Source organism: Theropithecus gelada, chromosome 14 (assembly GCF_003255815.1).
Source record: "Theropithecus gelada isolate Dixy chromosome 14, Tgel_1.0, whole genome shotgun sequence".
NCBI lineage: Eukaryota > Metazoa > Chordata > Mammalia > Primates > Cercopithecidae > Theropithecus > Theropithecus gelada.
Genome location: NC_037682.1, coordinates 119,852,499 through 120,140,164, shown reverse-complemented (window position 1 = coordinate 120,140,164; position 287,666 = coordinate 119,852,499). Strand labels below are relative to the sequence as shown.

The 287,666-nt window shown below is 46.4% G+C and overlaps 4 protein-coding genes and 1 long non-coding RNA gene across 13 annotated transcripts; 3 read left to right on the top strand and 2 right to left on the bottom strand.

The window, feature by feature from the left end:
* Nucleotides 1-15,630: 15,630 nt before the first annotated feature.
* On the bottom strand, nucleotides 15,631-42,002 carry KCNJ5 (potassium voltage-gated channel subfamily J member 5). Of its 2 annotated transcripts, XM_025356401.1 has the most exons (4): nucleotides 41,621-41,877; nucleotides 22,658-22,746; nucleotides 20,390-21,336; nucleotides 15,631-16,314 (listed from the first exon to the last, which is right to left on the bottom strand). In XM_025356401.1, the coding sequence occupies exons 2-4, from the start codon at nucleotides 22,687-22,689 to the stop codon at nucleotides 15,992-15,994; spliced, it is 1,302 nt and encodes a 433-aa protein (XP_025212186.1). In that variant the 5' UTR covers nucleotides 22,690-22,746; nucleotides 41,621-41,877; the 3' UTR covers nucleotides 15,631-15,991. The 2 variants fall into 2 exon arrangements, with proteins under 2 accessions (XP_025212186.1, XP_025212188.1); XM_025356403.1 differs by lacking the exon at nucleotides 22,658-22,746 and having other exon boundaries at nucleotides 41,621-42,002.
* On the top strand, nucleotides 28,010-30,108 carry C14H11orf45 (chromosome 14 C11orf45 homolog). The gene is given in 4 exon segments (XM_025356410.1): nucleotides 28,010-28,145; nucleotides 29,149-29,249; nucleotides 29,251-29,294; nucleotides 29,955-30,108. Coding segments are annotated over 4 exon segments (435 nt in total).
* A 23,395-nt stretch (nucleotides 42,003-65,397) lies between the features above and the next one.
* Nucleotides 65,398-94,401, top strand: KCNJ1 (potassium voltage-gated channel subfamily J member 1). 6 transcript variants are annotated; one of them, XM_025356407.1, is made up of 4 exons: nucleotides 65,398-65,598; nucleotides 66,118-66,250; nucleotides 81,879-82,048; nucleotides 92,183-94,401. In XM_025356407.1, the coding sequence occupies exon 4, from the start codon at nucleotides 92,204-92,206 to the stop codon at nucleotides 93,320-93,322; it is 1,119 nt and encodes a 372-aa protein (XP_025212192.1). In that variant the 5' UTR covers nucleotides 65,398-65,598; nucleotides 66,118-66,250; nucleotides 81,879-82,048; nucleotides 92,183-92,203; the 3' UTR covers nucleotides 93,323-94,401. The 6 variants fall into 6 exon arrangements, with proteins under 6 accessions (XP_025212192.1, XP_025212191.1, XP_025212190.1 ...); XM_025356406.1 differs by lacking the exon at nucleotides 66,118-66,250; XM_025356405.1 differs by lacking the exon at nucleotides 81,879-82,048.
* Nucleotides 94,402-125,468: 31,067 nt separating this feature from the next.
* Nucleotides 125,469-251,727, bottom strand: FLI1 (Fli-1 proto-oncogene, ETS transcription factor). 3 transcript variants are annotated; one of them, XM_025357662.1, is made up of 10 exons: nucleotides 243,895-244,245; nucleotides 179,681-179,892; nucleotides 173,255-173,425; nucleotides 169,836-169,990; nucleotides 165,154-165,357; nucleotides 156,101-156,166; nucleotides 133,177-133,242; nucleotides 131,464-131,523; nucleotides 129,514-129,561; nucleotides 125,469-128,287 (listed from the first exon to the last, which is right to left on the bottom strand). In XM_025357662.1, the coding sequence occupies exons 3-10, from the start codon at nucleotides 173,284-173,286 to the stop codon at nucleotides 127,758-127,760; spliced, it is 1,161 nt and encodes a 386-aa protein (XP_025213447.1). In that variant the 5' UTR covers nucleotides 173,287-173,425; nucleotides 179,681-179,892; nucleotides 243,895-244,245; the 3' UTR covers nucleotides 125,469-127,757. The 3 variants fall into 3 exon arrangements, with proteins under 3 accessions (XP_025213447.1, XP_025213446.1, XP_025213448.1); XM_025357661.1 differs by lacking the exon at nucleotides 173,255-173,425 and having other exon boundaries at nucleotides 243,895-244,391; XM_025357663.1 differs by lacking the exons at nucleotides 165,154-165,357; nucleotides 169,836-169,990; nucleotides 173,255-173,425; nucleotides 243,895-244,245 and adding an exon at nucleotides 251,546-251,727.
* Nucleotides 242,143-246,499, top strand: LOC112606787. Its single transcript, XR_003115688.1, has 3 exons — nucleotides 242,143-242,253; nucleotides 244,777-245,514; nucleotides 246,048-246,499. It is a non-coding gene; the product is annotated as an uncharacterized LOC112606787 (long non-coding RNA).
* Nucleotides 251,728-287,666: the final 35,939 nt, after the last annotated feature.

Below are 287,666 nucleotides of genomic sequence, written 5' to 3'. Positions count from 1 at the left end.
TTTTTTTTTTTTTTTTTTTTTTTTTTTTTTTTTTTTTTGAGACTGAGTCTCGCTCTGTTGCCCAAGCTGGAGTGCAATGGCGTGATCTCAGTTCAGTTCACTGCAACCTCCACCTCCTGGGTTCAAGCGATTCTCCTGCCTCAGCCTCCTGAGTAGTTGGGACTACAGGTGCCTGCCACCATGCCCAGCTAATTTTTGTGTTTTTTTTAGTAGAGATGATGTTTCACCATGTTGGCCAGCTGGTCTTGAACTCCTGACCTTAAGTGATCCACGGGCCTTGGCCTCCCAACGTGCTGGGATTACAGGTGTGAGCCACCACACCTGGTCAGGATGCATGTTTAAATGCAGACTCCGGGGCCCACATCAGACATACTGGATCTTCACGTCTGCACCCAGCAGACTAGGTCACACTCACACATTCCAAACTCTGACAACAGCTCCACAAGGAGGCTCCGGATGTCAGCAGTGAGGGGTGTTGAGGGTCATCTGGTTAAATGCCTGCGTTGCAGAGGTGAGGAAACCGAGTGTGAGATAGACAGTCACCCCTCTGGGCTCAGGCTCTGTGATGGCTGCTCTGACTCACAAGCCAGAACCTTTTGAGTTATTAACAGTCTAATGTGCTGATCAATTTGTCCTATCATTTCCCTCTTGTAGTGACAGCCTGAGGGCAGAAACTGTCAGCCGGCTCCCTCCCAGTGATCAGATGGACTGAAGTGGGCACAGGTCCCACTTCATCAAATAAACATACAGCACACCTAATTCCATTGAATTGCAGGTAAACAACATAAAACTTTTCAGTATAAGTGTGTCCCCAGAACTGCGTGGCACACACTTACGTTCCAACAGTAGTCAGTGATCATCTGAAATTTCAAAGGAGCTGGGAAGCCTGTGTTTGTATTTGTTAAATCTGGCAGCTCTACTTCCAGGAGCTAGCACCCCTCCAAGGCAATGAGAGCGATGCAGCGTGGGCCTCTACTGAGGTGTGGTGTATGCACAGGGGGTCTTCCGTGGATGCTGCAGGGGAAGGAGGAGCAGCTGTCAACCCTGCAGGCTATAACCTCGACAGGTGGAGACGTGGAGGAAGATCATGTGTGCCCCCAGGAATGCTCTGCTGCCTCTCCCTGGAAGTTCTCTTAGTCAGCTTGGGCTGTATCACAGAACACCATAGATGGAGTGGCTTCATCAACAAACATTTATTTCTCACAGCTCTGGGGGCTGGGAAGCCCATGATGAAGGTGCCAGCAGATCTGATGTCGTGTGAAGGTTCACAACCTGGTTTGCAGAAACCCAGCCTCTCCTTGTATCCTCACGTGACGCAAAGACAGAAGAATCTTCTGTCTCTTCTTGGTTCTTTATTTTTGAGACAGAGTCTCACTCTGTCACCCAGACTGTGGTGCCAGGACTTCCTGGACTCAAGCAATTCTCCTGCCTCAGCCTCCTGAGTAGCTGGGACTACAGGTGTGTGCCAACACACCAGGCTAATTTTTGTATTTTTTGTAGAGATGGAGTTTTGCTATGATGCCAAAGCTCGTCTTGAAACTCTGAGCTCTGGTATTTGCCCATCTCGGCCTCCCAAAGTGCTGGGATGACTCGCATGAGCCACCGTGCCCGGCCTCTTCGTCTTTTCGTGAAGGCACTAATCCCACTCCCAGGGCCCCACCCTCCTGACCTCATCTAAGGCTAATCCCTTCCCAAAGGCCCCACCTCCAGATCCCATCACATTGGGGTTAGGGTTTCAACATGGGAATTGGGGTTGGGGGACACAAACATTCAGTCCAGAGCAGAAGACAAAAACCAATGTCCAACACATACATAGACGTTGAGGGAGGGTAGAGAAAATCCACTCCATCTGACAGGGAGAGGGGGCCAGGAAGGAGCCAGGCAGAGATAGGAACACCTGGTTGGGATGGAGAGGGAGTAGCGAGTGCCAGGTTTACAACCCCTGCCCTCCAGAACCACTGCCCTCCCTAATCCCTGCCTCAATAACCCCTGCCTCCCTAATGCCCTGCCTCCCTAACCCCAGCCTCCCTAACCCCCAGCCTCCCTAACCCCCTGCCTCCCTAACCCTCGGCCTCCCTAATCCCTGGCCTCCCTAACCCTAGGCCTCCCTAACCCTCGGCCTCCCTAACCCCTGGCCTCCCTAACCCCTGGCCTCCCTAACCCTCAGCCTTCCTAATCCCTGGCCTCCCTAACCCTAGGCCTCCCTAACCCTCAGCCTCCCTAATCCCTGGCCTCCCTAACCCCTGGCCTCCTTAACCCCCGGCCTCCTTCTCAGTGGCAGTTTTCTCCTTGTACCTCCAGGGAGGGTGGTGAGAAGAAGGGATGGGAGCGGGGAGCAGGAGGCGGAATTATCTAGACAGTAAGTTCCAAATCTGACCTCCAAACGCACTCTCTTGTTCCTTGCTCTCCTCAGGAAGTGCTTCAGGTGCCAGGGCAGCTGGCCCTCCGAGGGCCTGCTCAGCTCTCAGGACACATGCCCAGCTGCTTGCAGGCTGCAGCGCCCTGGGGGCTGAGGTCATTGTTTTGCTGTATGACCTGGCAAATAATTCTCTGGGGGCGCTTCTGCTATAGATGAACGGGCTATAGCCTTCCACTGTGACTAATGCCACATGTCTCCCTCAGATCGGAAGTGCATTCGTCACCGCAAAGCAGCTGTCTGCTTCATGAGCAGTGGCTCCACTGAGGGCCCACGCAAGTAGGCAGAGAATCCCATTGCTAAAGGTTCTGGCGGGTCCCTCCCCCACCAACAAACCTCACAAGCCAAGGGGGCAGGGGGAGCTCGCTTTTCTAGAAAGGTCACTCATCTGACCTCTCATGTATGGGGTCAGAAGGGAGCTGAACCTTGTTAGCCAGGATGGACCCTTGGCCCAGCATCCTGCATGGGGCATGTGGGCAGCATGGCTGGCTCTGACTCGGGTGCCTACCAGGAGCCCCTGAGCCAGGACCTGGTGTGGCAGCACTGGGCACAGGGCAGCCAGGTGCTTAGTACGTGCTCAGCAAATCAATGCAGGATGAGGCTGGGTGAGTTGTAAAGAAGGAGGAGGAGGGAGTGTTCTGGGAGAGTGTGGGGGTCTCCCCTCGGGGGAAAGTCCCTCTCAGAGCAACACCAACAAGTGCACAGCTGACTGGTGCTGGAGAAGATGCCTGGCCAGCTTGGCCCAGCAGGTTCTTGGAAAGCCAGGGATGACGAGGAAAACACGGGGACGGTGACAAAAAGGAGGACGAGGGTGGAAGTGATGTGGCCTCTCTCCTCACGTGGCCCCCATGGAAAGGGGGAAGGAGTTAATGTTTACAGGGATGCCACTTTGAGTGAGGCCGAGCCCATGAACTCTTATTTAATTCTGTAATAGTCCACGAGGGGGTGACCCGTGTGCTGCAGGGAAAGAGACTCAGAGGTAGAATCTGGCTCTGTCAGACTGAAAAGGCTTTTTTGGCCGGGCACGGTGACTCACACCTCTAATCCCAGCCCTTTGGGAGACTGAGACAGGGGAATCACTCGAGGTCGGGAGCTCAAGACCAGCCTGGTCAATATGGTGAAACCCCATCTCGTCTGAAAATACAAAAATTAGCTGGGTGTGGTGGTGGGTGCCTGTCATCCCAGCTACTCGGGAGGCTGAGGCAGGAGAATCGCTTGAAACCCGGGAGTCAGAGGTTGCAGTGGGCTGAGATCTCACCACTGCACTCCAGCCTGGGTGACAGAGTGAGACTGTGTCTCAAAAAAAAAAAAAAAAAAAGGCTTTTTTTCTTTCAAGATGGCGTGGACACTTGAAGTGCAGCTGAAAATGCTTGCGGCTCTCCATCTGGGTGGTGTTTGAAGATTATATGCTTATGCAAGGGTAGCATATTAATATGGCGTGTATGGTTTTCCATGTATAACTCTAATTGTAAATTAGCGAATAAGGCAAAGGTGATCGTAATCCACTCGCAGGTCAGTAAGAAAGAAATGAGCTGTAGAATTATGAATGTACTGCTATGAATCTCGGAGGGGGCATGTCTGTGTGTGCGTGTTGTAGATGTGTGAGTGAAAATGTCACAGTCTGCCGGACGTGTCTGTGAAACTAGGCTGAAGGGTTTTGCTAAAGAAACTGAAAGCTTTCTCGAGAAAGGCAGGGTAAGGAGGGAGGGGCACCTGGAAGTGATGAGCACTGACTCATCAGATGCACGGACCATCCTGTAGCAAATAAGATGAAGTGGTACCACATGGGACATGTCACTGAAACTACAACCAAAGCTGCTTATGAATTATCTTCCAGAATCGGCTATGCTAGGCAGAGTCAAATACAAATTAAGGGCTATGGGGTGCACTGGGTGGCAGTGATGTAGGAATCAAAGTTTATATTAACTACGAAGTTCTTCCCCCACAGCTGACTTCTGAGATTTTCCTCCCTGAGGTCTCATATTGCAAAAGGAGCCAGCTGTTTCCTTCCATGCACCTTTCTGCCCACCAGCTATTTCACTGATTCAACTGTCTTTTCTCCAGCAGATGGGAAAATGCAAATCTGTAAGGAGAATATGGAAATTCACTCTTTTAAGCCAGCTACCTGTCAGATATCACAATAGAAACCAACGAGGTGACAGGACGTTTAAAGGAATGCTTCAAAAATGAAAATAAGGCATTTAAATGGGCAGTGGAAATCAAGAGAAACTGCAAAGCTACAACATGAAAAGAGCTAATTAGGAGGAAGTCAGAGCAGCCCAGATCCTGTGACAAGCAAGCCAACAAGCGACATGGCCGCACTCAGAGGGAAACAAAGCAGTGTCAGTGAAGCCCAGGGCTGCAGGAGAGGTCCTTTGGCCATCCTTGGTGATGGTGGGTCTGCGGGGAGCAGATGGGTTGCGGTGAGGATGGTAAGGGGTGCTCTGCTCAGGAGGCACATAAACCTGCGCAGCCTCAGGCTTGCCCTGGCATGTTCCCACCTGATGACCCCTCTGTGGGCTCCTTGCTCAGCATCCTCCGGAATCACAGGGACCATGGAAGCAGCAGTTGTGATGGTCCCTGCGAGAGTCTTGCCAGGTTAACAACACCTAGAGAGTGCTTGAAGGCCAGGGCCATGGGGATTTGAGAGTCTAAAATCAGTAATTCGCAGAATGATCGGATCGAGGCAGAGAGGAGTGTTAGGGAGGAACCAGGGCCTCTGACTTGCAGAAGCAAATGGACAGAGCATTTGAATGGACAGAGCATCCTCCTCTCCAGCCTCTGCCCATTCAATGAGTGAGCTCCTCAAGCGTCAGTCCTAGCCTGCCTCTCTGTCCATGCTCTGCTTCCTTCGAGGACAATCTTAGCTAGGAACTCAGCTTCAGGTCCCACTTACAGCCCAATGACTCCCAAACTTAGGACTTTCACTGTTCTGTCTTCAGAGGTCTAGGTATATGCAAATGCTGGCTTTTGAGGGTCCTCAGATGCAAACATGCAAATGCAGGGGCTTGGCTCAAAGCCAAACTCATGCCATTCTGTTTCCAACCCCTCTGAATTAGATTCTACTCCAGGGCAGCTGGGCTCAGGGATTGGGCAGCCCCCGTCCATTTGCTTCTGCAAGCCAGAGGCCCTGGTTCCTACATAACACTCCCCTTTGCCTCGTTCCGATCGTTCTGTGCATTATTGCCCTGAAAATGTCAAATCCATCTACGTACCTGTAGCTCCACTGCCTCCTCAGTCCAAGTGGCCATCACTTCTCACCCAGCTGGCCCCCCTATGCCTTCTCTTGTCCCTTTGGAGCCCCTGTCCTGTGTGGCCAGTTGGCAAGTGCTGTTCCCTGCGGGCCTCTGGCAGGAATGTGGCTAAGAGGGTGCAGGGGGCCGGCGGGGTGGGGCAGAGGGCACAGGAGCGGGATGGCAGGTGCCTCTCAGGTCCGCAGGGGTTTCTCTCAGGTTGGCAGGATGAAGGGCCACGATTCCTTTTCATTTCTGTTTCTTTTTTTAAAACTTGGAGCATGAAAGAAATCTTGGGAACTGTGTTCACTGTAACCTAAGAAAGAGGGATGCCTGTGCGTCCTGGAGGAGCCCAGTGGAAACCCTCAGGAGTCCCAGAAGAGCTCTCTGCAGACAGGCCTCCGCGCGCAGTGGGCAAGGAAGGCCCCGGGCAGGGGGCTGGGCACGGCGGGTTCCCGAGATTCAGGAGAAGTCCCCTACAGAGCGCGCTCTGCAAGCCCTGGCTGTGGAGAGGATGAAGGTTTTGCCTGGAATTGGCACTGTCTTTTGATGGCACATTTTACATGTGTAAATCCTTAATGCTGATTTGATGGAAAATCATTGCTTTTGTTGACAAAACCTGCATGTTTAGTCTCTTCTTTCACTAATTTTTTTTTTTAATGAATGTGTCCATGTGTTTTTACCAAGTTCTTGCCTCTTGTCCAAGAACTTGGTTCTTGGTTCTTGTCCAACAACATGGACATTTGTCTTTATAAAATAGAATGACGTTTTTAAACAAACAAAAATTATTCTATGCAATGAATCAGAGCAATCAGTGCAGAACCCTCCTTCCAACCTGGCTGTGGGCTCCCAAAGGGCAGGGACTGAGTCAGCTTGGTTTCCCCAGGTCCTGTCGGGACGCTCGGGACACAGAAGGGGCTTGGCAAATGTTTGCTGAGTATACATCTAGCCTAAAACGATGGCCTGGAAAGGCATCTAGGAACACCCTCATTCTACATGTAAAGAATCAACTCCCAAATCCCTCCACCCTGAAAGGGTTTTGTTTGTTTGCTGGTTTTTGTTTTTTTAAAGGAACAATCTGATTTTCTTTTCTTTCTTTTTTCTTTTTCTTTTTTTTTTTGAGTCAGAGTCTTGTTCTGTCACCCAAGCTGGAGTGCAGTGGCGTGATCTCAGCTCACTGCAACCTCCGTCTTCCAGGTTAAAGCGATTCCCCTGCCTCAGCCTCCCGAGTAGCTGGGACTACAGGCGCACACCACCATGCCTGGCTAATTTTTTATATTTTAGTACAGACGGGGTTTCACCATGTTGGTCAGGATGGTCTCGATCTCCTGACCTCATGATCTGCCTGCCTTGACCTCCCAAAGTGCTGGGATGACACACATGAGACACTGCGCCCAGCCACAATCTGATTTTCATACACAGAGGACGACGGTTAACATGGCAGTGGAATGGGGCATTATGCATGGAAGGTAGGAGGACTGCAGGTGGAGGGCAGGGCCCAGGGAGTCCAGGATTGGAGCTGGGAAGAGGATCATGAAAGGGAGAGGGTGGGAGGCAGAGGGGGAGCTGGATTTCACTGGACACCACATAGAGCAATCCCAGTTTTCCAGATGTACAAATGTCAGATGCATGAGCAGTGCTTTGTGTAATGCAATTTCCCTTTTAAGATGAACACTTCAAGGGCCTTGAAAAGAGGCTGGTTTTCTCTTTCAGATGCTGCCTATTTGAAATGGATGTGGAGCCAGCTCTCAAGGTCAGGGCTGTGCGCTGGAAGCCTTCTCCATGTTGGTAAGGAGTCTGCATGCCGCCTGGCAGCCCACATAGGTGGGTGGCTGAGCTCGTTCCCCAGCTGCAGACAGGCAGGAAATGGAGCAAGTGATGTGGGCCGTGGACCCTGGCACTGGGAAGGGTCCTCGAACAGTCTGACCAGCTTCTGACACAGAGGGCATGTGCAATAATAGTTAGGAGGGATTTGTCCAGGATGACTCAGAAATATTCCTGGGTTTACAACTTGGAAATATTTATGAAAAGAACTTAGACTGACCTGTGGCGTTTAGACCTTAAAGGACAGGGTTAAGGACAGCCAGACAGAGCTGTTCAGACTGTGCCCCAATGTGGCTGATGACCTGTGACCTCCAGGACAAAGGAAGGGTCACAGCATCTCAGGGTGGACTCACAGCAGGTCACCCCAGATAAGCCTCTTGGTGCGCTTTCCCCTGAACTTGGCATGAGATCTGATCTCAGCCCTAGCTCCCAGCCAGGTGTGCGCTGACTCCCCGCTCCCTTCTCCCAAGGCTGCTGCTTCCCTGGGCTCTTTTCAGTTCTTTGGATACAGCTGCCCCTTCCACCCCAGGACCTTTACACACAGCTGATCCCCCAGAGCCCTTGCGGGAGGAGCTCATTCCTGCTCCTGTTTCAAGGCTCAGCTTCCGGGCCCCCCTCAGAGCCTCAGTCCCTGTGGCCTCCCCAGGGGCAGCCCTGCTGTTCCTGACCTCAGCCCCCTGTTAGTTTCCCTCATAGCCCTTATTGCGAACTGGAATTCTTTGATTTGTGTATATTTTCTGTCTCTGTCTCTCCCCCTCCCCACCAGACAGAAAATTTCATGAGGGCAAAAAATCATATTGTCTCTGTTCTGGTCTAAATATTTATCTCCCCTTAAAATTCCTTTGTTGAAACCTAACCCCTTAGGTAACAACATTAGGAGGCGGGGCCTTTGGGCAGTGATGAGGTCATGGGAGAGGATCCTCGTGATGGATGAGTGCCCTTATGAAAGTGGCTTCAAGGAGCCTGTTGGCCCCTTCCACCAAGTGAGGACACATGTAAGGCACCGTCTGTGAGGAACAGGCCCTCACCAGACACCTGATCTGCTGCCGGACTGATCTTGATCTTGGACTTCGCAGCCTTCAGAACTGTGAGCAGGAAGTCTCTGTTCTTTCACTCTAAGGTATTTTTGCAATGCAGCCCCAGTGGACTAAGACAGTCTTATCACCACTGAGTGTGCGGTGCCTGTTCCTGCTCTGGGCACATAGTAGGTGCTCACTAAATATATGCTGAATAATAGATGTGTGGGAGAATTGAAGTAATGAAAAGTCAGAGATGCTTCAGATGTTGTGTGGAGTTGGCTCTGTGCTTTCTGAGATGTCATTTTAATCCTTTGTCACAATGAGATGGTTGTTGGAAAGCCCTGCAAAGCTTCACCGATGCCAAAGGGAATGGTCAGGATGGTCAGCTCCTGGACTAATGCCCAGGTACTGCTGCTGCTGTGGGGTTCTGGGAGACCTAAACAGGAGCAGCTTCCCTGCAGGATTTTATCTTATATTCAAAGACAGGGTGTGTCCATGGGGTGCTTCATCTGAAGAGGAGGAGTGTGAAGCCTCTCCCAGTGCATTTATTGAATGGGAAAGACACCAGGAGATTAAACAGCCACATTCTCATCCATCAGGGCACAGTCTGGGTTCAGCAAATGCTCTTCCCCCTTTCTTAGCTGTTTCCATGAGCCAGAGCAAGCGGGCTCTCCTCTGTAGGGAGAGAGAAGGTGGGTGCATTCCTGAGTGATCATGCCTTCCCACTTCCCCAGGTAACTACATGGTAAGGCGAGGAAATGGTTATTGCCTCGAAGCTTCAGATCACACAGAGCTGGCTGCAGTCTCTTCCATGAGCATGTTTATTTAAGAGGGGACTTGGGGACTGGCTGTAGTGGCTCACTCCTGTAATCCTAGCACTTTGAGAGGCCAAGGCGGGTGGATCACCTGAGGTCAGGAGCTCAAGACCAGCCTGGCCAACATGGGGAAACCCCATCTCTACTAAAAATACAAAAAATTGGCGGGGCGTGGTGGTGGGCGCCTGTAATCCCAGCTACTCGGGAGGCTGAGGCAAGAGAATTGCTTGAACCCAGCAGGCAGGGGTTGCAGTGAGCCGAAATTGTGCCATTGCACTCCAGCGTGGGCAACAGAGCGAGACTCTGTCTCAAAACAAACAAACAAACAAACAAACAAATAAATAAATAAATAATAGAGGTGATTTGGAATGTGGCATCCAGTGGGCACATGCACAGGAGTTCTCAGTGAAGCTACACGTCATCTCCTCTTCCTCGCTCCCTGCTGCAGCCTCACCCAGCGCAGCCGAGGATTGCTCCACTTACACTTTTGCTTACTTGGTAGAAAAATGAAGCACTAAGTATATGTTAATCTGCCCAAATTCTCAGTAATTTCTCCTCTGGGATTTAGGATTTTTGCCTCCACCAAGTGAGCCAAGGTTATTTGAATAGCAGCTTCTGAATCAACGTAAATACTCAGAGAAAAAGTCAGCAATGTTTCTGCTTTCAAAACTCCTTCCTAGACATTTATTTACCATAAGAAAGTCAGCACGCTTTATCACTGGGATCTAACAAGGCCTAAGGAGACATCTGCTATGCATGCGTTGGTGTTGGTCTTCTTCTGACTGGAACAAGCAGAGCGCATCTTCTGGGCCCGGGTGAGTTTTCTTTTTTCTTTTTTTTTTTTTTTGAGACGGAGTCTCGCTCTGTCACCCAGGCTGGAGTGCAGTGGCGTGATCTCGATCTTGGCTCACTGCAAGCTTCGCCTCTCAGGTTCACGCCATTCTCCTGCCTCAGCCTCCGAATAGCTGGGACTACAGGCGCCCGCCACCACGCCCGGCTAATTTTTTTTTTGTATTTTTAGTAGAAATGGGGTTTCACCGTGTTAGCTAGGATGGTCTCGATCTGACCTTGTGATCCGCCTGCCTCGGCCTCCCAAAGTGCTGGGATTACAGGCGTGAGTCACCACGCCCTGCGGGCCCGGGTGGGTTTTCTAAGGGTTACTTTCAGATAGTTGCTTTTATTAGATTATGGGTCTAGTTCTCCTTCCTCAAATTGCAATCTGAGCTTGACTGACAAATGTGCAAATTCACAGATTCATCATTTCCCCTGACCTCATGTCTCCATTCTGACACTGAACAGTAACTGTAGTGCAATCCCCAGGCAAGAGCCATTCCCAGAGCTCCTGGCCTTTGCATGGGTCTTACCAACGTGAAGGCAATTCACCCTCAGAGTCACCAGGTACTTTTGTTCATGGCTGATTTTGAGGCTCAGCACGTGCTATTGGCCCAAGCCCCATACACAGATTTGCTGATGCCTGGTTACCGTGGGGGGGCCATGGGGCCAGATATGGGAAGCACTCCCACGTACATCAGAGCTGTGCTGCCTTTCTCCTCTGAAAATACTGCTTCTCATTTTGAATCAGAGCCCTGGTGAGCATTGGTGTTGGTGTACGTGAGGGATTTTCTGTAAATCTCGGCTCTTCAATATTGCCACTGGGTGACCAGAGCAGAAGAGAAGCGAATCTTACATCCTCTTCTGCTAATGACATTTTCAAGAGAAGCTTTAGGACTTCTCTTGAAAGATCCTGAGACCTTTTGCCAACATTAGAAATCACAGCCTCCTCTGCCCCTTTCCCACTGTTCAGCGAGAACGATCCTTTTGCAGATGTATGCCCTGACAGCAGAATGCTAGTCCAAGGGGCCCCTAAAGTAGGTATTTTTAGAATTACTCATTACATAGGTAATGTGGGTTCTGAATATTTGCCATTAAAGAATGTACAGAAGTTATTTGGGGGTGGCATGAATGACTTAGTGTGAGAACCCTTGCTGCCTGCACCCTCCGCATCTGCCGCCAGCTCTGCCTCCAGACACCTGGTGCAGCTGCCCCTATCCGGCTATCTCCTCCCCACCTTTGCCCATTCTCCCACCTCAAAACCAGTGGTCTAGATGTAGATACTACATTTTTAGGCTAACAAAACCAAGAAGGACAAGGTTTCTACAACTGGCAATGAGTTTACATGGGCAACTAGTGGCCGTCTGTTTAAAATGAGAAAGAGTTCTGCAAGGTCAAGTCCATTTTATTGTGTGAATTTTTAGCAGTGCAGTGGTGTTCTTTTTCATATGAAGATTGATGAATCCTACACAGGGAGAAAAAGATTTGACGGCAGTTTAAGGAGACGTTGTTAGCAAAAACCAAGGCGAGCCGAGTAAGTGGCTTCTCCCCGAAAGCAATTCTTCCCTGTCTAATCTCTTTTTGCAGCTCATTAGTTCTCTGGGAATCAGAAAAAGGTTGTTTCTCAATTATCCTGCCACAGGGGCACATCCTGGGTGAAAGCCGGGGCTCTGCGGCACAGCAGGTGAATCGGCACGACGCCATCCCAAGAGCCAGGGCTCTCCTTATCTCTGTTGCCTGGGTCCAGAGAGGTGCCGTGGGTGCGAGAGTTTAGGCAGGATCACGGCCCCTGCTGTTTGTTTGGGAGGCGCTTGGCACCAAGGCCATGCCTCTTATTACTACCCGTAGCCTTAAGCAAGCTCATGAACCTCTCTGAGCCTCAACTGTCACGTTGGTAAGAGCTTCTTGGCAGTGTTTTGAGAATCAAGTGCCTGACCCACGGCGGGCACCTAACACGGGCTCCATGATGCACGGGCAGAGGTGTTCCAGTTACAAGACAGTGGGCAACTTTGGTTTTTGGCAACTTCAGTACAAGCAATTTAAGTTTCTCTGGGGCTCACCTCACATGAGGCATAGGATCGATGGGGGCTGGAAGGCAAGCCATGAGATAAGGGGTGTGAAAAAGACGCCCCACTGTTATAGATCACGAGCAGGGACAGTGCTCCCCACACGGCAGGGGCTCTTCTCCTCCGGCAAGGTAACTGCTCAGGCCAGGACCTCAACCTCAAAGCAGAAGCAGGAGGCGATGGGCGGTGGGCTCTCTGACGACACAGGAGGCCGGTGGGAGGGAAGTCTGAAGGGGAGAGTCACGGGCAATGCTCATTCTGCCCTGGCCTGGGGACAGGATCCTTTAGGCAGTGGTGACATCTGTCAGGCATCAGATTGGTGGAGCCAGGAAAACAAGTGGGAACGGTTCTCTTCTGAGTTCCTGGAGGCTCCTCCCTACAGGGGACATTCTCAGAGAGCTTCAGTTAAGGCAAGAAACCAGCTCTCCAAACTTTCAGCATCCGAAAGTGAAATACCTATCACTTTGGGATTTTGGAGATACTCAAGACTGTGGAAATGACCAGTGCACGACCCCATCTTAAAGCGGGGTCAGCCCTCTGGGGTCCATCAGATGTGATGGCGTGGGCTCAGAGCCTTCACAGAACCAAGGGCTGTGGCCTCTGAGTGGTTCGTATGAGGGAGCAATGTTTTGAAAATGGCTGGGCGTGGTGGCTCGTGCCTGAATCCCACTTACTCGGGAGGTTGAAGCATGAGAATCGCTTGATCCAGGGAGGTGGCAGAATTTGCAGTGAGCTGAGGTTGTACCACTGCACTCCAGCCTCGGCAACAGAGCAAGACCCTATCTCTACATAAATAAATTAATTAAATATTTTGAAAGTGACCCCTTGAAACTCTGTCCATCATCAGACTCTGCATTTAGTAAGTCCATGTTTATTCAAGAACTTCTAGAAAATGAAGAACTTTTCAAACTTTCATTGCTTCGACTGGTCACCAGGAAGGAGATTTCCTCGGGATGTGAAGGGGGTCTTCTTGCTTTTAAATTGGCATGGTAGAAGGCAGAGGAGGCACACCGGGGCAGTGTTGCACTAATCCCACTATGCCCAGGCTCGGGCCAGGCAGGGAGTTTTGGCTAAGGACCCTCTGCACACTTCCTCTCCTCTACCCAGAGCTTCTAGACTTGGCTGAGAGATGTGACCTGGTCCTGGCTCACGGAGGGCCCTGGTGGAATGAGAGAACTGGAGAGTGGCTCCCTTGGTCAGTTGGGTGATGTTTCAGTCATAAATGAAGGCAGGTGTGGGGAGGAGCCAGGCCGCTGTCTGGGTGCAAGGCCGGCTTCGCCTTCACCTCCCCTCCCTTGCTTAGTTGACCCCCATGGGCTCTAACCTGGGGGCACTGACTGGTCCTAAGACAGGCTTAGATCCGGCAAGGGGGTGTGGAATGGTTTTGCTGTTAGTAACCCTGGGGTCCAGGGAGCCCCGGGGGAGTGCTGGCCTCAGCCAGAGGGTTCCAGCTGTAGCTCCGCCAAAAGGCACCCAGCCTTGGTGATGAGCTGCCTGTCTGAGACTCCTGGGGGCATGCAGCTCCCCTGCTGGGGCACCGTCTGCTTCCCCTAAGTGGGGTGCCAGCCCATTCCCCATTCCCTCCAAGGCCTGCTTCCCCAAGACGGATGCCTGGGACCACAACTCCACGCCCTGCCACTGGTGGGAAGACCTCATTTGGCCATGGCACCCTGCGCACCTCTCAAGATCCAGCCCAGGAGCAAAGCTCTGGGAGCCCCTCCTGGCAGTGCGCAGACCACAGAGGCAGTTCCCGTCCCAGGCTGGCCCACTCCCTTCCAGCCCCAGGCCTAGAAAACGCATCTGAGATGAACCAGGCCTGAGCTCTGAAGTCTTCCCTTTGCTCTGCCTCAACTTCCTACCTCTCTGTGGCTCTGCTCCTCTCCCGGGAGGAAGTGCCATAACCAGGGCAGGAAAAGGCTTCCATTCTCAAAGGCCAGTTGAGAGCTGTGAAAACTGGGTGAGGCCTCCGTAATTCTGTGGCCTGGGAACATTGGCACTCTCTTCCCATGTCAGGCCAGCTAACCTGAAGCCTGTGTGTGTCAACACGCATTCCGAGACCTGACAATCTGCCCCCCTCCACCCTTGCTCTCACTGGGCCTCCAGAGCAGAAAACCCTGGAGGTTGGTGATTTTCAGGCTCTTCTCTACTCTTTTTCTCTTAACACTCACCGTGTCCCTGAATTCTCCTGCTGACCCCCTTGCCCTGTTGTTTCCAGCCTGGGAGGGGCAGCCACTCCCTTCGCCTTCCCAGGGCATCCTCCCTGCCCTCCCTTCCCAGCCCTCCTGGTTGTAGCTCTGCCTGCAGAGGGAGGCCCAGGGGCTTTGCAGCACCGGGCTGGGAGCTTGGTCCAGGCTGAGCTTGATGGTGAAGCTGCCACTGCAGTCACCTCTCACTTTTGATTCACATCCCGTCATCTGCCATGATGGCAAAGGTGCTGAGCCCTGTGGCAGAGTGTCTCAGCCACAATTGGGGCAGATGCTGATTCTTTTTTTTTTTTTTTTTTGATGGAGTCTGTCGCCCAGGCTGGCGTGCAGTGGCACAATCTCGGCTCACTGCAAGCTCCGCCTCCCAGGTTCACACCATTCTCCTGCCTCAGCCTCCTGAGTAGCTGGGACTACAGGCGCCCACCACCACGCCCGGCTAATTTTTTATATTTTTTTAGTAGAGACGGGGTTTCACTGTGTTAGCTGGGATGGTCTCGATCTCCTGACCTCATGATCTGCCTGACTTGCCCTCCCAAAGTGCTGGGATTGCAGGTGTAAGCCATCGTACTCTGCCCAGATGCTGATTTTTAAATGCTCCTGGCTCTCCTTTCTCTTTGCCCCATTCCTGTTTCAGGGCCAACTGGCTCATCATGCCCCCTGACACTCAGCTTTCTCCCCAGGTCACACCACAGGCTCACTGAGATTGTGAAGAAAACAACACAAAACAAAAAAACTACTGTAATGATTAGAAGCACTCTGAGATTCTTGGGCCAAAAAGCACTAGAAAAGCCCCAGCTGCTGGGGTTCCCCTTGGTGGGAGGTGCAGGGCACAGTGTGATTGGGAGTAGGCCAGGAAGCTGCTGATGCCACTATGCTTGTGCTCAGAGGGGCTGTCTAGTCCCAGGTCACCTTCTAAGAGTCACTCTAATGAGATCGATTCTCCAGTAGGTTACATTGGACACACAGAACACAGCAGAGGAAAAGCACACACTTGGCAGATAGTAGCGGAGAACACCAAGGGCTGTACGCTCTGTAGCTCTCAGTAATGGGTCATCAGTATCTGATTTAAAAGGAATTGCCTCTGTGACACGGATGGACCTTAACCCATGAGGGCTCTGTGAGCTCATCCCAGACTAGAGGTTTGAGCTCCCATCAGGTAAGGCTCCTCTCTGAATCCACGGCAAGCCTCATGGTGGAAGGAATGAGAGGACAAGGTGATGGCTCTCTCTAGATGTCAGCCCCTGGAGGGTCTGTGAGACCCAAAAAAGGAAGTGACCCAGGGCAGGGAGAGAACAGATGCCACCTTGTAACATTCACCATGGGGAAACTCATCCTGGCCTGGCCCTTAGCCAGCACCCACAAGAGGCAGCACTGCCATGGGGGGCCCAGGAAGGATGCCACTGGCTCAGGGAGGCCCTGTGCTGGGAGCTGTGAGGGCTAGGTATATGGTTCCTCCTCACAGCCTTGATGGCTTCTGAGCCCCCAAACAGCACACTCAACTATTCCCCTCCCCTGGTCCCAGGCTCTGCAGTGCCTGTGCTCACTGAAGCCAGTGACAGGAGGTCTTAGGGAGGCTGCAGCCCTCACACCAAGCCCCTGGCCTCCCTGGACCCACCTAGCCTCTTGGGCTCATCGTCTTCATTCTGCTCAGCCTCTGCATCCAGCCCTGCCTCAGCACAGCCCCCCAGCAGCGGGGGGCTGGGGAGGTACTGGAGGAGCCGGCCTTCCCGCTTCATTTCTGCTAGCTCCTTGGCACAGCAGCTGGGTGTGTTGGTCTCATAGGTGTCGTGGAAGGTGTTGTAGTCCACCTCATAAAAGCCCTTTTCCAAAGTGAGGACTGGTGTGAATCGGTGGCCCCAGAGCACCTCTGTATCCATGTAGGAGCTCCGGGCTTGGCAGGTCATGCCTGGGAAAACAGAAGTTACATGCATTATGATGCAATCATCCATCCATCTATTCATCCATCCATCTATCCATCCATCCATCCATCCATCCATCCATCCATCCATCCATCCAATATCTATCTATCTATCTATCCATCCATCCATCCATCCATCCATCCATCCATCCATCCATCCATCAATCCATCCATCCATCCAATCATCTATCCATCCATCCGTCCATCCATCCATTCATCCATCCATCCATCCAATCATCCATCCATCCATCCACCCAATCATCCATCCATCCATCCAATCATTCATCATCCATCTATCCACCCAATTATTTATTCATCTATCCTTCCAATTATCTATCCATCTATCCTATCACCCATCCATCCATCCATCCACTCATCTACCCAATCACCCATCCATCCAATCATCCATCTACCCAGTCATCCATACATTCATGCATTCCTTCATCCATTCAATCATTCATCAACCATTTCATGAACATCTGCTTTGTGCTAAGCACAGTGGAGATGTAAAGCTGAATACGACACGTCCTTGCCCTGGAGGAGTTCAAGGCATGGTGGTGGCAGAAAATTAGAAACCAACATGCAAGATTCTGAAAGTCATTTCCTAGAGATTGGAGTGAATAGATGTTGGAACAGTTGAAGGCAGGGACTTGGTTCCTGAAAACAGCATTCAGGTCTAGAAGATTGAGATGGGAAAAAGGCAGGAGAGAGCAAAGATAAATTCAGCGTGAATGAACACGGAGAAGCTGACAGGCATTTGGAACATATGGGGATTGTTTTGGGTAGACACATATGGAGAGAGGGCTCCACACTCACATACACACAGGAAGAGGAGCAGACACACACACAGAGCTTGACTTCTTGATTTGAGGCTGCTCCAATGCCTCGCTTCCCTGTCTACTCAGCCCGTGCCATGCCTGTGCTATTTTTAGGTGTTGCTTTCTCTCCAGAGAGGAGAGCAGCTTTGTTTATGAATGAGGAGGCCTCTGTGCTTAGGGTCACAGGAAAGCAACTTTCTGATATTTAATCTTCTGGCCAAGGAAGGCATTAACTGTGCTGGTTGGGTGCTGAAGGCAACCATCTCCGGCTCCCACTTTGAGTTTTCTCTGGGAGGGGCTCATACAAACCAGACCCAGGTCCAAGGCTGCTTCTCAGCCCCAGCGCACCCACACAGGTGGGCCCACAGCCTGCCCTCTGCTTTCAGGGATGCCTGCCTGGGCCGGGCCTCTCCCTTCAGTCCTCACCCTTGTTGTCCCCACAGCCTTGGCAGAGAGGCCCAAACTGGGCCCTGAGCAGCCTAGACTATGCCCGATATCTGCAGGCTCCCAGGGCCTTGGGAAAGGTGTGGGCAGGACCTTTCCCCTTTGGGCGCCTCCTGCTGCTCATGGGGTGTGGTAGCAGCTGCCCTGTAGCTAGAGATCCTGCTGTGTCCCTGTCACTGCTCGATGCCTCTGGAAAGGATTCTCCAGGTGTCAGGTATAGTGCTCAGCACAGGGTGCTCCTTTTCATCTTGAATCCTCCCAACAGCCCTAGGAGATCGATTTTCCTCACTCTGCTGACAGGGTAAGCAGCTGGCTCAGACCCGCTCAGGCAGGATACAGCGGAGTTGAGCTACTCAAGCCGAGGCATGGATTCCCAGCCCACACCTGGCTGCATGTGCCTGACAACCAAGCCACCCACATCCAGGACAGATGTGGGCCGGGGTCTCCTGCCCTATCTCCCTGGATCTCCCCTACAGTTTCTGGGACAGAGCAAGCATAGCCCAGGTTGTAGGAGGGGAAGGAGGACAAACCGTGAGGACAAGTGAACGGTGGGCCCCTGACTTCAAGGGAGGCATGGCTGGGGGTGTAGCAGGGCGGATAGCACTGGTTCCCTCCACTATGAGCCTGTGGGCACTCTCCCCGCTGTGTGGCTGGCGAGTGAGGGCGGCCTTGGGGAGTGGTCAGGCATGCTATGATTTGTCCCCATGTCTCTCACCCAATCCCTTTTTTGTGACTCCAGAGTGAAGCTCTTCCCCTGAAATGCAGCCTGGGTCCTGATTCTGACCCTAGAGCCAAAGACAGGGTGACCTGCAAGCCCCTAGCTCTGCAGGGGAAAGCTTCCTGCGTCCTGACTGTCCTTGGCCCCGGGGGCTGCCCACCTGCCACCATATGCTGCCTGCCAGGCTCCAGCCCCCAGCAGATGGCTGAGCAGCCCTCTGTGGCACCAGTCCCTGGAGCCTGTCATTGCCCTCTCCTGGTTCCACCGACTTCAAAATGGGAAGGCTTGTGGAGTCTGGGTCTGAGTCCCCTGCCCGGCAGCCAGCTGCCCGGGGTCTGGAAGGCGTGCTTGGCCATCTTTCTGACAGGCCCCTAGTATTTCAGGGGGGCAGAGTGGTGAGAGAAGCTCCAGATTTGTAAGTGGAAGAGCTGAATATGCACACTCACTGTCTACATAATGCTTTTGAGCTTCAGCTTCGACGTCTGTAAAATGAGACTGAAGCCAGCTCTACACTGTTGTTTGCAAGAATTAGAAAAATAGACATGCATAATTCTGAGTGTGATTGAGTTTCTAGAAGCCATCCTTAGGGCCTGACCAGCTGCTCATTGTACCTGGTTGGAAAGAAAGGGGGAGAGGGAGAGAGAGAGAGAGAGAGAGAGAGAGAGAGAGAGAGAGAGAGAGAGAGAGAGAAAGGAAGGCACGAGGAAGAAACAAAATACGCAGGATGTCGGATTTTGCTGGGGGTGGGGTGGGGACTAGGATTCTCAGCCAGAGCTCAGGCGGTCCCAGGCCTTGGGATCCCTGGAGCCACCTCACAGAGGTCTGCCGTGGCTGAGTGGCTGAGGAATGGGGGGGTCCTTGGTTACCAGCTGCCGGTGAGTCAGTAGCTGAGCAGGGAGGTGCCATGCTGGCCACAAAAAGGGCATTTTCTTGGGCATATGTGGATGTTGATGCCTCAGTATGGATGCACTGGTGTTTTTTTTTTTTTGTGAGAAAGGAGCCTTGCCTGCCCTGGGTTCACTAAGCCAACCTTCTGCAACAACGCTGAGGGCTGGCTGCTCCAGAGGGGGCCCAGCCAAAAGAGCCCCTCCCCTGCAGCAAAGTTCTTTCCAAGTAAAGGATTGGTGAGAACCCTTTTGAGTTTAGGAAATTCTGCATCCTCTCCTTTCCCAGTGATGAGACTCAGTGGGTAAGGAGAGCGAGAAGTCCACTAGTCCACTGTAAAGAAACCAGTTCGTCTTTGTTTCGCCCTGTGATTACCAGAGCTATCTGAGCAGCAAGCTCTTCTGGGTAGAACACTTGTTCCAAGAAGGGGCAGTGTGGCCTGTTGGAAACAAGTGCTGGCTCTGGGGTCCCCTGCCTCAATTTCCATCCTGGCTCTATCACGCAAAAGTGCTTGCTCTTGGGCAAATAATTTAGCCTGTCTGTGTCCCTGTTTCTTTATTTGTACCTTAATAAAAACTATCTCAGCTGGGCACTGTGGCTCACATGTGTAATCCCAGCACTTTGGGAGGCCAAGACAGGTGGATCACAAGGTCAGGAGTTCAACACCAGCCTGGCCAACATAGTGAAACCCTGTCTGTACTAAAAATACAAAAATTAGCTGGGTGTGGTGGCGGGAACCTGTAATCCCAGCTACTCCAGAGGCTGAGGCAGGAGAATCGCTTGAATCAGGAGGTGGAGGTTGCAGTGAGCCAAGATCGGGCCACTGCACTGTAGCCTGGGTGACAGAGCAAGACCCTATCTCAAAAACAAACAAGCAAGCAAACAAAACAACAACAACAACAACAACATCACAAAAAACCCCACTATCTTACAAGGCATGCGAGGACATGTGGCCGAATGATAGATGTTTATGGTTTAGGACAGTGCCTGAAAGTTGGGAAGCTCCTGTCAGTGTTAGCTGTTGCTATTACTCCATCTTGAGTAGCAGTACCACTCAAACCACAATTTAGGGATTGAACGTGTTGCCTGTGCCACCCCAGGACTCTCAGGCACAGACCTGCATCTTCTTGGGTCACAGTGGTCTAAGTCTGAAGTGTAAGTAGGGCCATCTGTGGCTAAGGAGGACAAAGTGCCTTACCTGTGGCTTCCACCATCCCTTCTAGAATGACCACGACTTCGAACTCCTCCTGATGCAGCTGAGCCTGAGACATCTCCCAGAAAGGGCTCTTCTCGTTGATCTCGTGGGAGATGATCAGAGGAGACACCAGGAAGAGGCGGTCGTCGCCCGTGTCGAAGCCCACGTTGATGTCGGTCTGGTTCAGGGGGATGAACTCCCCCTCCTTGGTCTGCCGGGACTTGATGAGCTTGGCTCGGATGGAGGCCTCTACGATGTGGGAGTTGCGGAGGTCACCCACCCGGAACATGAGGCACAGCTTCTCGTCCCGCATGGAGATGACCGCGTTGTTGGAAAACATGAGAGTCTCAGCTCTCTTCTTGGGCTGGCTGATCTTGACAAACATGCACCCCACCATGAAGGCATTGACGATGGAGCCCAGGATGGCCTGAACCAAGAGGAGTATAATCCCCTCCGGACACTTCTCTGTGATGACTCGGAAGCCATACCCAATGGTTGTTTCGGTCTCAATGGAGAACAGGAAAGCGGACACGAAGCCACTGAGGTTTTCAACACAAGGAATCCACTCTTGGTCACCAACATGGTCCAGGTCACCCCGGATGTAAGCAATGAGCCACCAAATGAAGCCGAAGAACAGCCAGGTGACGGTGTAAACCATGGTGAAGACGAGCAGGTTGAAACGCCACTTGAGGTCCACCAGGGTGGTGAAGAGGTCACTCAGGTACCGGTAGGTCTCCTGGACGTTGCCGTGGTGCACGTTGCACTTGCCGCTCTTCTCCATGTAGCGCTGGCGCGGCTTCTTGCCCTCGGCCAGCAGGCGCGTGCGGTCTGTGGCAATGGGGACATATTCGCGGGCCTGTTTGGGAATCCTCTTGGGGTCCCATGGAGTGACTCCAATCTCCATGTCCTGGTTCATGGCATTCCTAGAATCACCAGCCATAGCTGGGATGCTTTGAGTTAAAAAAGACATCATCAGGGAAGTGGGCTGTTCTGATTCACTAGAACACAAGATCAAAGGCCACCCCCGCCCCGGGGATCTCCCAGGCTTCTCCTCTGGATCCAGGGGTCGGGGTGTAAAATCGTCAAGGGCAGGGGCCTCACTCTCTTACAGGGTTCTTTTGTATCCCTGGTGCCTAGTACAGAGTCTAGCACATAATAGATGCTCGATAGCTGTCTGTTGAACGAATACATGAACAACACCTAGGTGCAAAGTACACATTAAGTGTTAAAAGGGTTTGAGAAATGTGGGAGCAATTTTAAAAAGAATAATCACAACAGTTTATTAAATGTACTATGTCCCATGCATTCCATGTGGATTGTCGCTTATTATCACCACAGCAACTCACTGGCATTAGATATTGGAATTCCCACTATATAAACAACATATTGTTTGCTTATGAATCAGGCTTAATTCAAATCGTCTCTCTCCCACCATCAGAAGGTAAGCTCCACAGGGGCATAAGTGTGTGTTCGTTTTGTTCTGTGATATTCCAAGCACTTAGAACATAGCCTGACACATAGATGTATTCAAAAAGTACTTATTGAATAATTGGATGGATAAATAAGAAAACAGGGTTCCAAAGAGGTTAAGTGACCCCCAGGCCACCAAATATCAGGCAGAGCTGATATTTGGATTCCTGCTCATCTGGCCCAAGCCTGTGCTGTTTCTTTCATTCCTTACTGTCTCCATTTATCTTGAGGCCTTTTAGCAGCAGACAGAAAGGAAGAGGCGGCACGTGTCTGATTTGTCGATTGGTCACTCCTACCATCTGAGTGTGAAGTCTGAGGCCATCTGAGCACTTATTAAAATGACAAATTGCTGTGTAGGCCCGCCATTAGAAAATTTGATTCCCTGTCCTCTAAGAAATTGAAATGGACAGGATGTTAATGGCCCCAAGGCTCTTCAAAGGGCATAACATGTTTGGGGGGTACCTGCCACACCCCCAAGAGATACCCAGACGCCTGCAGTACAGGTGTCGGATATTTCCCTCAAAACCCGTTTGACATGCTTTAAGACTCTCATGCAATTAGGAAAGACCTCTTTAATTAACAATAACAGACTACATTTCTGAGCACTCAGAAGCCAGGCACTGCACTAGGACATTTCTATCCATTAGCTGATTTAATCCTCACAACATGGTTAGATAAATACTATTATTATCCCCCCATTTTTCAGAAGAGAAGAATGAAGCTCATGTAGCATGTGGCCAAGTGAGGTTCTGGGTCTAAGTTTATCTGGCTGCAGCCCGAGGCCTGACCCATAGCACTCACCACACAATGGCCAGCAGACACTGATGCTCCATGGCTCATGCTAAGGCTGATGACCTGCTCCCTCCAGAAAGTTCTATGAGCTTCCAGCCCTGGGAAACGTCACCTTAGGGATACTACCCTTCAACGCTTCTTCCTCTTTATAAGCAAGCTTTCCCTGAATTCGCAGGTACCCTCCTTCCCAGGTATAGGGTCCCCCAGGAACCACCACTTACTTATCTGTCCTGATCAAGGAACACAGAATGCCTAGACTGCTCTGCCACCTGGCCAGCTGCATGTCTTTTCCTGCAGACCTGAGCCCTGGAAACATTCCCTGGTGCTGAAACCCTGTTTAGGTTGTCACCTGAAATACTGAAAGATCAAACATGTTGCTAAACATGTAGGAATTAGCCCAACTTTAGGCCAAGTAACTCTATAACCCAGAGCCCTTGCTGCAGACGTACCTAAACAGAGCATCTCTTTTCTTGCTATCCGTCATGAGGACCACTGCAGCGCTCTACATGTAAGTTCCCCTCATAAGTGCTTTGGAACTTGGTGCTTTCTTCTTTGGAATCTCAACTGACCCCATTTGGGGATGGTTTGGGTAGTCCCTTGCAGGAATTCCCCTGCCACCATTCTGAGGGTGACTCCAGCTGCAGGTTCCACCAGGCAGAACACCAGGAAGCTGTGTCCCCAGTGGAACAACCTGGAGAAAGGTCTGTCAACCACTGAGCCGACTGCCTAATGGCAAACCAAGGTAGATTCCAGCTGTCCCGGGAAGTCAGATGACCCTGGCAGGCCTTTTCCTGTGCTGCCTGAGTGGTTATAGCAATTTTAAAGTAACCTTTAAAACATCAGATCGAAAGGTCATCTGAAGGGCTATTTGTCCCACATATCCATTGGCCATTTCCCACTCTGCATAGGGCCACCTGCTTCCTGCTCCTTCGTGTGGCAGTTAACAAAGATAAATGAGACAAGGAGGAAAATGCTTGGGGCTATCTTTGCAGAATCCCAAGCAGGAATTTGCTCTGCCTTAAGTGGGAGACTTCATCCTGAAAACCTGATCACAGACGCTCGGAGATGGTGGAAAATGCTGCTGTCCCAAGGCCCCGTGTATTCTGGACGCCCCCGCTGCTGGAACCAAGATAGGGTTCCAATGGGGGTGCTGCTGCGGACTCCCTGAGCCACTGAGGTTGGGCAGGGCAGGCACAGTGCCCACAGGAATGAGTCATCGGCTGGGGCACATGGGAGCTCACATCCTCCTGTGCTCAGCTCTTTGGGGAAAACAGCTTGCTGCTGATTTTCTGCACTGTTTCCTTCTTTATTTTTAAACATACTTGCATACGTTCTTGTAGGCGAAGGCTTTGTGCTGTACTAGAAATGGGAAAATGTTTTCTAGGAGACTTCAGCCCAGATAGGAGAACTTTTTGCGTCCGGCAGATAGGCAAAGGTGGTTTACTTTTGATTTGATATTGGGATGCATTCCTGTGCACTGGAATCATCTGCAGAAGTCATTCCTGGCTCAACCCAGGGTAACATTTGGATTCTAACGCAGTGTCCAACAACCTGCTTTGTGGTCCAAAGAAAAACAAACTTAACTTTCTTTGCTCAGTTTACTCTGCTATAAATCCCAGATAATATTCTGTGCCCCTCCAGCCCTGGGAGCCAATTGTAGGGATTCTTGGAAGGAATACATGATACAAACATAAATATAAATAAAATAAACATACGTATTCATAATCTCTCCTCAAATTGAAATTTAATGCAATATCCCATTAATTCCATTTTAAAGATGAAGAAAGAGAGGTAGAGAATATCTAAGACAAGGAGCTAAAGGCCCAGAGGGCAATTTGCAGGGCAAGCATTGGGCTGACTGGCATGGAGCTTCTACTGTTCAGATTTCTTTTAAGGGTAAGTAAAATCCCCATCCTTGAAACCCTGGCTTCCAGTGTTGTGTGCTTATCAAGTCAAAAGGATTTTCAGGGACAATGGAGATGAAATTCTTTAATCAGGTTTTTGAGATCCATTCTATTAATTATGCACTCATTAGGCACACATTAATTGAGGAACTACTGTAGCGGAGCCCCTGTGCTAGGAGCTGGACATAAAGCAGTGAAGAAGATAAACGCAGAGCCAGCCCTCCCATTGTTGATATTCGAGCATTTCCTCTTTGAAGCTAGGGTTTTTACAGAACTGTCTGTAGAGGACAGACAGCGAGGAACGCCGTGGCTGGCCCAGGCAAGCCGAACATCCTAGCTACTCTCTGCAGGACGCAGGGAAAGGCACTGACTTGAGCAAATCCTATCAAGCCTCATCAAGCCTGTTACTGCTCTTCTTCCACCCTCTCCTGTGTCTGCGAATGGGAAGCTGTGCTGAGACATGAAGAAAGCTTTTGGAAAAGACAGAGCTTCAAGTCCAGCAAAGTGGTTTAATCCCTTTGATAGGAAAACACAAGTGGAGAAAGACTCAAAAGAGGCAAAATCAAAGGAAGTTGTATTTCAGATGATGCATTAGTGAATCTGACATCCATTTAGATGGACCTCTGGATTAAGAAGGTCAAACATCACGCACCCACAGGGAGGAAAACTTGGTGGTTTTCCTGGAGAGATCACGGCGTGGTCTAGAATGTCAGGAGTCGGGGCCACAGCAACTTGATAAGAGCCTTGCTTGGGGGTCAGCAGGGCTTCCTGGAGAGATCACTGGGCTGGGAGTGATTTCTCAGACTCAGTCTCCCTATCTGTGATCACAAACATCTTTATCAATTTCCTACTTTCTCTCTCAGATATGCCGGATCAAAATGTACATTCCCTGAGCTTTGAAACATGGGATGAGGTTGGAGGAAGAGGAATGGAGGAGGGTGTGCTTATGTCTCATATGGAGATATTTGTATACTCTTCTATGGGAATATATATGACTGTACTCATAGGAAAATGCTCCAGACTGGTTGGTGAATAGGCTGCCCCTCTCCCCTCAAGGCCCTTTAGGGTTAGCAGGAAGCGTTCAAGGTGTTACACTTGAATGTAACACCAGAATACATGCTGGTGACAGGGAAGGCCCTTGTAAGTAGGCAGAATTCCAAGACACCCTGGTGATTCCTGCCCCCTTGTATACACCCCCTGAGGAACCCCAGGAAATCCTCACTCCCATGACTGGGGCATGTCATATGGCAGAGCTGACTTGAAGAAAGAAAGTTCATCGGGGGCGAGCTTGACCCAGTTATAAGCGCTTTGAAGGCATTGGGCTTTTTCTGAAGTAGGAGATTCGAATTATTAGAGGAATTAGACAGAGGGAGGTTCTCTTCTGCTGGTTTTAAAGATAGAGGGGGCCACAGAGCAAGGAATGTGGGTGACCTCTGGGAGCTGAGAGCAGCCCCCAGCTGCGAGCTAGCGAAAAAATGAGGACTTCAGTCCTACAACCACAAAGACCTGAATTCTGCCAGAACCACAGGAGCTTGAAGGGGGCCCTGAGTTCCACATGAGAATGCAGGCCTCGCTGACACCCTGGTTTTGGCCTTGTGAGAACAGAGCAGAGAACACAGTCGCATCGAGCCTGGACTTCTGACCTACAGAACTGTGAGCTAATAAATGGGTGCTGTTTCCAGCCATTATGCCTGTGGTCATCTGTTATGGCAGAAATAGAAAATTCGGTACAGAAAGGGAAGCCGGATCATAAACAGTGAGGAAGGCTGACTCTGGCATCAGATGACCTAGGTTCCTATTTTGCCTGGAGCTGAGGCACATTTGGAAAAGTTACTTCTCTAAGCCTCCGTTGCTTTATTTGCAAAATGGGGATAACAGTACTCACCAAGAAGAGCTGCTGCGAAGATGAAATGAAAAGTGTGTGTACAGTGCCTGGCTTACGGGAGCCCTCCTGAGAGGTAGTTCTTACGATTTTCCACCAGGGGGCAGGGCTGGGAAAAGGCGTGGGGCTGAGGGGCCGGAGTGCTTCAAACAACTCAAGGATAAGGAAGGAGAATCAAGAAGTCCCGAATTCCTACGGAGTGTCTGCATCGTGCTCCCACTCCCAGGAGAGAGACGTTATCTTCAGTTTACAAAAGCAGAAAACAGGAGAGAGTTTAAAAACCTCGCCCGGAGTCGCACAGCTAGTGCTGCAGGCTCTCCGGCTTCCGCCTCAGCTGCCCTAGATGAGCGCATGCCTGGAGGCCCCGCTCGGCTGCAGGGCCGGTGGGATTGGGAACCCGTGCGCCTATCCTCCCCCGCCCCGCCCCCCAGAAGCCAAAGCCTGAAGAATTTTCTAAGAACTTTCCCTTTCGTCCCTCCCACGACTAAGGTCCAGGTCCCAGGAGTTTCCCTTGCACCTTCATCCCTGGCCCTGCAGAGGCCTGCTTCTGGCTTCCAGGGTCGCCAGAGCGCCCCTCCCGCCACCCGTCGATCTCCTGGCCGGATCCTGGGAGAGAAGCAGAGGAGGTTGGGACCGGAGATGGGGGCTGAGACTGGGGAAGGGAGCCTGGGAGAGATGGGGAGGGAGGCTGGGACTGGGGAGCCTGAGGGCGGCGGGAACCGGGAGTCCTGAGCGCCGCAACCTCTAGCCTGGCCTCGGAGTGTGACACAGGGGACATCCCTCACTCCGCGGGGGACGAAGCCCCCAGTGGGGCTGGATAAGGCGATGCTCGCCGCCTGGGTTCGGCCCCCTAGTCAGCTGCAGCTCCGCGGTGGCGGAGGAGGCGGGGCTGGGGGATGCAGGCTGGGAGGGTGAGAGCCAGGAAGAGCCTGCGGAGGGGGGACAGAGGCCCTGTCCCCAGGGAACGGGCGTGGGGAGGCCTTTGGCAGTGCCGGGGACTCCCCACCAGCCAGTCTGTCTTCCTTCCAGCGGCCCCAGCCACCTGGAGGCTGTGCCCAAACCACACAGGTGGACAGGATCCTCCCAGGGGCCAGTCCTGGTTTCCCAGGTTTTCACAATTACTAATCTTAAAACCAAAATTATCTTCACGTGTAGTACAAGAGGTTTAATGGCGCAGAGCCTGGTGGTAATAAATCTTTAAAATCCCATCAGGTATTTCATTTAAAAACCTCACCATTTTGCAGCTATTTGTTCTATCAACTTAGGTCTGTGTCTATTTTTGAATTCCTGAATGTTTTACGGGTTTACTTTTTGAGCCTGTTTGTTTCATAGCACATGAGGGAGTAGGTGTGAAGTCCCAGTGGAAACTGACACAGGGCTTCACTCATTCAGTCAATTAGTCAATCAGTGAACCCCCACTCAACACCCACTGGGTGTTTGAATTATGTCGAGCTCTGGGGACACTTCGCTGGCATTCCTGTGCTTTCCATTCCTGGGGATCTGGCTAAAATGCAGGTTCTGATTCTCTAGGTCTGGAGTTTCCGGAGTCCGCGGTTTTGCTAAGGAGCTGCAGTGATGTTGATGCGGCTGGTCCTCAGTGCACACCTGAGTAGCACGACCTGTCTGCCCTGGACACACGCTGCCATCAGCTGGGAGCTGGACAACGTGCTGATGCCTAGTCCCAGAATCTGGCCCCAGGTGAGTCCAACAGGCAATTAGATTGAGGATCCTTGATGCATTCCCTGTCCAAAAGGAGTTCCCGGTCTGGTGGGGAGTACACAGGCAAAAAAAAAAAAAAAAAAAAAAAAAATCAGTGCAATAGAGAGTGAGAGAGAGGCCAAGGTGCAGTTCTGAATTTGGCGTGTCTGGGGCGGGTGAGGAAGGGTCAGGAAGGCCCTGGTGAGGAAGGCGCCCAGTGAGCAGGATGAGGTGGCAGAGCCTTGTGGGCATGAGAACAGGGGAGCAAACAGTAATAAAAGTTCGGGCATGGAATCCCTGTTATGTGCCATCTTTGTGCTGAGTGTTTTTCGTGCATTGCATCATTTAATCCTCAAACAGATCTATGAAGTCTGGTTTAGTCGCCTCATTTTACAGGTCACAGAAGCAGAGTGATTCAGTGGCTTGCTTCAGGCCACGGTTACTAAGCTGTGGACTAGGTTTTGTCTGGTTCCAAAGGCTCTGAGTGCAGCCACTGCTGCTGGGGAGGTTGGTCCTCCTGAGCCCTCTGGGTGTGACCAGGTTGTTCTGAGCCCCCGGGGGGATCAAGCCCTGAGAAAACTGGCCCTGGCTGGAGCCAGATCCACACCAGCCTGATCTGCACCAGGGAAGGAATTCATGATTTCCTGCTGTGTGGCCCGCTGTGCACAGGCTGCCCAGCAGCTCGAGTCACTTCCCGCCAACCAGGGCTGTGTTCTCCCTCTCCCTCCTGCTCCCCTCCAGCACGCTCCCTATTCATCTAACAGCTGCTCCTCTTATTGTGGTTAGACTTTTTCTAACCACAATACTTGCCCCCAAAGGTCCCTGATTGCTCCAAGGAGATAAGGTGTCCATGCGTCCCAGGTAGCACCTGCTGTTCTGGCAGCATCACCAAGAGTGCCCCGTCGCTCTCTGAAGGTCTGCTTGGACAATGGCGCCCACAGCAGAAACAAGAGCCCTGACTAGCAGCCGCTGATTTCATTCTTAACGCGCCTTTACTGGATTCTCCTTCTTCTAAGGCAGGTCTGCCTCTGCCAGGAGGGAGCGTAATGCCTCCTCACTCTGGAATTTCTCCGCTGGGCAGGACGTGTGTGTCATAGAAACCAGAACCTGCGGGTCTTGTGCTGAGCTCTGCCGCCTACACCCGCGGCTGTGGCTGTGTGAGGTCAGCGAGCACAGTTGCTGGATTGGGTTCTTCCGACACAGACACACTCTACATCCTTCTTGGTCCCGTGCAGTTAGTAGGCTTTCTCCTATTTCTATTTAAATGGGATGTCTTAGACCCTCATTTTCATATTTTGATGTAGAGAAACATTTAAAATATTGCATTGTGTTTATTCTAGGAAAAGCAAATATACAAACCCACGATAAATGTGACCAAAACTTCCCCTGGGTTTGGGGGACATGGTAGGGGGTGGTGGGGACTGTGGTGAGCTGTACACACATGCAGTTCTAAAGCGGCAGCCGCGACTCGCCTCTAGTTTATTATTGCCTTGCCATGCCGTGGAGCCAGTACTGCAAGATCCTCCTTTTGCTTTTTCCAGAAAAGCCAGAAATTAAACTTTTGAAGATGAAATTTCTCTTTTTCCATGTTGACCACTAATTCGACAGTTTTTGAAACAGTGAGCAAGCCATAGAAGATCTCTGTGTGAGTCAGATTCAGTCTGTCAGCTGCCGGTTTGTATTTCTGGGCTAGGGAGTCAGAGAGAAGCCTTTTCCTCCCATGGCGACGTTGGGCTGCTTTGTGAGTTAGGCTGAGAGCGGTGGTAGGAGTGGTGGTAGTGCCACTAGATTCCTCTCAGCGCCTCCCTGTTTGCACTAACAGATCTGCCACAAACATTACCTGCCAGTCCTCAGGACAATGAAGGCAGGAGGCCTGGCAGGAAGAGAACTCAATCTGCAAGGCCCATGATAGCAGAGAGGGCCACCTGGGCTGCCCCCTCAGTGCCCATCAGCCTGGTTCCCGTGGTCCCAACTAGCTCTATCTCCTTGCCAACAGCCCTGTGCTCCCCAGCCCCCTCCACCATGCAGATGGCTGCTATGACATCCCTGTTCCTTAAAGTGTGGGGTTCCTTGCTGCCCTCTCCTCCCTAACTGGCACCCCGTGCAAACCTGCTGCAGAGAACAGCGTCTTGGGCAATGGCAATAGTCCTCCAGTTCACCAACAGTAAAAATGGTCTCAATGGGGAGAGATTTCTGACTGCAAGTGCTCTGAGTCCTTCCAGAGGAGGGCTGGAGAGACAGGAGCGGGGATCAGGCGGCCTCCTGTGCTGGTTCCTGGCGCCGATGTAATGGATGCTGATTATCAGCGGTGAGGGCATCCCGGAAAGGATGGAAAGGACTGCAGAGCTGTGCGAGATGAGTGGGATGAGGCCGCAGGTGCTGATTTTTATGCCCAGGATGCTCCTGGCTGTCATGGACTCCCAGGGCTCCAGGCATGCATAGCTCTTTCACCCCTTCTCCAAGCAGAATGCCCCAGAAAGGCCGCCTCTATTATCCAGAGTGGCTAGAGTCTCCGGTGGCTGTGCGCGGGGACTGAGGGCCGGAATCAGGGCAAGGGGCTTTCAGTGAAACGCAGAGCCAGGCAGGGACAGCGCGGATCTCGGAACAGTCTGCGTCAGATGGGACACTTCATCCCCGCGGAGCTGTCCGTGCACACGATGTTCTCTGATTGCCAAGCTGTTAAGGGCTCCGTGGAAGGGAGCTGCTGGGAAGGCGGACGAGGCATCTCAGGCGGGTGAGGGGCTCTGCTGCATCGGCCTTGCTCACACCGACCATCCCTGGGGAGCTGTCACTGGCACCCAGGTCTCCCCTTCTCAGCGCATCCTGTGCCTCCATTCTGGGCTGCCTCTGTCCCTCGAAGGGGAGCTCCCCACATGGGTGGGATTATTGTTGAGAACAAAGTTAAGGTGTTGACGAGGATGCAGGACTGAGGTTGATCCCAGAGTCACTCAGTTGTCCCTCATTTTGCTCAGAGACACCCTGACCAGGACAAGCTCTTTAGGGAGCATCTTTCCTGTCTGTGCCACATTCTTCATGGCCTTTGCACTCTTTTTGCTTTTGCTTTAAACACGTCGTCAATTCATTGCCTGCGCAGCTTGGACTGCCTTTTGGTTTTTCTTTGCAGAACAGCTCTGGAATTGAAGTGTGTGTGCGCATGTGTGTCCGTGTGTGTGTCTGTGTGTGTGTGCGCATGTGTGTGCACATGCGTGTGTGTGTCTCTGTGTGTGTGTGTGTGTCTGTGTGTGCGTGTGTGTGCACGTGCGCGTGTGTGTCTGTGTGTGTGTGTACGTGCGTGTGTGTGTCTGTGTGTGTGTCTGTGTGTCTGTGTGTGTATGTGCGTGTGTGTGTCCGTGTGTGTGTGTGTGTGTGTGTACGTGCGTGTGTGTGTCTGTGTGTGCACGTGCGTGTGTGTGTGTGTGTCTGTGTGTCTGCACGTGCGTGTGTGTGTGTCTCTGTGTGTGTGTGTGTGTCTGAGTGCGCGTGTGTGTCCGTGTGTGTGTCTGTGTGTGTGTGTGTGCACGTGCGTGTGTGTGTGTGTCTGTGTGTGTGTGTGTGCGCGCGCTGCTCTGGACTAGGAGCCTTACGTGTGTTAACACACTTGATCAGCTCAGCAACACTGTGGAATAAGTGTTTTATATCCAGTATTCAGATCAGGAGACTGAGATTCAGAGCAGGGAGGGAACTTGTCGGAGACCACGTGGCTCGCAAGCAGCAGAACCTGGGTTTGAACTGACAGCGGCCTGACTTCAGAGCCCATGCTTTCCCACGCTCCTACTGCACACCCATTGGAGTCCAGCCATCTTGGTTCTGAATCATAACCCTGGCTCTCCTGGCCACATCCTGTGCCCCACATTACATGTTACTCTATAGGTTACCACCCTGGGTCTCTTTCCTATATAAGACATAGAAATACTACTTGTGGAAATCCTAATGTTCCTGACATCTCTGCCATTTTATCATGAAAAATCCTATCCTACCAAATACTGGTGTAATGTACTTGGCCCCCCTGGATCGGATTGGTATAGGTTAAGGGCAGATATAAGGTCTCAAATAATCCCGGTATTCCTGTATGTGGAGTTATTATTATGGAATAATAATGGCAGTTTGCATCTCTGTTGGGCTCTTCCAGCTCCGGTGTTGGCTCATGAGAATCCTATCACATTAGTCCCCTTTTATAGTTGGATAGTGGGGCTTGCCAGAAGGCACACTAATTTGGGTTAACTCGTTCCCAGGATTCTGGCATTGTAGACACAGAAACAGCTCCTGTGGAGTTTTGTGTAATATAAACACTGAAAGATTTAGCAATAGGTCTGCCAGGCGGTCCTGACTTCTGGCTGCACAACAAAGGGGGGCGGCTGGTGCCAAATGGGGCAACAGAAAGTGAGTTTGGGGCCTGCAGAGCCTCGGGTAGCCCAGACAACCGGGAGAGAATGGGCTGCTTATTCCAACTCCATCCTTGCAGGATTCCCCACCACAAGTCTAAGGAAGTAATAAAACCTCATGCATTATTTTCTGATATCTGGAGAGAAACACGTACCCTAGAAATGCTGTGGACTGATTCCACAGTTACTTTGTCATTAAAGAAACCAAAATACTGAGAGGTCACCATAAACACAAAAAGGCAGAGAGAGAAGGATTAAATGGTGTTTCATGTAAGGATTTTTAAAGGGAGGCAGAATTCTAGTCTGAAAGGAGAGCAGGCAGATCTGGCATTTTGCTTGAGGAGTTCAATTCTTTGGAGAAAATACAGAGACAAAAAGACCATTTTGATGGTATTTAAAATATCCCTCTGTCCAGCATATCTAAGTGAGTCTAAATATATTCAGCAGTTTTTTAAAGGGCAGATATCAGGCCCGATTCAAGGTATGGAATATAGATTTGAAAGGCTTAGTGACAGGTGAGTGCCTTTCAAGTAACTTAGCATCACAGATGAAGCCCGTGATTGAGCACTGCACCTATGGAGCAGGCGCGTGAGCTTGTGACTGAGCTTCCCACCTAGCAGTCTCCCATTTGCTTAGGATGAGTAGTTTTCTGCCCTCTTTGGTGAGCCGCTGTGGGCCACTCACCACTCCTTACACCCCTTCCCTTTAGTACTTAGCTGTGGCTTACTTGCAAAATCCACATGCACCCTCCTGGATCCCACAGACGATGTATGAAAAATCATGGCCATGAAAAGGGCACAGAAATCAAATTAATTAATTTTGCCTTTTCCCCACATTTGTTTCTGTCTGTCTGGTACTTTTCCTTTTTAAGCCTACCATCTCTTTGAAAGTGAGCCGCACAGTGATAATCCATTTTCCTCATTGTAACCCCACAGTGTATGTATTCCACATTAAATAATAAAAGGGATTAATAATTAAATCAAAATGAAAAACCACTTGTTTCCTCTCTATAACCCAAGGGACAGATTTCCTGGGCTGGTGCCAATTTATCAGTGATGATTAGGCAATATGAGGTAGAAGTGCACAGAGATGACAGCCTGAAAGCAAGGTAATTAGAATTTGAATATATTCATATACAAGTGAACAGGATCAGATGGTGCGGGAAGGTAAATGTGAGAAAGAGCCAGGGAAACTGGACATAACAGGTAAAATCCCAATAATTATAGCTACCTACTGGGGCTGTACCATATACCCAATTTTATTCCAAATGCTTTACATGTATAAACTCATTTAATCATTTCAGAAAAGGTATCAGGTAGATACTGTTCTCCCCATTTTATAGATGAGAAAACTGAGGTGCAGGAGGGTGAGTCAACTGTCCTGAATCTAGTAAGTGATTGATCTGGATTTGAACTCAGGTTGAGTGACCCTTGAGTCACACTCGATGTCTGAGCAACTCCACAAAAATGGAATGCTTAAATGATCCAGGAAAGAGGAGAGAGACAAATACCGTGGGAGAAGAAATGAAACAGAAAAGTCCAGTGAGAATAAGAGAAAAACAATGTGAAAGAAATAGGAAAGGCCGGCAGTGGTGGCTCAGACCTGTAACCCAGCATTTTGGGAGGCCGAGGCAGGTGGATTACCTGGGGTCAAGAGTTTGAAAAGAGCCTGGCCAACATGGTGAAACCCCAACTCTACTAAAAATACAAAAAAATTATCTGGGCGTGGTGGTGAGCACCTGTAGTCTCAGCTATTCGGGATGCTGAGGTATGAGAATCCTTGAACTCAGGCAGCAGAGGTTGACAGTGAACCGAGATTGCACCACTGTACTCCAGCCTGGGTGACAGAGTGGCACTCTGTCTCAAAAAAAAAAAAAAAAAAAAAAAAAGAAAGAAAGAAAGAAAGAAACAGAAAGAAAGAAGAGAGAAAAATTAGAGTAAGGAGTTGAGAATGAAAGAAGGATAAAAAAAAAAAAACAAAGGATAAGGAAAGACAAAGTGAAGTGTAAGTGGATGTGGGCATCAGAATGAAAGCTGAAGAAGAAGAAAAGAACGAACAGATGAGAGACCCAGCTGAAGGGAACTGCGTCTTGGTGCTTGCCATGGGGTACTGCTCATGTGCTATCTTATTTGACTTTCCCATGACATTTCAAGGTAGGTATTACCAGACACATTTTACAGAAAGAGAACTGAAGGTCTGAAAGACTAATGTCCAAGGTCACATGATTAGTGACAATTACAAAATGCCAAAGAGAGAAACTGAAGAATAGCAAATAAATGGAGAAACATACTGTATTCATGGATTGGAAGACTCAATATAGTAAAAATGTTGATTCTGTCTGAATTCGTATACAGATTCAATGCAATTTCTATCAAAATATCACAAGATTTTTTACAGATATAGATAAAATTATTCTAAACTTATGTGAAAAGGCAAAGCAACTAGAATAGATAAAACAATTTTGGAAAAGAATAAAGTGGAAGGAATCAGTCTATACAAGTTCAAGACTCATTACATAACTGCAGTGATCCAGACTATGTGGTATTGGCAGAAGGATAGACACATAGATTGATGGAACAGAACAGAGAACCCAGAAATAGACCTTTGCAAATATGCCCAACTTATTTTTGACAAAAGTGCAAAAGGAATTCAGTGGAGGAAACAGTCTTTGCAACAAATGGTGCCAGAGCAATTGCACATTTTTAGGCAAAAAAAAGAACCTTGACCTAAGTCTCAGACTTTATACCAAAGTTAATTCAAAATGCATCATGAACTTAAATATAAAACAATAAAACTTTCTAGGGAAAAACATGGGAGACACTCTTCAAGATCTAGGGCAGGCAAAGAGTTCTTAGACTTGACAACAAAAGCACAATCCATAAGAAGAAAAACTGGTCAATTAAACTTCCATCAAATTAAAAACACTTGCTCTTAAAGACTCTGTTAAGATGGAAAGGCAAAATTACAAAGTAGGAGAAAACATTTGTAAATTACATATCTGACTGACAAAGGACTGGTATCTAAAATATATACTTAAAAATTCTCAAAACTCAACAGAAACAACAGCAAAAGCCAATGAAATTAGAAAATGGGCAAAAGACGTGAGAGGATATCTGGAGGGCAAATAAGCACATAAAAAGATGGTCAACAGGCCAGGCATGGTGGCTCATGCTTGTAACCCCAGCATTTTGGGAGGCTGAGGTGAGCAGATCACCTGAAGTCAGGAGTTTGAGACCAGCCTGACAAACATGGTGAAACCTCGTCTCTACTAAAAATACAAAAATTAGCCAGGCATGGTGGCACGCACCTGTAGTCCCAGTTACTTGGGAGGCTGAGGCCAGAGAAGCACTTGAACTCAGGAGGCAGAGGTTGCAGTGAGCTGAGATCACACCACTGCACTCCAGCCTGGGCGACAGAACAAGGCTCTGTCTCAAAAAAAAAGAAAAAAAAAAAAAGATGGTCAATGGCATTAGTAATCAGGGAAATGCAAAATAAAACCCCAACAAGATAGGACTAGAATGGCTAAAATAGGAAATAGTGACAATAACAAATATTGGCAAAAATGCAGAGAAACTGGATCACTGATACATTGTTGGTGGGAGTGTAAAATGGCATAGTCACAATGGAAAACAGCTTGAGAGTTCTTTGGGGAAAAAAAAACTAAACATACAACTACCAGATGACCCATCAATTACACTTCTGGGCATTTATCCCAGAGACATGAAAACCTATGTACCTGTGTTCACACAAGAACCAGTACACAAATGTTTATAGCAACTTTATTCATAATTGCCCCAAAGTGGAAACATCCCAGATGTCATTCAGTAAGTGAATGGTTAAACCAGCAATGGTACCTTCCCACTATGGTACATTCCCACTACTCAGCAATAAAAAAACCACACACACATACACACACCCCTCACCCCCAGCCCCAACAAGCACACAGGCACACCCCTGAATGAATCTCCAGAGAATTTTGTTGCGTGAAAAAGGCCAATCCCAAAAGATTACATACTGTATAATTCTACTTCCATAACATTCTTGAGATGACAAATACAGACAAGTGATTGCCAGAGGTTAAGGAGAGGGTGGGGTGGGATGGAAGTGGGCGTGGCTATAAAAGGGCCACATAAGAGATACTCCTGGTGACAGAAATGTAGTTTTCTTATCAGTTATGTATTCGTTTTGATGGTGTACTACAGTTTTGCAAAATATTACCACTGAGAGAAACTGGATGAAGGGAGTGGCAGATCTCTGTTCATTATTTCTGAAACTGCATGTGAATGTATAATGATCTCAAAATCAAAGCGTTTAGTGGAAAAATAAGGAATGACTGCAGTAAAGAGATGGAGTTAAAGAAGCATAAATGCACTAAACGGCATCCATGATCAAGAGAATGAGTGAGGCCGGGCGCGGTGGCTCACGCCTGTAATCGCAGCACTCTGGGAGGCCGAGGCGGGCGGATCACAAGGTCAGGAAATCGAGACCATCCTGGCTCACACGGTGAAATCCCATCTCTACTGAAAATACAAAAAATTAGCCGGGCGTGGTGGCAGGCGCCTGTAGTCTCAGCTACTCGGGAGGCTGAGGCAGGAGAATGGTGTGAACCCGGGAGGCGGAGCTTGCAGTGAGCCAAGATTGTGCCACTGCACTCGAGCCAGGGGGACAGAGCGAGACTCCGTCTCAAAAAAAAAAAAAAAAAAAAGAGAGAATGAGTGAAAAAAAGACAAAAATGGAGGGGAAAAAAGAACCAAACTGAGAAAGAGAGAGAGGGAGAGGAAGAGAAAGGAAATAAAATGTGACGGAGCATGAGTATTTAGGAGGAGTCAGGGGACATTGAAAGAGACGCAGGAGAGGTGGTCGGGGCTGGGGGTAGCCGCAGGCCCAGGCCTCCCTCCCTACTGCCCTGTGTCTAGCCTTGGCTCTGTCCTCTCCAAACCACTCCCTGGGCCCCTTCTACCCTTTCACCAGCAAACCTGTTTCTCAAGCCCCCTTAGAAGCCTTCCCTGCTCCCCCAGGGCAGCCCGCCTTCACCCCTGCGGCTCCTGTGCCTCTCCGTAAGGGCACGCAGCACCAATGCTGGAGTCTCTCCGGGCAGCTCTGCCGCCCCCAGGCAGTGGTCTGAGAGCTCCTCGGGCGGGCGGCAGGCCTGGTGTGTAAGATCCGCCCCCCTCCCCCGTCTAACTCAGGTGCCTGCACAAGATCTGGCCTGTAATAGGAGCTCCCTACTCATTTTTTGAGGGAGTTCATCTGGAGAAGGACACTTCACAAAGCAACCTGACTTGGCTGGGGAAGCTTTCATACTGTGACATCCAGTGGGCCGGTTCCTGGGGCCTGGCACCCATGGCTTCTGCTGGCACTGCTGGACAATCCCCCTTGCTGGCACAGAAGCAGCACCTCCCACTGCCCCGGGCTCTAGGCACCAAGTCCTCAGCAGTGCCCTCCTCCCTGGGGTTGGGGGAGTGGGGGGCACACTCTAAGGGGGAGATACAGGTTTGGTTCCAGGAAGCATCCGAGGTCCTGTTGGTTCTTGCACTGCGCCCCACTCCCATTTTCCTTTCTGAGCAGCAGGAAATAACGTAAGATGATAGCATTGGACCTCCCTGATTGTAAAGTGGGGTGCCTGAAACCTGAGAGAAGGTATAGTGTGGGCAGCACACCCAGTCCCGGACCACCAAGTCAGAGGGGAGGAGAATGAGACTCTGAGTTTGCTCTCTCCTTCCCTCCCCAACCCCTCCATTTCTCCCCCACCCTCACCCTTTCCTGCCCCCAAACTCTCTGGCCATCCTATTGATTGATCCCTGGTGACCAGGAAGTGCCATTGCCACCTGCCAACTGGTCAGATGATCCATGACCTTTGCCCTCAGCTTGCTCTGGTCTGGAACGATAATGGATGTTAACAGTTTAAGCACTAGCCAGGATCTCCAGGGTCACATGTTAAAGCTTTGGCTCTACCATTTAACTTAGCACGGCTCTTGGCAAGGGTTCCCGCCATCCTGGGCCCTGCTGACTAGAATAGCTCCCTTATCAGAATGTCAAGGTAGGAGGAGCTAGATAAGCTGCTGCTGCCCAGGCAGGGCCTTCAGAGGCAGCCGCTTATGCCAGCCCTGGCTGGCAGAACGTCAGAAGGGGAAGCTGTCCACTCTGTTTTAAAACAATTCCAGAGAAAGCCACTCCACAAGTCTTTTTGAAAGATACACTCAGGTATTCTTATTCAAATACCTCACTACATTCCTCTGAACTGGAACTCCCATTCTTCTTGTTTTTTCTTTAGAAAAAGAAAAACCAGAAAGATTTCTCCATGTCTGACAACTATCTTAACAGTTATCTGATGACGGATCCGCTCTTGGAACACACTGCCAGCCCTCAGTGACCTGTCTATAGCTCACACACAGTGAACATTTTCATCCAAAAATAGCCCCTTTGAGCTACCTATGGAGTCCCTGACCCCTGCCTTCTCTCCACCATCCTTCCACCTCCAGCCTAAATGGTCAATCAGTATTGGCTCAGAAAACGCAAGTTTGCTAATATTCTCCTAAACAAAAAGCATAACCCTGCCCCAACGATCACATTCCAAGGTTTTCAAAAATTAATGATTTCTGGCACATGATAGGTGATCAAACGAATGGTTGTTGAACCAGAAAAACAACAACAATGCAGAAGTGGATGCAGTTTTCAAGTACGTGAAAGCACAGCACACACGTTTGTGGCTTCGCCCACAGCAGGCAGGAAGAAGCAGGTGATTTGAAGGGCAAGTGGGAACCAGAGACTGGGCATTCTAGTCATTTCTTCCTTCCGTGGGGGTTTACTTCATCACAGATGACTAGAGCAGGCTTCAGAGTCTCCCAGATTCCTGGACAAGAAACCCAGTCTGGTGCTTGCAGAAAGCCCCAAAGGGATCTTGCTTGGCACCAGGGACAGCGGGGCTGAGGAATGCTGTGACAGAGCCACACACATGTGTCTGCTGAAGCCACAGACAATGAGCTCTGCACTGCTCAGGACATGCCAGCTGACTCTGGAGAAGCCATGGTGGGGAATCCCACTAAGAGCTAACTTCATCCCAGAGAAGACAGCTAAGCTTTGGGGACAGCCCCGGGCAGAGTGAATGTGGCCCAGGTTCTCTTTGACCCCCTCACCCTTGGCTCCTCCTCTAGCTGGACTGCTCCCTGGATGGAGCACGTTCATTTTCTGCTGAATGCAGGCAGACTACTTCAATCCAAATGCTGCGTGTGAGTAATGCCAGCGGTTTCTAGCAGCTTTTGGAGAGGCCAGAAAACAGCTACCCCTGAGTGGCTGGTTCCCTTTCTGTTGGAGAGCTGGCTCTAGAACATTGTTCTGGGGACAATCCTTGTGCTTTGTGGAATGTATAGGCAAATTCTCCATCCTTTCTTTCTCTTTTTCTTTTTGAGATGGGGTCTTGCTATGTTGCCCCAGTTGGTCTTGAACTCTTGGGCTCAAGTAATCCTCTCACCTCAGCCTCCTGAGCCAGCAAGTTCTCTATGTGCTGTTTCCTCTCTTTCAATGGTGGCCCTGCTGCTGCTCTTCCAAGAAATACATACCCTGTTCCCCGGGCCTCCCATTAAAGGCCTCATGCCTCTAGGCAGAATGGTGCCATCTCAGGTGGGCTCCATAGTTTAAAATGCCAGCCAAGCGGACCAAGCTCTTTATGCCGGAGTCCAACCATGGGCCTCTAACTCCCACATCATTCGCTCTGCCCTGTTCATTCCTCAGATTCCAGGAAGCCTGAGGGCCTCATTCAGCCAGATGATGCAATTTACACCTGGCTTTGAGGAAAAGCAGGGACATGGGAAGACCAGAGCAGCTTTCACAATTAGCTTTTGTTAGTGGAAAGACCCTGGATGTAAAGCCAGAGGACAAGAGTTTTGGAGATAACAGTGCTGCTGCCACTTAGTGCTCGGAATCCTGTTACCCTTACTCTCATCTGTAAAACAGAAGAAATAAGCTCTGCCCCACAGGACTGGTGTCAGGATGAACTCATGTAAACGTATCTAGCTCAGCACCTTGCTTTCATAAATATTAGACTTTTCCTCACATGGACAAGTGCTTTGGGAACCAGAAAGCCCGATAAAGCATGGCTTATGAAAACAAGGTATGTTTTCAAGTCATATCTAGGAGAGAATCTCCCTTTATGAGCTGTGCACCTGAGGCAAGTTGCACAGCCTCTCTGGGCTGCTATTTTTCACCTGGAGAATGAGGATGATAATCTCAGCTTATTAAAAGGATTGAAGCAGAGTAAAATGCTCGGAATGTTCCTGTTGATCTTCTGGTGTTTGAAAAGGCTCCTGGAACAGGTTCTGGGCTGGCCTTGCTCACCCTGATGTTCGGGGTAGGCCCTAGAACTTTGGGGGCTGGACCTGAGGACCTCCACAGCCCCCGGGGCAGGAGAGCCCTGCTTGAGGGAAGGTGCAGATAAAGCCAGGGGCCAACAGCTCTGCAGGGAGAAGCACTGACTTAAAGAGAAGGGGAGCAATGACAAGGCCGCCCTTCCCTGTTCCCTATCCTCTGTCCTCACAGCCTTGACCCCTGGCCTTTCTGAACCGTTTGAAAGCTGTTTAAAAGGAGATAGGGAGGTACGCAGGAAGTGACTCGGGCAGCGAGAGGGGCAGAAATCACAAGGCCGTGTTTCCAATTTGGCCACACTTAAAAGAGAAAGCAAGATTAGGCTGGGGATCTAAGGCTGAGGGGTGCACCGCCCCCACCCTGGCCCTCCCTGCTCCCACTTGAAGGAAGAGTCCTACCAGGTGAATAATGTCCTCCCCACCCCACCCACTCCTGGCCACTGTTGCCTCTCAAACCACTGCTGGGAGATCTGGGGCACCCCCAGGTAGCCCTGGTCTAGTGCCAGAAGTTAAGGTGTTTATGGCTGGGCTCCCAACGCCCAGGGCAGCCTGCAGCCACGGAGATCTCCAATTTCCTGGCTAAACTTGGGACTTGCCCTAAGCTTTTCCTTATCCCTCCTGGCTACCAATCTAGCAGGTTCCCTGTGAAAGCCTGCTGCCCAGCGATGGACACCTGAGGGTGTCGTCCTGCCCTCCAGAACCCGCGAGCTGGGGGAGAAATGGAGGAGGAAAAGAAGACAACTTACTTGTTGAGATCAGAGCTTCCGAGTCCCACTGATGCTAACTTCTGGGGTGTCCCTTAGCGGCAGTGCAGGGGTGCTCAGGGCTTTTGAGGGGACTCCCCAGCCCCTGCCATGACCCCACGGAGGAGCTGTAGCTGGAACCTCTCCCTGTCGTGGGGTCCTGTGGGCAGAGGTACTTAAGCCATCCTGTCCCTTCACTCGCGGTCCCTTGGGTCACTCCCTTTCTCTAGCGAGAGCAGCTGCCGGAGGCAATCTCTCTCTCTCTCTCTCTCTCTCTGTGTGTGTGTGTGTGTGTGTGTGTGTGTGTGTGTGTGTGTGTCCCCTCCTCCCTCTCCTCTCTCCCTCTGTCCCTGGTACAGATGAATCTCTGGGTAGTAACGCGACTGGAAGGGCCACTGGCATTGGCGGCGGGGGACGGGCTGGGGTAGGGCGGGGGCTCCATGTGATCGGGGACGCCGTCAGCGCGGTAGGACTGGGAGGGAAGAGGAAGGCGGAGAGAGAGCCCGGCAGGCATCCAGCCCTCGCGTCCCCGCGGCCCCCTGCGCCCTCCCCCGGCTCCCCCTGCACCCGGCTGCACCCCTGCTGCAGGGCGCCAGGGACGGAGACCTCCGCGCGCGCGTGTGAGCGCCCCATGCCTGTGTGTGAGCGCCGCGTGTGCACGCGTGTCCGTGTGTGAGCCCCGTATTTAGTGGGTGCGGTGGAGCAGACAGAAAGAAGGCAGAAACTATTAGGGCAGAAATCTTGGCGCGGAGCCTCGGCGGGGCTGCTCAGTGGCTCTGCGGTGCGCTAAGCTGGCGGTTGGCAGCATTTCGCTGTTTCCCGAGAGGGATGGAGCAGATGGGGGAATTCCTTTGGGAAGGCGGGGGAGCCACAGTCTGGGCACTACATCCCCCGCGCGACGGCTCCGGCTCCCGCAGTGGAGTGAGGGTCCGGGCGCCTGATCCGCCAGCTGCAGGTGGAGTAGGTCCAGGGACAGGACCCAGGCCAGCTGTCCCCGGGCTCGCTGCTCATCCCGGAAGATCCCTCCCTGGCGTGCGGCGGTGGCTGGAAACGCGCCCTGCACGGACAGGAGGCCGGAGCGGCCCGGAGGGAACGGAGCTCAACCTTGCCCAGGCGTGGGCAGAGTCGGCGTCCTCCGCGCCACCTCCCGGCTCTCGCTTGTGGATTCCTCCCTGCCTTGAGGACAGATGATGACCAGAGTGTATTGTTTAATTCGTGGAAGCCGTAGGAAAGGCAGCTGCCAGGGCAGGCTAAAAGGGAGGGCTGCTGTCTGGGGAGGGCCGGCAGGTGCCTCTGAGGGCAGGTCTGTTCAGGGTGGCCCTTCTCACCCTGTAATGTTCCTTCTGACCCTCTCTGTTACCCAGCCTTTTGGGGTCAACACCCCCCATGCCAGCCCCCTCTCTCAGGGGCAGACACAGCTTGGTCAAACGTGGGGTGTCCCCAGCACCTAGCACAAGTGCTAAGTGAATGATGTCTACGACCAGAAAACTGGTTTATTACATTGCAATGAGAAAAATGCGTGTCACTAATACTGGAGGGCACCAAGTCCATCCTCTCCTGTAAGCACAGTGACAGGGAAACTTAGTCTGTAATAGTGGCCTGGGGGTCCTCTTGCCTTGGAGACCAGTGTGCACACAACCCTTTGCCCAGGCACCCTCCCCTGGGACACAGCACAGAGCTGTCCAGCCAGAGTGGGCCTCCTGGATGCCCCTCTTCTCTCTGTAGAGGGGGTGATAACTAAATGTGGCTGCAACAGGCCCTGACTAACAGGAAAGCTCTGTGTCCACTTAGGGGATTCAGCTTGCCTAGGTGCTCACACACTGCACCGTACATTGCTTGATCTCAGGGCTTAACACTATTGAGGAGAAAGTTCTTAATTCCCTAATTGCCTAGTTCTTGGGAGAGGCTTTGGCTGTGCAGTTCTCAGGTCCAGATAACACACACTATTATCTTCTGCTGAGCCCTGAGGAGGGCTCTGTCCTGGGGCAGCAGTTGCTTTTGGATCAGGTATAAAGACCATGATAGTCCTTCTGCCATTATGGGGTGGGGGTAGGGGGAGCTGGACTGACTTTAAAGCAAAATATAGGGTACTCTGGGAAACACTGCTTTGCAAAGATTCTCTCAGGGATAGGACCTTGGATCAGGAGACAGAAAAATTTGTGTCCAGGTCTCACCTGAGAACTGAAAAATGAGACATTTGGGGATTCTAGTCCTGACTGATTGTTGCAAACTTAGGGGAGCTTTAACTTCTCCATGCCCAAGCCTCTCAAAGAGCACGGACAACATTTGAGGATAGAAATGCAACAAAAGAACTACTCAGGGAGCCGTGCAAGGTGCTACGTGTGTCTTTCATTGTCTGAAAATTGATGAGGCGGCGCTTGAAAGCAACAGAAAATGTGTATGTATTATCGCTGTGAATTAGAGTACAGCCCCACCTCTTCTGTTCCCTTTATCTGCTTCTCTTACCTTCTTTCATCGAGCGGGAGATGGGTTCACAATTAAAGATGTTCTCTTTAGAATATGAGACTTGCAGAAAATTATTTTTTCTCCTATTTATAGAAATTCTATTTGCATTTATGAGGCTGGTAATGTCTCATAAATATTTCCTGTTAGATAAAATATTAATTAAAGGAGTTTGTTGAGTTATACTCTGAAATCCCAACTAAGTAGCTTCTAAAACAAATATTTTAAGCATTTTCTCTCATGTCAGAAGAATTCTTCATACATTCTTTGTGTACGTTAATAAGCTCATCTGAAAACAGCAGATATCAATCAAGTAAGGACATAATATTTTGCATATTTTTTTATAAGTAAGGATGTATTATTTTGCATATTTTTAAAACTGGGTGGCAGTATTATGTTAAATAAGGTATCTTATTTACTTACAGATATTTATCAAGTAAGGACATATTATTTTGCATATTTTTAAACTGGGTGGCAGTATTATGTTAAATATGTTTATTTATTAGTTAAATAACTAAATAAATGAACTAAATAAATAAACGTATTTAACATAATACTGCCACCCAGTTTTAAAAAACAAAACCAGGCACGGCCAACACTGCCAGATCCACATGGGATCACCTCCTCTTCCCTCAGGAGAGGACCAGCCACCTGAGTTTGGTGTTTCTCTTTCCCATAGCTTTTAAAATGCGAAATGGGGACACACACACACACACACCCCCCTACACCTACACCTGCACATCCTCAGTTAGTGAATATTAACTGTATGTAAGTATTTTTATGTCCACAAACTCTTGGTTGATAAAGGCCTACTATGTTTGAGACACTTTGATAGGTGCTATGAGAGAGAATAAAAGGTATAATGGTGGCTTTGATCTCAAATGTCTCACATCTAATGGGGAAGGTGGCATATCTGTGAGTAGGGAGGAGTTAGCCTACAAATTAACGTGGGATTTTAATTCCTAGGTGTTAATTGGGAGCTGGTGTGGAATTGACAGGAATGCTAACACAGCTCGGAGAAGAGAAGCTAGGACTGACTTCTGACCGAAAGGCTACCCAGAGAAGGAAAGCCTGAAGGAATTAGGAAAGGAAGACTAAGGTTTGAATGTGATGAGAGGGAGAGGAGTCACGGAGCTGGGCTGGGAATCAGGGCTTGAGAAGGGAAGGCTCAGGGTGCTCAGGGACCACAGGAAAGGGAAGGGTTGCTGCTGGGGGATCAGAGCAGTAAAGTGGTGATGCCAGTGGCTGTAATTAACGCAGTGCCTACTAGGTGCTGAGCCCTGCTCAGTGCTTCATGTAAGTAATTGCTTGTAATTTTCTTGGCAGCCTCGGGAGGGAGGTAGCTTTAGCACCTTTCTCAGGGGAGGAAACAGGCTCAGACAAGTCAAGTCCCCTCACACTGGCAGGAATTTCAGAGCTGCTCTCAGAACCCAGTTTTGTTAGTTTCCAAGATCATATTTCTAATTGTTATGAGATGAGCTTTGTCTCTCCCGAATTCAGATGGTGAAGGCCTGGTTCCGAGTGCTTCTGAATGTGACTGTATTTGGAGACAGGGCCTTTAAAGGGGTGATTAAATTAAACTAAGGGGACTGGTGAGGTGGCTCACGCCTGTAATCTCATACTTTGGGAGGCCAAGGCAGGTGGATCACCTGAGATCAGGAGTTTGAGATCAGCCTGGCCAACATGGGGAAACCCCGTCTCTACTAAAAATACAAAAATTAGCCAGGTGTGGTGGTGTGTACCTGTAGTCCCAGCTACTCAGGAGTCTGAGGAAGGAGAATCTCTTGAACCTGGGAGGTGGAGGTTGCAGTGAGCCGAGATCGTGCCACTGCACTCCAGCCTGGGCAACAGAGTGAGAGTCCATCTCAAATTAAAAAAAAATTTAAAAAAAGAACTAATTAAACTAAGACCATTAGGGTGAGTCCTAATCCAATCTGACTGGTGTCCTTATAAGAAGAGGAATGACCTTGAGGACACTAGGAGAAGGCAGCTGTCTCCAAGCGAAGCAGATAGGCCTCAGGAGAAATCAACTTTGTTGACAACCTTGATCTTGGACTCCTAATTTCCAGGGCTGTGGGAAATCAATTTCTGTTTGAGCCACCCAGTCGGTGGTGTTTTGTTATGGCAGCCCTAACAAACAAAGACGCTAACCCCGCATCTCTGCCTCTCAGAAGGGCCTCGTACCCCAGGCTGTGGCATCTGGATTTTCTTCTGCATATTGAAAGCAAGTATTAAACATTTCTGAGTTAGGGAGAATGATGAAAATCAGTGTGAAGATTTCCCTGGGGGTGGTCTGTGTATGATTCATTCATTTTTTCATTTCAATGAAGACTTATGGAGCACCTGTTTTGTGACCTCTGCAATTACAGGGACCACGTTTGTCTTGTTCACCTTGGGGTGCCACCTACTCCCAGTGCTAAGCACCGCATCTGCTACATAGGAGATGATCAATAAATATTTGTCAAATGAAAGAAAGGATATGGGGTAGGTTCTGCAATTAGAGAAAGATGACAAGACAAATACAGAACTTGCCTTCAAGGAGCTGACAGTGTGGTGAGACTGGTAGTCAGTTTGTGGTTAGTTTAGGTGGAGCTGAGATTATTGTGCAGTGCCACCCAATGGAAGTTTTGCAATGAAGAAAATGCTTGATATCTTTTCTGTATAATGTGGCATTGTGGCCATTGCGTATGTGAAATGTGGCTACTGTAAATAGAAAGGGAATTTTAAGTTTTAATTAATTTGCATTTAAGTAGGCACTATGGCTGGTGGCTACTGTACTGCACAGTCTAGGATTAGAGGCAGGGACAGTGTTCGTGGGCTGGGCCCTGGCGCTGGCCTGAGGTGATAAGGCTGCAACAAGGCAAAAGAAGGAAGAACCTTGGGATGTGTAGTGGGTTGCACAGTCTGGCGGCAACAGTGCCACTCCCTGGGATCATGTATGAAATGTAGAACCTCAGGCTCCACCCTCCACCTGCTCAAAGAGAATTCGCCTTTTAACAAGATCTCCAAATGACTCTTATGCACACTGGGGCTTGGAAAAGCATGAAGCAGAAGATGTAGCTGAGAAAGGGTCAATAGGAGCCCAAAGCGAAAGAGGAATGAAACTGGATTGCGTGGAGTTGAGCTGGGCTGAGCTCCCCTGAATCTCCAGGGGCACTGAGATCTCCTCCTCTGTGGACACCTTGACCCCTCTGCTTCCTTCTGATAGAGCTCTGATCACATGTGTTGGGGGTTCTGTGACCTGTCTCTCTCCTCTACCTGCAATCTACGAGTTTGTTAAGGGTGTAAACCTTGTTTTTTAAAACCTGAGTAAATGTTTATTGAATGCGTGCATGCCTGATGTTGGGAATGAGAAAATTAGCAGGAGTAGGTGGCCGGGACGGGAGAGCTGCTGAGTTTGATTCTAGACATGCTGCATGCATGTCTAACTGAAGGTTGGTGAATTGCCTAAGTGGAGTTGTCTGAAAAGAGGCAGGAATGGATGTCTGGAGATGAGGAGGGAGTCAAGGATGGGGTGGAGATTTTGGAGTGTCATCCACAGAGGGGAGAAGACTGAAACTCTGAGAAATAATTTAGATATCTGGAGGAGGGTGGAGACAGAAGGAGAAGAGTCAAGAGCTGGGAACCATGCTCAGATCTGGGACAGAGGGAGGAGGATACAGAACGGGAGATAGAGGAGTGATCAGGATGACGGGGGGTCAGCCAGGCTGCGGTGGCAGAATGACCTGGAAAGGAAGAGTGGCAAGAAAACTGAGTGGCCAGTGTGCCAGAATCCCTCATTAATAGAATATTTCTTTCATAGTATTTATCTCATGAAGCCTGTGTGCAACAGAGCAGAGGTCCGAAATAGGTAACCACAGATCCAGAAAAGTCATGGAAAATAGGGCCAATGGGGGGAAAAAAAACCCTAATCATTGACCAGGTCATCAAGTTGCCATTAGTGACTTTGCAGAACGTGTTAAAGAGGCCTCCTATTCATCTCAAAACTCGAAGCAGACATGCTTTCGGGGAAAGTAGCCTGATATTCATGCTGATGCCTTGGCTTCTCCCAGTGCATAAGCTTCCCACTTGTCACTGAATAATCCCAAATTCACTTTTCCTTGAATGTCATTCAATTCTGACCACAGGGAGCACCAAAGGCAGCTTCAGCTTCCCTGAAACAAGCTTCCCGTTCCTGAATTTCCTCTCACTCGTGAGTCCAGGCCCAGGTGCCTGAGACAGGCATTTGCCACAGCTGGCCACACCGTTGAATGTATCGAGTTAACATCTGTTTCTAGAGGGCACAGCACTTAGCCCCAGGACTCAGCTTCGTGCCTAGCACTGAGCTTCCAGTTATTGCACCACTAGGGGCAAATGATGTTTCTCTTCCTATTCAGTGAAGTGGGATCCTATTTAGCAAGGAAAGAAAATGAACAACGTTAATTCCTTCCTAACTTTTTTCATAACAAGCTTACTTAATTCTGTTTCGTGGAAACTCCACAGACATGCTGACCAGCACCTGCCCTGCCCGGGTGCGGTTTCCACAAGGGGGACAACAGCACCATCTAGTGGTTGAAAGAGATTTCACACTAGGTAGAACACATGTATTTACTTATTTTGATTTTTAGTTTTTGTTTTATTACAGTAATATATTGGCCAGGCGCGGTGGCTCACGCCTGTAATCCCAGAACTTTGGGAGGCCGAGGTGGGCAGAACACGAGGTCAAGAGATCGAGACCATCCTGGCCAATCAACCCCGTCTCTACTAAAAATACAAAAATTAGCTGGGCGTAGTGGCGCATGCCTGTAGTCCCAGCTACTCGGGAGGCTGAGGCAGGAGAATCCCTTGAACCGGGGAGAAGGAGGTTGTAGTAAGCCGAGATCGCGCCACTGCACTCCAGCTTGGGCGACAGAGCGAGACTCCGTCTAAGAAAGAAAAAAAAAAAAAAAAGAGAAGAAAAAAGTACTATATTTGAAGCATCACATTCTTCTAAATAATTTGAAACAAAAGCAGTTGGGTTTTCCTCTTTGACCATCTTCCAATCTCCAGAGGTCACCACTTTCATTTCTTTTGGCTGTTTTTTCCCCCTTGATTTTTGTCTCTAAATGACACCCTTCTAGTAATACTTCTAGATGCTTCCATCTTCAGAGATGACCTATGAACTTTCCACCGCTGAAGATGGAAACGTGGCTCCCTTTCCTCCCCTGTCCCCACCACATGCTCACATACTTCCCACTTCTCATCCAGCAAGGGAGCTGTGCCACAATTTTGGTTGGATGAATACTCAGTTTTAATATTTTTATGTCCATGAAGTTCTATTTGTATATAACTGATCCATGCAAACCAGATTGCGTTGTCTTTCCTGCACAACGTTTTGTCTTCTCTGGAGGTACTAATTCATTGTCTTGGTTTGGTTTGTGTAGTTGTCCTTGCTCTCATCGCCAATTTCTTTTTTCTTTTTTTTTGAGATAGAGTCTTGCTCTGTCATCCAGGCTGGAGTGCGATGGTGTGATCTTGGTTCACTGCAACCTCTGCCTCCTGGGTTCAAGCAATTCTTCTGTCTCAGCCTCCTGAAGAGCTGAGATTACAAGTGTGCGTTACGTGCCACCACGCCCGGTTAATTTTTGTATTTTGGATAGAGACAGGGTTTCCCCGTGTTGGCCAGACTGGTCTCAAACTCCCGACCTCAAGTGATTTTCCTGCCTTGGCTTCCAAAAGTGCTGAGATTACAGGTGTGAGCCATCACGCCTGCCCTTATCACCAATTTCAATGCAAAAATTTCCACCTACAATTTCAATCTCCTCTCAAGATGTCCAGATGCACCAGAAGTCCTACTGATTGCATCTGGAGAAATCTCCCTGGGGCCTTCTGCTCCCTTTGGTCTGGCCTGGTTGCCCTCTCTGCCTAGCACACAGCTGACTTCCTGGCATCTCTGTTTCCTTTGCCTCACTCCCATATTGCATCCCCTGTTTCCTGAATGCCATGCGTGTTTCTTTCTTGGTTTACTGTCTTACTTTTTAGGAAGAACACGTCCTACCATTGCTTCCTAGGAAAGAGAGTGTGCAAGGTACAATTTTGAGACTCTGCATATCTGAGAGGATCTCTATTCTATTCTGTTGGCAGCTTGGGCATGTGTAGAATTCTAAATGGGAAATTGTTTTTCTTCAGAATGTTAGAGGAATTTCTTCTTCTTCCACATTTCAATTATATTGTTAGAAGCCCGAAGCAAGTTTCATTCCTGATCCTTTTGCGGGTCCTCTTTTTCCTTTCTGGAAACTAGCCGGATCTTCTCTTAGTGAGTAGTGGTGTGAAGTTTCACAATGATGTGCCTTGATATGGGACTGTTTTCCTCCACTGTACGGAACACTGGGTAGCCCTTTTAATCATTGCCTTCCCTTCTGGGTGAGTTTCTTGCAATGCTTCTTTGATGATTTCCTCCTTCCTATTTTCTCTATTCTCTCCTTCTGGAATTCCTCTCACTTAGATGTCAGATCTCAGAAACCTCTCATTTCCTCATCTTTTTTCTCTACTTTCATCTCTTTGTATTTTTGCAGTATGTCCTGGTAGATCTCCTCAACTTTTTTCTTTCAACCCTTCCATTGAGATTTTTATTTTTCTATCATATTTTAATTTCCAAGGGCTCCCCTTTTTTCTATTCCCTGAAGGATTTTTGGAGCATCCTCTTTATTTGAAGCGTTCTTCTCCCTGGACAGACTCTGTTTCCTCCAAGATGCCTTTTCATGCTTGTGTTTTCGCTCTGTCTTTCCTCAGATGCCTGATAACCAAGTAAGAGGAGGCTCTGGGCCTGTGAACTGGACATCTGTCAGCTTCCCTGGAGGGTGCACTGGCAGGGACTGAGCTTGTTACAGGAACACTTGGTATCAGATTTTGCTTAAGGGAAAGTCAGAATCCTCAGGATGAGCTCTTTCAATCTCCTGCTTGGAGGGTTGAGTCCTGACCACCAGCCCCTGAAACCAAATTGGAGGAGAGAGCTGGGAGTCTAGACATCTAGTGTGGATATGTTTACTTAGTCATCCTTTGGGGGGTATGACAAGCCCATCCTTAACGGTTCTGTGTGTTTTTCAGTCAAGAGACCCTTTGTTTTCCACTTTCCAGAGAACAAATCTCCAGGCTTCTGCCAGGAAGGGTTGGGAGAAGTCTCTTGTCTGGACAGAGTCAGGGAGGGGAACAGGAGGTCTAACTAGGGTGCTCCCTGAATGGACTCTCAACCCGTCCCCTCTTCTTTTGGCTGCTTCCTTCACCCCCGACTTCCAGAGGTAGACAGGGTCATGGACATCTAATCCCTTTGGGATTCTGAAGTGGCAATGGTGCTAGTTCCTGTTTCTTGTTTTTTTGTTTTTTTGTTTTTCTTGCACAAGTGTAGAATGCATCTTCTTTCTGGGTTTCAAGAAAGTTGCCATTGTTTCCTCTGCAGTTCTTCTCACCCTTCAGGGTTTATCCTTTTTTATAAAAGCTGTTGTTTTTACTGGGATTTTTGGATGGGAGCAAAAGTAGAAGCATTTCTTTAACTTGCCATCTTTATGCTGAAGTCATTCATTCATTTTTAATCACCCATTCTGTAAACATTCTTGACCTTCTCCTATGCAGTAGGCTCTCCGGTAGATTCCGCTGTGCACTGATGAATAAGGCTGTGTTTCCTGCCCCCATAGGGATACGTATTCTGTGTGGTAGCAGATAAATAAATAGCTATACAAACTTAAATCTCAAGGGGACACAGCTAAGGGTGATGGTTGGCTGTCTCCATGAAGGTCATCTGTCTTCCAAGAGACCCCAGAAGGTGACGTAGCTTAGACCATTTGCCAAGGTGCTCTTGCAAGTTCAGACACCTAATTTCCAGCACAGCCGTCTCCCGGAACACCCATCTCCACCGACTGAAGTTCAGCCTCCTGACGTCCAGATGAGAATGTGAATTTGTTCATTAGCTGTGCGTGACTGTGCCGGGGGCTAGAATACACAAGATGGCACGATCAGCAAATCTCTCCCTACAGGGGGCTGGACAGGAAGCCAGATCTTGATTGAAGCATGGCTGGGTGAGTCTGGAATCCAGCAAGGACATGAATTGTCGATGCCTTATGGCCATTGTTCGTGGCTCTTGAACAAGAAGGAAGGGCATGTTCACTGGACTGGAATGCAGGAGCCTGCTGAATGAGGCTTACCCTTCCTGGAAAGTGCCTGATTCACAGCCCTGCTGAGGCCTTTTTTCCTTCAGGTGCATCGGGTCAGGTTGGGGGAAGACACAAAGAAATTGGACTTTTTCTAGATGGGGTCAGACTCCCCCACCTGCCTCCAGCTGATCAAGCCGTCCCCTGACACTCTGGCAAAGACAGATCTTACTGCGTCAGGGGACACTGTCTCTCACTAGATGCAGGCTCCAAGTGGGTCATCCCACATCTGTCTCTTGGTGGACACACCTGCTGGGGGAATTGAAGAATTGCATGAGGGGACTGATGAGCTCTAGAGGGTCACAGAGAAAGACCACCTACTTCACTTCACAGTAGCATCAGGAAACATGCATTGGACAGTTGTTCCCAGAGAATCATTTTCCCCAGAGAACCTGGCAGTCCTTAGCCCCAGTGCCCTTTTGAAAACAAGAAGCTAAGTCCCAAAGCTGTGGGGGTGGGGGAGTAGCCAGGATGGGGTCTTCCTCCTCTGTTAGGATTTGCAGGGCATGGGGATGGGCGCTCATAGCTTCTGCTTACTGAGCCAGGCAGGACAAGGCAGGACTGGGGTGTGGGCGGCACAGGCGGGCATGGGCAGCACAGGTAGGCATGGGCGGCACAGGTGGGCATGGGCAGCACAGGTGGGCATGGGCAGCACAGGTGGGCAATGGGGAATAGGAATTGGACATGAAAGTGCCCCATGTCACTTCTGCTCCAAGGCACCAGGGCAGGCCAAGAGCTTGGGCCCTGGACTTTCCCTCTGCAGCCAGGGAAGACCCACTCTGGGGACCGGGGTACATGACCACTCAGTTGAGCAGAGGTTTTGGTGGGGGAGCTGCTGTCCCCAATCCCCCTCCCTGCCCCCACCCTCCCACTCCATTCAACCCTCCTCCTTCTGGTGCCCCCAGGCCCCTGACTGCGCCTGATCCTCGTGGCTGTGGACCTCACCAGACCGGCCTCATCTCTTTTACCCAGCAGCACCACCTTCCCCAGACTGGAGCCCTGCCCTGTGTGAGACTGTAGTTCAGAGGAGGCTGCAGTCCTGCCCTGTGTGAGACTGTAGTTCAGAGGAGGCTGCAGTCCTGCCCTGTGTAAGACTGTAGTTCAGAGGAGGCTGCAGTCCTTCCCTGAAAGCCAGGGAGAGCAGCACAACAAACACTTAGGTTTTTTTGTAGGATTAAACACAGTTTTGTATTTTTTTAAAGGAGTTTACCGGAGAAGATTATTAACCTGACCAAGAGCCAGGAGGCCAGGGACAGTCTCCGCCCTCCTCTGCAGCTGCCTTCTCACGCAGACATGATCTCATAAGATCATTCACCAGAGTGCTGTGGGAAGGGCCACACAGACAGTGAAGGTCGCTATGGTGACTGCCCCCTAAGCAAGGCCAAGAACCCTTTACAGAGCAGAGTCCCTGCTGGGATTCTCTTGCCTGCGGGCAGGTACAGCCCCGCATCCTAGTAGCCAAGCCTAGGCCAGGCCTTCTGTGTGGTCTGATCTCCAAAGAGCATCCCAGACACCCAGCACCTCCATTTCCACAGCCCCTGCGGGCCCCAGGGTCCCTGGAGACAGCTGTCTCTATCTGCACATTACAGCCGGGGAAGGCTCGGCGTGGCCTCCGCTGAGCATTGGTGGAGGACTTAGAACTGACACTGGAACTTCCTCATCCCTGGCTATATTTGATTTTAGTACTACACATAATAGTAATAGCAAGCAATGATATTTTATATAGTATTTAGCAGCTACAGGGCACAGTCACACAACATTGTATATGGCAAGTAGAATTTGTCCTTTTTTCCAATGAGAAAGCGAATATGCAGAGAGGTTATGTAACCACTCAAGGTCAGGCTGCTGAGACACGGCAAAGGCGGACCTCAAGCCCAGATTTGCCGATCAAAATTCAGTGTTTTTCCTACTACCCAAGCTCCCTGAGGCTGTCACCCTGAAGTGTGGGGCCCTTATTCTAAAGCACGTTTCCTTCCCCTGAATGGAATCCTCATGAAATAGTCCCCCAGGCACTGCAGGCTCAGCAAGAGTGCAGGGACCCTGGCCAAAAGGCCAGTGAGACCCACTCTTTGGAAGTTCTAGGATATTCTGGAGAGGTCTGGGGTTTGCAGTTGGTCCCATGGGCCCTGGGCATGCCAAAAAGACGGCCCCACGGCACCAGCTGTGGGTGGATCTTTGAGCAGCATGGTAAGGAGTGGGGCAGGTCACATCATCTAATGTGGCTGAAGGGCGTTGACTTCAAGGTCACTGCACTGCTTTGTCTTTGCGGAAGCTGACCACTTCCAGAGCCCGGGCGAAGGTGCGTGCCGAGTATCTGTGCAAGGGGAATTTGCTACCTGCCTGCCCCTGCCCACTTCCCCCCAGTATTCAGTGAGCACACGGGCTGACCAGCTGGGAACGTGTGACCCTACTTGTTTTGACTTCAGATGTTATAAGGACACGTGTGAGGCAACTGAGGATCTGGAAGAAAGTGAAATGCTGAAGTATGGAACTGTAGAAAGACACAGGCCAGTGCTGACCACAATGTAGAGCTCGGGATCCCTCTTGAGCCCCTGCTTTTAGCTTGCCAAAGGGCCCCAGCATGGTTCTCTCGCCTCACTCCCTGCCAACCCCCCAGCCCAGATCTTCTCTCTCCACAGAGGAATGTGAGAAGCAGGACCGTCACCATCTGTTGCTTCTCTGATCAGAGGTCCCAGCTTGAACCGCCTGCTCTGTGGGAATCTGACAGGTCTGGCAATGACTGAGGGAGTGGTGGGTGGTCCTCCCAGGATCTACTGGCTGCTGGAGGGATTGTAGCCCCCAGTGAAGACCATTAGCCAGACCATCATAACCTGGTAATACCCTGGGTCTTCAGAGAGAAGGTGGAGGGGTGGGTTATGCACACAGTATAGGAGCCACTCAGCTTTGTCCTCAGCCCAACCCACTGCAGATGTGGGTCTTGGTGTCTCTCCAGAAACAGAATGAAAAGTACTTCCCCTGCTCACTCCGCCAGAGACAGCACAGTACAGGCCTCCTGCGTGTCCTGGCACCACCATGGAAGGCGCAGTGGGCTCTGTGGATCTGACACCTTGAGCAACTCATGCCTTGATCTTGAGTACGTGTGAGACCCCAGCGGGCACCTCTTGGAAAAGACTTTCTTGGGTCAGGGTGGTGACACTTTGCAGGGGAACAGGCATCCCAGACTAGCAGGTTGGGTGAGACAAAGAAAAGGGAAGACACAATTTCAGTCATCCTTCATTCATCCTTTGGACAGGTATCACTCTTGGGAGCTCTGGAGCATGAGGATCTTTGGGAACATACAACAATGACTCGGAGGAGGTACCTACCCTCCGCCTAGGACTTCAAGCCAGTAAAGGAGAAAGCCATGATCACGGATAAAAGCAACTTGAGAAGTAGCAACAAAGTCCTGCCAGAGTGCAAGAGTTAGGGGAGGAGGGCGTGACCACTGACTTGGGGGTTGGAGGCCTTCATGGAGAAGGCTTTGGGAGGCTGCTGTCTCCCTCTGCTTGCTGGTGACAGAGGTCAGGAAAGCAGTGAGGCCAAATCCTCAGAATAAAAAGTCGAATTTCTGTGGTGAAGCCACCGTGAGGCTCTTGGCCCATCTTCCTGGCCTATTTGTATTCATCACTCCAGCCTACCAGACAGCCATCTCTGCCCCAGTGCTCAGACGACCTACACACACGCCACGCCAGCCTTTCCCAGAGATTTATTTGTATATATTTACTCTTTAAACTTCTAGTAAGTTGCCCACATTTTTTTCGTAGACATTATCAGGTTTTGTTTTTTTTTTAAGCTAATGTGTGAAAAAGGAGAGATATGTAAAAGGAGTGGGGACGGGGGGAGAGGAGACGCTCTCCAAACTGCCCTTGTGATTTCACCATCAAGCCCAGACACTGGGGAGCAGACATTGTAGGTCTTCCCTGAGGTTTGCGAAGTTCCTTGTCCCAATTCCTGAATGTTCAAAGACTGAGAGAGAGAGTATTTTGTCTTTGTGATCTGCTTAGTATTTATGCTTCCATAGCACAGTGGAGGTGGAGTCTGGGATCTGAGCGCTGGTTCTCTGTCTGTCATCCACGTTCTCTTGGGCAAGTCAACTGCCAACTAGCCATGAAGGTGCAGGCTGGGGAACATGTGAGTTCTTTCTTTCTTTTTTTTTTTTTAGACGGAGTTTCACTCTCGTTGCCTTGTTGCCCAGGCTGGAGTGCAATGGCCCAATCTCGGTCACTGCAACCTCCACTTCCTGGGTTCAAGTGATTCTCCTCCTCAGCCTCCCAACATATGGGTTCTTTAGCACTTGTAAACCAAACAAAAGTCACTTCTAGCTCAATAAAAATCACTCTATGAGTTCTAAGGGGCATTAATAGGAGCAAGATGTCTAGCATGAAGGGGGTGATGGTCTATTTCACTTGGGCTGGTGGGAGCACACCTCCAGAGGGCCAGCCCCGAGGGGTACGTGTGAAGAAGGTTCTTGGCAGGCTGGAGTGTTTGGGTGGATGTTGTTGAGGCAAAAAGCACAGGAAATATGGACAGGCCAGAGGTGGCTTTTTCTTTTGAGATGGAGTCTCACTCTGTCACTCAGGCTGGAGTGCACTGACTGGATCTCGGCTCACTGCAAGCTCCAACCCCCGGGTTCACACCATTCGCCCGCCTCAGCCTCCAGAGTAGCTGGGACTACAGGCTTCCGCCACTAGGCCCAGCTAATTTTTTGTATTTTTGGTAGAGACGGGGTTTCACCATGTTAGCCAGAATGGTCTCAATCTCCCGACCTCGTGATCTGCTCGCCTCCGCCTCCCAAAGTGCTGGATTACAGGCGTGAGCCACTGCCCCCAGCCCAGAGGTGACTTCTACATTCCCTTCCAGTGCAGGGAGTTTGTGAATCTATGAACCTTTCTTTGCATTCCAGGAAGCAGCTGCTCGGGGAGTGGCGGTCCGAGGCTTTTCAGATTGCTGGTGTGGAACCAAGCTATGGAAAATACTGAGCAGTTAGGTTCCCAGCGTTAGTGGCTGAGCGCAGCCTTGACCCCTTGTCTCACCATCGACACCAGGACCCCTTTAGGAAGGGTGTTCAAGGCCCTCCGGGAGCACCTCTTGCTAAACCTCTGCTTCCTCATCTCTAAATACTTCTCCGCCTCCCTCACAGGCAAAAGAGATCCGGACAATAGAGTAACATCAAAGGGTCTGTGAACTGCAGAGTGAGCAGGCGGATCGTCTTCACCTACGGGGCTCACCGCTGAGTCTCGTTCCTGTGCTTCCTGGGAGGAAAGCTACGGTACACGCCTATGCACACGCGTGTTTCCTTGTTCCCCAAGCTGGAGTGCAGTGGCACAATCTCGGTCACTACACCCTCCGCCTCCCAGTTGCAAGTGATTCTCCTGCCTCAGCCTCCCAACATAAGGGTTCTTTAGCACTTGTAAACCAAACAAAAGTCACTTCTAGCTCAATACAAATGTCTTTGCAACGGAGGGGAACTGGATAATCCACTGAGAAGACAAGAAGGAAAGAACATTGCTCTACGTTCTCACAAGGAAAAGGTTTTGAGAAAGCCACATGCAAGAGATAAAAATGCTTTCCCTCCGAAACCTGTAGCAGCCCCTCCGGAACGTGGTGCAGGCCCTCAGCAGAGGAGTCAGTGGTGGAAACCCAAGCGTCCTGGCTGCAGTCTTCCGGGAGCTGCAGTGTGAATGCTTTCCTTCTGACGGCAGACAGCTGAGAACCTGCAGGGTTAAAAGTGCACAGTCCGGGAAGCTTCCGTTCCCAGGAGAGCGCTATCAAGTCCATTTGCGGGCGCTCCACGCGGTCTACCTAAAGGGAACAGCCTGCGGCGCCGGCGCCCTATTCATCTCTACCGGTGGGGAGATGGAAAAATACCGTGCCGCTTAGCATTGATGAAGCGCTTGCTTCAGGGAAACTGACTAGAATCTATTTAGTCTCCAAGGCATTTCTGAGAGGCAAGCAGGCCTCAGGGCACTGCAGAGGGACCTCGTCTTTTTCCAGAAAGCCTGGCAGACAGCAAAATGAGGCCAAGCCTGAGCGCTCCCGGCTCCTTCTCTTCCTTGTGGAATGCCCTTTCAGACTGGTGTGAGTGTCGGGGCTCCGTGAATAACCTGCTGTGTGTCTTTGGGTGTGAGATTTGGGCTATGGGATGTGTCCGCACAATATCCCAGAGAAGGAAAAATTTTGTATCTGTCAAAAACCTACTAGGGATATCAAAATATGAAACAATATTTATAAATATGAAATTCTGGGTAAAACATGACAAAGCTCCTCGAGATAGACAATAAGAACAAAGAGAAGTGGTGAGCATCCTCCTACAGAAAGCCCCCGCCACCCTCACCCCGGCTCCTGCATGCCAAGAGCCTGTCCCTGCCCCAGAAGGAGGCCACAGTGCTTGCGTGGAGGGGTCTCCACAGTTAAGGAAGGATGAAAGGTCACCCTGCCCAGCACAGCAGATCCTGCCACCTTGTTCCCACCTACCCTTCTGCCTTGTCCACCAGCACGTCTTCTTTTAAGCCGGGCTTTCTCCTCTTGACTAGTCCCCCCTTTACTCTCTGGCCTCCAAGCTGCTTCTCCTTCCTCTCCTCCCCACCTTCCATGACCACCTGTCGTAATTTTAATCTTTCTATAGTGTCCAGTCCAACAGCACCATTTCTGTGAAGCCTCTCCAATTTCCCCAGCTGGACGGAACTTCTGTATATTCGTAACCCTTCCTGTGCGTTTATGCCTTATGATGTTTGTGACTGTCCTCCCTTCCATAAGAGATTCAACTCTTAAAGGGCAAGGGCCATGTTTTATCATTGTTGCAACTCCTAAAGTGCCTAGCCTGCTGCCTTTTATTTAGCAAGGCCCTCAAAAAGCTTTGGATGAATTGATTGGAATCATCCAGATTTTCCCTTCGTTCAGTTAGATTTCTTTTTCAAAGAAAGGCCTTCAACCTGGAATTTCTGACTAAGTGAGATGCTTTCATCTGCAGTGGCAGGCCAGGTTTCGGAGGGAAAGCATTTTTATTCTTGCATATGACTTTCTCAAAACCTTTCCCTTGTGAGAGTGTATAGCAGTGCTCTTTCCTTCTTGTCATCTCAGTGGATTATCCAGTTCTCCTCTGTCGCAAACACATTTGCATTTTACCATCACTCTTTCACCGGACAAGAAAATCAGGCCTCAAAGGTAGAAGAGCCTATTCCAGCAGAGTCCCTCTGTCCTGTTCCATTTAGGAGGGCCTGTAAGGTGATGTGCCTTGCTGCTGGTGGTGTCATCTGCATGGCTGCCTTTCCTCAATCAAAGAAGGGCACTCACAGGTCAGCATCTGCAGAGAGCAGTGACCTGGGATTCCTTATGTATGGATGGGAAACAGCTTGTAGGTTTGTGGCTACATGAAGCAAAGATGCAACTCAGTCTCATTGTGTTTGAACACATGTCAGTGAGCTAGTTTTGCAAAACGCGTGAGACTGTGGTGATGAAGTCATATATCAATGAGACTTGCCAGTGGACACTGCTTGGCTCCTCCTGTCTGACTCTCATGGCTGCCAAGCATGTTTTCCACATCACTAAACAAGATCACCCCTCCCTTGGAGCTGGAGTCAAGGAGAGGAAATACTATCCACCAGAAAAAAATCACAACCACACTGTCCAAATACGAGCATTAGTCTTGGAGTTGCGTTTCTGAAAAAAGTGTCTGTCCTCAGCCAAATCTTTAAAGGGGCTTGCGGGAGAAAATAGGGGAAATGTCAAAAAACTGTACCCAGAGGATTCATTCCTTTCCCCCCACCCAAAAGTGGATGCTGGGAGACGATACCTCCGAGTCAATCAGCATTAGTTACTGCGCCATTCTTACTTGGGGTGTATTGGGGTGTGGGGGGATGGCATCCACTCCCAGGGCTCCAGGAGCTGTGGTTCAGGTGAGTGACTGTGGTTCAGGGCAAATCAGATGCTCCTTCTGAACGACATAGAGACCTATGATCAGTGCACAGCACAGAGACCCACCATCAGGGCGTTTGCTTCGTCTTGCCTCATTTCATTGTAAATTATTCAAAGATAAAAAGGGACTGTGCCTTTAAATTTTACTGTTGTTAAAGTAATCTACATATAACCTTTAAAAAGGCTCTTGTTCACATTATCCCCACTATATTCCTCTCCACACTCCCATATAGCTAGATCAGACATTTTATTAGATCAATACTCAATGTTGCATTCCGATAACTCTAATATTGTTCACAGCTGAACCAAGTTAGGGTATTATAAGTACATTTTCTCTCCTTTAAAATTGCTTGCATTTAGTGGAGTTAACAATGTTCTCCTTTTCGTGTTTACATAGTTCTCTATATGTCTATCCCTGATTCATCCTGAAAATCTCTTTCAGAACCATAAACATCCTCTTAACACATATGGGCAATTCAGTCTGTCCCATTTTCCTGAGAGGTGGCCACCTCTCCTTGCTGGATATTCTCGGGGTCAGCTGGGCAGATGTCCTGCTGGGCAGATGTCCTGCAGGGTGGCCCTTCACCATCACCCAGGCAAGCCCCTTTGCTTCTTGCCTGTGCGGGAGCCCATGTGTCTGGGATTTCCTGTCCCACTTTCTGGGGTTCTTCCCTTTCTTTAGTGGATGCATATTCTAGTCATCTCCTAGGAAATGGTCTGGAAGAGGTAATTTGAACCTTGTATATCTGAAATAGTCTTTATTCCACCTGCACATTTAATTGAGGGTTAGTCTAGGCATAGAATTATTTTCCCTCAACATTTCAATTTGAAAATGCTCCACTGTTTTTTGTAGCATCCTGTGTGGCTGTTGGGGATTCAAGTACCCTTTTGGTGAACAATTATTCATAATCATTGATGTGCAATATATTTCTCTTGCTTTATCTCCAGTGTTTTGAAGTTTTATGAGATTGCCTTGATGTGGTTGACATTTTTTGTTCAGAGTTCTTAGTGGGCTCTTTTAGTTTGGAATCTTGTGGCCTTCATTTTGAGAAACTAAAATAATATATACAATTCCTCCATAATTTCTCCCTTTTATTTTTTCAGTTCTTTCTTTCTGGAACTTGTAGTACTAGTCTGGGTCCTCCAGGAAGGAGATGCCAGGACAGGATGAAACATGAGAGGATTTTGTTAAGGAAGATGGTGGTGAGAGAGTGTGGGGAGGAATCTAAGAGAGGCTGGGGGCTGGGGTAGCAAATCTGAACCCTGCAAAGGAGAGAGGGAGGAGGATTGGAGGGTGCATCTCGTAGGGGACAGCTGTCGTGGAGCTGAAGCCCCATCAGAGAGCCTACCTCTTCCAAGAACTGGCCTGCCTTGGTGCTCTGCCTCACTCAGTGACCAGGACCAGCTCCCAGAGTGTGTGCGTGGAGCAGAGGCTGTGGAGGGCCTCAGCAGCTGCAGCTGCCAGTTGGCCAGGTACGTTCTCACGGCTGCCACCTCCTATCATCCTGTGAATGCTGACTCTCCTGCACGGATTCTATCCTTTTCTTATCTTTTCTCCCCTATTATTGTCCCTTAACAAAGAATATTGGGAGATTTTCCTAGCTTTGTTTTCAGATCATTTTATCTGCTCTAATATTTAAATTTCCAAGTGCTCTTTCTTGTTCTTGGAGTCTTTTTTTCTAGCTTCTTGTTTGACATCTATAATGTCATCTTTTCTCTCTGAAGGTAGTTGAGGGTTTTAGAAAATTATCTTGCCCCCTGCTATGCCTCTACTTACTCGTTTCCTTTCTGTGTTTGCCTTGACCTTTCTTTTTCATGTGAAAGCCTTTCCTCAAATGTCTGGTGACACTTGGCTGCCTGTCATTTAAGAAAGTGCCCCTAGTCAGCTCATTGGAAGCTGTGAGGGAGAGGGCTGCACTCGGTCCTGCCAGGCGGAGGAACAGCCACGCATCAGTACTGGGAGGTCTTTCCTCTCAGCCCATTGGATTTCCCTAAAGAGTCCTTCGCGGCTGGGATGAGGCACCTGCGCGCTGAGTAGAGGAAGGGAGTCATGGGTCAGTCATCCTGTACGCAGATTTTCACACTACCCCCTCAGTCTCCAGGATATGCCTTCCCCCTACCCTAAGTAATGCAGAACCCAAATCCATACCCTTCCTGGGTTTCTCCAGAGTCAACCTCAAACCCTAGGCTGGGGAGTCTGTTTCCTAAAGGCACTTTCAACCAGTGTTCCTGTTTCTAGCCCCACCCATCAGGTCTTCTTTCAGAGGCGCCCGGCCCCTCTGTTGTGTGAATGGGAGTGTGCTACCTTCCTCTAAATCAGACAGGCGCCTGCAAAGGCTTTTTGTTTATCTGAATGACTCCTGTTGGAATATTAGTCCTGAATAGGATAATGTATTTCAAATGTTCCAAACTTCTTTAAGAGAAAAGGAAAGAAAACCATCTGTTGACTCTGGTCTTTGCTCAGGTCCGGAGGCGGGAGGCTCCAGGTCCAGTCTGAGGAGTAAATGTTGGATGCATAAACTCATCAGTGTTGGGAACCCAGTGAGGCTACACAGCACAGAGGGGCTGGACAGAGTCAGGGGAAGAGGAGCTGGCTTGTCTCCTCATTGTCACACGCCGTCCCACCGTGGAGGACTCAGGCTGTCTGGTGGCTACAGAGGTAGTGAAGCGGTTACCAGGGGCCAGAGCAGGAGCGGAATTTCTCCGTGAAGACAGCGGTTAGGAGGAAGGACTGAGAGCGCATCCCGCTGGGGTACTGGAAGGTGTAGGATTCCATCAGGGCAAATGCTATCGCTTGTGCTTTAAGACTAGGATTTGTGGAACAGGTAGAATGCATCCCCTGCCTTCCCCGTTGCTTAGCAACAGGCCTCTTTCTCATTCCCAGCAGGTCCAAAAGGGCCCAGTTTTGAAGGTAGGGGGCAAGGAGTAGGGGATGAAGGTAAGATAACTCCCTAGTCTGCATAATAATGAGACATTCTGGCTCCTTTGTGCAAAAGGTACCTGCCTTGCAAATGAATGAGGTAGTTGAAAAACACTTCTTTTCCCTGTTTGGGGTTTATTCTGTGAGGATGGATGCTTACCTGGGGCAGGCACATGTTTCTGTGTATGTGTTTGTATTTCCACAGCAGTCTGCTGGATTGCGAGAGTCAAAGTCATGTTTTCAGCCCACACCGGTGGGGAGGCTCACAATGCCTGCCCCCTGGGCCTCCACACTGGACACTGGGTCGGGGAAGCCCCCGTTTCCTGAGTTGTTCTGTGGGACTCCAAAGGGCCTCCTGCCAAGCTCTGTGACAGTTCACATCCCATCTGAATAGCCTCATGCGCCAGTCTAGGGCCTCTGAGAAGCAGATGCCAAGAGGGGATTAAAAGTGCCAGGATTTTGTTGGGGGAGATGCCCAGGTGAGGAACGTCAGAGGGAGCCTGGTAACTTGCAGCTGGTAGACCACGGTCTTAGCCCCACCAGTGTAGTGCAAAGTCTGTGCTGTGAAGCTCTGCATTGCCCGGGACCAGGCTGGCTGTGAATGGTCAAGGGAAAGTCAGGTCAGCCTGACCTTCTAGGGCAGGAGTCCCCACACCTGGTCTGTGGCCTGTTAGGAATTGGGCTGCACAGCAGGAAGTGAGCGGTAGGTGAGCAAAGCTTCATTTGTATTTATGACCCTCCCCATCACTCACATTACCGCTTGAGCTCTGCTTCCCATCAGATCAGCAATGGCATTACAGTCGCACAGGGTCGTGAACCCTTTTGTGAACTGCACGTTTGAGGATCTAGGTTGTGCGCTCCTTGTGAGAATCTAACGCCTGATGATCTGTCACTATCTCCCATCACCCCCGATGGGACTGTCTAGTTGCAAGAAAACAAGCTCAGGGCTCCCACTGACTGTACATTATGGTGATGTTGTATAATTATTTCATTATCTATTAGAATATAATATATATTATATAATTATATATAATATATTAAATATATAATATACAATATTATATTCTAATATATAAGATATAAAATATATAATATATAACATATATAATATATATAATATATTATATATAATATAATATATTTAATAATATATATTAAATATATAATATTTAATATATATTATATAATATATAATAGAATAGAATATTATATAATAGAATAGAATATTATTTCATTATATATTAGACTATAATATAGAATATAATATATAATGAAATAAGGAATATAATAGAATGTAATAGAAATAAAGTAATTATTATAAATAAACGCAGTAGAAATAAAGTTATATAATATATAATATATTTATATAATATATTATGTATAATATATAATATATTTATATAATATATTATGTATAATATATTATATATTTATATTACATATTATGTATAATATATAATATACTTATATAATATATTATGTATAATATATAATATATTTATATATTATATTATGTATAATATATAATATATTTATATATTATATTATGTATAATATATAATATATTTATATATTATGTATAATATATAATATATTAGAATATAATATATAACATATTATAATATATTATGAAATAAGGAATGTAACAGAATATTATTTTGTAGAATAGAATATTATTTCATTCTATAATAGAGTAGAATATTTCATTATTTCATTCTATATTCATTATTTCATTCTATAATATTATAGAATAGAATAGAATATTATATAATAGAATAGAATATTATTTCATTATATATTAGAATATAATATAGAATATAATATATAATGAAATAAGGAATATAATAGAATGTAATAGAAATAAAGTAATTATTATAAATAAACACAGTAGAAATAAAGTTCACAATAAATGCCATGTGCTTGAATCATCTTGAAATCATCCTCCCCCACCACCTCCCTGGTCCATGGAAAAAATGTCTCCCATGAAACTTGTCCCTGGTGCCAAAAAGTTTGGGGACTGCTGTTCTAGGGCCACTGAATGATTCACAGTACAGGAGACACTGGTGAGGGGCTCCTTGGGGACCCCTACTTCCCTGCCCTGTAACATCCAGCCCCAGGTGCACATGTGTTCAACCTCATGCCTCTGACTTAGACACCATCAACATAAGCATTCCAGCCTTCTGGTTCGAAGCCAGGGTTCCATAAACAAATCCTTCTTAGTTAGCCTTGGGAGCTCAACACCTTTGGTATCTCACCCACTTAACTGGCACGCCTACTCTTGTTGGATCTGGTTATAAAGTAAACTATGTTCTTTGAGAGCTGTTGCATACAGATGAGTTGGTAGCCAGTCTGAGCTGGCCCACAGACTCATAAAATCAACAGGGCCTCAGGTACCCTCACCCAGCACATCCAAACTCTTGCATCAAATGTGCAAGGACTTGCTCACATCGAGAATCTGTCTGCTTTCTTCAAGACCAAGAAAATGAGTTTTTGTTTCTACATTTACTCCAGCAATCCATGAGGTAAGAGGAGAAACACCTCATTGTCTCTTTGTAGGAAAAAGAAGTAAATTCTTGTGAAAATTTAGACTTCTTTTCCCCACCTCAAATCTAGGCAGACTTGTCTGTCCACTTCTGGGGGGATAGATAGAAGCACGGTTTTAACTCACTCACTGGATGCTTTTGATGTGCTGGTTACGTTTGGATTTATTAGCTGTGAGCTACATCTTGCCTTCCCTGGGCCACTCTGCAGCCCTGCGGCTGGAGGGCAGTAAGAATCTTTGGTTGCATCATGCCTGGATCCGAAGTCTTCTTTTGGCGGCAGAGATGTACGTAGGGTTTTCATCTCCGGTGGCATCCTTTCAATTGTAGCAAGACCTTGCCTAGTAACACAACCTCTGCCAGGCCTTTTCCATCTTTAAGGTAGAGGATCAAGGTGCTAGTGGGGTCTACTATGGAAAACATCTATCAGGAAAAGGCAAGAGTTAGCAAGACATTTTGATTACTTTCGCCCAAATGTCTTTCTTTCCTTTCCTGACGTAGGACTTCATAGGAATTTTGCACCATTCTGAATGAATACATTTGGATTTCTCAACATTTGTTCAGCTCCCTAATGACTGTTGTGACAATTGCTGTATACCAGTGAATGCCAACTGTTTATCTCTGCTCTGAACAGGTATGGAGCCCCTTCTCTCAATATCTATATCTTACAGATTTGGTGCGTAGACACTTAAAAGGAGTTGGTCTTTCTCAACCAGCAACCTTTAGGAAAAATGATTGGATTTTTCTCCTTTTAGCTGGGCTTACAAAATGGAGCAAAACATCATGATTGTGCAAAGGATCCGTTATGGACAGAAACTTGGCAGAGTCCCTCACTGGATGCTTTTGATCTGCTGGTTGTACCTATATTATTAGCTGCGAGCTGCACGCTGCCTTCCCTGGGCCTTTCCTTGGCCCTGGGGCTGGAGGGCAATTAGAATCTTTGGTTGAATCTTTGGTTACATTGGACGAGCTGCGCATTCTTTGTGGGCTCCCTTCAGTCGTGGGCTTGGCTTGTGTTGTCTTACTCTACATTGTTTAGTGTAAATGGATTCTCACTAAGTCAGCTTCAGCTTCTAAGAGCATGATGGGGTAGGGATATCTGGGAATGTATGGGCCATTAGAAAAGCTTTTTTTTTTTTTTTTTTAATATATATATACTCAAGTCATGAAGGTGGATTTCTTCTGTGTAAGGTGGTGCACCAAGTCATTGTAGGTGCAAGACTGCACTTGCAAAGAAGCAGAGTATGTGAATTCCTTGTGAGTGGGTCTTGATCTTTAATGCTGTTAGTGACTTTTGGTTTGCCTGATTTTTTTTTTTTTAAATATAAGAAGCTTGTAATTGCCAAGCATGCTTTGCTGTGAAGAGCTAAGACTTGAAATTCCCCATGCACGTTCTTTTTCTTTCCTCAGTAATGTGTTTTTCTGTGCTAGGTTACAAGTCTACCCTGGACCTTGTCACAGCTCAGTGATTATCCAGGGATTCAGCTGCGACTCACATGCTTTGCCTTTTACTTGCCCCAGGGTTTCCATGCATTGAAGGCTTCCTGGTGCTCTCTCAGTGGAATTGCTTCTGGCCTGGCAGTTTGATCCTGAGGGTGACCCAAATGTTCCTCCCCTTGGCTCCACAATTTAAGATGCCAATGGTGACTATTGTCTTCTCTTCATTCTTGTCTTTCTCATGACTATTATTATTATACATACAGGTTTTGTTCTTCATTTGCCTTTCAACAAGCTTGTAATGAGAACTCACTGTGTTTGGGGTGCTGGGTCCTGGGAAACCACTGAATGGCTTGGGAAACACTGCTCTGGAGGGCAGGCACTTGGGCTAGGGGATATATGCATGGAAACAAACTGTCACACACTAGTGGGAGAGATACCATGACGAGTGGGGACTGCGACACAAAAACATAGCTCATGGTATTATCACTGCCTGCACAGGAAAGTACATCATACTTTTCCTACAGAAGACCTTATGGAAGCATGATCCTAAATGCCCTGGGTGAGCAGGAAGGGGCTTACTGGAGGCAGGGAGAAGAACATTCTAGAACAAGGAAATGGCATTTACAAAAATATGCAAGCATGAGACAGAGCATGGCTTACACAGGGAATACCAGGCTGGTGTGGCTGAGGGTGGGTGACCAGGGGAGGGGTGAGGGAAGCTGCAGGGTGCCATGATGAAGGACCTAGTACGTGATGCTGAGGAACTTGGGCAGTGTCTAGAAGGTGGTGAGAACCAGGGTAAGATCTTGTTTACAATGTGTAAGGGTTGCTTTGCCTGCAAAGTGCAAGGTGGACTGGAGTAGGGTAAGACCACGGCCGGGTAATCAGGGAGGAGATTACCAAGAGGCAGAAGGCACAAGGTCTGGTGGCCGATTGGCTGCAGAGAGTGATGGGGACAGGCGAGGATGAAGTGGAGCTCTGAAACAGGAGCCAGAGACTCCCAAAGGCCACAAAAAGAGCACACTTTGAATGGCACAGAGCCTTTTCCTTCCATTCACCCTCCCACATTCAAGACTGTGATGACCTAGGCTCAAGCCAAAAGAATACAGAAAAGGGCCCGGGCCTTCTCAATCTGCTCTGTCTCCTGAAATATATATGGTTCAGGAATAGTATTAGTACTGCTGTGAAATAGCAAAAAGTGGTTGGCTTGATTATGTGGTTCAGAAATCATCATGAACAAGCAGGGTATGCAGAAATTGGAAAAAGAAAACAGAGCAAAAACAAACATCTACAAAAAAAATGCTGAAGAAAAAAATTAGTGTAGAGACATATAAAAGATAGACCCCTAGAAAAGTCAACAATAGGCCTGGTGCAGTGGCTTACACCTGTAATCCCAGCACTTTGGGTGGCTGAGGCTCATCTGAGGTCAAGAGTTCAAGACCAGCCTGGCCAACATGGAAAAACCTCATTTCTACTAAAAATATGAAAATTAGCCAGGCCTGGTGGTGCACACCTGTAGTCCCAGCTACTTAGGAGGCTGAGGCATGAGAATCGCTTGGACCCGGGAGGTGGAGGTGGCAGTGAACCGAGATCGTGCCACTGTACTCCAGCCTGGGTGATAGAGTGAGACTTTAAAAAAAAAAGAAAGAAAAGAAAAGTAACAATTTTGCCCTGTTTCAGGCAGGATGATTTTAAGCCATCCTTTTAGAAGATTGTGAAGGATGTGCAAAGTGTCAGCCTTTCTTGCCACTGCCTTGTCAGAATCTGTGAGCAAACAGAAAAAAGAACGATGCCCTTACACATGAAACTCCCGGATTCTTTTTAGAAAAATAACAGAAAGAAACCAAAAATAGTGCAGAGAACAGGTCGCTTCAAAACTATTGAGGATCCAAAGATGTTCTGCCCTAAGGAATTGCTTCTCAAAAACTGTTATTAAGGTCCTTATCTGTCAAATATAAAACCCAACCCAAAAGCATCCCATTAGAAACCAGAGCATTGAAACACTAATTTTGAACAATCATTGTAAAGCCTCATCAAATCCAGCTCACTCATTGCAGGAATACACAACTCAAAGGCCCTAGGAAAAATGTAAATCTGAATTCTCCCAGCACTGTTTTGGATAAATAATTTCTTCTCTCAGAAGAAGCCTGTTGTTATTTTTCAAAATGGGTTTCCCAGTATGCAACAGAGTCCATCTCTGCATGCATGTATCTGCCCTGTGCTGTGTTCTGCCGTTACCATGCTTTGTAAACTGCATTCTGGTTAGATGCATGTGACCCACCCATGCTTCTAAGAGAAGATTCTTTTTGAATGCTCCGTGAAGTACAAGCCAGAATTTTCCATTTATTTAGAATTTCCAATGTTCCTGCCCCTCCCTCTCCTCCACTTGCACACACACCAATGTTTCTTGGCTGGGATTCAGGAATTGTATTTATTGGGGTCTCCCAGTGTGTCACCATATCCCCAGGGAGCAGATTTAAATGTGCGACCCAACACAGTTGAAAGCAACAGGTTAATACTGTCTTTGCAGAGTTAAAACAGCCCAAGCTCTCTCAGGCGACTGCCTCTAGGGGAAGTCTCATGGTTCGTTGCCCTTGATTACATTCTCAGGAGCTTTCTGGTTTTAACCAGATCTACCATTTGTCCTTGAGGAGCTCAGGAGAACTCAGCAACTGTGAATAACTGTTGCGGGTCTTTTCACAAGAGAAGACTCCGTGAAATGTGCGGCCCCTTGGAGTCCGAGAGCAGCGATGAGATGTTCAGAGAGATAAGGGTAATCCTGGTCTCATGCTGGAAGGTGCATGTGACCATTTTGGGGATCAGGGTATTTGGATGCTGTTAAGGGAAGTGTTGGACGGCTGATGAATTATGCACAGAGTATGGGGAGCTTGAATCGGGTTCAGAGATAAGCCATAGGCATGGGCTAAGGTCACTTTAGAAGACCTCTGGGAAGCCCCTGCTGTGCTGGACTTAGTGAAGTGTGATGACACAGTCCCTGTGCTGCAGAAGCTCCGGTCCCCGTGAGAGGATGAGTAGGGATGACAGGTACAAGAGTGGCTTCGTGACACATCAGCAGACTGGCAGAGCATGAGCACGTTTTAACCTACCGACCAGGCTCCCCAACCCAGTCTGCTTCAAGGGCAGCCCTGGGGGATGGGGGGAGTGGTAGGAGAGAGGGCTGCTTCCTCTCCCAATACTCCATCCCCTCAGAGGAAGTGGAGAAGGGGAGTCAGGAGACCCCCAGAGCGTGCCCCAGGACCAGATCTGAGAGTCTTTTCCAGCATGGGGCCCTTCACTCCTAGTCCTGCCTGAATCCATTGTGCACGAGAATTCACGCCCAGGCTGGGCAGTGCTGACCACTGAAGAGACAGGATGACGTCTGCTGGGGACAGAGGCTGCCAGGGAGTGGAGAAAACCCCGTGCCGCACTCGAATTTTCTTCACCTTCTTACTGACACACCTGCTCCTTTGGCTGGGCGTTTCCCAGCCTGTGGTGTTTACAGATTTGGATTTCTACAAAGATGCCCCTTAAGTATCTTGTAGCAGTGGGGAAAGGGGTGGGGAGAGAGCGGGAGGATGGCACTGCAGCAAGGTGAGTGGCGTGACCCAGGCACCCAGCGCGCAGCAGGCAAATCCCTTCCCACGCGACTGACCACATCCACTGAGACCTGAAGCTGGGAATAGGCAGCCACCGGAGAAGCACAGCCGAGAGCTGGGGGTTGAAACTGCTTTCTCATCTATGAAGAGGCTGGTTTTCTCCTCCTCACTGAAGGCCAGAGGAAACAAGACTTCAGCCTCACCCGTTAGGATGTGGGTTGGAGATCAGGAAGAAGCTTGGGCTTTAGGGGTGTGGAGAGGCAGGAATCCATGTCAGCGGGAAATGGACACAAACTTCTACAGACACAGAGCCCGCATCTCTCTTTCTGGGAGGGGTTCTGGTGGCCGCTTACTGACAGGCAGGGCACGGGGCTGGCGTTTTTGGAAATCTTATCACAAGGCCCTCATTCCTGGGCTTGCACCAGGGAGGCGAGCCCCAGTTCTCCTCCTCTCCAGCGGCTCCCAGAGCAGGGGTATGTTTCTGATGATGGTCACCTCTGGCTATCACTCTGATTCTGCCTTTCTTCAGGTTGCCTGGGTCTATCCCATCAATGAGCCTGTGATCACTGGGTACAAGCTCCCTTGCAGCTTCCTTTCTGTCTGAGGTCGCAGCGATACCTGCTAGCCCTGTTGCTCCCATCTTGCCTCCTCACTCGGCATGTTTCTCTTCCTGTTCTAAATGTCCCAGCTCATGCTCCTCCATGGTACCATCCCCATTGACCCCAGCCCCACTAGGGCCCCCGATGCTGGGTCTCAGCTGCGAGTGAATGCTGCAACCTTGCGTCAGTCGCTCAGTCAGCACCCCACCACAGGAAAGCGCCGTGAGCAGAAGCTGGCGACACCGGAGTTTCTGTCTTTGCCTGCTTAGCCATGTGGGTTAGGGAGCCCCAGGGACGCCAACAACCAGACCACAGGCGGGCTAATTTCCAAATGCAGACACAGTGAATGCCACCCATATTTCACCAGTGACTGGAGAGCAGATGCTGGGCCATTCGTGGGCCCTGCGTGTGCCTGGGGATGGAGAGAAGGCAGGACACTTGAGGGAGATGCCAGTGCTGCCTCTGAGCTGTTGATGCTCCCTGCCCTGGGGTTCATAAAAATAATCCTCTACATGGTGCATAGAGTGTTTTTGTGTTTTCTGAAGTATTACAGGCAGGCCCCGGCAACATGATCTTCATCTCCCAGATAGGGAAATTCCCGCACCAGGAAAGGGGCTGGACGTGCACCTGTCACATAGCTGCTAAGTGGAGCTGGGTCTCTGGCCTTCAGGGCACTTCCTTTGTGGTCACACCTGGGTTTCAGAGCCACCTGGCTTCTACTTTTCTGAGCAGCTTCCTTCAGCATTTTCTTGTTTCCTCTGTGCTTGCATCCTGCCTGCCCCTTGGAGTCACCCTGTTTCCAGGCTATTGCGTCTCCAGGCCCCTTGGTCCAGCTGATGTGGGTTACAAGGCCCACCTGTGAAGTGGCAGTAGGCTAATTTTCAATAATCCAGTTGGTGACTGTTCTTCAGAGAGAATCTTCTGGAATCCTTGACTTAGTGACAGCACAGAGACTTCCTGAGTTCCTTAAGTCACATCTTCCTTCCCTTACGTCACTTCTTAAAGAAAAAAAATCAATTCATTTCTACAAGAACTCCTGTATGCATTTCACACAGTGAAACCTGTGCAGTGTCACGCACTTATGTGAGACAGTCATTGCCTCTCTTTCACATTGTCAGGATGGAATTCTTCACTGGACACCTGCCACAGTGTCCTGCCGGCCTCTCAGTCAACCCATCTTCATGTCTCACTGAAGTCTCTCTTGCCATAAATCCAAGTCATGTTTCTATAGTGTGGCTCCTCTATCCGGATTCTCCCAAGCATTGCATCATTTAACCTGTACGATGGCCCTGGGAAGTAGATAGCATCATTGTCATCTGACAGATGAGAATCTGAGGCCTGACTCTTGCCCCGTCTGGGGCCAGGCAGGTGTCCTTCCGGGCGCTCCTCTGAAATCAATGCCGACCTCCCTGCGCAGCGCCCTCAGCAGGCGCCAGGGGGCGCTGCTGCTGGTAAGCGGGAGGCCCGGCGGAGGCGAGTGTGGGCCCTGCCGCGCCTTCTGTCTCCTCTGCGCGTTGCTGCCAGCGCCGTCTGCAGCACCAGTGCCTACTTACGGGTACTTTTCAAGGTCACTTCTAGTTACTGTTTCTTTCTAAGTCCTTATCACAATCTATAATTACTCTGTTTATTTGGCTCCTTTTAATTTCCTGCCCAGCTCCCCCACTTTCCTGGGTCTTGTGAAGGCCGTACCCCAGTGCCCAGCACAGGCGGCTCCCACTACAGATGACCTGACAGATGCAGAAGGGAGGGCGAGCCAGGAGAGGGCACGCAGGGAAGGGAGGTGAGGAGGGAGGGCCAGCCTTTCCCCCAGGCCTTCCTTCCTTTTCTCTCCTGCCTTAGACATCAGGATTTACTCATCTTCTGGGCCAGATCTTCAGGGAACTTGGGGTGGAGACATCGGGTTAAGACCTGGGTTCCGGCTGGGCGCGGTGGCTCAGGCCTGTAATCCCAGCACTTTGGGAGGCTGAGGCAGGAGAATTGCTTGAGGCCAGGAGTTCAAGGCCAGCCTGGGTAACCTAGTGAGACCTCATCTCCGCAATCAGTATACTAGCCTGGAGTGGGGTACTTGCCTGTGGTCCCAGCTACTCAGGAGGCTGAGGCGGGAGGATCCTGTGAGCTGGGGAGGTAAGAGGCTGCAGTGAGCTATGATTGTACCACTGCACTCCAGCCTGGGCAACAGAGCAAGACCCTGTCTCAAAAAGAGCTGCGTTCCTACCTCAGTTCAGCCTCATATGAGTTCTTTAAATTCTCTAAACTTCAGTTCCCTTCCTTGTCAAATAGAGAAAACTAGACCTGCTTCATGGGGTCGCTGTGAGATTGAATGAAATAATTTCTGCTGAGCCCCTACCGCAGTTGCTGGTACAAGACAGAGATTCAACAAGTGTCCACTCCTTTTCCCCTGTGGTAATTCCATGCCTAGAGGGGACCCACCATTTAACCCCAATCCTGTAGACTAAAATCAACCCCTTATGTGCCTTCAATCACATAAGAGGGGTAACTTGCCTGGTGGGATGAGGGTCTGGTAGCAAATTCACTACCACTTTTCAGGTCTGTGCCAAAGAAAGTCACATGGGAAAGGATTAGTTTTAATGAGTTTCTTCCAATAATTAAACCCAAGGTAGACACATAGCTACCCGCTGAGTCCTATACTAGGCTAAATTCTAACTTTCTAGCTCTGTGAACTTGGATCAATCACAGCCTCTGGTGTTTGGTCTCCTTCTCTAGACACTGGGAATAATAATGCTGTGTATGTCATAGAGTGATTGTAACTACCGAGTTTAGCCCTGGATACTGCCTGGGACATAGTAAGATCCATTAATGTCAGTGATTTCTGGTCCATGGATGAGAAGGAGAACTACCCTGACCGAACTAGTTTCACAAAAACTTTATGGAACATTTATTATTCGCCAGCCTCTTTTCTATATCTTGTCTTCCTTCACCTTCAAATCACTCTGAAAAGTACGCGCCCTTCCCATTTTTCATTCATTCATCCATTCACTCCTTCAACAAACCCTAGCTGTTGCCACGGAGACATGCGCCATTTGAACAGAGGTTAATTGTCAATCAAATATGGTGGTGCAGAGTTGACATTTAACTGTTCTTACCTGTCTTTCGTTGTTGGGCTCATGAATGTGTTGTGAACCTCCTTAAGGAGTGGATGTTTTTCTCTGGGCACTTCTGCTTGGTCTGTAGCATGCATTTCCTTGTCTCTTCATTCTCAGCTGCTCTTACTCACCAGTGTTCTTTGCCTCTGCATCCCTTCCCATCCCTCCCCATCCCTCCCCATCCCTCGCCATCCCTCACTATCCCTCACCATCCCTCGCCATCCCTCACTATCCCTCACCATCCCTCGCCACCCCTTGCCATCCCTCCTTAACCCTCCCCATCCCTTCCCATCCCTTGCCATCGTGCAGCTTCTCACATTCCCTTTGCCCACTCTATTTTATCCATATTTTATGCAGTTTCTCCAAGCTCTTGCACAGGGTTTAGCTGCTCTTGCACTTTTTAAAACTTTTAAACCCTTGACTAAGCCAATAAATGCTAAAATTGGGTAATTTTTTAAAAATGTAAATGAATACCCAGAAACACATTTTTATGTATGTTTTCAGGTACAATATTGAGTTCAAAATACATGAGATCTACGTATTCTTACTCACTGTAGAAAATCTAAGATTAACTTAAAAAGACGAGGGGGGCAATGCTCCCAGGTGCATCCCGAGCCAATGCACAGGCACTCGTCCCTGCCGCCTGTCAGCATTGGCACTTATGAATCCACCATATGCAGTGTCCACACCATCCCTGGGTGTTTCCTTGGTCATTAGTTTGGTGAGCTAGTGAAAAACTAGCTCAGCTACAACTTGGAGAAAAGTAGCTTCTCTCTTCCCTGGCCTTCTCTGTTTGGAGAGAGCCCTGAGGCCCAAGGAGCAGTGTTGGGTATAACATAGGGATGCAGCTGACGGGTCCCTGCACTTGTGGCACTCCCAGCCTGGGGAAGGGCACTGACCTTGGTTAAGAAAGATTTGTAGAGTCTCCACTGTGGATCCGCATGCTGGGGATTCAGAGGAAGGCAAGACGGGCTGCTGTCCTGGAGGGTGCATTCTGTAGAGGGGAGATGGACAATCAGTGAACGCATCACCAGCAGGGAAATAAACAACCAACCTGACAGCCACTCTTGATAAGAGATGGGAAGAAGCCAAGACAGGATGGAGTTCCCACTGGAGCAGCGGATGATCCTTAGATTGGATGCTGAAAGGCTCTCGAAGAAGGTGGTGATGGAGCTAGGTCCCCAGTGACATGGAGCAGCCAGACACTGGAAGACCTAGAGCAGAGCAGCCCTGAAGGAGGAAGCAGCAGGTGCCAAAGCCCAGGGCAGGAGCTGCGCCGCACGCTTGCAGAGCAGAGGGGGCGGGAACATAGTGAGGTGACAGAGGGGATGACTTTGGGCTGTGGAGTGTGGCAGAGTCCCGGCTACATGGGGCCTTGAGGTCATCAGAACAAGGGGAAGCTGAGAGAGGTCTCAGCAAGGCAGCAGCGTGATCTGATATTCAGGACTCCTTCCTCGCTCTGATGGTGTGGACTCTATTATAAGGAGGAGAGAGAGGCGGTGGACAGATCAAGGAGCCCATTTTTGTAGCCCAGCCAAGGAATTATGGTGGCCTGGCAGCAAAGGAGATGAAGAGAAGAGGACAGAGAGGTCCTGACTATATTCTGTAGAAAAAGCAGAAACATTTGCTGATGGATTGCTTATGAGGGTGAGAGGAAGAAAAGAATTAAGAGTGAATCAAGGTTTTGCTTGACTCTGGGGTGATGTGCCATTGACAGAGCTGAGGATGATCTGAATTGAACAAAATCAGTATCAATTCAGTTGTATTCAGTCCTAAGAAGGAAAAGAAGATGGTATTAGGAAATTTTTTTAGAGTAGGAATTTCAGCCCAAGATGCCTATACCCAGATGTGCTGTACCCGCATATATCACACATGGAGCTGCCCCCTCCTGCTCCCTCTTCTGCGGTCCTCTCTCTGTCCTGCACTCTGAGGGTGGACATGCACCTCTCACCGCAGCCTAGTGGCCATGGAACCTGCAACCCCAGCCAAGAGCTTTCAGAGAAAGGATCATGCCAGGCATCCATCACAAAGCCTTGTGCCCTGGCTGCCTCTGGGTCTGGAAGGCTGGTCATGCAAACCTCAGAGGAAATTCAGTTGGTCTAGCACAATTGCATTCTCCTCATGTAATTTAATCTTATCGTTTCATGGCCAATCTTTTTCTCTCTGATCCACAGATTTCACCACTTCGTTAATTTGTCCCTAGCAGACAGATAAACAGAGTCTTCTCCCTCTGGGCCTCATGTACACAAAGATGCTTCTGACAGGCCCCTTGAAAGCAGCTCAGAGCCTGCTGTCTTTTCCCGCCCGTCAGTTCTGGTGGGAAAGCCTTCTTTAAGAGGCTCCAGGAGGGGATGAGGGGAGAGAGAGAGAAGAGTTCCCAAGACCTGGCAAGAGCCCGGAGCAGGACTGTGCATCCTTCCTGCATTTTCTCTGCAGCTCACACAGGTACAGTGGTGCTGTCCTTGGGTTGGGCGGTGAGAGCTGCCTGCCCAAATCCAGACCTGGGAGTTAAAACTGAGTTCCCCAAGTACTACCCCAGTCTTTGGCTGTCCCAGTCCTGATCTCTTCATCCTGACTCTCGTTCAAGAGTCCACAGCCCTTGAATGTGGTCTCTTCATCAGAGCCCCTCAGCCCTGCTAAACAAGGAAGGTACCCGGCATTTATTGTGGCTTTCCCCATACTGAATCCTCTACTGGGCCTTCTGACACTTAATCCTATCTCAGCACTGTGAAACAGATTTCCTTATTTCCATGTTCACGTTCTCTAAACGTTCAGGTTTGGAGAAGCAAAGTAACTCACTCTGATAACAAGTGGAAGAGGTGGTGTTTAAGCCCAGCTCTATACTGCCTTATAGCCTATCCCTTCACTACTTTCAAGGCACCGGTGGAGCCCCATCTTTGCTTTGCCAACCTTATTTGCTGGCTCTTTGCAATAACGTCTTCAATCGTAATGCGGATCGCAGCTTGGACCTCACACCCTCTGGGTGCCAGGGAGCCAGTATTTTGGTTAGTGCTAAGGCCAGTTTTCAATCTCATCACAATTCCTAGAGGTCTTCCTTCTATCCTCTTTCCTCCATCTGCTCCAGTGAAGATCGGGGACCTTGGCAAGATGCGAAAGGTCAGGACTCAAATGATGTTGGGGAAAAAGAATAAACCCATCACTGAAAATGGGTACAATTTTTGGAAGTGTGGGAGGGTAAGAAAAGTGAATCAGGAAGACAGTCATGTCCAAAACAACAGAAAAGAAAAGGAAAGGAAAGAAAAACTGTAAATAGCTCACAATGAGCTCCAGGGTTTTTATTGCTCCTTATGTTTCTTAGCAACATTTTTGTTTGTTTGTTTTCCAGGCTTAATCGATTACATTGAGAAATTAGCTCTGTAAAAACCCCAGGTAGGCTGCTGGGTCACGCACCAGTAAGCTGCAGAGGTGGCATTCAGGCCTGACTCCAGACATGTGTTTCAAGGCCAGAGACTCAGTGGGGAGCCTGCACGTGCGCTCCAGCTAGACCACCTCATTTCTTTTCATAGGAATTAGTACTCTGAGAACACCAGGTGCTTCAGTTTCTTTCCCCAAACCCATCATGCATCTACAATACTGAGTAAGATCTAGGTTTGGCCTTGCAGGTGTGTCATCAAACAGATCATTACGATTTGTGCTAATCCAGATGAGGATGTTGAGAGGTGCTGGTTGGGGACATTCTTTCTAGTTCTTGATAGTGGCCCTTATTCAGGAAGTAAGTGAGGAACATCCAGCCCTGCCTTTGAGAAAGGGCCCAGCCTCTGGACATGCACAGTGGGGGGTTTCTGTCATTCTCCCGTGAGCCCTTGAATGCGGACTCCACACAACTCTGTGCCCTGTTGTCACCCAAGAAAGCAGCAAGGTCTCCATCCCAGTCACCTTCCATCCTTCTCTCCCCTTAGCGTATGCGGTGCGGGGTGGGGAGCAGAGGGAAGGAGTGGCACTGGGGAAATGTGGGGCAAGGAGGGGTTTTGAATGGGCCTGTGGGGCTCTGGCTTATCTGTGAGGTCATGCTGAGTCTCCGGAAGTGCTGGCTCAAATGGTAATTGGAACATCCGCACTGCTGACTCCAGGAATACAAGGGCTATGGGCAGGGAACAAAATGCCTGAAAACATTCAAACAAAAGATGTGCTGAAAGAAGGAGAAAGAAGGAGAAAATGAAACCGAGCTCCCAGGAGAGCCGAGAGAGGGAGCGCTGGCTTGGCTGGTGCAGTAGGAGAGACCCTGTGACTTTCCTCCCGTCCCACAGATCTGCCCTCTGGCACTGCGAGGTGTGAGGGACTTCACCCTGGAGCTGCCAACCCCGGATCATAACTGAACACCATTCTCAGGCTTGTGGAGCCCAGGTGCAGGTGGATGGGTGGGTGGGTGAGTGGGAGGGCCCACGGTCCAGCCTGGACTGCTTCATCCACACACACCTGGGCAGCAGCAAGGAAGAGCTTCTCCTGTAGACCCTGGGAGAAGAGACATCTCCCACGCTAGCGGGCCTTCTGTTTAGCAGTGAGGGTGAGCAGAATAATACTTTCCGTACTCCAAGCTCTTGTGGCAAAGAAAATCATTTTGATGGCGGTGCCGTCAGGATCACAGTAGCCACTTGCTAGAGAAGGCAGGTGCTGAGTTCAGCCAAGGTTCCAACAAGGGTCTAAAAGCATGGGGAAGTGGGGTGAGAGTGGGAGGGGAAGTGGGTCGAGACTGTACTGTGTGGCAGGCACTTTACATGTGTGTGTTTTCTATCCCAGCTTTATTGCAATATAATTCTCATAAAATAAAACCCACTCATTTGAAGTGTATGATAGGTGGTTTTCAGTGTATTCACAGAGTTGCACAGCCATCATTACAATCAATATGAGAACATTTTCATCACCCACAAAAGAACCTGGTGCCCATTAGCAGTCACTCCTCATCGCCTCTTCCCCAGTCCCGGCAGCCACCAGTCTAACTCTCTTTCTCTGTAGATTTGCCTATTCTAACATATCATTTACATGGAAGCATACACTCTTCGGCTTCTTTCACTGGTCTAATGTTTTCCAGGTCCGTCTGTGTTGTAGCATCTACCAGTACTTTTTTCCTTTTTAGAGCTGAATAATATTCCACTGTATGGATACATCACATTTTATTTATTGATTCATCAGCTAATGGACATCGACTGTTTCAAAAGTTTCCCCTTTTTGGCTATTGTGAATAATGCTGCTATTCGCATACTCATTTTCATGTGGATATGTGTATTTCTCACTGAATCCCCATAACAACAAAGGCACTAGAATCATCAGTATGGTGTGGAAAAGTGCAGCTCAGAGAGGTTAAGGAACATCTTTGAGGCTGAAAAGCTTCTTTTGATTTGGCTTGATTTTGGTAGACTAGCAAATACATGAAAATAAAGTGGAATTTAATTTTGCCTTTTCCAGGTCATTATACACACCACTGAGTGAAAAGAAACGAGGAAAGGAGTGAGAGAAAGTGCGTCAGCAGGCCTTCTCTCCCGGGAGGTGGGTCTCAGTGAGGGCCCCGAGCTTGCCTGCCTTGGCATGGCTCTAAGGTCTAGGGGGATGCCCCCTTCCTGCTTGTCCTCTTTGTTTCAGAGGCAGACACCAGGATTGCTCAAGAGCAGTTCAAGACATTTGCTGGAGAACCCAGCTGGGAAGTCTCCCAGGCAGTGTCCTGTTCTGAGAGGGCTCCTGGGTGGGCTCTGCCCGGTGATGAGGATGGGGGCGTGCTAAATGCCAGCAAGAAGAGCCCCAGTGAGAAGACTCCAGCATTTGCTCAAGGGCAGCTCTGTGGCATGGAACAAACGGTCACCGAAGCTACTGGCTCTGCTCCCTCTGGCTCCAGGGTTTTCCCAGAAAGCACTTGGATGTGGGAGGGTGGGTGATGACGTGCCGCCCCATTAATGTAACTCTGATGGCTTGGCAGAACCCAAGCCGAAACTGGTAATCACTGACCCTTTGAGGGTCAATGATACCCGTGGGGCATAGCAACAGAGTCAACAGAAATGCTGGCTCTCCCACTAATCCACTGCCCTAGAGCCTGGCTATTCTTACCTCCTCTCTGGGAAGCAGGATGCTATTGCAGCCTGCACAGTAGCTAGAGAAGCCCAGGATTAAAGGCCTCACAGATAGGGACAGGATTGCCTCCTTTCATTCAATACATGGCAGGAGCTTGAAGGAGAAACTGGAGTTGCACGCTGTATGACTCAAGGTGTTAATAGCTTGATCATGTTCTATGTCCAAGTGTGGTCTAAGCTCTTTCTATCCATCTGTAAGCTAGATATGAATGCCCCCATTTTTCAGACAAGGAAACTGATACACTGAGTACCCAGTGTTAGAGCTAGTAAGTGACTGACTTCAGATTCAAACACTGGAAACCCACTTCTTAAATCCTACGCCATAGGTCACTTGATGGGACTAGGACAGAGAAACTTCAAACACACAAGGTGTGGGCCTAGAAGGCATCCAAATCCCCTTCCAAACCCAAGCACCTGGTGCTCTGTGCCTTAGATCTTGTGTGTCTGTGGAAGCTGGGATACAAGGGCCTTCTTTGCCTGTGCAACTTAAAGAATACTAGTCCCCTTGAGTCTTCATACTCAGTACATTAGCTGAATTTTTTCCATTTTATAAATTGTCAAGGTTGGGCATCCTATATGTTTTCTTTAAAACAAAGTGCACTTTCTTGTCGCAGACACTCGGTAAAGCATGTTTAGGCCTCCTGTCCACATGGAATCCATTCCTTTCTGGTCTGGAAAGACTGAGTTGATTTAATACCAACCCAAACCACAGAGAACTAGAAGGGTCAGACTAATAACAGGATCTCTGCACACATAATAGCTACAACTTTTTAATAAACATTGAAATTCCTTCATTAAACTCCAGTGCCATTTGAGGTGGGTGGCTGAATATGAGACTTAAGAACAGTTTCATTACAGATATATCCGGTTTTCAGAGCAACCATCTGCTTCTCAACTCACGTACAGGATAAACAAGTGGAAGAATGATTATTTGATTTGCAAAAATTATTCTTCACTTTATAAAATAATCCACTATAGGATTCCTATAAATATCTAATATCCTAATGCATACGTAATATGATTCACCATACACAATTTCGGTCTATATACATCTTTTGAGAGTATACAGTGATTTCAATATGGAATATCTAGATGTGTACAATGATATTTTCAATGCAGCGGTGTTCTTTTTAATAGTAATAAAAATAAAAAGACCATGAGACTAGGAAAGACTGTGGATCATTGTGTTAATTTAATTTTCAATCTTAAATTCACTAGAAACTAGAATGGACTAGTTAGGGAGGTGTGGCCTGAGCGTGTGGTAGAGGTTTGAGAACTTGGGTTAAAGTTGAGTCCACCGGAGCCTGAGCTGACCTTTCTGCCTTTGCTGATGTGGAGGGTCCTGTGTGTTCCTGGTCCAGACTGACTGAAGTTTCACCCTGGCTTCTGTGTGGGCCTTTCCTCTGTCCCCAGACAGTAGCCACGTGTGTTGTATTTTACCAGGTATCTTCTCTACTGTGCCTTCATTCCCATTCTGGGCCCTGACAGAGACAGTGTGATAAGTTCTGATCCCCACAGGTAGAATCCCAAACCAAGCAGCTCTTGCTGGTCATCCCAAGATCTACTTATACATGAGGTTTTGAAAATCATCTCCTGAACCTCTTCCGACAGAGGTGAGTGGCTTGATTTTCAATAAGCAACTATTGGACACCCCAGGCTACAAGAAAGCTGGGTAAGCATTTGGTTATGCAGAGCCTCTTAGGCAAAGGCTGCGGGACCTAATCATCTGCCCGTTCAGGTTCTGCAAGTACTGAGTCCCACCACCAGCATCAGAGAGTGGTGTTAGGCTGGCATTGCGCTCTCCACAGCCCCTTTCAAAAATCAACCACACTGAGTCATTCACACTTTCCTGTATTTGCTTATTTCCTTGACAGATACCTGTTGAGCCTCTGTTCTCTGCCTGGTGCTGTGTGGGTGGGCACTGGGGACATGGCGGTGGAGGAGACAGCACAAAAGTAAATGTATCAGTTAAAATGACTGTTCATACCACAAATAAAAGGAAAGCATACAATCAAATATTGCAAGGAGAGGAAACTTGATTTAAATGGGGAGGGGGATCTTCTTCCTTCTTTGAGAAACTAACATTTACATGTCCTTCTGAGAAATGACATTTAACTTGAGGTCAAGAAGTCGACAAGGGGGTGGGGGTGGCGTGGGGGAGAGTAGAGTGCCAAGGGTTCCCAGCTGAGGAAATAGCAGGTGATACAGGACCAGAGAGGTTAAATGACCTGCTCCAGACTCTACGGTTGGAGGCCGGAGGGCCTCTGATGTGTCTTTTTGCCTTTGTATCCCCAGCCTGCTTCCTAAACATGACCTCAGCACTGACTCCAAGGTCAAGAGCTTTGCCCTCTGCTAAAGCAGTGATGAGCATGGGGCGGGCTCATCATCACTGGCAGGTTTTCCTTATCCACCAGGTGGTGGGTTGGCCAGCGGGCAGGCGGGGTTGTGGGGGGGTTGCCTCCTCTTCCCACAGGAGCCATTGTCATCACACCAAACTTGTGCCTATAGAAGTAACAACACCCTGTAGAGGTCTACAGATGTCCCTAAATGTAAAATGTCACTCCCACAACTTCAGGTCATTTGCTTATGCCGGGACAATCCACAGAAGCTTCCAAAAAAAAAGCATGATGCTGGACAGCGCATCTTCAGTTGCTCTCATGGCTGCTTCTTAATTCTCTTGATATCGTAACCATTTCTAAACTCTGCCTGGCTCTACCAGGCCCTTCTCATGACATCAGGGCCTATGGCCTTCTCTTCCAACACACACCCTCAGATCCAACTCAGGGTACCTAGTGCCCTCTCCATCAAGTCCTCTCCTTCCTCCTCTTGTAGTGCTTTTGTAGATGCTACAAAACCCCAGAAACCTGTGCCCTCTTGATCCTTTTGTGCTCACTATCTAAAAAGGTTTGGACCCTTGCTAGCTCTCACCCTCTTATGTGATCACTCATACAAAGCAAGGAAATGTGTAGAAAACCATTCCTGGTGCAGAGTAAGTTGATGCTGAATAAATATTTACTTTCCCTCTACATTGTTTACCAACTGTGTTACGTATGCTTTAGGGTTTAAAAGCAAAGACTTGTCAGTTGGGAAGATCTAGATTCTTCTAATCTTTGCTCTTCTGGCTTTCTGCTTTGTGACCCTGGAGAAGTTGCTTAACTTCTCTGAGCCTCAGTTCCCAGCCTCCTAGAGTTACTATGAGTTTAAATCCAACAACACCTTTAAGAGATTTTGCATCCGTGCCTGGGATGATACTACAGGCCTTTGGGGGCCCAGAATGTCACTACTCCAGAGGGGCACCGCTGACATCGTGCTCCAGAGGGCGCTGTTCGCTGAGACTGCCACAGCGTGTGTCTCCTGCAACAGGCAGCCGAATACAGAAACCCTCTCTGGCCACCTTAATGGCCATTCCACACTCTCTGGAGACTGTTCTCAGCTCCAGCCTTTTTATTCATTCATCTGTGCTTTGCACTTCCATTTTTACCTTGGTTTACCTTCTCAACCCCGGCTCAGCCCACTTAATGTCCAATAAAGCAATGCTTTCCCTTAAAGTGCAGTTGAAGGGAAAGTTTAGAAGAGAAAATTCTTAGAAAATCTCTAGCATAGCCAAGTAGCTCCCATTGTGTGGTAGTGAGTTTCTCCTGTCCCCTAGGGTGTTCCAGCTCCTTGTCACTGTTCCTCACAGCCCCTGAGGATGTGCTGCTCTCTCTTTAAAACTCTGAACAAGGCAGGGACCAAGTGCTTCTTTTTGGTCTTTCTTCATATAGCTTAGACATGCTAGCATTTCTGAAATATCTTAAGAAACTATTATGAAGAACAGCAGGAAACAATATTGGAAATACAGCGGCCAGGCATGGTGGCTCACACCCGTAATCCCAGCACTTTGGGAGGCCGAGGGAGGAGGATGGCTTGAGAATAGGAGTTCAAGACCAGCCTGGGAAACATGATAAGACTCCATCTCTACAAAATTAACAACAACAACAAAATCAGCTGGGCATGCTGGTGCACACCTGTGGTCTCAGATACTTTGAGGCTGAGGCAGGAGGATCGCTTGAGCCCAGGAGGTCAAGGATGCAGTGAACTGTGGTTGCACCACTGCACTCCAATCTGGATGACAGAGTGAGACCCTGCTCAAAAATAAAAATAAATAAATAAATAAATAAGAAAAGAAATGAAAAAGAAAATACATACAGGATAAGCATCCAGCTTCCAAAGCATTGATTTCTGACTACAGCAAATGCGGACTGCCACCAAAGACTGGTAAGACCTCACGAATACTTTGCCTGGATTCAGGCTTCACTAGCTCCCAGTGGTGGGGACATCACAACTTCCAGTGCTTCCCACTGGGACCCAATCAAGGTGCCAAGAAGAGGTATAGGTTTCTGTGGTGAGAGTATAGTTATCTTAGGATAACCAATGGCTTTGGTAAACACGTTAGCTAGATAGAACTTAAAACCTGAACTTGAAATGTTTTAACTCATTTTAATGGGTTTTTCTATTGAATGTGGCAATATCCTGATTCTTCACTTCTTCATACAAAAACAAACATACGTACCAATTGCACATAGGCATGTAAGACTTGCGGAAGCCACGGAATGCAACTGGTTCTCGCCAATGGGCTTGTAAAGTGGTTTTATTGTGTTATAGTTACACTTCTTATTTCCTGTGCTCTTAGGGTCTGTCGTGGTGTCAGTGCCCTCCAGTCAGAAAGTACCCTGTGTTTGAGCAAGTTGGACTTTTTGCAGCTGTGGAGACCTACACCATAAGCAATCACGGGGCGTCTCACTGAGAGGGCTTTGGAAAGGACTTTCATAGGATCTGAGCATGTTTCAGGTGATGTGGTTGGGGAGAGGCTTAAGGAAGCAATGCTTTGCTCTGGATTAGGTGCTGTTAGGGAGTAGTGATGATTCTATGATTCAATATGTTGATAATTCTTATTATCTAGGTGAGAAGACTGACATGAGGCTAAAGCTGTTCTGGGGAAAGAAACAGCAGACACTCATCATAGCCAGGATAGGGGGATATTTGGCCATTTTGTGGCTTGGATAACGTTTGTGTTTTGACGGTGTTCAGACATTATTACAGAGTGACCTTGTTTTATCCCAATCCATCATGATTTGAGTGGCCTGGTCTGAGGCTGACGATCTGTGAGATTGCTTGTGCTTGACAGGAGCAAGACCCAGCCTCCTGTGCCAGGAGAGCCAAGACCTTGCTGGTAGTTCAGGGTCAGCTCCCAGAGGTCAGGGCTGCTTTTCCACCGGTCAAATCCTAGTTAATGTCTAGGGTGAGAGAAGAGCAGCATCAAGCCTCGGTACCATGGCTCTGTTCAGCCTAGCCAAGGATAATTCTCTCCCTCTATCCCGTTCCCACCTCTCCAAGATAAGACTTCTGCCCTGATTATAGAGAAAACCTTTATAAAACATGTTTGTATTTTCCAGATCTCCTGTTCTGCACTGGAAGGATGGGCTCTGAAGCTAGCATAGCTGGTAGACAAGATATGTTTTCAGAACTTTCGTCACTCTCACGGAAGCCTTTTCCCCCATTGGCTGTAATCTCCAGTATGACCCATTTTGCTCCACATGGTAGATCCTGGTTGGCCTGGACTAGTGACCCCTGGTTAAACTGCCACACTAGTTTAAGATTTGTGAAGAAGTGATAACAATTGTAGCTATTTATTGCATAATTGCTATTTTCTATGAACTGTACCTATGCTATTGCATTTAAATCATACAACAATGTTTGAGAGTATATTATTATAGCCATTTCATAGGTGAGGAAACTGAGGCTCAGCAAAGGTCACCTAACTGTTGCTCAGGTCACCTAACTGTTGGGTGGCAGAGATAGGGTTCAAATCCATGTCCATGCTAACCCAAGCTAGAGGCCCTTCCACTCTGCCATGCTGCCTGTAGCTGTTACCTCTTCTAGGAACATTCCTGGCCGGAATCTCCTATCTTCTCCAGATTCCTTATGCACAAAAGGCCAAGTTATTCAGACAGTGATATACTCTGGCTGGCTGGCCCAGAGATGCCTACAGAGCACGGTGTGCCTCCTGAGAGTACCAACACCATCAGACCTTGTGATGCTCCAGCCCTTTCTCCCCAAGCTGTCTTCTCTGGAAGGAGGGAGGCACCTGGGAAGGTCCTTGCTGCACTCGCACCCTGGATACAGACACACTCTGGCTTCACAGCAGTGGGGACCCACTGCTCACCCCACAAAAATGTAGGGTATTCCTGAAGTGCATTCCCAAGTGTAGCCTGGAAGAGTCCTGAAGCTCAGATGCCCTCTTCTATGCCCATGAGGCCAGGAAAGATGGTTTCTACCAGCCTTGCCAAGTTCTATCTAAAAGGAGCCCATGCTGCTCCCATGTGAGCTGCCTGATAGTGGTAAAGACATCAGAGATAACTTCTCCGGCATTACCAAACAGAAAGGAAATGCCACCCTCTGTCCACCACAGGTTCTGAATGTGATAGGTGTAGTCTGTGGAGCTGGATGGTTTACTGCTTCTTGGGGCTCTGAACCTTTGCAAATCCAGCAGGGTGGCGATCCTCCAATAGCTTGGATGATTTTCATAGAAAACAGGAAGTCCTCTGCAGCAGCAGTTAGATGCACTTATTTTCCCTCCTTAGCAAAGCTGAGTAAGAATACAAGTCCAACACCCACCCACCCTTCTGGGTCTCCTCTTTGGGGCCACCTTAACATCCTGTCCTCAATCTTTTCAAGGCAGCAAACCTGCCCCATTACAATTCTTGAATTACTTATTCATGAACAACTTGAGAGCAGGAGCTGTTACCTTGCATTGTTTCCTAGCACAGCACCTGGTATATAGCAGATGCTCAATAAATAGAGTGTTTATATTGATTAAGAAGTAAGAGGCTCTACCCCATAATCCCATTCAATCATTGCTATGGAAAATCCTCAAGATTTTCCGTAGAAAATCTTTCCGGATTCAATCAACTGTTGGTAAAGCAGTAATTTTTTCATAGAAATGAATTTCTTCTCCACTGCAGTTACAAAGGGACGGGAGAAAATAATCTGATTTCTTCTCTCAGGCCACATAGCTCATATTTCCTACCTCTAACCTGAAATCCTGACTCTCAGAAATGTCCTAAAGTTAACTAAGGCTGTGTATGAGCCATGAGAGGTTTGACTAAAAGGCAGACTACAGTAAGTGTTTTTGTGTTTCCATTTCTGTGGAGGAATAATAGACTTCTAATTCTAAATCAGAAGCAGTAACAGCCATGCCTATTTCCCTTTCCCCTTTTTGACACAGTGGCTGTTTCACTGCTGAGCAGGCTGGGGTGGTAAGTGCTGTAAGAAATCCCAAATTCATAACGAATTGTTCTCAAGTGGGTGTCTCTGGAAGAAGAGCTTCTGCACCTGGGTTCATCAGATTCGCTAAGGACCACAAACTGTTGGTCCCTCCCTTAAAATGCGCACATACTGACTAAAGTAGATGTTACATACAAATGAAGCACATATTTTTATGGAGAAAAGGAAATTCAGGAAGAAAATATGTTTATTTTCAAGAATTTGAAGGGCTGTTAAATGGAGGAGACTTCAGACTCATTTAGAATTTTAATGAGTTTTCTCTGAAGCACAACTAGAAGAATGTTCTTTATCACAGTTTCTCCTTTAGTTCTATGAAAAAAACATGTCAAATGGTACACCAAGTGCAGAGTGTGTTGGCTCTAGCTTGCCTTTGCAGCCCAATGTCTCACTGAGGCTTTCCATGCTCCATTATTTGCTTACTTGAAACTTCTTTCAGCTCCTCCATATTTTCTTTCCTCGGTTGCCCCGCCTGGGTCCCATAGAAGATTACACTGTAATGTAGTTAGTACAGTACACGCAAGACATCTCCATTAGAGTGGGAGCCACCAGATACTAAGTGATATAAGTGATAGCAAGCTCATTGATTTTATATACTCATTGGTTTATTTATTTATCATCATTCAGCAAATATTTATAGAGTTTCTACTGTGTGTGACTCTAACTCATCTTCAGGGCTTGGCCGTAGGGTTGCGGTTCTGCTCATCAAAATAGGTGCTCCCCGGAGGGCTCCCACTGTTTCATATCCTGGCATTTATCACTGGTCATTTCACAGTTGATTGACTCATTTGCACCACCCTCTCTGCTGAAATGGGAGCTGCATGATAACAAGGACTGATGTCTAGGATGTCTAGTACAATGGTCAGCACACACAGTCAACACCGGGTATCAACACATCATCAGTGAATAATGATTGATAAATAAATTAATGTATACATAAATGCAATGAGTTTTCTGCCAGTTGAAGTAAGTTTGCAAAGAAAGGGTGGATCCCCAGCTGATGGGGATCTTTTAAAAAACTTATTCTTTTTGGCATTATACCAACCATACTAGGTTGTTAATTGATTTCCTTAGTTCACTTCCCCATTAGACTATGAACTCCTTGAGAACAGGAAGAGTTCTATTTGTCTTTGAAATCCTACAGAATAAGCATACAATCAATGTTTGGGAAGTGCACAAAATGTCTATTTTCTGAGAATGTATTGTTTACAGAACAAGAATGCTGAGGCACTAAAGAAAAAGTGGCAGTAATGTAATCCACTTGCTTTGCCAAGCCACTAAGAATACCTTGGTAAATATTAGCTAACGCGCAGCCCTTTGCTTGCTATTAAGATTTACTGATTTCAATAGAAAGGAACCTAAAAACTGAGCATATTAGATAACGCAGACACCAGGGACAATCTCTAATCACCTAAGAGTTCATAAAATACATATTGGCTCTGTCTGTGGTTAGATTAAATGCCATTGTCTAAAAAACGTAGGATCTGTGCAATAATGGGTCTGCCATGTGAATGACAGCTTTGGTTAGTGGATGAATTTATCCTGTATCATTGCATTCTCTAAGAATAATCCCTCTCACTCTGAACAAATAAATCAATAGCATTGGCTAACCCAGTGCATGTAAAAAACACCTTCAGTAAATGCCAGGTTTTCCAGAATAATAAAGACTTCCAACAATAAAGACTTCTTTTAAGTCTGTTTCTTACATAACTGTTGTATAGAGAGATTAACATGGTATCTTGTTTCTTCCTGGTGTGATCTTACTGTTGTCTTGTAAATATGTACTTATCTGTCTGTATGTTCACCTGCATCTTTGTGAACCCTTGGAAAACTCAGTATTTCAGTGGGTTTCAGAGAATAGGCTGGGAGATTGATGATAAGTAACTATTTCCGGCCAGTAGTTATTAGGCACAACTTTTAGGAGAAACAAGTGAGCAATAGAGCGTGGCCAAGGAGAGGAAGGCAATGCTGGAACCCAATCCACTCCTGCCCCCCAGGGACCTTAGCTGATGGCTTGTCATGTCTTGGCATGTTGGTATTCAAGCCATGTGATGTTGGAAAGAAAAAAATACATATTCAACTTGGGGCTTGGTCTGAGAACAACCAATTGCCTTGGTTTAAATCACACGATTCCACTATCAAATTAAGTGTTTTCAAGTTAACACAAATTAGCGTCAGTCCACTGACTGTCGCCTACAATAAATTAGGCTGAGTCTGAAAGAAATCAGTCTGCATAGAAAGACCAACTCCCAGCACCACTTCCTTGCTTTTTCCTGCCATGAATGCTTCCAGGTGGAATGTGTTTGAGACATTGGTAAGTGGAGGCTGGGGAAATCACCTCTCGGTAAAGCAAGGCAGATAATGAATGTTTCATTATTAATGCAGTCATGGAAACCCAACGTTATTCAAGTGATCGATCGGGATACTTCTTCACTCTACAGAAATCTTCTTTACCTTTAAAAGTAAAGTGAATTTAGAGGAGCAGGGTGGTGGGGAAAAAAACTCAGAAGTTGGTGTGTTAGGAGCCATCTCTGGAATTACAATGTATGACAAAGAGAATGTGGATTCAGTTGATAACTGTTGGTTTTAGAATTTACTATTTGAGCTGAGAGTCCCTCTCTGGAGAGCTGGATAAACAGTGCGACCCTGAATGCACCCGGGAGAGAGGTCAGTCCACATGGGTGTAGACCAGGGTAAAGGATGCGTGTACGAGGAAAGGAGGAGACCATTTCCTCCTCTGTACCTCACATGCACCATCCCCTAATCCTCCTTGGGGACTTGAGGTCAATGAGGGCAGTGTGGGAGGAGAGGAGGGCCCTCTGACTATGTGCATTGTTGTTTATTCTCTTGGCAGCATTTTTTTTTCTTTATGTCTTTAAGACCTGTTCTCAACATTTCCAATCACCACAGCTGTGGTTTTCTTGTCACCGCTTCGACTTGGTGTTGGCTTCTTGTGTTTTCAGCTGGGTTAAGGCCTTGAACAAGACACTGTGGGATATCACTATTATTTAAAATGTATCACTCAGTTGGTTTCGCTTCCTAGTTCTTACGAATAAACACATTTTTCAAGGGGGATTTTGAAATCTATTTTAAAAACATATTTGCATTTAATGAAAAATACCCTGAAGACATTGCAGACCAGGGTGGGCACACCTTGATATTCTTGGGCGTAGGGGAGGAGGTAATCTAGCGTTTATGACTTTGGGTTTCACCATCGTTGGCTGTTTATGGGACAGTCCCTTCACTATTTTGCTGTAAAATGGAAGTCACAGTAATGTCATCTATAAAAAATCAATTGAGCAGATAGGAATTTGAAAAATGTAATTCATTCACTGAATTATTTCATTTATGTTTACTGAATAAACAGTAGGCACTCATTGACTGTGCAAGCAACTGGGATATAGGAATGAATATAGGAATGGTCTGTCTTAATGGAGTATTATTTAAATCAATGCTCCCCAGTCCTCCAGCTTTGGAGTAGGGAAGGAAGTGTGAGATGTGTTGATGGTGGCTCTCATACTATTCATTTTGGGAATCTTGGGAAACCATGGGGAGAGAGTAGGAACAGGCTTGTAGATTTATGGAGAAGTCCTGTGAGACCATCTGGTTGGATCTGAGCTCTGTTCTAAATAGTGTTGAGCATTTAACAAAAAGAAATATGACCCATACTTGTCTAAAAATATTTTAGGGAAGTGTAACTTTAGAATATAACATTTGATAACTGAGACACAGAGTGGTAGAAACTCCCCTAGACTGGAGGCAGGGAGCCCTATATTCTAGTTGTCATCCTGCCACTGGCTAGGTACATGAATTTGGACAAGTCATTTAAATTTTCTGAATCTCAGTTTTCTCACTTGATAAAAGAGAGAACAGAATTGAATTAGGATTTTTCGTGATATATGAGTATCAATAGAAGTACATAGATGATTTAGGAAGTATATTGATGAGTGTTTTATGGATCAGTTATTTATTTTTCTGTATCTCAAAAATATATATAATGCTTCCAGTTTGTGATTTCTCAGAAATTATTGCTTAACATAAGGCTAAATTTATGAGCAGGTGATTTAAGTAATATTCAATAAAAAAAATACAGGTCACAATTGGTTATTACAAACATATTTAAGGTTGCGTGAGACCAGTTGAGGTCAGGAAACACTTGAATATATAATCTCTTAATCTGTCTCCATTTCTAGCTCTCTGTAATTATTTTGACTCTTTATATTTGAGTAACATGGTCTTCCAGTGGAAAGTTTCTATCAGAAATAGCATTGCGGTATCCAGAATAAACTTGTCAGCTTGCCAAATGATTAGTAACCCAGATAATTTTGAATGATCTTTTCGTAGTTAGGTCTTTTATGTGAGTCACCTAGTTCACTATTGCTACAAACATAATCCTTTTTTGTTTTTCTTTGATGTGTTTTCAGATCAGGGTGTTGACAGAAAGTATGTTTAAACGTCTTCGGAAATGGGTCGTCACTCGCTTTTTTGGGCATTCTCGGCAAAGAGCAAGGCTAGTCTCCAAAGATGGAAGGTGCAACATAGAATTTGGCAATGTGGAGGCACAGTCAAGGTTTATATTCTTTGTGGACATCTGGACAACAGTACTTGACCTCAAATGGAGATACAAAATGACCATTTTCATCACAGCCTTCTTGGGGAGTTGGTTTTTCTTTGGTCTCCTGTGGTATGCAGTAGCGTACATTCACAAAGACCTCCCGGAGTTCCATCCTTCTGCCAATCACACTCCCTGTGTGGAGAACATTAATGGCTTGACCTCAGCTTTTCTCTTTTCTCTGGAGACTCAAGTGACCATTGGATATGGATTCAGGTGTGTGACAGAACAGTGTGCCACTGCCATTTTTCTACTTATCTTTCAGTCTATACTTGGAGTTGTAGTCAATTCTTTCATGTGTGGGGCCATCTTAGCCAAGATCTCCAGGCCCAAAAAACGTGCCAAGACCATTACGTTCAGCAAGAATGCAGTGATCAGCAAACGGGGAGGGAAGCTTTGTCTCCTAATCCGAGTGGCTAATCTCAGGAAGAGCCTTCTTATTGGCAGTCACATTTATGGAAAGCTTCTGAAGACCACAGTCACTCCTGAAGGAGAGACCATTATTTTGGACCAGATCAATATCAACTTTGTAGTTGATGCTGGGAATGAAAATTTATTCTTCATCTCCCCATTGACAATTTACCATGTCATTGATCACAACAGCCCCTTCTTCCACATGGCAGCGGAGACCCTTATCCAGCAGGACTTTGAATTAGTGGTGTTTTTAGATGGCACAGTGGAGTCCACCAGTGCTACCTGCCAAGTCCGGACATCCTATGTCCCAGAGGAGGTACTTTGGGGCTACCGTTTTGCTCCCATAGTATCCAAGACAAAAGAAGGGAAATACCGAGTGGATTTCCATAACTTTAGCAAGACAGTGGAAGTGGAGACCCCTCACTGTGCCATGTGCCTTTATAATGAGAAAGATGCTAGAGCCAGGATGAAGAGAGGCTATGACAACCCCAACTTCATCTTGTCAGAAGTCAATGAAACAGATGACACCAAAATGTAACAGTGGCTTTTCAACAGGAGTAAAACAAAGTCTCTAAAGTTCCTAGTGGCTAGAAGCATTATGAAGCAGTCAACAATTTAGGGGCACAAAAGTAGGATGAGAGCTTTCAAAGTCTACCAGCAAATGACCCCTGAACCTCGCAATTGTGATCCCACAAGACATGCATCTCTACAAGGCTACTGTATTAGAACGTGCAATGCATTTATATGAAACTGGCATATGGGAGCCATAGGTGCTCATTTGGAATCTTAAATATGATTATTTGAGCTCATATAAGGTTGATGGGAGCAGACAAAATTATCAAAAGTTTCATGCATAGGCCAAATATTTTTTAAAGTTTCCTTAAACAAGTTATGAACTTCAGAAAGGATCAGGGAACAATAATAATCTCATTTTGATTCTACTGATAAGAAAGACTCCACTTTTATTTTAATGTGGACTTTTACTCAAAGAAAAATTGTCTCCTAATTTGGGGAGATGAACCAACCAATCAACGACAATAAGAAAATGCTTACACAAGGAACAATTTGAGGCTCTAAGCTTCTCATGTGGTACATTTAGACAGATAATTACCTTCCCTGTAAGACAGAACACTTTAGTTAAAAGTGGTGATGATATTTCTTTCAATCTGTATTGGATGGCTTAAAGGGCTATAAAACTGTTTATAAAGAGCATTTCCTGTTCTTCCAAGACAGCAATGAGTTGGAAGGTGCAAAGTCAGTAAAGAAGGGAATGTATCATTAATGCACCTGAGAAGAAACAGTTTCATGTGTTTCTCCACCTAGAGTTTGTACTGGAATGCTATTTCTAAAGAAGAAGTGGGAAAGAGAGAGGAATGGGATGGAGCCCCACAGTCAGAATGTTACTATGTCTTTCTTTCTCCGGGAGCCCATCTTCCTAAAAGGGATCAGCTTATGGAAAGATCGACCTTGAGGGGAAGGTTCTACTGTGAAAGTCTTTTTCAGATCCCCAGCTGCATCATTTTGAATGTGTCGTGGAAAAAAGCTGGTACTCAAAGCTGCTTAGGAATCAAAATGTTTTCAGTGTGTTGATTAATATAGTAAATTTCTGAAACTGTGCATGCACTTTGATTATTATTATTATTACTATGCATTAGCTGAATCAGGTCCCAGGTGAAAATCCTCTTGCAGATAGGACCCTCTCCTGGAAGGGGTGGGAGGAGTGGAGAGGAAGCAGATAGGACACATTTGTTGTCTGGAGTCCTCAGGAGGAAATGACCCTGGCCACAGACACACCCCTTCCGGTACAGCTCCATCACGCCTCTCCAGTGTGAGTCTTGGCACATAAAACGGTAGCTGCCCACAGTTGTTGGGAGGGATGGCTTATGTTTTTGCATGCCTGGGTTGTGTTTGTACAGATCTATGCACCACTCCGGTCCTTCTGACTAAGAACAGTGGGAAGTCTGATGGGTTTAGGGTTGCAGACCTTGTCAGTGGCCATAATAGTGGCCATAGCTGGCCCATGTGGGACTCTCACTCTGTGCCTGTGAGTGCTTTGGCATCACAATTTAATGTGCTGACAGGAAAAAGAAATCAGGTATCACAAGCTTGAGGGAGCTGGAATTCTCTGCTGGCCCACTGTCATGATGTAGCCCCTTCATAAACTGGAGGGAAACTGTGTTGACACTCGTTCCCAGCAGCATGCATTCCTCCTGGTGTATTCTCCTGCTGGCTGGCAGCATGCATGTGGATGGCTGGAAGTGAGATGGTCATAAGCAATCCATTCCCTTTGATTGTTTAGGGAGCTGAACAACTGACATCTTTCTGATTGGTATTTACTTCTGGGTTATTCGGTGGAAGCCCATCTACTTCTAAATATCCCTTTGCTAGGATCAAGACACTCTGCACCTGGAGTCTCTTTTTTAATGGAAATTCCCATTGACCCTCTAGCAACCATTAACATAGGTACATCCAATTAAGCCCCTAGGAAATGAGGCCTGGAACAGGTAACTTTTGATAGGTCTAAGGAGTGGCTGGAACCCAAAAGCTCATAAAACTCCTGTGCATTTCAGGAAAGGGGTTAACAAGGGCATGGGTGCTCAAGTAGTAAAGAGAAATGAAAAATAGCTTCAGAAGGCCAAACTGCTTGTGGGTTAACACCACTGCTAAAGGCTGCCTTTTTATTACAATGCAGTAACATTTTTCCCAGTGGGATCTGACCACATCAGTACTGCTATTCGCTACAGATGCCAGGTTTTTCTATTTGCTGATTTTAAAAGCAAGTCAATAGTTCTAATTCCCTTCACGAAAAACTGCATCCCATGATGCATTATTATATTCAGAATTTTCCTTGAGACTGAGTCCCTTTGAATTGCCCAGTTCATCTCTGTTGCTGTGGGGATTTTGACTAAGAGCATTTGATCCTGGTTGAATCTTCCTGGACTTAGGTTGGCTCAAACTCCAATATTTAAGAGTTAAGATTTGGGAGGTTGTCCTTAATGGAAAGCACTAAATGTTTAAAAATTATTTATTCCTTAAGAGAGAAAAGTCAGAAGGGAAAGATCTTTTCTGTGTTGCCAAATCTAAGACATGGGCTGATCGGTGACTGTCCTTCTGTGTCCATCACTAAGAGAGTGTGCAACCGGACCTTCCAGAAGAACTCCCAGGGCGGATTGCAGAGACAGTTGAGGAAGTGTCTTCCTTGGGGATTTTTCATGCAACGGAATATGGGTCCTCAACAGGATGCTTCTGTGAATAGCACGGGGATCTTTCCCTGTCTAGAACAAACGTTAGGACAGCTTCTGATGGAAAGAATGCAAATGAATCCGGCCCTGCCCCTGAGCCGTTGTTGCCTGCCATTACAGGAAGTGTGTGTCAATCAAAGCTTGACAGGGGAGATAGAGCATTTTATTTTGGAAGCCAGAAGTTTGAGAACAATGACTGGAATTTCCTCTTTCTGTCCGGCAAGGGCTGTTTGTCATTGGGGAGATAAAAGTCCAGGGCCAGGGAATAAAGGTTATCGGGAACTGCGCAAGGCAGAGCCATGGGGGGTGGGGGGGTGGGAGGAGGGGTTATGGAGGAAATCTATTTCAATGCCTGTCATTAAGTTTCCATTAAAAGAACATTCAGTTAGGAATTCAAAAATAATTTAATCTCCCCAGCCAGATGCACCCAGCTGGACTCCTTGGAGCTGAGCCCCTTGGGGAGGGAGATTTACACCACCGGCTGCAGGGGCCAGGAGCTGGGGTGCGTCTCTACCCAGTGCGCCCTTGACTGCTTGGGTGTTCTAGAAGACATCGGTATCCTTCCGTCAAGTGGGAAACCCCAAGGCTTGTGCAGTGGCAGAAGAAAGTTATTTACTAGGAGTTATTTACTAGGTTGTTACCATGTCTGAGGTTCTGTTTACAGCATTTTATATACCTTCCCTCATTTAATTTTCCCAGCAATCCTAAGAGGTCAAGACTATGATTATAACTTTATTTCACTTGAGGCAGCTAAGGTAAGGAACGTGTCCAGAGTCACTCACTGGAAAATGGCAGGGCTGGCATGCAAACCCCGGGCAGTCTGCCTTGAAAGCCCATGAGTTGAAAATCCCTCGTGGACATCCTAGGAGGGATCACCCTCTGAGGGGATTCCCCAGGGCCATCACACATTTCCCTGAAACCCACAGATGACTGGTGCATGCTCTTGGGATGCATCTTATACTTTGGGAGAAACCACTCATTGCTCAGCACAGGACAGAGCCCTGGCCAGTGCTGTACGAACATCTCCGGAATTGCAGGTTCTAGGAAAAGGCAGTCTTTTCCCACGAACTCTAGGTCATCCACCAGGCCAGTATACGGAAGTATCAGGGGTGTCCTAAAGATTTGATTAGCCAGTTGGTGCAAAGCATCTTCCGAATACTAATATATATACTGCTCTCTCTAAATATATACAAACACTGAATATATATACTAATTATATATATAATTAAAAACTATGTGTGTGCATATGTGTATGTATACACACATGCACATATACATTTATATTTCAGTCTTTGATGTAGAGGCAGATATTATTTCCATTTTGATATGGGAAGTGGCGCCTCAGTTCTTCCTGGAGAACAGTGCCTGTGTTCTCTACTCACCTCTGTATTCCTAGCACCAGCCTCTGCTAGTTCCTCACACAATCCATACATGGTTATAATGAATAAAATAAACAAATGAATGATTTGCTCAAGGCTGGTAGTGGATTCAAACCCACATCTGTCCAATGAACTTTTGGTCATCAGACAATGAACTTTTGGTCATCGACCAGTCATTTGTCAAGGGGCCTGGACAAATGACTTAACTTTGTTAAGCTCCAGTTTCTTTATTTGTAAAATGGAGTTTTGTAATAGAGTTAAGGGGGAGATTCAGTGAAATAATAGATGTTAAAATCCATCTGTCGAAAGTAAATGGCTATGGACACTGCAACACGGGATGGGAGCAATGGGTTTGAAGGTGAGGAATGAAGGGGAGGACACGGGTCCCCCAGAGCAGACCCGGCGCCTGATGCTTCAAGGGCAAAGAAAGCAGAGCCCAGGGCAGGGCCTGATGGAGACCAGTGGAGGCCTGGGGGACAAGAACAGTGCCTGCAGGGGTCCGTCCCAGCTGGGATAGGCTATGAGTTGGGGGGATTTTAGTAGAATCGTGGTGCTGTAGGTTTGCCTTCAATTCAAGAGATGCTCATTTTGGGTTTACTGTGAGCACTGGGGATGCAAAAAAGAGGAAGGAAGGGTCCTGGCTACTGCAGAAAAGATCCAGGAGTTCCAACCAGTCCAGGGGCCGAGAGTTAGACTGAAAAACTGCTAATGTGGGGGAGAGTCTTTTTTTGTCTTATGCCATGTCCTTATAATAGTTTCAACAAAAACAATATTGATTCCACTGCTAACAATAAGACTATTGATTACAGTCTTAAAAGTATTTGGGATTAAACATTTTGAAATCATCTCTCCTATAGATTCTCTTTATATAGCAATGTATAAACAACACACAGTGTTAGTCACTTGAAGTAGTTCTTTCCTCTGTGTGATCAGGTACCAGCTGGACACAGGTTCATTTGTTTCCATTTATTTCCAGTCGTTAGAGTCTGTTTACTGTTTTCCTTTTTTGATTTAACCATTTCTTTTATGAATTATGCAAGGAATTTATATAATTTCGAAACCACAGAACAAGGTTTAGAAAACATGCTTCCATTCTTGTGCCCTCCACTCTATTTCTTCCCCTTCTATAAAGGGTAACCATCTTGATTATTTTGTATCCTGTGGCAGTTTCTTTGTGAAGGATGTAAGCAATGCATATGTGGCATGTTAGTACTTACATGCAGCCCCTACTCTTCCACAAAAGGTAACACTCTAGAAACACGTTCTGCAGGGTTTTCTTCACCTAACAGAATGTTCTGCAGATCACTATGGAGGGATAAGTGCTGATAATACTAACATCTGTGGGACACCCTGCCTCTCCTTCATGGGTGCTCTTGCAGTAGTTGCTGGGATCTTGCTCCAGAGGCTCCTGCTGCATAGTTTTGAACCTGAGTGATGGTGGCCTTGTCTGTTTTGCCTTCCTGAAAACCTCCCTCTCTTTGCAGGGTGCCTGTAGGGCTGATTCTGACTACCCTGCTGGGGAATAAGCTGGGCTCTCGACCAGGGCTCCCAGTGGGAGACAGTCTGGCCAGGGCCAACAGCTCTTTGAGGATCAAACCTCCGTGGAATTTTGGCTGGGTAGAAAGTCAGAAGAAGTATCCTTAAGAAAGACATGCTCCAGTACATGGGATGGGGGCTCGGCTGGCGAGGGGAGATTCAATTCCCAGAGCATTCTGGATAACTCCCTTTTGATTAGCATCCTCTGACCCTTTGGGGTTAGGGTCATGGAGCTCACCATTGTGTGGAAAATTTTGTGTGCAAGTATATTAAAATTGAAATTAATTAAATTAATGAAATGAATAAAGGCTACAAACTAAGTATGAAAAAAGTGCTGAAGGAGGCAGGGGAAGGCTTCTAGGAGGAGAAGGCAGCTGATCTGGGTTCGAAGTGTGGCTACGATTTGACAGAGGGAAAGGTGAAGGGTAGAGAGATGAGTGACCAGGTGGGCACATGTTCCAGACGAACAGAGCCACAGGAGTGTCAATGTGCCTGGGGGCTCTGGGAAGTGCTGTGCAGTTTTACATGGCCACGGCATGGCCATGTGGAAGGAACGGTCCAAAGAGGCAGAGGTTTGGTGCCAGGCAGACTTGCGTTTGAGTCCTGGCTTGATCAGTCAAACCACCAGAGTCTCTGAGGGGGCATGGGATGATTAAACATGTATTTCAGGACTATATCTCTTATGTTGGCATGAGGGATGGATTAGAGCATTAGAGGCTGAAACTAACTTTGGAGGGAGGCAGAGAATGTGTTGTCATTTCCATTTTTCAGGAGGGGAAACTAAGTCTCAGAGACCACATGACTTGCCCAGGTCATGTAGCTGTGAAGTGGGGAAGCAGGAGTCAGAACCCAGGGTGCCTGCCTGCTAGTTAGCCCAGCGTTCTTGCCTGCACCTCTCCCTTTCCTGGAGCCACCCACAAGCTTCGTGCCTGGGGGTCACCGTTCCTGAAGGAGAATGCACCTGGAAGGTGGTAGCCAGGACCAGAAAGGCAGGTGAGTCTGGGAATGGAGAAAGCACCACACCCTTGCATTGTGTATCTTTTGGGAACACAGAGGCCATGTGTATCTACAGTTGCACTTAGCATCTGAGGAAACTGGGAAGCCCTCACTGGAAGGGAGAACACGGAGGCACCTTCCTCTACACCAACAAAGTGAAAGTCAGCAATCACTAATGAGTGGGCTGTTGAAGCCACCAGCAAAGTTGTTTTTAGTTGAACTAAAAATGGCAAGTAGAGACCATAATTATCCCTATGGTTATCTCAGTTCCCCACATCAATGGCCAGATGCAACCTGAACCTGTGGTAGCCTCTGAAAAACACAGCCCGATGAAGCATGAAGAAAAAAGTAGGCAAGGAAGGAGGAGGGATGAAGGCAAGAAATAAGGTGCAAAGTTCAGGGGCTTTGAAGACAGACGGATTTGGGTCAAATCCCAGATTTCCCACTTATTGGCTGTGTTTAGCTTGAACAAGTTCTTAGCCTTTCTGAGCCTTTTTTCCAGTTGTGAACAACAATAATACCTACCTTAAAGGGATAGTGTACAGATAATAGTATGAAATAATATTTAACAAAATACTATGTAAAGAACCTAGCACTGTGTCTGATATAGGCTCCCAATAAACGGTAGTTTGAGTGATGACGATGATTCTGGTGATGATGGGCAAGGCCAAGGCAGGGTGGGTCTGGCTGATGAGCGGGAGTGCCATGCTGTGCCCTCATTCCCTCTGTCCTGGGCCTCATCATTTCCCAGCCTAGATTCCTGGCCTTGCTTTCCATTTCCAGGCTTGATTTTAAGCTGAGACACGGTAGCACAGTAGTAACACAGTAGACACAGAAGCACAAGTAACCTTCCTCCCTGTGCCTGCCTCCGAGGTGAACTCACAGAATCCTAGAAGCTTAGCTGTGAGAGGCACCTAGGCAAAGCCTGACTCTACCCTGTTATTTCACAAGTGGAGAAACTTAGGGCCCCTAAGTTTCTGCAGGGGGTCTTGTTCAAGAGGAATAATGTGTCTTAATGAGCTTCAGAAAGAGTCGATTGCTGACCCATCCTGTACTTCAGACATCCCCCTGGCTGGGAGTGAAGAGAGGGGAGGGGAGGGGTGGAGGAGGGGATCCTACTAAAATGGGCAATCCTGAACCAACCTGCACTTTGTTAGCGAGGTGTGCTTTGGCCAGGAGGTGGCGCCATACACTTCCAATTCGCAAAAGTGAAACTGACCTGGTTGAAAAGTTGTCTGCCTCTGATGGTTAAGAGGGCTTGGCTATACCCAGAAAGCTCTTAATAATGCTTAGAATATTTAACAGAGATGTATAAAATATTGGGCCTTCTAGTCATTGCTGGGGTGATAAAATGACTGTGAAAGGCATAAAAAATTTAAATTGTGATTTAAATATAGAAGTTTATCATTCTAGAGAGATTAGACTGGCTCCAAGAGGAAGTTGTTACCCTGTGTTAGAGTCTGTGAGAGCCCATGTGCTTTACATTTTCCTGACAATAAAGCTGAAATAATACCATGACTCCCATTTTACAGATGAGAAGTCTGAGGCCCAGAGAGGTTAAGATGCGTGCTCATGGTTCATACAGGGCTGGTCAGGGCAGAGCTGCTACGTACCTATATACTCAACATTTATACGGAGTTTATTATGAGCAGACATTATTTTAAGTGCTTCATAAGTATCTACTCATTTAATCCCAGTAAAAACTGTAGATAGCAGAACAGGCACTTTTGAAAGCACAGGTCAGGCTGGGTCAAAATTCACGGGCTTCCCCAGGAACAGGCCAACTCCTCTCTCCTGGAGGTCTGAGGCCAGATTCTTTTTCCGTTGCTTTCATATGAATTTGGTAACTCACTTACCCTCTCTGAGTTGTGGGTTTCTCATTCATAAGCTGATGATAACCCCACGTGGCTGTTGAGAAGATCAATTAGTAGAGCACATGACACAGAGTTAACCACAAAGTCATATTCCTTGTTAAGGGATTATTTTACCACAGACACCTAATAGATGAATTTACATAAAGGCATGTTTGTTGCAGGATTATGTGTGGGGATGAAAAGCCTAAGTGTACCACAACAGGGAAATGAGTTAATGCAGTGTGAAATGCCAAGATATATATATATATTTTTTTTTTTTGAGACGGGGTTTCACTCTTGTCACCCAGGCTGGAGTGCAGTGGCACGATCTCAGCTCACTGCAACCTCCACCTCCTGGGTTCAAGCAATTCTCCTGCCTCAGCCTCCTGACTAGTTGGGATTATGCACCAACACTCCCGGTTAATTTTTTGTATTTTTAGTAGAGACAGGGTTTCACCATTTGGTCAGGCTGGTCTCAAACTCCTGACCTCATGATCCATCTGCCTTGGTCTCCCAAAGTGCTGGGATTACAGGCTTGAGTCACCATGCCCAGCCTGCTATTTTTAACAAATATTTGGGTACTGAGCAATGTCCTACAGACACATTTAGAAAAGAAAATACACTAGGAGTTCCATAGAGCTCACATGCTTGAGGCGGCTGACAGGGCACACCAATGTCAGAGGGGAGAATTGGCACAAGGCATCCTCACCTAGTGTGAGGCACCGAGGAGAGAGAGCTTCTCTGAGAAAAAGACCTGGAAGTGAAATCTGAAGCAAAAGGAAGAGTTAGTCAAATGATGGGTGGAGGGGGGTCCAGGAAGAGGAAACGTGTCCAAAGTCCAGGATATGAGAGCACAACCCTTCATAAACCATATCTTAAAAATAAGGAATGATTTTAGACAATGTCCTCAAAACATCAGTTGAAAGAAGTGTGTACCAGAAATTACAAACTTTTTGTAGCTAGAAAAGGTTTTAAGTGTGAAATGTTTTTTAAAATGTCGTATTTTGTTGCATATATATGTGTACCCAAAAAGACTCAGAAGTAAACATAAATGCATTCTTACATTTATTCACTCACTCAATCATTTATTCATCAAATGTGTTTTGAGAGCTTACGGCACTGGGGCCTGCTGAGGCCCCTGGGATAGAACAATGAAGAAGACAGTCCAGGCCCCACCTTCATGGACTGACTTCCTAGAGGAGGGAGACAGAAAATAAGCAGATGCATGCATCCATTTAAAATAACTTCAAACAAGCTGGGCGTGGTGGCTCACACCTATAATACAAGCACTTTGGGAGGCCCAGGTGGAAGGATCACTTGAGCCCAGGAGTTTGAGAACAGCCTGGCAACATAGCGAGACCCCATCTCTACAGAAAAATGGAAGAAATAGTCTGGCATGGTAGCACACACCTATAGTCCCAGCTACTTGAGAGACTGAGGTGGGTGGATCACTTGAGCCCAAAAGTTCAAGACCAGCCTGGGCAACATGGTGAAAACCCATCTCTACAAACAGTACAAAAATTAGCCAGGCCTGGTGGTACACACTTGCAGCCCCAGCTACTCAAGAGGCTGGGGTGGGAGAATCACTTGAATCTAGGAGGTGGAGGCCGCAGTGAGCTGTGATCACACCACTGCACTCCAACCTGGGTGACAAAGCCAGACCCTATGTCAAAAGAAAAAAAATTCAAATAGTGATACAAGAAAATACGAAAGTGTGATAACATGGAGAACAACTCACAGGGAGGGCGCTTCCTCAAACCAAGTGGGAGGGGAGGCCTCCCTGAGGAGCAGACACGGAGGGAGGGCCAAGCCACAGGAAGAAGAAGCCAGTCATGCAGACTTGGGTGGAGAATATTCTAGGCCAGTGGCCTTCAATCTTGGACACACATTAGCATCATCCAAGAACCTCAGAAACTACTGCTGCTTGCCACCCCTCAACCTTTGAGTCTGCCTTAATGGCTATAGGGGGACAATCTGGGCATTGGGATTGTCACAGGAATTTTCCTAAGCTCTCCTGGTGACTCTGAGAATGCTGACTCCTGAGAACCCCGGGTCTAGTGGAAGTGACTCACAGCATGATTCCGTCAGCTTTGGGTGGGAGCATACTGGTCATCAAATAACAGAGATCGATGTCCAGGTCTTTGGAAACCCTTAGGGCACCAGAAAATCCTGACTCCAGAGGTCTGCAGAGGGGCCCAGGGATTCTGTTTCCATAAAGTGTGCTCTCAGGTGACTGTATCCACTGCTAGGCCCAACAGATATCCTCTGCTAGGACAAATGAGAAACCCACAACTCAGATGACCAGTATGACCAGTATGACCAGTATGCTCCCACCTGAAGCTGACCAGATCATGCTGTGGGTCACTTCCACTAGACCCGGGGTTTCTAATACTTCTAATATTTCTAATATTCTGATTGGTACAGATTTTCTATCATGACAATACATTTCTTTTATCATAATTTTTAACAAACGGTCATTGAGAGACAGGGCATTGTAGCATCTAAGGAGCTAGATTAAATTCTGGGCCTGGATTAGATCTGGTAAATTTGAATTCGAATAAATAGTAGTGCAGTCTGGGCAGTAGATGTTACCTTTCTGGGTCTCTGGTTCTCTCATCTCTAAAATGAACCCTATCATCCTACAACTCCACGAGCTGGAGCTGCGGGTGAGGAAGAACAGATGGCAGCCTGAACAATGAGCCACCTGACTCCGTGCGAGGGGAGGTTTCCAAATAGCAGCCGCGTCTGAACATCCAAGCTCTGCGGGATCTTAGTTTTTGTTTTTTAACTAGTTTTCAGGTGAACTCAATTTCTGGTGTTTTCTTATGGTAGGCTCTGAATGGAACACAAAAAAGTAAAGCACAGCCTTCTCTTTGTCCCATTTCCCTCAAGTTGACCCTGCTCTCCATACCCATCTCTCTATGCCCATTACAGCACTGCCACCGCACCTCCAAGGCCCTGGGTGGAGTCGGCCCAGGCCAGCTGGCAAGATTGCTGTCTCTGTGTCCTCTCAGTTTTGTCAATGCTCTACGTCCACTTTCTAGAATCGTTCTCTTGCCTTTTCCATTTTCTCCTCAGAGAACACAAGTGTGGGCAGTCAGGCTCTCTCCTTCCCTGTCACCCACACTCCTGAGGCCTCTGTTGCAAAGTGAAGAGGAAGGAAAGACCGACTGTGCTTTTGTTTCTTGTTCAGCTTCCTGATTTCATTCTGGCCCCGCCTTTGACCAGGGCCATCCCTGAACTACTTGGTCATGATTTCTGGTAAGTAAGAGGGCAGTGACTAACTAGGAAGCAAGGCAGTGTGGTGGGGCAGGCCCCTGGATCCAGAATCCTCTCCTGGCTCTGTCCCCAAGGAGCTGTCACTTCAGTTTCGTGGCCCCTAGGGGGTGTGAGCATTCCTGTAAAGAGCTGATGGTGCATCTTTTCCTAGCTCTGGACCAGTGTTATGCTGGCAGCCTGACATCAGTGGTGGCGGAAAGCTTATGTCCTGGGAATTGGCAAATGTGATCACTCAGGGCCTACTGTATTAGTCTGTTCTCATGCTGCTAACAAAGACATACCCAAAACTGAGTAATTTATAAAGGAAAGAGGTTTAGTTGACTGACAGTTCAGCATGGCTGGGGAGGCCTCAGGGAACTTACAATCATGGCAGAACGGGAAGCAAACGTGTTCTTCTTCACATGGTGGCAGCAAGGAGAAGTGCCAAGCCAGGGGGGGAAAGCTCCTTGTAAAACCATCAGATCTCGTGAGAGCTCACTCACTATCATGAGAACAGCATGAGGGTAACTGTCCCCATGATTCAATGACCTCCTACCAGGTCCCTCCCACGATACGTGGGGATTATGGGAACTACAATTCAAGATGAGATTTGGGTGGGGACACAGACAAATTGTATCACCCACATTTGCCCCCTTCAGTGGCCAGCTGCTAACATTTACCAGCTCACCACTGAGGGTATCTTTCGGGCCTAGCAGAGGATATCCACTGGGCCTAACAGTGGATACAGTCGCCTGAGAGCACGTGTTATGAAAACAGAGTCCCTGGGCCCCTCTGCAGATCTCTGGAGTCAGGATTTTCTGGTGCCTTAGGGGTTTCCAAAGACCGGGACATCAGTCTCTGTATTTTGTTTTGTTTTCTGTTTTTTCGGTTCTTCTTTGAGTGGGCATCTTGCTCCATAGCCCAGGCTGATATGCAGCGTGGCATGATCATAACGCATTGCAGCCTTGAACACCTGGCCACAAGTGAGCCTCCTGCCTCAGCCTCTCAAAGCATTGGGATTCTAGGTGTAAGCCCGCACATCTAGCTGGACTCTGGGTTTACAACAAGGGGTGAAACCGGTGGATTACATGCCCCTAAAGGTCATTTTCAGCTCTAAAAATATCTGCTTTTGGTTGCCACCCAATGTGTTCGTAGGTTGGTGCAGGAACCGCCAGAACTGAGCTGCAAAGAGCAATGGTCTTCTGCAGAGCCATCTCTTCCTCACAGCCCTGGGCCCTGCTCTGCCTGCTGAGCCGCTGACATGTTTCCACCTTGATGGGACACTTCCCACTTCCCGGGCTTGGGCGGACCTCACGCTGGGATGGGAGGTGGGTGACTATTCCTCACTAGCTGTGGTTTGGAGGAAACGGGGGTAAGGCAGCCAGGTTTTCCTACCGGAAGTGACTTCGCAGGGGGAAGTGAAGTCTCCACGGAGAGTCTACCGGTGACCTTCCATGCCCTGGGGTCCCTTCTCCTGGCTCTAAGAGGCTGGCCTGGGGCATGCTGCCCATGCACACTGAGCTGATGGTAGATCTTGCCAGGATTTGGGGAGGAGGGAAATAGTTGCCAAAGAGAGACAGAGGCAGAGATAGACTTAATAAAACAGAGGGAAAAGAAATAAATAATAAGCAGCGCGCCAGAAAGCCAAAAACACCAGGAATGCCTTCTTCAGCCATGTAAAAGGAAGCTGGGGTTAGGAAGGAGTTTGTGATTTTCAGCCCAGCAGGGAAAGCCGGGTCCTGTGTATGACACAAGGTCCTTGTAGCTGTAGTTCTTTCTCCATCCCTCTCCGGCTCCATCAGCCCAGCTGCTCAGCTCTCCGGTGATCTGCACTTGGCAGGAATGCTTTACTCCACATTCCTTCTGTTTCCCCTCTCCCTTCTTTCTGACCCCAGCTTTTCGCGTCTGCCTTCTAGAGCCACCCGAGTTAGGCCTTCCTGCTCCCTCCTCAGCCTCTAGCCCTCCACACTGGGCCCTGTACAATCCACTCTGGTTGGGGGCGGGGGCAGGGTGGCTCCCCAAAGCCTCTGGTCTCCACACTAACAGAGAAGGGGATCCTTCTCTCTCCATAGATCCCCCCGCCACCCTGCCATCCACCAGCGGCTCCGCTCCAGAGAGGTGAGGGTGGGATCTCCAGGGGCAGGTGGAAACCTCTCAGAGGCTCCGGCGCCAGTGGGATGCCGCCCAGGAGCACACTCGAGGGGAAGGTTTGTGCTCCCCCTGGGCAGAAAGCAGGGAGAGCGTTTGCGGAAGAATGGAAGAAGGGGGACTCCAGCGGGGGTCCAAGTTTCAGCTGCCTCCTACCCCCAGGTCTTACACGGAATTACCATCATCTTTTCAGGAAAACCAAATGGTTACTGCAGGGTCACGAGATCCCTGGACCGCGGAGGGAACCACTGTCAAGCTGGATTCCTGTCGCCCCAGCCAGGCAGGCGCACAGCCTGGCGTCCTCCCTCCAACCCTGCCGTGCCCCTGTTCTCCCCAGCCCTTCCCCTACTCTCGGCGTTGGCCCACCCGAGCTGCCCCCTGCGTCCCCCCACCTCCCCTCGCCCAAGGCTGCCCCCAACCCCCGAGCTGCTCTCCGCTCCCTCGGCCACCCACACAATGAGCTGTCCCCTGCGTCTGCTGGCCCCCAGCGCCCTCGGCCACCCCACCCGGAGCTGCCCCCTGAGTCCCCCGCACCTCCCTGTGCCCAAGGCTGCCCCCCACCCGGAGCTGCTCCCGGACTACCCCGCCCCCCGCACTCTGGCTGCCCCTCACCCTTGAGCTGCTACCCGCGTACCCCGCCCCCCGCGCCCTGGGCTGCCCCCCACCCCCGGGGCTGAGCCCGAGCCGGCTCCGGCTGTCTGCGCGCAGCGCTCCAAGGCAGCGGGGTGAATGGACGGCATCCAGCCTGGCCGGCAACTTGAAAATAAAAATAAAACAGAGGGAAAAGAAATAAATAATAAGGAGCGCGCCAGAAAGCCAAAGAAAATACAATCCCAAGCCCCGAGCAGGCTTCAAGCCTGCAGCCGGCCCTGGGCCGCGAGCCTCTGGCGTCCGAGCCACCGGGCCCCTGCGCCCCGCCCGCGCGCGTCCCTGTCCTCGCCGGCGAAACACAATCCGCGCTCGCGCTGCGCCCGAGCTGAGGGAGCCAGAGAGGCCCGAGGACGCCCCCGCCCGCAACAGGGACCGGCTTGTTCTTTGTAATGGCAAATATTTATTTTGGTTCAAGTGGACCCCTTTCCACAAAGACCACTTGGTTGTAATCAGTAACACCTATTTTCAGATAATCTGCCGCTCTCTCGGCAGAGCCCACGGAACTCACCCAAACAGAGATCTTTTCAAAGAGAATTTTAAATGGGCTGAATTCACAGACGTCTGGAGGAGGGGCCTGGCGCGGGGTGGGGATGGGGGGCGGGCAGGGGGAGATGAACCTGGGTGGTCAGGCCGGAGCTGGGCCCAGGCGCTGCCAGGTGGACGCCTCTGCCCTGGGTGGGGTTGGGGGGTCTTCCAGGAACCTTTCTCAAAATAAAACAAATCGAAAACCTTTCCCTGGTTGGCCAAATGTTGCTGCAGAGGTAGACTTCCAGAAACTCCAAAACCGCTTCCTTTTCCCTCCCAGAGAGCTTCTACGTTGTCAAACGCGGACTCCATTGCGGGATGAGGCCCCCAGACTGCCCCAGCCCTCGAGTCCCAGAGTTGCTGAGCAGCCGTATCCCTTACGTGGGGACCAAACGTGTCCTTGTCACAGGCGAGCTGCTCATTTGAGAACGCATCTGAGCACAGGCAGCGGGCGGGCGTCCTTCTAGGTGCTGGGATCACCAGGGAAGAAAACCAGAGCGGCGCCCTAGTGGAGCCTCCTTCCAGTGGGGAGAGACGGACATTAAGCCAGTGGGTACGATGGACAGTGACGTACGTTACAGGAAAGAAAGGCCTTGAAAACTGTGAAGGGCTTTGTGCTTCAGCTCTGCGGTGGAGGCAGCTCTCCGGCGGGGTGGTCTGTCTCCTGTGGAGCGGGCAGGAAAGGCCAAGAGTCAGAAGGTGCTGCTAGTGCCGAACAGCTCAGGGGCGGAACTGGCAGGCCAGGGTCCAAGTCCACCTGCTAGTGTCGTTTCAGAACCTCAGAACCCTCAACTATGAACAGGGACGGGCAACGCCCGCCTCATTGGGCTGTTCCAAGGGTTAAATGAAAATGGATAGGCCTCAGTGTTAGTTCCTAAAGGCCACATTTCAGCCTAGGTCCAGTGGCGATGTAGTGTCCTTCTCTCAGATGACATTTGCTGACTTTCCATGACATAATATAAGATTTCTGGGTGAAGCATGGATACTAGTAAGTCCTGGACAGGGGGGTCCCTCTGGGGAGATGCTGTCCTGGGTGGCCTCACACTCAGTGCTGTCCTGACTTTGGCCGTAGGGGTGGCCTTAGGCTGGCCCGTCAGGGTGCCTCACTGACAGTAATCATCTAGGCAAACCAGATCTTCCTGCCCAAACATATTAACTGGGAAATACGGAGAGATTGAGGCAAGATGGTAGTGAGACGAACGACCAGTGGCAAGCTGTGAGAAGGGATCTCAGTCATGGGAATGCAGGAACACCCGCCATTTTGGACACTGGTAGCTTTTTTGTTCCAGCGCCAGGAGGCTGTCGCTCCAAGAGTTCCTGTTCTCCTGAGGTTCCTGTCTCCCTCACTGCCATGGCTGTTCGACAGTAAATTCCCAGTGTTCCAGGAAGCCTGCATGAATGCCTGACAGTTCAAAGAAGCCATCTTCTATGAAGCCTCTGTAAATAATGAAGGGATTTTCTCTGACTATATGTGGCCAGGTTGAGAGTGGGGAGACCAATGACAGGTATGTGGTGTGCGTGATGGTGATTAAAACTTCAGCAGATGAAACTGTTTCAAAAGTTTCCCTTCATTAACAGTAAGGGCCTCCATGCTGTTAGAAAAATTACTTTGTGTATCCTAATGCTGTTTTCTTTGTCCTTGGAGATGACTGGAAAAAGGGGACAGGACTGATTTACTTACTCTTTGTGCTGGTTAGGCCAGGCTGGGTCTGAAATTATGTCATTGCTTTCCATCAAGAATGTGGCTTTCTTCCTCTGATGAGACGTCTTCAGCGTCGATTCTTAGCTCAGAGCTTGCAGAGGATTTAAACTGGGCTCAGACAACCCATTGGGGGTTGATGGCCCGGGAAAGATTATGATAAGGAAAGGGTGAGGGGCAGGAAGAGGGGTGGTGTTTTGGAATTTGGGATAATTGAATTTGCTGTGCAGCCAGCAGTTATGACTCGGGTCATCTGCTGAAGCTTCAGTTGTAAATCTACCAAGACCAGGAAATTCCATGGTTAGGCCAATCTTCGCATTTTCTCAGAGATCAGAATGGTTGAGGATTTAGTGAGAGACGGTTTTCACCTAGAGATGCTATGTGTCTCATTAAACTTTATTTTTTCATTAATATCATTAAGCTGATTTCCTGGACACCCAGCATCAGCCCCCCGACTTTCTGTCATATTCTCGCCCAGGAAAACCAGCAGGCCCTCATGCATAAAGAATACTTGTTCATCTGGTCTGATTAGCCAGAGTGCTGGCAGTGGAATAGGCCCCCTCCAGGGACCGACTGCAGTTGTCTTAACTCCAGTTTCCTCTCCATTGCCTTTGGCCAGTTGACTGAGCAAAGCTAAGGGACCATTTGTAATTAGCTCCCAACAAGCTGAATAGCTGATCTCTTGAGAATTAGATACTTCTTGCAAAGAAATTTAACCTAGGTGAATGTTGTATGTAAATATGATATTTATGGCTCTTTTGAGTTTTTTTGAAACTCCACAAACGCCCATAATATCCCTCCCGGAATTAATCAGACTTCCCCAGAGGTAATGGGCTTTGATCTTCTAGGGATATGGGTTTCCTAAATGAGCAGGACATCGTAGGGGATGCCTGTATCTTTGGTGACGTAGCTCTTTGTGGGGATGGAAACACCTTTATTTTTTATTTTACTTTGAGTCCAAGTCTCGTTCTGTCCCCCAGGCTGGCATGCAATGATGCCATCTCAGCTCACTACAACCTCCACCTCCCAGGTTCAAGCAATCCTCCTGCCTTTGCCTCCTGAATAGCTGGGATTACAGGCGTGCACCACCACGCTCAGCTGATTTTTGTATTTTTAGTAGAGACGGGGTTTCACCATGTTGGCCAGGCTGGTCTTGAACTCCTGACCTTAGGTGATCCACCCGCCTCAGCCTCCCAAAGTGCTGGGATTCCAGGCGTGAGTCACCGCGCCTGGCAGGAAATAGCTTCTTTTCTCCTGTTCTCCCTCTTCATTCTCATCTACCCAAAACCTTGGAGTGTTGGCTTTGAGCACAAATGGAAACCCTATGATTTGGTTGCTGGGTTGAAGCCACTTGATAAATCGGATTCATCTGAGTTTTGTGTCTTGGATTCTGATGATCACTGAAGTTTGTAAATATTCAGTATAAAAGGAACAGGCTGAGAAGCATCAGAAATATCCTTATGAAGGCAGATCTAGCTATAATTGAATTAATTTTGCTATTCAGAAATTAGTGGCAAGTTCATATTTCTTCCCTACAGACTAAGTCACAATGGGTAGAGTTTGCATTCTCCACATTTTAAACTTCTCGAGTGGATGTCTGACCCAAATTGGTTTCCTAATGGTTATCTGTTATGTTATGACTTTTTTTCTGAATGACAAAACTTTGAATTATGCAGAAAATCACTGAATGATTTGATGTTCCTAAAAGAGACAAAGAAAGAGCGAAGGAAGGTAACGCTGTCAAGAAAAGCTGAGGTGTCTGGAAAGTATTGCTTGAATATATGCAATGCTTCATTAAACATTTCTGAAAGCCAGGGGCTCTGGACAATATAATCATCAGTGGAGAAAGAAATACTGCATCTTCTGGGGAAACCAATTCTCACCAAAAGCTAGCTTGGTAAAAATTACTGGCAAGTTTTTGGTTTTTTTTTTTTTTTAAATTTATTTATTATTATTATACTGTAAGTTGTAGGGTACATGTGCATAACGTGCAGGTTTGTTACATATGTATACTTGTGCCTTGTTGGTGTGCTGCACCCATCAACTCGTCATTTACATCAGGTATAACTCCCAATGCAATCCCTCCCCCCTCCCCCCTCCCCATGATAGGCCCCGGTGTGTGATGTTCCCCTTCCTGAGTCCAAGTGATCTCATTGTTCAGTTCCCACCTATGAGTGAGAACATGTGGTGTTTGGTTTTCTGTTCTTGTGATAGTTTGCTAAGAATGATGGATTCCAGCTGCATCCATGTCCCTACAAAGGACACAAACTCATCCTTTTTTATGGCTGCATAGTATTCCGTGGTGTATATGTGCCACATTTTCTTAATCCAATCTGTCACTGATGGACATTTGGGTTGATTCCAAGTCTTTGCTATTGTGAATAGTGCTGCAATAAACATACGTGTGCATGTGTCTTTATAGCAGCATAATTTATAATCCTTTGGGTATATCCCCAGTAATGGGATGGCTGGGTCATATGGTACATCTAGTTCTAGATCCTTGAGGAATCGCCATACTGTTTTCCATAATGGTTGAACTAGTTTACAATCCCACCAACAGTGTAAAAGTGTTCCTATTTCTCCACATCCTCTCCAGCACCTGTTGTTTCCTGACTTTTGAATGATCGCCATTCTAACTGGTGTGAGATGGTATCTCATTGTGGTTTTGATTTGCATTTCTCTGATGGCCAGTGATGATGAGCATTTTTTCATGTGTTTGTTGGCTGTATGAATGTCTTCTTTTGAGAAATGTCTATTCATATCCTTTGCCCACTTTTTGATGGGGTTGTTTGTTTTTTTCTTGTAAATTTGTTGGAGTTCTTTGTAGGTTCTGGATATTAGCCCTTTGTCAGATGAGTAGATTGCAAAAATTTTCTCCCATTCTGTAGGTTGCCTGTTCACTCTGATGGTAGTTTCTTTTGCTGTGCAGAAGCTCTTTAGTTTAATGAGATCACATTTGTCAATTTTGGCTTTTGCTGCCGTTGCTTTTGGTGTTTTAGACATGAAGTCTTTGCCCATGCCTATGTCCTGAATGGTACTACCTAGGTTTTCCTCTAGGATTTTTATGGTATTAGGTCTAACATTTAAGTCTCTAATCCATCTTGAATTAATTTTCGTATAAGGAGTAAGGAAAGGATCCAGTTTCAGCTTTCTACTTATGGCTAGCCAATTTTCCCAGCACCATTTATTAAATAGGGAATCCTTTCCCCATTTCTTGTTTCTCTCAGGTTTGTCAAAGATCAGATGGCTGTAGATGTGTGGTATTATTTCTGAGGACTCTGTTCTGTTCCATTGGTCTATATCTCTGTTTTGGTACCAGTACCATGCTGTTTTGGTTACTGTAGCCTTGTAGTATAGTTTGAAGTCAGGTAGCGTGATGCCTCCAGCTTTGTTCTTTTGACTTAGGATTGTCTTGGAGATGCGGGCTCTTTTTTGGTTCCATATGAACTTTAAAGCAGTTTTTTCCAATTCTGTGAAGAAACTCATTGGTAGCTTGATGGGGATGGCATTGAATCTATAAATTACCTTGGGCAGTATGGCCATTTTCACGATATTGATTCTTCCTATCCATGAGCATGGTATGTTCTTCCATTTGTTTGTGTCCTCTTTTATTTCACTGAGCAGTGGTTTGTAGTTCTCCTTGAAGAGGTCCTTTACATCCCTTGTAAGTTGGATTCCTAGGTATTTTATTCTCTTTGAAGCAATTGTGAATGGAAGTTCATTCCTGATTTGGCTCTCTGTTTGTCTGTTACTGGTGTATAAGAATGCTTGTGATTTTTGCACATTAATTTTGTATCCTGAGACTTTGCTGAAGTTGCTTATCAGCTTAAGGAGATTTTGGGCCGAGACAATGGGGTTTTCTAAATATACAATCATGTCATCTGCAAACAGGGACAATTTGACTTCTTCTTTTCCTAACTGAATACCCTTGATTTCTTTCTCAAACCTTGCCTGATTGCCCTAGCCAGAACTTCCAACACTATGTTGAATAGGAGTGGTGAGAGAGGGCATCCCTGTCTTGTGCCAGTTTTCAAAGGGAATTTTTCCAGTTTTTGCCCATTCAGTATGATATTGGCTGTGGGTTTGTCATAAATTGCTCTTATTATTTTGAGGTACGTTCCATCAATACCGAATTTATTGAGCGTTTTTAGCATGAAGGGCTGTTGAATTTTGTCAAAAGCCTTTTCTGCATCTATTGAAATAATCATGTGGTTCTTGTCTTTGGTTCTGTTTATATGCTGGATTATGTTTATTGATTTGCGAATGTTGAACCAGCCTTGCATCCCAGGGATGAAGCCCACTTGATCATGGTGGATAAGCTTTTTGATGTGTTGCTGAATCCGGTTTGCCAGTATTTTATTGAGGATTTTTGCATCGATGTTCATCAGGGATATTGGTCTAAAATTCTCTTTTTTTGTTGTATCTCTGCCAGGCTTTGGTATCAGGATGATGTTGGCCTCATAAAGAGTTCGGGAGGATTCCCTCTTTTTCTATTGATTGAAATAGTTTCAGAAGGAATGGTACCAACTCCTCCTTGTACCTCTGGTAGAATTCAGCTGTGAATCCATCTGGTCCTGGACTTTTTTTGGTTGGTAGGCTATTAATTGTTGCCTCAATTTCAGAGCCTGCTATTGGTCTATTCAGGGATTCAACTTCTTCCTGGTTTAGTCTTGGAAGAGTGTAAGTGTCCAGGAAATTATCCATTTCTTCTAGATTTTCCAGTTTATTTGCGTAGAGGTGTTTATAGTATTCTCTGATGGTAGTTTGTATTTCTGTGGGGTCGGTGGTGATATCCCCTTTTTCATTTTTAATTGCGTCGATTTGATTCTTCTCTCTTTTCTTCTTTATTAGTCTTGCTAGTGGTCTGTCAATTTTGTTGATCTTTTCAAAAAACCAACTCCTGGATTCATTGATTTTTTGGAGGGTTTTTTGTGTCTCTATCTCCTTCAGTTCTGCTCTGATCTTAGTTATTTCTTGCCTTCTGCTAGCTTTCGAATGTGTTTGCTCTTGCTTCTCTAGTTCTTTTAATTGCGATGTTAGAGTGTCAATTTTAGATCTTTCCTGCTTTCTCTTGTGGGCATTTAGTGCTATAAATTTCCCTCTACACACTGCTTTAAATGTGTCCCAGCGATTCTGGTATGTTGTATCTTTGTTCTCATTGGTTTCAAAGAACATCTTTATTTCTGCCTTCATTTCATGATGTACCCAGTAGTCATTCAGGAGCAGGTTGTTCAGTTTCCATGTAGTTGAGCGGTTTTGATTGAGTTTCTTAGTCCTGAGTTCTAGTTTGATTGCACTGTGGTCTGAGAGACAGTTTGTTATAATTTCTGTTCTTGTACATTTGCTGAGGAGTGCTTTACTTCCAATTACGTGGTCAATTTTGGAGTAAGTACGATGTGGTGCTGAAAAGAATGTATATTCTGTTGATTTGGGGTGGAGAGTTCTATAGATGTCTATTAGGTCTGCTTGCTGCAGAGATGAGTTCAATTCCTGGATATCCTTGTTCACTTTCTGTCTCGTTGATCTGTCTAATGTTGACAGTGGAGTGTTGAAGTCTCCCATTATTATTGTATGGGAGTCTAAGTCTCTTTGTAAGTCTCTAAGGACTTGCTTTATGAATCTGGGTGCTCCTGTATTGGGTGCATATATATTTAGGATAGTTAGCTCTTCCTGTTGAATTGATCCCTTTACCATTATGTAATGGCCTTCTTTGTCTCTTTTGATCTTTGATGGTTTAAAGTCTGTTTTATCAGAGACTAGTATTGCAACCCCCGCTTTTTTTCGTTCTCCATTTGCTTGGTAAATCTTCCTCCATCCCTTTATTTTGAGCCTATGTATGTCTCTGCGTGTGAGATGGGTCTCCTGAATACAGCAGACTGATGGGTCTTGACTCTTTATCCAGTTTGCCAGTCTGTGTCTCTTAATTGGAGCATTTAGTCCATTTACATTTAAGGTTAAGATTGTTATGTGTGAACTTGATCCTGCCATTATGATATTAACTGGTTATTTTGCTCATTAGTTGATGCAGTTTCTTCCTAGCCTCGATGGTCTTTACATTTTGGCATGTTTTTGAGATGGCTGGTACCGGTTGTTCCTTTCCATGTTGAGTGCTTCCTTCAGGGTCTCTTGTAAGGCAGGCCTAGTGGTGACAAAATCTCTAAGCATTTGCTTATCTGTAAAGGATTTTATTTCTCCTTCACTTATGAAACTTAGTTTGGCTGGATATGAAATTCTGGGTTTAAAATTCTTTTCTTTAAGAATGTTGAATATTGGCCCCCACTCTCTTCTGGCTTGGAGAGTTTCTGCCGAGAGATCTGCTGTGAGTCTGATGGGCTTCCCTTTGTGGGTAACCCGACCTTTCTCTCTGGCTGCCCTTAAGATTTTTTCCTTCATTTCAACTTTGGTGAATCTGGCAATTATGTGTCTTGGAGTTGCTCTTCTCGAGGAGTATCTTTGTGGCGTTCTCTGTATTTCCTGGATTTGAATGTTGGCCTGCCCTACTAGGTTGGGAAGTTCTCCTGGATGATATCCTGAAGAGTGTTTTCCAACTTGGTTCCATTTTCCCCCTCACTTTCAGGCACCCCAATCAGACGTAGATTTGGTCTTTTTACATAATCCCATACTTCTTGCAGGCTTTGTTCATTTCTTTTTCTTCTTTTTTCTTTTGGTTTCTCTTCTCGCTTCATTTCATTCATTTGATCCTCAATCGCTGATACTCTTTCTTCCAGTTGATCGAGTCGGTTACTGAAGCTTGTGCATTTGTCACGTATTTCTCGTGTCATGGTTTTCATCTCTTTCATTTCATTTATGACCTTCTCTGCATTAATTACTCTAGCCATCAATTCTTCCACTTTTTTTTCAAGATTTTGAGTTTCTTTGCGCTGGGTACGTAATTCCTCCTTTAGCTCTGAGAAATTTGATGGACTGAAGCCTTCTTCTCTCATCTCGTCAAAGTCATTCTCCGTCCAGCTTTGATCCGTTGCTGGCGATGAGCTGCGCTCCTTTGCCGGGGGAGATGCGCTCTTATTTTTTGAATTTCCAGCTTTTCTGCCCTGCTTTTTCCCCATCTTTGTGGTTTTATCTGCCTCTGGTCTTTGATGATGGTGATGTACTGATGGGGTTTTGGTGTAGGTGTCCTTCCTGTTTGATAGTTTTCCTTCTAACAGTCAGGACCCTCAGCTGTAGGTCTGTTGGAGATTGCTTGAGGTCCACTCCAGACCCTGTTTGCCTGGGTATCAGCAGCAGAGGTTGCAGAAGATAGAATATTTCTGAACAGCGAGTGTACCTGTCTGATTCTTGCTTTGGAAGCTTCCTCTCAGGGGTGTACTCCACCCTGTGAGGTGTGGGGTGTCAGACTGCCCCTAGTGGGGGATGTCTCCCAGTTAGGCTACTCAGGGGTCAGGGACCCGCTTGAGCAGGGAGTCTGTCCCTTCTCAGATCTCAACCTCCGTGTTGGGAGATCCACTGCTCTCTTCAAAGCTGTCAGACAGAGTCGTTTGCGTCTGCAGAGGTGTCTGCTGCTTTGTTATTGTTTACTGTGCCCTGCCCCCAGAGGTGGAGTCTACAGAGACAGGCAGGTTTCCTTGAGCTGCTGTGAGCTCCACTCAGTTCGAGCTTCCCAGCAGCTTTGTTTACCTACTTAAGCCTCAGCAATGGCGGGCGCCCCTCCCTCAGCCTCGCTGCTGCCTTGCCGGTAGATCACAGACTGCTGTGCTAGCAATGAGGGAGGCTCCGTCGGTGTGGGACCCTCCCGGCCAGGTGTGGGATATGATCTCCTGGTGTGCCTATTTGCTCAAAGCACAGTATTGGGGTGGGAGTTACCCGATTCTCCAGGTGTTGTGTGTCTCAGTTCCCCTGGCTAGGAAAAGGGATTCCCTTCCCCCTTGCGCTTCCCAGGTGAGGCAATGCCTCGCCCTGCTTCAGCTCTCGCTGGTCGGGCTGCAGCAGCTGACCAGTACCGATCGTCCGGCACTCCCCAGTGAGATGAACCCAGTACCTCAGTTGAAAATGCTGAAATCACCGGTCTTCTGTGTCGCTGGCGCTGGGAGTTGAAGACTGGAGCTGCTCCTATTCGGCCATCTTGCTCCGCCCCTCTACTGGCAAGTTTTAACAGTGGTCTAGCTCCATACTTTAACTGCATCTTCCGTAATTTTTATTTTCTCTGTGTATTTCTGGAATTAACAATAACTGAGGAGAACAGACAGCTCACGCTTCCCTCAGAATTGCTGGGCAGCTGTATTGGGTTCAGACACTTTTTGCCCAGCGGGTGCAGTTTGACAAATAGACACATATTGGATCTTTCTAGAAGCCAGACACTGGCTTATAAAGAAGGAGTTAGACAAAGTTTCTGCCCTTCATTCCCTTATTGTCTAATGGAGGACACAGACTTTGGGCACAAATAGATCCCAAGGTCTCATATTACTCTCTCTTCACAGAACCCAACAACCAAAAATAATTAAAAAACCATGCATTCTTCACCCCAGCCTCTACCAAAAACATTAACGTTATAACCCAGAACATTGCTTTTTCATCCTTACCAGTCACACTCTGTTCCTCTTCCCCTTCCAATTTCTCCCCGCACATCTAAAACAAGGTTTTAACATTTCATTTTCTCCGCTTGTCTGTCCCTCATTGCTTCCTATCTTGTTAGCCTCTCTGGTTAACTACTCCTACATCTCTTTTTCTCCTTTAACTGCTCACCAGATTCTGCATCTCAAAAGGCACAAGGGTGTGTGTGTGTGTGTATATGTGTGTGTGTAAATATGGTAGCAGGAAAACCACAATTTAATGGATCTTGTGGTCCCTTTTTGCCATGTATGGTCAACACATACACACACCCAATGAGATATGTGCTGTTGTAAGTGTGTAAGCACACACCTCCCCTTCTTCCTTCCCCTTTCCTTCCCTTTTCCTTCTCCCCCCCCCCCCCCCCCCCCGCCCCACTGAGGTCTTGACTCCAGTAGCCATAGGTGCAGCAGAGCAAGGCAAGAGTCAGGGGGTAGTGATATCAGAGCCTGAAAAGGATGAGAAGGGCATCCGTGTGGCACATCCTGATGGGAAGTGTTAGTGCCCTAGTGGAGTAAAGAGAGCATGGGGCGCAGGGTGTGCAGCCTGTCCTGGGTGTCAGGGCTATAGCTGGTGGAGGAGGGTTTGCCTGTGGAGGGGTTGCCTGGGTTGGGGCATCAGAGCTTGAACAGGGTGAAAACAATATCCACAGAGAGGCACTGCCTGGGGTGGGGTGAGGAGGGTACCCATGCAGTGGGGTGGCCCAGATGGGAGTTTAGGGCCAATGCAGGGAGATGAACACATTGCATGGAGGTGAGGGGTGCAGAAGAGATGGAAGACTGGGTGCATGCAGAAAGATTGACTCGGAAGTGCTTATAGGATGCCTAATGGAAACCATTATTTTCACTATCAGATAAGGGAACTACGGACACAAAAGGGGATACAACATCCAGTGTTGGATTAGAAATGAATGCTTCTGAGTGAACTCAGGGTTTCAATGTAGATAGATAGTAGAAAAAAATACAGAAATAAATGTATATGCATAGTCATATAGATAACAAAAATAAATATCGATATAAACATATAAGCATATACAGTCATGCACTGCATAATGATGTTTAGGTCCATGAAAGACCCCATATACAATGGTGATGCCACAAGACTATAATGGAGGTGAAGAATTCCTGTCACCCAGTGACATTGGCACTTATGCCCTGTGGAAGTGCAATGCAATATTCATGTCTGTGGTGACGCTGATGTGAACAAACCTACTTCCCCGCCGGTCTATGAAAGTCTAGCAGGTGGAGAGTACGTAATTCTTGATAATGATAGTAAACAACTATGTTACTGTTTATGTATCATTATTTTAGAATGATAGATTTTAGATATAAGTAGATAATGCCTACTTATATGTTTAAAAAGTTAACTGTAAAACAGCCTCAGGCATGTTCTAGGCTAAATATGAGTTCTTCATTTCTAACAAAAATTTCAAGGAGTAAAATGAAATATTTTTTATATAAAAAGAGTGTATAGAATAAGGATATGAAGAAAATATTTTTATACTGTAAAATGGGTTTGTGTTTTCAGTTAAATGTTATTACAAAAGAGTAAAAGAGTTAAAAAATTTAGAACTTTATAAAGAATTACGGTAAGCTAAGGTTAATTTATTATTGAAGAAAGAAAGAGGTTTTGTGGATTTAGTGTAGCCTAAGTGTACAATGTTTACAGAGTCTGCAGTGGTGTACAGTTATGTCCTAGGCCTTTACATTCACTCACCACTCACTCACTGACTCACCCAGATCAATTTGCCATCCTGCAAGTTCCATTCATGGTAAGTGCCCTATACAAGTGGACCATTTTTTATCTTTTATCCTCATATTTTTACTGTACCTTTTCCAGCTTTAGATACACAAATACTTCCTGTTGTGTTACAGTTGCCTACAGTATTCAGTAGAGTAACATGCTGTGCAGGTTTGTAACCTCAGAGCAATAGGTTCTACCACATATCCCAGGTGTGTAATAGGCTGTTCCATCTAGGTGTGTGAAGTACACTCTATGATATTCACAACCTTAAAATCACCTAAGGACACATTTTCCAGAATGTATCCCCATTATTAAGCAAGGCATGACTATATATGTATGTATATACGTGAGTGCATATAGACACATACATACATATATGATATATGTGTGTGCATGTATCTACATCTATTGCCTGGCTCTGTACACTGAGTGGGCCTGGGAGCAGGGACACCCCATTAGCAATTGGCACATCTATCCCCAAGGTATTGGGTTCTAAATAGCATTTTCCACTAAAAAGAACTAGGAATCCACGGGGAGATGATTCATTTCAGGGCTGGGGCACAAACTCCAAAATAAGTTGTTGTGGGAGAAAGTAAGGAAGCACTTAAAGACTGATGGGAACATGTCAAAGGAGACAGGAGCCAGCGTGAATGTCCTTCCATTGGGACAATGTAATCATTAAAGAACAGGTCATGTCCACTCAATGAAAGAGAAAGCCATGAGTCTTAGAGATACAAATAAATGAATGAATACATTGAAATTTGATGTCGAATGGGACATTTACATATTTTCAAAGTAAACCTCCACAAAATACTTATTGATTACAAAGGGTAAAGGAATAACTTTTCAAAGGAGAAGCCTGGGAGACACCGTCTTAAACAAAGAGTGAACTTCGTCGATAATGGGATACATTGAAATGATGTACCACCCAATGCAATGCCAGGAGAAGGCAGTGTGACTCCTGCGACGGTCCTCTCAGAGAAGCCTCGGCTCAATCTAATCACAACGATATACCAGCAATCCCAAATTGGGGAACATTCTACAGAATACCTGACCTGTCATATTCAAAATTGTCACAGACCTGAAAGACCGAGGGAATGTTCCAGACTAATGGTAGATGACAGCATACACAATCAGCGATTCGGAATGGGAACCTTTTGCTCCAAAAGACAGCAGTGGCGACAATCAGGCAACAGTGCATGGTGCCTCGGGATTACATAGGAGTAATCCGCCTGCATTAGTTATTCGATTCTCTTGATTATACCGGACTATGTAGGAAAAGGTTGTTGTTTAAATGAAATATGCCCTTAAGTGTTTGGGGTTAATGGAGCATGGTTGGCAACTTTCTCTTAAATGATTCACTAAAAACTGTTCATCGTACTGTTCTAACTTTTCTGGAAGTTTGTGACTGTTTCAAGATTTTACAGTTAAAAAAAATCACAATTCTATTCTGTATATTCACAATACAGAATAGAATAGAATAGTGAAGTTTCACTCTATCTTCGATCAGAGAGGAACAGAGACCTGTACAGAATTTTGAATGTAAAGAGGAGTTGCCCCTCAATGAAGACAGTAAGACCTTGACAATAATACCTAGGAAATCTTGCAGTTTTCTAGTTCTTTTCAACATACAGAGCATTTTTATGTACATTATCTTACTTAACTCCGGTGATACCGTTGTATAGTTATTATAATCATCCTCATTTTATAGATGGGAAAAACCAAGCTTCAAAACAGTAAATTATAATACAGGCAGTGGGCATGCTGGGCTTCATAACCAGGTTTTCTGGACTCTGGGCCTGTTCTTCGTGTACTCACTTATCATATATTTACTGACCAGTTACGGTGTACTGCTGTCACTGCGGCAAATAGGACAGACAGTTCCTTTTCTCATGGAGCTAACAGGTGGCTTTAGGTCTGCGAAGAGTCTGAATCCAAGCTTGCAAGGAATAAAATCCCAGCTCCCAACCTTTATTTCTTAGCCGATTGAAAAATCCCATCCAACATTTCTGTCAAAGCACATTTTTAGCATTCCTTTATAACAATCTCAATTTATTTGCAACATCCTGCAGCTTGGCCACATGCTCCGCTGGCTTTAGGTGCACACATAGAGCCAAGAAAGGGCAAAATCCCAAGTAGGGCACTGGGAGGGCTGTGGATGGGGAAAACGCAAAGGTTCTCTGGAAAACCTAACTTATTCCTCCTTTGCACCCATTTGGAAAATGTCTTTCTGACCACAAAACAAAAATGACACTGCACTGAACTCCCCAAACAGGGTGCCCACCAGTTACCCAGAACTTAATGAATGTTCTTGAAAAATACTAGCCAATACTAGCAGATAATGATGATTATCCATAAACCTCCTGTACAGCAGTCTGCAATGGGTCTTCCACACTGTCATCCAATGTCTCATAGAAACTCATGCAGGAGATAGAACTCAGGTCCTACTTAATCGATGAAGACAAGTTACCCAGGAGGTGGAAGGGCCAGCATTTAACCCAGAGTTTCTGGCATTATATTCATTTTCATTTGTCTACTCAAATTGCCTCTTTCCTCCCACTAAAGAAAACACATGAGTTAACTCAGCTAAAATGCAGAAGGTTAACCTAGCAGTTGTAGGTGAGTGAGTGGTCTCACTGGAAATTTTTCCTGTCTCCCTCTAGAGCTTTTAAGCTGAGTGTAAATTGACTATGTGCTTAGGGATTTACCAGCTCGGACAGACTGAAACAATTAGACAGGAGGCCACATCAGACTGAGAGAGAGAGAGACAGACCCCAGGCTTGTGGGCCCACATTCCTTTTAAAGCTTCCCTCCCTATCCTTTCTCAACTGGCTGAAACCCTGAGGTTTGACTGGCTAACCCACTTCCTCTCACAAGTGTCCATCCCCCGAGGGAGCCTGGGATTTGTAGTTTTGGAATCAGCTGGCCTTTCATAATCCCTTAGCCAGACTCCCTAGCTGAAGGCATGTAGTGTCAGTTTCAGTAGCTTTCTATGCGATGAAATGCCCAGTGCGCTTTCTGCAAAACCTGCATTCCTTCGCGGATAAGAGCAAAGCTTCTGTATGCTCACCAGAACCCAGCCAGTCCCCTGGCCCCCATCCCGGTTCTTATTACCTCTCCCATCCCTGCCCCCATTGATACAAAGCATCCTCTTACCTCGACCTCCTGAGGGCCTTCTGGACACAAGCCCAGCGGTACTGTTGATGGTGGAGGAATTTCTGAGCGAGGGAGCAGGGCTGGGCAGCAGAGAGCCATGCTTAAGGGTTGCTTTCCCCAAGCACATTCCCCAAAAGGACACCTTTTCAAGAGTTTGTAAGGCAACAGGTTTACGTGATGCTTGTTAATTAACAGATATTGGAGGAAATACGGTAAGAAACCAAGTCCACAGAAACCACCTCTCACAGAAAGTAATGCATTTTGTTCTGTTTTTTACTTCTCCACTAAGCATTGCCTTGGGTTGGCAGTGCCTTGGCTTGGGGTGGACAGAGGCTCCTTTCCTCCCTTGTGTTGTAGAACCTCCTGATCTCATTTGGTCTAAACTAGCAAACTTTATCTGAGAACCTCTTAATCCACTTCCCATTGTGTATGTTCATCACTCACTTGCATGCAGATATTATTGGTTAAGTAAAATAACAATCTTTTTAAGTGTTATTACATTTTCTAGTGGCTGTTGACTATTAAAAATGTTTTAAAATAACAGATACTGAAAATAGGCCCAGCGTGGTGGCTCACGCCAGTAACCCCAACACTGGGAGGTTGAGGTGGAAGGATTGCTTGAAGCCAGGAGTTTGAGACCTGCCTGGGCAACATAGAGAGACCCTATCTCCACAAATAATAAAATAAAATAAAATAAAATAAATAGAACTTTCTTTGTGTGGGACTCAACAACATTTTTTGACACTGAAAAAAGATGACCTCTGCTATAGACTGACTGTGTCTGTCCCTTCTCCCAAATTCATATGCTGAAACCTAATCCCCAATGTGAAGGTATTTGGAGGTGATGAGGGCATGGTGGTGGAGCCCTTAAGAGTGGGATTAATTCCCTTATGAAAGAGACCCCAGAGTACTCCCTTGCCCCTTCCACCATGTCAGCACACAGTGAGAAGGTTTCCTCTATAAACCAAGGCAAGGGCCCTCACCAGACACTGAATCTGCTGGTAACTTCATCTTGGACTTCGCAGCCTCCAGAACTGTGAGAAATAAGGTTCTATTTTTATGAGCCACCCAGTCTATGGTAGTTTGTTATAGCAGACAAAATGGACTAAGACGACCTCCCGCTAAAGGACTGTTGGCCAGTGTCCCAAACTGTGGGGAGGAATAGCTTCCATGAGAACAGCTTGCAAGCCTGCATGCCCGCTTTGCTTGGCTGGCACTGTTTGTTAGATGGCAGAAACCTCATGGCACAGGCACAGAATGATCCAGTAGGGAAAAGACTGGACTAGCAGCCAGGAGGGCAAAGATTCTGTTTGCCCTCTGTGACTAGTCAGCTGCATGCCCTGGAGCCAGCTAGCAAATGTTCAATCTGGGCATTGCAGGAGACTAAATGCCAGTCCTCCCTCTGTACAAATGCTTATGAGGAGAAAATGGTGCTTCAGTCCTGTCAGCGAGTGGGCCAACTTCTGAGCCGTAGGACAAATCACTGTGGAACATATTCAGGGGGAGAGATTTGGCTAAAGCTCTATGACTCTGTAGAGTAGATGAGCCTGAGCCAGTGTTTGAGTAGGACACATAAAGAAAACCTTTAAAAGGATGAACTAATGGGCTGAGCATCTTCTTACAGCACTCAGAAATATATGCCTCCATTTTCCCTAATGAATACTTTGCAGATTTCAAAATTGATGGGAAAATTGCGTGGCTGAGATGGAGATCTGCAAAAGAATTCAGCTAGATGGTTCTTAAACATACCTGGCCTTCATCATTCCTCTTTCTATGCTTGGGCCACTAATACCAAGTTTTAATTTTCTCCTTTCTTAGAAGGCGCTAGAAACCCAGTACATGCACACACACTTTTTTCACTAAAGACTAACTTCTTTGTTTTGAGAGTTAAAAGCAGAGGATATTCAGTATAGAGAAAATAGGAAGAAAACAGTAGAATTTTAGTTTCAATTTATTTTTATAACACCATTTAATATGTTCTATTTTGTATTTGTTTTCTAATATGAAGAATAATGTAACAGTTTGTATATATGATTTATAAATCAATGTGCATATGTTGAGAATATGTGCTTTACACAACTTTTTAAATGGCAGGGTGCAAGATTAAAAAAAAAAAATTGGAGACCATTGTTCTGAAACACATCCCATTTCATTTAGGTAGACACGTTGTCTTGAAGGTACTCAGTGTTACCCAAAGAAGGTTCTAGGATTACCAATGCTATGAGTTGAATTCCTTGCAAATCAAGGACTTCCCAGGTCTCGCTCTTTTCATTGTAAAATAGAGAAAATGAAAACAAGCTACCTAACAGTGAAGCAACTGGAGGCAAGTTTCTTCCTTGGGAAGAAAAATGACCTTAAAAATCTGCATGAGCCATAAAATCCTGGTCTGAGACCTGAGGAAAGCAGGGCGCTCATTCTCTGCGGGAGTAGCAGAAGGTGGCCACCTGGGTCTGAAGTGCCCCGGGGAGGCTGCAGAGTTAAATCTCACAGACAAGTCTGGATAGTCCAGCTCGCTTTGCTCTGTTCCTTACATACAGGTTATCCATGGCCTTGGCTGCCATTTTATAAAACCCTTTTAGGCTAGAGGAAGATTTAAATAACACACAAGAAAAAATACTACAAACATCATCAACAACAATGAAAAACCACATTGATTTTATACCTTCTGCTGCACTGCACTATGTACATTTGAAAAATTCTTGATAGTGCAGGAAGTAAATACGAAAGTTCCCCAGAAAAAAACCCTTTGACCTAACGGGGGCGGTAAATAAGAAAACTGTCCTCAGCGCTGAGAGAAGGAACCATTTATTTAGTCAAATTATTTTACAACATGGTCTTCATTGACAGTTGTCAGCTTAACACTTCATATAGTTAAAAAAGTCAACAATTAACCTGCAAAATTATATATATTTTAATGTCTAAAAATATGTTGCATATATAGAGCAGGAAAATCCCTCCTCTGCACAAGGGAAAGTTTTGTTGTTTTTCCCAGAGCTGTGATTATTGCAGTACTGTTACACACATTTCCAAAGCATTAAAGATCTAAATGGATTACCTTTCCTTGCTTGTGTATGCCTGTTAAATAACTGTACCAGTGCTTTGCTTTCTCGTAAGTCAGTGACTTAAACAGCCCTGTTTCCTTTTCAGCAATAGTCATATTATGCTTTTTAAAAACCAGCTATAAAAACGTACAAACAGCCCAAATGTACAGATTGATAAAAGATGTACAAATTACATTTAAAAAAAATAACAGCGACTGATTCGATAGTAAAACTGCTTTTGTGACCGAGGTCAACTCGTTTATTTATTCTTAATTTTTAATTATTTATTTTTAATACTGTGAGATATAGGAAAATAACTCTGCATAATTTATACAGTAAGTTGCCTTCTGATTGGTTGACCCTGGTCGGATGGTCTGACAAGCGCACAGCGCTTGCGAATCTGTTTGAGTTTAGAAATCCCTACAACTTTTCCAAGTTCTGGGACCCACTGTCATCATTTTAAAAAAAATAGCTATTTAATTTCCCATCTTTCAGGAATGTATGTATTTGCATTAAAATTTCTTCGTTCGTATCTTGACTATTTCTAGAAAGAGTGGTCAGTTGAGTGCATACTGTCCACTGAGGGGGATTCTGCAATGCCCTTGACGTCTTAAACACACACACCTTCTTTCCATCAAATTCCAGTTGGGTGAAAACTTCACTGGCCTTACAATCAATGTTCCAGTTGCCATCCACTGAATTCGGTCCTCCTAAAATTAGATTATAAGCTTCCCACCTCTATTTTCACTAAATCTCAAACCAGAACATGACTGGTTAAGTTCATGATTCTGTGTCGTACTGAACCCCTAATGAGACCCGTGTATTGATAAGAAACTGCTTTGGTCATAAAAACATAAAGAAAATGTACAGCTTCTTTCTCAGAACCATGACATAACCATTCCAGTAATTTTAATATGCAACTCACAAGATGCTAGGAGACTGAGAATTCAAACTGGCATACTGGCCCATGGAATTATCCATCTCTTTGTTCAGGTAGAGGAAGCAAAAGTTACCAACATTAAAAAAAATGTTTTTAAGGAACAAATACAAAGGTTCTATCCAACAAGAAAGAACATCCAGTTTTGTCTTCTCTTCAAGGCCACATATGTCCTGTAGAGTCCAAAGCATCCAGTAAGTGTGCAGGATGGGCTTCAGCTAGAAGGCCACCGATGAGTAAGCTTCTAGTAGTAGCTGCCTAAGTGTGAAGGCACATGGGTGTTAGGATGGCGGGGGACGTTGGGGTTGGGGTAGATTCCCCCCGTGGGGGAGGTCCAGTATTGTGATGCGGCTCCAAAGAAGCTGGAGGAAGTGACAGGCATGGAGGATGGATGGGGAGGGACAAAGTTCACCTTCTGCTGGTGGGCATGGTAGGAAGGCATGTAGGAGATGTCAGAAGGGTACTTGTACATGGACGACTCGGTTGGATGTGGCTGCAGAGCCTGGGCAATGCCGTGGAAGTCAAATTTGTAGGCATATCTTTTGCCGTGCACTTTGGTCATAATGTTTTTATCATAGTAATATCGGAGGGCCCGGCTCAGCTTGTCATAATTCATGTTGGGCTTGCTTTTCCGCTCGCCCCAGCGCCTGGCCACCTCATCGGGGTCCGTCATTTTGAACTCCCCGTTGGTCCCCTCCCAGGTGATACAGCTGGCGTTGGCACTGTCGGAGAGCAGCTCCAGGAGGAATTGCCACAGCTGGATCTGCCCACTTCCTGCAGGCCGTGAGGCAAACGGGAGAGAACAGAACACCTCAGTCCAGAGAAGGCAGAACCCAGTTCCCTAAATGCAGGGAGCTTCTCATCCTTTTAAAGAAACCTTTTGTTTCCTTTGACATCGGGATGGACCTGACAAGCCCTTCTTCTCACTGTTGATTTGCCTTTCTGCTTGCCTTGGGGATGGGTATAATAAGCGAGGTTAGATCCTAAGATGCTTTGCCCCAAGGCCTGGTAAATGGAATGTGGGAAGTGAGGTGCAAACTCTGCCCAGAACTAGCTGTGTGATCTTAGGCGAGCGACGTCCTCCCTCAACCCCTTTGGTAAGGCTTTTGAACCTCTTCATCTAGAAAGGCCTGAATCACTGTCTGATCTCTAATTAGTGGTCAGGTCCCCCAGGGAATTCCCTGTCAGCAGTAAAGAGTCAGGGGCAAGGCATGACTGTGGGAGTCATTGGGAGAAGCTGCCTCACGAGCTTTAGCTTTTGGCCCCTGGCAGGTCCTACAGCTTGGCTTGCAGCTCTAAGTTCTACAGAGAACTTGTGCAGAGAGAAAAATACCCAGAATATGCTGGGTGGCTTCTTTGTCCTCTGGCAGGAATGCCCAGGCATGAAGGAATGGGTAGGGAGAGTCCCTGGGATGGGAAGGTGAGTGGACCACACTACTGCAAGAGCCTGCTAGCTCCCAATCTCGATGGACTTGGTTTAGAAGGATCCTCTTGAGAGTTATTTTTGATACTAAATCTTTAAAATACAAGGTCAAATTGACTATATCTGCAACTTTTCCAGGACACATCTCTTTTATAAGGCCAGGTAACTCGGCAACACTTTCTAAAATCACAAATAAAGCACTTTGGGATATTTACTTATTTGTGCCTTGCACGCGGGAGACAACAGAGAGCTGAGTGGAGTTGTCTTCTTTTTCTTTCTTGCCCATTTTCTCCAGTTAAAATGCCTACCTGTGCTGCTCATTACTTATCTACACCTAAGTGCACATATGCAGTGCTAAAGTGTTTATTCCCAGAAGTATCCTCAGCTGATGAACCTTGACACCTCATCACAAGCCCTGACCTGTTGTTCACATGCTCCAGAAACAGACACTGAACATTTCAAGGAAAGAGGTGCACGTTACTCCCCACTCAGGCGTCTGGACAGAGGTCTCTGTGACTTCACAAAGCTACGAAACATTCTGGCCAAAAAAAAGGCTCGCAGGCCAAGGTAAACTCACCAGGGTTGGCTAGGCGACTGCTGGTCGGGCCCAGGATCTGATATGGATCTAAGGAAATAAAAAAGGAAATTTGCTTCAGTGTTATTAAAAATATGACAACCGCCATAAGAAAACCATAAGGGTTTATACTTTTATTTCAAGATCACGGGAAAGACTGATTTCAGAAAACTTTACTGCTTTTATTTGCAGATCTCAAAGATCTTGATGACATTTGTGGTCTTCATCTCAATAATGACAGAAACAACAAAGAATAGGAACAGGATTACTTTTTCTTATTTGGCATCTAAAATGTGCAGATTATGTTGTCATTACCCAAGGCAAAACAATGAAAACATTTGGAAAGGAACTGGCTAATATTCAATGATACAACGGACAGCTGACTCCATGAGCTTAAAGAAGGTCTCATGGTTACTGGTCTTTAATAGCTCTACCTAATACTAACAACCTTATTAATCTGTTTTTTAAAATGTAGCATGAAAAACACATGCCTAGAAACCAAGCAGCCTGGGTTTTAGCAGCAGTTATGTGATAAACAAATAACTTGTTGGACAATTTCTGGGAATCAGTTTTCTCATCTGTCAAATGAGTAGGTTGGGCTACTGGATTCCTCAGTTTTCTTCTAGGAAAACACTCTGTGATTTGAAACTTAGAAATGTCAGCACAAACCAGAGTTTGTATTTTAGCTATAGAATGACTATTCTTAAAAATCTCACTTTACTCAAAACATATGTGTTCATTTAGCCATGAAAAAGTCTTTGCAATATTGGTTTAGGTGAGAGGTTTATCTCCTTTTTTGTTAGTTGAGGAAATCATGGTAGAGAGCTGGGTCTCGACTTGGCACAATTGTCACGTATTTTGTGCAATTTTGCTACTTTTTCAACTATAATTACAATTTTAAAAATACCAATATGATTTCTGGGTTTCTACTTAGAAGCATAAATTAACTTTAAGAGTCCTTAAGCCCATTGAGACCATCCTTTCTCATCCACACCATTGATATGATAACTAAAGTATTTTTGGCAGGTGATACCTAATGCATAATTTTGTTGTTATTGGACAGTCTTTAAAACTCTCTACATCTGACTTGTGATCCACAGTCAGCAAATTTTTTCTTAACCTTCCAGGTGAAATGTCAGTTGATTTTCTCTTGCTCTGCCTTCTGTGGAGATGCAGAATAATGTTTGCCTGCCCCAAAGCAAATGACTTGTTCAGAACTTTATCTCAGCTGCATCACATAAGAAGACAGAGAGAGGAGCTGGGGCTTGGGCACAGCAGCTGTCTTCAGATACGCAAAGGATTTCGGAGAAAGCAGGAGGAAGGCTTCCCCAGAAGGCAAAGCTTGAGCGGAAATTCCAGGAGGCGGACTTTGGGTCAGATAGTGGAACTGGGCCCAGCTAGAGAGTCAATGCCCTGGTTTACTATAAGCACAAGTAAGGTAGAGGTGAGGGTATGATAGACCCAGAAATCTCCAAGTTCCTCTCCAATACGGAGTCTCCAAGTCCACGGCTTTAAAAGTTCCTCTGCCTTAATTGTTAAGCCGACCCATCACAGGGTGGGGATATTTCTGAAAGTAAGGTTTGGTGAAGTATAAAAGGCTTGGACAGGAATTTGGGGGTCTGGGATTATAACTCTATTTCTTTCATTAACCAGTTGTATGGTTTTTAGCGAGTCACTTCACCTCGCCGGGCCTCAGTTTCTTTATTTAACAAAATAAAGCATTGGAACAGTTCATCTTCAAGTTCCTTTCACCTTTGATATTTAACAAGTCTCCACTTGATTTCAGTACCTGTTACTTCATTCACAGGCCTATTAGGGTCAAAGATAGACCCTCTTTGAGAGAAATAAGAGAGAACATATGTAGTATATTGTTTAAAGCCTCCATCAGTTGACCATGTGGAATCAACAACTGTGCAGGAAGCAAAGGAGAGATTACATATCCCGGGCAGGTACCTGGCTGGGGCCGTTGCTCTGTATTCTTACTGATCGTTTGTGCCCCTCCAAGGGGAGGACCTGTGGCAAGAGGGAAAGAAATGCAGTGAGTAGGACCTGGCTCCCCGAAGGGAGTGAGACGTCTTGACAGATATGCTTTCTCACTCATTCCTTCACCCACTCTCCACTGACTCATTTATTCATCTTGTTTTAGAAACATTTACCTAGAATCTGCTATGTGCTGGCCTTGTTCTCCACGCTGGAGATTCAGGAATGAACAAGCCATTCCTGGTAAAACTTGCAATCCAATGGGAGAGACAACAACAAACACATTTTAAAATTCTTAAAATTTTGTGTTTGCTCAAATGTCACCTTTTCATTTTCAAATTTTTAAAAAGTAAACCAACAGTAGAGCATCACTGATGGTACTGAGGCTGCGGATTTCATTTTCAAATCGGAAAGTTAGAGAAGTCCTGACTGAGAAAGTGACATCTGAGCAAAGATCAGCTGCTTCGTGGTGTCCCTGTCTTGTGAGTTTCCTCCTTGGTATCTCTCACACACCCTTTCCATTCCCATGATCACTTCTGCGTTGCAGATCTGTGTTGCTTCTTGCATGGTTTGTGACTTAGTCTGACTGGTGTCCTCATTACTCCTCTCTCTCCCCACAACCCACCATGCACGCCACTGTTCAAAACCTTAGTGACTCCTCATTGCCTAAAGAACTAAGGCCTATCTTCATAGCATCATTTACGATTCTGTTTCTTACCTTTCCAGACTTCTTCTGCATCACACATCCTAAACTCCAGGAACCTGAGGTCCTCTCTGACTGTCAGACATGCCAAGCTGATGTCTTCCCCAGCCCACTCTGCCACAGGTCCAAATCCTGCCTCTCCTTCCAGAGCTGACTCAAGTGCTACTAGGTCCACAAGCCTTCCTTGATACCAACCAGATGAAAGGAGTTCTGTGTGTGCGTGGTTTCTCTCTCCCACTTATGGGACCAATGCATGTCTGATTCATCTTTGTGAATCTTATATTGCCAAATGTCATGTGCAGAGTAAGTAAATAATTAATACACATAATTGGAAGGGGTCTTGGTTATTGTTTGGGCATTAATTTGTAACCCCGACCTCTTTCTTGAAAGAATTCCCTTTACCACCTGCTCATGTGCTTCATATTTTGCTTCCTAGGCATGGCAAGATTGATTTCTGGTACAAGAGTTCGTGAGTCATTCTTGCCCCTTATTCCCTTAATGGGAGATATTGGGTAGACTTCGACATGCCATCATCTCACCACTTGGTGGAGAAATTGATGTCCCAGACCCCCCAGCATCTCCTCATCAGGGATGGAGGGGTGGGGAAATTGGTATGACTTAGCCTCAACAGTTAGGGGAGCAAAGTTATAGAGAGTCATTACCTTGATTTAAATAACAGAAGCCACAGCCAGTGACCGTGACCATTCATTGGTATAGAACCTTGTCTCAAGAAAACCTTCAAACTTCCAATGTTCTAAAACGGAGTGCAATAAAACAAAACTCAAAAATCTAAATGAAAATCTCATACCATCTTTCAAGGACTGGGTATCATGGAAAGGCCCTAAATTGGCAAATAATTTTGATGTCTCCTCAAAAAGCAGGGAAACAAATGTTTGCTGCTCTCCTATATCTTATGATCCTGTTCTCCAACCCCGTCCTCAGAAACATGCTTCCCTCCAAAGAATTACAAGACATTTACTTACTTTTGTTGAGGCCAGAATTCATGTTATTGCCCCACGCTCCTCTTCTGACTGAGTCATAAGAAGGGTCTAACGAACAATAACAAATAGGGGTACATTAGCATCGCCTGCTTCTCAGAAAAGTTGCGTGAGCATTATCTGTAGTGATCAGGAGAAATAAAATTCAATTCAGCAATGGCTTTTAAAGCATCCCTAAATTCTGGAAGTGTACTCACCCCCTGGGGTTGGGGTGGCGGAAAGAACCTTAACACTCTTTGAGAAGATCTGGGAGCCAAAGTAATGGGAAGAACCCTCAATGTGAAGTCAGAGGATTGGTTCAATTTCTCTCCCTGACACTATTTGTTGTGAAACCTGGGATGAATCAAAAGTCTCCTCTGGGCTTCAATTTTCTTTAATGTGGAAATAAAAATTTATGTTTTATCTACCTTATGGGGTTGTGGAAATGACCAAATGAGATAACATATGGAAAAGCACCTTATGAAGCTTTCTACAAATATATACCGACACAAGGTTAGACATTTTTTAAATGTCCATAGTTCTGAGGCAAAATCCTTCAAGCAGCTCTGAAGAGCAGGCAAGGTCTGGACTGGGTGAAAGGCCCATAAAAAGAGTGTCTCAAAGCCCAGGGCCGTGACATTCCTGGGGGCCAACTCCAGTCCCCGATTTCAGAACATGGATGATGTGGGATGACATCACAGGGGTGGGAGCACATTCCAGGCTCTCTGAGGGCTCTCGGGCTTTTCTATTGACAGTGGAGAGGACTGGGCTGATGACCACAGAGAAAGGGAAGAGGCCAGAAATGTGGCTGGGAGAGGGGCTGGATCAGGAAATGAGTGGATGGAGACCTGCTCCCCACCTGGGCATGACTAAGGTCTTGCTTCTCAATTGTCTTGGAGAATACTCCTCAAATCTGAACTTTTGTGATCGTAACCTCTTTCTTGAAAGATTCCACATGCTTCCGTAAACGTGCTCAGAAATCGATTAACTAACTAGCTGGAAACTTCTTCCTTCCCTTTCTCGTGGTGGAGTCCCATTGAGACACTGAGCAGGAATAGCAGAGGAGCTTGAGGATACAGAATTATGACTTTCAAAGTCATTCCACGAACAACAAAGAAACCATAAAAACCATCCGAACAAATGGAGCACAAACCTCATCAAACAAGAGTCTGACAGGGTAAAACACAAACCATGCCCTTCAGCCCCTTCTGAGCCTCTCAAACAAATTAGAATAAGAGTTGGGAGACGGGTGGACTCTGATTGCCTGGCCTCATTGTTTCTGGCTAAGAAGATCCAAAAAACAGGGACATTTTTTTTTTTGTGGAAAAATCCACGTGCAGATGCACATTCCTCAAGGCTCTGGAAAAGCCAGTTCAGTTTTAAAATTACAGTCTTTAGCAACTGGCATGAAAAGCAACACAGAAAGTGAGGGGGATGGGATAGGGAGGAAGGGCAAGGCAGGGGACAAAAGAAAGAGGCAAAGCTCCACTCCTGTTTTTGTTTTTGTTTGACTTTTTTTTTCTTTCCTAATTCGTCCTCTAAAGGGATGCTTCTTGCTTAAAAACAAACAAGACAAATGAAAAACCAGCTTGTTTGCAAGCTTGGAATGAGGTGGAAGGCTCTGATGGGCATTTTCTGAGATGTCTTGCTGAGGAAGTGCAATGTTGGCAGTCGCAGAACATTTTTCTTTGAGCAGGAGGAGGCTGCTGCTTAGGCCTCCGGTAATAGATTTGGGACCAACTTCTACACTGCATTGTGTGCATGGCCAGGGAGTGGGTGTGAAGTCATAGGAAACATGTTTCTTGTCCTTGCATGTGAGTATGAGAGGGTAACTGCGATTGTGAGGAAACACGGGTCAGGTGCCTAAGGCGTGGAGGAAACACAAAGGGCTCCCGGAGGTTGAGGGAGAGGTGAGTGGAACGAGGGCCGAGAGAGGGGAGTGGATCACGCAGGAACAAGGCAGAGGTGGGTGGCGAGATGTCAAGGCGAGGTCTAGAGACAGCCATGGGAGGAGCTGTACCACTGAAGGAGAGCAATGTAGAGGGAGAGGAGAGAGGGCCGAGGCATGTTCAAGGTCTTGCTGATGGTAGCTCAGTAAACTCTGTGACCTTGGCGCTGCAGGCAGTGGGAACTAAGGGAGGTTTTGTGCATGCAGCCATGCTAGAAAACAGGGTGTGGCAAAGAATGAGCCTGTGGTGGTATGTGGGGTGGATCCGAGGGCCTGGGGGAAGGAGATCATTCTAGTGGGAGCAGAACAGAAAGTAGAAGAGAAGTGACACATTCAAACAAAAAGAAAAAAAAAATCACTAAATTCCAGGAATCGTACATGTCATCTGAACTTCTGACTTGACTTCTGACCTACTGCATGGATAAAATCTGTCTCAAGTTTTTCTAAACATTTTTTCTGCTCAATCATTAGTCTACTGAAGGCTTCAACCCTCTCTGAAAGCTATCTGGTAACCACTCAGAATTATTTTTTTTGGAGCCTAAATTATGGCCATGGCTATAGTTATCACTGACTTCTTATCAGCTCTTCTCCCTATTCTCTTATTCTAGTTCCAGGGACAGAGCAGACATGCAAAAATCTGAATGCATGACAGAATTCCCTGTCACCAACAGAGGGCATATGACCATGGGATTTTCCCGTAGCTCTGAGTGATGGAGCCTGGTTGAAGGTGTGCCTTATCAGAGCAGTGGCTTAGCAGCCCCATCTTTCTGTGATGCCCCAGGGCCTTAGGAAGGAGGCAGCGTTTGATGGGGCAATGTGTCCACAGGCCCATCTGATGGCAGAAGCCTGGCTAACAGGACTTTGGAAGTCCCAACCAATGCTACAGTCCTCACATAGGTAAAAAAAGGAAGTGACAGAAACACAGAGGCCACCCAGCAGTCAGCCTGAACTGTGCTCTCACTGTGAAGTAATAGAGTCATAAATAGCAACAGGCCATGCCCTAAGCTGGTGTCTTCATCCAACGTCCATCCCAGCAGCCTGTGGAGTCAGAGTAGCAAAGACCGCAGGCCTCCCTCTCATTTCTTTTTCATTCCCAAGTAATTGCATGGAAAATCCTCCCACTGGTACCTGGCTGCACAAAGGACAGCCTGAGCCCATTGGCTCTGGGTTTTAACAAAAGCACTCCGTAGGCTCTGGGGCTCGAAGAGACGTCTGGTCAATGTAAGATTTAAGTTAAAACCAGCATTTTCAGAGCAATTTCTGCTCCAAAGAAAAAGCATGAAGATGCAGAAGGCCAAGAACTAAAGTCTTGCATTCTGCCCTAGGGGTATGAAGAACCAGGCCAGTCTTGCAGAGTAAATGAGATACCCAAGTAAACACCCAGCATAGTGCCCAGCACAGAGGGGGCCTCAGTGGATGTTAGCAATCAAGAATATGGTTTGTGTCATAGACCAAAAAAAATTCAGACCCAGAAACATGTTGGGCAGCCTCCCAAATCCACATTAATTCCCTCCTCCCCGCAACTCCCTCATCCTCCTTCCTCTGCTCTTCTATTTCCACTTATCACATAATTTAATCAGTAATTAATTAGTGTTTGTCATTTATGGTTCATATCCCCCTCCCTCCTGAACATCAGGTCCGTAAGAGTAGGGATCTCTGTTGGGTCGGATATATCCAAGTACTTAGAACAGGGCCCCACACAGAGTTAGTAGACTGTAAGTATTTGTTGAATGAATAGATAAACTTGGCCAATATTTTCTCCTACTTGCTACATATACACAATTCTTCTTATTGTTCATGATATCACTAGTTGAAGAGAACCCAGTGCTCCTACCCTGACTTCACTAAATTAAGCCTCCGGCATAAGATTTCCATCTGGGGTGTTGAGGGGTAAAGACTGCATCACTCCCGTGTCCCCTCTGAGTAGAGTGGATCACAATCCACCTGTTTATGAGGCATAGGCTAAAAGCTTGTTCCCACAGGGAAGTCAAGGCCTGAATGCTGCTTGGTGAAGTGATGTGCATTTTATGTGTTTTTAACAATGTCAGTGTTGAGGAGAGGGTTCATTTTTTTTTTCCTACTAAAAGTCACTCAAGAAAAATGTAGTAGTGTGGTCATCTCCAGTCCCCAACATACACACAGAGCTATGTCTATATCCTGAATGCAGAAGTCTGGACCAGGGAGCTGACCCAGTTGCTCACATCCCCACACAAACCTCCTTGCAGAGCCCAACACCTGGCTGCGTGAGAGCTCCTGCCCCAACTGTCCCTCAGTGCATGGAGTGCAGCTTAGGCGGGGTGTGCCTGCTGTGAGAAGAAGCCTGAGCGTGCATGGAGGCCCTCTAGAATGTAGTGCCTGGAGTCTGCCTCCCAAGAACTGACTTCTGGAAAGACAAAGTTGAGATGGCAGCCAAAGGCCCAGTATGTAAAAATGTGGCTGTCGGCACCAGTGCACCGGTTGACAATCTCGGTCCATTTCCATGGTGGCAGATGGCTTAATCAGCAGACAATCACACTGGTTCTGTCAAACTCACTTTTCACTGTAGTGAAGGCCGACACCTTGGCTTTACAGAGTACCAAGATAACAGATCTTATTATTGTGATTCCTTTTCAGAAGAGTGACCCAAAGAGCTTTGCCTGGAGTTTCTGGTTTCAGGCAGTCCTGAGATCAACTCTTGCCAAAGCAAAGAGGCCGGAGCCTCATTCTGGAGAATGAAGACATTGCCAGCCATTGTGGATAATTCAGCCTCACATATATGATGTCCTTAACAGTATCACCATTATGTGATGCTTGGTGGGGCAGAATTTGACACTAATTGGCCTCTTAGATTCCAGGAGAGCCTCCTGGGGTAGAGAAATATGAGCATGGAGATTTTTTTCCTACAAAGTCTCTGTTGGAAGGAGAAAGCTGTTTCTGGACATGACCCTCTCATAGACATACCAGTGTTAACTCAGCTTCTGTGTGAAGCTTTTAACCTGGCCCTAGAAATATGGCCAAACATCTCTGGGAAGATATTTCCTTCAGCTCTGATGCCTCAGCTGTCTGAGAGCCCAAACGTCCCCGCCGGCATGCAGCCCTCCACCTTGTGACCTGACTGGAGGCCAGCAACACAGCGACATCAGCCCACAAAAGCCTCTCTCTTCATCCCCTCTGTCGTAAAACCTTCCTCTCAATGACTGGGTGGAAAAAGATGAATTTTCCCCAAAACTTCTCATTGAATTTCTGGTTGCTGCTGAGAAGGCTGGCAGCACCTAACCCTGTTTATCCTTGGAAATCCTGGCTTCGGAATGCAGACCTTTCAGCCGAGCCAAGCAGTGGGCAAGGCTGCTTGTGCTCCCAGCAGAGCAGGGCCCTTTGGTAGCCAGAACCAGACCTCCTTTCTTGAAAGAATGAAGATGCACAGGAGAAATGCTCAAATCAATGGTAGCCCTGAGACCCAAAGCCCTCAGCTTCCTCAGAGAGCTACGCCCACGAGCAGGAAGATTCACCCCGACTCTGACAGGGAAGAACCTACAGGTGAGCAGCGGTCTTTGTTGCTGGGCCGTCCGACAGGTTATGACATGTACTGGTCAAGGGTTGGACTAGGTGACCCCCTAAAACCCCGTCTCCGTCGGAGGTCCTGTACTTCTAATAGGTCCAGTCTTTGGGGAGGAGCAGCCTCTCCCAGACACCAACCCTGCAGAAGCTGCTTTCCTCTAAGCGTTCCTTCGTCCTGCGCTCCACCGGCCGGACCTGCTGCACGGCCCGAACCTTCCCAACCCACAGCTCAGGACCAGCTTCTTGTCTGCTGCAGTCTCTGCTCCTCAAGTCCCCACCCTCAGCCCTGCCCCAAGGAAAGTAGACGCAGGGCCTAGGATGTCATCGTGAAAGTATCCTTTCTCTCTGGTGGGCCTGGGGATTATTTTGGCAGTTAGGAGATGGGACTTACAATCAGTTAACCTGGGATTAAAATCCCAGTGGCAGACATTGGCCTTGTGGAGTGACCTTGGTCATGTTGCTCTGCGGCTTTGAACCTCCCGTTCTGCTTCTCTGAAAAGCATTCATCACAAGTGCTTTCCGCAGCTGCTATGAGGATTAAATAAGCATGTGCTAAATGGTGATTTTAAACATACACACCATATACATGTAGTCTATTATGTCCTGCTTGCCCCTCTGCCATGCTTATCTTGGTGAGATGAGGTTCCCAAGCTCACTGAGGAAGGCCTTGAAAAGGAAGAGAAGCCTGAGGGCTATAAAGGAGGAAGGATAGTTTTATTTCTGTGCTCCTGGAACAGTGATTCCCAAATTTAAATAAAGTTTGGCTCTCAGGCTGGGTGTGGTGGCTTATGGCTGTAATCCCAGCACTTTGGGAGACCAAGGTGGGAGGATCACTTGAGGCCAGGAGTTCAAGACTGCAGTGAGCTATGATTACACTATTGCACTCCAGCGTGGATGACAAAGTGAGACCCTGTCTCCAAAGCAATATATATATATATGTATATATAAAATAATAAAATATATATAATAAAAAATATATATATTATATATATATAATCATAAGATAAAATAAAATAAAATAAATCATGGCTTTCTTTTAAAAGAAGAGGTGGATTATTATCCTGGACCCTGGTTTGAGAAATGCCACCCCAGGAGACAGACAGGGCTGATGGCTATGGGTGGTCTGCCTGGATGTTAGGCGTGGGCATTACCCAGCATCCTCCTTCCTCCCCTACTGTCAGGTGCCAGAGTCTCTGCCCACCTGGCCTTGAAGCTCAGGACCAAGTCCTCACTGCATCCCACCATTCTAGCGGGGCTATTCAACCTTCACTTCAGCGGCATCTTACATCCCAAAGAGCAACAGAGGAGCTTGGCATCCACTGAGACCTTGGAAGAAGGAAAATATCCAAGGAACGCTTTCCCCAAACTTGGAACTCACAGGGAAAAAACATCCTGGATCAGGTTTCCTTTGCTTAAGGATCTTGTCCTGGAATCCAACAGCCCCTCCGCCTGGGAGCCGACCCTGCTGCGTGGAGCATAATGGAGGTACTGTTGAAGATATTAGATGGGCAAAGGGAAAAAAAGACCCGGGAGGAAAAGGCTTGGAAGAAATGACTGACTTTTAAATATGAAAAGCGTGGAGAGTAAAGGGGCACATTTGCTGGGCACAGCCTTGCCATGGCCACGTGAGGCTCCCTGCTGAGGCTGGGCCCTTCTTCTATTTCATTTCTCCCACAGGCTCTGTGTCTAAGTGACACAGATGTCTAAATGACCTATTTATTTTGATAAGGCCTCAAAGTGGGATTTTTGGGCCAGCCTCATGTGGAAAAGCAATTCATACTGACTAGATTAACTGGGTGTTTGCCAAAATTTCCTTCCATATTGGGCCATGTAGACGCAACTAAATTGCATACCTCTTAGGTCAAATCTGCCTCTGGTTTAAGAGGATTCTAGGTAGGAAAAAGAAAACATAACAGTTCACTTAGGTAATCAGGCTTGAGGATAAACGAGAGGCAGTTTATGCACAACCCCCTCTGCCCTGCTCTGACCCTCATGGTTGCAATGTTCACAGCGAGGTTGCCCTTCTTCTCCATGGCCATAGGGGATACACTGTTGCGTCTGTGTAACATTCAGCTTGTATGTCCTTTGCTTTCAAAGTTCTGCAGGTCAAGGCTCGCTGGTGAGTTGTCTTGTGTCTACTGCCCATGTCCTGCTTAGCCTTTGAGTGTAATTCTTTGTACACTTGTGTCCCTTGCTAGGTGATCATCTTTAGGAAGAGGGGTTGTATCTTAATCACCTTTGTTTCTCTCAAAAACTCATTCTTGCCCCTCACCGTCACCAACTTATTGGATTTAATCGATGCCTTATGTCCCACCACACATTTATTCATTCAACAAAGTTTTACTGAATGTCTACTCTCTTGCCAGACACTTTTATGTGCTGAGAATACAACAATGGCTAGACAAACGTCCTTCCCCTGCGGAGCTGACATTCAAGACAAATAGTAGATTACATTGTATATTAGAAGGTGATGAATGCTATGACGAAGAGAAAAACAGAGGAGGGAAGTAGGCAGTGCAGGGATGGGAGGGCTTCTCTGAAAACATATAATTTGAGCAAAGACTTGATCTAACATTATGAAAACGGAGCTCTACATACGTCCATAATTTTATTTTGAAAAGTGACAGATTGTCTGACATTGGTCTCAAAGTCCCTCTGGAAAGCCAATTCCTTTTCATTAGATTTTGTATGAGTGAGAGTTGTTTATGTTGTAGGATAGCAAAGTTAGCTAAGAAACTTGACAGCGTCTCTTTTGATGTCTGGGAGAGGAATAGTGAAAGGTGAGATGAACCCCATCTTTTAAAGACTCAAGCACTTTTCGCATATTTCGAATCAGGTGATTGTCAAGTCTGTGGTCTTGGATTCACATTGAATTAGAACGGCCACTCAAATCAAGAAACTTTAAATCCCAGCACTTCCCACGATTTGCCTTTTGGCCTATGTCTGAAGTGCTTTGCAGGAAAGGACAAGTTTCTGGGGTCAGTGTAGCAGAAGTGGACAGGTAAGTTCATCCTGAAGGAGCACTACTTCTTTTGTTTGTTTGTTTGTTTTGTTCTGAGACGAAGTCTTGCTCTTGTGCCTCAGGCTGGAGTGTGATGGCACGATCTCAGCTCACTGGCTGGAGTGTGACGGCGCGATCTCGGCTCACTGCAACTTCCATCTCCTGGGTTCAAGCAATTCTTCTGCCTCAGCCTCCTGAGTAGCTGGTATTACAGGCGCCTGCCACCACACCTGGCTAATTTTTATATTTTTAGTAGAGACAGAGTTTCACCATGTTGGACAGGCTGGTCTTGACCTCCTGACCTCAGGTGATCCACTCACCTTGGTCTCCCAAAGTACTGGGATTATAGGCGTGAACCACTGCGCCCGGCCAGGAGCAATCCTTCTTTTGTGGCCTGGCAGGTGAGCAGGAAACACTTCAGTCCCTGAGCTGTGCATCCACACATCAGACAGAGCACAGTCGTTAAAAGAAAAAGAACCATCAAGTTTTGGTAGGTGGAACGTGGTCTCCCTTATTATATCACAGAATCAGAGGCTCCTTTTCAGACTGGAAGGACTTCAGACATTATCTAAACCAGACATGCAAATTAGCACAGGCCCAGAGGCCCAAAGCCTGAGAGAAAGCATATGTGGCCATGTAAGAATTTTAATAGAAATTGAAATTATGACTCATAGCAAAAAACTGCCTCTCTCTAACCTCCTCTAGTATATTGGGCAGGGCTGATAATTATTTTGCAGACAGGCCCAAAAGGCCAAAGACTTCTTGAGCTCAAAGATTTTTCAAAATGATACCAAGAATGATTTTCATCTCTTTGGAAGAGTGATACCTAAAACTTATCAAGCATAGGATTGTTTGTGGTGTTACTAAGGGCTCTTAGAGATTCTTCATGGGAAGAAATTCCCTAATTTCTCATGAATCCATTCCAAACAGGGAAATGGCTCATGGCAAAGGAAAGAACTCTGGGCTGGGGGGTCAGAACTCCTTGCTTTGCCTCTCATCTCTGTCAATTATGAGCTGTGTGGTCTGAGGCAAATGACTTAACTTCTCTGAACCTCTTAGTGAACCTCTCTATAAAAGGTAGATACTCGGCAGGGGCAGGAGAGAGTGGTGTGATTATTCTTAAATTTAAGAGTTTGGAAAAGCAAATAGCACACTGGATCCTCACAGGGATCTTTTGAGAATAAATGAGACCATGTATATGAAAATGCTTTCTATACTCTAAAGCATCCCACAGAATTCTAGCTGATACTGTTTTCCAGAGTTTAGTTCATGAGACATAAGAAGTTAATTTTTCTTGTGTCAACCAAAACTAATGTCTTCTGGTTCTTCCTTTATTGGAGCAGGATTGAGTAAATATTCAATGGTATTTACTGAATATCTACAGGGCTGGAAGAAAAGAGCCAGGAGAAAACTCACAATTAAAGACCACAAGGTAATCTGTAATTAGGTCCATAAATAGCCTGTAAATGAGGTGAGGCTCTGAGAAGAGACTATAGTCTTAAGGAGGAATAAAAATGTATCTCGAGGCAGATAGGAATTGAATCAAGTTTCAAAGAGTGTGTTGGATTTTGACACATAAAGTAATTGTCCCACTCAATTTTTACCATCTTTTCTTTAGAATATTTCAAATACAAGAATTTAAACTTTATCAAAGAGGCATGTTAAGCCTCTTTTTAACATTTTTATTTTGAGACAGGGCCTCACCCTATCGGTCAGGCTGGAGTGAAGTGGCGCAATCTTGGCTCATTGCAGCTTTGACCTCCTAGGCTCAAGCAATTCTTGTGCCTGAGCCTCCCAAATAGTTGGGACCACAGGCCCGTGCCACCATGCCTGGCTAATTTTTTTATTTGATGTAGAGATTGACTCTCACCATGTTGCCTAGGCTGATCTTGAACTCCTGAGTTTAAGTGATCTTTCCGCCTTGACCTCCCAAAGTGTTGGGATTACAGGTGTGAGCCACCACACCTGACCCATGTTAAACATCTTGATCTTATGGATCCCTGAGACCAGAAAGAAAAAACCCACTGACATCCTGGATAGTGTTTCTAGCCTCCATATTTCCTCCTCAAAGGCTTCTTTCCTCCAACAACGATATTTCATGAGAAACAACCTCTTTATTAACTTAGATAAGGGCTTCTGAAGAGAGAGAGTTATTAAATCTATAAAAAGAGATTAGAAAGGTTTTTATATTAAAATAACAAATGATGTTTCCTATACGTTGGCCTTTCACTAGAAGATAGCCTAAGCTCATAGATCTCTGTCTGGCATAAAAGAAGCTTCTCTGTCTCTCTCTCTCTCTCTCTCTCTCTCTCTCTCTCCAGATAGATGAAATAATTTGGTTGATGAGAATTTGGTTAAACAAGTTTCTTTTAAATATCTTCCAGCTACCAATCCCCTCAAATAACCTCCCTGTGGTGGAATTTCTAAATCAGTATATTAGGCAGAACCAACACATTTGGAATACTCTGTACTGAGGTGGCCCCTGGTAGGGCATTGTGGGCCTGCCCCTTTTTTTCTCAAAGTATTTTGGGACCCCTCTCCTCTAAACAGCCAACGGGGATCACTTTTAACTTATATCACGAACCAAGCAATGGCAATGAAGCTGCATCAAGCAAGGCCAACTGCACTTGGAGTCTTTGCTCTGTCGTCTGGAGTGGGATGAGTGTGCAGTGTCATGGTGAAACTTGGTAGAGATGGGAGGCCGAAGATAGTAACATCCGAGAGTCTGCAGATAAATTAGAAGACATGCAAAACCCAAATGGCCCACCCAGTGGGTGTGAACTGCCACTGAGAACTGTAGTGGAGCTCTACCCTGCCAAGCACTCAGGGTCATGAAGGCCCCTCCCTGGCAGTGCAGGAGGAGTCGTTGTTGGGCTGAGTCCAATGGGAACCAATGGGGAGGGTGCTCTGGAGTCTCCCAGCACCATTCCCACAGCCTGGCACCAGTTCCCTGCTCCACTTGGAGGTTTACCTAATGTCACCGTCCTTTCCTAAAATGTTGCTGGGCTCATGCATTCATCGTCACCATCATTAATGTTGCAGAGCCCATGGGTGCCTGTGAGGGTCTTGATTTATTCAGAGTGCATCTAAGGGCAGCTCTGATAAGAAAGACCAAAGACAGCCCGGGGAGGGCAGAAAGGGCAAAGTGGGAACTTCTGAGTGGCCAGTTGGAGTGCCTGGCCTGGCACCTTCTGGCACAGGGGTGAGAAGAGGTGAACTCTGTAGTGGCAGGAAGGCACCTTTCTTCTCCAATTAAGCACTGGGATGAAGCCCTGGCTCTCAATACTGGGGCAGTGCAGGGGCTGGACATTCCAGAGCAATGGAAGGAGATTATTCTAAGAACGTAAGTGCTCAGCTCCAACGTTCTCCTCATTCCTTCATCTACCGAGGGCACAGGTGAATTTATGAGGGGTGTGGGGCAGCTGGAGCATCCTGGACGTGTCTTTAAGATGCTTTAAGCTGATTTTGACATCTCTTCCTTCTCCTTGGGAATCATGGGTTTGTGAAGCTCTGAGGCAGAGGATTACCCATGAAACTGGTAGAGCCACGAAATTACTTGAGGGAAACTTTATTTCCCTCAAATAAATTTCCCTCAAATAATAAATTTATTAAATGTATTGAATTTATCCACCCCTACTCTTATTTTGTTTTGTCTCTGAGACAGGGTCTTGTTCTGTTGCCCAGGTTGGAGTGCAGTGGTGCAATCTTGGCTCATGGCAGCCTCGATCTCCTGGGCTTGAGCAATACTCCCACCTTAGCCTCTGGAGTAGCTGGGACTATAGGAACACACCACTACGCCTGGCTACTTTTGTTTATTTTTTGTAGATATGGGGTCTAGTTGTGTTGCCAGGGCTGATCTTGAACTCCTGGGCTCAAGCGATCCTCTCACCGTGGTTTCCAAAGTGCTGGGATTACAGGCGTGAGCCACTGGCCTGGATGGTTTCTTAAATTCAGTTTATTGAAATTCTTATCGATAGAGTGTTACTCAATATAATACTTTCTTTTCTAAATCTCTTTTTGTCCTTTATCCTCTTAAATGTAGTATGAAACACAAAAGGATATGTGTACAATTATATAAATTATAAAGCATAACAATGGGAAAAAAATCTGTGAAACCACCACAAATGATGCTTCCTATACGTTGGCCTTTCACTAGAAGATGCCTGAAACCCATTTGTCTCCATGTGGCATGGAAGAAGCTTCCTCTGCCCTTCTCTCTCCAGAGACAGATAGAAAGAAAGAATTGGACTGATGAGCATGGACAAAGCACGTTTTTAAAAAATACTTTGCAGCTCCATTGCCACCGCCCCACCACACCCGGCAAACAACCTCTTTAAAGTGGAATTTCTAAAATTCTAACTTGCTAGATTGCTTCTTGAAATGCAAATAAGATTGATCGCATTGGGTCAGGCTCCTGATTTTTTAGATGGTAGCAGGAGTCAACAGATGAATATATCTTAACAACTAGACAACATCAGCTACCTGGGGGAAATGCATGATGGGGGTGGTAGATGGAGTAGGAAAGGGCCATTTTGGAGCCCTTGCCATTGCCTAGGTGGGGAGGGGACTGCAGGAACAGGCTCTCTTCTGTTTCATACTAGCTTTGTGATTCAGGCTTAACATCATACCTGTGATTCAGGTAAAACGGGAATAATCATAATGCCAACTTAATAAGGTTTTATGCAGGATAAATGTGAAGTGAATAGGAAATTTCTTGGCACATAGTAGGTGCTTAACAAATGTTAGCTCTTATTGTTGCTGCCTGGGGCATAAGAAAAGTTAAGACAGGAAGGTGGAATTGAGCAGAAAGTACATTCTCCCTGCAATGTCACCTTTCCTTGGCTTGGCGTGTCCTCAGCCTCCTCCTGATGGGCATAGACCTGAAGGGCCTGTGGAGTCCAGTTGAGAGCAGGATCCTGTGGTGGCTGGGCCAAGAGGGGGCTCTGGTGCCATCATCTTGTGACTGAAATCTGCTCTTTATCAGTCTTGCCTCCTTACTTAGGGATGGGACTGATCACAGCTTCCAAGGAACCACCCTGGGGTCCCAAGCAATGGAAATTTAGGACAGGGTACAGAGGAAAGGCAGTGCCACCCCAGCAGCTGCAGTGGATAGAGCCAAAACATCCACCTTGTAGAAACATCTCAAAGGGTTAGTTCTACGCCAAACTGCTGGGGAATAGTTTAAGGTACTTTGCCTATTATTGTCATCCATCCATCCAATAGTCCCCACCTTCAAGATGCTTCCCGTCTCACAAGACAGAAGACTGCTAGGCTAGAATCTATTGAATGCTGCATTGGTAAAACAGTGGGTATAAGCAAAGCATCCTGGGGAAGAGCGGACAAGACCGTAATGAGGCGATGCTGTCTGATCTGACCAGGGCCCTAAAGGGTGAATGTCGTTCCCTGGAATATGGATTGCGGGTGGGGACTGAGACGAATGAAAGGCATACCCGGCAAAGGGAGAATGGGGAAACATGATTCCGAAGTGTTTGAAGACAGAGTAGACAGGAACTAAGTCATATTTGAAGGACAGGTCTTTAGGTCAGAACCTAAATGGGCAAAGCTGTATTACCGGAACAAAACTGTCACACCTCCGTGCTCCAGGGAGATCCAGACAGTTCTGGAACTTGTCTCTAGCAGTCCCACAGAGCTGAATCTGGATGGTCTTCCAATAGGAACACTTTGAAGGGTGGGTGATCACTTCACAGTCCCTCAGGTTATGGTGGTGACTCAACTGGGTCTGAGTAATTAAAAGAAACCCCAGGATGGCCCCGTTCCCAGGCACAACACGGGCTCCTTTGAACTCTAGGTGGTCACCCCTAATTGTGCCTGTGGCCTGCATAACCTCTGGTAGCTTTGAGGACATCTGAGTTCCCTCCACAGTGGGATGTATGGTGATGTGTTTCATTAAAATAATCCATCAATCAACAGAGAAACTGGGGAGAATGATCATTGGAAGGTAAGGTTGTTTGTATCTATTTCAAAAGAATCCTCAAAGAAGTAAAACCTACATACACAAAATTCCTCTGATGGAATAGGCCCACTTTTAATAAGGCAGTGGACTGATACTCAGTCTTTTGCCTCATTATCCTGGAACAAATTTACACTTGTCTTAGGAAACGGGCTAACTGTTTCCAATAATTTGAGGAAAGTGTGTCCCAGTCACTGTGTAAGCCACACGTGTGCAATAGCAGTTCACACAGCACACCCACGAAAAGAAATAACAGTCCTTTTACTTAGAGAAAGGAAGGATAATGGTTACTTAGAAAGTGTCCCAGACAAGCTGTCAAATTGAATTCAGAGAGCTGGAGTCTGACTCCAGGACAGGGCGGGCTGGCTAAACTCCCAAGGGATTGGGGTTTCCTGCCTGCTCCAGCTTAGACACAACGAGTCTTTGTTTCCAGTTCTCTCGCTCTCCCTCCTCCCCCGATCTCTGTTTCTCTCTGTCACCCTTGTTCTTTCTCTCTCTCTCTGTCTCTCTCTCTCTTAATCTCTCTCGTGGAAAAAAAAAAAAATGCAACTCTCCGAAGAGGGTCAGATAGAAAGCAGACAGAACATTAACTCAGGAATTTCAAAGGAAAACAGTTTTTAAAAAATAAAATGGAGAGAGTAAGCTACTGTCTATCCCATAATCATAAATCTTGCCTTTGGACCCCAGAAACAGCATATATACATACACACACACTCACACACACAGACACACACACACACATCCAGCAATCATCCCTGATTTTGCTAAGAATGGCTTAGACACATTTCATCATAAAGGAAGAACATATAATGACAATGTTCTTCACAGGCTCTCCTGTGAGGCCGCAGTACCCTCCAATTGGAAGTGTGTGTGCTCTGATGTAGATGGAGCCTGTGGGGCCACAGAACCTGCTGCATGAGAGATGTTATTTACTCCCTAAAAATAACAGATTACTTCACAGTATTACAGGCCTTTTCCTTCGGGTACACATGTTCCAGACCAAGCCCCCATATGCAGGGCTCTACAAGGCAACACACACACAGCCCACCTCCACACTGAGCACCAGCTTGCACCCTCCCATACACACACACACACACACACACACACACACACACACACAAGGCTGCCCAACGCCCGCCCTCCCAAGGACTGCACCCAGGAGCGCATCAGCTTGCTACAGGCAGTGCATATTGCAAGGAACAAAGATGCCGTACTCGGGAACCCGTTCACCCGGAGAAATAAGGCAGAGATGTCTTGAGGCATTTTTTGAGTTACAGAAAATTTCAAAGATATATAAAAGTAGACAGCAGAGTCTAATGAACCCTGAGGCCCCATCACCCTGCTTTAACAATCATGAATTCATGGTCAATCTTATTTCAGCTCCATGCCCACCTACTCTGCTCTCCCTGGCCCAGTTACTTTGACACAAGTCCCTGACTGTCAGCTCCTTCGCTGAGCTTCCTGTCTCACAATGAAACGTCTAACTGCACCCGGTTCTCCAGGTTTCAGGAAGCCGTGGTGCATAGGTTCTATCCCAGGCTCTCTTCCTGAAACCCACATCCAACACCCAGGCCTCAGTTATTCCTGCAAGGACTCACCTGGGCTCCCGTCTCCAACACCCAACTTGAAAACTTGCACCCACCCCAGCAAACACACTGGTTTCCTTGGTGCCTTCCTCCTTCCCTTTGCTTCAATATCTATTTCCAGCCCAGCCAGGCTGAATCTTGCTAGAGGTCTCCATCTTTCATTATGACTTCTAAAATCATAAAGGACACCCATACAGGAGCTAAATGCAGGGGAAAATGGAAAGACGTGGTAATATATGTGAATTGCTCTCACTCCAAAGCACAGTAGTTCCTTCCTTCCTTAGCTGTGTGTCTCTCTGTTTGACTAGAAAGTGCTTGAGGGAAGGTGGTGTGCTGTGTTCACCATAGTTTCAGGGCTCAGCCTGGTGTTCTATGCACAGAAGATTCTCCACAAGAAAGAAATGAATGAATAGAGGAGAGCATCAATCACATAATTTAGGTCTATTCCTGACTAAGGTACCAGGTAGCTACAATATCTGCCTACATAGGAATAAATGTATATATTTGTCTTCACTCCCTGTGTGACCGTGGCTGGGTCCACACCTTCTCTGGCCTCAGATCTCTTCTGTTCTGTAAGGGATTTGGAAAAGATGTCCAGTTTGAGCATTAATGATTTTCTATCTCTTCATTACACTCAGAGAACTTCTTGTGTGTAGCATGCATTGTTGTGTTTTGATTACGTGCAGTTTTACATTTCCTTCATATTTCATAGGTGTGTCTCCCTAAAAAGTTGTGTTTTTGCTTTGTTTTCTGAGACAGAGTCTCACTCTGTCACCCAGGCTGGAGTGCAGCAGCGTGATCTTGGCTCACTGTAACCTCCGCCTCCTGGGTTCAAGAAATTCTCCTGCCTCAGCCTCCCTGGTAGCTGGGACTACAGGCGCCCACCACCATATCTGACGAATTTTTTATTTTTAGTAGAGATGGGGTTTCACCATGTTGGCCAAGCTGGTCTCGAACTTCTGACCTCAGGTGATCTGCCCACCTCGGCCTCCCAAAGTGCAGGGATTATAGGCGTGAGCCACCGCGCCCGGCCCCCTAATAAGTTTTAAAGCAGCTTGGCTATCTATGTATAGTATCCTTCACAACCCTTGGTACAGTGTTAACATCTGGTAAACCCTCAAAAATATTGTAATTAACTTGCAATAATAATGTTAACTACTATTGTAATTTTCACTGTAATAAATTAGAATAACAATTTACAATCCTTATTATAACTTTTATTGAGCACTTATTGGTGTGTCAGACATTGTGCTGATTTAGGAGTTTTACATCATCCCTGAAGGGGCACTACAATTATCCTCATTTATACATGAGGAAACTGAGGCAGAAAAATGTGAGCGCATTGTCCAGGTCACAATCTGAGTCCAGAGCCTGAGTTTTAATCAGTATGCTATAATGCTGAAATAGGAGACCAATGTCTGCCTTAGGTAAACTGAGAGTATTAAAGAATCCTTACGATGTTGTCAGATGCTTGAATCAAGTATGCTGAGATAATGATTCCAGAAGCAGCCTAGAGGAAGCATAGAACACAGCAAAGGCCCGACTTTGAGTCTTGTACTGCTTCATGACCTGGGTGCCTTCTAAGGACCCCTGAAATCTCTCTGTGCCTTGTTTTCATTATCTACAGAAGGGGGATAAAAATACTACCAGCCTTGTCATCTCATGGTGATGGCACCAGAGGGCACAAACGGGATAATGGATAGGAACGTGCTTGGCAAACCCTACCGGGCTGCCAAAAAGCTGTTGTTACCATGTGCATGGCTCCTGCCACCTAGGACTCTCCTGGAGAGAAGCCAGGCTCTCATTAACATGGGCTTCAGCACCAACCAGGCATTTCACTCTAAGGGACACAGAAAGGTAGTTTCTCCCCTCTCTTTTCCATACTTAGCATGCAAGCCGACAGACTTTTTAGCCATTAGCCAAGGCAACGGCTGGAGATGGCCATTCCGCCTGCAGCGGGGCTGCGGTTTTCTGTTTCTGCGTTCAATGGCAGCCCTGAAAGGCTCCCAGGCTGGGGCTAGAAGCTCAATGCTCCACAGGCCCTTGGCCGGTTGATGAGTTCCAGGAGTTAATAAACAAGGAACTCAATATCCTCTGTCTTTTGGAAAGTCAGAGGTATTTAAACAGATTCAGCATGAGGAACTAAGGAAATGAGGGCTTAGGCATGCAAAGAAGCTCTGAGGAGGAGATGTGCTGATTCTTGCACGCTGCTGGGCCAGCTGAGTGAGCTGGGAAGGCCTCCGGCAGGCTTTGCCCAGAAAAACAAAGTGAAGCTCTGACCTGGGACCAGGGCAGACACACGCACATCTGCAGCCTGGAGGACTGGAGAGAACAAGGTGTGGAAAGTCAGTAGCCCTGACTCCAGGACCCTTACATGCTTGAAAAGGTCACTTAACTTCTGCAACCCCAGTGTCCTTCCCGTAAAATCACGTTACCAACACTCTATCTACATTTTAGAGGACTGAATGAGGACATGTCAGAAAGAAATTTCTGAGATGTACTAATGTACAGTTGTCAAAATCAGTAATATCATACATCAGTAAAATCAGTCATCAATGACAATGACAAAAAATCTAATCAGGATCGTACAGTCTCTTCACTTACCTACACCTTTGTCAATATACCAGTAGGGCCTGCTATTCCTTTTCTAGGACAGTCAGGGGCCAGACAACTGCCCAGTGTATCTCCAGGGAAATCTGGAGTAGCTCTAAATGGGCCTCATTTCTCTCCAGTTGTCTCTGTTCTATAAAGCAGGCTCCTCTAGCTTGGCTGCAGCTTGGCTTATAGGAATAACCTGGAGAGCTCTAAAAGATTTCCAACGCCCAGGAGTCATCATTGGAGATTCTGAATTAATGCGTCATTTTTTGGCACTTGGGCATCAGTATTTTTTTATTTTAATTTTTGCATTTACAAAATTTTAGTAAAATATGTAACATAAAACTTACCATTTTAACCATTTTAAGTGTACAATTTAGTGCCATTAAGTACCTTCACAATGTTGTGTGACGATTACCACCATCCATCTTCAGAACCTTTTCATCTTCCCAAATGGAAACTCTTACCCATTAAACACTAATTCCACATTTCCACTCCTTGCCACTCCTGGTAACCACCATCTACCTTCTGGCTCTATAAACTTGACAGTTACCGCCTATGAGTGGGCTCATGCAATATTTGTCCTAGGGTCAGTATTTTTAAAGATCTCCAGGTGATTCTCTGTGCTCTCAGAACTAAGGGCTGATGCCAACCATAAGTCGTGTATCGGTTCATCTTTGGAAAGAGAAGAGTTTAGGGATGAAGTTGGAGCTGATAGTGGGCAAACCGCATGGACAGAAATCAAGTAATGCAAAACATTCACATCTTTGCCCAAGTTACTTTTAGGGTAGGTATTGCTTTTGCAGAAAGGCAGCTGGAAGAGAAAGGCTGTATTTGCCAGAAAGTGAGGGGCTTCTAGTCTAATCCTCTAACCTGGTTTGAGTCCTTGCTCTGCCATTGAGTAGCTGTGTACCCTTCAGTGAGTCACTTAATAGTGCTGAACCCCACTTTCTTTGTCTGCAAAATAGAGATAATAATATCTACTTCAAAGACCCAGTGCAAGGCTCCAAAGCAAAGCATGTGAAGGTGTCTGATATATTCCAAAACCCTTTATAGGTGACAGCTGTGGCTGCTATTGTAAATGGATAACAATAGCTTTTATCCTAATTTATTTTTTAAGGGCATTAGCCTTGATAAACTAAAGGTAGAGCATAACTGCGCTAGCTGGATCCAATCCATGTCCATAGAATATTTAATTTAAAGGGGCTTAAAGATTGTTCTAAATTAATTTTTAAAATCTAGTCTTACTTCCTGGGCACAAAAAACCCCTAGAGATTGCAGCCATTTTCAAGAGACAAGCTGGAAGGGTGATTATACAATTTTAAAGCAAAAAGCCATTCTAATTTGATAAGCGCTTTGAAGACACATTAACAGACAGCATCTCCTCAATTTCCTTGCTTTGTGCTTGATGTCAGCACCTGCCCTTTGTGGATTGCACCAGTGTGCACTCACACACACACACACACACACACACACACAGAGCTCTGGTGCTCTTGATGAACTCTGGATTTGTTTGGGGCTGTGTGTGTCTTATTCAAAGAAGACGGAGCCAAGGTTGCCTGATGTCTTCTAATAGCTAATAGATAGTGTTTAGAGCAGAGCAGGAGAGCCAGTGAGAGGTGGGGAGGAGGCAGGGAGGGATAGAGGGAGGGCTTGGTTAGCTTTGTCTTGCTAATGTACTTTGTTTTGTGGCTTGATGGGTCGTTCAGACAGATTCAGACCACCTCACAAGGGGAAGGCATAGAAGAGCAAGACAGCTCAAGTGGAGAGCTTTACTGGGGACAAAAGATGCACCTGCAAAGCACAGGCTTAATCGTCTCTAGAGGCCAGGCCCAATGTTGGGAGATAAATGCCGGCACCACCTGAATAAGGTCCTGGCAGCGTGCGTTTGCCTGGATACTACAGTTAATTCATTTCAGAAGAGGGGTTGCTACCCAGCAAGAGGGAGCTGCTCCCGCAATAAGCCTGAATGAGCCAGCAGTGTTACAAATGTACTCCCTAAACACAAAAGGGCCAAGGGAAGGAAATGCGTATGGCAGGTAGAGGACAGGGCTGAACAATAAGACCTGCGGAGGAGGAGGAGGAGGAAGGAGGTGGTTAGCAACACATTTCAATTTGGATAAACCAGTTTCTAAACTAAACCCTATATCTGAAGCCCAGTATCAGAAAATCTTTCATTAGCTCTGCTTCAGAGCCTCACTGGCTAATTCTGATGTTGGTAGCAGGTTGTAGCCTGAAGTGTTGGAGAAACTTACAAAAATTCGAATTCAGCAGTTCAGAGGTTAGGGCTCCTCCCAACCCTCCCTCCCTCCTTCCCTTCCTTCCTTCCTTCCTTCCTTCCTTCCTTATAGCCTTGCTTCCCTCCCTCCCTATCTTCCTTCCCTTCCCTTCCTTCTCTCTTTCTCTCCCTGCAGTCATTTTCCCCTTCTTTTTTCCTCCCTTCCATTTGTAGATCCCTATCCACAAATGAAATACAACTCAATATGTGAAAGAAATCAAAGGACAGTGGCTCTTGAGCCCTCGCAATGTGGCTCCTGTCATCTCCTTAGAAGCTCCAGAGTCAGGGCTGGCCTCTTGCTGACCAAGTTCCTCCCTTCACTTGACAGGAAACTGAGGTTCAGGGTCTGAAGTGATTTTCTCACGGGAAGCCAAAGGTGCCCTGACCTTCAATCTAATGCGTTTGCCACTAAAATATATTTTCTGTCTTACAGACATTTGCAACAGCATATTAAAATAGGTCATCCAGTGGAATCTGACTGACAAGGCAGAATGAATCCATAGAAAGTCAGTTTTCATGACAAAACTCAAGGAATCTGATTTGGAAAGGAAAAAGTGGCAGAAACAGGACTGGCTCAGGGTCGGATAGGAGAGAAGGAAGCAAATGAAAAAACACAAATATTTAAAAGTGGATTCATTCTGTGGTATAACTCTTCCACTAAACCTTCCGGTCATTATTCAATTATAAATTGTTAACAGGAAACACAAATTTCTATGTGATCAAGTTGTGACCTTGGGCAAGACACCCAGCGAGTGTCTTTGGGTCGCTGTTTCCTTCCCACCCCATGCGGATGTTGAGCCAAATGGTCTTTCCCTAGAAGAGCCTTTGTTTCTCCGAAAGGTTATGCTATGCTGCGCTATACGTAACTGATCCTGAGAGCTTGTGCCTTTCTTCTATATTATGGGGAAGGTGAGTTAGAGAAAAACTGGGGACAGAGAGCGAGCCAAGGAGGACAGAGTGCCTGCCACACTCTTATTATTTATTCTTCAAGCTCCTATTCAAAAGTCCCCTCCTCTGTGGAATTTTTGCCATGCCATGCAAGTATTTTTTCCAGTCTCTCTCTGGTTCCTAATAATTATGCGTTCACATTTTTTCTCCTTTAAACCAGGTACCATGAATTATTCACTTGTTTCAATGCCTGAAATCTAACACAGTATCGGAACCACTCCTCATGACGTTTCATAAAGACACTGAGCAATGCTATTGTGACATTTACTAAAATCTTCGTTGGCAAAGAGCATTTGCTGAGGCAGTTTTCTTTCTCAACAAAACCAAACCAAACCAGACCAAACCCTTAAGCCACCATTTTAAAAATGTATTGACATTGCTAAAATTTTTTTTGAGACAGAGTCTCACTCTATCGCCCAGGCTGGAATGCAGTGGCGTGATCTCGGCTCATTGCAGCCTCTGCCTCCTGGGTTCAAGCGATTCTCATGTCTCAGCCTACCAAGTAGCTGGGATTACAGGTACCTGCCACCATGCCTGGCTAATTTTTGTATTTTTAGCTGAGATGCGGGTTTTGCCATGTTGGCCAGGCTGGTCTTCGAACTCCTGACCCCAAGTGATCCGCCCACTTCAGCCTCCCAAAGTGCAGGGATTACAGGTGTGAGCCACTATGACCGGCTGCTAAAATTTCTTCGGAAAAAAACCTTTAAGGGTAGACATGCTGGAATCCTTGAAATCCTCATTTCATTATTTTCATCGGAGAAAACTCCCAACTTTCAACTTTGAAAGTAAGCAGCATTCATTTTTTCCTAAATGTAACATGTTTTCCTGCATGGAATGACAACTTCAAGTTGTATCTTTGTGATATTATTACAAGATACTGTAAAACCTTCTTTACTGTATTTTTGCAACTGGTAGCACAAGTGGCAAAAGTCTTTGGCTTCTCGTCTTTGTATGCTAGGAAAAGTTGAGTGGAACAAGCTGGTTTTTTGCGTCAACCTTAACTGCATGGGACTGTGTCATGTCTGGTTCAGAAGAAAATTTTAAGTGCACAAAAGAACAAACTTACCTTCTTTGACGCTCAGTCGTGAGGATTGGTCTGTGTGGGAGGTTGTATTATAGGCCAGCAGTGAACCTGAGAGGCAAAACATAAACAGGTTATCACCAAAATGTTCTTCTGAGATCAAGAGTAGGAGATGACATGAGGAGGGAGTGGAAAGGGAAAGACATGGGGAGAGGGGAAGAGGGACAGAGGACTCCTAGAAAGAAAGGAAAAGCGAATGGAATCCGTTTGCTCGGAGACAATCATACAGGCCTGTAATAACTTTACGGAGTAAAGAGACAGAATACATTGGAATGAAATGCTCTCTGGGGAAACAGACAGCATGACCCCTGAGCTGCCATATTCATCGTTCTGAAACGCTCTGGTCTGTGCCATCTCATGATAGGAACACAGCACTGAGAATCAGTAAACCCAGGTCTGTTCCAGTTGTTATTAATTCACCATGTGACAGTTGGTGAGTGACTTGACATGTCTAGATTTTGATTTTTTTTCTTGAACTAGAGCAGAGGTTGGCAGACTTCTTCTATCAAAAGGAGAGAGTAAATATTTTGGCTTTATAGGCTAACTACAGTCTCTGTTGCACAGTCTTCTTAGTTTTTGTTGTTTTGCCCATGGGCCAGATTTGGCCTGCAGCTTATAGTTTGCCATGGCCTGGCGGAGAAACTAGTATCGCTCCTTCCTGCTGTGGTATCCTTTGGGTTTACATACATATGGGTCCTTTCCCAGGTGAGGGTAAGGTGCACGGGTATCTGTTACTGGTGGAGGGGCGCTGGGAGTTGGGAAGGAGGTGAGTGGTAGTATTCCAATAGGAAATTTTGCTTCCCTTCACCTATGTCTAAGAGCACGCACTGAACCTGAAGAGTCATGCGTTGAATTTTCTGTAATCTCAGAATGCTGATATCCAATCTTTAAAAATTCAACTTCAATGCATACCTCTTCTATACCCAGAACTTTGAAAGAATAATTTGCTGTTGTTGCATGGAAAACATATTCTCCCTTCTTTCCTAAAACTAGATTTGTTCCTCTGTTTAAAGTGAATTCAAGGTTGTAATTTGTGAAATTTAGGCATTTTTGCCATTCTCTTTGAGACTCTCCTAGGGAAATCTTAAAGAGCTCTCGAAACTAGGGCTGGGATCTGCTTTTACAAAACATACCGTAAGCTCAACACATGTGTTCGAGGCTAAGAAAATTCTTCTAAACAACGCTTTTCCCTGCTCCCTGTGGCCGAGTGGACTGGCTTGGGTGCCAGGGGTGGGAATGGGCTGTTAGACACTCCTATTTTTAGTCTCCAGTCATGGAAGGGATGCAGAAATGGAGCTGCCGCCTCACCCAGCTGTGGGCGTTTGGTTGTGTGCCTCAGAGAAAATGTGTGCACTACCCAAGCCAGGCGATGAAGAAGAGAATTTATTTATTTTTGAAATGGAGTTTCGCTCTTGTTGCCCAGGCTAGAGTGCAATCGCACGATCTCAGCTCACTGCAACCTCCGCCTACTAGGTTCAAGCAATTCTCCTGCCTCAGCTTCCCCAGTAGCTGGGATTACAGGCATGCGCCACCACGCTCGGCTAATTTTGTATTTTTAGTAGAGATGGGGTTTCTCCATGTTGGTCAGGTTGGTCTTGAAATCCTGACCTCAGGTGATCTGCCTGCCTTGGCCTCCCAAAGTGCTGGGATTACAGGGTGTGAGCCACCGCGCCCGGCCAAGGAAGAGAATTTTATAAGAATTGTCCAACTGCCTAGAACATGACTGTTAGTTCTAGCTCTGCAGCAGCTCCAGACGAAAACAAGAAGGGGGATGATGGGGGTGTATTGAGCCCTCTGTATGCCACAGTGTGGCTACGTGGATGCCATGTTAGAAATGAGACAGTCACATGAATGTAACATTCAAGAGCCAGCTACATTTGGTTATTCCATTTTCAAGAATATCAATGACAAAGTAAGGCCGGGACAAGTTCCTGTTAATAGTCACGCAGCAAAAAATGATGTTTTGGGCAAAGATGGACCACATATTTGACAGCAGTAACAGTGTATTTTTACTGTATCTTTTAAATGTTTAGATGTAAAAATACTTGCCATTGTGCTACAATTGCCTACCATATTCAGTACAATAACATGCTATACAGGTTAGTAAGCTAGGAGCCACAGGCTGTAGCATACAGCCTCAGTGTGTAGTAGGCTATGCCATGTGGGTTTGTGTAAGAACATTTTGTGGTATTCACATGAAGATGAGCTATCCCCATCATGAAGCAAAGCATGACTCCATGTTTATTAAGCAAATGAGAGTTTAAAATTAGACCTGCCTCTTATCACCAATTAGCTTTGTGCTCTCCATTGATTTCTCTCATCTCTCTGAGCCACCAGTTTCTCATCTGCAAAATGGGTGAATACCACTTAATGGCATTGTGAAGATTAAATCAAATAATGCATGTAATGTGCTCAGAATGGACCTTGGCTCATAAGTGTTCCATAAATGCTAGCTATGATCATTACTATTTTTACATCCTTTCTCCCACAGATGTCACAATTACATACAATAGTTCTCTTTATACATGCGTTTACTGAGCGTTAGTCTTGTCCTCCGATTAAAGTTATGAATGGGTTCTGCTGCAATAAGAAATAATCCGGCACGACTGGAAGGAAGTGAAGAAATGGAACCAAACGTTCCGAGGGAATACAAAAAATTCCCAGAAGCAGGACCAAGAATGCTTGCCTCTCTGTCCCTGATGTTCTCTCCCTCAGGCTGAAACCTCACTGCTGGAGCAAATAAAGAAAAATGATGGCCTCTGAGGAGCAAACTGCCTGAGTCATTAGTGCAGATGTAGCCGAAAGCACGAACCTTAGATAAACCACATTTATTACATTTCCCCCTTGGTGAAAGTTCTTCTTTGGGCACACATGAATTCCACAGGAAACTCCCAGAAAGCCAAGAGAAAGGGTCATTTGACCTCTCCAAAGCTTGCATGAAATACATATTTCATGGCAACCTAGGAAGAGGATTTTGCCCTAAAGACTGTTCTCGGTTCAAGTTTCACTCCTAGAAGGAGAGGCTGCCTTCCCCGAGCAGGGGCTGGTTGGGGGCATCTGGCCTCTCACCCAGGGGACCCAGATTCCCTCCTCTTCTCCAATTTCTACTTCATCAGTTCCCCAGGCTCTGTTTTCTTAAGGAACTTGGTCCGACGCAGGCAGGTCCTCCTGGAGCCCGGCCTCCCTCTCTGTGGCTTTGGACTGCTTTCTCCTGCCCTTGAGGCTCTTTCTGGCCTGACACTGCCACAGGCCTGTGCTGCTGAGCTCCCCGTCCTTCCTGATACCAGCACCTCAGGGTAAACAGGCCATGATGAAGCGGGAGATGCAACGCTCCCGGAACATGCACAGTGTGCCAGACGCTTTCCATCTATTCTCTTACTTAATCCTTGCATAAGCCACGCAGACCAGCATTCCCTTATTCCTTTTTACAGATGAGAGGAGCAACAGTCAGCGAAGTCATATCATTTTCCGAGGATCACACAGTCAGAGACTGCAGGAGGCAGGAGCCCCATCCTGGTCTGTCCACAAAACCTATCCTCAGTCCGACAGACCCCACCACCTCCAGACTAAATCGTAGAAACAGGCAAAACTCACCTATGGGCTTGGGAGGCAGGGTGGTGGTTAGTTTTGGGGAGGAAGTGGTCGTGGGGTGGAGAGAGGGTGCAGGGGGCTGAAATTCTACTCCTTGACCTGGGAGGTGCTTATGCGAGTGAGTGGATTCACTTCATGATAACGCCTCAAGTAGCGCACTTAATGATTTCTGCACTTCTGTGCTATAGTTCAGTTCAAACTGAAGTACAAGATTTGCCTACTTGGTTATTTGTAAGTTTCTGTATGTGTGTTTGTATGTATATATTTGCATATGGGTGTGTATGCATATACATATATCTATTTATTGGGGCATTTTTGCTCTAAAGAGCATAAAGTAGTTTCTGCTGAGAATAGAATGGCTTTCCCAAACTGCAAGCATGGGGAAAAGATCGTTTTCCATTCTATGTTTGAGTCCATCTGCTGCTAGAGACAGTACCTGGATCTGAAAGGAGAGGAGACTGAGCAGTGTGAGGCTTTGCAGGTGTCAGGTAGAACCCCAACAATCATGGTTTCTGCTGCTTCACATTCCCCCAACCTAACCTGCTTTTCATCGGGGACACCTGGGCCAGGGGACACAAGAGTCCCAGTGCCAAAGCCTTTGTCTCCTGCCTCGCTGTGACCATAGAATTTACCAGTGCCCCCTCACAGCCAGCCTATTGAATCCAGGTCTCCCTTTTCTCTGGGCTGCACTGCTATATCGATAGCTCTGGCTGAGGGTGCGGGAGCGGGAGGGTGTAAGGCTCTGGGCTCTTTCAACAACAATCCTGGCTGACTACTGAGTCCAGGGAAACCTGACCTTTTGTTCAGCTGGAATTCTGTTCTCCCTCACCGGTCAAACCCCGGCCTGGAAGTGATAAGATTGCACCAGCTTAATTGCCCAGACTCAAAACCTCTGCCCGACCATCTGAGGCTGCAGGTAGAAAGACCACAAAACGCAAAATGTGTTTTCCATTAAAGTTTAAATTAAAAATGGGAATCAAGATAAGCACCTTTTCTGTGGTCTCCCCGTCGCGCAGTATATTTCATTCTTTTGAGCAGCCACTGTTTGAAGATGCAGTTTCTTAGTATTTTTTCCAGGTCAGACCCAGATAGACATACAAAACCAACTTGTTTGTAAAATTTAAAAAAGGCTCTTTTTCTTCCTGCCTCCCCTCCTCCCCAGGAGCCTGGGGCTCCCAGACATGCGCAAACTCCCACCAGCGGCCCTGCGCCTGAACTGCCCGCCCTGCGCCCTCTGTTTCTTCGAGGTCCATCCCCGCCTTGGCCTGAGAAGGGACAAATCTCGTTCCCGCAGCTGCTGCTGCGAAGGCTCCTCTGCCACAGGGGGTGTGTCTGGGAGAGATACTGGTGGGGCCGACAGTCAGGCCAAGAGAAGGACAAAGTTAGCGTGGCGATAGGTTTGGCGTAATCGGCCTTCTTCCAGGAGGCCACAGGAAAGTTTTTGGAAAGCATTTATCTCTTGGTACAAATGACAACAGAAAATGCCGTGGGGGAAGTGGCCGGGCTGTCCACGTGGAAGGCCGGGAGTGAGGCTGCCTTGCCTGTGTGGCGCAGGCTGGCTTGCTGTCTCCAGGGCCGGGGGGACATCGGCAGCGCAAGGCCAGGGACTGGGACTCCAGACGCCTGAGTCTTAGACACCAGGTGCTCTCAACTGGCTGGACGCCTTTGAACCAACTTCTGAAGCTGTCTGGGCCTCAGTGGTTTCAGCTTTAAAATGGGTATTGTAGGTAGTCGTCCACAAGGGGGCAACCTTTGTTTCTTTGAAGACAGAACCTCCCTCTGTCGCCCAGGCCAGAACGCAGTGGTGCCATCTCAGCTCACTGCAGCCTCCCCCCTCCCAGATACAAGCGATTCTCCTGCCTTAGCTTCTGGAGTAGCTGGGATTACAGGAGCCCACCACCACGCCTGGCTCATTTTTGTATGTTTAGTAGAGACAGGGTTTCACCACGTTGGCCAGGCTGGTCTCAAACTCCTGGCCTCAGGTGATCCACCGGTCTCAGCCTCCCAAAGTGCTGGGGTTGACAGGTGTAAACCCTGGAGTTTCCCAGGACCCATGGGAATGACCACAAGGACCGTGGCCACCCCGTCATCACAGTCCTCCTTGCATTTCCTGTGGCGGGGGGTGGGGGGGTGGACGGTGGGCAGCGTGTGACACAGCTCCTCTGGCACAGCTGACACACCCAGGTGTGAAGAACAAACACCTCCCTAGCACGCCTGGCCATCAGACAGGGTCTGTAGGGGCTTAGGAAACTGCTCTTTCTTCTCCACCCTGGAAAATATATTTGCATTTAAAATGTAAAAGTCTAGCTCCCCTCCCAGACCACCAGAATAAACAGTCAAGTGAAATTTACATTTTCACCAAAATGTAAATTTGATGCCAAAGCTTCTTATCCTATGAAGTTTTCCTTTTTCTAGACTTTCTACTAAGCCCCAGAAAGATTAGATCAGAGAAGTGCCACCAACTTGGAGTCTCCTGACTTCCAACCAGCCACAGGCTCAGGTCCCCAGTTCTGCTCTATCAACTTTCCTTCACCCGGCAGCACTTCCTCCACCGGAGTGAAGGATCTCAGCTATTTTCCTTCCATCTCTTGCTAAGGTGGAAATATCTGAGCCCCACCTTCCTCTCCAACAAAAGGACAAGATGATAAAGCACAAAGAATCAGCACCCTCTCCCCCTGCCTTGACTCATGGCCTCAAACTGTCCACAAGCACTGGCCTTCCTCCTGAGCACAAAACATCCACTGGAAGTCAGTCTGGAAAAACAATAAAGTGTTTGAAGGCTTTAAAAGGGTTTAAAGTGCTGGTTGTCACTGGGGAGTTCCCAGCAGTCCAGAGCAGAGACACAGCAGACGCGATCGCCAGCACATGGCCTTCTGCAGGCGCTTAGCAGCCAGCCACCACCTCACACTAGAGGGTCCCCAAGGCTGGAACCCAAGGTAGACACCAATTAAAAAGCAGCATGAATCTAAAAGCCTTTTCCCTGACAGTGGATCATTTTAAGTCTAGGTTCCTCAAAAGGATATTTCAATACTATGTTGGGGCAAGGTTTGTTTGTTTTTTTTTAATTTAACACAACTATTTTAATTTTTTGCTTTCGTAGGCAGACATGGCTTTTCTATCAGTGCACAGACTACTTTGTAATGAGCTTTTCCACCCAACGTCGTATCCTAAGCACTTCTCACGGTGTTTCCCAATAATCATTTTAACGGCAGAACAACTACTTCCCACCGTGTGGCTGTGCTACTGTTAGCCACTATCTTCAACTCCGGATATCCGCCCTGCACGCTCAAATGTCTTCATACACAAGCTGGATTCCACCTCGTCTCCGCTCTGGAAATATGCTCCACTAAGAAGTCCCTTTTGGGAAACCTAACATTTTTATTGATTTGGGGGCATTTTCTGTCTATAAATATTCTTAAAAAGAAAGAAGCGATTCACTTTTTCTTGCCATGCTATACCTCCCAAAATGCCATCCTCTGCACCTCCACTTCAATCTTGTTATCTGCTCTTCTCCAATAGACGGTCTCTCTACCAGTGACCACCTTCTCGGGCATTTGTCTCACTTCAGCATCTGTGCTTCCATGGTTTGGTGGCAGGAAGTACTAGGGGGATTTGGGCTATTTATGGACTGGTTAGGGCCTGGGGGTCATATGGCATGAATGGGCTTTCTCCACATGGAGAGAATGCCTTGAACATTCTACCAACAAGTGCATCCGCCAAGGAGTCTCAAGGCACTGGACCATTTAACTAACAGTTCAGAGCATGCCGTCTATGCTACTGTTGTCCTCTCTACTCCTGCAAATGAAAGAAAGGGCTCAGGGTTCCTGCAAACTCCTGCTGGAATCAGGTTGCTTTGCTGGTCTCTCCTTCTCTTGCTAACCTCCATGCACCCACCCTGGCCTGCCTAGATCACTGCGGGACTCTGTTCAAAGATCCTTATTTTTAAAAATTCCACAAACAGTTAAAAGCTGAAATTATGAATTAGAAAATGCTAATTATCCAAAGCTCTGAAAAACTGGGTGGAAAATTGTCCCCGTGTTTGAAATTGTTTCTTGGGCTGACCTCATGTTACAGCAAGACTCAGACATGAGGTAATTGCTCCGGGGCTAACATACACTGCATCATCTACTTTCTCGCACTGGTTACCAGACGCTTCGGAAAGGTGACCAGAGAGCACAGAGGCACCAGTGGAAACTTCCAAAGGCATTTTTTTGATTTTTCATTTCTCCAGCCAGTACGTGTTGCCCCTGCCCCATGAGGAACACTGCGGCTGAAGGGGACAGTGGATTCCAAAGCCGGGGAGTTAAAGGTCCACCGAATGATGGAGAGCAAACAGAGCTCACCAACCCAGAGCCAGCCAGTCCAGGAAAAGCAGGTCTCAGAGGTGCTGTCTAAGGATCTCAACTTGTGAAGGGGGCTTAAAATCATCAATCACCTGCCCAAAGCTAAACTCCTGCAAGACTCCCAGCTACCCTGGCCGTTCACAACAAATAGCATCTCAAGGCTGCCCTGTCTGTCTTTGCACAGGGCTGTTAGAATGCTCTTACAGAGTGCGAGCCCATACCTGTGTTCCTGTGATCCTAGCACCATCTTTTCAGGCCCCAGGACAATCCTTCCATACGTAGGGGTAGCACTGGTATACCACCTGGCCTGGATTTCCAGCAAAGTGTTCAGGCTGAGGTTACCAGTGGAACTAAAATAATTCCATTCTTCTGCTCTGTGTATATTTCGTATCAAATGAAATTCATATCAGACTGATGGGCACGTGGTGCCAGAGTGCCTCTTATTAGATAAATCTCTTGGACAACTGCCCACTTGCTTTCTTAAGCTCACCCTTTCCAAAGCTCTTTTCCTTCTCTTAGCTGTACCAGAAGAAAGTCTCCAGATCCTAACACACCTGCAGCTGTGACTGCTCTTCCTCATCAAGGAAGTGTGCAGATACCAGCCCTGTCAAATGGGGTTAGGGGGTGCCAGAGTATCCCAAGATTAAGAGGAAGCTAATATGTAAATTGTTTTCAAAACCTTAAATCCAAAAGCCTTGAATGTAGAGTTTCCTGGAGGAATTTTAAATAATCACTTAGGAAAACACCAGCCAGGGCACAACCCATCTCTATCTATTTTCAAATTGGGATAGTTTCTGGAAAGGCAGTCTCATGGGAAGAGTGTAACCAGCCTCTGGCAGACCCCCTCCAGGTCACAGCTCTCTATTTTTCTCCATTCCTCGTTTTACTTCCTTTGACACTTCAGGATTGGGTCTGTCCCTCGCAGGGTCTGTAGGAGCCCACGTGACCTTGGCAACGCTACAGGCCCCACAGTGCTCCCCACAGTGCAGCATCTGCCCAACCTGAACGGGCAGCACTGACTTCCTCTCCCTGGGTTGGCTCCATGGGAAACGAGCAGGCCTTGCCAAGCTTCCTCCCAGCCCTGGGCGCTTGGGTGGCACTTACTTTCCCTGAGGTAACTGAGGTGTGACAACAGCACTTCCGTGTTGTAGAGGGTGGTGGCACGGAGGAAGTCCTCCTTGTTCATTTTACACAGTTCCTTGCCATCCATGTTCTGGAAAAAGGATGTGTCGATCTCCATCAAGCCGTACTCCTTTATGGCCCATTCCAGCCACTGCCTCACATGCTCCTGTGTCCACAGTGTAGGGTCTGCAGAGGAGAAGATGTTGTTAGCAAGGGCTGCAGGTAGGTAGAGGCTCCCCGAGAGCCTAGGCAGCCTCCCTCACCCCTTGTCCCTCTTTCTCTCCCTTCTCTCTCTCTGGGAAAGCTCCCTTCCAGATGGTCCCCCTGGAACAGCCATCTGGCTCCATGGCATCTGGCGCTGCCTGAACCACTTAGCACTCCAGGGAGGTGCTTAGCTGCCTCGCTACATAGCCTGACACAGCACTCTTTAAAGTTCTGGAGAGCAGTTGAAACCTTTGCCTGAGAAATGGTGGCATCAAAATGAAAAGAAACACAATTTCACAGATCCCGGGACCAATGTCTCTGGAAAGGGGAACCATCTGTATTTCAAGAATATTAATGATTTCATGAAAGAACACGGATCCCTCAGATGGCTACAGAAAAGAAACAGAGAGAGAGGCTTTTACTGCAATTCCATCTGTGCAGTTGAAAACCCAGTGGTGTTAGTCCTGAACAGAAACCCAATCTAGATTTTCTCCTTTTGAGCACAGCTGTGTTGAAATTTCTACCAGGACATCCCCAAAACATTTTTTAGATATTTAAATACCCAAAGATGAGAGATGGTATTGGGGAGAACCTTTCAGCTCTTGAGTGAACACAGGTAAGGTAACCACTGAGGCCATCTCTGTGGTAGGACACTCATACCTCCTTCTCCTTCTCAATATGTGTGTGTGTGTGTGTGTGTGTGTGTGTGTGTTGGGGATGTTGCACTTTCAGCACAAGTGATGAGTTCCAGCAGGTTCACAGTAGGCAGAACTCTTTTATCACTTATCACAGTCTGAAACCCATCTCTTCACTTGGCAACCAATTGTTAGTAGGTCCAATAAACACCTTAAATATCCTCATCATAGAATAAAACTACATGACGCTTGCCTTCAAGAAATACTCATTCCTATGAAACAGGTAGGCAAGCACACCACTACTAAGCAATGGATTGTGTGGCGGTGGTTTGAGGACTCATAAGCGGAAGGGAATCGTGAAAATTTGGAGAGTCATGGAAGACTTCCTGGAGGAGGAGAGACTCGGCATTTTATTGTGAGTCAGCCATCAGCCTCCGGCTTCTAATGAGCCTGTTTGATTTAACGTATTTATTAGGCAGGAATATCTGTGCTACCCCTCAACCAACTCACCCTCTCATTCTACAGTGTCTGTGAAGGCTCTTGGCAAAGCTGGGAACCAGGATTGAATGACTAGGAGTGGACGTGGGGAAAGAAGCAAGGCTCACACTTCACAGCTGGGAAGCCAGAGGCAGGTTTCCCAGAACTTTTACACAAGCATGTGTCAGCTGCCCTTGGGCTCTCCATCCCACCTTGGCTTTATGGGTGAGAATCTGGGTGGAAGGGCCCGAGTCTGCTTTGCAAAATGCCCAGGCCCTGCCCGTGCATGAGAGTTGCGGCTATATTGTGCTGGAGGTGGAGGAGCTGGCAAAGGGGAAGAGTTAGGAGAGTTTGGGTTCACAGGTCACAGCCTGCTGCTGAATGTCATCCCAACAACCTAATGCCCCGTGATCAGTGACGGTTCAGATGGTGGGTGCTATGTGCCACCAGCTCCGTGAGCCCTGTTTGTACTTACCAAGGAAATCTTTTAATATCCCCATTTTACAGATGCATTGTGGAGTCTTAAAAGGTTAAGTCATTTGCCCAAAGCCCCATTGCTGGTAAGTATCTGGGCCGGGGCTCCAAAAGAAACCATCACAGGACTTCACTAAGTTGAAGAGGTGGGTCCCCCCCAAAGCCCCTTTCCTCTTCTCACCATCCTGCTTTACCTCACCTGTGAGTTACACTGCTCTGATGCCAAAAAGCAGAGCTCCTCTAAAGCGTCATTATGCAAATATGTATTCCTCTCTCTCTCAGATACATGTCTTGCTCTTTTGCTCTCCAGAAGCAATTAGGCACGGATCATTGGCAAATGGAAATAATTTTGCACCTTTTCAGAATTCTAGAGAAACATACGGTAGGGGGAGTGGGATTATGTAGCATATTATTTCATTCTTCGCTTCTCCCGGTTCCTCACTTTTAGTATCCAAGGCCTCAAGTTCAATTTTACACCATATATTTTATTTATTTTATTATTTCCTCCCTTGCTTTGGCCTCTGCAACAATATTATTTCTCTCCCTCTACAGCACAATGAATTATAAATCTTCAACTCTGGATCATGCTAAACTCTTCCAAATGTTATTTCCTGGATGATTTAGTCCTAGTTTCTTCCCATCTGAACATGGAGCTAGTGACTAACTAGGGCCCACATTTATACTTGTCTTTAAATCCCATCATAAATTCAATCAGTTATTCCACTAATATTTTATTGCCTTGATTTGTGGACTTGCCCAAATGAGACTTCCCCTCATGTCCACAGCCTGGCCTGGAGGAAGCCAAAATGTGTGACGATCTGAAAGATCTAGCTGGAGCTAAAATAATGAAGTAAATCCATAGCCTGAGAATTTATTACATGACGTGCTTTGAAAATCATTTGACATGAATTTGTGCTATTTTCACCATCACTGCTATAGGTAACTTGGCTCACTGAAGCCTGAGGTTTTGCTATTCCTTTCGAAAGCATTTCAACACTGACTGGAGGTTTGGAGGGTTGACGTAGCAGTCCAGCCACTTCTGCCCATTTTCCAGATTCCTTCCCAAAAATGACCCCCAAAATGAGATGGTGCCAGAGGTTGGTTCAAAGACAATCTCAGATCCCCAAACCCTTCAGTCCCACAAGCCTTCCCTCCCGGGCTGGGAGCTGTTTGGCTGAAGCAGGGGAGTTTGAAACCGTTTGAGTGAAGACCCCGTGAGGCTCAGCTTTGCTTTGGGGTGTACAAAGAGATTCCCACCTGTCAGTTCTGGTACGGTTTCCTTGTCTGCTTTCGGTGAGGAGGGAGACGATACACCTGGGCTAAACGTCACTAGCTGGTCTCCTGTGACAGGTGGCTTAAGTAATGCCATGGAGATAAAGCAATTTACATGGTGCCTGGCACCTGGAAAGCACTCAATAAATAGAAGCGATTCTTCCTCTTCCTTTGTTAGGTCAGATGCTTGTGAAAGAGCAAACTTAGAATTGCTTTAGGAGTCGTTTCTAAGTCCTAAAGGGTACGGAGAAATTCCTGTAGGCCCCACCCCTCTCCTGCCTCCCTCCTGCTCACACCTTCTTGATTGTGGCCCAGAGCACAGGGAGGCAGCTGTAATCCAGGGATATGGTGAGATGCAACTTCTCAGGAAAAACAAACACCACGGGCCAAGGCAGGAGGCGCCCCTTAAAATTTCTGCCTTTAGACCTACAAGCAGATGCCTTCGGGCTACCTCAAAGAGATGTCTAACCTTTTGACTTCAGATGCAACTACATTTACACTTTTCCACATGGCAGGAGTTTTGCCTCTCTGGTAAAGTTATTTTGGTAAGATCAGGTTTAGTCTCTGCCCTGTAATCCACTTTGCTTAAGATTTGGACGTCCTTGCTCCTTCTACCTGGCACCAGTTCTACACGTGGCAGTTTTTAAACACCCTTTCTGTGCAGGCGGCTGAGCGTGCTGGTGCTAGCTGGGGTGGAGTGTCCAGCCAATGGACTGAAGGACTGAACAATGATTTTATTTTCTGGGACCAACAGCACCAATACCTAGGGAAAAAGAAGCTATTTTTACCTAATGATATAACTTGTGGCACACATGTTAAGGCGCTCCATTAGTTAAATATAGTTCTTTCTATTTTAAAACTGAAAGAGCTGGCTGTCATTTTGGAAAGGTGGAACCCGGCAGATGCCGGGAAGTACAAGCCGGGAGGGAAGGACAGGCCTCTGCCGCTGCCCTCCTCACAGGCAGGGATGCCCACATCCAGAGCTCACGGGAGTCCTTTTGGGTGGAGGCGGTTTTGCCTCTGCTTTCTGAGCAGCCCATCCTTGAGGACCAGGCCGTTGATGTAGAGTTTGTGATGTGGTCTGCTTAAGGGTGGGGCTCCTAGCATCCACACATCAGGTGACATCTGGGATACTGCCTTAGGGGGCAGCTAGGAAGTAAGGTAAAATGTGTGGCCTTTTTTTTTTTTTTTTTTTTTTTGAGACAGAGTCTCACTCCATCACCCAGGCTGGAGTGCAGTGGTGCGATCTTGGCTTCCTGCAACCACCACCTTCCTGGTTAAAGCGAGTCTCCTGCGTCAGCCTCCTGAGTAGCTGGGATTACAGGCGTCCACTACCACGCCTGGCTAATTTTTGTATTTTTTTTTTTTTAGTAGAGATGAGGTTTCACCATGTTGGCTAGAACTCCTGACAAGTGATTCACCCGTCTCAGCCTCTCAAAGTGCTGGGATTAGAGGCGTGAGCCACCACTCCCGGCCCGTGTGCAGCTTTCTCCATTTTGTAGTTCCACAGGGAATAGAGTATCAGATAAAGGTTTAGATGCTCCCTGCCCTTAAGAGAGCGGGGAAGTGAATGGCACCCAGGCAGCCTGCTTCCCGAGTTACCTGCAGGGACGATGACTCTCCTCTCATTGGTGGTCATGTTGGGAGGAGGGGGGCCATTCTTCTCGTCCATATAGCTGTTGTAGTTCATGGGGTTGGACTCGCCTCCACCCACCAGCTTGCTGCATTTGCTCACGCTGCAGTCCACCGGAGACTCCCTACAGTGAGAAGAGACAAAGCCCAGAGGCGATCAGCACTGACAGGGCAGCTCGCCCCAGCCTCCGAATCATGAGCCCCAGGGCTCCGATGACGACCATGGAGCCGTTGCCCAGCTGCGCTTGGTGCCATGACGATGATGATGCCCTCTTTCTATCCTCCATGCTGCCACCAGAGTTTCCTTCAAATCCCAGCCCAGCCCTATAATTACAGTACGTAAAACCTTCTGGCAGCGCCTTAGTGCCCTCAGACCAAGGTCTGAGCTTCTTTGTGTGGCATCGCAGCCCTCCCTGTCTGACTGCAGCTTACATTTTTAGCCTCACTGCCAGGCAACCTAGTCCATGCTCCCAGACACGCCTTCCCCACAGTCCCCCAGCACTTGGTGCCCGCCTTGGTTATAAGGACTTGTCACACTGCCTGATTCTTAGCTTGGCCTGTGCCTCCTGACTGCTGAGTTCTTGAGAGGATGGTCATCACTCTTTGTTTAACCCTAATATTCTTACATAGGAGGTGAGCAGCAAATGCTTTCTCAGTGAGTGATTTCTGTTGTACCTAGAGAAGTTTAATGCATTTCTCATACACTGTTATATTCGAATTTTCCAATAAACCCCCAAGATAGGCACAGCAAGGGTTACTATCTCCTTTTCGTGGTTAATGAAATCAAGACAGGGCTGTCTGGCTCAGAGTCACACAGCTAGTCAAGGTGGAAACAGGACTCAGGTGTTCTGTGTTAAGCTTCACTATCAAGCACACATGCAAAAGAGCTGGTTGCTACTTGGAGAAGGAATGGAATCCAGGAACTTCCCCCTGATGGAGAGGTGGTGGCCCTGTGGCATTTTGCAGCCCTGACCCCAAGCTCACCGTGGAGCAGTATGGACATTCACAAGGGAGAAAGCAGATCATCCAACTTAGCCTAGAGCTACAGAACTTGATCAGCACCTGGTATTTTGCAGCACTGGTGATTGGGCAGCTGTCTGGAGGGGTGACGTCCCACCCATGGCCACCTGGTGCCCTAAAGCAGGCTGGCAAACACACTCTGCATACCCCCCAGCCCAGCATCACACACCTCCAGCATACTTGGGGGAGGTGCCACCCTGTCACACCCAGTGCCCGCTGCTCAGCCACTCCAGCAGCAGCAGGACCAACGGAGATGATGGGAAGGCCAAGCAGAAGCTGTAACTGCCGTTATACTGAGCAGGAAGCATCGGTTCTGGCAGCCTGGGAGACAGCCAGTTCTCTCAAAAGCTCCAAACCAGGCCTTCAGACCAAGGAGTTCAGATAAGGTTCAGATTACAGCCTTCCAACTCTAGGCCACATAACCTCTCCGGACGTTCCAAAGGCCTGGCCACTGTTCTCCATCCCCTGCCAGGGGCAGGAACGGACCACAGCGAGGCCTTGAGGCGCAGGGCCATGCCAGATAGGGACCCACCCATCCCACAAGCAGGGACGGCAGTCACTAACCCAGAAGAAGGGAGATCAGCCCAGGGCTTCCTGAGACCCAGGCAGGGCGGGGAGGCCTGAGCACATTCAATAAAGAAAATTAAATGAATTTGTTTCTTAATCTGAAAGGAAAAAAATATTGAAGATCACTTATCATAGCTGGGAGATAAATGCTCCACCGAGATATTAGAAGTCAGATGGTAATTTTTTCCTGATGTCTTACAGAGGGGAACATGGGCTGAAAATGAAAATAAGATGTATAACTCACACATGTTAGAATTTAAGGTTTTACTATTCGCCTACTGTTTTTCCAGGCAGAGAACCAAGAACCAGCCGTCAGAGTCGCAGATTGCTGAAGGTTTAACATCCCCATGGCAGTGGAGGGGAGGCAGTAGCACATCAGGGCTTTTCACCAGCGTTTGGCCCTTTGGCTTCGGCTGCGGAAGGACCTGGCTGGAGATGAAGCAGTCCCGGTCAGACCCTGCTGCCTGCATCTGAACCCAGCTCCGGCTGGAGTGCACTGGGTCCCCTCACCCGCCCTGGGGCTAACTGCAGGCACACACTCGCACACATGCATGCCCATGTGCACACACACTCCAACACAGAACATGTGTGCACAAAACACCCACATGCATGCACACACGTCAACAGAGAACACATGTGCACACAGATGCATGCCTCCATGCATGCACACAGGTCAACACACATGCACAGATATGCACTGTACACATTCCAACACGGAACACACATACTTCACCCACATGGAAGCACACATTTGAACACAGAGAATGTGCACACACACACGTACACTTCATCCGCACACACACGCATAGCTATTGCACACACACGCATACACATTACACACACACACACACTCACACACACGGCCTGGCAGCCTTTCCCTGCATCCTTATCAGTTGTGAAACAGTCCAAGTGCTGCAGAAGTTTGAAGGATTCAGTTGGCCTGCAACCAAGTGAGCAAGGTTTTCACTGGCGGGCGGCCTCTGTGGGAGAGGCGGGCTCCACACTGCATGCTCTTCCCTTGCAGGATGCCCAGAGCAAGAGGGCAGAGGGCCTGGGCAGGGGTCTCTCGGAAAGGAGAACGACAGCAGGGGGCAGGGGATGGTGGGACAGGAGGGCACACTCCACGGGCTCCTCCCCTTTGTGGACGGTGGAGAGACAATTTTTGGAAAAATTCTTTTCCACATCAGCCGGGCCCCTGGGGACTTCTGAGTTAAAAACTGACCTCTTGCTGTGCAGAGAAGTCAGCACCTCAGGACTCACTGAAATGGAGTGAGCCTTTAGGGTTATGGCCATGTACAGTAGGCACAGGTGGCAGGGCTGGTCCCAGGTGCCAGGGATGGAGGAAAATAAATGTGAAAAGCTGAAAGAAATGTTTCCCCAAACCTGCCTAACACATGACCTTGTAAGGAGAGGAGCCACAGACACCTGGATGAAGGGAAAGTGGACTCAGAGGAGGAGGGGGCTCTCTTGCTGGGGTGGCCGTGGCCACTCATTCCCTGAGCAGAACCTCCTCATTCACTGAGCCATAGAAGTTCTCCCAGTTCCGCTTCCCTCCTTCTCTCTCCCTGCCCCCGGCACTGTGCACACACCTGCTCCCCAGCTGGACAGGTGATCGCTTTGGCCCCTCGCCTGCTAGGGTGTTTCTCCTCTGGAAAAAGGCCCTGTCCTCGGTGCCAGGCTTCTGCACTAGGACCCGTAGGCCGTTGTCCTTAGGGAGAAGGGCTGGCACCATCCTGGTTCCCCACACTTGCCCAGCTGGCCCTCCTCCCCCTGCTCAGGGAGAGAAAGAAGGAAAGCCATACCTCGCCCGCTCGCCTGCCAGACCTCCCTCCATTCTTGCAGCTCCCAAGCACCGTGCCTCCTCCAGCCAGCGCAAGCCCTGCGTGCGGCCATGGGGCTCCACGGCTGCCGCTCAGGGTGGGTACAGGTGAAGCCCAGCATAAAAGGCTGCTCTTTAATGAGGCAGCTGGTGCCTGTGAAGAGGGCTTGATGAAAACAAGCGGGAGGGGGAGCGCGGGACGAGGTTTTGCCATTCAGCCTGCCTGCACTGCTGCTAATTTGTATTAAGACCTGCACTTACAGCTAGCATGGGGCTGGGGCCCACTGGCAGCTGATAGCACTGGGACAGGTGACAAGAGAGCCTGGGGCTGCCACAATAGATCAGGGAGGTGGCGGTGGCCCCAAGGGTGTAATAACGCAGCACATCTCCTCCATCTCAGGGCAACAGAGGCCACAGCAAAGCTGCCGAGGGCAGGGTAGCCCTTGTCCTTCATTTCCACTGCTGGTCATAGCTCTTTACTCTTCGAGTTCTGTGTGTGTGTGTGTTCTGTGAACATCGCTACTGGTTTCCAAAAAACCTTTGCAATCTGTTAGACAATTCAAAACAAGGTGTGAAATCTTGGGTGTTTGGATGAAGGGACATTTCAAAGACTTCTCCCGAAGATTACCTCTTTAGACTATCAAAAGATCTTCTCTACCTTCCTAGTCTACTCAGAGCAACTGAACTTGGGCATATCGTCAGACCCGCAAATCTGAGCCCAGGCTCACTGTCAAAGGACACCTGATGTTCACACGGCCAAAGTGAGGCCTCGAGGGCTACCTAAGTCACATGGTTGCATTAGGACCCGTGGCATGTGATTCCTGCATAGTATGCACCCTGTGCAAAAATTAAACAATCTGTATTGCCTTTAGGATATCTGCAAGACATACATGTGACTCTTTTGTTTTTGAAAAGGAGATGCAATAACTTAAAAGCAAATTCCAAGAAAAGAAAAAGCATCACCCATGATAAAGCCATCGCCCTAATCTACTAGCTGTTTTCATCTCCATACACAGTAGATGCTGCTAACTTTTCCAGGATCCTGTGTATGCCTCCCCACCCAGGTTACGTGTGACATGTCTCATACTGCAAGGTTCAGAGCACAGGAGTTTAGAAAGGGGCCTCACAGCCAGAGAGGCACAAGTTCCATGGAACAGGAGCTGATCCTTCTCTGTGTGGAATGTGAGTCTCTAGGTGTCCAGGGCATCCAGACCCTGGGGGCCAGGTCAGGGAGTGTCAAGGCAGGTGAGCGCTGAACTCTGGTCCTGAACGCCAGGCTCACAAGGCAAGTCTTGCATTTCCCTCTGTAAACTGATATTCTTTTCTTCACGGGATGTTTTCCCCAATCCCTGTGGTTGAGACAGGATGCAGCTGAGAGTTATTTGCAGACCACAGCTTGGATCAAGTTGCTGAAGTCTACATGCGAAAAAGAACCTATGGGCCATACTGTTTCAAGGCAGCCCAGCCTAACAGAGTCAACCACAACAGGAAGATATGAAGAAGAGGCACAAAACTCCCTCAACACGGGAAAGCCACCTGCCTCTGAGATCCTCAGACCTCAGTCTCTGCACTTGACTTTTTGCCCCGGGCCAGAGGGTTTGTTATTGGGGTGAAAAGCAAGTGGGCATGGTAGCTTCAGGCGCACTGCACACCTCCTTCCCGCCAGAGACACAAATGCCAATGGGTCTCCGGTGAGCATGAAGATGTAACTCAGAAGCCCATGCTGTCAAGGAACACAGAAAAAATGCGCTGTGAATCACAGAACAGTCCAGAACACTGTGGCCCAGCACTGTCCAATAGAAGTAGAATGGGAACCACATGTGTGAGATACATACTTTTTTTTTTTAATGAGATGATGTTTCGCTCTTGTTGCCCAGGCTGGAGTCCAGTGGCACAATCTCGGCTCACTACAACCTCCGTCTCCTGGGTTCAAGCAATTCTCCTGCCTCAGCCTCCCGAGTAGCTGGGATTGCAGGCGTGCCTAGCTAATTTTGTATTTTCGGTAAAGACAGGGTTTCACCGTGTTGGCCGGGCTGGTCTTGAACTCCCGACCTCAGGTGATCCTCCCGCCTCGGCCTCCCAAAGTGCTGGGATTACAGGTATGAGCCACCACGCCCGGCCGAGCTACATAATTTTAAATTTATTAGTAGCCAGATTTTTAAAAGAAAACAAAACGATGAAATGAATTTTAATAATATATTAAAGTATATTAAGATGTTAACTCAATATAGCCAAAAGATGATCATTTCAGCATAATCAATAATCAATGGGATACTTTACACTTTTTCCATAGTAAGTCCTCTAAATCTAGTACGCAGTTTATATTTAGAGCACATCTCAATTTTCAACTAACCGTATTTCAAGTGCTCAGTAGCAACCTGTGGCTAGTGGCTGCTGCATTGAACAGCACAGGTCTAGCCCGTGAGCCAAGCAATCTCAAATTGTATGCCCTACCTTGGTTTTCTCATCTGAAGTTCAGAATCATTACAACATCCTCTCCTATCTTTTTGTGTTATGGCAAATTAGACCACTGCAAACAACCAAATCATATGTAAGTAACAAACTGTCATTATCAGCAATACTCAGAGGATATGAGACACACGGTGTTCAGGATGAGAGATTTAAAGAGCCTGGCATTTATTTCATTCTGTCATTGCTTTTTGCATAATTAAATGACCGGGTCTGACATGGTTCCACTGTAAGCAATGACATTTTTCTAAAACTCCTTGCTTCCTGCTAGCCACTAGTCCAGCTTACATGTGAGCCCTTAGGGAATATTTGTGGGGTGCTGGCGATGGCCGTGCCTAAGCTGCTTGGCTCTGAGAGTCCACAGGATTGTCTCTGCTTGCCTAGGGTGGGTGAGAAGACATCAGTCTTTCTGAACCTACTTTTTTACCTGCTGATGGTCTGGGTCAAGACAAGCAACTCAAAAGCAGAGGCTGCTGCTCTGTGTAGCCAAAGCCAGGGAAATATCCTGTCTGTTCACTGGAATATTCACACAGGCCCTCTCCAGCTGGCTTTTGGTGTGACTGGAGCCAGGTATGAGCTGGCAAGTGGGTTCCGAAAATCAGTTTCCTTGGGCCCTCTTGGCCCAGGATTGGTATCCTGGAGTGCTTGAGGATTCTCTGGGAGCAGGGGACGGAGTGGTGAGCAGCATACTTCCTTCCCACCAGAGACACAAATACCCATGGGTCTCCAATGAGCATGAAGACGGAACTCAGAAGCCATGCATCAATGTAGGCTCAGCATTGCAGGGGCTGAGTCAGCAGACCTGGGTCTGTGTCCTAACCTTAAACAAGCACCTTCTCTTTTGAGTCTGCTCAGCCATGTGTTCATTCAGTTATTTATCTGACGACAATTTATTGAGCACCTACCGTTTCAGGCCCTGCTCACATGTCAGTGGGGGAGGTGATAAGAACTAGGACACTCTAAGCAGAGTAAAGAGTGAGGAGGCACTGGTTTCAATCAGGTGGCCAGGGGAGGCCTCTGAAAAGGTGAGGTTCAGGTAGAGAAACCCAAAACTCGTGAGGGAGAGAGTCATATGACTAGATGGAGTAGGAATGTTTCAGAAGGAAGGAGTTCAGGGGAAGAGATTCTGAGGCAGGAGGGTGCCTGGGGGTCTAGGAGCAGCAGCTAGAGTCTCCTGAGGCTGGCGTGGAGGGAGGAAGTGGGATGGAGGGGGCAGTAGAGAGGATGTCGGAGGGATGGTGGCGCCATGCTAAGGGCTTTGCATTTCATCACAAGCCATTAAAGAGTTTTGAGCAACAGGGTTACAAATGAGGAAAGCATGGTTCTGGCTGCTTGCTGTCCGGAGAACAGACTTCAGGAAGGCAGGAGGAAGTGGGGAGAGCAGGATGCCCCTGCAGAAGCCTAGGAGAGGTGCTGCTGGCTTGCACCAGGCAGGGGTGGTGGAGGTAAGGAGTGGGCGGATTCAGGTTACAACAGGCCAGAGAATCTCCAACAAAGCCGGGCACGGTGGCTCATGCCTGCAATCCCAGCACTTTGGGAGGCTGAGGCGGGCGGATCATGAGGTCAGGAGTTCAAGACCAGCCGGGCCAACATAGTAAAACCCCGTCTCTACTGAAAATACAAAAATTAGCCAGGTGTGGTGCCATGTGTCTGTAATCCCAGATATTCAGGAGGCTGAGGCAGGAGAATTGCTTAAACCTGGGAGGTGGAGGTTGTAGTGAGCCAAGACTGAGCCATTGCACTCCAGCCTGGGCAACAGTGTGAGACTCCATCTCAAAAAAAAAAAAAAAAAAATCTCCAACAGTGGGATCTGGATCTTCAACAAGCATTGGGAGCTCCTTGTGGAAGGGCCCCATTTAGGAGGCGCCGTAGAATAGGCCTCCCCACCGGGTGGGCATTGGCAGGAATGAGGCGGTGGTGCAAAAGCACGACACACGAGCAGAGGGAGCAGAAAGGTGCCTAGCGGATGACATGTGGGGCTGGAACCACATGCCTGGGTTCGGGCTCCAGCTTTGCCTCCTCTAAATCCTTAGACAAAGCAATCTCCCCTGAAAGCCCCACTTGCCTTCCTGTGTAACAATGAAGTTACAGTAACTACTTCGTAGGACAGTCGTGGGGAACAAGTGGTAAGATAATATGGGACAATGTTCAACACACCATGTCCTTCGACTGTTAGGAACTCCAGCACCATCAGAATTACCTCTGGAGGGAGACTCATCGGAGGGGCTGTGGGCTCAGAACCTCTGAGCCTTCCTGAAATCCCAGGATCTGGACAGGTGGCTGAGATCCCAGTCGCTGGTTTTGGTTAGTGGGGTTGAAATGTGGTAGGGCTGGGAGTTCCCACAGGCAGGTCTGAGGCCACGGGCTGCTCTGGAGTTCTCCCTCCCAACCACGCTCATTCCCTTCTCTCTCTTCAATCCAGACTGGTTTCCTCGGTGACCTCATCCACTTTCACAGTTCAAACTCCTTAGAGATGATGCCCAAACCTAAATTCCAGGCCTGAAAGATTATCTGAGCTTCAGTTCCCAAAGTCTAGTAGACGTTTTTATCTGGATGTTCTACCGATTGCTCACAAGGAATCTCAAAGAGAACATTGACATCCCATCCTAAAGCATTTCCTGTGCCACCTTTCTGCAGCTGCTCACAGCACCAGACTTTAAAATGTGCAGGCTTTAGTGGCCTTTGGTTCTTTCCTGTCATGTACCCCCTTCATTCACACTTTATTCACCTAAGCCCTGTTAATCATCTCTTTGCTATCTCCCTTATGTATCTATCCTGTTCAGTTTCCATAATCACTACCATCACTTAGTTCAGAACTTCATTATTTCCTATCTGGGGTATTTTACTAACTTCTTCACTTGTCTTTCTGACTCTCCCATCCTACCCTCTGTGCAGAAAGATTGTCAGTTCGCTAGTCTCAAGTCACTGCTCTGATGAGGTTAAATGTCACATCTGCGCTCAAAGTCAGCCTCTGGCTGTGGAATCAACGGCACATGTTTTCAGCCTGCCATTCAGGGCCCTCTCTTACTCTTTATTTTCATCTCTTTGTGCCTTTGGCCCAGTAGATTACCTGATATTTTGTGAATGAGACTGATGTTCTCTGTCTTTCAAGTCTTTGCTCATAACAATCACTGTCACTACAGAGCACGTGCCTAACGCGTCTCAGGCACCATCCCGGGTCCTTTCCCTGCGGCATCAGAGTAACGCTAGAGTAAGGAGCCATGAGGAAGTGAATATCCCAGTCCTGCCTGAGAAAGGAGAAAGCTGGGGCTCTGAGGGGTTTCGATAACTTGCCCAAGGGGCAGAGGCAGGATGTGAAACTGAGGCTGCCTGTCCACTGTCCTCTTCCATGACCCTGTGATTTTCTCTCCCTGGACCCTCCTGTCTCCATTTCTACAGGCAAAGCCTGAACTGACCCAGTACTGTACCTCCTTCATGCACACTTTCCAGGTGCCTGCCTACTCCCAGACACAGTGAGCCCCCACAGGCGTCTACCTTCCTCATCCCTTCTCCACTCTTACTAAAGAATGGTTTGGTCACCTTTGCTCTGCTGAGACCCGCCCAGAGGGGTTAAGTGTCTTCAACGGGACAGGGAAGAATAGCTTACCACTAAGCTGTCCCCAAGAGGACTGGACCTGGGCCTGGGATTAACAAGAAGTAAGTGTTCCATGAGTGTCTGCACAGGCGCTTGGGGCCTGACTCTTACCTGGCCTCTGAGGGCTGCATGGGCCCCAGAGAGCCGGGGGTCTTCCTGGCCCTACTCCATCCCATCTTCAGTGTGTGGCCCTCTCTGCCTTAGCTCTCTAGAGACTGACACAGGCTTCCTGGCCCAGCTCCAGAGCTCCATCTGCTGCAAAAACCTTAAGTGCCCGAAGCCACTTACTGCAGATCTGGTGACTTGGCGCTTTCCTCCAGTCCTGCATAGGCCTGGCGAGCTTACCTGGATCCATTCATGTGGTCATACTCCCGCTTGACGTTGACCCTCACTGGCTGATTCATCCACTCCTGCTGCGGTGGGAGGGGGTTGATCTTGTGGGGCTGCCCGTAGTCAGGACTCCCCGAGGCAGTCATGTCGGCCTTGGGGAGATGGGCCGCCGCTCCGTATGCTGAGTCAAAGAGGGACTGGTCGTCGCTCACCACCGACAGAGCCTCCTGCAGGGCCAGAGAAGAGACAGAAAGCCCAGCGTCACTCTTCACCCAAGCAAGTGGCACTCTTGCTTTGAGCTGGCAAGGTGGCCCAGGGCTGCCCCAGGACAGTTTGTCTGGAAGTTCCTGTTTGACTCACACTCCAGGGGGCAGATTTGGCCTTATGCAAACCAGATGGGTGTTTGCAGGTTACCTGGGTGAGGACAGACTTTGGGCAGTGGAGTGGGGATGGAGGATTCATGAAAGTGGGTTCATTTATTGGTTCTGTAGTCTGGGACCCCCAAAAAGGACGGTGGAGATAGGGAGGCCAAGAATAGTGGTGACTTGGCATGGAATGTAGTATTGTGGTGGTGTATGAATGCTAGATTCTTCCAGGCGTAAGCAGAAATGCCTCTTATGAGCTGAGTGGAGTCATCAGCAGTGAGGGGAGAGAGGAGATCCAGCATTTATTTTCTAGGCAAGGCCAGTGAGATCCACCCAGAGAGGCTAGGTGTGCTGCTCAAGGTCACACAAGGGAAGGGTGGGGCCCATGGCTGTGGCCAGGCCAATTTCAGTTTCCTTATTTGTAACAGGGATAAAAATAGCTTTAGCACAGAGTCGATAGGTGGATTAAGTGAGAAGATCTGGTCTGGGGGTGTAGCTTGTAAGAAATGCTCAGCAGTTTGCTGAGGGCCCTCCAGGAGGTGCTGGTACATCCTATAGATCTCAATGTTGGTGACTCAGCCAACCAAAGGACGAAAGAGGAATCTCAGACACTTGAAGTGCCAGTCAGGGCAAGACTCTCTGAAAGAGGCTGTTGGGTCCTCCCACTCATATTATTCCATCACTGACTTGGGTGTGACTCTGGGAGATCATGGATTAAGAAAAGAAGTCTTGGCCAGGCATGGTGGCTCATGCCTGTAATCCCAGCATTTTGGGAAGCTGAGGTGGGAGAATCGATTGAGTCCAGGAGTTCTAGACTAGCCTGGGAAATGTGCCGAAACTCTGTTTCTACCAAAAAAAAAAAAAAAAAAAAAAAAAAAAGAAAAAGAAAAAAGAAAGAAAGAAAAAATTAGCTAGATGTGGTGGCATGTACCCAGCTACTTGGGAGGCTGAGGTGGGAGGATCACTTGAGCCCTGGAAGTAGAGGCTGCAGTGAGCCATGATCGTGCCATTGCATTCAGCCTGGGCAACAGTCTCAAAACAACAACAACAACAACAACAACAAAAAAACCTTGCACATTCCGGAGGTCTGCTACCAATCAAAACATGAGGATAAGAGCCTTCCATTATTCCATGTCACATCGAATCACAGGCATCCAAGGTCAGGGACCAGGGCATAGTGTTCACTACAGCCATATAATTACACCAAAGTAAGTCTTCAGAGAAAATGGTAGTCATCTATAATTGATATATAATCTCTATAATCAATAATTATATAATCTATAATTGTGAATAATAGATGTGATAATACATGTAAAGTATTTAGAACAGTCTCTGGCACAGAGTAAGTCATACTCAGAACATGTTAGGTATCATGATTATCAACATTCAAACAAAGATTCTCTTAGGCAACCTGTTAGGGGCTGCCTTGTGACCTCACAAAATTCATATGCTGAAGCCCTTACCCGCAGTTCTCAGAATGTGAGTGTATTTAGAGATAAGACCTTTAAGGGGGTGAGGTGAAATGAGGCTGATAGGGTGGGCTCAAATCCAATACGACTGGTGTTCTTAGAAGGAGAGGGAATTTGGACACACAGAGAGCCCCCAGGGAAGTGTGCGCACAGAGGGGCTGCCACGTGAGGACACAGCAGTCATCGGCAAGCCAAGGAGAGAGGTCTCTGAGGAAAACCAACCCTGCTGGCACCCTGATCTTGGACTTCCAGCCTCCAGAACTCTGAGCAAATAAATTTCTTTTGCTTAAGCCACTGGTATGTGTTATGGAAACCCTAGCAAATGGATACACCATCTTTACTTGAAAATGTAGTGATAGGTGAACAGCACTTGTTAAAGCTGGCATTTGTGTACTTTCCTTGTGTAATCCACATTCCTGAATTGAATGTCTTCTTCAGAATGAATGCTCTTCATATGCCTGTGGAATTACAACCTGCTCCGTGGGCTTTCTCTTCTCTCCCAGGGCCATTCTCCACCCCAGCAGACTCACAGCCATAATTCAAAAAAGGAGGCTCTTTTATGGTTGTTTTCAGCTGGGATCAGGGAAAAAATCCTGGAATATGTTCTATAAGTCCTGCTTTTGCAACAGATGGCTTTGGAGTGTAGGTGCATCCAGAGGTGCATTCAAAGCAGAGCTGCCCACACAATATTAAAACACTTACATCCTCCAACCGAGGGGATCTCCCTAGACCTAGTATCTGCTGAGACGCTTCTTCATTTTCTACCAGATGCCCTTGAGTCATGCTCAGAGTAAAGCTGTGCTTGTCAGAACCATTTGTTTCTTGGTTATCATATCCACTCTTGATTTCAGCTAGAGATCAGCTTTGGCTTCGTATCCTAAATTTTGGACTGTTACCTGGGCATAAGGAATTATGGTTCCGAGCTGAAAAGGGTGACATTGCAACCTTTCAGACAGCTGGTCCTGACTCCATGAAATTCCTTGAGTTCCACCCTGGAAGCAGAGGACACATTACCACCTATGACCCCTAAGTGTCTTTTGGTGATAAGGGTGAAAAGCATGCACCACAGTCCTGCTACAAAAAGAGATGACATTTCAGGAATCAGGTAGCATCTTCTGCTGTAGAGAATGGCTTACATTCTTAGTTTATCATTCATGAACCTTGGAGTTTCCAGTAAAATAATTTCTTTCCCTTCCCTCTTCTAGGTTGGGGAAGAAGATGATGGGCTATCAGAGGCAAATAAGCCCGGGAGGCAGGACTGGGCACAGTGATGCTCCAATAGACGGGCAAAAAGTTCCTCTCATCATTAGCCAAAGAGGGTGGGCCAGGCAACAGTGAACACAGGATTGTCCTGTCCAAGGGGACATGCAGACGGCAAAATCCAGACTTACAGCAAAGAGAGTACACAGGGAACACAAAGCCGGGTTCTGGAGGCAGACCTAGGAGAGACTTATTAAGGAAGTGGGTGGTACACAGCTAGAAAAAACAAGTGATGAGATAGAGTGTAGGTGTAGAAAGGGCACAAAACCCGTTTGAACTCATTTTGGAATAAAAGTTTCCTTAAGAATGTGGTTCACAATCAAGGAAACTCCAATCAAGTGGCAATGTTGTAGGAGGAGAGCGTCCTGGTTCACCGCGAATGCCTCACACTACTGTCCAGTCTGGGCATTTCTCTCTGAGATTCTTCCCTCCCTGATGGCCCACTGACATGCTCTTCCCTTGTTCAGTACACCTCGCGCACTCCTTGGCTGGATCCAGCTCCCTTGCAAGTTGTGAATACCATTGTCATCCTGCCACAATCTGCTTAAAACCCTCAGAGAGCTCCCTAGAGATAGACCACAGCAAATCTCTTATCAGCCACTTGTCTTCCAAAGGTCATCTTTGTCCCACCTGCCACCCTTACATTGCACAACTTCCTCTTGCTGCAACTTCTGTCCAAGTCTAACTATTCTCACTGCTCCACTAGACAAGCCCTACTCAGGTATGCTTCTGTGTCTTAATTTTGTGGTTCCTTTTGCTGCAAGTAACCTTTCTTTAGCCTTTCACCCTGATGTACAATTATCTGTGCCATTGTGTAAGGTAAGTGAGATCTTCCTGAGAGCTTCCTGTTTCCATGAAACCTTTCTGGTGATGACCTCTGACTCCTTTGAGCTGTTAACAGCTCGTGAGAATACCGCTTTGGTTATGCATGCATGCACACACACACACACAGACACACACATCCCCCTTCTATTTGCAATCATTGCTAAACCAAAAACTTTTTTCCATTACAATGTGGAGAAAAGAAGTGATAGATCATGGGGGCTGTGAAGAGAGAGAAGATGAAGGAGAAGGATTCCCTGTCTGTCTCATTGGGCTGAATTTGAAAAGCTAATATGGGCAAGGGAAGGGAGGTGAGGGCCACTAAGCAGAATAAAAGATTTGGGGAGATAAGGCCCCAAACAAGCTGATATGAGACCCAAGTGAAAAAGCAGAGTTGGGGAGGAGAACATTCTTGCTGCTTCTGCAAATAAATGGCACCCCCTTTTGCAGTTCAATAGCTTTAGGAGCACCCCAAGATCATGCCCTTGCCAAGTACACTGTCATTTTTATGATGCCACTGGCAGTAGGGAGCCTTCTCCAAACTGCTTTAGGAAGACCAGAGTAGGGACGGAGAAGGCAAACAAGAGGAATGAGTCTGGGCAACTTGATGTGGGTGCTGCTGTCTGCAGGCGAGGAGCTGCTGAGTTGGAGAAATTTCACTTATTTGCAGCTTGTTATACATGAGGAGCTGTTGCTATTTCATGTGTGTCTTATAAAGCTCTTTACTTAAACTCTTAAAACTTTTTAAACTTAAAACTCTTCCTTATACTTAAAGCTTACAAGGAAATGAGCATGTTGCTAGCGTTCAAGAACTTTCCACCGATAAATCATCAATAAGTATTTAACTGAGGTGATAGGCTGGATGTAGAAAGAACACCAGCATGCAAATTCACCAGCCATCCTCAGAGGGACTACATTCCTTCCGTTTCTAATGACTTTGCTTCTCCTATTGTTGCTGATGATTTTATTCAAGGGAAGAGAAGTTAGTTATTATTTAAAAGACTTGTGGGCTCCATGGGGCTTTAGACCATGCCATGTAAAATTGACTTCCAAGTGAGAACGACAGGAGGCATGGGCTCCTAGCCCTGTGTGGGGCTCCGTTCTGGGGTTCCTTCTTGACCCAACAATTGTCACCATAAAAGGAACCCCCAGGCTGGGTTAGTCATTGGCTTCTGAGAAGCACTTTCCTTTGCAGAATGCTGGAAAGGCTAGGTCTGTGGGTCCGGAGGCTCTGACCTCTCAGCCACTGAATCCTAGATCCAGAGGGTAGCACAGGGTCCCTTGCTCCAGGTAGGGAAGTGTCCCAGCACATTTGTACCCAATGATGCCCCTTTACCAGAGACCTCTGGCAAGGTGAGCTGCTTGGGGTGGCATCTGAGCTATAGCAGATCACTCACATTTGCGGATAGAAATGCTTCCTTTCCACGACCTCCTCCTGGTCCTGGATCCAGCAGGGGCATGCTACCGACAATGCACTTGTCTCGGTAGGACGCTTTTTCTCCTCCAGTTTGGGCAAGGTGCCTTTAGTACATAATACACCCTCTGTCGTCATTACAGGCAACAGATACAAGTAGTAATAATCACAGCACTTATTAAGTATAAAACACTGTTTACAGGAGTAACCTAATTTAATCCTCCCGGCAATTCTATGAGGGATGTACTCTAATTTTTTCAGACGAGAAAATGGATATTCAGAAAAGTGAAATAACTTGCTCTGTCGCACAAAAAATGAGTGTGATGTGGGATCCAAATTCAGGTCTACAGCCTAAGCACATAACCACAGCTCTTTACAGGTTCTTTCTTATGAATTTTCTGTCCTCTCAATTAGACCATAAGCTCTTTGAGGGTAACTGCAGTGTTTATTGTAACTTAGAGCACAATCTCGAGTCAGAGAGATTTGCGTTTCTATACAAGCTTCATCTGCTGCTCATTCTGCATCTAGTACAACTTCTATGAACTTCATTTCCTCATCTGTAGGTTGGAGATAATATCAGTACCTAACCTGGCAATTCTGGATAAAGACAAAATAAGAAAATATGAGTAAAGTACCTAAATCAAGCACCTAAACTTCTTGGAGCAAAGTAAATACTTAAAAATGTGGCCAGGCACGGTGGCTCACGCCTGTAATCCCAGCACTTTGGAAGGCTGAGGTGGGAAGATCATCTGAGGTCAGGAGTTCGAGACCAGCCTGGCCAACATGGTGAAACCCTGTTTCTACTAAAAATACAAAACTTAGCCAGGCGTGGTGGTGGGTGCCTGTAATCCCAGCTACTCAGGAGGCAGAGGCAGGAGAATTGATTGAACCCAGGAGGCGGAGGTTGCAGTGAGCCGAGATAGCGGCACTGCACTCTGGCTTGGGCAATATAGTGAGACTCAGTCTCAAAAGAAAAAAAAGAGAAAAATTGTTTAAAAAGCTGGGCACAGTGGCTCATGCCCATAATCTCAGCACTTTGGGAGGCTAAAGCAGGTGGAGTGCTTGAGCTCAGGCATTCAAGACCAGCCTGGGTAACACAGCATAACTCTTTCCCTACAAAAAATAAGAAAACAGGTGTGGTAGTGTGCCTGTGGTCCTAGCTACTTGGAAAACTGAGGTGGGAGGATCACCTGAGCCCAGGAGGTGGAGGCTGCAGTGAGCCATGATCGTACCATCCAGCGTGGGCAACAAGAGTAAGACATTGTCTCAAAAAAAAAAAAAAAGTTAAAAAAAATTTTTAATGAAGGTCAATGCTGAGAAATGGCGTGAGAACCACTGGGTTGGAGATGGGTCAAGAGGGAGTTCAGATAAAGCCAGAGCGATACCTACTTCTCCGCATGTTGATTGTTTAAAAGATTAGTTGCCTAAATTTCTAGTAAGCAGATTTGGTGATGATAGAGTCTGAAATGCAAATCCCATGGGCTCCTAGAGAGCAGAGCCGATTTCACTAATCTGCATGTCCACTCTTCCTTTAAAACCATGGCTGTCATTCCATTGCAGGCTCAGCCCTCTGCCTGTTTCTGGCTTCTGAGTCCAGGCCTCTAGGTGGCATAGATAAGGCTCTGTTGAATAGCCTGAATAGCCCTGTGAATGAGGAGAGGAGGCATCTGTTGTGAGATAATGAAAATTGTAGGTGGCCAGCACCTATTTATACTGTTGTTCATACACCACATACTCAGTGAATATCAGAAGAATGGCGTGGGTACATCTGTGCATTCATGAATTTTAAAACTTCACTTATTTTGGAATTTGTCACATCTATATGCCTATATGTATCTTTCCTTTTTATACTCACAAATGTGTCTTCCAACATTTGTTTTCCTTAGATTAAGTCAAATGTTACTTTTCATGTGCACATCAGTTGAGTGATGGGGATGTGGTCAGAGCATAGCCGCACGATGGCCTGGCCAATATGAACGATGAGCAAACAATTGCATCTCCAAACAGCCTAGCTAAGGCCGAGACGGAAAAGCCTCCAGAGGGGCAAGGAAAGAGGAAGAGAGTGGCTTCAGGATCTCCCCATTTCATTTGGGAAGACATAAGAGAAATTTCTGCCATTGTCCTATGTGTGGGAAGGAACAAATATTTCACAGTTGTGAGTCCAGTGGAGTTAGAGGAGGAAAAACGCCAGACGTGGACATGAGTGGGAGACCCTTTCTGTCTGTTCTTCCTTATATGTAGGCTGAGTTTTATTTCTAACACAGAATGACCCAAGACACGGGGCCTGAGAAGCACCAATGTCCCATGTGTCCTTCCCATTCCTTTCCTTCTGGCCTGCCCTGAATCTCCTAAGGACAGTTGTCTGGGGCTGAGTGGCTTGGCTGGAGTTGGTCGGTGAAAGGAATGTCAAAAGCAACCCGACCAAGTTCCCTGTGGCTGCCCTGCTCAGTGGGCCCACTCAGCCGCTCCCGGTGCAGGGCTCTGGGACACTAATCTCTGGCATATCCGTTACCCAGGGTCACCACAGGGAGCACACTAGCTTTGGCTTTTTATTACATTCTTTGCATAATGACATGAAGTCCCTTCTCCTGCCAGTCGGAGAGAATACGAAATGTAAACAAGACACTTAGGTGCAAAGCCCTCTGTGTTCTCTGCTTTGGGAACCCAGCAGGCTCTGCAGCAGTGGGGGTGATCAGCCTGGGTTGGGTCACTCCAAGTCTAATCTGAAGTGTCGAGAGTAGGTGGCTGCTGTGAGCAAGGCCAACCCTTTTGCTTCTCTCTCCTCCCTACACGCACCCATTTCTTGCTCCTTATTTCCACTGCATAGAGGGCAGGGAATGAAAAGGGAAGAGGAGGTAAATTTTATGGCAAGTTGGATAAGGAAGAAGATAGGAAACATTAGTCAGTCACCAAAAAAGCATTAACTGAAAACTTCTTTGCATGGGGCACAGTCGCATTTTCTCCAAATGACCATCAGAATATTTTGGATCTTTGCCTCTCTCTTCCCATCAAAAGGCGGAGCTTATTTTCTCCCCACCTTGAACCCAGATGGAACTTTGTGATTGCTTCAAGAAATGGCCTTGCATGACTTCCGGGACAAGGTGATAAAGGTATTATGACTTCCACCTGCTTCTTGTTCTCTCTTGGGCCTCTAGTTCATGGAAATCGCCACCATACTGTGAGGAAGCTCAAATTAGCCCAAACTGAGAAACCGTATGGAGAGGCCCACAGGAGAGGAACCGAGGCCACAGCCAACCACAACAACATCAACCTCCAGACTTCAGAGTGACGAGCCTTCAGTGAAGGATAACAAAACTCACGAGCCTAATAGTTGGTTTATGCCACTAGGTTTCGGGGTAATTTCTTATGTAGCCATAGTAACCGGAACATCTCAGAGCATTTTACTCGGCAACCGAAAACCCATATTCAAAGGCTGTAGAGGTGACTGTCTGAGTATCCTTTCACTGTGGTTATCGACACTGGCTGGCAGGAATCAGCACCATGACTGAGCAGGTGGGGAAACTGAGGCACAAAGCATAACCTTTCTAGGTTCACACAGTGAGGGGGAATCAATCTCAGCATTAAAGTCTAAGTCCTCTGATAAACACATAGTGGAATTATCTCCAAACAACAAAATCAAAATAAACAACAGACAAAAGCCAAACAAGGACCACTTTTTAAAATGAGAACGATCAAATAGAATATGTATTATTTACTGACATGAAGTTTCCAAGGAACTTTTACTATCATCACCTCATTTAACCTCTTAAAATATGAGTTAGGATCCTTATATAATTGAAAAGAAAATGGAGGCTTAAAGAGGTTTGCTCCTGGCCTCCGGCCTTCACCTAGTGAGTCTCCAGACTGCTGGCTTGACTGCAAAGCTTCTACTCTTCCCCTAAACCGTTTCCACTTTGCCATCTCCAATTTTAGGCCGTAGCACACAGCCAAATCTGCCACAGAGCCTCAGAGGGCCTGGCTGACTTTTCTTTTCTTTCTTTCTTTCTTTTTTTTTTTTTTTTTTTTTGAGATGGAGTTTCATTCTTGTTGCCCAGGCTGGAGTGCAATGGTGCAATCTCGACTCACTACAACCTCTGCCTCCCGGGTTCAAGCGATTCTCCTGCCCCAGCCTCCCAAGTAGCTGGGATTACAGACACCCCCCCACCACACCCACCTAATTTTTGTATCTTTAGTAGAGACGGGGGTTTCACCATGTTGGTCAGGCTGGTCTCGAACTCCTGACCTCAGGTGACCCACCCACCTCGGCCTCCCAAAGTGCTGGGATTACAGGTGTGAGCCACCGCGTCTGGCCCCCGGCTGACTTTTCAAGGAGTCTTGTTGAACATCATTCCCCCTCCCAAGTGCCTTTCCCCTTTGACTTAAAATTCCACTTCCTGGGGAGGGGGCTCGGCAGTGGATGACCCAGAGAAAGAATTCCTAGAAGATGCGATTGGAATTATTTGCAGACGACAGTACTTTATTTAATGGCGTTTTACAAATGAAGGGTCTGAGCCTAAGTGAGCGCGGAGAAGAGGATCTCTGCGTTCTCCCAGGACTGTGCGCTGTAACAGAATCCAGAGCCATGGCCTTCTGTGCCTCACGGGCCTCCCGCTCAGTGCTGCTCCAGGTCTCCCGTGGTATTTACCTTTGCCTGTTGACTCTGAGTGTTCACAGTCACTTTTTTGACCATAACCACATTTAAAGGGCATCTCTAAAGATCAAAGTTAAATTCTCCTCCCACAGAGAATGCTTTTACTGCTGAAAAGCAAAAAGTGCTGAATATGGAAACTCACAGGATGGGAGATAGAACGTTCATCTGAACCCCACGAAGCGAACATTTTACAGTGCGTTTTACTTTCTGTTTCCTTCCACTGGGTCTGCCCACTGTCCAGTGGCTTTTTCTAGATGGCAGTGGGAACCACCGAAGGGTCGGCAGTGCTTTACTGGGTGTAATTCTTCACACTTAACCGTCCGGGACCAAGCTCCTCTCAGAGAATAAAGTAGGGTGTGGCCTGACCATTAAAGTAGGTTCCACAGTGTCAAAGGGACAGGGCAAAGCCAGACTGAGATGTTGAGACTTACTACAATTAAGCAGCTTAGATGTTCTCTTCTGTAAGACGGAGCCAGTATTCTCCCACCCAGCCTGATGGGTGGGAAGGATTAAATACAGGCCTCACTGAAGCAAAGGTGGGATGATAAAAACGGAACCAGCAACCAGCACGACAAAACCCAGATGGCATGGGAGAACCCGCAGGGAGGGCTGCTTCTGGGAAGGCCACCTGGATGCACCAGCACAAGTGCTGTCCCACACACTTTTCCCGGGGACTCTGTTCTGCCAGATTTCACTGGAGTGGCTGTACCAGTCGTGAAAAATACTGCAACACAGCCACACAGGTGGATAAAGTGCTGCTGCATTGAGATGCATCACTTCCCTCCTCTGCTCTGGGACAAAGAAAAGGCAGGTGATGGGCACTGTGGCTCCTCCAGAACCCTGCTCTGAGACAAGGGGCTGCTGCCCTGCAGCCCACGCCTCATGGATTGTCAGGATGTGAATGTTGTCCCTGACCTGCAGAATGGTTTTCTGATCCCAGTGATGGTGCCGCCTGAGGATGGGTGAGGATCTGGACCCCACTGGGAGCAGCCTCTTCCTGCAGAGGAGCCCTGGCCATCCTGGCTGCAGATGGGGTCAAAAGGCAGCAAGCCACAGCACTGCTCTCTCCCGTTCATGGACAGCTGCTTTAAGTCTGTTCTAACAAAAGGCACGGGCCACCAGCTGGGTCAATGTGGAGCTCTATTGGCTGTGCAACTTTGGGCAAATTACTTCATCTCCCAGCTCCTGGACATTTTTAACCATCCTCTACTGAAAGCTTCATGCTCTCTAATGATGACAAATGGTCAGACTTCCCTGACCACAGAGAGCTGAAAGTCTGGAAGAAGAGCCTCCGTGGAAAGTGGCTGCAGTGCTTCCCTGTGGAGTGAATTTCGCCCACTGCAGGGCTGAAGGAGTAGCCTGGGAGCCAGGATGGAGACCCGGAGCTTTCCTATAGCTTGAGAAAGAGGCTTCCGAGAGCGTCCCTTGAGGACTGGTCTTTATGGGAGCTAGACCAAGAGGATCTCAATCTGGGTCTGCAGGGACAAGAGAGGACTCTGCGTGACAAAGGGAAGGTGGGAGTCAGAATATTCAGATCCTAAAGGATGGGCTCCCGCAAGGGAAAGAGACTTGTCCACCAGGGTTGGAGGCGGCAGGTTCTGCAATTTTTCTAAGCCTTGGGGAGAGGAAGGAGTGTGGATGGCATGTGCCCTTGGGTGTCTCTTCGATTCCGGGGGTCATGGGAACGTTCCCATTCTTTATCTCAAGGACAGATTCTAGTTAGGCACCCTGAAGAGAAGAACCTCATCAGTCTGATTCCTGGTTTTCATCCCCAGTTGCTTGCACACTTCCTGGCACCAAAGAGGTGTGCCATGAATTCTGTTAATAAATAAAAGCCTCAGCGCCCGATGGAAAATGCAGGGACCCTCCCTCCCTGCCCACACCTCCACACCAGTCAGACTACCCCTTCTATCTTTATGCTTTGAGCAATTTTGATGAAGCCTTTCCCCCCAGGCTTGTCTAATTTTTTTTTTAAAGCAGCCACACCCAGTGACTGTTTCTTCTTCAAATTTAAACATGAAGCCACTGACCGCTTTCCCCAAACAACCACTTGAGGTCCTATTCCTAGAAGCTATGATCTTATCTGACGATTTCCTCACGTGGCAGTTGCCATGGCAACCGGGGCCCTCACAATCACAGGAAGCCCACGAGGAAACATGCACATGGCGGGGCTTCAGTCCCTTCCAGCAACACCCAGGGAGCAGCCTGGCAGAGGGACGAAGGCGAAACCAGCCTCACGATGTCCTGCCTCCCGCACACAAGCCAGGAAAGAACGCCGCTTCATCTCCACGCACAGACGAGGCCTGCATCCATTTTATTTCGTTTCCTCTCAGGGCATGGGGACGGGGGAGACCCTGAATCCGCTTTCCAGCTCTTAATGGCTGCTTCTTTTCCGTGATTCACGGCTGAGGAGCCATGCTTGGTGACCTCGGGCCCATCAAGTGGGGAAGCAGGTCCTGAGGGTGCAGTGTTTCCAACTAGCACATCTGGGTGAACTGCTCTGTCCAAGGTGTTTAGCTCTTTTGTGGCCCAGGGCATATGGTTACCATATTGTTGCAGCGACATGTGGCAGAAACCTTGTGGATGGGAGTGATGGAGGGAGGTGGGGCCTGGGGAGGTCCATTTTCTGGGAGAGCTCGGCGGCCAGGGCCCTCTCTGCCCAGTTCCTGTGCTCTGTTTCAATCTGCTCCTCCTTTCCTTTTGTGCTCTCCGTTCATTTTCCCTCTGTCTCCTTCAATTGTTCTGCCCCGTGCTTCCATGCCTTCTCTTTCTTGCTCCGCCTCCTGCATTTTAATGTCCTATTTCAAATAGTTTTTCTTCTTGTTACGTAAGGCTCGCCTGCCTCTTTCCTTCCTGCACTCTTAACCTTTGGAGGCATATTTAATGTACATTTAATACACATATGCAGCTTCACCTGCATATAATTGCCTCCCCGTCTTCTCTGCCTAATCATATGTCATTCATTCACCAAACTGTTGAACACCTCAAATTCCGCCTCCTCCAGGAAGTCTCCCTGCTCACTCCAGCTCAGCATAGTAACCTCCATTCTGCTGAAGTCTGTTGTATGGTCCACCTCTACCACCAATTTGGCACTTTATCTTAGACTGCCTCGTCACGTTGCTTTGATATTTATTTAACCGTTGCCTTCCATTGTGGTTTTTCATAGGTTTATGTTCTAGCTCTCCAACTAGATTGTAAATTCCCCACGATAATTTTCTTTGTGCTTGTCTGTAGACATCATTGTCACTTACTAGCTGAGTGAATTGGTCCCCTTATCCATAAATGGGCACAATGACAGCACCCACAGGGTTTTGATGTGAGGATCGAGGGGGCTCTCCACTCTGCTGGTTTGTGAGAGGTACAGTCCTGTCGTCTTTGACATATTACCCACAGAGCCAGACTGTCAGGATCTGAATTCTGCATCTACCACTTGCCAGTCTTGTGACCTTGGACAAGCTTTTTAATCTCTCCATGCCTCAGTTTCCTTTTTGGTAAAATAGTGATAATAATAGTGTTCTAACTCGTGCCTGTCACATAGCCCTCCCTGAATGTAATAATCGTGGTACAGAAAAGGCACTCTATCTCTCTGGGCTTGTTTATGTACCTATTACATAAAAGGACTGAGCTACATGATCTGTTTAAGATCCCTTCCAGGGCTTCAACCCTAACATCTTTTAGTGGAGTGATTCTACAGCACCTTTGCCTGGAACGGTTCCACTTTATGCTATTGTTCCAGGAAATGCTTACTAGCGCCTCCTTTCACTCAAAATTATCCCGCTTTGGATGATGCATTATATGGCCACCCTGTCTATGAGTAAGCTCACATAACATGGTGTTCATGAGCTTCATGGGCCCTTTGGTTGTCATCTTCGCTCTCCCTTCTAGAGGGAGTCAGGGGAACTGAGGACAGCCTGGTCTCTACATGAGGAGCCAAGCATCCTCTCATCATGGAGCTCAGACTCCCTCTCTGGTGCACAGCTGGTCCCTCCGTTGGCAGCTGCCCTCACAGGGCTGGCCTACATCCTGCTTAACCGGAGTGCTAAGCCTGGACAGTCCAGCACAGGGGTCTCCTGTCTCCCGGCATCCATCTACAGGAAAAGTAGATATTTTGTGAACAAGTCCTGCCGTAGTCCTCCAAAGAAAACATTTCAGTGGGTTTACATGGAGATGTTTTCTTTGTCAAGCTCAGTAAAGCTAGCTGAGCAGAAAACCCAGCTAACACCCACTGACAGTTCCTAGGGGCTTGGACTAGTTTAGTTACTCCATAAGGGGCAGTTAGTGTTCTACTCTTGGAAGCTGCTGGAGGTGCCAACCTTGCCCAACAGAGCCATGCCTGTCTGTCTGTCTCAAGGACATGTGTCTTCATGGCAGGGAGGCTCAATCCTCCACATTATAAAAACTTGTGGGAAATGGAAAATTAGCCTACCAGGTGTACATGCCCTGAGATGTCCCAAACCTCAAACATTTCTGAACTTCTATGTCCTGTTCAGTTCCATTTTCCTCAGGATCCATTGTCAAAGTCTGCCAAGTTTCCAAGTTCTTCTTTCTTTCTCTTTCTTTCTTTCTTTCTTTCTTTCTTTCTTTCTTTCTTTCTTTCTTTTAGAGACATGATCTTGCCATGTTGCCCAGGCTGAAGTGCAGTTGCATCATCATGGCTCACTGCAGCCTCAAACTTTTGAGCCCAAGGGATCCTCCTACCTCAGCCTCCTAAGTACCAAGTAGCCGGGACTACAGGCACACACCACCATGCCCACTTAATTTATTTATTTATTCTTTATTTTTTGTAGAGACAGGGTCTTACTATGCTGCCTAGGCTGGTCTTGAACTCCTTGCTTCAGGCGGTCCTCCTGCCTCGGCCTCCCAAAGTGATAGGATTACAAGCATGAGCCACCATGTCCAGATGGCTCCAAGTTCTTGCACTGCGACTTCCACTTGGTTTTCTGTGTGATTGAGATCTCCCTTGTTCATTGTGGGTTGGTGATGTTCATGAGAAACCCAAAGGCGATGAAGCCAGTGGAGCCAACCTTCTCAAACCTTTCTCTCTTGGGAAACTGTGAGAGCAAAATGTCCCCGGGGAACCTTGTGGTCCTCTTGCTCCTTTTATCATGAACCAAAAATGCTCTCAGGTATGACGTCAGTCTGAATGGCCTGTAAAACATGTTGGCGGTTCTACATAAAACCAACAAATGCATACTTGTCAGCATCAATCTTAAAATCAGGATCAAGAAACAAAAAACTTTACCTAAACTTCTTATTCATTTACATAGAAAGAAGTTGAATTCTCTGATTTGGTCCAGGGGAGATGACTGTGATGCTGGCACTGTTCTAAAATCTGCACCGTGCAATGCAGAAGCAACTCGCCTTGTGAGGTTGTTGAGGACTTGAAATGTGTCTGGTGTGACTGAGGAACTGAATTTTTAATTTTAGTCAACTGTAATTCATTTGAATTTAAGAAGTCATGTTATGAGTGGTTACCGTCTCGGAGAGGGCAGGCTGTGGACACTTGTGTTTGGTGACCAGACTATGTGCTCCTCAAAACATGCGAAGGTCACTCTGGATATTTCTTTAACATGTCTTGTCTCACAATGGTGCCCTAAAACAGATTTGTCCCACAAAAGAACGCTCATTCACTGATGTATTCATTCATTTAGCAAATATTTATTGGATATCTTCTATGTGCCAGGCACTGTGATAAAAGCCAGGAGTATGTCTATGGAAAAATGATGCCATCGTTTTAATGGTATTGTTAATGACTATGAGATTAGGAGAATTGTGGGACTTTTCCTCCATGGAACTGGCTAAGTCCCTGCAGTGAACTAAATAGGTGAAATGCAGATTATTCTGGGAATATGCATGGTAACCCTGGAAAAGTGAGTAGCTGCGGCAAACCTGCCGTGTAAACACAGGCTGTGCACACAGGTGGGGAAGTGACAACGGGAAAGGGGAGAAGAGTCTGAATTAAATATGGTGGGAACGATGGTATGTTTGAAGCTTAGATGAAATAGGAATAAAGTCCTCGAAAGCGTTCTGGAAAGCACATGGCATTTACAAATGGAAGCAGTGCACTGTCAACATCACTGTGAGCTCCCGAGACAGTCCGGGCACAAGCTTCCCCAGCCACCCCCACGTAGCATCCCAGAAACCAACCAAGCAAGGGAGCCATTGCCTCAGGAGAAGGTGGCAGAACTTGAGGTAAAGAGGTGGTGCAATTGGCTACCAAGGAAGGGATTTCAGAGGACAGGAAAGCTGTGAACTGAGCAGGAATTGGGGGAGGAGGGGCAAAGGCATTAACACTTCATTGGCTCAGGGACTTTCTGGTCAGAGACAGCCAGCCAGGACCTCAGATGAGCATTTTATCCCCTCTTCTGCAGAGCACACAGCAAGAAGGAGAGGGGGACGCGAAGGCTTGACTTTGGCACTTTCTCCATTGAGTCAAATGTTGTGGCTCTCACTGCAGGATCCTGAAACACCGCTTAGATCTGGAGTCCTCTGGAAGGGCGGAAGAAAGAGTCCACAATAAGATGCCCCTGCATCTGGACTGGCTGGAGGCTCTGGCCTGAAGAGTCACGGTAGGCAGAATGACTGTATCTTATTTTATTTATTTATTTATTTATTTATTTATTTATTTATTATTTTTGAGATGGAGTCTCGCTCTGCCACCCAGGCTGGAGTGCAGTGGCATGATCTCAGCTCAGTGCAACCCCTGCCTCCCGGGTTCAAGTGATTCTCCCACCTCAGCCTCTCGAGTAGCTGGGATTACAGGCGCCCATGACCACGCCTGGTTAATTTTTGTATTTTAGTAGAGACAGGGTTTCGTTATGTTTGCCAGCCTGGTCTCCAACTCCTGATCTCAAGTGATCCACCCGCCTCAGCCTCCCAAAGTGCTGGGATTACAAGCATGAGCCACCGTGCCTGGCTGAGTGACTGTGTTTTAAACCAGAGCTTGCAGACTGTGGGCCCTTAGCCCCTTAACTCGTTGCCGTTGCCGGTGCTCCTTAAATGTCAAACCCAGCCTGGGGATGCTGGCTTGCCAGCATGCCTGGGAGCTCTTCCCTTTTTCCCTTTGGGTTAACAACAACATTTGCATCAAAACAGGATCTCTGTGGCTGCACCTTCTCTCCTTCCTCATCTCTCCACCAGCCTTCCTTTCTGTTCACCTAGTCCCCATCCCCATTGGCACCAGGCTGAGGCCCAAACATCATCTAAGCAACCACCTACCACCCAACTCTAACAAGTGGTCTCTGAGCTATAGGGGTGTACCACTCTGAAGGGAGGACCCTGTGATACTAATCTACTCCTAGTCTGACTGCCAACACTGTCTGATCTAAGTGAGGAAGAGCTTATCTAAAACATTACTCTCGTAACCCAAAGGGATTACTGAACTGTAGTTTGGGTGGGGCTTCTCCCTCCCTCCCAGCAGACTAACCCTCCTAATTATTTTTAATTTAAGCTAATATGAAAATATTTGCATTCTCTGAGCATGCAGAAAATTAACCAGGGCAAGTGGGGGAAGAAGTGGGGAGCTAAAAGTATATTGGAACCATGATTAGGCCAGCCTAGGAGAAACGAGGTTGACCATATTTATGGGGTCTTGTTCTTTGATGAGCCAACATTGTTTGAGGATTTCTCTGACTTAATTACAGGACTCTCATGGGTCACGACTTCTGTGAGCAACAAATGTTACTTTGAAAGGGAAGAAGTGAATAGATAGAAAAGGTTTTGTCTTTAGACGCCATTATTTGTCATGATAACAGATTTCCTCTTTCAGGCCCATGTAGGTCCCTGGAGAGCCTTATGGAGGGCACCGTTCAGGCTGGAGATGGTCTGATCTCTCTCTGTCCACATACATGTGCGTATACATTCCCAAATATTTATTTCACCGGGTAGCTTCTCTTCCAACTCCCACTACAGGCCTTAGGGTTTCTTGGGAGATTGCTTTCTGCACTTATGGGGCAGAGACGTGGGGTGGAAGTTGGTGACAAGGAGGCATCTATTCCCTACCAATATTAGGGCACATGAACCAAGGCCCATGTGTCCCTCACACGTGGGGATGAGAGGCCCCGCCAGTGGCTCTGGCCAGGCTTGATGCGGCTCAGACGTGGCCCTTTACTCCCACAGCTAGAGGAAAATCCTGTCAAAATGGCTTAACGATCTTCTAATATTTCCATGCAATTAAGGCCACATCTGTCTCCCAGGCCCCCACACTCCTTTGCTGGTGCACAGACATGAACCAAACAGTCTGTCTTGTCGATCTGGAAGGTAACAAAGAGCTCCATTCATAACTGTAGGCACTTTCACCATTTTTTTTCAAAGTAAAATAGAGTTTTCACTTTGAGAATAACCTGTGTGGCAAGCAAGCGAAGGATTTTTCCCCCCTAATAAATCAAATTCAACAGCCTAATAAAATGCTGGCTCCCCCTGCCCCCACCACTGCCTCCCCCCCTCCCACCGTCCCACTCTCAGCCAACAATCCCTGGGAATGGAGAGTAGTGGGCAGACCCAAAGGAGGTAGGGAAGGTGAGCTGAGAGCAGATGAAGGGAATTAAAACGCCTTTTGAAGGCTCATGGGCTTGTTTGGCAGACTAAAGAGTGAGATCGGTGGGGAAGGGGGTTGAGGGGTTGAGGGGTGGAGGCAGCAGGAGCGTAAGCAATGTGCCTTTCCCTTTCCCTCTCCACCTACTTTTTCAGCCATTCTGGGCTTGTTTTAAAACACTTCTTTTCTTCTCCTGCTCCCTCTACTCCACAGCTCATCCCCAAACCTTCAGTAAACCTGCTGCTTCCTTTTTTTTGCATGGGGAAGAGCAAGAGAACTATGCTCCTAAGGATGGAGCAAGTGCTCTTGGGCCCCACCTGCAGCTGAAGGCCCAGGGAGGAGTGCCTGCCTGCCTGTCTCCTCAGAGCAAGGCTGAGAGATCTCCCTCAGCCTTTGAAGCCTCCAGAGAGTGAGTTTGCAGGAGATAAGTGCTGATAAACATCGAGTTTGGTGCTTATCCGCAGCAAACACAATCTTTTGAGGTTCTCTCTGCACTCACAGGCCATAGAGACTCTAATCAGAAAACAGAAGGGAAAATGCAAAACCAAGCAGTATTTGCTGCTGATTTTTCTTCTTTTTTGTTTTGTTTCGGTTTACACACTGAAAAGCCCAACATAGGTACTGTCATACAAGAGACTCCAGAGCAGAAATGTAGCCCTGGGTCTTTGCTTTGTTTGGTTTTTTTGGTTCTGACGTCAAGGGAAGATGTCTTCACAGAGCTGCACATGAAAAGGATGGGCTGGACACTGATAACAACGGCAATCTGCATCCAGCATTCTTCTTTCCAAAGCGCTCTTAGTCATTGCATTATCTGGCCCTTATGGCAACTCTTTAAGGTAGGTAGGACAGATGGTTCACAGGTAAAGAAACGGCGCCTGAGCTAGGATATGGGATTTATCCAATGTCACACAGCTTGAAGTGGGGTGCCAGGAGTAAAAGCCAGATCTTTCTGGCTGTAAAGCTGGGCTCTGTTCACTCTATATGATGCAGAGGCTCAGCAGCCAGAAGGTAACCGGGAATCGAAGTGGCCTTGAATGTGGGTGTCCCACCTGGAAGCATTTGGAGAGCTCGGGCGGTAGTGGATGAAGTCAGGTGGAGAGGGCTTTGGGCTTTGCATCATTTGAGTAATGAGAGAAAGGTGAGGCCTTGGTTGTCTTGTATTTTGAGGCATTGTTTTTATCTTATGTCTTACTTATGGGATATTAGCAAAAAGCGGATGTGGAAGATGGAGTGTAGAGTAGAAAGAGCACTGAGTCAGAGGTCCAGGGTTCTGGTCTCTGCTCCACCCCTGTCCAGGTAGGGGGTCTTGAGTTTCAGTATTTTCTTCTATAAAATAAGGTGGATGGCACTTAAGTCAGGAGAGTAGGGCGACGTTAAGAGGAGCTTGGAGAATGTTTGCTCCCCTATACAGTCATTCTTCTAAAATTATACTGTAATAATGACAATATTAAGGTAAAACCTTGCCATGACTTGTTAAGGCTCAAACAGTGGTAGAACCTGGTGATGTTGATCCCTTCCAACTTCAAAACTCAATGACATTGATGTGGGAGTCTTGAATTTGGGGAAATGCTGATGGCCATTTAAGTCCATAGAGATAACAGGCTATTTCCACACAGGTTTTGATTAAGCAATCCTACTTCTGACTGCCAAGCAAGCCCTCAATGTTATGTATCATAAGCTCCGAGCATTCGTCTGCAGGTAGAGAGACAGTGAACCTTCCACAAGAACCTCACAACAAAAGTAACTGGAACTCAGCCCAAAAGAATGTTTCCTAAGGCTAAAGGTGACATGATTCACATGAGCTATCTTAGGCACTTCAATAAGCCCTGGATTGCCATTTCTAGGATGGGAAGTGAGATTGTGGGGTACGCTGAGGCAAGAGGGCTTTTACTCGATCTCTATTTAAATTTTCTGCAGAATATATTCGTGCACCATTTATTTTATTTAAAATCAATTTTAAAAGATAAAGGAAAATAGAAATGTCTTGTTCACAGATGAGTTCATGGTTTGGAGACAGGGCTGAACTACATTCTTGACAAAGATTTATTCAAGTTCTAGAACTCATAGACATTAGAGAGGAGGACCATGTTGCAGAGAGCTTGTGTTCCGGTGTGGTAGGGTTGTGGTGGGGGAGGCATGCTCCATATGTGTCTATCATTCAAGCCTTGTATATAAAAACCCTACTTTCTGCTTCAGCATTTGGCTTTTTCAGCTCCCAGCGAAGGAGACCTGACAATAGTGTGGTGAGGTGGTCAGGGAATGAACCCATTGTACAGATGAGGGAGCAGATGAGCTTGCACCCTGGCCTCCCCTTCCTCTGTCCTGCTCCCACTGAGCCTGTGCCATCCCTTCCATGTAGCTAGCTGGATTCAGCAAACTCAGTTTGAAAATGGACTTTCAGAAGTCCCTATCCACTTGAGTTAGATCTACTGCAGAAAACCGTCTCTTGGGCACTGAAAGATATCCATGTTATTTCACATAAATATGTACATCTTTTTGAAAATGTTTGGTTGGGTTTGTGGCCGGAGGCTTGGCATGGTTGTTTGGTTGTTAGAATGTGCTTTCTTTGGGACGAATGCAAACCAGGGGTTGTATTGGGATGCTGAGTCAGGCTCTGCCCTCCGTGACAAGGAGTCTTTGTCTTGTTCATGGTTCTCCCCACACACCTGCACACATATAGATACCCACAAAAGCGCATTTTGAAAACTAATAAAAATTGCCCTGAAAATATTTAACTTATGCAAATACTACTATAGCAGAAAGTACGCATATAGACAAAACAGCAATCTACCTTTTCTAGAATCTGAACAAAATTTTCTGTTGATTATATATACAGAATTTGCTGAACATTTGCCTTGGGAAACCAATAAACAATGCAGTTATTGGTCCACTGTCAGCCTAGGCTTCTGCTTTGAGATGTTTTACCTACGGTGGAAATTGTCATCTGTACCTGGCATGTCTCTGGGTGTATCTAAAACAAGCATGTCTCAAGAAATCTTTCCAGTTCCTACATTCTCAACCAAAGTTTCTCAAGTGACAAACCAACTCAGGGTATGAAGCTACCAGTTAGAATTTCAAGTGTGACAAGCCTGCTACAAGAGTGTATCTTAACTCTAGGGTTTCAGAAGCCAGAGGGCTCATGCTACCGCCAAAAGGTGTGGCTTACCAACTCGTAACACCCCTTTCCTTGGAAGTTTCTTAAGATTCCAAAATGTAAGAATTATTACCAGGTGTTCTTTGGCTAGTGATGTCTGATTGCTCTGCATATATGAATGAATGTCTACAGCTCCTCAGAAAGGAAAGCAAAGAATAATGTTCTTATGCTGGGCGGGGGTGGAGGGTGGGGACCTAGAGGGTGGCTGAGTGTTCAGCTCTAGTAGCTTGCATTTCCTGTTTAGTGGGCGTGAGGGGTTTACACAAGAAAGTCTCAATGTTATGCTGGATGGACAGCCTTATCAATCATGCCCAAGGAATCTCTGCCTAAAGATGATCAATTTGGCTTCTGCATACCACAAGGAGGTTTCAGTGTTTAAGAACTTCGGGATCCACAATGTCCTAATTCTAGATACTTGTTTCAGTTGTCTTGTCCTATTTGTTCAAAGTTCCCTTCAAAGTTAAACAATTTCTCAGGCCAGCTCATAGGACCCTTGAAGGAAAATTTGAAAAAATCTTATTATTCTTAATACTATTTTCTGTTTGCAGGAATGATATGAATTTGCCAAGGGACTTGGCATCTAAAGGTTGGGGGAGGCTCAGGAAGCCCTAGGAAGTTCATAAGAACCTCACAACTTAGTTTCCAAATTCAGACTCCTGGTTCACTCAGCTACCTAGGCCGTCATGGGTCACATGGCTGTGATAAAGTTACCTTTCCTATCTTATCTAGACATCTGATAATATGGATAATGTGAGGATTATTTCTCCATCATCAAATTGATCTGTCAAGGAATTATACCAAACATACAGTTGCAAAGTTCTCCCAAACTGGCGATCAAATCTCTGAAAATTAAAACTAAATGGTGTATTAGGAAGTATACTTTGTTCTTAGATGTATCCAAACCTTAGAAATAAAAAGTCCACCTTAAATCCATCAATACAAATAAACGATAACCATGATTACTTCTATGTTATTATACAGGACTTTAAATATACACTGAGGTGCCAGAACAAAGTCCTGGGCTGGTTGAATTCTTATACTTAGCTCCATCTCTGCCTCTCTCTCTTTTTAATGGAACTGGCAGAAGATGCATTTTCTAGACTTATTTCCCCTCATATTGTTGTTAAAAGTAATAATAATGACAAGTGAAATTTGTAGATTATTTTATAGTTTAAGACATTGATCATTTATAGTTAAGACATTGAGCCTTCCCACATCTATAATCTTATTTAATTACTTATTTAATTTTATAATCTATAATCTTATTTAATTAAGAAGGCAGGATTATTCCCCTCCCCCACTTTGCTGATGAAGAAACACAGGTTCTGAAGGCCAAGGACTACATTTGTGGTCACAAAGCGGGAAGGGGAAGAGTGTGAGCCCAACCCTCTGGACTCCTTTCCATGGGGCCCTTTCCACGACGCCACACTTTCTCAGCTGCATTCTTTGCCCACAAACACTACAGCAATGAGTACATTTATTTTTCCATATCGATACTATTTTTCTTTCCCTTTTGATCTTGCCCCTTTGGTTAGATGGTAGGCAATTTTAGGGCAAGATCTTTATCTGTTCGTTACTTAGTGTTTGAACTTGCAGTGGGCTCATTAGGGGTCCAGGGACATTTGCTGATTGACGGCATGCACTGGACATGAGCCTGCTGGCTTTGACATTTTAAAACTGCACACTTCCCTCAGTGACAGTATGCCCAAGCAACAGGCCTCCCTGACATTTTCTCAAAACCAGGAAATGAAACTGGCCACCAAGAGCAAGTGACCGCCAGCCAGGGCATTGGTGCAAACCAAGCAAAACACACCACAGTGCAGGCAGCGCGGGTCACAAGGATGAACGCGTTCGATCTGCAGTTATCTTTGAAGAAATGTAGCATGTTCCTTCCTCTCACCGTGGTTTCAGCCACAATCATCCTCCTCTTTTAAACGGGTTGAATTATGTTCCTATACAGTATTTGTACACAAAACCCAACCGTAGACATGCTTTTCCCTATGATCTTGGTCTCTGCACATGCACAAGAATAGCCTTCTTCCATCTGAGTACTAAGCCTGATCCTGCTTAGCTTCCAAGACCAGATGAGGCACGTTCAGAGCAGCGTGGCCATGGACAGCACAGCCTCCTCTAAACGTTTTGGCTGAACTGGAGGACAAAGCAGGGCTGTTTAATATGCAAAACACTTTTTTCTTGCGTTTTCCTTTCTATAGCTTCCCCTCTTTAACCACCCCTCTCCACCTTGCTTTTAACCAAGTCAAATCTTTGGCAAATGGTTTTGGGGATTTTTTTCAGCATGTGGTAGCAAAGGTATTTTCTGTCTGTGGCCTTGGAGCCCCTGGGTGCTCCGGGGAAGCTGCCATTGCACAGGTAGCAGTAATCTGAACCCCTGCAGCTCAGCAGCAAGCCCCGTCATAATCATGTGCTCTGTCACTCCTCTCCTCACTGCACCGATTGCAGCCCAGATAGGAGGAGCATGTGGGAGCTGACTCCTCGCTGAGCAATGACTTAAGAGAGAGAGAGAAAGAGAAAGACAAGAACTTCTCTGCATATGAATGCATCAACATGTACCTCTCTGGGTACCTTTGTTCCATGTGAAAGGAAGGGAGGCAGCCAAAGTAACCCTTGGCTAATTAGACAAAGGCAGACGGGCACAACAGAGAAAACTTCTGCTGGATCCAGTATCTGCACAGCTTCAGGGACTTTCAGCGCACAGCATCTTACATCACACATGCATAACGTTCCTGCCAACTGAGTCCAAATGGCAAATGTGGTCTTTGTAGCTTGACCTGTGACACCCAACAAATTCTAGACCATGGTTGGATTTGCTGTGACTCACTTTGCATATTTCCATTATTTTTATCTACTCTGGCCCACTAACTTGACCATGTTCACTCAGCATCAGCCAGGTTCTAAAGAGTGAGGGGAAGCCGAGAAAGCTTGAATGGCGGAAGTGTGTAGAGCTACTGAGATGCTTCTGGGACACTAGCAGGACACCGATCCCACTAGTTTTTTTCATAGTATGGATCCTGGACTTGCTGCCTCAAAATCACTTGAAGTGCTGTTAAAAATGAAGATTCCCGGGACCATTCCAGATCCAATGAATTAGAATCTCTGCAGCTGGAACCGAGGAATCAGCATTCTATACACTCCCCAAGGAAATTTTGTGCAGATGTAAGCTTCAGAGCCACTGAGTTAGGTACTCAGTGGAAAAACAAATCTCTTGCCATCAAATTTGATTGGAAAATGCTGCAGACTGTATTGTGCCACACTTTCCCTTGGAGCTTCAGGATCTCCATTAGCATACTCAAGGCTCTGATAAGTCCTGATGCAAAGAGACTTGTTTAAGTTCCTTTTAATTTCCCACACTCATTTGAACACAGAATCCTGTTTTGAGAAAGCAGCTTTGAGCATCCCTTGGACGCATTTGAGAAGTAATGAGATGCTTTAGTAAGAGCCACTATTGCAAGTCGCTGAAGGACTCTGCTTCTCTAGATCTGATTTTTCCTCTCTTCCTCCGCCACAAACCTCCCAAACAATTGTAAAAAGGAAGTGTGCTTCTCTGGGCAAAACAAGGGCATGCCAAGCCCAAGAGATCATTTACTTTTTTCTTTCTTTTTTGGTAACTAGTTGATTTTTAGAATCATAACTTGCTTTGGTTATGTGTTGGAAGCAATGAAGCATATTCCTCCTGTCTTGATCATTTTTGTGTAAATGTCATGTAAAAAACTGGGGCTTTCCTTGACTTCTCCAATCCCAGGCTTGTATCTATCCAGCCTTAACGTCTTTCTCAGAACACTCTAGTTTTTCTTCATAATACGTACTACATTTATAATTAGATATTCACCTATGCAAAAGTGTGATTCCTGTTGCTCTCCTGTTGGACTACACTCAGTGGAGGCAGGGTCTTCATCTGTTTTGTTCGCCTGTGTACCCAAGGACTTAGCACAATGCCTGGCAGAGAGTATGCACTCCAAAACTATTTGTCACATGAAAGACTTTCCAAGTTTTTATTTTGCAGCCCGTATAGAACATGACAGTCAAAATGACATAGACTCACATTGGTTCTGTCTGCCCATCAGAATTTCCTGAAAAGCTTTTTTAACATGCATGGTTCTACCTTAGATGTCCCAGACGAGAAACGGGGAAGAGAGCTGGAGAATAATCTGGTAGTGATTGGCTGAATGGATGGAGAAAGAAGGGAACCAGTGGAATTTTTTTCTGGTCTCTTCTCCTGCTATAGGTTTTTAGACAAGGCTCGGCACATTTTGGTGCCTTAATTTATTTCATTGTTTAGTAAAGCTGGAGTCACATTTGCCACTCATCTCTTGAAAATTGCATGAGGTGTCTAGTTAAGCAATTTTCTTTTCTTTCTTTCTTTCTTTCTTTTCTTTCTTTTTTTTTTTTTAGATGGAGTCTTGCTTTATCCACCAGGCTGGAGCACAATGGCACAATCTCGGCTCACCACAACATCCGCCTCCTGGTTTGAAGCGATTCTCCTGCCTCAGCCTCCCAAGTAGCTGGGATTACAGGCGTGTACCACTACGCTCAGTTAATTTTTGAATTTTTGTTAGAGACGAGGTTTTGCCATGTTGCCCAGGCTTATCTCGAACTTCTGACATCAAGTGATTTGCCCGCCTCTGCCTCCCAAAGTGCTGGGATTATAGGCATGAGCCACTGCGCCCAATCTACTTAAGCATTTTGAAATCTTAAAATAAGAGACAGTTCTGAGGTCAAATCATGACGACTGTTTCTAGCATGATGGCTTTTCTGCACGTGGCTATGAACTTTGGGTTTTGCCAAATGATTTTTCATGCAGTTCACTCAGGAAGGTGTTTTGCTGCTGTTGTTGTTGTTTTTGTTTGCTTTTTGTTTTTTTGTTTTTTGCTGACACGGCCCCTTTAACAGGAAAAAAAAAAAAAAAGGGCTGCTCTGCTCAATTTGTTAACCACCTTTTCATACTTGACCTCTTATTTTGTGGTGCAAAAGTTACACAAGCAGACCGTTAGAAAAGCACACTGGCTCGCTGGTGTGTTTTGCACCATCTATCTGCAGCCAGGCAACCTGTGCTCAGAAAAGATGAGAGCAAACTCACCAACCCCCACATTTAGGTTCCTAAGGGCTCCCTGCCCCTGAGCAGTGCTGGGGTTCGTCCAGCCCAGGTCATAAGCAGCACAGGAAGCAGAGGGCATGGCTAATGTACATGTCACCATGTGGCTTATGGTCACAGCCTCACCCTACCTTCAAACCTGTGCAAGCTGCAACAGCAACAGGAAACGGCCAAGCGTCTATATATAGCCACATTGAACTTATCCAAAGGTGCTGTTTTGCACAGATTATTATGAACTTTTTCACTGAGAGAGGACGTGATGGCATGTGCCTTTTCCTCAGGACCTCCCGAGGCACTTGTAAAATTAACCATTCCACCTGAGAAGGAAGAAGGATGTTACACCTTTTGGTTTCTTCATTTTCAAGGCAAACAGACTGGTGCCTTTTCTTTTGCAAAAGATTTCCGGACACATTCAGTGAAGGCTAAAAAAGGATGGGAAATGGCAATGGAAACATACAGGATTTCTGTGAGTCTCTAAATACAGCCCATCTGGGAAAACCATTCATTCCATAGATTGAGTTTCCCCTGAACATCATTGATTAGTGTTTGCTTCTCCCTAATACATTTCCCTGGCAAATAAATAAATACATCCCTTCACGGTGTATTCATCACACAGCCCTTGGTGTAGCTCCCCCAAGATCCCAAGAGGCAGAGACAAAAGGAGTGGGTGTCAGGGCTTGAAGGGCCCAGCACCACAGATCACCTTTATTCTCAAAGGGAAGCCTTCAAAAAGAAGTGAAAACATGTCTCTGTTCCAGAGCACTTCTTTACTGCTTTGGAAGCGACCTTCTGGGACTGCCAGTGTATTTATCAGCATTCTAGACTAGAATGTATATTCTTGATACTGGGCCTGACTTAAGTGACAGCGATTTGCTCCATATCCAGCTCTTCCCCCTATTGAGTAAGCACGGAAATGAATAGGATGAGCAGCACAGCTACTGAGATGCTGGCCCACAAAGGTGAGTGTAAACACGTGGTCTACACATGCAGGCTGGGTGGCCTTGGCCAATTAGGAAACCTCTTTGAGATTCCACTTTTCTTCTGTATGATAGGGTTGTGAGGATGGAATGAGAGAGTATAAGTAAAGTTTTTAACACAGTACACACTTAACAAATGCACAATACAAGGTAGGCGTAGTCAAAGTGGTAATAACATACAAATCAGAGGAGGACTTGAGAGGAGAAAGAATCCAGACTTCAAGAGTTTTGACTTTTCTGTTTCCTGAAACTTCCCGTGCTAACTCAGTTGGCTGGCTCTGGCAACGTGAATGGACTTTGTATTCTGATATTAGAAATGGTTCAAGGTCAAGTGCCAGCTGAACATAGTTTCTTCAGAGCACTCCCTAACACAGTGTCACTTAATCAACGTGGTGGCTAAAATGTGCAGTTCTTCTATTCTGAAAAGGCATTAAAGTTATAGAATGCATTTTGAAAAAATAAGCATCTCTTTAGCAAAAAGCATTCTGGAGAACACGGCCAAGATGTTTCCCATCTCCACAGTTCCACTAGCCAGTACCCGGGACACGCTCTTCCCGCCTGCTTCCCAAGAACCGGGCTCTTGGAATGGGGAAGCAGAGGTGAATGATCTGGCTGCCATCCTTTTAAAAAAGGTGACAGGTATGTGCATTCATTTAGTGTACATGACACCTGGTACGAGGACACCAAAAGGAGCAAAAGGGGACCTCAGTTGTCCTGAGTCCTGAGTTCATTCTGGAGCCCACTTGCTGCACTCATATTTCCCATGGGCAGTGCCATGTGCCTCACAGGCCTCCACTCATCCTTTTTTTGTCCCACCTCTTCAAATGCACAGCATCGCCAACCATTGTTCAGTCTCATCACTGAAAGCTGAGCACACAGTGGCAGAGGCCAAAGCCTGTGGCTGTGTGTGCCTGAGATTAAGACTTTTATCTGATCTTTGACAACTTGCAGAGGAAATCCTGTTCCAAAACTCAGAGCTCTGAGAGAAGGGTTGCCAGCACTTCTTCCCTCCCACCTGTGAGATAAATCAGGGCACCTGAAATGCGAACCTGGGCTCATGGTTGATAAATACAATAAGCTCACCTGCTCTCACGCCATTAATCTCTCCCCCTACCTTTTTTCTTTGAACCACGGAGCATGACGAAGTCTCTGGGCAGAGCTGGGCTGGGAGTCCTTTGTATTGCCCTCGTACACACCCAGTTACAAAGTGGAGGTGCCTAGTGGAAGACTCCCTGCCGCTGAAACTCAAATGACTGTCCTGGCTTTCGGATTCATGCAGGAACTCAGCCAGCTCCTTCTAAACCGAGGCAGACACGGGCAGCTGTGTCATCTCTGTGTAGACCCAAAGTGGTTCTCAACTCCTTGAGTCGAAGAACATCAGGCAGAAGGGTGTGTCTCTGGTGGTTGGAGTAGAGGTTGCAGAAAGTTGTAGGTTCCTCTCATTTCCTTCACCCCACCCTTGGCTAGGGGACTAATTGAATGTGGTTAGTTCTAGATGGTTCATCACAGCCCTGGACTTGACGAAGCCAAGGCAGGTTTACCTGATATTCAGGTACAGCTGGGATGCCCACCAGGGCAAATGGGGAGTGCAAATGAGAATTTCTGTTCCTGAAGGGAAGAATCCCAATACAGAATGCACTGGAACGTTTGCCTTGACTCTGCTCCTTGGATGGCTTCCCTTACTGCAAAACAGGAGTGGCTCTGGTCCCAAGGACGCTCAGGCGTACTGGGTGCCCGAGGGAAATGGGCAAGAAAGAGAAGGCAGAGAACCTGCCTGAGGGAGCTTTTACTCACAGGGGCCACTGCAATTATGGAAGAAATGTTGTTCAAAAAGTGTCCAAGCGTCAACACACAGGCGCACCACCAGCAGCAGGCCAGAGAGGGTGGTCCAGCTCCAGAGGCGACACAGCTAAGAGGTGCAGCCTCTGCCGCAGCACCCTCATTGTGCAACAAAGGGACACACGGGTGATTACTACGCACTTTTTGGCTCTAGCGTCCCATGGTTCTGTGACAACCTCTGCCAGATAATTCATTAAGGATGAAGCCAGACTCTCCCTGCTGCCTCCCAGAGGGAATCCGGAAGTGCACTGTCTATGCCAAGGCATGCCCATGTCCTGGCCGCTCCACCCGCATGCTGAGCTGGATGGAGACAGCGTTAGCCCCCGGCCTGTCGCACTGTCAGACTCCGCAGCATTAGGGGCTGCACCTTGCGGTTCCTCTTCAAGCAGACCTGCTCTGCTGAAGGCCCAAGACAGAGGGCCATGTTTTGTGTTTTGTTTTGTTTCAGCTTGTGAGGAAAATGAACTTGCTAGTCAATATGGAACTGGCCTGAGGGGAAGTGGGTCAGGGAGGGAAGCTTTACTTCTGGCCGGTGTGGGACAGAGAAGAGAGCAGGAATGCCTGATCTTCTCTCCCGTTCAACTCCTTACCTCTCCACTTAGACAGAGCTAGGCCAGACATAGAGGACGGGTGCCTCTTTTGCTCTGAGATGGGCTGTGGCTGTGGGACAGGGTGGCTGGATGCAGCGGTGTGCTGGAACTGGCTCGTGAGGTTCCTGAGAGACAGTTGCGTGCGTGTCTTCCCAATTGCATGCGCAGTGGGAGCTTGAGGCTGGGCATCGTGAAATCGGTGCAAATTACACAAACCTGGAGAGCCAGTTGTTAAGTGTTTATGAGCACATGTGACTGAATGTACCTGCTTCTCAATCAGATGGGACTCAAATCTATGTACCAAGGTCTTGGGCTGCAGCAAGTCAGCCTTTGAAGCTGATACATCAACCCTTTCCGCAACCATTACTCTAGACCTGGCCCTTGGGCTCTGTCCAGGTCCTGGCCGCCTGCATCTCATGGAAAGGTTGAAACAGGACCTGACTTGCTGAGATCAGCATCTAGACCACCCAACTCCTCATACGCTTCCTCTTGAGGACTTAAAGTGGCTTGCTGTGGCTGCCTTTCTAATCCATCAGCTATAAAGTATATACATAATACTAGCCATTATTGATTTAGGAGCTACTGTTTGCCAAGTACGGAACTAAGGACTTTGCGTAAGTTATCTCATTTCATTCTCACCATAGCCTTATGAAATAATTTCCTCATTTTATAGTTCAGGAAGGTGAGGCTTGGGAGGTTACCCAGCTTATAAGTGGCAGAGCTAAGATCTGAACTCAGATCTGATTCCAGAGTGTGCTCCTTCCAAAATCTACATTCTATCAACTACAGACATGCCAATTATTAGTACAGAAGAGGATTCTCCCTCTTTGAAAATATATCCAAATATTAACTCCAGACAGGACCTTCAAGAGTGGCACAGCTCCCAGGGCCACCATGCAATCAGTAGTGCCCTTCCCAAAGACACAGCACCCTCCCCTGCGAACACACTTCCTCTTCCCCCCTCTGCCCCAGCCGTTGTCCCTCCCCTCCTTCAAACTCTACTCAGAACTTAACTTCCTCCTTGAAGCATTCTGTCATTAACCCCATTCAGTTTTGATCACTTCAGTAACTTTGCTTCTCCTCAAATACTTATAATGTTCACACTAGATTTCTGCTGCCCTGTTTTTACAACCGTGTCCTCTGGCCGTCCTTCATTAAGCTGCACCTATGGGCAAAGCACCCTAAGACGCTTGTTCCACTGTGGCCTCTGGGGCTTGGCCTCCTCTGTCTCTGTCTGTGGGCCTATGGATAACCTGCCCTTCCTATCCAAAAGAGGGCACTGCCCAACTCTCTAGCCAAGTGACTCAAGTATCCACTTTGTTCCGGCCAAAGAGGCCATTGGTGTGGAGCTTAGGCGGGGTAGGGGTGGCAGGAGAAATAGCCAGGCTGGTTAGTGTTCCTCCAAGAACTCTCCTTCTCCAGCCTTCAGCTTTGATGACACCTCTGAGGATTTCCTCTGTCCAGTCTTGGGGCCAGGCAGGGACCTCATTCTCCGCAAGTGGGTCTTCCCTTGGGCTTCCCGGTTGCACCCCTAGCCCCCTGTGCCCCTGGATTGAGTTGTAGGTTGAAACTAGCCATGGAGTAGGAGTCTGGGGCTGGGTTGGGGCAGCATCTTAATGTGTAATCTGAAGTGTTCTGAAAGGTGAGCCTACACAGGGGAGCATGGGTGGGTGTCAGCTGGGGAGGAGGGCAGGGAGGCTGAGCTGGGGGTTGGGGGAGATTTATGTCTGCCAGTCATGCTTCAGAAGCTTCTGAGTGGATGGAGAAGGGAGACCGGACCTCGAGTGTTCTGGAAGAAGACTCCAGTAATGTGATAGTAGCAGCTGGTCTGATTTGCATCTGGGAAGCTGAATTGTTCAGAGAGCTCAGCTGAAGCAGGGAGCCATTCCGGAGAGGCCTCCCCTGGCCAGCCAGGATTTGGACTCCTCAGTCCCCTCTGGCTTCTCTTCTGCCTTGTCCTTGTCCCCTACTCTCCCCATGCCCAGGACACATTTGAATTCCTCCTCACTGTCAAGAGCCAGCTGTGATCTCACACTGCCTGCTTGTGTCCTGAACGTTAACAGGCTTTTTCTCCTGCACGGACTGCCGCTTTTAGACTGGCACACAGTTTTCACAAGACGGGGTTTTGTGGTTTGGTTTTTTTTTTCCTTCATAAGTTTGCAGCTGCTAGTTTTGAAACCACCAGCCCTGAGGCAACTCAGACACACACACAAACACACACGCACACACACACACACACACACATACAGAGACACAGAGAGAGAGAGAGAGAATGAAAGAGAGGGATGATGAGATGTCATTTTAGAAATCATTTATTACATTCCAAATGTCCTTGCTTACAGTCAGGCTTCTGTTGGTGAAAGACGCCTAGACACACTTAAGGGTTTGTGGACATTTGTGGGCATTTGGGCATCAGGGTAGTTCTCATGAAGTGTGTCTCCCATGCTGGGTCCCTGGCTGTCTGAGGCTGACAGGTGAGTGGTGAGGGCCCAAAACTTTTGGTTATGATCTGACATGGACCGGCCAGCCACCTATGTCCTGCTTGAATGTGTGTGCATGTGGATGCACCAACCTGTGTAGGTTGGAGGCAGGGGAAAGGGGAGGAAGCGGGAGATATAGGAAGACCCTGATTGAGTTTCTGAGAATTACACAGGAATCACATTCAGGCCTACCTAATGGATCCCTTTGCCTATGCAGCCATATATCTTTAGCTGAACACAGACTTGAGGCTAGAAGAGCCCAAAATAAACTGAAATCAGAACAAACTACTCATCTTCAGCTCTCCCCTCACCCTCACACATCCACTAGCACTTGTGGTGGTCAATTATAGTTTTTATCTAAACCAAGAGAACACCTAGAGTCTCAGCCTAGCGTCCTCCCCCTGGACAGAGCATGGGGGACCCTCAAGAGGCCACGCTGTCAGCCCTATTCTGGGTGACTTTTATGCCGTCTCTTTGCTGGCATTCTTACTGAACCCCATCATTCTCTGCAGGCTTAATCAAACACTTTTTGCCTGTGGGAGGAGAGAGAATCATAGTGATATTACCAAGGAAGGGAAATGAGGAACGCCTAGGCCTCCTAAATAAGGCCTGCTTTGACCTGAGAGTGCGGAAACAAACCTGGGACTTTGGGAATCTCTACCTCCATAAACCTTTGTGCCTCTCCTAGAACCATGCACCCATTTTGATTCCATGTCAAGACGACATGTGCTCTTGTTTCTCCTCACCCTTTCTCCCCACTCATTCCTTACCAAACTTATCTGGGGTCCCATGAGGCTCAGGCAGCGTAAGCAGGAGAGCTTGGGATAGATTTTTCTTTGTATCATCCATACTCAGTGAATGTTCTGCATATGGCAGGCACTCTGTAAGTGCTTATTTAACTGAATTGAACAAAATGTTAGTTGTCACACCCTCTTCTGGAAACCTGCACTGATTTTCCTGTCATTGACAACAGAAAACCCAAATTCCCTATAGCCTGGCACAATAGGCTTTCCGGGGTCAGGGCTCACCCGCGTCCTGCCTCCTCACCTGCTGCCCCATATCCGTGGCACTCTCACTGGCCTGGCACCATCCCATGTTCACACCCTTTCCATGCTGGTCCCTGTCCCTGGAATCCCCTTTCTGGTAAATTCTGAGTCATGTTCAAAATCAACTCCAGGCCAGGCACAGTGGCTCCCACCTGTAGTCCCAGCACTTTGGGAGGCCAAGGCGGGTGGATCACCTGAGGTCAGGAGTTCGAGACCAGCCTGCCCAACTAAAAATACAAACAACTTAGCCCAGTGTGGTGGTGGGCACCTGTAATCCCAGCTACTCAGGAGGCTGAGGCAGGAGAATTGCTTGAACTTGGGAGGTGGAGGTTACGGTGAGCCGAGATCACGCCACTACACTCCAGCCTGAGCGACAAGAGTGAAACTCCATCTCAAAAAATAATAATAATAAAGACATAGACTCCGTTGTTCCTCCTCTATAAATCTGTTCCTGACTCTTGGGTCTTTCCAGTAGAGTTGGTTGCTCCTGCCGTTGGGTTTTTGTGATGTTTTGCACCTAGCACCATGAAAGCACTTGTTTTTAGTGTGAGTGTTCATTTACACCTCTTTCCTTCAGAAGATCTTAAATTCACCAAAGACAGGGATCATGTCTTATGCATAATTGCATTCTCAGTTTTGCACACTGCCTAGAATAGTAGGTATTCAATAAAGGATGATTACAGTAATGAAAGAACAAATGGATTCCATTGATCTACTTCTGGAATCTCAAGCAGGGTTTTCCTATACCTATCCTCCTTCTTCCCCTTTCTTTCCCATACATCACTGCCTCATGGGGCTCAGCACATACATGGCGCCAGGACTGCATCTCTTTTGTTTCATTTTCTGGAATGTCTCCATTCTTTGGCACAAATTTCCTAAGATTACCCATAGCGTTCCTGCTCAGCATGCTTCTTGGGTTTCTGATGTTTGCAAAGACATTGACTCATCACCTGGAGATGCAGACACCCATGGAGATGGGCCTTCCTGTACCACAAAGTACCTCCTCCATGAAGCCCTCCTACATGAGTCCAAGCCCACAGGGAGCTTCCATCCCACCTACACTGCCTGAGCCTCCACTTGCTCCTCTCTTCTCTTTAATTGTACCATGGTGCCAACTGTCATGTTGTTATGGAGTGAGTGTTTGTGTCCCTCCCCAGACTCATACATTAAATCCTAGTGGACAATGTGATGGTATAGGAGGTGGGATCTTCAGGGGGTGATTTGATCATGGAGGTGGAGCCTTCAGAGTGGGATTAGTACCCTTAATGAAAGGGACCCAAGAGAGCTAGCTTGTCCTGTTTCTACCACACAGATACACAGTGAGGAGTCGGCAGTCTGCAACCTGGAAGACAACCCTCACTAGAACCCGATCATGCTGGCACTCTGATCTCAGACTCCTGGCCTCCAGAACGGTGAGAGATAAACATTCACTGTTGATAAGCCACCCACTAATGGGACTCCATTACAGCAGCCTGAACAGCTTGGACACGGATATTTTTCCTCCCGATTGTTTGGATTCTCCCCCACCCCGCGGTGCCCAGTGCTTGATAGGGGAATGACTGCACGAGGTGTTTCCTCATGGCCTTTCTGCACACTGGCCTCCGTCCCTCATTCCCCAGGCTCTGCACTTTCCCAAGGGGACTTTACCTCATCTGAGTAGCTCCTGATCTAGTGATATTAATCAGCCACATCTCAAGGACTGTCATTTTTGTTATAGAATACATCTTTGATAATGTATACATTTTTGGAAGTTTTTTTAAATATTATGAGATTTTTATTGCAAGTAAGGTTCAAATATATTTTCTTTTTTTCTCTCTGTCGCTCTCTTTTTTTTTTTTTTTTTTTTTTTACTATACTTTAAGTTTTAGGGTACCTGTGGAAGTCACACAAATCTCTTGGTTCAAATATAGGTTAAAAATGGTAAGATTCTCCCCAGCAGACGAAGCTGCATTGCCTGGAGTCTGAGCAGGCAAATCCTGCAGTGTTTGCTGGCACTCTGGGTGGTGGGCACAGCAGGAATGGCATTATGAGGGCCACCTCTGGCTAAGCAGCCAAGGTGTCCATAATCACCAAACTGGCATCTCCGGGCTGCTCTGCTCCTTGCCTGAACATCCTCCTCCTGCCCTTCTCCCTTCTCTGAGAAGCAGCCCTTGACCTTGTCAGCTTTTCCTCTGCTTTCTTCCTCTCCTCGATACCCTGTCAAAATTTTTCAGGTTTTCCATATTCCCAGGACCTTGCTAGGCTCAGCTCATACAGTAAATGTCATATAGTCATGTGTCAAATGTCATACAGTTAAGTCATGTCAGGGGGTAACTTTGACATTTTTACATGAGCCTCCTGGAAGTTCAAAGGAGTGAACTCGTGGTGAGGATTTCAGGCAGATGGACACGTGATGGAGGCTTCTGCGGGGTGGGTCTTTTGGAGCATCCTACCATACTACCTGGGCTGCCTCCATCTAAGACCAGCTGCAGACAGACAGGAGAACTTTCCCACTACTCAAGGATGACCAGGGAGCCTCTGACTCTAGCCACTCAGTGGGGCCTTCTTAGGCAGGAAGAGGAGGGAAGCAGATCCCTTCAATTAACACCTGGCCTGAGTCATTGGGCTTGGGATTCAGAGTTTGGAAAGTCACCCAAATGCCTTCATTCCCAAACCTGACCTTCTAGAGAGCCTGGAGCTGGCAAGCTTCAGATTCATTTGTGTCAACATGTTGTTTGGTTAATGTAGCTGAGCATCTAGGCCCATTTTCTTAGAAACAGGAAATCCCAGCGTGCCAAGAGTAAACATCCCAGCCCCCAAAGGTTTGGGTTCATGTAGGAACTCCCTGACCACAAGGGTCTGTGGGTCTGTGTGCTTGAGCCAGGCATGCTCTTGCGCCCATAATTGATCTTGTATAAAGAGATGGTCTCTCTGCAGCTCAGCGGCTGGAGTGTGAGCCTGAACCATGCTTGAGGCTGGTTGGGGATAGGCTAAGAACAGGGTCACAATTTCAAACATAAAGCAAAAAAGCATTAGTGCTCTTTTATAACTTGACAGTCATCTCCCCTGCAATCCCCACCACAGACTCTTCAATTCTAGTTTCTTCTGTTTTTATTCTTTGTTTCTTCTATGACAGCAGGGAGCTCGTCTATCCTCGCTTCCATTCCATCCCTATATTCTATACCATGCCGCGAATAGGAGGCACCAAGTACAGGCTGGCGGAATGAATGAATGATTGAATGGATGGCACCATGTGAATCAAGGCAGCAGAAGAAGGCATTCCTGAAGGGCTTGACCATTCCAGCTCTCTGTGGGGTATCCTGCAGGGGTGAGCTCCACAGACTTACTAGTCTTAAGGGGCTCACAGAGAGTTAATTCTCTCTCACAAACTTGCCAGCCCCTAGTTGGCAAAGACAGATTCTCCAGAAGCTTCTCTGGGTTAGTTGAGCAAGCTCAGGTTAGCTGGGGCTGGAGGAGAAAACACTGGCTGTGCAGAACTTGACTGGGTGTAGGGGGAAGGGCCAGGGGTGGCCAGAGGGGGCTTCTGTTGCACAGAGGTCCGGCTTGCTCGCCAGACAAAGAACCCTCAGAAAGCACCTTCCCCACCTCCGCCACACACAGAGAAGGCGCAGAGGGCTTGGCCTCTTTCTTACAAGGAGCCCGGCTGACCCTGTTGCTGTGAGGGGCAGAAAGAGTGGCAGACAGCTGCTTGGAGACGCGGGAGTCGCTGAGCAGGGCCCACGGAGTCTGACAACGGAAGAAAAGAGGCAACCCTTCTATTATTAGTGGCTGCTTTCCACGTATGTGTAAATCAAACAGCCTATGCAAAAAGAGGCCTCCTGGTAGCAGGAAATTCAGAGTTGTGGGTGTCTTTGTGCTATCAGATCGGGCCCTGGGCTTGCCTGCAATCCGGTCTTGGACGGGCTTCCATCTGGGCTGCATTAAGAGGCACAAGGAGGTGAGCGAAGGCCCAGCTTGGCCTCCCCACCCCCCAGTGTTTCTGGTTTTATGATTCTAGGGGGACTTTGTGACTTTTTAAACATCGTCTTTTCAGCAGTTCATGTGGGCTCCTTTTTAGAGCTATACTGAAGATTTTATGAAAATCCAAAAGAGATAAGGCTGTCTCTGTTACAAAATGCCATCTCAGGTCCAGAAGCTGCGCATAACTAAAGTCATATCTACTATTTCAGAGCCCAGGACTTGACTTCTGTGTTTGGTGGTTTGCTGTACTTGCATCAGAAGTAGAGATATAGTGTAATATTTAATGATACAGAAACATGGCCGTCATTTAATATAAAGAGAATAGAAGGAGGTTATGAAGCAATATGATTCTGGCTAGATAAAAAAATACATATATGTCTATATATTTGCATTATGAAGACCAGAAGGAAGGGCACCAAAATATGAATCGGCTGCTTTCTGTATAGTGAGTCTATGGGTGCTTTTACATTCTTATTTTGTAATTTTCTAGACGTTTTAAATTTTATACAAGGATGAAGTGCCACTTTTGAAATCATTATTTTAAAAAACTTAGATGACGCATTTAATGAGTTTTTTTAAAAAGTAAGCCAAGAAACAGAAAAGAGGTAGTAGCACCTGCAGGATGGGCTTACTAACTTAGTGCTGTTTCTCAGCAGCCTTGGGCAGGATTTCCATGTCCCTTGTCTCCCCTGGCCCTGACGCCATCTCCTCCCTTTTTCCTTGCCCTGCATAGCTCTTGTCCATTTTGCCCGGTGACCCCATGCCGCTGGAGCACCCTGCTTTCTCACAGCACCGACCTGCCCAGCGTCTTGCCCTTGCTTGTCCCAGGAAAGCAAAGGAGGCCCCAGAAACATGAGCAGATGGGATGAATGTAATTCAGCTCCCAAAATCTGCTGTAAGTCTCCCTTGTCCTTTGAGTCCACCAGAGATCGTGCCAGTCCTGTAGAGCTTACACTGAATGCAGAGCTCTCGCTGTCTTTGTGTAATGCACTGTTTGACAGCTTATTAGGTGCATTTCAGCAACTTCCCAATGTCACATCTATCAGAGCCTGAGACTCCCAGGGGAACTTATTCAAGCTAGAAGTAAATAAATAACACAGAGATTTTACACACACACACACACACACACGAGGAAAAAGGGGAGAAAGAGTACATACACACGCAGACCATTTTGTCCTCACAACGTTACGAACTGGTTTATTTTCTTTATCTAACTGATGAGGAAACTGAGACTGACAGGTCCAGTCACATGGCCGGAAGTGGCAGAGCTAGAATTTGAACAGGGTCCTGCCTGTCTCCAAAGCCTGGACTCTTCACCAGAATGCCTTCCCCACTTCCATACTGCAATCCAGGCAGGCCACTGTGGGTGTAGTGAGTCCCAAAGATCCATAATTACAGGGTTCAACTCTGCCTCCAGAATAACCATGACAAAATTTGTGGAAATGTTCACAACAGCTCTTTACTTCCAGGTTCTGAGATCAGAAACGGAAGTTTCAAAATACCGAAAGTTCGTTTATGTTGAACATAGTGCTTAGGCTAAAAGCAGGAAGTCCAAGAAAGCCTGATCTCATGAGATTTTTTCAGCCCAATTTGGATCCACATCTGCACTTCTGGATTTTCCACTGAGTCTAACCTCAGCTGCTCTGCTGGTCTCACCGAGTCTGCACCTCCAGCATTGGGTACAGTTAAATAACATAGTCGGCTGCTGTTCACTAAGATTTACCCAGGGATTGGCCACTTGAAAAGTAAAGTAGTGAGCTGGGACAGGCAGCAGAAAGGAACAATTGAAATTTGAAAAACAGGCGTTTCTTTTCATAAAGCTAAAAAAACCCAAACCAAAACAAACAAAACTCTAAACAATAATTCATCCAAATAATGGTCTTGCTGTTGTCTCCAGGTGCAGGAAACAAGTGAAAAAGAGTCTTACCACCTACTCCTTCCCGCCCCAGTCCTGGTTTCTCCATTGGTCAGTATCCGACCAGCAAAGGGGAGGGGAAGGTGGTGGTACTCAGTGGTGTGCCTTGGGCTGCCAGCTTTGGGGAAGCCTCTGAATATTGGGGAGACTCATTCCCGTATCCCCACTCCCATAGCTTGAGGCACTTTGGAAAGCAAGTTTCTCATGTTGCGGATGAGGAAACTGAGGCTAGGAGAAGTGGAAGGATTTGCTCAGGCCACACACATCTAGTGATGGCGGGAGCTGGGATGAGAACCCAAATCCACAAAGATGTGGCCTCTTCTTTGAATCATAATAGCTGCCCTGCCCACCTCTCAGCACTCGAATGGATTAACAGACATGATAGGGTTTGCAAATGACAAACATAAAGTAAGTGTTAGTTGCTGTATTTTGACATATTCCAGGTAGTGACTTAGTTAGTGTCGCTGGTGCTATATTTAATTTGGGTCCCATTCCAAGTGTAGAGTTTTCTGGGGATGCCATTATCTATGAGGCTTCTCTGCCAGGAGGGCTCAGAGGCTCCCAGGGAACACTCCCTATACACACACCATCCCCAGCACCACCTTAGGGGTTCTTATGGGAACATCTGGAGGACTTCTGCGTCACAAAGATCTATAGTGCATTGTGGTGTGAGCTCCTCTATTCAGGGACTAGAACTCATTCTTTTGAAGCACAATTTCAAATCAGCCACACCCAACTGCAACAGTCCAAGAAAGGTAGCAGACCGCATCTTAGAGCCACCCCTTTTCAATTTCAGGCACCCAGGCATGCGGGGGTTACTGTCTTGCTTTGTAAACCTGTTCAAACTAGGTGCAAAGTGGATGTAGCGTGACACATTTAGCAGATGTGTGGCCTTCAGTGAATGATTTAACTTCTCTGAGCCTCAGTTTCCTCATCAGAATGTGGTAATTGCAATATATTCTTGTGACTTGGCAAAGGAACTAGAGGGGATGTTTATAAACCACCTGGCGTGCACACAAACAAAGGCTCTTCCTGCCTGCCCTGCAGCCCCAAACTGCCCTTTGGGGTAGACCCTGAGCACCTACACGCCTTAGAAACAGCATCCCAGGGCTCCAGGAGGGCCTACAGAATCTGGAAGAGCAAGTCCTTCAATCTTGCAGTATACTATTTCGTTTTCAAGGAATTTCTTACAGGCAGCAATTATGAAATAAATGTCACACAATAGCAACACCATCATGCATGTGCTTTTCTATCAGTGAGGTCCTCCTGGGAATCTCCTCTCTCCTTACACAGTTCCAGGGAGGCCTTCTTAGTCCCATCACAGGTGTGCATTCTTGGCTGGGTGCTCTGGGTTGTGATGCACTTGGAGCAGGGGTGAGGAGGGTAATCTCCCCATCGCTTGACGCTGAAGTGGGAGGAAGCAAGGCCTTTCATGTGGCAGGGTCAGGCATTCTCCCCAGAGCAGCGTGTGCCCCGGAAGCCAAGCCGGTAGGACCAAGCAGAAGCCGCCACTGCTTCCTCCCTACCTTGGAAAATTACACAGCATGCCACTTTGCCTGCTGGCTGCCAGGCAGATGCCCTGCTGCTTTCCGAAGCTGTCCTACCTCCTTAGGATGAAAAACAGTGATGTGCCCATGCCCGCAGTGACGAGGGTGCCCTGCCTTCCTCCTCCTCCCTGCACTGGAAAAAGTACAGGGTCTGTAAACAAGTCATTAGATTCAAGATCCTGCCCAATTTAGACTCTTTGTCTCAGTTTTCTCCAGAGTAAACTCGCGGTCACACCCACTCAAACCAAGCAAAGCCCAGAAGGAATGCAGAGCCCTGTGGCCAGGCTCACCGCAGCTGACCCTGAGATGCCCAGAGCTCCAGCCCTCCTGGGCTGGGAGAGAAGAGTGGGAAGCCCAGAGCACTCCATTCCATCAGGAGCGGAGCATCGGCTCTGATAGGCACACAGCTAAGATCCCAGTGTCTAGGTTCAAGTCCCCAAAGCAGCTTTTACTTTTGGAACGAACTCTCCAAACTATCAAAAATCAAAAATCCATCTCCTTTGAAGTCTGGCAAGCAAAGCCCCACGATCAGCTTCTCTTTATTCCTGTACTTCCCGTACAGGCAGGCTTCTAGAAAACAGAGGCTGGAGAAAATGAAAGTCAATGCCAAATACTAACCAGACAGAAGAATAACTGCTTTTCCCCACAGCACCCCCACCCCCAGCTCTGGCATTATGGGCTGGGGAACTGGGCCCCTCTCCTGCTGCTGAGGATCTGTTTATTTTGCACTCCATAAAGGGAAACCAGGCCCTTTTCTGACATTTTGGCTTGTAGGGGGTGGGGAGAGAAGGAGGTCCAGAATTTAAACTCAAAACCAGATCAACTTCTCTAAATCTCCTGGTGCTTTTGCTACGATTCCTAAATGGGCCGCATTGTATGAATCAGGCTTTTTACTCCCCCAGCCAATGTGCCTCCATTTCTAACAGTCTGACTCCTAACCCTACCAATGCCATAAACTGCCATGACCCCTTACTGACTTCTAACCACACAAATGCTCCCCAGATGAAATTAGGGACAGACACACTCACAAGCAGTTTGGCAGCTCTCCCTGCCTCTCCTGCAGGAAAATCTGTGCCTACATCACAAACCTTGCTCTCCTTAGTGGATGGTGGCTTCCTTTAAACAATACAACAGGGAATTTCCTTTGTCCTGGAAATGTTCCGCTTGTCATCAATGTTATCCTTATCAGCAGACCACAGTGCAACCAGGAGAGGCCCCAGCATGCTCAGGACTCGTGGGGTATCATTGCAAAATGTTTTCTTCTTTTTTTTCCTCTGCCTTGAATTCAAAGCATGACCTTTACGAGTGGAATTCAATCAGGTCATCTCTCAGATTCCCCAGTGGGAAAATAAAAGTGGCACAAGCAAAGTCTATTGTTTCCATTGCAAGAAGGTAGAAATGTTGTTTTCTCTCTAGATCATCCAACTAAACGAGGTGGGATGGGGGATACGGAGATAATAAAATGACCCTTACAAATTGAGATCGTATTAATAAAACGTAGCCTCAGTCCTGGTAGTCCCATGGAACTTGCATAGCAGGGGCTCTGCAAATGTCATTGACTCCTCAACTTTTTCAGTCCTTCACCGTGGCTTTCACTATTTTTAATACAATTATTTCTATCTGGACAAGTTTGAAAATAAATTTTTGTTTTCTTTAAACAACAGGCAAGCAATACAGTTAGGAAAAGGGGTGGAGGCGTGTGGGAACACCAGAAGGCCAGAGGAATTGCAAAACTAACTTCTGCTAATGGTAACACTCTTGTCTTCCAGGGCAGGAATAATTAATTGTATATGTTTAATCACTTAGCAACCCTGAGCTCTTATTCTGAGAAGCTCAAAATATTTCACATATGCAGTGAGTAAAGTCTTTGGTATCAGACAGAACCTGCTAGCTGCACAACTTTTGGCAAGTTACTTAAGTTTCATATGTCTTGATTCTTCTCACTGGGTGAGTGCAAGTCATGATAGGTAGATTCCTTGGGGCTGTGGTGGAAGTCAAGTGCTAAAATGCCTTCAAGGGCCGGGCGAGGTAGCTCACCCCTATCATCCCAGCACTTTGAGAGGCCGAGGCTAGCGGTTCACGAGGCCAAGAGATCGAGATCATCCTGGCCAACATGGTGAAACCTTATCTCTACTAAAAATACAAAAATTAGCTGGGTGTGGTGGTGCGTGCCTGTAGTCCAGCTACATGGGAGGCTGAGGCAGGAGAATTGCTTGAACCTGGGAGGTGGAGATTGCCATGAGCTGAGATAACACCACTGCACCCCAGCTTGCTGACAGAGCAAGACTCTGTCAAAAAAAAAAAAAAAAAAAAATCTTTCAAATGTTTAGCACAGTGCTGGGCTCATCAGTAACTACTCATTAACCATCATCATCATCATCATTATTGTTATTGGCATTACTGATACCTCCTGCCAAAGTTGTTTAAAGTAATAATGAGGTAAAGGGCACAGCCATTCCAGAAAAGATCTTGAAAGCCAATCCCAGTTCTCAACCTCTGTAGACTCTCTAGAATCTTAGATCAGAGGGTTTCCTCAGAAATTCTAGCAAACATCAGATATAGATAGCATGCCTGTTTAGTAGGTGTTTCTTTTTTTGATCTTGCAAAATGCTTTTACCGCCATCTTTATTGCAACATCACTTCGAGGTAAAATTATCATTGGAAGAATCTCCCTGTTCTGCAGTTGAGGAAACTGAAGCATGAGAAGGCCCACGTCTTTGATGGAGATCAGGATAGCAGTTTATGTCAACGCCAGCCGATGCATCTTCCAGAGCTCTATTTGCCAAAGTGCTGACTTTTTTTTTTTTTTTTGGTCAGTGAAGAGTTATATCAAGTTGAAACCCAGTGCTTTCATAGGCTGAGATTTCTAAAGGTGGAATTCAGCTTCCTAGAATCTTTTTACCTTTGAAATTTCTGGATGCATTGCATAGTAAAGGCATGTTAACCTATACATATGTACTCTATGCACTCAGTAAAACATTAGTCTGATAATGCCTTCTAAGGTAATTGTCCTCTCACAATAGTCTTCGTTATACTCTGCTTGCCTTTACTGAAGAAGACAGTGGCTAAGAAAATGACTTATGGCCACACAGATAATGCCTGAGGGGGACTATGGTTAGGATGACTAAGCTCAAGGTACTTAATTTAGCAATGCCCTGGGCGGCCATTTCATTCATTCACTCATCCAGCAAAGACTTTTTGAAGTCCTGTTCTCTTTCATACTGACTCCTGCTTATCTTTCAGGGTTCGGCCTAAATGTCACTTCCTTAGGGAAGCCTTTGACCTCTGAGACTAGGTTAGGTCCCCATGTTATGCCCTCCAGAGGCACCCCATACTTCCCCTTTCATAGAACCCTTTGCACTTGTAACAACAAGCTCAATACCTGTTTTTTTTGCCTTGACTATTACCTCTGTCCAAGGAGGAACCATACCTGTCTGTTTTACTGCTGTACTCCAGCATCTGACACATAGAAGCTGCTCAATTAATACATGGATATGTGTCAGGCACTGAGGACTTGAGGACAAATGGCCAGAGTTTCTGCCCTCAAGGAGCAAGCAACTAACTCACTTTGTTCACAGAATTGTATTCTATGCATACTCCTTACCTTCTTCCCAATGAAATTTGAAACAACAACAACAACAACAAAAACAAACGTGGAATGTTTTAAATGGAATAGGGATTTTTCTGAAAAGGCATGAGCTGCAGAACTGTCAAACTAGTGATAAATTCTATGTAGTTAGGAAAAGACTAATAAAGACTCTAATTGGACATTTACAATTTTATCCTTTCTGGAGAGCAGGTGTGAGTGAGAAGCAGGATTACAGTGCGTCATCACCCCCCATTACAGAGTTAGACCTCAAGGAACAGGCCTCATTTTCTTGGAGGAGTCTGCCCATCTTTGTTTTAAACAAATTTTTGCCATTCAGTGACGGACACAGGATTGACCTTCGCAATGATATGTACCTGAAGACATCCAAAGAAAAAGCTGCTATAGTTCTGCTCATTAGCAAGACTTCAGTAATGAGGTCAGATCTCCCCATGAGAAAAACTGGGGTATTTATTCCTCATGGTAATTCTAAAACCACAAGAGGTGTAGCATGCCATATATTTCTATTATCCATGGGTGAGAAGTAGGAAGGGTAGAGAAAAATTGCTTCACGTCTCAGGGATATCAAGGATATAGATCTTTGGAAAGTGTATGATATGTTTTGGCTCTGTGTCCCCACCCAAATCTCATCTTGTAGCTCCCGTAACTCTCACATGTTGCAGGAGGGACTTGGTGGGAGATGATTGAATTGTGGGGGTGGGTATTTCCTGTGCTGTTCTCATGATTGTGAATGGGTTTCATGAGATCTGATGGTTTTTAAACAAGCTCTCTTTTTGCCTGCTGCCAGTCACGTAAGGTGTGACTTGCTCCTCCTTGCCTTCCACCATGATTGTGAGACCTTCCTAGCCATGTGGAACTGTAAGTCCAATAAACCTCTTTCTTTCTTTTATAAATTGCTCCGTCTCGGGTATGTCTTTATCAGCAACGTGAAAACAGACTAATACAGTGCACCATAGGACAGCACTGGCTTAATCCATTTTGTGTAGCTATAACGGAATATCTGAGGCTAAGTAATTTATAAAGAAAAGAAGTTTATTTGGCTCATGGTGCTCATGGTTCTGCAGGCTGTACAGGAAGCATGGTGCCAGCATCTGCTTCTGGCGAGGCCTCAGAAAGCATACAATTGTGGTGGAAAGTGAAAGGGGAGCCAGCGTGTCACATAGCAAGGGCAGGAGCAAGAGGGAGAAGGAGGAGGTCCCAGACTCTTTTAACTACCAGATCTCAGGTGAGCTAACTAAGTCAGAACTAACTTCTCACCGAGGGGAAGACACTAATTCCTTCACCAGGGATCTGCCCCCATGATCTAACCACCTCCTGCCAGGCCCCACCTCTAACACTGAGCATCACACTTCAACATGAGATTTGGAGAGGACAAGCGACCAACCTGTGTTGAATACAAACCTAGGGAATACTCATTGGAGAGAAATTGGGTTTCAAAGACTACCAGGCTAACTAGTAAGTTTTAAAATAATTTTTTTTAAAAAAAGAAAGACAAAGACTACCACTTTAGCTGGTTATTTACTAAATTAAAGTTGCTTTGTTGACATTTATACTTAAGAAGAAATATTACAAATGGTTATAGGGATCTGGGAACTAGAAAAGCAAACCATCTGTTAATAGTAGGGAGTTCTACGTAATAGGAAATCATATTTTCATGGTGGCATAAAGCCTTAGAGCTAAAAATGACCTTAAAAATAAGCGAGTACAATGCCAGTATTTTGCAAATGGAGAAACTGAAATCGCCATTCTGTATAATAGGGATTCTTTTTGGCCAAGATTATTTTTCAATGAAAAAGTATAGGGCAAAGCCCATACCTTTCTTCAATAAGCCCAATAAACATTCAATCATGATTCGTGAATATCCTTTTGATAAATTCCAAATGCCCTCATTTGATAGAAGGGAAATAAAGTATTACATTCTTAAAGGTCAGCAGAGAATTAATGATGAAGCCAGGAGACTGGATAGAAAGCTTAGCTCCAGCCCCAGGCCAACATGATAATGCTGAACATTCACTTTTCATTTTGTTTTGCTTTAATGTTAGTCATAAGAATAAATGGAAGTGTTAGTCTCCATGTGGACAACACATTGCTGACTCAGATCAAAATAATCCATGTAAATATGCCCCTCTGACTGAATTCAGATTTCAAGATGATATTTTTAACTTGAATGATACAGACTTGCACTGGCCACTGTGGTGGCTTTTAATCATGTTTAATTAATTAGATTAATCAACTAATTAAATTTAACTGACTTAATGAAAAGAGAATACAATTTTAAATTTCCTTCCTCTAGCCATATTTCAAATACTCAACAACCACTCAAATAGAGAGTACAGTGGCTACCACAGTGAACAGTGCAGAACAGTACATTTCCATGTTTGCAGAAAGTTCTGTTGGACAGCCCTGATAAAGAAAGTTTTCTTAATCTTTCACTTTCCTTGGACTTTAAGACAGGATTAAAAAGGTTGAGAAAAACTGATAAAGTTTCCCAAATCGCTTCTCCTAAAAACTTGTGCAAGAGCTATATCTGTTACAAAGTTTCCTATACATGAATATCTTCAAAAGAGAGATTTTGGAGCCATGTATAGCCCAATAAAATACTATTGCTCCCAAATCAAATGCAAAATCAGAAACTTACTACCTGAAGAGATTATAATTTTTTACATAGTTAAGGTGGCAGGACAATGAGTTTGTCCAAACCCTTTATACAATCCAACGTCACAAAGATAGACAAATTTTCTGCAAGGCTGCATTTGCGTTCATTGTGTCAGATATTCTTCATAATTTGAAATATAAATTTGAGATACTCTCTAATCTCTTTACCTTCACTCTGTGGTGTTAGTGTGGAAAAACACAGCATGCTTCTTCAGTACAGCATCTAGATCTTGGTGGCGATTTGTTATCATGCAGAAAAAGCAGTAGGGCTGGTCTTAGCTAGATTGTGGTCCCTAGGAACGACAGACTAGTGTCTGAGCAGTTCAATGTTCGACCTCATGAACTTTGAAATCCCAATTCTGTTGGCCAAGAATAAAACCCTAATACCTAGTTCAATGAGTTCAATAAAAAAATTTCAAAAGAAGTTCATCATTTTATTACTAAATGTCTGAATGAGCACTTAAATGGAAATGGTCAACTCCATTTTCCTTTCTTCAACTCTTCATTTTTGAGCTTCTTCATTGTGGGGAGAATATGGGCAAATGTTCTCCTTCCCTTCACTTCTGGTCACATAATCATACTTGGTTGTGCAGTGTACCATGAAAGACAACTTGAGGTTTCCTAAAATATTGATGATGCGTGATGAGAATAAAGACCGACCCAGCTTTCCTGGTCTTGTTGAGTGAAAGAAGGGCCTCCATCTCTTGTGACTTCAGCACTAAAAGAGGATCATCTTCAAGGCAAATTACTTCTTTTGTTCTGTCGTCCCTTCACTCACACCAAAGTCAGTTAAACCTATTACTAGCACTTACACTTAATACAGACTGTCACGACCCAATTAAATTCACATCCTTTGATCAGGGGAGCTCAGTTCTACTGTCTTTCTGGAAGGGATGGTCAAACAGAGTACAAAAGAACTGAAATGGTGTCTCCCTCTGAATTCACCAACTTCTAGCCTGGTTCTGTGTTGTATTACCACAAGGACATGGGGAAGATAATAGAAGAGGTGGCGCAGATGTGTGGGTGGAGGCAGCCATAGGTATTTGGTCAGCCAGACGGATGTTTTCAAACTATTCACAAGGGAGTGCTGTAGCATAGGTTGGACAGGAGAATTTGTTTCTCTGGTGTTTTCTGTTTGACACAAATCTCTTTATCAGCAGCACAAGCCTGGAATTCCTGAAGCCACACTCATATCCTGCCATCGGTTTTTACGTAAACCCCCCATTGATTGGGATGGGAGTTTCACAAGTAGAACAATGGCCGGATACGCGGGAGGGAAAGGAGGAATATGGGATGTTTGATCTGTACTTGTGCATTTGTAGGGGATGGTGTCTACATGGGCAAAGAGATATGAATAAGTCACTAATTGATGAATTTAACGACGTGCAAGCAAGTCTTTGAAATCATTAAGTCCAGAAAAAAACAACCCAACAGATTTAAGTTACGTTTATTGTCTGTTATATTCATGCATCGACTTGAATGAGAATAATAACTAAGATAATAACAACTAGTATTTGCACAGCACTTTACAATTACAAAGTGCTTTTACTCCCATACTACTTTTGATTCTTATAATTAGTAAGATTGGTAGAAAACTTAATGTTACATATTATTACTACTAGTACTATTGTTATTTTACAGGTAGGAAAGGAGATTAGAGGAGTTATTATCTGACCCAAGACCACACAATTAATAAGTGGGTCTGAACCTAGATTTTCTTTTTTTTTTTTTTTTTTTTTTTTTTTGAGACGGAGTCTCGCTCTGTCGCCCAGGCTGGAGTGCAGTGGCCGGATCTCAGCTCACTGCAAGCTCCGCCTCCCGGGTTCACGCCATTCTCCCGCCTCAGCCTCCCGAGTAGCTGGGACTACAGGCGCCTGCCACCTCGCCCGGCTAGTTTTTTTTTATATTTCTTAGTAGAGACGGGGTTTCACCGTGTTAGCCAGGATGGTCTCGATCTCCTGACCTCGTGATCCGCCCGTCTCGGCCTCCCAAAGTGCTGGGATTACAGGCTTGAGCCACCGCGCCCGGCCGTGAACCTAGATTTTCAAACTTCACACTGCATGTGGCTTTCACAAAATCACTCTGCCACTGTCACAGTAATCTGGCAAAATACTCCAGAAGTTTACTGCCAAGCCTTCCTAAGGTTTTGTCTCACCTTTCTTAGGCAAGAAGCACCTTACAACACACAGCATTCACACATTATATTTACATTGTGTGGGCATGAAGTCACATTTGGTAACTTTGGCTAACTGAATATTGGCTGACTGAACTTTGCCTGACAAATAAAGAGACAGAGCAGGTGCTCTTTCTTTAGTAAAAAGTCCAAATAAGGTTCAGAATCTGAAATGCTGCATGGTTTACAATTGGCAACAAGAAAGCCATCTAATGAGCCACCCAGTAGTTAGTCAAAGTGTAGTGATTAATTAATGCTTTTCTTCAAGAAACTCAAAGCAACTCACTACTCCAGATTTTTACCAAACCATGGAAGAAGAGGATCATTAAGAAGCCTTAATCTTTTTGGGTAAATGAACCACCTGAGAAAGAGAGAGTAACTTGCCCAATGTCACCAAGCCAGCCTAAGGCAAAACCAGGTACAGAACTCAGACTACCCAAGCCAGTGCCCACGTTAGCACTTTAGAGGGACTGATATATAAAACTCTCTCAGGGGAGCTATGCACAGGTGCACCCAGACAGCTTCACCATCAAAGCTTTTTAAAGAAGATGAAGAATGAGGCTTGCTCTAATAGCAGACAACAAATTTCTTTCAATTAGAAGGGAGTTAAAAGTAGTGTTAGCATATGAAAAATGCCAATCCACCTGTTCCATCTTGGATGAGACTGACCACTCAACTGACTGCTTGTTGGTGGTGACTGACCACAGTAAGAAGGACTCTTATGTCTCATGTAACGCTCTTCTCCCTTTTTCAGTAGCTCTAAGCTGAAAGCCTCCTCCCCCATGCCCAGTGATGGGGAAACCAAGGCACCCACCTTCAGGGATACCCCTGTTTTCCCAGGAGTTTCCCTTCACTGAGGCTGTGTCTCCCCTTCCCTTTTAAGTGTGCTTGTACTGTGCACGCTAATAAAACATTCTTTCCTGTTTCCAATTATTTTCAACAGTTAAGCATGCAAATGTCTAAATAACATCTATTAAGCTTCTATGGACATTTAGGAGAGAAAAAAAGATTAACCAACAAGAATCTGAATCATCAAAGGGCTCTTACAAAACCAGTGTTTTGAGCCTTTAATTGGAAGTGAATCAGAAACAGGCATGTGAAATTTCCCATGAAATACACACAGGGTTTTAAATTTTTTAAAAGGGTGCTCTGGGCAGAGAAGAGTCTGGGTCACACCCTGTCCAAACTGATAGGAAGAAATAAATAATTCCAATGAGCTCTGAACCCAGTCCCACTGCCCCGTCATGGCCTGTTTACAAAACTCGGGGGGTAAACTCCAGGAAGGCAGGGAGGGGGAGCCATGTGGTAATTCCTTTACCACACTTCGGACTCAGTACATTTATAGAGACCCACAATCTCCAGAAGGAATGGCTTAGGAGCCCAGAGCAGCACAGCCACAGGGCTGGATACCTTCCCCAAGGCACCCTGGGAAGTCTCCACATGCTGGTTTCCTGAAATGACATTTCTAGAAAAGTCACCTGCTCTTTCTCCCTCTCCTTTCTAGAAAAGTGCAAAAAGCACAGGTGCCCTTTAAGTCCCTGACCTCTAGGGAAGTCCTCTGTTGCACCAAAGACCATATTTGAGAAAGAGGACTTGTGCCCTTTGACCCATGTGTTCTTATTATGGAGAAAGCCAAAGGCAGGTCAGTATGGTTCTCTACAGGCAGTGTTATCAGGGTGGGAGGAGTTGCTTGAGATAATGTATGAATCTTTTCTTCAGGATTCCTGACTGGTCATAAACCTGGGTACAGGACTATCGACAGAGTACCGTGCTGGGAAAAGAAAGATCCCAAGCTCATGGTGTGGGGCAGTCATTTTAACCCCTTGCCTTTGCTATTGCCCAAGCAGGTTATACGAAGCAGAGCACACCAACTGTGCCCCATAACCCCTTCACAGTCTCCTCATGCCACATAGATTGTGGGTTATTTTCTTCTTTGCAAATACTCTCTTTAAATCCATTTTCAACTAGACGTGATTAACAGTGAGGACTGGGTTAGGAGAAATCATTATGAATTAACCATGTTGAATTAGTCCTAAGAAATGCCTCTTGCCAGAAGAGCTACATTTGTTTTATTGTTTACCCTCTTCCAAATCAGCAATCCTTTGAAAGAGAAAAACCTACTTTAATAAAATTTGGGTGGCTACATGATTACTCACTTGCCCGTGTGGTTCCTATGGAAAGTGTTCTCTTCAATCCCCCAGGAATATTATGACAATGGTCAGAAAATAGGACCAACGAACAAAGAGGCATGAGTCCCTGTGGGTTAAAAGAGCCTTGATGTCTTTGCTCCAGAAAACACCCTCATTGTAGAACGTGGTGTTTGGGGCCATGAATACTTGAGTTCTGCTTCCAGGAGCTCTTGCCTAGTTCTCATCTTTTGATACACCACATCTTGAAGCCTCAGTTATCTCTCCGTCAATGGCCTCTTTCTTTCTGAGACTACTTGGGAGGAGGCTATCCTAAGTTGGCAATGTGTGATGGGTGCTTTGGGAGATATGACAGAGAAACAAGCAGCTCTCTTAACAGCGCTCTCTTGTTACCCTGGGTCATGCCTAAATGTCTTTCAGTAGTAATGTATAGAGTGGATAGTGAGGCCACGTTGTAAGGAGTGATATGGGAGACACTCCAGGCAAAAGAAAAAAGCAACAATCTCAACCCAATTTCTGGAATTTCTTCTTCAACTGATTTTGATGATCCTTTGGATACTTGGACACCCTGGAGCTTCTTCTCCTATATGCACATTTCTAGAGTCAGAACTCCAAAAACAGATAGGTTGAAATCTCTAGACAAGAGGGTTTCCTTACACACCTGCCATGTTGAGCTCAGGTAACAAAAGGTTAAACTCTATGTGGAGAGGTGTTCCACGTCCCTCTCGAAGGTGTATGCATGTATGAGGTGGGGGTGCTCGTGCACTGAAAATGGCTTAATTTTCCCACTTTGAATAAAATCAAACGGCAACTAGGATGAATTTAAGTAGCCCATTGACCCCTGGTAATTGCACATAGGGTAAATCGGGACGTTACACAGAACGCTGTGGAAAAAAAAAAGCAAAGACAGGCGCTTGGCCCTATGCATTGAGAATGAAAATTTTAAAATAATAGGTTCTTCAGGGCTAAATTGTGTTTGCTCCCAAGGATCCTTGGAGCTATGGTTTTCTTTGTTCTGCCAAAGGAAAAAGGAAATATATCAGGAAGCTGGGCCAGTCCACAGGAAGTCTCACTTGGTCTGATAAAAGGAACTGGTGTGAGGCAGCTTTGGATGCAGTTATAAGTCAATCAGCCTTGAAATAACAAGAAAGGCTATTCAAGAGAAACTGGAGCCTGAAGTCAGCCCTACTCAATGATTTCCTTTTAACCTTGCAAAACATTCCCTTCTTTGTGTTTTATATAACCTCCTGAATCTGTTATTTTTTTTTTAAATGTGTATAGTTTTTTGTGTATATGAGTGGAATAGAATGAAGAAGAGAGCAAGATTTAGAACAAGAAAGGAAGAAAGAAGGCCCAAGGGTAGAGGAGGAAGCCTTAGCAGGTCAAAGAATATGCCATTCTCTACTGAGCTATAAAACATTTAAAAATCAACTCATTAGATCATTATGTGAAAACAGAACCTGTCATTTCACACCAGTACACCTGCTAACGAAGCCAGACAGGCTTTCTTACCCGGGACATAGGCCTTCTTGAATAAAGAGTGGTGAAGAATTGAGCAGTTTAATGAATCTGACCGGTGCAGACTGTGGATAATGGTCACTTAGACCAAGGGACAAAACAAATGGTAACAAAACCTACATGGTCCCCATAGATAGGCTTGTAGCTGAAACTATATGGAGATGTATGTATCAATCTGGTGATGTATCACAGTGGCTAAGCTTTGTGGACTTTGGAAGTAAACAGGATTAGGTTCAAATCATTGTTTTTCTATTTTCTACCTGTATGACCCATGAGTAACTTACCCAACCTCTTCAGAATGGAAATATTACATACATCACAGGGTTGTCACGGGATCAACTGCTTGTCTTAAAGGTTTGAATAGATATTGGCACCTTGAGCTGGATAGATAACTTATTCTCTTTATAACTATGATTGTTCTTCCTTATTTTTATTCCTCCACTGATAAAAGATGAACGTTTCTTTCTCTTAGGTGAGTACTAGGGAAAGAAAGGCCTTAGCTTGGGGTCATGAGGACCCATGCAAAATGGTGGGTGATACAGTTTCAAACTGAATTGGGGCCTTCTGGGGTTGACTGTGTTTGCCCATAGAACACCACTTCCTGTTTTAACAAGAAGAAAAAAAGCCTTCCAGAAAACCCATTAAGAGACTCAAAATTCTTCTTGGACATCAAATTATTGTTTTTAGAAGAGTTAAGTGTAAATGAATCAAAACCAGACAAATTCAATTTCCTTTCAATTAAACAGGATTTTTTTAAAGTCCAGGGGAAAGACGCTTGGAGCCAAAGAGTGTTTTGGGTTTTAAATGAGACCAAATTTTGGAAAAGAATCTGAGACCCCAGAGTGGCGTCAGGCCCTATTCTTAGTTTGCATTAACGAAAAGGGATTAGCACAGTTCCAGTGTCACTTGGCAATAAAAACAACCAGCTCGGAGAAACTCACCAAGCACCTGCTGAGAGCTTCTGCCTTCACCTGGCCTTGAGGGTCACTCCACAGTATGAAATGCAGCCCTGAGATTACGGGAGAAGAGCCACACAGGACCAGATAGAACATCTACGTGAGGTTCTATCATCCACACCCCAAAATAAGAACTGTTTTAAAGCCTGTCTAGGATCAGAGTCAAGTGAACATGAGAGCTGAAAGGAAATTTTGAAATCATACCTTCATTTTATATGTGAGAAAATCTTTAACATGAGTGATGAGGAAGTGAAGTGACCTGCCTAACATTCCGTAGCTAGTTTGGGATAGAGCTGGGGCTGGAACTCAGGTCTCCAGATCCTAGGCCAGCCAGTTTCTCCCCGTATTTACCTCGATTTAGAATCTTAAAGTCACCGGGACCAGCACATTCGGGATAAAATCTTGTTGCCCATTCATCTTTTTACAAGTCTGTTTCTGTGTCCCTCTTTACTTTTTTTTTTTTTTTTTGAGACAGAGTCTCACTCTGTCAGACTGGAATGTAGTGTTGCGATCTCGACTTCTGCCTCCTGGGTTCAAGTGATTCTCCTGCCTCAGCCTCCCCAGTAGCTGGGAACACAGGCAGGCGCCACCACACCCAACTAATTTTTGTATTTTTAGTAGAGGCGGAGTTTCACCATGTTGGCCGGGATGGTCTCTATCTCTTGACCTCATGATCTGACCGCCTTGGCCTTCCAAAGTGCTGGGATTACAGGAGTGAACCACCACGCCCAGCCCAATATTTTGGAACTTTTTGCTGTTTTCCATGTAATAATATACATTGGAGAACTTTCTAAATCAGTGTATATGACAGTTGATTTTATCCCATTTTGTAGTTGCATGGCATTTTCTTATATGTATCTTTCCTCCTTTTTTTAATCTAGTACCCTACTAATGGACATTTAGATTATTTACAACTTTTGCTGTAACAATGCTACAATAAACATCTTGTACATATATCTGAGTGAACATGGCTGTAGAATTAGCATTATCAAATTTGTGTAAATATTTAACTTCTCAATAGATGTTGCTCTCTGGAAAGATTATACCAAGTCATACTCCTAACAAGAGGATAAGACAGTGACATTTCCTTCACTCTTTCCAACATGAGACATTAAGCTGTTTTCGTCTCTGCTGTCCTCCTAGGTCATAAACATTGGAATTTTATTATTTTCATTTGAATGTCTTTATGCATGTGCTTGAAAGTCTTTTCATATATTTATTGCCCATTTGTATTTTCTTTCTAGTGTTGTCTATTCATAGCATTTTTGCCTATTTTCTGTTATTTGTAAGTAGTCTTTGTATAATAAGACATTTATGCTTTATGAATGATAAATATTCTTTCTCAGTTTCTCATTTATTTTTCACCTTCCCTATGGTATTTTTCTCCATGGCTTTTTTGTTTGTTTGTTTGTTTGTTGAAACAGAGTCTCCCCCCTTGCCCAGGCTGGGGTGCAGAGGTGTGATCTTGGCTCACTGCAACCTTCACCTCCTGTGTTCAAGCAATTCTTCTGCTTCAGCCTCCCAAGTAGCTGGGACTACAAGCATGCACCAGCATGACCAGCTAATTTTTGTACTTTCAGTAAAGACAGGGTTTCACCATATTGGCCAGGCTGGTCTCGAACTCCTGGACCTCAGGTGATCCACCCGCCTTGACCTCCCACAATGCTGGGATTACAGGTGTGAGCCACCATGCCTGGCTCCATGTTAATATATAAATAGAGGAACTAAAGCTGAGAATGGGAGAATCAGAAGAATAAATATCCTCGGCTGAAGCCCTGGCTTTCCAAAAATGTCCTTACAGTAGATTCATATCACCAAGGGTGAAGGGGCAATGGAGACTATAAACTTGTTGTTACCTTTAAGAAAATGTGTCTAACCATCCTTATGATCATAAGCCACAGACAAAGATTTCTCCAATGAGTATTGCTTCTTTCGGAATTTCCAATACTCAGAGCTGAAAATCAGAAAGAAGAGAAACCTCTACTCTCTAAAAGTCTGGAAGAAATAGCATAGAAACCTCACTCTTGTTCATGTACATGAATGCTTTGTGGAGCACAGTGCCGGGTAATATTATTCAACATTTGGGTGAATGAATATATGGATGAGAATGAATTCAGTCATCAGTGTCTAAAGACAAAATGACTCTGTAGACGTGACAATTTCAATCGAAACATATGCTTTTCCATAGACTGTAATAGTGTTAACTTCAAGCAACTCATGAACAGAGTAATTTTCTAATGTTAACCTGTTTGTTTTCACATTTTTGCTACATGAATGGTGCTGCAAAATTGCTCACTCTCCAATTCCTTTCCCGTAACATCAATGAATACCCATATATTCAGACCTAACAACTCTGCTACTAGAGTGTTAGATTCCAGTAGACATGTGAAACCCACACAATGTCTAGAAATTTGAGGTTAAAGCTCCCATGGCGCCTGTAATTCCGGCCTCTTGCATGTGTGCACTGAGATGTGACATGAGATCTTTCATTGCCTTGGACACATAGCACTGGCTGGGTAAATGGGGCTTGCTCATGGGAAAGCATTTCAGTGTTCAAGTCTGCCTTCTCTTTGAGGTGATTTGAAAAATTCTCATACTCTGAGATTTTGATCTTAAACTAAATGGCAGACACATTGTTTCCCAAAGATGGCAAATCTCTTAAATACATTAGTGTTTGGTTCATTTTTGTAGGGATGAGCAATTTTGAAGGTACTGTAAAGTTGATCTGAATTATCTGAAAATGCATGTGAACACTCAATCTCTGATCCTGCTTGGAATGACGGTGATGAGTCTCTGAGTTTTTGGTTTGCTGGGGTGAAGTATCATTATTTCTAACTGAGACCATGGGCCCAGCCGACTCGTGGAAGAATGTCAGACCTGTCTGAAGGCCCACAGAAATTTGATTTGAGTTTTAGAGAAACATTTTTTTTTCTTTTGTCTCCTCTCAAGCACTATCTGCTGACTCATTCTCAAAAGGAACTAAAATTGTAGCCCAGGATAGAAGGCCCAATTGAAAAGATTGCTCATGGAGAGATCCCCAGAACCCTGGGAAGGAAGGGATGCGAAGGATAATCACAGTTTTATGTCATCTGGTGAAACAGAGTTTCTCCTCCCTCCCCCAATGCCATATTTAATCAACAGGTGTCTTTGAAGACAACAGATAGCACTGCTGTTTGCTGAATCTATCTCTGGTTGTCTAATCCTGACTGCTGCTCACTTCTTGTGTGGCCTCTGATAAGTGATGGAAACACTCCCATCTTCATTTCCTAAGGAGAAGAGGGTAGGAAGGATTTGTTTCTAAGAGACTTGTACAGCTATGTAGATCATCCCTCTAGTCACAAGTTTTCATTCCTCCTTTCTATACACGTTACAAGACCCAGGTTATTATTATTTTATATTATTTTATATAAATATAATATTTATATTATTATTTTATAATAATAATAATAACCTAGGTCTTGTAACGTGTATAGAGAGGAGTACAGAGGCAGTCATGGCTGATTGCAGCCTTGACCTCCCTGGGCTTAGGTGATCCTCCCACCTCAGCCTCCTTAGTAGCTGGAACTACAGGTGAGTGCCATCATGCCTGGCTAATTTTTGTACTTTTTGTAGAGATGGGGTTTCTCCATGTTGCCCAGTCTGGTCTTGAACTCCTGGGCTCAAGTGATCCACCCATCTCTGTCTCCCAAAGAACTGGGATTACAGGCATGAGCCGCCATACTCACCCCCAAATTCCTTGTTATGGCATGTAAGATCTTCTGTAATCTAGTTCCATTCAGTCTTTCCACTCCGATCCTCTCCATCACCTGTACACTTTCCTCCCCAAAGTACCCTTCCACTCTCCTAGAAAGCCCTTTACCATAGTTTCCTGTGCAAGCCCTACCTATCTTTCAAGGCCAGGCTTAGGTCCACCTGTGCCAAGAGGCAGTGTGGACAGTGTGTGTAGAAAAAGCAGGAATCAGGAATGAGAAACACTGGGCTTGAAACCCAACTCTGTCCCCTGTTAGTTATACTCTTGGGCAAGTTGCCTCACTCCTCTGAACTTTAACTTCTTCCATATAAAGTAGAGACGCCATGGTATTATCTCCCATAGGGCTGCTGTGAGAATGGGATGCAAGAGTGTATGGGCCAGTGATCTGTGAAGGGACTGTATGATCTGTGAAGAGGTTTATGAAAGGGACTACATAAACAACTATTATCATGAGGTCTTTCTCTGTCTCTCCAGTTCAAATTGTCCTTTCTTTTCTCAGGGCTATGGTAACACTTGCTGCATTCTGCAGGGCACACAGACGTGGCTTATTTTCTCACTAGATCTCCTGGCAGAGCCCTTTTGCCACTGGGGTTCTATCTTCACAGAACGTAGTCACATAGTCTAGTCCCTGCCTAACAGACATGCAATCATCTTCGTTTGGTTGGTCAGTTTATGGTGCCCCTGAGGCTGAGGTATTACCAATCCCCATAAGGCCAGCTAGCTTTGCACAGGAAAGGGTTATTCCATAGATTACCTAAATTTTGTCAAATTTGCACTATATTGGCCCTGCAGGTGATAGTGTGGGGACATATAAGCCTATCCATAGCCTCTGTGGAAACATCTCAGTGCACAAGCTACTGATGGTGGGTCTATGAGGTCAGTGGCAGAACTGTAATACACAAAGAGTGACCTCACTTAATGATACCATCCCATGGATCAATTAATGCGTAATGGGAAGAACACTATAGATATGAAATCATTAAAGCAACAGAAATTGAAACAGGGTGGAGTCTTCTGCAGAGGAAGAGACACCTGCATAACTCTGAGATTACAAAAAAAGCTATTGTGGCTGGTTGAAAGTTTTATGAGACTGTGTGTGTATGTGTGTGTTTGTGTGTATGTAACAGACAATGTTCTTTAGCCTAGTTAATTTGTTACAAAATAAGCAAAATATAGACTTAAAAGGAATGTTTTAAGTATAGAACAAAAAAATTATCAATATAAAAATTTTCCCAACTCTTTTTTTTGGCTGGGGGTAACTTAGTACTGGCATTAGACTAATGCTATATATCTAGAAAGAGGCTTGGTTTAAATCAACTATTTTTTAAACAAATGCCAAGTTAACTGTTTAACCCTAAACAGAAAGAGACATCAAAATCCTAAATCTTTTTTAATGCAGTTGTTATTCAAGACCTACTTATGACACAGTCTGATGGATCCATAAGACGCCTTCTAATAGATTTCATTTAAATAGTCCAATATTCCATTATTAAAAGAGTTGAAATAAGAGTTCAGTCTACCTGCCCATGATCTATAGAGGGGCTTGGGTATTTCAGTAAACTACTATATTTTTGGTTGTCTCCTTGTAATGGAGACTGTTTACTTTGTCTGCTGTAAAAGAAGGATTTATTTTGGAAAACAGTTGTGTAAAAATTCTATCCAAAAATTTGGAATTTGTTTTTTCTTTAAGGATAAAAATAATTCAAGATGGTAGTGATACATTTGTATATATTTTTCATTAAATACCAGAGGTGTCTTCAGTGTAAAGTGCCAAATTCTTTATGATTTTTCTTTTAAAGACTTCTCTCTCTCTCTGTCTCTCTCTCTCACACACACATACACACACACGCACACAAATGCACACACACTGCCTCCACAGTTCTATAATTCATAAAAATGTAACAAAAGCAAATGATATTTTCATGGTACAGTGGAAAGAACACTGGCCTAAGTGTTCGGAGCCCCGAACTTTCACCATGACTCTGTTGGTAGTTTGCTGTGTGATCCTGGACAATTCATACAACACCCTAGATCTCAGTTTCCCCACGCATAAAGTGAGAATGTCAAGCTAAATACTCTCTAAAGCTTTAAAGTTGCCAACCTACAAACTTAAATTTGGATAGCAGTGGAACTGGAAGGAAGCCTTTTGGTGGAAATTATTCACACACAAAACAGGATTCCACTTGGTAACTACCTGAGGGGAGCAATTCTGTGTGGTCACGGGGACAGATCAACACACAGAGGCCATCTTGTCTGGAGTTCTTGTGAATCCAGGGGACTTGGAGATTAAAAGGTGTGTGTGGTACAGGGAGGCAGCAATACCTTCTTGAGGACAGAAGTCAAGCCTCTGTTCCCAAGTATTCCTCGCTCTGCTGCTTCTCCTAAACCTTGTCCAGATGTTTCCCTGCCCTGCCAGTGACAACCTGCCCCTCCAGGGCCTTGCAGAGCCAGCAGTAACCCTGACCCTTCTTTCCTGCTGTGCTTGTCCATTGTTGGCCGGCTGTGTGGCTGGTGCTGCACTCTTCTGAGGTAGATGATGAGAGAGTGTCTCTGCCCAATTGCGACTTTGTTAGACACGCTTTTCCTCACCATCCTGGCTATATAGCTTCATTACTTTCCATTCCCTAACCTGCGTTATTGCTTTTCAGAAGATATGTCACCACTCAACTAAGATTGTTCCCTGTATGTGTCAGCCGCCTCCACTAGAGTCTACATTCCTGGAGGGTTTTGATCCCTGTTTTATCCTCAATACACAGGGCAGAGCCTTGCAACATAATAGATGCATCATAAATATTTGTTGAATTAATCAAATATGCATGATGGTAAACTTGGACCTGTGTTCTAATTTTCTGACCAATCTGTCCTGGTATGCCCATTCCCAAAAGCAAACTTCAATTAATGTGTATGCAGCTAAGGTGACAGACTGTAAAAAATTATTCCTGTGACTTGTGGCAAGGAGGTGCTTTGGCCCCATTTTCTAGATAAGGAAACAGATTCAAGAGGTGCCTTGCTGTAAGGCACACGAAGTTCAATTAATGTGTATCCAGCTAAGGTAGCAGACTTTAAACATTCTTCCTATGACTTGTGGCAAGGAGGTGCTTTGGCCCCATTTTCTAGATAAGGAAATAGATTCAAGAAGTGCCTTGCTATAAGGCACACAGCTACTAGGTAGCAGAGCTGAGAATGAACCCAGGCTTTCTGACCCCAAATCCACCGTTCATTCTCTATTTCCCACCTTCATTCACCATGTCTGTCTTCTCTGTCTCTCCATCTGTAATGGCACCACGTACATTGAGTCAGGCATTCGTAGATAAAATTAACTGGATTCAACTGAAGCCAGCCTAAAACTAAGATGCAGTTTTTGAAACCAGGTCATTTCTTAAAGCAGCAAACAGTATCATGTGCTTTTTAACACTGATAATATCAGTGTGGGAAGCAGGGGCGTGGGTAGGGTGTTGTTTAATATCTCAAGTTAACCTGTCTGTGACAAAAGAGTAGCACGGCTCCAGCAAATATTGGTTCTCCCAGTGTGATGCTCAGAGCCTTCCCAGGAGCTGTTTTTGGAAAAGAGAAGAAAATATAATATGGAGGGACTTATAAGGAGGGCAACAAGATGGAGATTTTGTAATCACATAGAGTTGTGCAAACTATGCACAAAATAAAGGGCTTCTGTGAAGAAATCCAGATTTCCCTGGCTTCCTGCACCAAATATCACCTGAGTGCCGAGACCCACAGATATTCTGAAATACAGACATGTCTTATATTTGAGGAAGAACTATGCAGGTGCATAAAATCACATCCTAGAATCACTCAAACCTGATTTTATCAGGCAGTTCAAACTGGAAATGGACATCCTGGATTTGTGTCCACAAATTAGACCCGCTCTGTAGTGTCTTCAACCTCGATCAGTGTAGGGCTGGATTTAGCGCACATACAGGTAAGTGTTCTTGTAAACGCATATGAGCATGATATTTTAGGCATTGAGAAGATTGGGAAGATACTACTGTAGAGTCAACCCAGTTCCACTGTTTCATTTTTGTGATGATGATGAGGCTCAAACAGGCTTAATGGATGGTGCATTCTCACCAAGACAGCAGAAGAATGCTGGCCTCTCTCCTGGTCCACTGTCCTCTCCAAGCACAGTATTTGAACTATTGTAGGAATGGGATCTGGAAACCCCAAGATCCAGAGGTCACATGCGAACAGAAAACTGGCTTTCACACAACTTAAACACCAAAATATACACTAAAGGCTCAATCCTGCAGAATGCTTGCAGAAAAGATAGCTCTGTGGGGACTCAGCCTAGCCAGGTAACTCAGGTGAATGACAGCCTATTCACAGGGAGGGTTTGGAGGAGCTCCTGGATCCCACCACCCACATGAAAAGAAAGGACTTTCACTCCCATCCTTGGCCTGGAGTGTCAGGTTCCTGCTCTAAGCCTGTTCTCGAGGCCTGCCATGCCAATCCCTGTGTGTATCTAAAGAGGTTAGCACATCCTGGGTACACAGACCACAGCTTCCTCCTTTTGCTCAGGGCCTGTGCGTAGAGTTTAAGCAGTGTGGAGATATTTCTTCACTTTTCCTTAGGGTGTCCACATCAAGACCCTGAGGCCATCTTACCACCCTTCTGGATCAGAAGAGGCCTTCAGAGTAAGTGGCAACTGTCCTGATTGGGGGGAGGGAGTTTTCTAGAGGGGAGCATCTCATTACTAAACCCAGAAATACAGAGACACTTGCATGCACACATCAACAGGAAGCAGAGAAACAGGCATAAAATGGCCCAGTGACCCTCACTCTTGGGTGTTGGCAGGAATCCCCTCTCACCTACTTCTCACCTACTCACTTTGGGTTTGAGGAACCCAGGCTCTTAGAGGCTCTTATAAGCTCCCTTTAACCCATTACAATCAGTTATCTCATCTCCAGATTTGCAAGTTCCTTCGGTTGGTGTCTTTTACCTAAGTCAGCATATTTCAAACTTTCATAAAAAAAAAAAAAACTTAGAAAATAAAAACCACGACCCCACCCAGAAGATAAAAATCTCTTGAATCCTCTGAGCCCAACATCTTAGCCTCCTCTCGCTGAGCCCAGAGCAGGGAGTGGACTCCTTCGGGTTCTGGGGAATGGCGGGCTCTGCCAGTCCCCACCTCGCCAGCCTAATAGTTTCTCCAGACAAACTCCCGCTTGGTGTTGCGCGGCAGCCTCGAAGCTAACCCCTGGTCCCATTCATTTCCCTAGGTCCTCTAAGGTCCGTCACGTTAGGGGGTTTCCCTCCTCCCTGCTCCTGGCCCCACTTGGCGAACCCTTTGAGAGACAGTAGTCAACCTTTCTGAAGTGAGACGCGAACCCAAACCCTCACCTTTCCTCCTGGGCTGCACTTTGCAACCTAGACCCAGGCGTGGCGGCGGCGGCGGGGGTGGGATTGGCCGGGCGGGCGCTGGGCGCGGGCTCACAGCCGGCCCCTGCAGTGGGGGCGGCTCTGAAGGACGCAGGACCCTCTCAGAGGCGACAGCTCCAGGAGCCCTTGTCCTGGAGCCGGCGCACGCCTGGGCGCGAAGGGCCGGGGCGCGGGGCGCTAGGGATCTGCGCGGACCGGGGCTGGGGAAGGTTCCCCGCCGGAGAGGCGGCGAGGCCGGCCCAGGAGTCCCGCGGAGCCGGCAGCTCTCCAGCGCCGAGAGCCGGGCGACTGAGTGCCGAGAGGAAGGGAAAGCGCTGACATGTAAACAGGGGCTTCCATCTGGAAGAGCCCGCTCAGAGAGAGCCCCCGACACACTCACTTGCACCCCTACCCTCCCGCGACGAGGCCACTTACCCACCCCAGGGCCCACCAGGCAGGGACCCCAGGAGGGGCGGCTGCAGCCCCCGCCCCCGCCCCCGCCGTGTTCGGCCTCTGCGGAGAGGAAGCCCAGTGCTCAGCGCTGGGGCCAGGGAGCTCCGGGTGCCGGTGGGAGTGGTGGACCCCGAGGTCTCCCGCCCTTGACTCGGGTCTGCACCCGGGGTCCCCAGGTTTCCCGCCTCCCCCTCCTGCAGCCCGGCGGGCAGCGAGGTGGGAGGGGGCCGGGCTCCACTTTGGGGCAGGGATTTAGGGGGAGGTCGCCCTCGATGAGGCGCCTGGCCGGCTGGCCCGCGAGTAAGACTCGCCACCCGAGCGCCGGAGGAGCCGGCGCGAAGCCGGGGCGAGGAAGGAAGGGAGAGCGGCCACGTCTTCCGGGACGCGGGCCCCGCACCTACCCGCCCGCCGCCTCGCCTACCCGGCCTGTCCCCGCCGCCCGCGCCCACTGCCCCGCCGCTTACCTTAATAGTCCCGTCCATTTGGCCAAGTCTGCAGCCGAGCCCCCCAATATTCCACACATTGACCCGGTTACAGCCTGACCTCGCAGCCCCTTCGGATTAGCCCGGCGCGGCCTCCCTGGCGCCCTGGGCCCTCCCTGCGTGCCCCCTGCGAGCGCCCTGCCCTCGCTCCCCTGTGCACGTTTGTTGTTGTAGCGGAGCGAAAGAGACAGTTAACCGGATGAAACTTTTTTTTCAGCTAATTTTGGGAAGTGACTTCACTTTGCGAATCGGGGAGGAAGTCCTATCTCTCTCTCTCTCTCTCTCTCTCTCTCTCTCTCTCTCTCTCGCCTCGAGCTCTCCTCTCTCTTCTCTCCCCTCTGCTCTCCCTCTTCTTCCCTCCCCCTACACCCCCTCTTCCTTCCCTCGGCTGGTCCTGCTTTTCGCATCACACACTATATAAATATACGCGGAGATGCCCAGACACATTCACGCGCTGCGCACACAGGATACTTGCTCCTGGGAGATAAGAGCTAGCCGGGAACAATGACGGGGTCCACGCCCAGCGTCCGCGCCCTGATTCCCGAAGTCTGCACCTCCCTCCCCCATCACCTTCCCCCAAAATCCAAAGCCAAAGACCTTTGGCTTCTTTGCTTTTCCTGAGGCGGTTGGCCGAAGGTGGCCCTCCTGACTCATTCACTTTCCGTTTCTTCCCACAGATACGTTCATTAATGCTTTTTCCAGCCGGAGACAAACGTTTTGAGGGTAGTGTGTGTGTGGAGGGGGGGACGGGTACGGAGGGAGAGTTGACTAGGGCTGCGGGTAACCCAGCGCCTACTGCCGGGGACGCAAACCGAGGCAAACCAACCATTAAAAAGTGCATCCAATAAGAATTTTTCCACTCAGGCCCTCCGCTGCCGAGACGCGGCAGACTCCCAGAGCGGCTCACCCACTCATCGAAGCGGATCCTGGGCGGTTTCGGGCTGACCCGCGCTGTCAGGGAGCGGACTCCATTCTGGGGCGCATTGTTAGGAGAAGGGGCCCTTCGGGGCGGCGCGCCTCGACCCTGGGCTCCCGGTGCCCGCAGAGGGCGGAGATCCGCGGTGCCCTAGGCCACCTATCCGCATCTTTCGAGCCAAACCCCCGGCGCTTACCCGGACCCGACGGCCCAAGCACTGACTCCCAGGCAAGAGTTGCCCTTCCTGGTCCCCAAGGAACTGACACTACGGCGGACGTTCCCTCTACGACAGTCAGCAGGTCCCAGGAGCGCAGCACGCAACAGCGCAGCGCAGACCCAGAATTTTCCCGGGATGAGACCCGGAGGCCCGCGCTCTGGACCGTCCTCCCTACCCAGCCTGGAGGCCGGCGTTCCCCGGCCCACCCGGAGACCTCCCTCCCTCCCTCCTGGGTCGCCGCGCGCCCCAGTTGGAGCAGCCTCGGGGGCTGGGCTCTTTTGCCCGGACTCCCTTCTCCCGGACATCCAAAACAGGTTACCTTGTCCACGCTCTCCAGACCACGCTTTGGACTTGCTCACTTTTATTTAAGAGTCCGACGGGGGAAAGAGGGAAAAAAAAAAAATCCAGAGGAGATCCAAGTCAATTGGAAGAAAAAATTTCGAAAGGGTGTCCACAGAGGCGGAAAAAGGTGACTTACTGATTATTTATTTCTTCAGGAGCAATTGAGCCCGAGAGCTCACTCGCCTCCCTCCCTCCCCCTCCCTCTCTAGAAATTAGTCTCATCAATTCAGCTGCAATTTTGGGTTCGAATACAGACACGGGTCTGAACGTGACCAGACCTGGAGTGGCGGGTGCAGCCTGCCAGCAATTGAGACTCGGTGTGCGTGTTGGGGGTGGGGGTGGGGTGGATGGTGGGATGGGGGCCGGGCTGACTCCCCCCGCTCCTGTCTGCTTCTCAATCCAGGGGTCTGCTCCGGGGCTCCCCTGGGACCGCCACATCTGGTTACCGCTAGCGGGGTCAGTCCCCCCCTTTGCCTGGGGCCACCAGTTCTGGAGTTCAATTAAAAGAAATCAGGCTTAACCCTTTCCTCCCCGCGGCAGGCTGCCTGCCCTCTCACTCCTCCCTTCAGCGTTTCCACATGCTTTCCAGAGAGGAAAGAGGTTAACGGGAAAGGAAGAATGAATTACATCCTTTCAAACCCCAAATTGTTTCCTTTTCAGCCCAGGCTCTACCGACCTTCAAACTACAACAGAGCTTTCAGGAGAATGCGGAGAGGGCTTCCCACCCGGACCTCACCAGAAACCCGCACACCCCAGCCACACTGCTCCTCTTTCAGGCAGAAAGGACTCCAACTCCACCACCAGGAGGCCCCCTTCCTGCTGCTGGGCAGTTGCAGAGGCTGTTCATGGCATTCCACAGGTGGCGACTGCCCCCCACCCTCCTCCTAGCACTTTAGAGGGTACCTCTGTGACAGACCATGGCTAGGTTTCTCTTTCCAACTCCTGTTGGTCTGGCAAGCGACAGATTATCTTCACTACATTAGTCAGTAGTCACCCGAACATCCTTATACTGTCCTATACTGTCCCCCAATTCCTTTCAGCACCAGCTGCCTCCCCCATTGGAAGTGTTCAATATGGAACTAGATTAAAAGGAAGACGTGCCCCTTAGTTTTAACTGTGGAACTTGATAGCACTTTCTGTTTCTCCAAAGCGATGGCAATTTCATAGTTTTGGAGATGGGCAGGGGGTAGTGAACAGGCTGGCATAGGCACCACTAGATGTATACACACAGGCACGACTTCCCCTTTGTGACTCATAGACTGGCACTGGTGCCACTGTTGTTGGCAATTTTCAGCCCCCTGGAGAAGCTCCTGTCCATTCACAGAGGTCTCCACCCAGAAAGAAGACCCCACCTAACTGACTAGATCTCTGCAGGAATCTCAGATTTCCTCCATCCAGTGTTGGCATGCCGGTGGGTCAGTTTGCCCCACTCTTATGTAACTCGCGGTTTGATGCTCAACTCCACTGCTGCTGCTGTTTTTTTAAATCCTGAAAGGGGGTGGGGGAAGCGCACTAACCAAGCACAATAGTAAACAAGTCTACCCTGTTTAATGTGGTTACCACCAGACATCTGGAAAGATGGTTTGATCCTGGCAGCTCACATTGTTTTCACGAGCAGCCAAAGGGAATATTTTGAATGTTTGCATTGAGACAAATTGATAGAGAGCCTGCGGTGAGGGCCGCTACAAATGCAAACTGTCTTGTGTTAGCGGGGCAGACCTCCCCTTCCCTCTCTTCTCCCTCCTCTCCTCTCTCTTTCCTCTTTCCTTAGTCTCTAGGCCTAGCTTGGGGAAGTTTGCCCCTGCCCACACACTTGTGCACACCCTCTTTCCTGGCTCACCATGGCTCCAATGGCCTCACCCGTTCCCAGACTGGGCAGAGCTGCTGAACAGGAGCTGGTATGAGTGCCATCAGCGACAGCTCACATTCCACCAGCTCAGGGTTGGCTTTCAAGTCAGAGGCAGCTCACAGCCAAGGAAGCTCTTCCCAGTGTTTAAAACAAAAGCTACCAACTAGAGAAAAAAGTATCTCAACAACAAAACAGCCCACCACATATTTCCAAGTCTGGGGTCACTTACAGAAAGCGTGCACATGGGCGTGAATACTCAGGAAATATTTGGACTTGGAGCATTTTCATTTGGAACGCTGGTGAGACGACTTGCCTCGCACCATTCGCACTTGACAGTATTTTCAAAGATGCGGAAGTCCTGCTTCCCCAGGGAGGGGAGCGGCGGGTCGAAACGTGTCTTGGCTCGCTCAATGTCAGCCCTTTTGACCCGGTCAAGACTTTCCAGACACGGGCTTCCCGGGCTTCTTCGGCCCCAGCCTGGGTTTGGAGTGGGCGGACCTGACGATCTGAGCCTGGTCCCTGGGGTACCAGACCCAAGGGTGGCTCCGTCACTTGAAACTCCGCAGGATGCCAGGCCTGGCAGAATGTCTCGGGCGGCTCCTCTCCCTCCGTCCTTAGTCCTCCCCTCCCACCCCTCTCTGGTCCAGCGAGGCCGCAGCGGGTATCCGAGCTGGCAAAGGGGGAGGAGGAGAGGGCGGGAGAAAACGGGAGGGGTGGGCGGGCAAGCGCCAAAACTCCAGACTGCACAACTGCAGCTTCAAGTGTCTGGCCTCTCGCTCGAGGCCATAATTAATTTGAGATTTATTTTTATTGGAGAACTCGAGTCTCGTCTGACCTTAGCCAAACAAGGCAGCTCAAGCCGCCCCTGGATGCGCTTGAATGCCGGAGAATATTTCTGCAGGAAGCCTCTGCAGGCGCGCCTGCTTTGAATTTGTTTCTCAGACTCCATCTACTCACAGAGGGAAGGAAGATTTAGAACCTCTGCTCGCCCTGCCCTCTCTCCACGCTGGTTCTTGCCTTAGCGCTGAGCTGGTTCAAAACACTACGTGGGAGGCCGAGGCGACGGGAGGGCCGGGGGAGGGCCGGGGGCGGGCAGGCTGGGGAGGAGGAGGGTCTCCAAACCCCCAGACCACGCGGCGTCGCTGAGGAAACCCCGGAGGAGTCCAATACTGACCAGAGAGAGCAGGCTGACAAGAGGTGGAGACCAGCCAGGTGTCCAGACCCTCGCCCAGTGGCGGCTCCAAGATGGGGCCGTTGGGATGGGGCTAAGATGGGTTCAGTTTATCCAGTCTCCATCAGCCCCCTCCTGCCAGCCTCCCCAAACAGCATTCATTCTAAGAACAGATCCATGTCCTTGAAACTCAGCTTCGCCGGCAGAACCAGCTCAGGGGTGCGTCGCTGTGAACAACATTCTGGGGCTAGCAACCTCCTTTCGTCCGGGGGACAGGCGGAAGACGGCGTCTCCCCCAGAATGCAGCCTGGGCCCAATCCTCAGGCTGGTAGGTGAAGGAGTCAGAGCAAGGAACCTGGGGGGTACACAAAGAGAAAAAAGGAGGACCCTGCCAGTCCCTCGGGGGTGTTGAGCTGAGGACGGCGAGAAGCTTTCAAAGATGTGCTCTGCGCGCTGGGAGAAAGTGCTTTGCACTCTGCTGGCATCGTGCAGGTGCGGGTCAGGGTTACTCCACTGGGTCTGCTGGTCCCTCCACACCCCCATCCTTAAACAAAATGTTAGGAATGGAAGTTCCAGTTTGAGGACCAGTGCACCTAGGTTTGAATTCTAGCTCTACACTTACCAGCTCTGAGGACTTGAACACTTCCTTAACCTCCCTGTGCTTCCCTGTCCTCCTCTGTACAATGGGGTTATAACAGGACTTATCTCAAAGGGCTGTTGTAAAGACAAAATAAGCCTTTAGAACTTGCCTGGCAGCCAGCACAACTTTGCCATTACTATATGTATCTTGGCTCTGCCTCTCACATCACATTAACCAAACAACGCCTCAGTTTCTCGCCTGCAGAATGGACTACCTCCTAAGATTGTTGTTAATATTAAATGACCTAATACAGACACAACGCTTAGAGCAGCGGCTGGCGAAGGTAAGAGCTGAGAGGTAGCTATTAACGTCGCCGTTGTTATCCATCAACTACTGCGTGTCAGTGTCTCCAAGAGTCACCCTCTTCCCTCTCTCCCTTTCCCTTGTTCTTCCCTGCCCCTTTCCTACCTAAAGCGCTCTTATGTGGGCAATTACCTCCTTTACCTCTTTGTGGGACCCCTCAGAGCCCAGACCACTATCCAGATCGTGACCCCGGTGGAGTGGGCACCCTTGGCCCTTCGGGGCCGGCTGGGCTCCTCCCTCATGGGGCCCGGGCCCCTGGGCCCGCGGTGTTTGTCAACAACTCCTGAGCCGGGTGCCTGCTAGGCAACGGCAGGGGCTTGGCAGCCTGCGACTGTTTGTGCCCCTCTGGCAAAAGTTCGGTGGAGGGAGCCGGCGGAACAGACCTAAGATTGTCCCTGCCACGCAGACCTTTCGCCGCCATCAATGCACCCCTTTGTGCAACAATACAAACTTTGTGGCTGCTGAAAAATCCATTTTTCCCCCTTGAAAAGAGCTCCTGCGGCGAGCAGCTTCTCTGATGGCCCACAGCTCCCAGACTGCCGTCTCCTCGTCCCCCAGGCGGGTCCGCTGCGCTCTCCTGGACCGATTTGCTTTGTCCCTGACCCGTGGCCTGGGTGGGGCTCCGGGGCTCCCACGTCCCTCTAGGGTTCCTCATCCCTGAGGTCCTGGGTCCCAGGGTGTGTGTGGACTCGAGGGTTCCTACGAGTGGGAGAGAGACTGTCCCTCGCCGCCCCGGGGCCATTTACAGTCCTCAGTGCAGAGCTAGAAGTGAGAGCTCCTCTTGCCGGGCTCCGGTACCCCGAGTGGTGGGAGTGCGATGGGTTACGCCTTCCTAAACTTCTCAGGAAAACTGGGGACAGCGAATCCGTGAGCGCCTTAGTCTAACCTTAAAGGACGCTCCGTAACCCCCTGGGAGCCATTTGTTATCCATCCATTCACTGGTTATTGCTATATGAATCACACTCATTTCATTCATTCATTCATTCACTCACCACTCACTCAGGCATTATCAGTGAAACACCCCTTTTTGGGCCAAGCCTCTAGGATTAGGCCTTCCTTTCCTGAAGTGACCGAGTGGCTCCTTCAGACCTCAGGTGCGTGAGTGGGAAGATGCGTCCGTGTGACAAGTTTTCCTTTGGAGAGACCTGAGGAGGGTTGGACTCCTAATTGGGAATCCTTGGACAAGACGTGAGAGTCCGCACCCCATCGCACAGGCCCAGGCATTGTCGTGGCATTCGCCCGACATTTGAGGGAGCTCAGCTGGGCCTCACGGACAGGTCTGGGGAGCACTTGGAGGCGGGGTTTCAGGATGGAGAGGGCTGGGCAGAGATGCGCGAAAAGTACGCGGGTATTCGTAGCACCGCGGACATCCTTCCTCCTCCGCTCTAGGACTGACTCAGATGGTCCTGAGCTTTGGGTCCCTACTCGGAGGGCGTCAGGTCGCGGCTGTGTGGCGTGAGGGGACCTAGTCGCCGCCTCTCCCGTGGGCAGGGCCTCCCGGCGCGCACTCCCCGCCCCACCCAGCCAGCGGATTTTCATTAAACTTGTAACCCAGGTGTCCCAGCCTCGATTTTTTACATTCTTGGAAACTGTTGTGGAAAAGAAAAAACAAAAACAAAAAACAAAACAAAAAACCCTTCGATGTGCTGTCAAATATTGCAATCTGCGCTTCCGAGGGGCGGGCGGGGCCAAAGAAGGTGGGCTTGAGGGCTGAGCGCGTGTCAAACCTGTAGGAGAAGCGCGTGGCGCCCTCATATCCGCACACAACCCCACATACACACGCCCACATGCAGACAGACGCACGCATGCACACATGTGCAGACGCGCTCACACACAAGCGCGCGCACGCGCTTAATGCAGGGAACCCGCTGTGCGCCAGCCGCTCAGAGCACACCACCCTTTGGGATCTGACGCTGCGAGCTGCTAGGTCTTCCTGCACAGGCTTCACTAGACTTTCCTGCTCCCAGTTTCCCAAACACTAGCCGCCAGGAGCGTTGCTTCTCAACGTGGGATTCCCGAGGGTCTGTGCCACTCTCATCTGGCCCGGAGCGCCCTAGCTTGAGATCCACGAACCGAGAGGAGGGCCCACTTCCACCCCTACCCCTTTTTCCCAGGGAAAGGGAAAAGGGACCATAGGTCCGGGTGGGGTAGAAGCTGGGGGTCATTACCTGTTTAAAGATGCTGGCATGTCTTACCTTGACGTAAGACGACGTGTCGGGGACTGTCTGAAACATCGTGGGTTGCTGAGGAGGGGTCGGGAACGCCCAAGAACCAGCCTGGGAGGGAGAAGCCTCGGTTACCCGCGAGTGGAGCGAGGGGGAGACGGTGGGATGGTGGCCTGGTGGTGATGAAGTGGGGATGCAGATGAAGAAGACTGCAGGGGTTTGGGAGGCTCAGACCCGCCTATTCCGGCGAGGGAGGGTCCCAGTGGTTGGATCTTGACCATTCTCCCTACGCCTCGGTCCCGTCCCCGGGCTTGAGGCCAGGGGACGGTGAGGACTGAGAGCCACCTCACACCATTGGGTTTCCTCCCTACAGTCCTTTTACTCTCCCCTGCCCGAAATCAGACAGTCGCCTCCCCCAGGGCCTGGGCGGTTTCGAACTGGGGATGCCCACAGCTTGTTCTGGAAACTCCAGGATGTTCTAGTTCTTGGTGTTGAGGAGAGAACGCGACCAGGGTAGAGGCAGGACTCCCCTTTCTTGCAGCCCGAGGAGCAGAAGTTTCCAGAGCTGCCAACGCTGCCCCGCAGGGTACAGACGTGCTTGACTCCCTCACCACCCTTTCTTTGCCAGCATCCAGTGCTCTTCTCTGCTGGTGGCCCGGCGACAGAGGAAGACTAACGCAAGGCTAGGGAGGTCTGTGGAGGCCCCTTTCCCAGAGCCCCCTCTCTTTTAAAAGAAAATAGGTTTTTGGGAAGAGACAGCTACAATGACCGTCAGGTCCTCAGTTTTACAGGCAGGAGAGGTGGTGTCTTACTTAGGTCTGATTATTTGGGCTGGAAGGCGCAAAAGTCACCCTAGGTTGCCAGGTGCCTCTGCCTGAGTGAGTCTTTCCCTGACTTAGCCCAGTCTGGCGGCCGTATCTCTCCTCTTCCTTTCCTTCCTTCTCTTAACCATCTTTAACGTGGCAACTCACAGCTTCTCTGGCAGCCAATGTGTTTCTGATAAAGCACTTTTCTCCCCACTAACAAATTCCAGCTTTTTTTTTTTTTTTTTTTTTTTTTTTTTTTTTTGCTCCTGAAGCCACAACAGACACACACGAGTGCAGGGACAAGGTACATTTCTCAGAGGTTCCCTTCGCTTCAGCCTCTCCCCTAACCCCAGCGATCCCGCCGGTCCCCTGCATTTGTTTTTGGAAAGTCGAAGTGTAATTTACAAGAAAACAGAGAGGAAAGAAAGAGAAAAAAGAAAGCCCGAGAAAATGGGAGAAAGGAGGAGACCCCAAAGTTCCGCAATTCCCGACTGCAACCAGAACAATCAGCGAGACACACAGAGGCGCCCCGAGCCTGCATCGCCCGCAGAGGATCGGACACAAGTGGGCACTCACCTTAGGCACCCTTTCCTGCTAAGCCCGCAGGAGCGGAACTCCGGGTAGCTCCAGGATGTATTAGTTCTCGGTGCCTGTCCTGTGTGCCCAGAGCTCCCAGAAACTTGGCAGTGAGGAGCTATACCTGCTGCCTGCCTGGAGTCAAAGTTTGCCTCTCTCCAGGACCTGCAGATAAGCAGCCTCAGCTCGGGAGCATCCTGGGGGGCTGCAGGAGCCGCTATGCAGGAGCTATGCGTGCACTGCAGCTTTCCCCTTCGCTGCCTCCCGCCAGCTCTCTGGGTCCCACTCCCTCTTCCTTTCTCTTTCCCCTTCTTGTAATTTGATTTCCGTTTTCTTATCAATATTCCAACTGCTGTCTGATGAATTGTTCTTAATAGTACAGTCACCCGTCTGCCCCAGCTGCTTTTCTAGAAACCCCTGTGTGTTACTAGGAAACTTTATAGAATGCTAGAAATCATGCACACATATCATAAATATAGACATACAACTAAGCAAAGCCAAAAGAAGACATGCAGACCCACGCTTCTTTGAGATGATTATTTATTCTTTGAAAGTTCTAGATTATCGATATGCAAGTAATCATTCCTCAAACTTGATATTGGTGAAGTTCTCTTTTACTTTTTGAGCCTTTAAGGTTTTCCTTCTTAAGGTTACTCCTCCCCTTATTGAGTCCTGTTGCGCCCGCCCTCCCAACCACCACCAAGAATACACCTCTTTTTGATCCACTTTTTCTAGGTAGTATCTATAAGAGCAAAGTGGATTGCACATGCCATAGAAACAGCCCTACTCTGAGGTTTTAATTAAAAACAAAAACAAAAACAAAAACAAAAAACTCCAACAATTTGAAAGCATTCTTGGTAAGGAGTTGTTTCTGGGTTGTCAAATTTGTGTTTTCTTATAATTTGGAATGTTGCTCATTCTTTCACTTGAATGGAGCTCAGATTTCTGAGTCAGCGCTCAAATGGGCCCTTTCTGCTGCCCAATCCCAGGGCCATTACCCACAAAATAGAACCTGCATTGCTGAGTTGCTTGTGCTTTGGGGTGGGTGGATCTCTGGCAAAAGGGAATTGTTCACAGTTGTTTCTAACCAGGGGGCAGGATGGGGGGCAGGGTGGCAGTGGAGAGGTGACAGGCAAGGATGGAGATGGGACTATGTCAGTTTGCAAAAACTGACCTTCTCAGCTTCCTGCACCTCTCTGAGTTGGCTTCTGTTTCTCAAGCGTTCTCTTCCTTCCTTCTTGGGTATCCAGATCCCTGACTGCTTTGCTCTGGAACCTTCGAGAAAATTTATTTAGTACCTGCTCCCCCTACCCCCTTCTCCAACTGCCCAACTGGCTCCGGACATTTCTGACCAAAAGGCAATTGCTGGGATTCCATTTCAGGAGAAAACGCACTTATCACCCAAATCTCCCCACGTGGGGGGTATGAGGGCTGGCGGCAGCGTTATTCGTTATTTCCTTCTCAACAATATCCCGATTTTTCTCTCCCATCCCTCCCCCAGAGTTCCACATATTGAAACATTTTGCTGCTTAATAAGAGCAGCCGGGAGAGCAATGAGGTGAAAGGCCAGGCTGGGACTGTGACTGAGGCTGCCTGGGCTGGGCGCAGAGGGCTGGGCTGCCCCCGCCCTGCACATTCCTGACCACTGCTTAGGAAAACAAGATGGGGGGCCTGGGGAGAGGAGGGGGCCTGAAGGACTAGAGCCGCTGTCCCAGATTTTTGTTCTTGGGATTTTTGGGGAGATCATCTTCCCTCCCAAAGAACAAGCATACTATTCCAAACAACTGCAAATAAAACAGTAGATGCCCTCTTTCAGATAGTTCATCCTATGCCGTGCATTTTAAAGACAGATTCTCTTTAGGAAAGCTGGAGATTTGAAAATGAAGGCTTCAGCTGTGTTAGAGAAAGTGGGAACTAAACAAATTGTCGAATATCTCACCATCCTCAGTTTTTCCACTTCTTCCCTCTCTTTCTCCTTCCCTCCCTCCTTCCTTCCTTCCTTCCTTCCTTCCTTCCTTCCTTCCTTCCTTCCNCCTCCCTCCTTCCTTCCTTCCTTCCTTCCTTCCTTCCTTCCTTCCTTCCTTCCTTCCTTCCTTCCTTCCTTCCGAGAGATTTCTAAGAGATCACTTGGGTACATCCCTCTAGATTTGAAGCTCTTCCTTCTTCACATTTTCACAGTTGTTATTACATCCTTATTTGTAGATGTATCTGTTCAATGTTTGTCTTCTCCCAATACCTTGTAAGCTCCCTGAAAGCAAAAGTTGAGCTTGTTTCGTTCACAGTTAGACACCTAATGTCCACATTGATATCCTTAGGCAGAGAAGTAGAACAACTATTAAGCTACTTCCCTTCCGTCTAACCAATAACTCATAAGAGAAGTATAAAACAAACAAAACAAAAGCGTCACATTGTTATTAAGGAAAAACTGACAGGAAAGTTTTACCTGAATAATACTGATTCATTTTCTGCTTTGCAGGGAGGGTTACATAAAATCAGTGTTCATGGGTATGCTTCATTTGTGCATAAATGGTTTAACCAGAGAGATCATGTCCCTTCCAAGCACCCTGGGGGATGGTCACAGATGGAGGGGCCAGTGTCCTAGGTTTTGTACGAAACTCCTGTGTGCGTGTGTGTGTCCTATTTCCCATTCTTCCTGTGACTTCAGAAGCCAGAATGGGTATTCATTCCAAGGGTTAGGCAAATGATCAAACTCGTGGTGATCTTGGTTAAACAGGTGAGCTGAGAACGAACTGAGGAATAATCTGAAGTCCATTTCAAATAGGGTGTAAGAAATGGACATACACCTGGAAGCCTACTGTGTGTGTGTATGTGGCAGGGGGTGGTGATGGGAAGGGCTGTGACACACCCACTGGGAAAGTGAGCCCTAGTCACCCAGTCCAGGGTTAGGTTTGGGGTAGGAGTAGGACCCAGGCTGTCTTATTTTTCAGGAGTATATGGCCAACTCCCTTTGTCACCTGGAGCCTTCAATTCACCAGAAGAAAATTGCTGAAATTGGTAACAGCTGCCATGAAGCAGGAGCAAGAGAGAGGCAGCTGGAGGCAGGGAGGACTCATTAAAGCCAGCTTACCCCTCCAAAGGGAGAATGGGGTGGGGAGGGGGTTCTTGCTCCACAGTTTTTTTCCCTCACCAGCCTATACCAAGCTGCTTCCCTGGGCCATAGATTTGCAATGCAGAGCCTGGGTAGCAAGAGACTCTGGTGTGGAGGTTACAGCAGCAAGAGATTGGAATCCAAGAAGGGCACTTCAGTAGGAGAGCAGGGGAAGGTATCTGGGCAGTGCCCCTCTGGATCATCCATGCACTCCATCATTCTGAGCAAGACAATTAGGACTTAGCTTTCTTATTTGGCAAATGAGAGGGCTACATTATATCATCATGAGATACTTACAAATTTGAACATGCTATACTTCTGTAAGATTATTTAGCCCGGGGAAAAGATATGAGCAAAAGGCAAATTAATGTTCTAGGATTAGGAACTTTGGGTTCCAGTCTTGGTTCTGCTCCTGATGACTGGCACTGTGGGCTGAATTGTATCCTCTCCAGATTCACAAGTTGAAGCCCTAACCTCCACTACTTCAGAATGTGATCGTGATGGGAGACAGGGCCTTAAAAGAAGTGAACAAGGTAAGATGAGATCATAGGGTGGGCCCTTATCCAATATGACTGGTGTCCTTATAAGAAGAGGAGATTAGGTCACAGACATGTGTGATAACAGAGGAAATCCCATGTGAGCACACGGTGCAAAGGCAGCCACTGACTAGCCAAAAAGGGAGACCTCAGAAGACACCAACTTGCTGATAACTTGATCATGGACTTTTAGCCTCCAGAACTGCGAGGAAATCAATTTCTGATGCTCCAGCCACTAAATCTGTGGTACTCTGCACAGCAGCTCTAGTAAACCAATGCAACTGAGGAATAATATTTTGCCATGATTTGGTTTCTCCAAGTAAGTAAAAGGGAATAAACAATGGTGACTCATTTCACTCAACCCTTCTAGAACCTACTCTGATGATCAGTATCTATTATGAACCCACAATGTGTTGTGTTTGGTTTGTTTTGCTTTGCCATGTGTGGCTTTGTGTATAAAGCAAAGCGATGCTCCTATCTTTATAGTTCTTTCCACTCCACATAAAGTCCAAAGCCACCCTGAGTTTCTGCCTCCTTTGTGGATTTTCTATTCTTTTTGCTTTTAATGATGGTGAAGGAAGAAAACCACTTCCTGTGCTTCAAACAAGCAATTTCAGATTTTAAAGGGTAGCCAACAGGGAGTCACCCTCCTTATCTCTCATTATCTGCGTCCTCTTGTAGCCCTTGACAGGCTGCAAACCTAGATTGAGCTCCCGGGCATTTCAGGGAGAGAGAAGGGGTGGGAAATCTAGTGAGCAAGATAAGTTCAGGAAATAGAGGCAGTGACTAGAGCAAGGACCATGGAAAGAATGATCAGACAGGGGTTGCTTTGGATTCCAGGATGTGTGTGACCTTCGATTCCCATCATGTACCAACACACACACACACACACACACACACACAGACACACTCATACATATCCCAGGTGTAGAAGAAAATCCTTGGATGGGTAGGAGGAAGGGCAAAAGAGGGGCTGCTGGGGCGACGGCTCTGCCATTCACACTGGTACAGCAGAAGAGTCTCCCCCAAGCAAACAGATTTACCCTCCTCCCATTCATAAATCAAGCATATGTAATGTGCCCTAGGATTGAGGATGCAGAAGTCAGGTTATTGGAGGACAAATAAGATTATGCATTAAGGCGTAGAGGAGTTCTAAGACCAAAGCTTTTATGTACTGTATATTCATCCCTCTAACTCTCTTAGCAAATTTTTCTTCTCAAGTTCATCTCTTCATAAACATCAATTAATTTATTATATTTTATTACATAATCTCTGAGGCCTATTCTAGCTTAAATTTACATAATTCTAAGGAGCATATTACTAGTTTCATCTATGGTTATATAGTTTTTCAGGTTATTGGGAAACATTCTCCATTGCTCCTCCTGTTTAAAAACTATGGAATTAATCCTTTGCAATAATTTCAGTATGATTCTAAAGAGTGGAATGCTTTTTCTGATTGAATCATTCATTCATTCGTTCATGTGTCCTGGGGAAAGGGGAGTAAAAAGGACCTGAGTAATATCACTTTGCTATTGATGAGAAGGCAAAGGTTTGCAAAGATTGTTATCTTAGCTTTATCAATCTGGCCTTACTCAACCCTGAAAAGGAGGAAAGAGAACAGAATTAAAAGAAAGCATAAAGTTCGGGACTCCTTGTAGAAAAAGTATGACATTACAGTTCGATGGGAAATGAATCAGCAACTTTAAAAGATCCAAAACATAATTGCATAAGTGGGACAACTGGTCCATCCATTGAGACTTTGAGGTAGAAGATGATTGTGTTAGTTGGAAAAAACCCCAAATCCTTTGGGACACCATTAAGAAAAGTGCCACAGAAATACAAAACATACTGTAGCCCTGAGGTTAATAGAGAACAGTGTCAACCAGAGCATAGATGCCATTATCTTTGTCCTCTTCCTTTCTTTCTGACCTTAATTTTAAACAGAGAGAGAGAGAGAAAGAAGAAAGAAAGGAGAAAGAAAGAAAGAAAGAGAGAGAGAGAGAGAGAGAAAGAGAACATGCTAGAAGTCAAGCAGCACCAATGCCAATTACATTTAACATAAAGGTTTGGGGAATATTTTTTAATGGGGCTGGTAGGAGTGGGGTGAAGCATGACGAGATAGTTGAATGAGAAGGTATACATGATATCCCTAATGCTAGTGCACTAGTGCTTAAGGACAGTCTTTGGACAACTGAGATGTGTTTGGCCAAGTGCTTCTAACTTCCAGAGAGAAAAGATGCTACATAAATACTTGTCTGATTAAATACTGGTCTGATGTCTGATGTTTTATTATTATTATTACCTTCAACTTTGACAGACAGGGGACAGTGGGGCCCCAGAGAGGGAGCATGACCACTCAGTATTACTTCAATGCATTTCACAGCTGAACACAAAACAACGTGGCCCACTAAACACAATAAACACTGGGGACTCACAGCCTTGAGAGTCCCTCTGAGGGAACCTGGCTTCCCTAGATAAGAGATCAAACGTAAACGGCATGTTTTTATTTTCTTAGTGTGTTTTAAAATCAGATTTTGTGAACTAAAGTTTCTCCTAGATTTTTGGTGGAGGGAAAGAGGAAAACAGATATTTATCCAAATCCTATTTTCTCTTTTTAAAAGATTAGACACCCAGACGAGCTGAGTATTTGACTCTGAAATTTTTATTGCTTCAAAGTGATTGGTAACGTGGAGATAGAAAGAGTAGGAAATTATATTTCCCTGTCTATACACATCCGGATGCTGCTTCTTTAGGTGATAATTATCAGGGGTTCTATTTTACAACTGGAAGAGGAGGGGTAGAGTGACATGGACCCTGAAGAAATAGTGTTCTCCTTCACCAACTCCCACTACTCCCCTCCCCAAGCTCTGACCAGACAGTGAGTTGGCCTGGGTAGCTCCCAGAGCGAGCTTGATTACAAATTGAGCTAATTCAACATGTCCTTTATACTCTCAGCTTGCCACTCGCTTGACTGTCCTGTTCTTTTGAGGTCCCTATCCTTTTCATTCCACTACATGTTTTAATTGAGTGTCATCAGCAGTAAAACATCAGAGCCAGCGAGGAGTGTTCCTACTGAAAATATCACAGGTCAACAGAGGCAAGAGTCAAGTGGGTATCATGACGTCAGCTATTAGCTTAGGGAACCAGACGCCCCAATTTTTTTTTACAACCCCAGCCGCAGGTAAGCCCAATGTGCAGTCAAGGTGAAAAGTGATTTGCTAAAGAAAGAACGTCACTCAGGGTGAATAGCCAGCAAGCTGTTCAGCATGGTTTTCTTCTGATGACTGGCATATTTCAGTTGCACAGTCCTTTCTACTTGGAACTAAACTGAATTTTGGCCTGCATCCCTACAAGAGAAACTGGCCACGACTGTGGGGCCCAGAACCCCATGAGATGATAAGCACTCGCAACCTTGAGCACTTATCTCCTCCTGTATCTGGCTTTCTCGCATTTATAAAGTAAATCGGGAAATCTCACCACAACAGGCTTTCCTGTGAGGAGGCTGGCATTTCCTGCCTGCCCCAGTGGGGACAGGAATGAAGGCAACACATCACTGGTGTTTAGGCTCTCTCACTTCAGCTCCCTTGCAACTGTTGTGTAGGACAGTGTCACCCACGAAGATCAACCATGATGTGAGTCGGAGCTAAGGAGCGGGTTATTTTCCAGGCACATTTCTTATATGGTATTCTATTATACCGTAGAAAATAACCCCCATCCCACAGTTACTTGTTTGAATACACACACACAGATGTACATATACAGATTTACCATATGTGTGTTCCATGGGCACACAGCTGACATTAGCGATGCCACTGATATCAAGTATATCAGTTGCATCAATTAATAATTGGTTATATTACAATTAAATTATATTTTTTGCTTTTGGAAAACAGCTATATAAATTCCATGGTTTAGCATTTTAAAAACTGTATAAATCAAGAATGCTTTTGTAAAGGGAATTGTCCCCTTCCACTTCTCATATTTATCTTTAGAGTAAATTTTACTTAAGTTTTAATACATGTGCTATTGAAAAGCCACCCATGGACATAAAAAAGCTCACATTTTACTTTTGTCAAAGAAAGATATGAGTGAATATAGAAAATCTGATCTTGTTCTTCTATGACAACATTTATTTATTTATTTTTTATTTTACTTTAAGTTCTGGGACACATGTGCAGAACGTGCAGGTTTGTTACCTAGGTATACATGTGCTGCAGTGGTTTGCTGCACCTATCAACCCGTCATCTAGGTTTACAACATTTATATAATATATTTTATGGAGCACTTAGAGGCACATGTAACTAGACAGGACCTGAGAGAAATCTGTGCTCAATTTCCAGGTGAAGAAACAGATTCCCAAACAGAAATTACCTCTTTTTCGATGGCACAGTTTAAATTCATTGTTTCCTTAAGGGACATCATTAGTGTTATCACCATCTTTAATTTGGTGAAAACTGAGCCTCATGTGAAAAAGCGGAGTCCCAGCAACATTAAGTAATTGATCAGACTTTGCAGGGACAGCCACAGGGCCGGGCTAGAGCTCACTTGCATTGTTTAACTTCTAATCTCATGTTTGCTGGTTGAGTTTCTATCAACATGTCGTATGAAATAGACTCATTTTCCATTCACTTTAGGTGGTAGTGAGTGTTGTTCACTAATAATACCAATTCACTGATTTCCATAACTCTCTTCCTTCTTTCCAAGTTCAAAAGATTCAGTTTTGCCTTTTATTTCTGTTCCTTTCATCTTAGGAGGAAGAGTTGCAAAGATGGGACAGATAGTTCAGGCACACCCTTCACCCAGCTTCCCTTAATGTTACCATATTTTATAACCATGGCACCATGATCAAAATTTAGTATCTGTACAATGCATTTAACTAAAAAATACTCAGATTTCACTGGTTTTTCTACACTGATTTTCATTCTGGTCCAATGTCCAATCCCTGCATTTAATTGTCAGGTGTCCTCAGTCTCCTCAGTCTATGATAGTTCCTCAGTTGTTTCTTCTCTTTCAAGACCTTGACATTTTTGAAGAGCATTGGCCAGATAATATCTTATAGGGTATTTGGGTTTGTTTGGTGTTTTCTCATGATTAAAGTTATGTATTTTGCAGAAGAACAGCACAGAGGTGATGTGTAGTACTCATGCTAGGGGGTATGTATTAGTACATTTTCATGTTGCTGATAAAGACATACCCAAGACTGGGTAATCTATAAAGAAAAAGGGGTTTAATGGCTTCACAGTTCCACATGGCTGGGGAGGCCTCACAACCATGGTGGAAGGCAAAAGACACGTCATACATGGTGGCAGACAAGATAATTTGTGCAAGGAAATCCCTTTATAAAACCATCAGATCTTATGAGACTTATTCACTATCATGAGAACAGCATAGGAAAGACCCTGCCCCCAAAATTCAATTACCTCCCACCAAGTCTCTCCAATGACACATGGGAACTATGGGAGCTACAATTCAAGATGAGATTTGGGTGCGGACACAGCCAAACCATATCAGGGTACATGACATTGGTCTGTCTTAGTATTATGATGTTAACCCTGATCACTTCATCAAAGTGCTGCTGGCCAGGGGCCATTGTAAAGTTGCTATTTTTCCCTTTGCGATTAACAAGAATTTGGGAAAAGATATTTTGCAATTAACAGGCATTTTGAGGGGAGATACTTGGAAGCTACACAAATATCCTGTTTCTTCTTACTCTTTTGCTCATTGGTTTTAACGTCCAATGGTGGATTTTACCATTGGTGGATTTTACCTTAAGCAATAATTACTGTGGTGGTCTATGGGTGCTTGCACTCCTTCCTTTTATATTCAGTAATGGAATTCACTTGTAAGGAAGAGTTGTTCCTTCACCCTCATTTATTTATTTATTTATTTATTTATTTAATAATCTATTAACATCAGTATGGACTCACTCATGGATATTTGTTTTATTCTCAAATTGAAATCCATTCTTCTCATAATGTATTTTGTTGCTGATATGTTCCAACTTTGCTCTTTGATAGCTCTTCCAGGTTGACTTCTGCTTCCATTTGATGTGTCCTATCTTTTTCAATTTTTTCTTTAGCACTTCCTTACTTAAGATGCTCTAGGATCCTTACTTAAGATGCTCGGGCATCCCCTGGTATGCCTTAAGATGCTCTAGGATCCTCTTTTATTTTCCCTGCCCAGTCCTGGAATCAATTGCTTTTCCAAAAATCTCTGGTTTCTTTCATTGGAGAATGGTACTTAAGAACCAAGATTTGGGAGTTGGGTGTGCTCATTGCTAAATTGGTGCCACTGCTTCTAAGGTCCCTCAGCAGACCCACAAGGAAATGTATGTGTGTATACTAACCTAAATATATACATGAATGTTTCTATATCTTTCTGTTTGTTTGTATCTTGGTTGGCCATGATTGCCATAACAGAATGCCAGATTGGGCATCTTAAACAAGATAAATTTATTTCTCACAGTTCTGGAGGCCAGATGTCCAAGATCAAGGCATTGACTGGTTTGGTTCCTCTTCAAACTTTCTCCTTGGCTTTCAAATGGCTGCCTTCCCCTTGTGTCCTCACTTGGCCTTTGTTGTGTGCACTTGCCTTCTTGGTTACTTCCTCTCCTTATAAGGACATGAGTCATATTGGATTAAGGTCCACCCTAAAGATCTCATTTAACCTTAATTACCTCCTTAAAGGCCCTAACTCCAAATATACAGTCACACTGGGGACTAGGCCTTCAACCTATAAATTTTGTGATGATGCAATTGAGTACATACCAATTTGTATACATGTTAAAAATGGATTAATGCTGACACCTCCAATGCCAGCCCAATAACAGTGTTCATTCTAGAATTTCCTCTTTGATTATTTGTAATCTATTTCCCCAACAGTGAGAAATCTGGCACTCACTATCAACAATACATTTACTTATTTGTTCAACCATTTCATACCTGTAGTTTCAAAATTGCTAATTCATACTCCTGGGAGAAAGAAATGCAAATGTTTGTGCATAGTTCTTTTTGTTTTCAGCCTTACAGCATCTGATCAAAACACCTGTTTTCCAAAGTTATTTAGGTCATCTCTTTTCTTTATCAACCTTCAAAATGTTTGATATCTATAATACAGTTAGATTCAGTTGTTGTAGTCTTTATTTCATCTTGTATTCTCTTGAAATTGAGGTTGATTTTTAATATTTACATATCATAAAATTTACTTTTTGTGGTGTACAGTTCTACAGGTTTTGAAAAATGTGTAGCACCACCACCTTGTACAACAGCCCCATCATCCCCCAGATTCTTTTGTGCTGCCTCTTTCTCCACCCCCAACCCCTGGTAACTACTGTTTTGTTTTCCGCTCCTGTAGTTTTACCTACTTCATAAAGTCATGTAAATGGAATCACACAATATGTAGCCTTTGGGATCTGGTTTCTTTCACTTAGCAAAATGCATTTACTATTCACTAATGTTAATAACTTGTTCCTTTGAATTAATAACTTGCTCCTTTTCATTGCTGAGTAGTATTCCACTGCATGGATGTATCATATTTTGTTTATCCAAATTTTGTTTGTCCAATTTCTCACCAAATTGGTGAACATTTGCTATTGGGGGTACAGGTTTTTGATAAGATAAAAATTTTGAATTTGTTTAGGTAAATACCTAGGAGTAGAATTTTCGAGTTTTATGACAAGTGAATGTTTAGCTTTACCAAAAAATGCCATACTGTTTTCTGAAGTGGCTGTACTGTTTGGCATTCCCACCTGCAGATTTCAGAGTTGCTCTTAATCTTAATATTTACCAATGCTTGGTGTTAATTAGAATTTCCTTAAATGACTAATGATGCTGAACATCTTTTAACAGGTATACTTGTCATTCATGTATCTTCTCTTGTTCGGACCTTTTGTCCAGTATTTTATTTTTCATATTGTTCAGTTTTGAGGGTTCTATAAAAATATATGCTCTGAAAACAAATCCTTTATCAGATTTATGTTTGCTAATATTTTCATCATTTATGGCTTATCTTCTGCTTTTCTTAACAGTGTCTTTCTCAGAACAAAGGTTTTAAATTTTGATAAAGTACAATTTATATTTCTTTATTTTATGAATCTTGCTTTTGCTGTCATATCTAAAAATGCTTTGCCATACTCAAGGCCACGCAGCTATACTCTTATGTTTTCTTCTAGAAGTTTGATAGTTTTAATGTTTTAATTTTATTTTTCTAAGAGACAGGGTTTCACCCTGATACCCAGGCTAGTCTTAAACTCCTGGGCTCAAGAAATTCTCCTGCCTCAGTGCTGGGATTACAGGTGTGAGCCACCGCACCCAGCCTAGTTTTAAGTTTTATATTTAAACCTATGATCTGTTTTAAATTAGATTTTGCATAAGGTGTGAGGCATATGTAGTGGTTTATTAGTTAATTACTTAGCTTATTTTGCATACAGACATCTAAGTGTTCTAGTATGATTTGTTAAAAACACTATTTTTTTTCCATTGAGTGGCATTTGTACTTTGTCAAAAATCAATTGACCACATTTGTGTGGGTCTGCTTATAGATTGTCTACTCTGTTGCATTGATCCATATGCTTATCCTTTTTCAAAAAGCAACACAGTGCTTGATTATGGTAACTTCATAGTATGTCTCAAAGCCATAGTGTGAATGGATAGCGTGAGCTCTCTGACTTTGTTCTTTTGCAAAATTGTTTTAACTACTCTAGTACTTTTGCCTTTCCATGTAAATTTTAGAATTGCCTTGTCGATATCTCAAAAAACCTGCTGGGCTTATGATTGGAACTGTGTTGAATCTGTAGATAAAACTGAGAAAAACTGACACCTCAATAATATTTAAAAACATTAACATTTGAGTGCATCTTTCAAGGAAGTTATATGTACAACATTGTTATTTATTAATGCATCATGTCATGATATTTTGCTCAACTTTGTCACAAATGGCTAAAATGAGCTGCAAATATCAATATTTAATGTAACATAAATGGTTCAGTATTGAGGTACAAAGTAACATAAATTTCCTCTGGATTATTAAGAAATTCAGGGTACTATGTCTCCAAAGTGAGATGTGAAAAATCGTGTAATGCTGTACATACAGAGACTTATTTGTGTCGATATTTCAATTACTTTTGCAATTAAAAAGTCATTCCTTTTTTCTCACTAGAAGACTCCTTGAAAAAGAAAGATCTATAGGAAGTTGAACATATATTAAGGAGTCAAAAACTTGATTGGCTAATAGTGCTGTAAAGAATGATTCAGTAATTACCACTGAACCAACATTACTGTTTTGTGAGGCAATATGGTGTGGTGGTGAAGATTCCAGCTTTGGGCCAGACAGACCTAGGCTTCTGTAAGGGTTCTGCTCCTTATGAGCTCTGTTACCCTGGACTCTTACCTAATGTTTGCAAGCTGTATTTTTCTCACCATTGAAATAAGAATAGGTAATAGCAACCATCTTGAAGGTTTCTAATAAAGACTAAATTATGTTCTGCACTAAAGCACTTAGCACATATCTGGAACTTAATTCTTAATTAATACTAGCTCTATTAATAAGTATATTTTTGCCTTAAATGTCCTCTTTTACTTAATTGATGAAATACGATTATACTAAATTCTACAGCTTTTAGTAGCTGTAGTTGCCAAAGTCTACTTATTCTGAAAAGTAGTAACATCACCAGGAAAACGTCTAATAAAAAATTGCTAAACTATTTGCATTGAAATCAGTCTCCATACAGGGAAGTATTCATAAATTACCACTTATCAGAAAAACAGAAAGTATAAGTGATTGATTGCTGACTCACTTTTAAACCAAGCTAGGCTACATGATAACCCAATAGTATTCTTGAACTATTTATTAATGCAAGAAAGCTTTCAGCTTATAGGCATGCATGCACACACACATTGTGGTGTGTTGAAAAGTGAATTGTGTTTGGCCTTAGGAGTTAATCTAGCCCAGTTTATAAACAATCCTCTTTAGCTACTTAAAAATGTCTTTCACTCCCTTCTTCCTCCTGTATTAGCGTAGGAAAAGTTGCCTCTCTTGAGCCCCCAGTCTTCACCATGTAGGTGTTACTATTAGTGTCATCTCTACAGCTTCCGTACACATGTTCTATTTGATCAAAGGCAGCACTAGCCACAGAAAAGAACTCTTGAATGTTAGGTGCTGGCGAAAGGCATCTATTACTGGATCCTTAGGACTCTGTCTTTCTACTTTCAGAGCCATCATATGTCAGAGTTGGTGAAAACTGAGAACCAAAGTGAAGCAATTTGTCTTCTGAGTTTTTCATGCGGTCAGGAGAAAGGCTGGGACCACATGGCCTGACTCTCAGGCCAGAATTTTATGCACAACTTGATCCTGTGGTGTCAGTTCTGCACGCAGGAAGCTCAGGACAGCATCTTGGAAGGTATCTAAGCAGCTCTAGCTAGTGGGGATCCAGACACAGGCTCAAAGGAGTTCAGGAAAGGCAACAGGCCATCTGAGCCCTAGAGGATTTGTTCGGGTGCAATCCTGGCCAGGGCTTTGGGACCTGGAAGAACTGGAGGCACACTGGGTTCTCCATGGTGGGTAAGTCTGAGTCTTTCTTCTCTGATTCCATTTCCTGCCTCTAACTGCCACAGCTTGATTGTTGGGACTTAGCCACCCGTGACTGTTGGGGGAAATAGAAGAAAGGTTGAGTTGCTGCACTCATCTCCTCTCCTGACACAAGGGCCAGGACTGGAGACAAGTGAGCCACGTCAGAGCCCGTCAATCATGGTCACCCTCTGTTTTAAAGCCATTCTGCTGGGATCCAGGGACAGAGTTTCTGAGAACCTTGCAGGAGGACTCTTTCTGCACTTAATTTCTTTTTTTCTTTAAGCATAGAGACAAGGAACTCAGGCTGTGATGAGAAAGACAAAAGAAATGCACAATAAAGGGATGGTGGTTAAGTTCTAGGAAGAGAGCCAATGAATGACTATTGAGAGATGAAATCAGGAATGATGATAAAGACTTTGCCCTAAGAGGTATGGTTATGAGTTGTTGCATCCAGATATTCACCTCTGCTTTCCAATTACTAAGAGATTATGTACATCATTCTCCTCCATCTTGGCCTCTGTGTTCCTAGTCTTTTTTATTTATAATTTTTTTTTTCTTTTTAGTGAATGGGTCTTGCTATGTTGCCCAGGCTGGTCTCGAACTCTTGGGCTCAAGGAATCCTCCCTCCTCAGCCTCTCGAATTGCTGGGATTACAGGGGTGGGCCACCACACTAGGTCCTAGTCTTTTAAATGGGGATCTGATGCACTGCTGAAAATGAGGTCAGATAGCTAAGGGTAGCAAAGATCCTAAAAAGCACATCCCAGCCCATGTGCAGAGGACATTTTTAAATGTCTTAAAACTTCATTTAAAAAATTCACTGATGGCTAAAAATATCCTGTTGACACAGGCCTGTCTGCACTCCCTGATTTTTCATTTTACGTGCAAAAATTTATGTTTTTCCATTTTCGTTGGCTGAGGTTCTGTTATTTGAAGGTAAGGTGTGGGAAGTCCTTCAGAGGTTCAGTGGGAGACAGAGAATTGGATATAGTTTTTCTATCTGGAAGCAACTTTCATCGAGATTAAAAAAAAATGTTTAGGCTCCACTTGCTACTGTAACCTCTAGTCTTCTGCCAAATGGCAACACAACAAAGACAGCCTCCTTTTCAAGTTTCTGGTTATTAAAACAACACAATTCCAGACAAATAAACAGAAACAGAAAGCTGGAGCTCATATTAACAGTGAGCACATGTGTGGACAAAGGAGGAACCTCTGCTTGGACTGTCCAACAACGTCTCCTGTTGGCCAACCGACCTGAGGCCTCTCACTAGGCGAAGACCCCAGACCCCCAGCACAGGTCCTCACACGCATGAAATAGTGAGCCTGGGAAAAATCTCACAAACAAGTGGCCTCTTCTTTTTGTTTGGTTTGTTTTTTTGCCCCATTTCCCAACTTCAGAATTTGTTCATGGAGATTTGAGTCAGTGCCCAAGTTTCTAGGGGCTATGGCTACAGACAAGCTGGTTGAACTCTTCTGCACTCAGTGATGGAAAGAGTGGGTGTGTCCGAGGGGGTAGTGGCAGTGAGTCATCTGGGAGAGTTTGGGTAGAACTTCATGGGGCTGACACATTTGAACTACATGGTCAGCTTCTCAGGCTTCTGTCCCTTCCTCTTGGTGATCATCTTTTTTAGCATTCACCTACCAGTGGGGTGAGAACCTGGGGCCTTGTGTTGGAATGCAGGGAGGATGGATGGAGCCCAGAGGCTGGATGCATGCAGGACTGCAGTCCTGGTGTCCCACGGGGACCTGGAAGGTTCACAGGGCTCTTGTAGCTGTCCCCTCCTACCTTTTGGTGTGGGGTCTGGGCAGGCAGTTGAGTGTACTCAGGAAATGGTGTAGCAGCAAAATCCCACTCATTCATTCCATGGCTTTCTCTCCTTCTCTTTTGTTCTTTGACCTGGAAGGATGCTATTTCCCCTCTCCACCTTCTGCGAGGACATGCAAAGAAGTGGCTTTCAGGACAGAATTGAACCCAGGAGGAAAGCATTTCCCTGTAGTCATTTTTCTTAGGCATGTAAGGAAAGGTTTTCTCAGCTCTTCATCTCTGTTCTCAGGGGATGTCTTTAGGCCATTACAAGGTAGTATCTGTGGATGAGCTGCTGCTAAACCTTGGAAACAAAAAGTAAATCTAACACTTAAAGACCTCCTACAGATATATGATGTTTCAGAGAAGAAATCGTTCATAAAAAGCTGAAGAGCTAAGTTCCCTGCAATGTGTTAAATAACAGAGGGTACAGAGCTGCTTTTTGTTACTTGGAGCAAATTAAATGACAGGAAAGACCATGAAGCAGTTGGTGGGATGGTCAAGACTTTGGAATTCATCTCTGAGGAATTTTCGTCTTTCTGAGGATTTTGTGTATTCAGCTTTTCTACATTCAGATCTGCGACTTCTCCTGTTTTTGATCTAGTTCTCCAGGATCTCTTCTGGGGTATACAATTCCCTCAATTCTCTCGGACCTCCTCTACCTTCAAATCTCACTTCCTTACTGAGGGCTTTATCAGACTCATCTCAAACTCCCGTTTTTGGATGATCGCCCCAAAGAATGTAGAAGCTAGACAATGTCCCCGATAAGAAGACTTTTAGTTTTGAACACCTAAAGGGTTTGGAGGCCTACCTGGCTTCCAGTCCCTCTTCTTCTCTTCCTGAGGGAACCCTGTCATGGGGCGCATCTCTTCCCAACACTGCCTGAGTTTCTCAGGCAGAGAGGAGCCATCCTCAGCTTGAGCATGGGCTAAGGTTTGGCTACAAAAACCAGAGCACATTTGTCCTTGAAAATATTTGGTTCAGGAGTGGTCATTTGCCCTCACTGTATTTGAGGGAAAGATTGCAGAGGCTTCTGCAAATGTTCTTTCTCACTTTTAAGAGGAGCCGTAAGTAACCATTTTCCCCTTCTCTACCTCACTTTCTACCTGTGGCTGCCTTATGACCATGAGGAAAGCTACTCTGAGAACAAAGCTGATACTTGGAGGAAGGCAGATAGAGAAAATCTCAGCAAAATGCAGGGAGAGTCCTGATTTCATGGTGTTAGAATCTGCCCAGTCTCTGGATGCTCAGTTATACGAGCAAATGAAACTTTTTGTTTAAGCCATCTGCGTCAGCTTGAATCATCCCAACTGAGTTAGGGGTTTAGACTCAGCATAGTGTAAAGTGACCTAGTGAAAGAGAACTCCAGTAGGAATCTGAGGACCTGGCCTAGAGTTCTAGGTACTAAGTATGTGTCTGGAGCAAGCCTGGTCCACCTTTGGCAGTTGATTCCTCAGTTAAAGGAGTGTATTGATCACTGTGTTATGTCACAAGGCTGAGTGAATATGGGATATGTCAAAGCTTCAAAACATGCTGTGTAAAATATTATTATGATAGCCATTGTATGTCGCTTCAATCCATGAATCCATCATAATGAAAATAGCAATAGTGGCTAACTTTATCGAGGGTTATGATTTGTTAGGCCCTGAGCTAAGTGCTTGAATGGCTTAGCTCACTTCACCTGCATTGCAATCCTATAAAGTAGGTTATTATGTCCCCATTTTGCAGATAAAGAAAAAGCATTAGAAAAATTAATACACTTTTTCAATGTAATACAGCTTGTAAGTGGTAGAGTTTACTAATAAATTTTAATAAATATTTGACGATGGTGATATTAGGTTGTTGCAAAAGCAACTGCGTTTTTGTTTCTTTTTTTTTTTTCATTAAAAGTAATGGCAGAAACTGCCATTACTTTTGCACCAACCTAATCCTTGCCTAAGCATATGCTCAAGAAATTGTCAGTTCCACAAACATCACCACCAGTCTCTAATTCTATATTAGGCTTTCTCCCATTTTTAGGTTTTTACTATTCATTTCTTCATTATCTAGATTCCTCTTATGGCTCCTTAACTCCTTCAACTAATACAAATTTCCCCTTTACAATTAACTACTATATTTATTACCGTACTAGGAAAAGAAATACCTTGGGCTGGTGTTGGTTTACACACAACTGTAAGTGTGTGTGTGTGTGTGTTATAGCATTGATGAAAATAGTGAGTGTTTTAGATATTTTGAAACTGTTAAAACAGAGGCACTTACTGAGATAGTGTCTGCAACAGTGTCTTGCTGGTCATAAAGGCAGCTGCCAAGGGATCTAACAACTTGCCCTGGGGTACTGAAGGTAGGTACAGATTCAGTGTCATATGGAAAGGTCTCCTAACTGTCTACATAACTGTTCTCAACTGGGACAGTTGTGCCCCTCCACGTTTTGATGGTCACAACTAGGAGGCGGTGGCATGCTATTGGCATCCAGTGGGTGAAGACCAGGGATGCTACTAAACATCCTCCAATGTGCAGGACAAGAATTACCCAGCCCCAAGTGTCAATAGTGCTGAGGTTGAGAAACCCTGCTCTAGACACATCCAAGGACCAGCACTGAGCTTTTCTTTCTATGTCATCTCTGCTTGGTTAAGAGTAAGGCAACACTTCCTGATCTATGGTCAGATGTGTGTCCTGGGATGTTGATGAATTGATGTCCGTACTGTGGGCTCAGCAAAGCCTTGGAGCCCAGCAAGGCATGCTCCTATTGCAGGAGACACAGGCCTCTTCCGGGAAGCTGTTGATAGAAGGCTCTTACCTGACAGAGCTGAGGTCCGCTGATCTGCATCTCTTGAATAGAATGGCATGGTCTTCTCCATTCTGTTTCTACCAAGGTCCCTAGTGCACTGGCTGCTGATGGGGCTTGACTATTTCTAGGAGGGCTCCTCCCTCTCGTACCATTCCCCAAGATTTAATTCTATTATGTTGGCCACTGATACATTCCAAGGTCCTGGCCTCAGCACCTTTGTTCCTCTAACCAACCCAGGTTGCCATCATCAAGTTTCTTTAGGATAGGAGGTATGATTACTTTCCTGTCTTCTAATTCTCTCTCCCCCTGTGTTCTGGCACACATTTTATGCCATTGTACACTTTGGACCTTTCCTTTTGATTCCCACGTGCTTAGATGAATGGAATATTAAATACTAAAAAGAATGGAATATTAAAATATATGTTCTTTTTATCCTCTTGTTATAGACATCAAAATTCTCCTTATGGCCATGTGGATGCCTCTGAATGTTGGGGAAAGAATCAGGACATAAAACAAAGAAAGAAGAAAGAAAAAAGATGGATATGTCAAGATCTTATTTCACGACATCAGAGATTTCATAAGTTTCCTCCCCCCATATACTTTGGAGTTAGAAAGGAGGTAGTGGTGGTAGAGGATAGTTTTATGGGTTTAGCCAGATGTGAGGGACATCTGGCGACTAGATGTTTGTTTTTTAAGCATGCCTGACTGTTATGCTGATGAGATGGGAATTGGGAGTTGAAAGGTGGTTGCTCTGGCCGCTCTAGGAGACAGCATTGGTTCTGAGAACAAGGATTAGGGGTAGAGTGAGGAGAGGTGGTTTCGCCTGGCAGCAGGCACTCTTTCCTTTCTGTGCCTCCATTTCTTTATTTGAAGATGAGACTCCACCTATTCCTGATGTAATAATCATAATGATTTTGCTGTAAGTTATAAGGTGCTTATTAGATAACAGGCACTGCAGGCTCTGGGCACGTGTTTCCTTATTTACATTCAGCCATCATGTGCGAGAACCTGTGATGTTCTGAAGAGATATCCCCTAACTCTTCTAAAATGAATGCCATTTTTTTTTTTATTATCACTGTGGGTGTCATGCTTTAGACTTAAACATTCTGTTCTCACATTCAGGAGTTTTACTGTTACCAGCGCCAGGGTTATATATTTTTTGATTGCTTGTTTTCTGCATGGTATTGATCAATTGTCTTAAGTCATCCACGTCCATTAGCCCATTTTTCTCAGAGAAGCTGCTAGGCTAATGGTATTACTTGTGACTGTGAAAGCCTTCATGAAAAATGAACTTTCCCACCCCAGTGTCATATCTTGGAACCTTTGTTTCATAAGCTCCAACTAGGTGAGACAATTGATGTCTTTGGGAAAAAAAGGTTAGATTTTCTGGAGAAAATAGCTCTTGAACTTGAGTCTTTGTTTCATCAAAGGCAGCTGGGTGAAATAGAGGGTTGCATTTGGTACTGAAAATTCATACTTCAGAAAATGAAATGCCGCTGTGAGAGGATGCTGCAGGTGTGGATTTGAAAGCTGATGGAAGAAGACTGTGAACAGAATTCTACCTCTTTGCCAACACTGTGACCAGCATCCCAGGATCCATTTATTGTGAACAGGTTCCTGGTATGTTTGCCTGTTCTCCCAGTGAATCACAGGCGGCCCCAATGGAGTTCCACAGAGGTTGTCAGTGGCAGTTAGGAAAAGACTCTGAAGTAAATAGGAAAGAAGAAAAGATGGAAGACATACATGGTGGGGGAAAAAGGCCTGAGAGTCTTTCAATGAAAAGAATGGTAAGTAAACATGAGTGGAAGGAAAAAGTAATGAAACATTCAGGAGATGGGGCAAGATCTTGACTTGAGAGCCAGAGACCAACAGCCTAGCGAGCGTCTAGAAGAGTGTGAGAGCCGCAGACCCAGAATAAAACCCGTCAGTCGTTCAGAGTATGCTGGCCTTCCCCATTGCCTCCCCCACTTCAACCACTGCAGCGGGACAGCCCTGGAATCAGTGAGTGCAGAATCTGATATGGCCGGTGGTAAGGGCTGGGGACTTGGCCACACAGATGAGCAAGCCTGCTCCCTGGATGGCTGTCCTGCCTATCTGCCGCAAGAGGATCTGACCTGTTATGTGAACACTAGAGACTTATCACAGCTTAGAGGATTTACAAGGGATTTGATTGCTGCTTTGGAGTGGGCAGGCTCGCTGCGCTCAGATGGGCCCCTGCAGGTTGTGGCATCTTGTTTTCTTAAACTAGAGGAGGGGTGTTTGATTTGTCAGGAGGGCCCTCAGCTTCAGAGACTGAGGAGGGGTAGAGAATGTGTGTGCGTGTGTTGCGTAGGGTTGGCGGGGAGTCGGGCCGAGGAGCAGTGCGCAGGAATAAGACAGAAAGTGGAAGAAAGAATCTATTTTGGAAATTTCTCTGCACAGTAACATATGCACCCCTCCTCGGCTTGTAGGAAAGAAAGCTGATTTTTTCCCCCTCTAACATAGGTAGTTTTGGACAAGCTTATAAAGCAACTCTGAAAAAGAAAAAGACCCTAACAATGCCCATCCTACTTCCCCTGTTTTCAGTGGCCCTTGTGTTCAGTGTTGAGCAACCAGAAATGCCAAGAATTGGCTGTAAACCGGGACCCATGCCCTTTTGTCACATCCTATGAAGGGGAAAGCTTTTTTAAAATGTGGAACTCTCAAAAACAAAAATAATATTTTGTGAATGGATGCTTACAATAAACAAAGAAAACAGAATGATTACCTTAGGATATCAACTTTCACGTACAGTTTAAATATTACTACCACTTGGGATCAACCGAATACTTTCAACTCTATAAAGTTTCCATTATTTCATTTAGCCAGAGAAATATGCCGGCTAATATTTTATTAAGTCTGAAAATACTTTAACCAGGCCTTTCTATATCTATCAAGTTCAAAGAGATGATATAGTTCGTGTATTAAGACTCCATAAAGTTTAGTACTAAAAATGTGGATTATATTTCCAATACTTATTAAATATTTTTGTCTATTGGCTGATTTATTTTAGGCCCACGGGCACATGTTTTTATTGCAGGGTGGGCTTACATATGCTCCTTCTAGATGGCTCTAGCATCTTTCTGCTCATGAAGATCACTTAAGATAAAAGGCATAAAAATAAGGTATATTTTAGGTATCTAGGCATGTGTTTAATACAGCCCTTCTTTATAATACTTATTTCTGGTCCTGGGCATCAAAGAAAAAAAAATGAAAAGTCGGCACTGTTCTCTTAAAAATACGTCAAGGCCCCCAACTCTTTAACAACACAGGAAATGTCAAATATTATATGGATATAAATAACTCAGTAAAACAGGGTTACAAGAACATCTGGCTTTGCACAGTTCCACGCACTCGGCTGGCGCAAAGATATTTCAGTAATACTATCCAGTCGTCGGGTTGTGTGAGACTGTGGGGCACAGAAGGGAATTTGAGTGTCGAGTGAAAAATGTGCTTGTAAAAAGGTCTGGGTTGTTATCTGTCTAATCCGTCCTAATCTGTTCAGTCATTTGCTCTGGGGGCTCTTAAGAGAGGAATACTGACCCCCCTCTGGAAACCAGTCTTTTAGACAGATACCCCTCGGGGCCCCAGGGTTAGGGAGGGAGGGCAGGAGGTTAACGACCCTCCCCTCGAGGAGCAAGCTGCCCCAATGATAACTGGAGAGATCATTTTTAAAAGGGACATCTCAATTTTCGGGAGGACTTGCAGCTTTATTTCAGATCTAGCACTATGGAGGTGATCTGAAGGGAATGTGGTAATACACATCTTTGCTCTTGTTCATTTTGTCTTTTCCCTGATGGGTTCCATTCCTTGATTCCCTTCCTCTCTTCCTTGCCTCACATTCTTCACTGTAGGCTTTCCTTTCATTTTTAAGACTTCCTTGGGCTCTGGGCAAGCCACCATTTGTGGAAGGCAGTTTGTGCAGTTTGGACTAGTTGGTGTTCATTTCACTTATACAAGCTTAAAAAAGAAAGCAAAACTCCAAAACAAATATACACAAAAAACCCACACAAGGCATTTAAGGTTTATGGTTTTCCTCTATGTCTAAATTACCATGTCCATCATTAAAAATAATAAAAAGCAACATCATCCATGTCAAAAGGAGACAAAGTGAACTATAAGTGATAGGTAGATCTTAGATCCTTAAATGATTCTCACTTATTTATTCTGCAAATATTGAGTAACTACTATGTGCCAAGCACTGTGGTAGGTAAAAACTCAAGGCCCCTCCTTGCCTTTAAGGAACTCACAGTCTAGTGGAGGAGGCAACACATGGAAATAAAGTTACCATATGATACAATGCAATACAGTGCAATGCAATGCAATACAATGTTTCTAAAATGAAGTGAACCAATGAAAGAAAGTAAATATCAGATGAAAATAACTTGCTTAAATATCCTTTACCATCCATTGGAATATCTAGTTACACTTGCATCTTTCCACGCCTTCAGCAGTCTTTCTGGAAGTCATTTGATCCTTAGTTAAGGCCAAGTCTAGCTGGAGAATCACAGACAGCTCAGTAGCTGAATGGCCATGCTCCTCAGTGCTAGAGCCGGAAGTGGAGGTGAAGCTGATTTCTTTCTGAAGCAGCTGGGAGAAACTGCATTGAGCTGAAAGAAATCCTTTGATTTGGAGTGTGGTTCACAGGCATGCAGATAATCTGGTTCTTACAGGGGTTCTTGGGAACCCCAAAGTGCTACCCTTAACACATACAGTTTTGTGGGGGTTTATTTTTTTCCTCAAATTATCTTATTATATTCATTAACTAACTGGTTAATTCAACTACTATGTACCTAAAGAGCTCCTTCTAGGTGTCAAGGTCTGTGACAGATGACAGTCCTTGCTTTCAAGCTCAGTCAGGTGGGGAAAGCCATGTAAACAAACAATTAAAACACAGTGTGATAAGCGTTAGGAATCCTTGCTCAAGATCAGAGGAAGATAAAGAAAGCTCTGGACACGATGCTAAACTCCGGGAGGTGAGTGGATTGGCTTCTGATGGATCAGAGTAATTCTCACACTGAATATTTCAAAGACAAATGGCACTTTTCATCCAAAATCATCCTGATTGGCTCCATACCTTGTATATATTAATCAGATTATTTCCCAATTCCCTTTCACTGTGTGCTCTGTAGACTTGGCTTAAAAGGTATGGCCACTCGTCAGCCTGAACTGAGGACCCCACCAGACCCTGTGATTAGCTCCCCAGAACATTTCGAGGATTCGTCAGGTTAATGTGTTGGTGGGATCCCAGCCCCCACAGGTCCAGCCCATCCCCAAACACCCTGTTGAGCATCACCTGCCAACCTGCTCTTCTACTGCAGTCTTGCCTTTCTATTCCAGGGATTAGAGAGAACAAACTGCCGCCAGACAGCATCGAGATTGTGACACAGCCCAGTACACTCCAGGAAATTCAAACGGACAGAAACTCCTGCCTTCTGCTATTGCAAAAGTGGCTTGGTGTAGCAAGATGCCAGTTTAGGACTACGGGCTGCCACTAAAGGCTCCTGACCCTCTCCACAGAGATGGGAGTGCCTGGGGGTGGAGTGGCGGTACGCTGAACGCTTTGGCAGGGTTGAGATAAACACTCAGGTTGAGGCATTTTTCATCTGTTTAACCAGATCTCATTATATTGTCAAACAAGACTGGGGCTCACAAGAAACAGCTATGCTATTCTTGTTGAGAGCTGGGACAAGAGATAAGAATTTATTTTTTCCACGGAGGTAAATTTCCTCAAGGCTGGGATGCCAGGCAAAGTTTTCACTGCAATAGAAAGGGTGGGGACAGGGAGGTAAGCCCTTGGAAATTCTGAAGAAAAGTCCAAGGGTACTTCCTATAACTCCACCTTGCCTGAGATGAGGAAAAAAGAGGACTTCAGTAATAATGTCACCACGTCCTCTGCAGAGAACTCCCTTCTGTAAGGCCACCTATTGAACTTTATCCCTAATCCTGCACTCACAAGCTATATCACTCGCCGCTCCTGCTGACTCCAGAAAAAGGCTACTCTGTTGTTGCTGTTGTTGTGAAGTTCTCTTATCTTTTCTAGGTGGAGTTGACTTTAACATGAATTGCTTAGTCTTGATGACACTCAAAAGTGAGGTAAATTTTTATGCCACCCAGCCATTAGTTGGAATTCTGGAGGAATACTTGTGATTCGTGTGAAAATCCTTGTGGAGAGTTTTATAAAGAGGTCTTACTGAAATAGAATATCTGCATTTTAGAAAACCCAAGGCAAATGCCTAGTCAGTGAATCGTTTTTTAACCACTGGCTTCTCTCATGCCTTCTCTCTATTTCACATTTGTAGAGTGCATGTCCTACCCATGGCTGTTTTTGTTCTAAATCATAAAACTCTATGGTGTAGCTTCGATTTTTTCAAATTTATTCTCTCACTTGTTTGCATTTCAAACCTTCTCTACTCCCTGCAAGCCTCTCACATCCCTACTTCACCTCCTGCCCAAAGGAGAACCTTGTGTCTTACTGTACTGAGAAAAGAGAAGCGCTTAGGGGGCAACTTCTTTAACTTCCTGCAACCAAATCTGCAAATTCATATCGGCCTCCATATTACCCTGCTCCTTTCCTATGACAGCGGAGAAAGCGCTCCTTTCCTATGACAGTCTCTTGGGTCGCCATTTCACAGAGTAGGAAACATGCAGAGTGATAAAGAACTGTCCATGATCTTGTATCTAGTCAAAGTCAGTGGCAGATGACTTTGAACTCAAGCCTCCTGATGGCCCAATGCTGTTCTCACTGCATCATAGTGCCTTTTAATTTTTAAAGTTAGGTAAGCAGTATTTTATTTCAAAATATTTGCAGTGGACATGTCTGTCAGGCTTCCACACTCCCTGAAGGTATTTGCAAGAGCCCTGGATCTCTGCATGGTGTTACATGTGGCTCTGGGAAGGCTAAATGTACCCTCAGCTCTAGCTGCAGAGAAATCACCTAGCAGCATCTCCCAGCCACAATGATTGGTTCAGAAGTTGGTCCATGTCCTAAGCTGGTCCAATCAGAGTGGCACATAGATGGCTTCTCTCCTTCTGTGTGGTATGGTGTGAGGATGGGAAGCCTGGAACCACTGCAACTATTTTACCAGTATAAGGTAAGTCAACCTGGGGATAAAGCTAATCACAGAAATGGACTGAAAACAAGAGATTTGCAGGAAATTAAAGCAGGTTAAATCATAATCGAACCTTCTCAGTTATGTTAGTCATACATTCCTGTATGAAGGAATGTATGATCTTAACTCACTTTGAATTCAGTTTTCTGTAATGTCTAACAAAACACAACTGACAGATGTAACTTTTTTTCTGATTAAAAGATTAATTTGTGTACATGACGTATACAATTCTGAAAAATATACAGAAGAAATGAAAGTAATCTACAATTTTACTACCCAGAATAACTGCTGTTAACACTTTAAAGGCTCCTTTCCAGTTTTTCTCGGAGAAGAGGTAGAAATTAAGATTTGTTTGTACAGTGTTTTTTTTTACTATTATACTACATGAAATTTACATGTCATTGTGTGATCATTGAATATGGCAACATGTTTAAACTACTTACATTTATTTTCAAAATAGCTATGGTTGAACTTAACATTATTTAGTTTTACTTTTTGTGTATTTCTTTGTCATTTCTTACAATTTCATTTTTAAAATCACTTGTGTTATATAAAACAATTTTTAGATTTAGTTTGTTAAAATAAAAACTTCAGCCAAATTAAATTTAAAGTTTAGTTAAGCAAGGAATGATTCGCTAATCGGCAGCCCCCACAATCACAACAGATTCAGAGAGACTACATACAGTGCAGCCACATGGTGGAAGACTTATAGACCAAAAAAAAATAGGAAATGACACACAGAAATCGGAAGTGAGTTACAGAGCAGCTGGATTGGTTACAGCTTGTCCTTTGCCTTATTTTAACACTCAGCAGTCAGTGTATGGTTGAAGTAGGGCTGCTGGGATTGGCCAAGTCTCAGCTATTGTTATAGGCACATACTCCTCAATTAGGTTTTCAATCTTGTCTACCTATTAAGTTAAGTTGCAGTTCATTCACAAGGACTCAAATATAGAGGTGTAGAGTCCTCAGGCCATATTTAGTTTGCTTTAACAAGTTGTCCTTAAACATTTACTGAGCACTTGCTCCCTGAAAAGTTCTGGGAACAAGGACTTCCTGCCCTTGTGGAGCATACTGTCTGGTGGAGAAGGCAGACATGTAGTCAGACACACACAAAGATGAGCGTATTATTATGAATATGGTGCCTATTTTAAAGGAAATGACATGTGTACAAGGTTAGGGGGTGTAGCCACACATCTAGACCTGTGGGGAGACAGGAGGGCGGGCTGTGAAGTCAGGGAAGGGTTCCATGCAGAACTGATGCTTGAGTGGATTAGGCAAACATGGAAAGAAGTTAGCTGGAGTGAGGGAGAGTGTGTGGGGTAGGGGAGACCCTTTTCTGCAGAGGGAGAAGAATGGGCAAAGGCCACGTCAGGAGGCAGCTCAGCACATCTGAGGATCTGCAAGGTCGCTGTCGGAATGCATAGTGAGGGGAGATGGTGGGGTGCGGCTGGAGAGAAGGCACAACTAAACCATGAAAGCCCTTAGGGGCCATGCCAAGGACTTTGTACTTTCTCTTGAGAAAACTGGGATGGCATCAGAGAGTTTTAACCTAGAGGAGGCTGATAGCATAGACCTGTGGCTCTCAACATCTACCTGAGGCAAGGATGGGCTGGAGGCTCGAGAGACATCTGTAATCCCAGCACTTTGGGAGGCCAAGGCGGGTGGATCATTCAAGGTCAGGAGTTTGAGATCAGCCTGGCCAACATGGTGAAACTCCGTCTCTATTAAAAATACAAAAAAAAAAAAAAAAAAAAAATTAGTGGGGCAGTAGTGGTGCATATCTATAATCCCAGCTACTCAGGAGGCTGAGGCAGGAGAATCACTTGAGCCTGGGAGGTGGAAGTTGCTGTGAGCTGAGATCATGCCACTGCACTCTAGTCTGGATGACAGTGTGAGGCACTGTCTCAAAAAAAAAAGAGGAAGAAAGAAAGAAAAAAGAAAATATACACAAGGATTATAGAGATTTGAACATGCTTAATTGTTGACAGGAGAAATCTAGATGTGATAGTTGATTCTTTTTTTAAAAAATTATTTTGATCTACATTTCTTTAATTATCCAAAGTGAAGAAAGTTGCTTTTTAAAGCATTTCCAACAGATGATATACACTTATACCATTTTTACTTTGCCACACACCCTTTTCCTTTTCCTTAGTTTTTAGTCTAGATAATGGTTCCCATATATTCATTTTGTACACTCTGTATTTAGTTTCTTAAAATCACTTCTGACATTTGCACTTAATTTTGTAACCATGGTTTAAAACAATTACTTAGGTTTAACTTTACATGGAATTGATTTAAATGCTGCCTGCCGGTATGATGATACCTTGACACTCTCAAATGTGGGTTCTGAAATTCCTCACTCATTTGCTGTGTGTGTGCCAAAGGGGTACATAGTATTCTATTCTGAAGCCTTGCATAGTTGAGAATGTTTCCTTACTGTCCTCACAAGTGGAAGACAACATTGGTGAGCATATTATTTCCCTCTTATTTTCTGTTGCACTATAAGCAACATGGTTTTCCTACCTGCATACTTCTAAGGTATTTTTCCTGTTATCCACATGCTTACAATAGAGTTCTGGAATGTAGCTACTTGTTGCTGATTTTGCCTAGGATATGGTGATCACTTTTGGTCTCAACAACATTGCTTTTCCCTCAAAAGTATGCAGCTATGACTGCAGTCATTGCTCTGGTTTCCATCTTTTTGGTTTATTTCTCTGGACGCCATCATGCTCACACTAGACCTTTATTCTTTGCCTTCTGTGTCTAGCATCTTTCCTCTGTTTGTTTTCATTTTGGCCCTTTCCTTTGCATTCTAGAAAAACTTTTCAAGTCTATTTTCCAATTGCTGATTGTTTTTTCTGCAATTTTAATTCTACTTTTTCCTTCCAACATCTAATTCTGCTATTGCATTTTTTATTTGCTTGTTATCTTCCATTATCTTGCTCATATCTTTTCATCTTTTATCTTTTTTTTTTTTTTTTTTTTGAGACAGTCTTACTCTGTCACCCAGGCTGGAGTGCAGAGGCATGATCTCGGATCACTGCAGCCTCCACCTCACAAGTTCAAGTGATTCTCTGACCTCAGCCTCCCAAGTAGCTGGAATTACAGGCACCTGCCACTAAGCCCGGCTAATTTTTGTATTTTTAGGAGAGACAGGGTTTCAACATAATGGCCAGGCTGGTCTCAAACTCCTGACTTCAGGTAATCCGCCTGCCTTGGCCTCCCAAAGTGCTGGGATTACAGGTGTGAGGAGCCACCGTGCCTTCTCTCTCTCTCTCTCTCTCTCTCTGTCTGTCTTTCTTTCTATCTCATATTCTGTTTCCTGCTTAGGTGTCCTGTTACTATTGCAAAGATGCCGTATCTCCTGACATTCTATTGAAATTAGCTCTTTAGAGTTCTGATATTTCCAAGAGCCTTTATGATGTGCCCTCTCTTTTTCCCTTTCTCTCGCTCTCTTTTTTTTTTTTAATTGCATTTTTCCCCATAAGACTCATTGCTTACCAAACAAAATGGTTGCTAATATACACAGCGTGTGGATTCCTGTGTGTCCTCCGGGTCCCGGAGCCTAGGTTGAATCCCCTTTTCATGTTAACAGGCACATGTCAGGTACATTCAGGGCTGAGCTAACTTTCCAGCCTCTGGCAACTCTTCCTCCGGCTTGGTCTTCTGGCGTGACAGGGCGTTTTCATGCTTAAGTCTGAGGCCTACACCTCCCAGAAGGCAATGCGCTGTTTCCGCCCGGCTTTATTCCTGGCTTTTCAGGCTCTCATTAGTTGTGGAAGCAAGTCCTGATGAGGGTGTGAGGGAGGGCTGGGGCACGGGCCCCCTCTGGACTGAAGTGTCTGCACTGCGGAGGGAGAGCAGACTGGCATGGGAAGGTAACCGGCAGACTTGTTTCATCCCTAACACGCTGGGCTGCTTTCATCAGTCAAGTTCCATAGACGCATGTTTGTGGGAAGTCTTCTCAGATTCTGTCAATATGCTTAATTTTTGGTGTTGGGAATTTTTGTCTTTTTCTGTCTTAAGAACAATGTTAACGGAAGGGAGGCAGGGTCTTAAGTGGAGGGTTTAAATAGAGGCCAGATGCCATTTCTTGCCTTTAGTTTAACGTTTGAGTGGTGGTACCAGAGAAATAAATCTTAATCAATTAAGATGAAAGCATAAAGCTTTTGGCAAAGATGAGGAAATGGCAAGAGCCAGCCGTATGACAGGCAGCAGGTGGTTTGTGGGTGTGTAACCCTCCGGGTGGAATGAGCGTTTCTTTTTGCTGCAGTCAGAAAGACTCTTACAAATTCCAGACTCCCTCCATCCCTGGCTGCAGAGATGTCTCCTTCCTTTGGGGATTCCGGGATTTCCTATGTCTAAAAACTGTTCCTTATTTTCTGTTAATACCAGTGTGTTTTAAATGTGCTTAAAAATTAGTGCACCAGAGTCTATGGGATATTGTGTCATAATAAGAAATATAGCCTGTAATCCCAGCACTTTGGGAGGCCGAGGCAGGAGGATTGCTTAAGGCCAGGGGGTTTGAGACCAGACTGGGCCAAAAATGAAATGATAAATAAAGATAATATTTAAAATTATTATATATAATATATATAAATTATTATATATAAATAAAAATTATATATATAAATTATATATAAATAAAAATTATATATATATAAATTATATATATATACACATATGTATATATTTGAGCTTTGTCGCTAGTTCCTGACAAAGAACTCCTAAAACCCTTGGATACTCCTGAGTGATGGGTGTGAGCAAAGCCTCTTTTGTTATTTATAATAAAGTTTTCTCAGCCATATCAGGTTTTATGCTAAGGAGGTGGCTCTTGGAGGGTGGGAGCTGGTTCCCAGAGGAACCAACCAGTGATTAGAGGGTTGAAACTTTCAGCCCCATCCTCTGACCTCTAGGGAAGGAAGAGCGGCTGGAGATTGAGTTCAATCACCAAAGGCCAATGATTTAATCAATCGTGCCTTGGTAATGAAGCCTGCATGAACACACTTTGAACACCAGGGTTTGGAGAGCTTCCAGGTTGGTGAACAAGAACACATCCATGTTCCAGGAGAGTGGTACACCTTAACTCCACAGGGACAGAAGCTCCTGTGCTCAGGACCCTCTGTGGCCTCACTCAATGTATCTCTCAGTCTGGCTGTTACCCATTTGTATCCTTTAAAATCTCCTTTGTAATAAATTGATAATAATAGGTAGTAATAAGCTTTCACTGAGTTCTTTAAGCCATTCTAGCATATTATTGAACTCAAGGAGAGGCTGTTGGGAAGCCCTGATTTATAGCTAGTCTGTCAGAAGTGCAGGAGGCCTGGACCCGTGATTGGCATCTAAAGCAGGGGCAGCCTTGTAGGACTGAGTCTGTAACTTGTGGGATCTGACATTAACTAACTCCAGATAGGTAACGTGAAAATGGAATTGAATTGTAGGAAACCTAGTGGGTGTTTGGAGAATTGGGAAATAATTTGGGGTGGAACAGCCCCACACATTTGGTGTCAGAAGTGTTGTGAGTATAGAAAACAGTCCTGTGCTTTTAGTGTGATTGTGTGGGAAAAACAGTGTGCTGGCCAACTGTGACCCTGTAAGATAGGGTGTTGATATGGTTTGGCTGTGTCCACACCCAAAATCTCATCTTGAATTATAATCCCCATAATCCCCACGTGTCAAAGGAGAGACCAGGTGGAGGTAATTGAATCAGGGGGGCAGTTTCTCCCATGCTGTTCTCATGAGAGTGAGTAAGTTCTCAGGAGATCCGATGGTTTTATAAGTGTTTGATAGTTCCTCGTGCGTTCATTCTCCTTCCTGCAGGGTAAAGAAGGTGCCTTGCTTCCCCTTCACCTTCCACCATGATTGTAAGTTTCCTGAAGCCTCCCCAGCCATGCTGAACTGTGAATCAATTAAACTTCTTTCCTTTGTAAATCACCCAGTCTTGGGCAGTTCTTTATAGCAGTGTGAGAAGGGACTAATACAGGTGTAACCCAGATATTGCATAGACTTAGCTGGCTCCATGAGATAAATACCCATGAGTTGATAGAAGGAAAGAGTTTGGAGGACTTGCTAGTGTATTAATCAACATTGCATAGTACATTTGGGAGTAAGGTTATTCCATTTATTTAATAATAGCCAAGATGTATTGACCACCTACCATATGTCAAGCATTAAAATAGATAAGGAGGATACATCAGTGAATATGACAAATTACCTGCCCTTGAGCAACTGCGAGTTTTTTTAGTGGAGATAGATAAGTAACCAGAATATTACACGTGCTCAGCAGACCTGAAACTGGGGTACGTCCATGGTACTATGAAAGAGTGAATGAGGGGGACTGATATGGCTTGAATGTGTCCCCACCCAAATCTCATCTTGAATTGTAGCTCCCATGATTTCCTCATGTTGTGGATGGGACCCAGTGGGAGATAGTTGAGTCATAAGGTGGTTTCTCTCATACTGTTCTCATGGTAGTGAATAAATCTCATCAGATCTGATGGTTTTATAAGGGGAAACCCCTTTCATCTGGCTCTCATTCTCTTCTCTTGTCTGCTACCATATGAGACACGCCTTTTGTCTTCCCCCATGATTGTGAGGCCTCCCCAGCCACGTGGAACTGTGAGTCCGTTAAACCTCTTTCTTTTGTAAATTGCCCAGTCTTAGGTATGTCTTTATCAGCAGCATGAAAATGGACTAATACAGGGACAATTAAACCAATTGCAGTAGATACAGAATAACCCACAAATGGAAGTCAATTTTTTTTTTTTTTTTAAAAGAAACCTCTAGTATAGAAGGATATATTCCTCAGCTGAAAGAAAACCTAAGTCTACAAAATCAAAGAGGGCATGAAGATCCAGTCAAGTTCAATTTTTAAAAAAGTACTTGTGGTGAGTGGTCAACAGCACAGATTCTGGAGACAAATCATTTGGACTTGAAGCCTCCAATACTTCACTACTTATGAGCTGTTAGAACTTGGGCTTTGCACCTAATCCCTGAGCTTAGTTTCCTCATCTGTCAAATGGAACTAATAACAGTATTTGTCTCATAATGTTTTCTTGTAAGGATTAAATGAATTAATACATGAAAATTGTTTAGTTTCCAGCATGTAATAAATATTGGATGCTAGGAGGCACATTCTTGTAAAATTGCCAAGTTTCAAAATTAGAGCGAAAAATCCTTAAATTTTCCAGACAGAAAGAACAAATTATAGATAAATAAGAAGCAATCAGACTGGCATCTGACCTCTTGTCTGCAACAGGGAAAATTATGAAATGGTCAAATAATGTAACAACCAATGAATCTAAACTGAAATCTAATGGATGAATGGTAGGCTGTTCTGGAAATGCACCGTGGGTGCTAGATAACAATTCTTAAAATAAAGATATAGACTATATAGGCTGTAAGGGAGATCCTAATACTGTTCCAGAATTAAACAATCACAATAAAATGAGCTGGTGGAGTGGAAAAGGAACAATTTTGTGAAGATTACTTTTTGGGTAAAGAGGAGTAGGAAGAGGCAATGTTTTAAATATCTCTTTGTATTAGAATATAGAGAGATGGGGAAAAAAACCTCTTGGAGGGAGAAATAGTTGATATTTTGTTTTCAAGCAATAGTGGAGAATTACATGCCAGATTAAGGGCATTTGGAGAAAAATGGTAGCCCTCAAGGGAGAAGAAATTCCAGAAGAACTCTAACAAGGAGGGAAACTGCAATGAATAGCCACTTAATCAAATAAGAAAAAATAGGGACGAAGGAAAAAGAAGAAACAAGCAAAGTAAAATTAATAGCAAACACAAACTGAGCGACCATATGGTATTGTGATTAATAGCCCTAGTGGTCTTGAGACTTGAGCAGTTCACTCACACAAAGTGCCTAGAACGTGTCGGCATTAGATGAGTGAGCCTCCTCTGCTCCCTCCTCCTCCTACTGTCCCTCCTCCTTCTCATTCTTATTATTGCAATACATATGAATGAACTGAATTGTATTATTAAAAACAGAGATATCAAACTGGAATTTAAGGGACATAATTCAGTTATATTCTGTCCCTTAGAAAAACACTTAAAGTGAAAATGATTAGTTTAAAATAAAGAAATGAATAAGCATTACACCCAGTAAATGCTAATAAAAAGAAAGAAGTAAAATTAATCTTATAAAAGTATACATTTAGAGACATTAAAAAGAAGAAGCCTAGTTATGAAAAGCTGAAAAAGTATAATTTATGAAGATATATAAGATATAAATGTTTGCATTAAACCATATGTAAAAAGTAATAAAAAGAAAAACTTGATAAAAATACCATTATAGGAGAAAACTACAATGTATGTTTCTCAGAACTTGCAATTTCATGTAGACAAAAACAAGTAGGGTTATTGGTAAATTGAATCATACAATCAATAAATGCAATTTAATTACATATACATGTATGCATATATTATGTATGTACACATATGTGATATTCAATTGTGTGTACATATTTTCATATTTTAATTTAAAAATACACACTTTTTCATGTGTTCAAGGAACATTTACAAAAATACACCATGTACTTGAAAACCTTGACAAACTAAGAAGATAATTTGTTTGGAAGATTCCATCCAGATCATAATCTATCATAATTAAAAACAAGTAATAAAATACATCCAGAAAACTTACCTTCTGGGAAATTAATGCTGTGAGATTACCCCTTAATTAAAAGAGAAAATCAAGAGTAAGTTTGCAAGCCCTCCGGAAAGAAAAGATAAGGCACGTATTTCTGCCCCCATACCTATGTGCTTCTGCTAGTGTGACTCGTGCCAGACAGGTCCCAGGGAAGCCATTCTCTGCCCTGAGTCCACCAA

Excerpts from the sequence above, each read along its gene's own strand:
- KCNJ5 (XM_025356401.1), bottom strand. The coding sequence starts at position 22,689 with ATGGAGCATCAGTGTCTGCTGGCCATTGTGTG. Across the intron at positions 21,337-22,657 it reads TGTCTGCTGGCCATTGTGTG|CATCCCAGCTATGGCTGGTG; the intron begins GTGAGTGCTATG and ends TTTAACTCAAAG. Across the intron at positions 16,315-20,389 it reads AGGGATGGTGGAAGCCACAG|GCATGACCTGCCAAGCCCGG; the intron begins GTAAGGCACTTT and ends CTGTTTTCCCAG.
- KCNJ1 (XM_025356404.1), top strand. The coding sequence starts at position 90,037 with ATGAATGCTTCCAGGTGGAATGTGTTTGAGACATTG. Across the intron at positions 90,073-92,182 it reads GGAATGTGTTTGAGACATTG|ATCAGGGTGTTGACAGAAAG; the intron begins GTAAGTGGAGGC and ends ATGTGTTTTCAG.
- FLI1 (XM_025357661.1), bottom strand. Across the intron at positions 165,358-169,835 it reads GAGAGTCATCGTCCCTGCAG|ACCCTACACTGTGGACACAG; the intron begins GTAACTCGGGAA and ends TCTCCTCTGCAG. Across the intron at positions 156,167-165,153 it reads CCTCAGTTACCTCAGGGAAA|GTTCACTGCTGGCCTATAAT; the intron begins GTAAGTGCCACC and ends TTTGCCTCTCAG.